Genomic DNA, 288,358 nt, shown 5'->3' with positions numbered 1-288,358 from the left:
GGTGAAATTAGGACATTTCCAGATAAACAAAAACTAAGGGACGATGTAAACAACAAACCAAAATTACAAGAATTATTAAAGGGAGTCCTTCAGTTTGAGAACAAGCAACATCAAACAACAGCCTGACTCTAGAATGCAAGACTGCACCAGCCAGGTACCAGCCTAGGAAATGAACTCTCAAGGACTATTCAAAACCAAAGGATTTACAAAAGGGAACAAGAGAGGTTAATCTGCAAATGCCAACAATGTCAGAATAATAAAAGAGGGAATAAATGGTGTAGGTACAGAACTTTCTAATGGAGAGGAAGGCAAGGTGATACCAAGTAATAAAAGACTGGTTCAAACTTAGGAAGATAAGGGTGAATGTCAAGGTAACCATAAAGAAAGTTAACAAAACTACTAATCAAAATGAAGAAGAAAAACATAGTCTCAGTAAACACAAAATCTACAAAAACAAAAGAAATGAAAAAAAAATTCCACAAACAAAAGGAATTCAGCACAGGACAGTAAAAGAGGAACAAAGAAAACATCAGCAGCACAAAAAAAAAGCACTACAAATTGATAGCAATAAACTCACAGCTATCAATAATTACACTGAATGCAAATGGCCTAAATGCACCCAAAAAGAAACTGTGACAGAGTGGATTAAAAAAAAAAAAAAGGATCCATCCATATGCTGTCTACAAGAGACACACCTTGGAAACCAAGACATAAATTTGTTAAAAGTCAAAAGACAGAAAAAAATATATCAAGCAAATAGCTACCAAAAAAGAGCACAACAAAATAGATTTTAAAACAAAATCTACCACAGAAGACAAAGAAGGGCAGTATATAATGATTAAAGGGACTATCCATCATGAAGACATAACCATAATAAATATCTAGACATCCAATGAAAGGGCTCCAAAATACATAAAACAAACTCTAGTAGCACTGAAAAGAGAAATTGACAGTTTCACAATAATAGGAGACTTCAACACACCACACTTGGTAAAGGACAGAGCATCTAGAAAGAAACTCAGCAAAGATATGGAAGAGCTAATGGGCACAATCAGCCAACCTGACCTCATAGACATATACAGAACACTCCACCCAACAGCTGCAAAGTACACATTCTTTTCCAAAGCACATGGAACATTTTCCAGAATAGACCACATCTTAGGCCACAAAGCAATCCTCAACAAAATCTAAAACATTGAGCTATCTGCTCTGACTACAACGCCATCAAAGGAGAAATTAACCACAGGAAGAGCAAAGAAAAAAAAATCAATTACATGGAAACTGAATAACACCTTGTTTAAAACCACTGGGTAATAGAAGAAATCAAAGATGGAATCCAAAAATTCCCAGAATCAAACAAGAATGAAAACACATTATACCAAAACCTTTGGGACACAGCAAAGACAGTGCTCAGAGGTCAATTTATAGCAACAGATAAAAAAAAAAAGAGACAAAATCAAAGCATTAGCTACCCAACTCATAAATGGAAAGCAAACAGCAAAATAAGCCACAGCCACCAGAAGAAAGGAAATAATAAAGATCAGAGCAGAATTTAAATGAAATAGAGAATAGAAAAACAATAGAAAGAATCAACAAAACCAAAAGTTGGTTCTTTGAAAGGATCAACAAAATTGACAAACTGTTGGCCAAACTGACAAAAGAAAAACAAGAGAGGATGCAAATAACCCAAATAAGAAATGAAATGGGGGACATTACAACAGACTGAACTTAAATAAAAAGGTTCCTAACAGTATTACGAAAAGCTGTACTCCAACAAATTCGATAACCTAGAAGAAATGGACATATTTCTAGAAATACACTATCTACCCAAACAAAATGAAGCTGAAAATCTGAACATAACAAGAGAAGAGACTGAGAAGGTAATTAAAAAAACTCCCAACAACAACAAAAAAACTCTCTGGCCCAGATGGCTTCACTGGAGAATTCTAGCAAGCTTTCAGAGAAGAGCTTACACAGGTACTACTCAAACTATTTCAGAACACAGAAAAGGAAGGGATACTTCAAAATTCATTCTATGAAGCCAGCATAACCCTGATACCAAAACCAGGCAAAGACACAAAAAAGGAAAACTACAGACCAATATCTCTCATGAATATAGATGCAAAAATTCTCAACAAAATTCTAACCAACAGAATTCAGCATCATTATAAAAAAAAAAAAAAATAGTATACCATGACCAAGTAGGATTCATACCAGGTATGCAAGGCTGATTCAACATTAGAAAATCAATCAATGTAACCCACCACATAAATAAAAGAATCACATAACCATGTCAATCGATGCAGAAAAGGCATTCAACAAAGACCAACATTCATTCCTGATAAAAACTCTCAATAAAATAGTCATAGAAGGGAAATCCTTCAACATAATAATATACAAAATTAACAGCCAACATCATTCTTAATGGAGAAAATGGAAACAAGATGAGGATGCCCTTTACACCACTTCTATTTAACATTGTGCTGGAAGTCCTAGCTAGAGCAATAAGGCAAGAAAGAGAAATAAAGGGCATCCAAACTGGTAAGGAAGAAGTAATCTGCCCTATTTGTGGATGATATGACACTACACATAGATAACCCAAAAGACTCCATGAGAAAACTACTGGCACTAATAGAAAGATTTGGCAGGGAAGCACGATACAAGATAAACATACAAAAATCCATTAGATTCCTATATACTAATAAACAGAATGACAAAAAGGAAATTGGGAAAACAATATCATTTATAATAGCCCCTAAAAAAATAAAATACTTAGGAATAAATCTAATCGGGGATGTAAAAGACCTATACATAGAAAACTATAAACACTACTGCAAGAAACCAGAACAGAGCTACTTAAATGGAAAAACATGTCATGTTCATGGAGAGGTAGACTCAACACTGTGAAAAATACAATTCTACCCGATGTAATTTACGAATACAATGCAATCTCAATCCAAATGCCAACAACATTCTTTAAAGAGTTGGAAAAATTAATCATTAACTTTATATGGAAAGGGAGGGGGCTCTGGATAAGTAAAGCACTATCGAAAAGAATAAAGTAGGAGGACTCGCACTACCTGACCTCAGAACCTACTATACAGCTACAGTAGTCAAAACAGCTTGGTACTGGTATAACAACAGATACATTAAGGGGTGGAACAGAATTGAGAACCCAGATGTAAATTCATCCACCTATGGCCACCTGAACTTCAACAAGGGCCCGAAGTCCATTAAATAGAGAAAAGTCAATCTCTTTAACAAATGATGCTGGCAACACTGGATGTCCATCTAAAAAAAAATGAAACAGGACCCATACCTCACACCATTCACAAAAACTAATTCAAAATGGATCAAAGATGTAAATAGAAAACCAAAAACTGTAAAGATCATAGAAGAAAAAACAGTATCAATGCTAAACCCACTGCCGTCGAGTCGTTTCTGACTCATAGCGACCCTATAGGACACAGTAGAACCGCTTGATAGAGTTTTCAAGGAGCGCCTGGCGGATTCAACACTAGAGGCCCTAATATACGGCATTAATAGGATACAAACCATAAGTAACAAGATACAAACTCTAGAAGATAAGCTAGATAACTGGGATCATCTAAAAAATTAAACACTTATGCTCCTCAAAAAGTCTTCACCAAAAGGGTAAAAAGAGAACCTACAGACTGGGAAAAAATTTTGGCTATGACAAATTTGGCAAAGGTCTCATCTCTAAAATCTACAGGAAAACCCAACACCTCTACAGCAAAAAGACAAACAATCCAATTAGAAAATGGGCAAAGGAAATGAATAGACACTTCACCAAAAAAGACATTCAAATGGCTAACAGACACGTGAGGAAATGCTCATGATCACTAGCCATTAAAAAAATATAGAAACGTAAATCAAAACCACAATGAGATACCATCTCAATCCAGTATTACTGGCACAAATGAAAAAAAACAGAAAATAACAAATGTTGCAGAGGCTGCAGGGAGACTAGAACTCTAATGCACTGCTGGTGGGAATGCAAAATGGCATAACCATTTTGAAAAATGATATGGTGTTTCCTTAGAAAGTTAGAAATACCATACACTTCGGCAATCCTACAGCTAGGAATATATCCTAGAGAAATAGAAGCCGTCACATGAATAGGCATGCACATCTATGCTCACTGCAGCATTGTTCACAATAGCAAACAGATGTAAACAACCTAGATGCCCATCAACAGATGAATGGATAAACAAACTATGGTACATACACACAATGGAGTATTACTCAACAATAAAGAACAATGATGAATTTGCAAAGCATCTCACACATGGATAAATCTGGATGGCATTATGCTTAGTGAAATAAATCAATCAGGAAAGGACAAATACTGTATGATACCACTATTATAAAAACTCGTGACAAGGTCTACACAAAAAAAGAAACAATCTTTGATGGTTACAAAGGAGGGGGAGGGGTGGGGATGGGTAAACCCTAAAATAGGTAAGTGGTAACTTCGGTGAAGGGCAGTACAGCACACAATACTGGGAAAGTCAACACAACTTATACAAGGCAAGGTCATGGAAGCTCCATAGCCACATCCAAACTTTCTGAGGGACCAAATTACTGGGCTGAGGGCTGTGGGGACCATGGTCTTGGAACATCTAGCTCAACTGGTATAACATAGTTTATAAAGAAAATGTTTTACATTCTACTTTGGTGAGTAGTGTCTGGGGTCTTAAAAGTTTGTGAGCAGCCATCTAAGATACTCCACTGGTTTCACCCCGTTGGGAGCAAGGGAGAATGAAGAAAACTAAAGATGCGAGGGAAAGATTAGTCCAAAGGACTAATGGACCACAACTACCACAGCCTCTACCACACTGAGTCCAGTATAACTAGATGGTGTCCAGCTACTACCACCAACTGCTCTGATAGGGATCACAGTAGAGAGTCCTGGACAGAGCTGGAGAAAAATGTAGAACGAAATTCTAACTCACGAAAATAAAGACCAGACTTGCTGGAGAAAACCTGAGAGTTCAGGCCATGGACTCCCTTTTAGCTCAGCAATGAAGTCACTCCTGAGGTTCACCCTTCAGCAGATATTGGACAGGCCCATAAAGCAAAATGAGACTAAGGGGTACACCAGAACAGGGGCAGTAACTGGAAGGTGGGAAGGGACAGGAAAGCTGGTAACAGGAAACCCAAGGTCGAGAAGGGAGAACGTTGACATGTCATGGGGTTGGTAACCAACGTCACTAGGAAGTACATGAAACCAGCTTGTATGGGGATTCCCAATGATGAAAGAGCTGATGGGCCTTTCCTTCCAGTACCCGTGTATCATGAAATTGCACCATCTTCACCTGCCACCCACATACGGAAGGGCCATATTCAGTTGTAGTTTGTTAATTTTCATCTGTTCCTAGCAAACCTACCTTCTCCTAAAATGAAATGGGACTCTGAGTTTAACCAAGAGGCCACCACCTTTGCCTCTTGACTAGGCACATTGTAGAGGTCTGGACTTGTTAGCAGAATCCCTGGGTGGTGCAAACAATTGAATGCTCAGCTCCTAATCAAAAGGTTGGTGGTTCAAACCCACCCAGAGATGCTTCTGCCATAGATTTCTGGCTAATTCCATCACTTCTTTCAAATCTTCCTTCTGTAAACCTTCATCTAAAGTACAATAATAATTTTTTTTAATTAAATCAAACAATAAGATATTTAGACTCTTTCTTAATATATAAAAATTAAAAACATGAGGCGGGGTCAAGATGGCGGACTAGGTAGACGCTACCCCGGATCCCTCTTGCAACAAAGACTCGGAAAAACAAGTGAATCGATCACATACATAACAATCTACGAAGCCTGAAGAACAAACACAGATTTAGAGATGGAAAACGAACAAATACGGGGAAGCAGCGACTGTTTTCGGAACCTGGAGCCAGCGTCCCAGTCAGGTAACCTTGGCGCCGGGCATCTGGGCCCAGGGGAGCTGAACTCATAAATCTTGTGATGGCGCAAACAAGGGGCGCAGCCCTACCCCCCTGAACTGAACCCAGGAGGGGGCCCAGCCGGTCCGTGGAGGCTGCGTGGCGACGCGGCTGGTGGGAGAACTCCCCGGGAGGCAGTGACTGGATTTGGAGCCGGGAGTGCTGCGTCCCAGCCGGGGAACCCTGGCGCCGGGCATTTGACTGTGTGCTGTCACAGCCCAAGCACGGGGTGCAGCCCTACTCCCCTGAACTAACCCCGGGAGGGGGCCCAGCTGATCCGCGGGGACAGTGCGGCGACGCGGCTGGCGGGACGAGAAATCCCCGGGATGCAGCGACTGATTTTGGAGCCGGGAGTACAGCATCCCAGCAGGGGAACCTTGACGCTAGGCTTTGGACTGGCAGCAGAGGATTTGACCATGGATTCAGCGGGCCAGACCCCCGGGGGCAATCTCCACACAGCCAACACACATAGGTGACACGCCCCTCAGGGATCTCAGATATAATAGTCATTCCAAGCAAGACAAGCAACTCTGGCTATATTCCGAGGTGCTAGTCTCCTATATCTATGATCCCTCCCCCACCCTCCCCAGTTGGCTTCATGAACATTGGAATTTCCTGAGCCAGAGGGAGAACGGCTCCGGCTCCGCTGCGGCTTTGCTTCCCCCCCCCTTTTTTTCTTCTTTTGGTCTTTTCCTAACCCACTCTTCCGGCCTGAGAGAAGGAACCACAAAAAACCCAGGGACCAAAAATCCATCCCTAATTGGACTAAAAACACAGAACCAGCTACAGCCAAGCATATACGATCCAAATCTCGGACTTTCATCCTTACAGGGAACAAGGTGGCGGTTATAATCCAAAGGCAGTTCTGATAGGGATCTGACTGCATTTTTTTTTTAGCGGAATTTCTGGAAAAACAAGTTTCCCAGTGATGGCTCGGAGACAGCAGTCGATATCAAACCACATAAAGAAGCAGACCATGACAGCTTCTCCAACCCCCCCAAACAAAAGACTCAAAATCTTTCCCAAATGAAGATACAATCCTGGAATTATCAGATACAGAATATAAAAAACTAATTTACAGAATGCTTCCAGACATCACAAACGAAATAAGGCAAACTGCAGAAAAAGCCAAGGAACACACTGATAGAACAGTTGAAGACTCAAAAAGATAATTAAAGAACATAGTGGAAATATTAATAACTTGCAAGAATCCATAGAGAGACAGCACGTAGAAATCCAAAAGATTAACAATAAAATTACAGAATTAGATAACGCAATAGGAAGTCAGAGGAGCAGACTCGAGCAATTAGAATGCAGACTGGGAAATCTGGAGGACCAGGGAATTAACACCAACATAGCTGAAAAAAAATACAGATAAAAGAATTTAAAACAATGAAGAAACCCTAAGAATCATGTGGGACCCTATCAAGAAGGATAACTTGCGAGTGATTGGAGTCCCAGAACAGAGAGGCAGGACAGAAAACACAGAGAAAATAGTTGAAGATCTCCTGACAGAAAACTTCCCTGGCATCACGAAAGACGAAAGGGTATCTATCCAAGATGCTCATCGAACCCCATTTAAGATTGATCCAAAAAGAAAAACACCAAGACATACTATCATCAAACTTGCCAAAACCAAAGATAAAGAGAAAAATTTTAAAAGCAGCCAGGGAGAAAAGAAAGGTCACCTTCAAGGGAGAATCAATAAGAATAAGTTCAGACTACTCAGCAGAAACCATGCAGGCAAGAAGGGAATGGGACGACATATACAGAGCACTGAAGGAGAAAAACTGCCAGCCAAGGATCATATATCCAGCAAAACTCTCTCTGAAATATGAAGGCGAAATTAAGATATTTACAGATAAACACAAGTTTAGAGAATTTGCAAAAACCAAACCAAAGCTACAAGAAATACTAAAGGATATTGTTTGGTCAGAAAACCAATAATATCAGATACCAGCACAACATAAGGTCACAGAACAGAGCATCCTGATATCAACTCAAATAGGGAAATCACAAAAACAAATTAAGATTAATTTAAAAAAATGCTCATAACAGGGAATCACTGAAGTCAAAATGTAAAAGATCACAATAATCAAAAAGAGGGACTAAATACAGGTGGCATTGAACTGCCATATGGAGAGTGATACAAGGTGATATAGAACATTACAAGTTAGGTTTTTACTTAGAAAAATAGGGGTAAATATTAAGGTAACCACAAAGAGGTATAACAACTCCATAACTCAAGATAAAAGCCAAGAAAAACGTAACAACTCAACAAACATAAAGTCAAACACTACGAAAATGAGGATCTCACAATTTACTAAGAAAAATGTCTCAGCACAAAAAAGTATGTGGAAAAATGAAATTGTCAACAACACACATAAAAAGGCATCAAAATGACAACACTAAACACTTATTTATCTATAATTACGCTGAATGTAAATGGACTAAATGCACCAATAAAGAGACAGAGAGTCACAGACTGGATAAAGAAACAAGATCCATCTATATGCTGCCTACAAGAGACACACCTTAGACTTAGAGACACAAACAAACTAAAACGCAAACGATGGAAAAAAAATATATCAAGCAAACAACAAGCAAAAAAGAAGAGGAGTAGCAATATTAATTTCTGACAAAATAGACTTTAGACTTAAATCCACCACAAAGGATAAAGAAGGACACTATATAATGATAAAAGGGACAATTGATCAGGAAGACATAACCATATTAAATATTTATGCACCCAATAACAGGGCTGCAAGACACATAAATCAAATTTTAACAGAATTGAAAAGTGAGATAGACACCTCCACAATTATAGTAGGAGACTTCAACACACCACTTTCGGAGAAGGACAGGACATCCAGTAAGAAGCTCAATAGAGACACGGAAGACCTAATTACAACAATCAACCAACTTGACCTCATTGACTTATACAGAACTCTCCAACCAAATGCTGCAAAGTATACTTTTTTTCTAGCGCACATGGAACATTCTCTGGAATAGACCACATATTAGGTCATAAAACAAACCTTTGCAGAATCCAAAACATCGAAATATTACAAAGCATCTTCTCAGACCACAAGGCCATAAAAGTGGAAATCAATAACAGAAAAACTAGGGAAAAGAAATCAAATACTTGGAAACTGAACAATACCCTCCTGAAAAAAGACTGGCTTATAGAAGACATCAAGGAGGGAATAAGGAAATTCATAGAATGCAACGAGAATGAAAATAGTTCCTATCAAAACCTCTGGGACACAGCAAAAGCAGTGCTCAGAGGCCAATTTATATCGATAAATGCACACGTACAAAAAGAAGAAAGAGCCAAAGTCAGAGAACTGTCCCTACAACTTGAACAAATAGAAAGTGAGCAACAAAAGAATCCATCAGGCACCAGAAGAAAACAAATAATAGAAATTAGAACTGAACTACACGAATTAGAGAACAGAAAAACAATTGAAAGAATTAACAAAGCCAAAAGCTGGTTCTTCGAAAAAATTAACAAAATTGATAAACCATTGGCTAGACTGACTAAAGAAATACAGGAAAGGAAACAAATAACCCGAATAAGAAACGAGAAGGGCCACATCACAACAGACACAACTGAAATTAAAAGAATCATATCAGATTATTAAGAAAAATTGTACTCTAACAAATTTGCAAACCTAGAAGAAATGGATGAATTCCTGGAAAAACACTACCTACCTAAACTAACACATTCAGAAGTAGAACAACTAAATAGACCCATAACAAAAAAAGAGATTGAAAGGTAATCAAAAAACTCCCAACAAAAAAAAGCCCTGGCCCGGACGGCTTCACTGCAGAGTTCTACCAAACTTTCAGAGAAGAGTTAACACCACTACTACTAAAGGTATTTCAAAGCATAGAAAATGACGGAATACTACCCAACTCATTCTATGAAGCCACCATCTCCCTGATACCAAAATCAGGTAAAGACATCACAAAAAAAGAAAATTACAGACCTATATCCCTCATGAACATAGATGCAAAAATCCTCAACAAAATTCTAGCCAATAGAATCCAACAACATATCAAAAAAATAATTCACCCTGATCAAGTAGGATTTATACCAGGTATGCAAGGCTGGTTTAATATCAGAAAAACCATTAATGTAATCCACCCCATAAATAAAACAAAAGACAAAAACCACATGATCTTATCAATTGATGCAGAAAAGGCATTTGACAAAGTCCAACACCCATTTATGATAAAAACTCTCACCAAAATAGGAATTGAAGGAAAATTCCTCAACATAATAAAGGGCATCTATGCAAAGCCAACAGCCAACATCATCCTAAATGGAGAGAACCTGAAAGCATTTCCCTTGAGAACGGGAACCAGACAAAGATGCCCTTTATCACCGCTTTTATTCAACATCGTGCTAGAAGTCCTAGCCAGAGCAATCAGGCTAGACAAAGAAATAAAGGGCATCCGGATTGGCAAAGAGGAAGTAAAATTATCTCTATTTGCAGATGACATGATCTTATACACAGAAAACCCTAAGGAATCCTCCAGAAAACTCCTGAAACTAATAGAAGAGTTTGGCAGAGTCTCAGGTTATGAGATAAACATACAAAAATCACTTGGATTCCTCTACATCCACAAAAAGAACACCGAAGAGGAAATAACCAAATCAATACCATTCACAGTAGCCCCCAAGAAGATAAAATACTTAGGACTAAATCTTACCAAGGATGTAAAAGACCTATACAAAGAAAACTACAAAGCTCTACTACAAGAAATTCAAAAGGACATACTTAAGTGGAAAAACATACCTTGCTCATGGATAGGAAGACTTAACATAGTAAAAATGTCTATTCTGCCAAAAGCCATCTATACATACAATGCGCTTTCGATCCAAATTCCAATGTCATTTTTTAATGTGATAGAGAAACAAATCACCAACTTCATATTGAAGGGAAAGAAACCTCGGATAAGCAAAGGATTACTGAAAAAGAAGAAGAAAGAGGGAGGCCTCACTCTACCTGATTTCAGAACCTAGTATACAGCCACAGTAGTCAAAACAGCCTGGTACTGGTACTACAACAACAGGCACATAGACCAATGGAACAGAATTGAGAACCCAGATATAAATCCAACCACATATGAGCACCTGATATTTGACAAAGGCCCAGTGTCAGTTAATTGGGGAAAAGATAGTCTTTTTAACAAATGGTGCTGGCATAATTGGATATCCATTTGCAAAAAAATGAAACAGGACCCATACCTCACACCAAGCACAAAAACTAACTCCAAGTGGATCAAAGACCTAAACATAAAGACTAAAACGATAAAGATCATGGAAGAAAAAATAAGGACAACCCTAGGAGCCCTAATACAAGGCATAAACAGAATACAAAACATTACCAAAAATGACAAAGAGAAACCAGATAACTGGGAGCTCCTAAAAATCAAACACCTATGCTCATCTAAAGACTTCACCAAAAGAGTAAAAAGACCACCTACAGACTGGGAAAGAATTTTCAGCTATGACATCTCCGACCAGCGCCTGATCTCTAAAATCTACATGATTCTGTCAAAACTCAACCACAAAAAACTCAACCACAAAAAGACAAACAACCCAATCAAGAAGTGGGCAAAGGAAATGAACACACACTTCACTGAAGAAGATATTCAGGCAGCTAACGGACATATGAGAAAATGTCCTTGATCATTAGCCATTAGAGAAATGGAAATTAAAACTACGATGAGATTCCATTTCACTCCAACAAGGCTGGCATTAATCCAAAAAACACAAAATAATAAATGCTGGAGAGGCTGCGGAGAGACTGGAACTCTTATACACTGCTGGTGGAAATGTAAAATGGTACAACCACTTTGGAAATCTATCTGGCGTTATCTTAAACAGTTAGAAATAGAACTACCATACAACCCAGGAATCCCACTCCTCGGAATATACCCTAGAGAAACAAGAGCCTTCACACAAACAGATATGTGCACACCCATGTTTATTGCAGCACTGTTTACAATAGCAAAAAGCTGGAAGCAACCAAGGTGTCCATCAACGGATGAATGGGTAAATAAATTGTGGTATATTCACACAATGGAATACTACGCATCAATAAAAAACAGTGACGAATCTGTGAAACATTTCATAACATGGAGGAACCTGGAAGGCATTATGCTGAGCGAAATTAGTCAGAGGCAAAAGGACAAATATTGTATAAGACCACTATTATAAGATCTTGAGAAATAGTATAAACTGAGAAGAACACATACTTTTGTGGTTACGAGGCGGGGAGGGAGGGAGGGAGGGAGAGGGTTTTTTACTGATTAATTAGTAGATAAGAACTGCTTTAGGTGAAGGGAAGGACAACTCTCAATACATGGAAGGTCAGCCCAAGTGGACTGGACCAAAAGCAAAGAAGTTTCCGGAATAAACTGAATGCTTCAAAGGTCAGCGGAGCAAGGGCGGGGGTTTGGGAACCATGCTCTAAGGGGACTTCTAAGTCAATTGGCAAAATAATTCTATCATGAAAACATTCTCCATCCCACTCTGAAATGTGGCGTCTGGGGTCTTAAATGCTAACAAGCGGCCATCTAAGATGCATCAATTGGTCTCAACCCACCTGGAGCAAAGGAGAATGAAGAACACCAAGGTCACACGACAACTAAGAGCCCAAGAGACAGAAAGGGCCACATGAACCAGAGACCTACATTATCCTGAGACCAGAAGAACTAGTTGGTGCCCGGCCACAATCGATGACTGCCCTGACAGGGAGCACAGCAGAGGACCCCTGAGGGAGCAGGAGATCAGTGGGATGCAGACCCCAAATTCTCATAAAAAGACCATAGTTAATGGTCTGACTGTGACTAGAGGAATCCCGGTGGGCATGGTCCCCAAACCTTCTGTTGGCCCAGGACAGGAACCATTCCCGAAGACAACTCATCAGATATGAAAGGGACTGGTCAGCGGGTGGGAGAGAGATGCTGAAGAAGAGTGAGCTAATTATATCAGGTGGCCACTTGAGACTGTGTTGGCATCTCCTGTCTGGAGGGGGGATGGGAGGATAGAGAGAGTTGGAAGCTGGCAAAATTGTCACGAAAGGAGAGACTGGAAGGGTTGACTCATTAGGGGGAGAGCAAGTGGGAGTAAGGAGTAAGATGTATATAAACTTATATGTGACAGACTGACTTGATTTGTAAACGTTCACTTGAAGCTCAATAAAAGTTAATAAAAAAAATTAAAAACATGAGGAAATTAAAGCATTTCACTACTGTCTATTGGAGGGTTACCAGGTACTTCATGTGTATTATGTCTTGAAAACCTCACCACACCACATGCCTACGTCTTGCCATCATAAAGTACAACAGGGCTGACTCCAAAGCACATGCTCCTAACCTCCATGACATACCTTCCAACTGCAGACTATATACAGCTAATTCATTCTTCTCTTTTTTCTTTTTATATTCAAAGACCAGAAAAGAAAGCTAACTTTCTAGCTTTTTCAATTCCAAACTAGTTTAACACACAAGCAGTGGAAAATGGTGGTTACATACATCCAATCCTCAAAAATATCAATATGAAAAAAGTGTAATAAATTTTAATCTCCAGCATGTTTTATTGCTTTAATTCTCAATGATACACCTAATCAATCTCTACCAGGTGAAGAAATAGATGTTTATTCATTTATTAAATCAAACTATAAATCCAATAATTGAACTATAAGTCCAATTATTTTAATCTTTAAGTCTAACCAAGACTTGTATTTCATATTTGTAAAGAATTTTAGAGGTTTCATCAAATAAAGTTATATTATTTGTTAAGAAAACTTAGAATAACCATTTCATGTTTTAAAAGAAAAAAATTAAATTTAAATGCTTGGATATCTCACTTACAATAACTATTAAGATGTTTTGAGTCTTTATTGTCTCCCTGCAGTATACACAACAAAAGTGATGCTACCTTTGTTTTGTAATTTACCGGGCAATTGGCAGCCACTCCTTTTCAGGACATTAAATAATCATTTGTCAAGTTCTATTTATCATCTGTAACTGAAGATATGGACTCAAAAATTACTGTTCCTGTCAGGCTGATTTTTATTTAAGCAGCTGCTTTTCTCATCTCTTGGAATGAGAATTTTAGAAATGGTTAGCTTAGAATTCATTATTATTTTAATGTCATATTGCCAACTAAAAGGAAGTTGAGAACAGGACATGGCGTTAAGTTTGGATGTAAGTAGCAGGGAAAGGAGGAAAATGAAGGAGCTACAATTATACACCTTGATACAGCTTGGAAGGAACCCAAGAAACATCTAACCTGACCTTGCCTCCTACACAAGAGTCAACTAATTTCACGACCATTATAATAAAAGACCAAAGACTAAACCAAAACCCTTATCCTGGCTCCAAGTGCACAACTCATTTTTAAAGACGGGAATGGGGCTCAGTCGTTTCAGGTCCTGCCTAATGCCCCTCTTCCAGTTCTAGGACCCTGCCTCTCAAGGAGCCCGAGCGAGGGAAATTTAATATTGGAAGGAGGGGAAGTCAGTAGACAGGGGCGTGAGAGCCTAGAATCCTGAGAAAACACCCCCAAATCGGCCGTCATCTACTTTGAAACTTGGGGGTGGGTGGGCCTTGAACTAATCCATAATGCCAGAAACTCCCAGTTTGAGGATCTGCCCTGAACAACCAACCAACTTCTACCGTCCAGCGCCGAATACAACAAATTCCTACTGTCCTGGCGACCGCGAACAACGGCCTGCGTTCTCTGTGGGTTCAAGAGTAAGCCCAACCAACCCTTAAGACCGCCCTCCTGTCAAAGGACTGGGCTGCGACAGCCCGCACGTCCCCACCGAACGAATAACAACAACCTTGTCTGCAGGGCGAGAGCAATGACGTCAAGCCGCCCCGTTTCTAGCATCGCGAGACTGCGCTCCCCGCCGCCCGCGCCTCCTGCCAGGCGGCGGCTGGGATGGCCAGCCGCACAGCTGAGGCGGTGACGATAGCAGAGGTTTTGCTATTGGATGAAGAGGCTTGAGGGACGGGGTGGCTTGGTGAACAAGGAGAGACCGAGGCAGGTGGCCCCTAGAGAGCGAGGGCAATGGAGGCCAACATGCCGAAGCGAAAGGAGCCTGGCAAGTCCCTCCGAATCAAAGTCATCTCCATGGGCAACGCTGAAGTGGGAAAAGTGAGTACACCGCGCTGGTAGGGGCGGGATCTCAGCGCGGCCGGGCGACGTGCCGATTGGCTGGAAGGACGGCCACTCAAGAGCCCGGGGCCCAGCCTCCTCCCCGCCCCTGAGCAGGCCCAGGGCTACTCCTAGGGGATGCGGCTCCGGGAGGAAAACTGTCCCAACCTTTTTGACCTTTCGGTTCCCGCCTCTTCCACCGATGTCTCCTTCCTTAAGAAGGTGCCTGGTGTGGACTCCAACCCCAGAATGTCCCAAAAGAGAGTAAGGAGGCCTAGGTCCTAATGTCAGATCGTCTGCTTAGTTACCGTGTCTATGTTTCAGGTGACCAGTCCAGGACTTAGAGGTGGGGAATAAGAAGTTACTACAGAAGTGCTAGGCGCTGAAAGGAATTTACTAGGGTGTGTGTGAGGATTTGGTATTTGTAATCATCGGGAGCCCAGGATCTATGTCTCCATCATAAGAGAGTATAACTGATGCTGACGTATTTCACACAGGAGGCGCAATGGATGTCAAAGCCTGATTTTTGTTGTTGTTGTTGTTATTTCTGGTAGTGTCATTACATCCATTGTTTCAGAGAAGTCTTAGTTCACCGTCTTTCAGCTCCGTCTAGTGGGTACTGGCTATTAACTTTCCCTTAGTATAGCGGGGTGGAGCCTGAGTGGCTCAGATAGTTAAGGGCAGAACTACTAGTTGAAAGTTTGGTAATTTGAACCCACCCAGAGGCACCTCTGAAGACACGCCTGGCTGTCTGCTTCCAGAAGGTCACAGCCTTGAAGACCATATGGAGCAGCTCTGGTCTGTACATAGGGAGTTGACTCAAGGGCAACTAATAACAGTATGGGGGGCGGGCAAGACATGACCCGAAGCCTTTCCCCAAATGAATTCTAAGAATGCCTCCCTTTCACCCAAGTTATCTCTCCTTCTGGGTAAGTGGAAACTGTTAAGAGCCTCCCAAGTTCAACAAATCAGTGACAGAGACAGGATTAGAACTTGGCTGTTCACACTTCCACTGCAGTGTTTTTCCACCATTGCGTTGTATACTGTCAAAATCAAAGTGTTGAGGCCGGTGCCCTGAACATAGGAGATGCTCAATAAGTGTTTATTAGTATCTTTCCTTTCCATTTAAGATTATTCTATATACTACTTATATGTTTGTCTGCCACTGAAAGTCAACAAACATTTATAGTCATTTCTGTACCAAGCATTAACAAGAAAAGAAAAAGCCTTTACAATGTTATGTACTAGACTAGCTAAGTGAGTATGTATCACTTTTGCAATTTTACTATGCTTAATGGCACAACATTAGAAGCAGCCAAAATCCCCAGTATCACCATACTTAGTTAACATTGTTCTAGATGTGTTAGCCAATGCAATTAGACAAGAGAAAGAAATAAAATATAAAACATCAGAAAGGAGAGGGCAAAACTGTTATCATTTGCTGATGACACGTTTGTTTATCTGAAACCCCAAGATCAACTGAAAAACTATTAGAAACAATAAGAAAATTCAATAAGGCAAAAATTAATAGCATAAAAATTAATAGCTTTACTGTATCCAAATTATAATCAATTGGAATATATAATCGAATAAACAATTTTAATTTACAACAACAAAAATAAAGTGGTTATGTTTAAACTTAAGAAATAGGTAAGACCTCTATGCAGAAAAATCTCAAACTTGACAAAAGGACATAAAATTAGTTAAGTAAATGGAAATATATACTTTTTCCCTAGATAACATCACTCAGTATTGTAGAGATGTCAGTTCTTTAAAATAATCTGTAAATGTAACTCAGTCACAGTTAAAGTACCAATAGAATTTTTTTTCAGAACATAGTAAAAGTTATTAAAGTCCTTATGGAAAAATAAACATGAGAATAACCGAGAAAAGTATTTTAAAAAAGAAGAGAAACGAAAGGAGACTAACTCTGCCAGGTATTGAAACATATTTTAAAGCTACCAAGCTTTTCTTGTTGGTACTGGAAAAGAAATATAGAGACATAAGTGGAATAGAATAGAGCCCAGAAATAAACTCAAACACATAAGGAAATTCAGTTTATAACAAATGTGGTAAAATCATGGGAAAGCAGGGACCATTTAATAAGTACTGTTGGAACAACTACCTACTATTGGAATGTGGGGGAAAGGTGTAGATTCCTATTGCATTCCTTTCTTGAAAATGAATTCTAGGTGGATAAAAATTGAAATGTAACTTTTGAAATGATTATTTTGCCCATGTTATGAAAGTAGCACATGATCATTTTAAAGAATTTGGACAATATAAGAAGATACACAGGTAACCCTTGGATCAAAGAGGAAATCAAAACAAATGACAAAGTAGCTAGAAAGCAATGAAAAGGAGAAGTAAAAAAAAAAAAAAAAACAAAACCTGTTGCCGACAAGTCAGTTCCAACTCATAGCGACCCCATAGGACAGAGTAGAACTGCCCTAAATGGTTTCCAAGGAGCACCTGGTAGATTCAAACTCCTGACTAGCAGCCGTAGCTCTTAACCATTATGCCCCCAGGGTTTCCGAGACTCTGTACCAAAACCTTCAAGACAAAACTAAAAATGTAGTCAAAGGAAAATGTATTATTTTATTCATTTCTAAAGAAGAAAGACAAAAGCTAAAGTAATAATTGCACAAATTTGTGAATATACTAAAAACCACTGAATTGTATACTTTAAAAGGATGAATTTTATGGTATATGAATTATATCTCAATTTAAAACAAAACAAGGGAACTTAACACCTTAAGAAATGAGGAAAAAAAGACAAAAAAAAAAAAAAGAATCCTTTGGAAAGATGAATGAAAAAGGTGCCTAAAATTTTTTAAAGAAAAACAGAGAAAGCAAAAAAAAATTACAGTTAGTACTGAAAAGGAGACATAAACACATACTGGAAGAGATTAGAAAAATATTACATATAATTCTATGGGGACACTTTTGAAAATCCAGAGGAAGTGGAGAATTTCCTAACAAAATACAAATTGCCAATTTTGTATTTTTTTTTTTGAGTCAATTTTGACTGAAAAAAAAAAAAGTAGAAAACTCAACGAACCAGTCATCTCAGGAGAAATTAGAAAACTAATTAAAGATTTACCATCCAAAAACATGTCAAGACCAGATGGTTTCGTGGATGAGCTTTATTGACTTTTGTTGTTGTTTTTGTCATGAGTCGATTTCTGACTCACAGCGACCCCATGTGACAGAGTAGAACTGCTGTAATCTTTATGGGAGCCGATCACCAGGTCTTTCTGTAGCGGAGTGACTGAATGGATTCAAACCACCAACCTTTCGTTTAGCAGTGGAGTGCTTAACTATTGCCCTTAGATAGCACATAATATTAGTTATTACAAGCCAAAGAAAAAAAAAGGCACCCAAATTCATATATGAAGTCATAATAATCTAGTAAAACTTGATGTAATACTAGAAAAATATATACCAATTTCACATATACTTAGAAGATGTAAAATGCCTAAATAAAATATTAAGAAATAGAATTCGGCTACGTATCAAAAACATAGGAGTTCCTGAGTGGTACAAATGGTTAAGCACTATACTACTAGCCAAAAGGTTGGCAGTTTGAACCCATGCAGGGCCCTTTGAGAAACAGGCCTGGTTGGTGGTCTGCTTCCAAGAAGTCACAACCTATGGTGTCACCAGGAGTGGAAATCAACTTGATGGCAACTACCAACAGTAATAAATTAACAAGTAGAATTCATCCCAGGAATGCCAGAGTGGGTCAGTATCAGGAAGTTGATCAACATAATTTGTTACATCAACAAACAAATTAATAGAGAAAAGCTATATGATAACTTTCAGTACTTAAAAAACATTTGAGTAGTGTCCAGCGTCTTAAAGGTTTGTGAGCAACCATCTAAAATACACCTATTGGTCCTGTCGTGTTTGGCACAAAGAAGAATGAAGAAAACCAAATACACAAGGAAAATATCAGTCCAAAGGACTAAGTGACCACATGAACCACAGCTTCCACCAGCCTGAGACCAGAAGAATTAGATGGCACCCAGCTACCATCACCAACTGCTCTGACAGTAACAATAGAGGATCCCGGACAGAGTGGAAGAAAAATGTAGAACAAAATTCAAATTCATGAAAAAAGCCCAGACTTAACCGGTCTGACAGAGACTGGAGGGTCCCCCGAGACTACGGCCCCAGACACCCTCCTAACTCAGAGCTGAAGCTACTGAAGTCCACCCCTTTCAGCCAAAGATCAGACAGGCCTACAGAGCAAACAGTACACATGTAAGAAACGTGCTTTTAATTCAGTCAAGTGTAGGAAACCAAATGGGCAACACCTGCCCATGAGAAAAGACAAGAAGGCAGAAAGGATCAGGAAACCTGGACGAATGGGCACAAGGAACCCAGGGTGTAAAGGGAAAGGCGGAGCATTCTGACACATTGCAGGGATTGCAACCAATGTCACAAAACAATTTGTGTATAAATTTTTGAATGAGAAACTAATTAGTGCTGTAAACTTTCACCTAAAACACAATTGAAAAAAATTCTTAGGACCTTCTACATAGACAACTATATTACCTACAATTAAAGACAGTTTGACTTTTTTCTTACTAATTGTTAGGCATTTTTGGCTAAGACTGCTGATAAAATATTACATATATGTAGGAAAAAAACAACATTTGATATAATCCAGTAGTCAGTCCAAATAAACACTTAAAGAAAAATCAGGATAAAATGAAGCTTTTTAAACAAAATAAGGAATATTTGTTATTAACCAACATCAAACATCTTAACAAATGATAAAGTGCTAAAGCCATTTCCATTAAAATTAGGTACAAAAAGGATATTTACTATTGCCATTATTTATTCAACATTCTTTTAGAGCTTCTGGAGATGCAATAAGAAAATGAAATAAACAGTTTAAACTTTTAAACAGATAAATTATCTTTTTATGTAATTTTATACGTAACTATCCAAAACATTCCTTAACCTGCTTTAATAGGGAATTTTGTAAGGCGACTGGTTATAAGATAAATATATAAAAATCAGTGTTAAATCCATACTAGCAATTAAAGCTAAAAATGGAAATGGAAAAAGATATCCCATTTGTAATACTAACCAAAAACTATAAAATATTAGCAATATATATAACAAGAAAGGTATAGTGTCTACCTGAAAAGAACTAAAATTTCACTTAGGGTATAAAACAAGATCTGAACAGATAGGAACACAATATTATAATGCCAGTTCCCGCAAAATTAACTCACAAGTTTAATGCAGTTGGAATTAAAATCTTAACAGGTTTATGAGTCTTCTTTTTCAAGTGGGTAAAATTACCCTAAAATTCACATGAAAGGTTAACTATCTGAGAAGAGCTAATCAAAATATGAAAAAGAATGAGGGAGGGCAGTAAAAAGAGGAGGAAATTTGCCTTAAGAGATAATAAAATATTGTCTGAAACCAATCAAGACAATTATATTTGCATAAGAATAAACAGATCAGAAGAACAGAACATAGAGCCCAGAAGTAGGTCCTATTATATAAGGAAACTTAAAAAGGGACAAAGGTGATGTTTTAAGTCAGTGGGAAAAGAATGATTTATTTAGTAAAATGCTACTGGCATTATTGTTTGTCTATTTGGGGGAAAATTAAGTTGGGACTCTTGTCTCCCCTACATACAAAAATAAGTTAGAGATGAAAGTATGATTTAAATATTAAAAATAAAACAAAAATGTCAGCAGAAAATAAGCAACATATATACAGCATTAAGGAAATCATTTCAACCAAGAAAGTAAATCCAAATACCATAAAAGAAAAGCATAGTTGAGAACATATAAATAATAATAATAATTGTACCAATTGCATGGCAAAAAATCTATAAAAAAATAAATTTAAAAACAGACAACAGAATGTGGCAAGTATTTAACTCATGTGACAGACAAAAAGTTAATATCTACCATGTTAAAAAAAAAACAGAAAAATTGATAAAAGACACAACCAAACTGAAAAATGGGTAGAGAACATGTAAACATGTACAAAGTACATGTACAAAGATGCTCAACTTTATTTGTAGTCAGTGAAATGCAAATTAAAGTAACAATGAAATTAGTTCTAACTAATCAGATTGGCAGTATTTAAAACAGGCGAGAGTACCTGTTGATTATAGGAATTTGGGGAAAAGGATACAGCTGGCAAAAAAAAAGGCCTTTTGGAAGAGCAATTGATGATAGCTACTGGTGGCACAGTTAAGAGCTCCGCGTCTAATCAAAAGATCGGCGGTTCGAATCTCCCAGCTGCTCCTTGGAAACCCTATGGGGCAGTTCTACTCTATAAGGTCTTTGTGAGTTGGAATCAACTTGACGGCAGTAGATTTGGTTTTGGTTTGGTGGACACAGTGGTCAAGAGCTTGGCTGCTAACCAAAAGGTAGACAGTTTGAATCCACCAGCTGTTCCTTGGAAACTCAGTGGGGCAGTTCTACTCCGTCCTGTAGGGTCGCTATGAGTTGGAATTGACTAGATGGCAACGGGTACTGTGATATAGTTGCCCTTCAAAAAAAGCCATTTTTTAAAAATTTAATTTAGCTACTGTGTTACACCCTACGCATCTGTCAGTTTCCCATACTGTGGTGGCTTGTGTGTTGCTGTGATACTGGAAACTATGTATTTCAAATACCACCAGGGTCACCCATGGTGAACAGGTTTCAGCGGAGCTTCCAGACTAAGACAGACTGAGAAGAAGGACCAGGCGATCTACTTTTGAAAAAATTGGCCGGTGGAAACCTTATAAATAGTGGCGGAACATTGTTTGATATAGTGCCAGAAGATGAGTCCCTCAGGTTGGAAGTCAATCAAAGCACGATTGGGAAAGAGCTGCCTCCACAAAGTAGATTTGACCTTAATGACATGGATGGAGTAAAGCTTTCAGGACCTTCATTTACTGAAGTGGCATGACTCAAAATGAGAAGAAACAGTAATAATCGGAACATGGAACGTACAAAGTATGAATCCAGGAAAATATAGAAGTCATCAAAAATGAAATGGACTGCATAAAGGCTGATATCCTAGGCATTAGTGAACTGAAATGGACTGGTGTTAGCCATTTGAATCAGACAGTCATATGGTCTGCTATACCAGGAATGACTAAAAATGGCATCATATGCATCGTCAAAAAGAACATTTCAAGATCTGTCTTGGAAGTATAACATTGTCAGTGATAGGGTATTATCCACACGCTTATAAGGAAGACCAGTTAATACGACTGTTACTCAGATTTATGCACCAACCACTAATGCAAAAGATGAGGAAACTGAAGATTTTTTACCAACTTCTGCAGTCTGAAACTGATTAAACATGCAGTCAAGATACATTGGTAATTACTGGTGATGGGAATGAGAAAGAAACAAAGAAGAAGAATTGGTAGTTGGAAAATATGGCTTTGATGATAGAAAAGATGCTGGAGATCGCATGATGGAATTGTGCAAGACCAACATCTGCTTCATTGCAAATACCTTTTTTCAGCAACATAAATGGTGACTATACGCATGGACCTCACCAAATGGAATACATGGGAATCAAATCGACGACATCTGTGAAAAGAGACAGTGGAGAAGCTCAAAATCATCAGTTGGAACAAGGCCAGGGACTGACTGTAGAATAGACCGTGAACTGCTCATGTGCAAGCTCAAGTTGAAGCTGAAGAAAATTACAGCAAGTCCACGAGAGCCAAAATACGACTTTGAGTATATCCTACCTGAATTTAGAGACCATCTCAAGAATAGATTTGATGCATTGAACACTAATGACCGAAGACCAGACAAGTTGTGGGATGACATTAAGTATATTGTACACGAAGAAAGCAAAAAGGTCATTAAGACAGGAAAGAAAGAAAAGACAAAAATGGATGTCAGAAGAGACTCCGAAACTTGACCTTGAATGTAGAGTAGCTAAAGTGAAGAGAAGAAATGATGAAGTCAAAGAGCTGAATAGAAGATTTCAAAGGGTGGCTCGAAAAAACAAAGTAAAATATTATAATGAAATGTGCATAGACCTGGAGTTAGGAAACCAAAAGGAAAGAACTCACTCAGCATTTCTCAAGCTGAAATAACTGAAGAAATAATTTAAGCCTCAAATTGCAATATTGAAGGATTCTGTGGGCAAAATATTGAATAACACATGAAGCATCAAAAGAAGATAGAAAGAATACACAGTCACTGAACCAAAAAGAATTGGTTGACATTCAGCCATTTCAACAGGCAGCTTATGATCAAGAACCAATGGTATTAAAGGAAGAAGTCCAAACTGCACTGAAGGCATTGGTGAAAAACGAGGCTCCAGAAATTGACGGAATACCAATTGACATGTTTCAACAAACGGTGAAGTGGAGGTGCTCACTCATCCGTGTCATGAAATTTGGAAGATAGCTTCATGGCCCACCGATTGGAAGAGATGCATATCTGTGCTCATTCCAAAGAAAGGTAATCCTTTCATACAACAATGTGTGGACTGTTTGATGAGAAACTAGTTTTTCTGTAAACCTTCATCTAAATTTCAATTAAAAAAAAAAAACCAAGCAAACAAAAAAAAGAAAGGTGATCCAACAGAATGTAGAAATTACTGAACATTATCATTAATATTACACACAAGTAAAATTTTGCTGAAGATTGTTCAAAAGCGATTGCAGCTGTACATCTACAGACAACTGTAGTTCAAGAAGTTCAAGCCAGGTTTAGAAGAGGTCATAGGATGAGGGATATCGTCACTGATGTCAGCTGGATCGTGGCTGAAAGCAGAGAATACCGGTAAGATGTTTACCTGTGTTTTATTAAGTATGCAAAAGGTTTCAACTGTATGGATAACACTGCAAAGAATGGGAATTCCAGAACACTTAATTGTGCTCATACAGAGCCTGTACATAGACCTAGAGGCAAATGTCTGAACAGAACAAGGAAGTACTGTGCAGTTTAAATTCAGGAAGGGTGTGCATCAGGGCTGCATCTTTTCACCATACTTATTCAGTCTGTATGCTCAGCAGATAATTCAAGAAAACTGGACTAAATGAAGAAAAACATGGCAAGAGGATTGGAGGAAGACTCATTCACAGCCTGCAATATGCAAATGTCACAACCTTGCTTGTTGAAAGCAAAGAGGACTTGAAGCACTGATGAAGATCAAAGACTATGGTCTTCAGTATGGATTACACCTCAACATAAACAAAACTAAAATCCTCACTACTGGGCCAATAAGCAACATCATGATAAATGGAGAAAATATTGAAGTTGTCAAGAATTTCGTTTTACTTGGGTCTACAATCAACACCCATGGAAGCAGCAGTCAGGAAATCAAACGACTTATTACATTGGAAAATCTGCTCTAAGAGACCTCTCCAAGTGTTAAAAAAACAAAGATGTCACTTTAAGGACTAAGGTGTGCCTGACTCAAGTCATGGTATTTTCAGTTGCCTCATATGCACTATTTTTTTTTCATATGCACGTGCAAGCTGGACAGTGAATAAGAAATACCAAAGAATTATGATTTGATAAAGGATGTTGAATGTACACGGACTCCCAGAAGAAAGAACAAATCTGTCTTGGAAGAAGCATAGTCAGAATGCCCCTTAGAAGCGAGGATGGCGAGACTTTATCTCACATACTTTGGACATGTTATCAGTCCCCGAAGGACATCATGCTTAGTAAAGTGGAGGATCAGCAAAAAAGAGGAAGACCCTAAACAAGATGGATTGACACAGTGGCTGCAAAAATGGGCTCAAACATAGTAACAATTGTGTGGATGGCACAGGAATGGGCCGTGTTTCATTCCGTTGTACATAGGGTCTCTATGAGTTGAAACCAACTAGATGGCACCTAATAACAACAACATGTTATTGATGATAATCTTGGGGTATGGGTTTTAAGCGTATTTTTTATATTGCTCTTTATACATTTCTGTACTGTTTAGATTTTTATTACAAGGAGCATGTATGCCCTCTGCACACCCTCTTTTGAAATCATGACTAGATTTTTTTTTTTCCTGCTGAAATCTCTTCAAACTCTCCAACACAGTTAGATAGAGATAGAAAATATATACAGTTCCTATCAAGTGTGGCCCTACATTGGGAACTTCATACGTCAGCCTTAGAAATTTATCTCGGAATCCTTTAGGTAAGACACTTCTTTGTAAGAACTCCAGCTTCTGCCCAAGTTTTGATTTTCTATTCAGGTAAAACTTACGTAGTTTTAAAAACATGTCTAGTTGATTGAATAAAACAGCGGTCAGTTCTGATTATTATTTCTGATGTATTCTCTCAGCGTTAACATGGTATGGAAAAAGAAACATGACTGCCACATCTTTCTCCCATGGAAGCAGCTGGAGGGTTCCAGCTGCCAACCTTTCATTTAGCAGCTGAGTGCTTAATCACTGCACCACCAAGGCTCCTACATTATCTCATAGCATTCTGTAATTTTTATAACACTTGACACAACTGTTAAGAGTTATTTCTATAATTATTTAGTGCTTTCCTCTTTCAATAAATGGAAAGCTCCTTGAGGGCAAGAACCGATCCCAGCTCCTAATACAATGTTCAGCACAGGTTATAAACCATTTGTTGAATGAGTGAATATACACACTTTTTTGTATAGGTTCGGAAGAAGATTGTATTTTTTCAGTCCAACAGCTCAGATCACCATCTGTGTATTATTAGCTTGCCTTCTTACTTCATATTTTTATTTTGTTGATTAATACTGTATGCTTATTTCTAACATTTGAATTCTGTCAGTATTCATTATCAACATCTTATATTTGGGAGACCTATTTAAGTAAACCAGTTGGCCTCACAGCTAATATTACGTTAGTTTTTTATTCATTTAATGTTATCTCTGTATTATCTAACTTAGCTTGTAAAATCCTAAGGAATAGAAACATGTCTATTTGTGTTACAAAAAATGATTATTAATGCTATTATTTAAATGTGTATCTCTATAAGAACTTGATTTAGTTAACATGCTGAAATTAAAGGATTTCCAGGTCCCTTAGTCTCATGAATAATTTAGAAAAAGGTTATTTTTCAAGGATACTGTGAAAAAAGACATTTAAGTGCTTTCAAGCTATAGAGTGCTTTCGGAAGTAGAACTTCTTAGTAGTACTCATTTCCAAGAAATTCTCCCTTCAGTTCTCAGTGAACTTTTTAAGTACTTTTTAAAAAAACTTGGCTAAAGGATGAACCTCAGGAGTGACTTCTTTATTGAACTGTAAGGGTGTCCAGGGGCCATACTCTCAGGGTTTCTCCAGTCTCTGTTAGACCAGTAAGTCTTGTCTTTTTTTTTTTTTTTGGTGAGAATTTTGCTCTGCATTTTTCTCCATCTCTGACCAGGACCCTCTATTGTGATCCCTGTCAGAGTGGTTGGTGGTGGTAGCTGGGCACCATCTAGTTGTGCTGGACTCAGTCTGATAGAGGTTGTGGTAAATGTGGTCCATTAGTCCTTTGCACTAATCTTTCCCTTGTGTTTTCTTCTTTCTCCCTTGCTCCAGACAGGGTGAGACCATTAGAGTATCTTAGATGACTGCTCACAAGCTTTTAAGACCCCAGATGCTACTCACCAAAGTAGAATGTAAAACATTTTCTTTATAAAATACGTTAATGAAACTGAACTAGATGTTCCCTGAGACCCTGGTCCCCACAGCCCTCAGCCCAGTAATTTGGTCCCTGAGAAAGTTTGAATGTGTCTGTGGAGCTTCCATGACCTTGTGTTGGACAAGTTGTGCTGGCTTCCCCAATATTGTGTACTGTCTTACCCTTTGCCCGTGTTATCATTTATCTATTGTCTATTTAGTGTTTTTCCCTCCCAATCCTCACTTCCCTTGTAACCATCGAAGATTATTTCTTTTTTTGTGTAAACCTTTTCATGAGTTTTTTTTTTTTTATAATAACTTTTATTAAGCTTCAAGTGAACATTTACAAATCCAATCAGTCTGTCACATATAAGTTTACATACATCTCACTCCCTACTCCCACTTACTCTCTCCGTCTTGAGTCAGCCCTTTCAGTCTCTCCTTTCTTGACAATTTTGCCGGCTTCCCTCTCTCTCTATCCTCCCATCCCCCCTCCAGACAAGAGTTGCCAACACAATCTCAAGTGTCCACCTGATATAATTAGCTCACTCTTCATCAGCATCTCTCTCCCACCCGCTGACCAGTCCCTTTCATTTCTGATGAGTTGTCTTCGGGGATGGTTCCTGTCCTGTGTCAACTGAAGGTCTGGGGAGCATGGCCGCCGGGATTCCTCCAGTCTCAGTCAGACCATTAAGTTTGGTCTTCTTATGAGAATTTGGGGTCTGCATCCCACTGATCTCCTGCTCCCTCAGGGGTCCTCTGCTGAGCTCCCTGTCAGGGCAGTCATCAATTGTGGCCGGGCACCAACTAGTTCTTCTGGTCTCAGGATGATGTAGGTCTCTGGTTCATGCGGCCCTTTCTGTCTCTTGGGCTCTTAGTTGTCATGTGGGCTTGGTGTTCTTCATTTTTCTTTGCTCCAGGTGGGTTGAGACCAATTGCTGCATCTTAGATGGCTGCTTGTTAGCATTTAAGACCCCAGACGCCACATTTCAAAGTGGGATGCAGAATGATTTCATAATAGAATTATTTTGCCAATTGACTTAGAAGTCCCCGCAAACCATGCTCCCCAGACCCCCGCGCTTGCTCCGCTGACCTTTGAAGCATTCATTTTATCCCGGAAACTTCTTTGCTTTTGGTCCAGTCCAATTGAGCTGACCTTCCATGTATTGAGTGTTGTCTTTCCCTTCACCTAAAGCAGTTCTTATCTACTGATTAATCAATAAAAAAACCCTCTCCCACCCTCCCTCCCTCCCCCCCTCGTAACCACAAAAGTATGTGATCTTCTCAGGTTTACTGTTTCTCAAGATCTTATAATAGTGGTCTTATACAATATTTGTCCTTTTGCCTCTGACTAATTTCGCTCAGCATAATGCCTTCCAGGTTCCTCCATGTTATGAAATGTTTCAGAGATTCGTCACTGTTCTTTATCGATGCGTAGTATTCCATTGTGTGAATATACCACAATTTATTTAACCATTCATCCGTTGATGGACACCTTGGTTGCTTCCAACTTTTTGCTATTGTAAACAGAGCTGCAATAAACATGGGTGTGCATATATCTGTTTGTATGAAGGCTCTTGTATCTCTAGGGTATATTCCTAGGAGTGGGATTTCTGGGTTGTGTGGTAGTTCTATTTCTAACTGTTTAAGATAACGCCAGATAGATTTCCAAAGTGGTTGTACCATTTTACATTTCCACCAGCAGTGTATGAGAGTTCCAATCTCTCCGCAGCCTCTCCAACATTTATTATTTTGTGTTTTTTGGATTAATGCCAGCCTTGCTGGTGTGAGATGGAATCTCATCGTAGTTTTAATTTGCATTTCTCTAATGGCTAATGATCGAGAGCATTTTCTCATGTATCTGTTGGCTGCCTGAATATCTTCTTTAGAGAAATGTGTGTTCATATCCTTTGCCCACTTCTTGATTGGGTTGTTTGTCTTTTTGTGGTTGAGTTTTGACAGAATCATGTAGATTTTAGAGATCAGGCGCTGGTCGGAGATGTCATAGCTGAAAATTCTTTCCCAATCTGTAGGTGGTCTTTTTACTCTTTTGGTGAAGTCTTTAGATGAGCATAGGTGTTTGATTTTTAGGAGCTCCCAGTTATCGGGTTTCTCTTCATCATTTTTGGTAATGTTTTGTATTCTGTTTATACCTTGTATTAGGGCTCCTAGGGTTGTCCCAATTTTTTCTTCCATGATCTTTATCGTTTTAGTCTTTATGTTTAGGTCTTTGATCCACTTGGAGTTAGCTTTTGTGCATGGTGTGAGGTATGGGTCCTGTTTCATTTTTTTGCAAATGGATATCCAGTTATGCCAGCACCATTTGTTAAAAAGGCTGTCTTTTCCCCAGTTAATTGACACTGGTCCTTTGTCAAATATCAGCTGCTCATACGTGGATGGATCTATGTCTGGGTTCTCAATTCTGTTCCATTGGTCTATGTGTCTGTTGTTGTACCAATACCAGGCTGTTTTGACTACTGTGGCTGTATAATAGGTTCTGAAGTCAGGTAAGGTGAGGCCTCCCACTTTCTTCTTCTTTTTCAGTAGTGCTTTGCTTATCCGGGGCTTCTTTCCCTTCCATATGAAATTGGTGATTTGTTTCTCTATCCCCTTAAAATATGACATTGGAATTTGGATCGGAAGTGCGTTAAATGTATAGATGGCTTTTGGTAGAATAGACATTTTTACTATGTTAAGTCTTCCTATCCATGAGCAAGGTATGTTTTTCCACTTAAGTATGTCCTTTTGAATTTCTTGTAGTAGAGCTTTGTAGTTTTCTTCGTATAGGTCTTTTACATCCTTGGTAAGATTTATTCCTAAGTATCTTATCTTCTTGGGGGCTACTGTGAATGGTATTGATTTGGTTATTTCCTCTTCGGTGTTCTTTTTGTTGATGTAGAGGAATCCAAGTGATTTTTGTATGTTTATTTTATAACCTGAGACTCTGCCAAACTCTTCTATTAGTTTCAGTAGTTTTCTGGAGGATTCCTTAGGGTTTTCTGTGTATATAATCATGTCATCTGCAAATAGTGATAACTTTACTTCTTCCTTGCCAATTCGGATACCTTTTATTTCTTTGTCTAGCCTAATTGCCCTGGCTAAGACTCCCAACACGATGTTGAATAAGAGTGGTGATAAAGGGCATCCTTGTCTGGTTCCCGTTCTCAAGGGAAATGCTTTCAGGTTCTCTCCATTTAGAGTGATATTGGCTGTTGGCTTTGCATAGATGCCCTTTATTATGTTGAGGAATTTTCCTTCAATTCCTATTTTGGTAAGAGTTTTTATCATGAATGGGTGTTGGACTTTGTCAAATGCCTTTTCTGCATCAATTGATAAGATCATGTGGTTTTTGTCTTTTGTTTTATTTATGTGATGGATTACATTAATGGTTTTTCTGATATTAAACCAGCCTTGCATACCTGGTATAAATCCCACTTGATCAGGGTGAATTATTTTTTTGATGTGTCGTTGGATTCTATTGGCTAGAATTTTGTTGAGGATTTTTGCATCAATGTTCATGAGGGATATAGGTCTATAATTTTCTTTTTTTGTAATGTCTTTACCTGGTTTTGGTATCAGGGAGATGGTGGCTTCATAGAATGAGTTGGGTAGTATTCCGTCATTTTCTATGCTTTGGAATACCTTTAGTAGTAGTGGTGTTAACTCTTCTCTGAAAATTTGGTAGAACTCTGCAGTGAAGCCGTCCGGGCCAGGACTTTTTTTTGTTGGGAGTTTTTTGATTACCGTTTCAATCTCTTTTTTTGTTATGGGTCTATTTAGTTGTTCTACTTCTGAATGTGTTAGTTTAGGTAGGTAGTGTTTTTCCAGGAATTCATCCATTTCTTCTAGGTTTTCAAATTTGTTAGAGTACAATTTTTCATAATAATCTGAAATGATTCTTTTAATTTCATTTGGTTCTGTTGTGATGTGGTCCTTCTCATTTCTTATTCGGATTATTTGTTTCCTTTCCTGTATTTCTTTAGTCAGTCTAGCCAATGGTTTATCAATTTTGTTAATTTTTTCAAAGAACCAGCTTTTGGCTTTGTTAATTCTTTCAATTGTTTTTCTGTTCTCTAATTCATTTAGTTCAGCTCTAATTTTTATTATTTGTTTTCTTCTGGAGCCTGATGGATTCTTTTGTTGCTCACTTTCTATTTGTTCAAGTTGTAGGGACAGTTCTCTGATTTTGGCTCTTTCTTCTTTTTGTATGTGTGCATTTATTGATATAAATTGGCCTCTGAGCACTGCTTTTGCTGTGTCCCAGAGGTTTTGATAGGAAGTATTTTCATTCTCCTTGCTTTCTATGAATTTCCTTATTCCCTCCTTGATGTCTTCTATAACCCAGTCTTTTTTCAGGAGGGTATTGTTCATTTTCCAAGTATTTGATTTCTTTTCCCTCGTTTTTCTGTTATTGATCTCTAGTTTTATTGCCTTGTGGTCTGAGAAGATGCTTTGTAATATTTCGATGTTTTGGACTCTGCAAAGGTTTGTTTTATGACCTAATATGTGGTCTATTCTAGAGAATGTTCCATGTGCGCTAGAAAAAAAAGTATATTTTGCAGCAGTTGGGTGGAGAGTTCTATATAAGTCAATGAGGTCAAGTTGGTTGATTGTTGTAATTAGATCTTCCGTGTCTCTGTTTAGCTTCTTACTGGATGTCCTGTCCTTCTCCGAAAGTGGTGTGTTGAAGTCTCCTACTATAATTGTGGAGGTATTTATCTCGCTTTTCAGTTCTGTTAAAATTTGATTTATGTATCTTGCAGCCCTGTCATTGGGTGCGTAAATATTTAATATGGTTATGTCTTCCTGATCAATTGTCCCTTTTATCGTTATATAGTGTCCTTCTTTATCCTTTGTGGTGGATTTAAGTCTAAAGTCTATTTTGTCAGAAATTAATATTGCTACTCCTCTTCTTTTTTGCTTATTGTTTGCTTGATATACTTTTTTCCATCCTTTGAGTTTTAGTTTGTGTCTCTAAGTCTAAGGTGTGTCTCTTGTAGGCAGCATATAGATGGATCGTGTTTCTTTATCCAGTCTGAGACTCTCTGTCTCTTTATTGGTGCATTTAGTCCATTTACATTCAGGGTAATTATAGATAAATAAGTTTTTAGTGCTGTCATTTTGATGCCTTTTTATGTGTGTTGTTGAGAATTTCATTTTTCCACACACTTTTTTGTGCTGAGGCGTTTTTCTTAGTAAATTGTGAGATCCTCATTTTCATAGTGTTTGACTTTATGTTAGTTGAGTCGTTACGTTTTTCTTGGTTTTTGTCTTGATTTATAGAGTTGTTATGCCTTTTTGTGGTTACCTCATTATATACCCCTATATTTCTAAGTAAAAACCTAACTTGTATTGTTCTATATCGCCTTGTATCACTCTCCATATGGCAGTTCAATGCCTCCTGTGTTTAGTCCCTCTTTTTGATTATTGTGATCTTTTACCTATTGACTTCCATAATTCCCTGTTATGTGTATTTTTTTTTTTAATTAATCTTAATTTGTTTGTTTTTGTGATTTCCCTATTTGAGTTGATATCAGGACGTTCTGTTTTGTGACCTTGTGTTGTGCTGATATCTGATATTATTGGTTCTGTGACCAAACAATATCCTTTAGTATTTCTTGTAGCTTTGGTTTGGTTTTTGCAAATTCTCTAAACTTGTGTTTGTCTGTAAATATCTTAATTTCGCCTTCATATTTCAGAGAGAGTTTTGCTGGATATATGATCCTTGGTTGGCAGTTTTTCTCCTTCAGTGTTCTGTATATGTCGTCCCATTCCCTTCTTGCCTGCATGGTTTCTGCTGAGTAGTCAGAACATATTCTTATTGATTCTCCCTTGAAGGAAACCTTTCTTTTCTCCCTGGCTGCTTTTAAAATTTTCTGTTTATCTTTGGTTTTGGTGAGTTTGATGATAATATGTCTTGGTGTTTTTCTTTTTGGATCAATCTTAAATGGGGTTCGATGAGCATCTTGGATAGATATCCTTTCGTCTTTCATGATGTCAGGGAAGTTTTCTGTCAGAAGTTCTTCAACTATTTTCTCTGTGTTTTCTGTCCCCCCTCCCTGTTCTGGGACTCCAATCACCCGCAGGTTATCCTTCTTGATAGAGTCCCACATAATTCTTAGGGTTTCTTCATTTTTTTTAATTCTTTTATCTGATTTTTTTTCAGCTATGTTGGTGTTGATTCCCTGGTCCTCCAGATGTCCCAGTCTGCATTCTAATTGCTCGAGTCTGCTCCTCTGACTTCCTAGTGTGTTGTCTAATTCTGTTATTTTATTGTTAATCTTTTGGATTTCTACATGTTGTCTCTCTATGGATTCTTGCAACTTATTAATTTTTCCAGTATGTTCTTGAATAATCTTTTTGAGTTCTTCAACAGTTTTATCAGTGTGTTCCTTGGCTTTTTCTGCAGATATCCTAATTTCATTTGTGATATCATTAAGCATTCTGTAAATTAGTTTTTTATATTCTGTATCTGATAATTCCAAAATTGTATCTTCATTTGGGAAAGATTTTGATTCTTTTGTTTGGGGGGTTGGAGAAGCTGTCACGGTCTGCTTCTTTAAGTGGTTTGATATGGATTGTTGTCTCCGAGCCATCACTGGGAAACTAGTTTTTCCAGAAAATCCGCTAAAAAAAAACTGCAGTCAGATCCCTATCAGAGTTCTCCCTCTGGCTCAGGCTATTCAGATGTTAATGAAGCCGCCTGGGGAGGGTGGGGGAGGGAACAGAGAGATAGGAGAGTAGCACCTCAGAATATAGCCAGAGTTGCTTGTCTTGCTTGGAATGACTGTTATATCTGAGATTCCCGCGGGCGCGTCGCCTATGTGTGCTGGCTGTGTGGAGATTGCCCCCAGGGGGTCTGGCCCGCTGAAGTCACGGTCAGATCCTCCGCTTCCAGCCCCACGCCCAGCGTCAAGGCTCCCCTACTGGGATGGTGCACTCTCAACTCCAAAATCAGTCGCTGCCTCCCGGGGACTTCTCGTCCCTCCAGCCGCGTGGCCGTGCCGCCCCCGTGAACCAGGTGGGCCCCCTCCCGGGGTTAGTTCAGATGGGTGGAGTAGCTCCCCGTGCTTGTGCCGCGACCAAGTGTCCCGGCTGGAACGCTGTTCTCCCCACTCCAATACCAGTCGCTGCCTCCCGGGGACTTCTCCTACCGGCTGCGTCCCACGCCGCCCGCGCGACCCGGCTGGTCCCCTTCCCGGGGTTAGTTCAGGGGGTGGAGCAACTCTCCGTGTTTATGGCGTACCTGCGAGCAGTCCAAATCCCTGCGGGACGGTTCCCCGGCTCGGATGCTGCTCTTTCTGCTCCAAGATCAGTCACTGCCTCCCGGGGACTTCTCCTACCGGCTGCGTCCCACGCCGCCCGTGGAACTGGCTGGTCCCCCTCCCGGGGTTAGTTCAGGGGGGTGGAGCAGGTCTCTGTGCTTGTGCCGTACCTGACTGGTACACTGGCTCCAGGCTCTGGAAACTATCGCTGCTTCCCCGTATTAGTTCGTTCTCCGTCTCTAAATCCGTGTTTGTTGTTCAGGGTTCGTAGATTGTTATGTATGTGATCGATTCACTTGTTTTTCCGTGTCTTTGTTGTAAGAGGGATCCGAGGTAACGTCTGCCTAGTCCGCCATCTTGGCTCCGCCCCCCTCTCATGAGTTTTTATAGTAGTGGTGTCATACAATATTTGTCTTTATTTCACTCAGCATAATGCCCTCCAAATTCATCCACGTTGTGAGATGCTTTGCAGATTCATCATTATTCTTTATTGTTGTGTACTACTCCATTGTGTGTATGTACCATAGTTTATCCATTCAGATGTTGATGGGCACCTAGGTTGTTTCCATCCTTTTGCTATCGTAAATAATGCTGCAATGAACATGGGTACGCATATGTTTATTCATGTGACGGCTCTTATTTTTCTAGGATATATTCCTAGGAGTAGGATTGCTGGATCATATGGCATTTCTGTTTTAGGTTTTTTAAGGAAGCTCTATATCATTTTCCAAATTGGTTGTACCATTTTGCATTCCCACCAGTAGTGCATAAGAGTTCCAATCCCCCTTCAGCCTCTCCAACATTTGTTATTTTCTGGTTTTTTGATTTGTGCCAGTAGTGTTGGGGTGAGATGGTATCTCATGGTGGTTTTGATTTGCATTTCTCTAATGGCTAGTGATGGCGAGCATTTCCTCATGTATGTATTAGCATCTTGAATGTCTTCTTGGTCAAGTGCCTGTTCATATCCTTTGCCCATTTTTTAATTGGATCATTTGTCATTTTTTGTAGACATGTTGGATTTTCCCATAGATTTTAGAGATTAGGCCTTTGTTGAATTTGTCATAGCCAAAAATTTTTTCCCAATCTGTAGGTTCTCTTTTAACTCTTTTGGTGAAGTCTTTTGATGAACATAGTGTTTAATTTTTAGAAGATCCCATTTACCTAGCTTGTCTACTGGTGTTTGTGTATGTCTAGTTGTGGTTTGTATCCTGTTAATGCTGTGTATTAGGGCATCTAGTATTGACCCTATTTTTTCTTCTAGGTCTTTTTTACGTCTTCGATGTGTTGTCAATTACTTTTTCTTTGTAGTGTGAGGTATGGGTCCTGTTTCATTTTTTTACAGATGGACATACAGTTTTGCAAGCACCATTTGTTAAAAAGACTGTCTTTTCCCCATTTGATGGACTTAGTGCTTTTGTCAAATATCAGGTGACCATAGGTGGATGGATTTACGTCTGTGTTCTTAATTCTGTTCCATTGGTCAATGTGTCTGTCATTGTACCAGTACCAGGCTGTTTTGACTACCATAGCTGTATAGTAGGTTCTGAGGTCAGGCAGTGCAAGTCCTCCTACTTTATTATTCTTCAATATATTAAGTACTTTTAAAATTAACTATCCTGTCTATTTAGTTTAGACTGCAGCTCATTAGGAGGGAATTTGAGCAGAATAGACTCCATTACTATAAATAAATTATAAGTTTCCTGAGTACTAAGTACAGTTATTAATATAAAAAAAATCATTTTTTTTTCCTTTCCACTCTTGCCTTCTCGTCCTTGCCCCTAACTTGATGTGCCCATTTAGTCTTGTTTTCTTTTATGGACTGTCTAATCTCTGGCTGAAGGGTTTCTCCAGGTTTCTGTCAGACCAGTAAGTCTGGTCTTTATAAAATACAAACCATTTAAAATTTTAGTTTTTGTTATCAGAAGCAATCCAAGTGCCTCTTAATCTAATTACTTCTTATCTGTGTTCATTCAGTGATTATCAAGCCCCTACTCTGTGCAAGGCACTAAGCTCGTGACTGTGAAAGATACAAGGAACTAAAATACTAATACTTGCCTCAAGTAGTTTATTGTCTAACTGAGGAGATAAAGTAAATATACACATTAAGAGGTAACTAACAATACGAACAGTGTATGGTTGAAAGAAAACAAATAGTATATATATCATATATATAAACTGTACGTGCTATATACTCTATTGTGTACTGTCATATTTTATACATAATAGTACGTACATAAAAGTGTTAGAGGAGTTCAGGTGCAGGCAAGATCACTTATAACATGGGTTCTCAGAGTCTGAACTGGGTTTTAAAGGATAAGGAAGATTTGGCGCAGGACTGGGCACTCTTTTGTATTGTTGTACACAGGGTCGCTGTGAGTTGGAACCAGCTTGGATGGCATCTAACAACAATAACAAAGATTTAGAAAGAAGTGAGAAAACCCATTCCAAGTAGAGGGAAAAGTAATAACAAAAATCAGGAAGTTGGGTCCTGGGAGCTTTGCAGAAGTGGAAAGTTTATTCAGAAGGGTTGAGACAGAGAAGATAAATTAGGGCCAAATTATGGAGGACCTTGAATAAAGAACAGAGGAATTTGGATTTTGTATTCTTGGCAATGAGAAGCCCCTGAATATTTCCGAGTTAGGGAAGTTAAATATTGTTAGTAGTGTGCAATATCAGTTGAAATTTGGGGGAAAAGGAGACAGACCAATAAAGAATTTCCTGTAGACTTCTGACTAACATGGTGGCTTAGCCATACACATCACACTGCTCCTCTACAGCAAAGACCCAAGAAACCAATTGAAGCAAATACAGATGACTATCCTGGAACTCTGAGCATCAAATGAAAGCATAAAAAACTAGATTAGACACCAAGTGGAAGAAGAAACTGACTGAAAACTGTGAATGAGAAGAGACAGAGCAGGGGGACCCTCTCAGCCGACCCGGCACAGCACAGCCATCTTGAGACAAAGACAGCAGTAATCCCAGGTAAGAAGCACAGAAGGCAGCTTCACGGAATTCGCAGCAGGACACAGAGTAACTGTGTAAACATACCCAGAGTGAAATAAGGTCCTGATTTCTGGCTTCAGCCAATGGGAAGAGCCTGGGTGCCCTTGCCTGGTGACTAGAGGAGCACGCTCCCCCTCCCTCCACTGTTCTGGTGATTTGCGAAATAAACCCCCTCCATCCCTGTAGCCTCAACCATCGGGGACCAAGGTACGAGCCCTCCCCTTTTTCCCTCACACAGTCCTGGCTGCTACCCAAACCCCTACCGCCATCTGCTACCACCCAACAACCCCGCTGAGCAGTGGTGGGCCACTCTGGTACAACACTGGTTAGTCACCCTACCCCCTCACTCACCAACCTGGCCCAGCAGCAGGTAGGCCGCTCCAGCATTGTGTCAGCAGTCTGCCGTGCCCCTCCCACCTGCAGACCCCGCCAGGCAGTAGCAGGCCATTCTGGCACAGCTCCAGCTACTCTCAACTAGCTGAGTGGCAGCAATTGTGCTTGCCTGCCTGTCACCAAATACCCCCCCTCCACCCACTCAGTGACTGGCAGTGACCACATTCCCACATGCTCACCCACCTGCCCCCAGCCTTCCCTCTGTCCACTTCGCCTTCTTCCCTCCACCCAGCGATTGACAGTAACTACATCTCCACCCTCCCATCATACGTACCACACCAGCAGCCCTCCCCACTCAACGAGTGCAACTGCCTGCTCCTGCACCACTGGACAGATGACAGACAGCAGCCAGTGCCTGCCCAGACTACCCACAGCTACCCAGCATGAACAGCAGAGACCCGCACTCATGCTACCAGCCATTGCCCCGCTCACCTGGAGGCAGTGGCAAGCACTTCAGTGCTGCCAGACCTGAGACCAGCAAACCACACAAACTCTGCCAGCCTGGATATAACAAACAAAAGAAATCAGGATGAAGCAGACAGACATGAAATCAATAAATAAATACAATAACACTTAATGCCTCGAAGGCAACAGATGACATCCGATCATATAAAGAAACAGGACAAAATGGCTAAAGCTAGTGACCAAAATAAAGAGCCAGAAAACCTTCCTGAGGAAGAAATGGTAATTGAATTACCTAATAAGGAATTTGGAAGACTTATATACAGTATCCTCAAAGAGATCAAGGTGAATACAGAGAAAACCATGGAAAACAGACAAAACTCTAGAATAATTCAGGAAAACAATATAAGAACAAGATAAGTAGACGACTTAGAAACCATACAAAAACTTCAACTAAAAATCCAGAAGATTAACACTAAAATTCCAGAAATAGATAACACATTGGAAGGAGCAGAATTTAATCAATGGAAGAAGGAATCAGCAAAACAGAGTACAAATCCCTTGATACCAATCTGTTAGAGGAACAATCAGAAAGAAGAATGAAGAAAAATAAAGACAGCCTAAGAGTTATGTGGACACTATCAAGAGAAATAATTTACGCATGATTGGAATTCCAGAACGGGAGGCGATGAAAAGCACAGATTTGTTGCAGAAAACTTCCCTGATGTGAAAGATGAGAAGTTATCTATCCAAGAAGCCTGTCAAACCCTATATAAGATAGACCCCAAAAGAAAATCCCCAAAACGTATCCTAATCAAACTTTCCAAAACCAAAGGCAAAGAATCCTGAGAGCAGCTCGGGTAAAATGAAATATTACCTACAAAGGGGAACCAATAGAACTAAACTGATTTCTCAGCAAAAGTCGTGCAGGCAAGGAAATGGGATGACATGTTGTGATTATTAAGGTCATGTGTCAATGTGGCTGGGCCATGGTTCACAGTGGTTTGACAGTTATAATGTAGCGTGGCAGTCATATGATGATGTGATAACTTCCATGATGAGATTTGATATCATGTGATCACCTCCATTGTAGGATCTGCTGTAAGTAGCCAGTCAGTTGAAAGGGAGTTTCCTTGGGGGTGTGGCCTACATTGAATATAAGTGGACTCTGGCAAGGCTTGTGGGCTTTTGCTTGCTCTGCATCCTGCATCTGGCTCCTGTTCATCTGACTTGTTCTTGGGACTTGATCTAGCAGCTTACCTGTAGTCTTGCTGGCTGATCTTGGGATTCATCAGCTGTGCTATCTGACCTGCCGGCCTTGGGTTCACAAGCCCGTGAATCAGAAGAAGCCTTCAGCCTAACCTACAGATTTGGGGCATTTCAGCCTCTGCAACCATGTGAGCCATTTTCTTGATATAAATCTCTTCATATAGATATTTGTACGCTTTACGGGTTTTGCTTCTCTAGAGAACCCAGCCTAAGACATTTGCATAAAACCATGAAAGAAAAAAATTGCCAACCAAGAATTATATATCTAGCAAAATTGTCTCTCAAATGCAATGGTTAAATTAGGACATTTCCAGGTAAACAGAAATTAATGAATTTGTGAAAACCAGACCAACCTTATAAGAAATATAAAGGGAGTCCTTCAAGCAGAGAACCAACAATGTCATACAACAAGCTAAGATTAAGACACATGACAACATCACCTGAATACCAACCCAGATAAAGAATTTTCAAAAATAAAATAAAGCTATAAGAAAGGAGGAATAAATGGTGTAGTTACAGAACTTCTATATGGAGAGAAGGTCAAGGTGATATCAAGATATAACAGACTTTTTAAACTTAGGAAGATAAAAGTAAGTTTCAGGGAAGCCACAATGAAAACTAATAAACCTCATCAAAAGAAAAAAAATCATAAAGTCTTAGTAAACACAAAACCAACACGTAACAAAGGAAATGAAAAGAACATCCATAAACAGAAAGAACTCAGTATAGAACAGTATACAGAACAAGGAAACCATCAAGAGCACAACAAAATGACAGCCATAAATTCATATCTAATGATAGTTACACTGAATGTAAATGCATTAAATGCACCAGTCAAGAGACAGAGTGTGGTAGAACTGATAAGAAAACGTGACCTATCAGTATGCTGCCAAAAGAGACACACTTTAGACATAAACATAAAAGTAAGCTAAAAATCAAAGAATGGAAAAAAATGTACCAAGCAAATGGCAACCAAAAAATAGCAGGAGTGACAGTATTAATCTCTGATAAAATAGACTTTAAGGGAAAAGGCAGCAAAGGAGACAAAGACAGGCATTATATAATGAGTAATAGATCAACCAACAAGAGAATGGTTATGGTTATGGGTACGTAATAAGTACCTATGCACCCAATGAAAGAGCTCTGAAATACATAAAATAAACTTTAACAGAATTTAAAAGAAATAGAAAACTCCACAATAATAATATGAGACTTTAGCAGATCACTTTCAGTGAAGGACAGAACAACTGGAAAGATACTCAACAGAAATAAAGAAGATCTAAACAACACAATCAGCCACCTTGATCTCATAAATATATACATAACACTCCATCCAACAACTGCACAGTACACACTTTTCTAGCACACATGGATTATTCTCTAGAATAGACCATCTGTTAGGTCACAAAGCAAACCTCAATAAATTCTAAATCATCAAAATAATACAAAGCATCTCCTTGGATCACAATGCTATAAAATTAGAAATCAAAAACAAGGGAAAAAAATCAAGTACATGGAAACTGAATAACATCCTGCTTAAAAACCACTAGGTGAATAAATTTTTAAAAATTAAAAAAAAATTCCCACAATCAAATGAGAGTGAAAACAGAAATACCAAAACCTGTGGGACACAGCAAAAGCAGTGCTCAGAGGTCAATTTATAGCATTAAGCACACATATCAAAAAAAAGAGGCCAAAATCAACACCTTAACCCTACAACTCTAATAAATAGAAAAAGAGCTGCCAAAAAAACACCCACAGTCACTAGAAGAAGGGAAATAATAAAGATTAGAGCAGAAATAAATGAAACAGGAAAACAATAGAATCAGCAAGACTGGAAGTTGGTTCTTTGAGAGGATTAATAAAATCAACAAACCACTGGCCAGATCAACAAACTAGTGGCCAAAGAAAAGAAGAAGATATACATAACACAAATAAGAAATGAGATGGTTGACATTACAACAGAACCAACTGAAATAAAAAGGATCACAACAGAATACTATGTAGAGCTGTACTACAACAAATTTGAAAACCTAGAAGAAATGGACAAATTTCTAGAAACACACCGCCTACCTAAACTAACACACACTGAGATAGAAAATTTAAACAGACCCATTACAAAAGAAGAAATCAAAGAGGTCATTAAAAAGAATAAAATAAAACTACCAACAAAAAAAAGAGCTCTGGCTCAGATGGCTTCACTGGAGAATTCTACCGAACAGACAAAAGCTGATACCAATTCTACTCAAAATATTCTGGAATACAGAAAAGGATGGAATGCTCCCAAATTCATTCTATGAAGCAAGCATAACCCTGATACCAAAGCCAGGCAAAGACACCACTAAAAAAGAAAATTATAAACCAATATCCCTCATGAATATAGATGTAAAAATTCTCAAAAAAAAAAAAATCCTAGCCAATAGAATCCAACAACATATTAAAAAAAAAAAATTATAATGCATCATGACCAAAAGGGATTCATACCAGGTATGCAAGGATGGTTCAACATAAGAAAATCAAGCAACGTAATACACCACATAAGTAAACAAAGGAAAAGAACAACATGATCACATCAATCGATGCAGAAAAGGCATCTTAGTCATGTAGTGCTACTGTAACAGAAATACCACAAGTGGGTGGCTTTAAGAAAGAGAAATTTATTCTCTCACTGTCAAGGAGGCTACAAATCTGAATTCAGCATGCCAGCTCCAGGGGAAGGCTCTGTCTCTGTCAGCTCTGGGGGAAGGTCCTTATCAATCTTCCTCTGCACTAGGAGCTTCTTAGCACAGGGACCCTGGGTCCAAAGGATGTGCTGTTCTCCTGGCTTTTGTTTCTTGGTGGTATGAGGCGCCCATGTCTTTCTGCTCACTTCTCTATATCTTGAAGAGATTGGCTTAAAACACCACCTAATCTTGTAGAGTGAATCCTGCCTCATTAACATAACTGCCAGTAATCCCACCTCATTAACATATAGAGGTAGGATTTATAACACACAGAAAAATCACATCAGATGACAAAATGGTGGACAGTTGCACAGTACTGGGAATCATTACCTAGCCAAGTTGACAGACATTTTGGGGGGACACAGTTCAATCCATGACAGCATCTAACACCCATTCCTGATAAAAACTCAGCAAAATAGGAATAGAAGAGAAATTCCTCAACATTATTAAGGGCATATATACAAAACCAACCAACATTATTCTCAACGGAGAGAGACTGAAAGCATTCCCCTTGAGAACTGGAACCAGACAAGGATGTCCTTTATCACTACTCCTATTCAACATTGTACTAGAAGCCCTAGCCAGAACAATAAGGCAAAGGAAAACAGAAGGCATCCAAATTGGTAAGTGAGAAGTAAAACTATTCCAATTTGCAGATGATATGATCCTATACATAGAAAACCCCAGAGATTCTATAGGAAAGCTACTGGAACTAATAGAAAGATTCAGCAAAGTACAGGGTACAAGATCAACGTACAAAATCAGTCAGGGAAAGTGTGCTGTCACTGCTGTGAGACCACCCACAGAAGCAGTTTATAGGCTTTGGGTCACCATGCCCTGGAATTCTGAGGCTACCTCCCAAGAAGAAGCATTTGTGCAGCCAGAAAACCTGCAGGTACAGCACTGATGTTGCCATGGGCTGAGATAGCCATTTCTGATCCTCGAACAAAATAGAACATTTCAGGAAGGCATGAAATATGAAGCTCTCTATATAGTAGCTGCTCAAGAAACATTTGCTGATGATAAGAAAGGATACCATGAAGACACCACTGAACTAAATAATGGTGTTTGATTTCAGAGTAAATTCTCTTTGAGAAGGAACTTATAGGTATCCAAAAATAACTGAAATTGAGCAGGCAGAAGCCCAGCCCCCCGAGTTAGAACTGCTGGCCGTTATGTTCCCCAGTAACAAGTTCATAGTTCCTGATCAGCTAGCTTTAGCCGAATTGAAAGATAATATTGAAAAGAAGACCATAGAGGGACGATCCTCAAAAATTTACTGTCAGTATCAACCTTGATGTGTCTGAGGAAGCAATGGTGATGTTTTCACTGACCTGTATTCTTTTCAAATACCCTGCAGTTCGGCCTGAAATTACTGTCAGATCAATATTATTAAGTAGATCCCAGCAGTCTCAGCTGAACACAGATCTGAATGCATACTTGGAAAAGAACTGTTACGGAGATGTCTGTATACTGAATGCCACAGAGCTATGTCAGCAGAGACACCACATCTTCTGCCACCATAGGAAGTACAGCGCTACCACTTGGTCTCTTCTAATACGACTCTGGATCTATAGGTATCACATCTACAACAAATGCAAAAGAAACGGTATTCTAGAATGGGTAAAGGAGCTTTCCCTGTCTGGGTTTAGCATGCCAGGGAAGCCTGGTATTGTTTGTGTCAAAGGCCCACAAAGTGTCTGTGAAGAATTCTGGTCACGGTTTGCTTGTATATATATTATATACTGTGTCATTAATTTTAATACTAAACAAGATAGTAGAGATGTGGAAATAAATATGCCCATGAGGTTGTATCTTCATGGGGGTTCAATCTCAAGTCACTGGATAAGGTAGAAATCACATATAGTCAACATTATCCCCTTCACCTGACATAGTGCACCTAGGAGATGTTGATGAATTGAGCCCCTGAACAAGATGCTGTCCATATTCTTATCAGTTTGCATGATTTGATTCTTCCTTCATCTTAGAGATGCTGTAAGCCAAATACACTGTGAAACAAGAAGCTTTATAGGAGTGTTAGAATTTGTGCTAGTCTTCCCATTGCTGTACTGATGCCCTAATTGAGCTTCTGAGAAGTCCATTCAATAGTTTGAGATTCAGCGGTTTCTACATTTCTAAGATCTTGATACAAGTCAGTAAAATTTGCTTGGAACATTTCTTTTCAGACTCAGAAAATTAAACTGGAAGAGAATTTTAATTTGCCATCAAGAAGACATTCCTTTTGATGGTACAAATAATGAACTGGAAAGACAAAGAATATCTTCAATTTTTGAAGAAAAAGTATTTAATGCTAACGGAGCCAGAGGACACCACATGGAATTTGGTCAGCCATATCAGTTTTTCGATGCCAAAATATGTGGGGATGTTTTCCAGGTGCTCTTTGGTGTGGAAGGACAATGGCTGAGCAGAGTAGTTGAAAGTATTTTGTCACTATAGGCTTTTTTTATTTTTCTCACTCTTTCTTGAAAGATTAAGTCATTTTAGTCCCATCCTAGAAAGTTAGGGAGAAGAGAAGAAAAACAAAAATAGGGAAAGAAGACACGTGAAATGCATCTGTTAAAAATGTGTAAAATGTATGATAATGAGAAAGCATAATAATCATGATGGAAAGCAGAACTGAGTTTCAAATTATAATCTAAAAAGTATTGATAGAAATTTCTTGACATATAAAGTACCCATTGTAAAAGAGAAGTTAATTATACCTGAGGAAGATAATGTTGGTAGTCTAACTTGTCCTCTATTTTCAATCCCCTTCTCTCTTGTCTCCACTAAAGAGCCTGGAAAAGCTAAAGGTTACTCCTCAGTCTCTGCTACAGTTTGGCGTATCCTCAGCACACAGCTTTAGCTAGGGGACTCCTGGGAAAACCTTTGCTTTCCTGGTTAAAGTGACAAATGCAGCTAGGCCACCTCTTCTGCTCTTTTTGCCACAGACACCAAAGTGATGGCTGGAGCTACAGTAGTTCTTTCTACCACTAGGGAAGGAAGGGCCAAGAGAGTCACAGAGATGCCAGTCCCCACATTGTCAAGCTGCTGATCCAGAACCAGCCCTTGCCTATCTCCATATGTCTTATGAAATAAAGCAAGTTTTGTTTTAAAAAAACCAATCAGATTTCTCTACACTAACAAAGAACTCTGAACGGGAAGTCAGAAAAACAATACCGTTTACAATAGCCCCCCAAAAGATAAAATACTTGGAAATAAACCTAACCAGGGATGTAAAAGACTTATACAAAGAAAACTACAAAACACAACAGCAAGAAACCAAAAGAGACCGACGTAAATGGAAAAACATACCATGCTCATGGATAGGAAGACTTAATATTGTGAAAATGTCAGCACTACCCAAAGTGATCTATAGATGTAATGCAATCCCAATCCAGATTCCATCAACATTCTTTAATGAGATGGAAAAACTAATCACCAGCTTTATATGGAAAAGAAGCAAAGTACTACTGAAGAAGAACAAAATAGGAGATCTCACACTTCCTGATCTCAGAATCTACTGTACAGCCACAGTAATCAAAACAGCCTGGTACTGGTACAACAGACACACAGATCAATGGAACAGAATTGAGAACCCAGAAGTAAATCCACCCACCTATAGACGGCTAACCTTTGACAAAGAGCTGAATCCATTAAATGGGGAAGAGATAGTCTCATTAACAAATGGTATTGGCAGAACTGGATGTCTATTTGCAGAAAAATGTAACAGGATCCATACCTCACTCCATATACAAAAACTAACTCAAGACGGATCACAGACCTGAATATAAAACCTGAAACTATAAAGATTATAGAATAAAAAATAAAGACAAACCTTAGGGCCCTAATTTATGGCACAAATGGACTATTAAACATAACTAAAAATGTCCAAACAAGGGAAGATAAACTAGACAACTGGGACCTCCTAGAAATTAGCCACTTGTGCTTATAAAAAGACTTCTGCAAAAGACTAAAAATATAAATCTACAGACTGAGAAAAAATTCTTGGCAATGACATACCTAACAAGAGACTAATCTCTGATATTTACAGAAAACTTGAAACAATACCTCAACAACAAAAAGACAATCCAATTAAAAATGAGCAAAGGGGGGGGGCCAAGATGGCTGACTAGGTAGACGCTACCTCGGATCCCTCTTGCAACAAAGACTCGGAAAAACAAGTGAATCGATCACATACATGACAATCTATGAACCCTGAACAACAAACACAGATTTAAAGAGTTGACCTGAGTGACAGAGACGGAGAACAAACAACTACAGGGAAGCAGCGACTGTTTTCGGAGCCTGGAGCCAGTGTCACAGTCAGGTAACCTTGGCGCCGGGCTTAGGACTGGGCGCAGGGGAGCTGAACACAACATCTTGTGATGGCACAAACACAGGGCGCAGCCCTACCCTCCTGAACTGAGCCCGGGAGGGGGCCCAGCTGGTCTGCGCCGGCGGTGCGGCGACGCGGCTGGTGGGAGAAGTCCCTGGGAGGCAGCGACTGGTTTTGGAGCCGGGAGTGCAGCGTCCCAGCTGGGGAACCATGGCGCCGGGCTTTGGACTGGGCACCGGGGAGCTGAGCACGGCATCCTGTCACAGCGCAAACACGGGGCGCAGCCCTACCCCCTGAACTGACCCCGGGAGGGGGCCCAGCCAGTCCGCGCAGGTGGCGGGAGGAGAAGCCCCCGGGAGGCAGGGACTGATTTTGGAGCCGGGAGTGCAGCGTCCCAGCCGGGGAACCTTGACGCTGGGCTTTGGACTGGCAGCAGAGGAACTGACTGCGGCTTCTGCGGGCCAGACCCTTGGGGCAATCTCTACACAGCCAGCACACATAGGCGACACGCCCCTCGGGAATCTCAGATAAAGTAGTCATCGCAAGCAAGATAAGCATCTTTGGCTATATACCCGGGTGCTACTCTCTCCTGTTTTTCTGAACCCTCCCCTCCCCTCCCCTTCCCAGGCGGCTTCATTAACATTGGAATTTCCTGAGCCAGAGGGAGAACGGCTCCAGCTCCGCGGCTTTGCTTTTCCCTTTTTTTTGGGATCTTTTCCTAACCCATTCTTCCAGCCTGAGAGAAGCAACCACAAAAAACCCAGGGACCAAAAATCCTTCCCTAATTGGACTAAAAACACAGAACCAGCTCCAGCCAAGCATATATGATCCATATCTTGGGCTTTCATCCCTACAGGGAACAAGGTGGCTGTTATAATGCAAAGGCATTTCTGATAGGGATCTGACTGCATTTTTTTTAGCGGATTTACTGGAAAAACAAGTATCCCAGGTCTGATACCTCTGCTTATTCAACAGAGCCCTAACTGACCCACAAGAGGGAACTGAGGGCTGAAGCTCCCCCCAGACCACCTAGCCTCTTGCCTTAGGGGTCTAAGCAGGGTGACACCTACCAATCTGTAGAGGTACTTGCACTGGGGGCCTAAGGTACGGCTGCAGAGCCCTCCCACCATGGTGCTTTAGGAATAGAGACACACCTACCTTACTGACACTTGGGGGAAGCCTGTCAGCATCCTGGCCCCCCTGGACTGTGAACCCCAGCTGCTAATGGAATCTGGTACACGCAACTATCACCACTACTTCTCGAGGTGGATAGGTGTTAGGGGGCAGCACACAGGTGATGACCCAAAATCAGATTCTACTCAAGAATAGTGAATAGACTCACACATATATATCTGGCAACAGCCCAAACCAGCTGATAATAGGTCATAAGTAAGTAAAGGGCTACAACAAACAAGACAGCACAATCTAGTAGCCCATCCACTTATATTGAAAGAAAATAAAACAAGATAAGACTCAGTGAGCAAATATAGAATAAATCACTACAATATCTTAGTGATGGCTTGGAGACAGCAGTCGATATCAAACCACACAAAGAAGCAGACCATGACAGCTTCTACAACCCCCCAAACAAAAGAATCAAAATCTTTCCCAAATGAAGATACAATCCTGGAATTATCAGATACTATAAAAAAACTAATTTACAGAATGCTTCAAGACATCAGAAACGAAATAAGGCAAACTGCAGAAAAAGCCAAGGAACACACTGATAAAACAGTTGAAGAACTCAAAAAGATAATTCAAGAACATAGTGGAAAAATTAATAAGTTGCAGGAATCCATAGAGAGACAGCATGTAGAAATCCAAAAGATTAACAATAAAATTATAGAATTAGACAACGCAATAGGGAGTCAGAGGAGCAGACTCGAGCAATTAGAATGCAGACTTGGAAATCTGGAGGACCAGGAAATTAACACCAACATAGCTGAAAAAAAAAACAGATAAAAGAATTTTAAAAAATGAAGAAACCCTAAGAATCATGTGGGACTCTATCAAGAAGGATAACTTGCGTGTGATTGGAGTCCCAGAACAGAGAGGGAGGACAGAAAACACAGAGAAAATAGTTGAAGATCCCCTGACAGAAAACTTCCCTGACATCATGAAAGACGAAAGGATATCTATCCAAGATGCTCATCGAACCCCATTTAAGATTGATCCAAAAAGAAAAACGCCAAGACATATTATCATCAAACTTGCCAAAACCAAAGATAAACAGAAAATTTTAAAAACAGCCAGGGAGAAAAGAAAGGTCACCTTCAAGGGAGAATCAATAAGAATAAGTTCAGACTACTCAGCAGAAACCATGCAGGCAAGAAGGGAATGGGATGACATATACAGAGCACTGAAGGAGAAAAACTGCCAACCAAGGATCATATATCCAGCAAAACTCTCTCTGAAATATGAAGGCAAAATTAAGATATTTATAGATAAACACAAGTTTAGAGAATTTGCAAAAACCAAACCAAAGCTACAAGAAATACTAAAGGATATTTTTTGGTCAGAAAACCAATAATATCAGATACCAGCACAACACGAGGTCACAAAACAGAACATTCTGATATCAACTCAAATAGGGAAATCACAAAAACAAATTAAGATTAATTAAAAAAAAAATGCTCAAAACAGTGAAGCATTGAAGTCAATATGTAAAAGATCACAATAATCAAAAAGAGGGACTAAATACAGGTGGCATAGAACTGCCATATGGAGAAGCATACAAGGCGATATAGGACAATACAAGTTAGGTTTTTACTTAGAAAAATAGGGGTAAATATTAAGGTAACCACAAAGAGGAATAACAACTCCATAACTCAAAATAAAAACCAAGAAAAACGTAACGACTCAACAAACAAAGTCAAATACTATGAAAATGAGGATCTCACAATTTACAAAGCAAAATGTCTCAGCACAAAAAAGTCAGTGGAAAAATGAAATTGTCAACAACACACATAAAAAGGCATCAAAATGACAGCACTAAACACTTATTTATCTATAATTACGCTGAATGTAAATGGACTAAATGCACCAATAAAGAGACAGAGAGTCTCGGACTGGATAAACAAACACGATCCATCTATATGCTGCCTAGAAGAGACACACCTTAGACTTAGAGACACAAACAAACTAAAACTCAAAGGATGGAAAAAAATAAGCAAACAATAAGCAAAAAAGAAGAGGAGTAGCAATATTAATTTCTGACAAAATAGACTTTAAACTTAAATCCACCGCGAAGGATAAAGAAGGACACTGCATAATGATAAAAGGGACAATTGATCAGGAGGATATAACCATATTAAATATTTATGCACCCAATGACAGGGCTGCAAGATACATAAATCAAATTTTAACAGAACTGAAAAGTGAGATAGACACCTCCACAATTATAGTAGGAGACTTCAACACACCACTTTCAGAGAAGGACAGGACATCCAGTAAGAAGCTCAATAGAGACACGGAAGACCTAATTACAACAGTCGACCAACTTGACCTCATTAACTTATACAGAACTCTCCACCCAACTGCTGCATAGTATACTTTTTTTTCTAGCACACATGGAACATTCTCTAGAATAGACCACATATTAGGTCATAAAACAAACCTTTGCAGAATCCAAAACATCGAAATATTACAAAGCATCTTCGCAGACCACAAGGCCATAAAAGTGGAAATCAATAACAGAAAAATTCAGAAAAAGAAATCAAATACTTGGAAATTGACCGATACCCTCCTGAAAAAAGACTGGGTTATAGAAGACATTAAGGAGGGAATAAGGAAATTCATAGAATGCAAAAAGAATGAAAATAGTTCCTATCAAAACCTCTGGGACACGGCAAAAGCAGTGCTCAGAGGCCAATTTATATCGATAAATGCACACATACAAAAAGAAGAAAGAGCCCAAATCAGAGAATTGTCCCTACAACTTGAACAAATAGAAAGTGAACAACAAAAGAATCCATCAGGCACCAGAAGAAAACAAATAATAAAAATTAGAGCTGAACTAAATGAATTAGAGAACAGAAAAACAATTGAAAGAATTAACAAAGCCAAAAGCTGGTTCTTCGAAAAAATTAACAAAATTGATAAAGCATTGGCTAGACTTACTAAAGAAATAACCCGAATAAGAAACGAGAAGGGCCACATCACAACAGACCCGACTGAAATTAAAAGAATCATATCAGATTATTACGAAAAATTGTACTCTAACAAATTTGCAAACCTAGAAGAAATGGATGAATTCCTGGAAAAACACTACCTACCTAAACTAACACAATCAGAAGTAGAACAACTAAATAGACTCATAACAAAAAAAGAGATTGAAACGGTGATCGCAAAACTCCCAACAAAAAAAAAGCCCTGGCCCGGATGGCTTTACTGCAGAGTTCTACCAAACTTTCAGAGAAGAGTTAACACCACTACTACTAAAGGTATTTCAAAGCCCGGAAAATGACAGACTACTACCTAACTCATTCTATGAAGCCACCATCTCCCTGATACTAAAACCAGGTAAAGACATCACAGAAAAAGAAAACTACAGGCCTGTATCCCTCATGAACATAGATGCAAAAATCCTCAACAAAATTCTAGCCAATAGAATTCAACAACATATCAAAAAAATAATCCACCACGACCAAGTGGGATTTATACCAGGTGTGCAAGGCTGGTTTAATATTAGAAAAACCATTAATGTAATCCACCACATAAATAAAACAAAAGACAAAAACCACATGATCTTATCAATTGATGCAGAAAAGGCATTTGACAAAGTCCAACACCCATTTATGATAAAAACTCTCACCAAAATAGGAATTGAAGGAAAATTCCTCAACATAATAAAGGGCACCTATGCAAAGCCAACAGCCAATATCACTCTAAATGGAGAGAACCTGAAACCATTTCCCTTGAGAACGGGAACCAGACAAGGATGCCTTTTATCACCGCTCTTATTCAACATTGTGCTAGAAGTCCTAGCCAGAGCAATTAGGCTAGACAAAGAAATAAAGGGCATCCGGATTGGCAAAGAGGAAGTAAAATTATCTCTATTGGCAGATGACATGATCTTATACACAGAAAACCCTAAGGAATCCTCCGGAAAACTACTGAAACTAATAGAAGAGTTTGGCAGAGTCTCAAGTGATAACATAAACATACAAAAATCACTTGGATTCCTCTACATCAACAAAAAGAACATCGAAGAGGAAATAACCAAATGAATACCATTCACAGTAGCCCCCAAGAAGATAAAATACTTAGGACTAAATCTTACCAAGGATGTAAAAGACCTATACAAAGAAAACTACAAAGCTCTACTACAAGAAATTCAAAAGGACATACTTAAGTGGAAAAACATACCTTGCTCATGGATAGGAAGACTTAACATAGTAAAAATGTCTATTCTACCAAAAGCCATCTATACATACAATGCACTTCCGATCCAAATTCCAATGTCATTTTTTAATGTGATAGAGAAACAAATCACCAACTTCATATTGAAGGGAAAGAAGCCTCGGATAAGCAAAGCATTACTGAAAAAGAAGAAGAAAGTGGGAGGCCTCACTCTACCTGATTTCAGAACCTGTTATACAGCCAGAGTAGTCAAAACAGCCTGGTACTGGTACAACAACAGATACATAGACCAGTGGAACAGAATTGAGAACCCAGATATAAATCCATCCACATACGAGCAGGTGATATTTGACAAAGGCCCAGTGTCAGTTAATTGGGGAAAAGATAGTCTTCTTAATAAATGGTGCTGGCATAACTGGATATCTGTTTGCAAAAAAATGAAACAGGACCCATACCTCACACCATGCACAAAAACTAACTCCAAGTGGATCAAAGACCTAAACATAAAGACTAAAACGATAAAGATCATGGAAGAAAAAATAGGGACAACCTTAGGAGCCCTGATACAAGGCATAAACAGAATACAAAACATTACCAAAAATGACAAAGAGAAACCAGATAACTGGGAGCTCCTAAAAATCAAACACCTATGCTCATCTAAAGACTTCACCAAAAGAGTAAAAAGACCACCTACAGACTGGGAAAGAATTTTCAGCTATGACATCTCCAACCAGTGCCTGATCTCTAAAATCTATATGATTCTGTCAAAACTCAACCACAAAAAGACAAACAACCCAATCAAGAAGTGGGCAAAGGATATGAACACACACTTCACTAAAGAAGATATTCAGGCAGCTAACAGATACATGAGAAAATGCTCTCGATCATTACCCATTAGAGAAATGCAAATTAAAACTACGATGAGATTCCATCTCACTCCAACAAGGCTGGCATTAATCCAAAAAAACACAAAATAATAAATGTTGGAGAGGCTGCAGAGAGATTGGAACTCTTATACACTGCTGGTGGGAATGTAAAATGGTACAACCACTTTGGAAATCTATCTGGCATTATCTTAAACAGTTAGAAATAGAACTACCATAAAACCCAGAAATCCCACTCCTCGGAATATACCCTAGAGAAATAAGAGCCTTCACACAAACAGATATATGCACACCCATGTTTATTGCAGCTCTGTTTACAATAGCAAAAAGCTGGAAGCAACCAAGGTGTCCATCAACAGATGAATGTTTAAATAAATTGTGGTATATTCACACAATGGAATATTACGCATCGATAAAGAACAGTGAGGAATCTGTGAAACATTTCATAACATGGAGGAACCTGGAAGGCATTATGCTGAGTGAAATTAGTCAGAGGCAAAAGGACAAATATTGTATAAGACCACTGTTATAAGATCTTGAGAAATAGTATAAACTGAGAAGAACACATACTTTTGTGGTTACGAGGTGGGGAGGGAGGGAGGGTGGGAGAGGGTTTTTTACTGATTAATTAGTAGATAAGAACTGCTTTAGGTGAAGGGAAGGACAATACTCAATACATGGAAGGTCAGCTCAACTGGACTGGACCAAAAGCAAAGAAGTTTCCGGAATAAACTGAATGCTTCAAAGGTCAGCGGAGCAAGGGCGGGGGTTTGGGGACCATGGTTTGCGGGGACTTCTAAGTCAATTGGCAAAATAATTCTATCATGAAAACATTCTGCATCCCACTTTGAAATGTTGCGTCTGGGGTCTTAAATGCTAACAAGCGGCCATCTAAGACGCATCAATTGGTCTCAACCCACCTGGATCAAAGGAGAATGAAGAACACCAAGATCACACGATAACTAAGAGCCCAGGAGACAGAAAGGGCCACATGAACCAGAGACCTACATCATCCTGAGACCAGAAGAACTAGCTGGTGCCCGGCCACAATCGATGACTGCCCTGACAGGGAGCACAAGAGAGAACCCCTGAGGGAGCAGGAGATCAGTGGGATGCAGACCCCAAATTCTCACAAAAAGACCATACTTAATGGTCTGACTGAGACTAGAGGAATCCTGGCGGTCATGGTCCCCAAACCTTCTCTTGGCCCAGGACAGGAACCATTCCCGAAGACAACTCATCAGACATGAAAGGGACTGGACAGTGAGTAGGAGAGAGATGCTGATGAAGAGTGAGCTAATGATATCAGGTGGACACTTGAGACTGTGTTGGCATCTCCTGTCTGGAGGGGGGATGGGAGGATAGAGAGAGTTGGAAGCTGGCAAAATTGTCACAAAAGGAGAGACTGGAAGGGCTGACTCATAAGGGGGAGAGCAAATGGGAGTACGGAGTAAGGTGTATATAAACTTGTATGTGACAGTATGACTTGATTTGGAAACGTTCACTTGAAGCTCAATAAAAGTTAATTAAAAAAAAAAAAAAAAAAGGACATGAGTAGACACTTCACCAAGGAAGTCATTCAGGCGGCCAACAAATACATGAAGAAATGCTTGTGATCATTAGGCATTAGAGAGATGCAAATCAAAACAGCAGTGACGATATCACCTCACCCCAGCAATAATGGCAATGATTAAAAACAAACAAAAAGCAGAAAACAAATGCTGGTGAGGGTGTGGGAAGATTGGAACTCTAATACACTGCCGGTAGGAATGTAAAATGGTATAACCACTGTGGAAAACAGCATGGTGCTTCCTTAAGAAGTTAGAAATACCATAGGATTCAGCAATTCCAATACTAGGTATAGATATATATATCCTAGAGAAATAAGAGCCGTGATGTGAACAGATATATGCACACCCATGCTTGTTTCAGCATTATTTACAATAGCAAATAGAAATAACCTAAGTGCACATCAGTGGATGAATGGATAAAGTGTGGTACATACACACAAGGGAATACTATGCAACATTCAAGGATAACGATGAATCTGGGAAACATCTCACAACATAGGTGAGTTATGCTGAGTGAAATAAGTCAATCATAAAAGGACAAATACTGTATGAGACCACTACTGTAAAAAATCAAAACGCACAGAAAGAAACATTCTCTGATGGTTACAGAGATGAGGGGGAGGGAGAGAAAATCACTATATAGTGAGTGAAGGGAAAGACAATACATCATACGGGGGAAGTCAGCACAACATGACCAAGGCAAAGGAAGACACTGACAGGTACGCAAGAGTGAAAGGGCACCAATGGTAAATACTCTTACATACACAATCCTGCAATAACAGTAGTAACAATAATTTGCAAGTACATACATAGGTAGATAGGTAAGCTGAAAAGGTGTGGGATGGCATGAGGAAGTACACCCACGAGCATACATAGGTTTGGCCGAGGATATTTCTGCATACGTATTTGTATGTGCTGTAAATATATCTATACAGTAGAGAAAACGGGGGCACAGTTATGAAAACTTCTTAGCCATAACCAAATACCTCGAGGGACTGAGTCACTGGGCTTGAGGGCTTAGGAGTATAGTCTCGGGGGACATCTAGGTCAATTGGCATGACATAGCCCATAAAGACAATGTCCTGTATTCTTTGGTGAGTAGCAACTGGGGTCTTAAAAGCTTGTGAGGGTCCACCTTGATACAATTATTGGTCTTTTCTCATCCAGAGCAAAGAAGAATGAGGAAAATCAAAGTCTCAAGAAAATAATTAGTCCAAAGGACTAATGGACCACACAAACCACGGCCTCCACTGGCCTGAGACCAGGAGTACTAGATGGTGCCCATCCACCACTACTGGCCACTCTCTTTGGGATCACAGTAGAAGGTCCTGGACAGAGTAGGAGAAAAAATACAGAAAAAAATTTTAAATTCATAGTAAAGACCACACATACTGGTCTGATAGACTGGTAGAACCGCTGAGACTATGGCCATTAGGCACTCCTCGAACCTGGAACTGAACCCACTCCCGGAGATCACCTTTCAGCCAAACAATAGACAGGCCTGTAAAGTGAACAGTAACACCTGTGAGGAACGTGCTTGGAACAGTGACTCATATGAGACCAAAAGGGAAGCATTTTCCCAAAAACAAAGTTCAGAAGGCAGGAAGGGGAAAGGAAGATGGGCAATTGGAAACAGGGAACTCAGGGAGGTTATGGGTAAAGTATTGTCACATTGAAGGGATTGCAAGTAATGTCATGAAACAAAACGTGTTTAAATTGTTGAATGGACACTAATTTATTTCACCCAAACCACAATAAAATGTTCAAAAAAAGAATTTCCTGTAGTTGTCTAGGAGTACATGATGAGGACCTCAACAAAAGTGCTACTGATGGGAATTGGAATGAAGGGAAGGATTGAAGAAATATTTAAAAGATGATTTAGAAAGGCCTGGAATCAAACATGACTTCAATATTTTGATCCTCTGTGATTGGGAAAGAAATGGCATTATTAACTAAACTAGGATGACAGCAGAATGAGCTGTTTTCACGTATAAGATACTCATTTTTAGATATAATGGGACGTCTAAGTAGAAACTAATCTCGTAGATACTTGGAGATGGGAATCATCTTGGGAGGGAGGTCCAGGCTAGACACATATGTTTTGGTGATACTGTTGAAAGCATAAGGCTGGAAGAGGTCTTCACACACACACAGAAAGGAGTACAAGGATTGAGAACTAAACTGAAAACATACCCACGTTTGTTATTAAGGCAAGGATTTTTTTTTTTTTTAACTGTCTAAATTTTTTTTGTGTATGTGTGCTTATGTGTGCTTTAGGTGAAAGTTTACAGCTCAAGTTATTTCTCATACAAAAATTTGTACACATATTATTCTGTGACCCTAGTTGCTATCCTTATAGTGTGACAGCACACTCCCTCTTTCCACTCCAGATTTCCCGTATCTGTTAAACCAGCTCCTGTCCCTTTCTGCCTTCTCATCTTGCCTCTGTACAGGAACTGTCAGATGTGTCTCATGTGTCTACTTGAGCTAAGAAGCATACTCTTCACAAGTATTATTTTGTGTTTAGTGGTCCATTCTAATCTTTGTCTGAAGACTTGGCTTCGGGAATGGTTTTAGTTCTGGATTAACAGAGAGTCCTGGGGCCATGTGTTCTGGGGTTCCTCTAGTCTCAGTCAGAACATTAAGTCTGGTCTTTTTGCTAGAATTTGAGTTCTGTATCCCACTTTTCTCCTGCTCCATCATGGACTTTCTGTTGTGCTCCCTGTCAGGGCCATCATTGGTGGTAGTCAGGTACCATCTAGTTCTTCTGGTGTCAGTCTGATGGAGTCTCTGGTTTATGTGGCCCATTTTGTCTCTTGGGCTGATATTTTCCTTTTGTCTTTGGTGTTCATTCTCCTTTACTCCAGGTGGGTTGGGACCAGTGGATGGATCTTAGATGGCCTCTTGCTAGTTTTTAAGACCCCAGATGCCACTCACCAAAGTAGGATGCAGAGCATTTTCTTACTAAACTTTGTTTTGCCAATTGACCTAGCTGTCCCCCCAAACCATGGTCCCCATACCCCCGCCGTTGTTACTCTGTCCCTCACAGTGCTTGGTTGTGTTCAGGAAACTTCTTAGCTTTTGATTTAGTCCAATTGTGCTGACTTCCCCTGTATTGCCTGTTGCCCTTCATTAAGGGAAGGATTTTTTTCTGAAGTCTTTTAGCATTTGTTTGAAAATGCTTCCTTTTTCATAGTAGTGAATGAGGGAAGCCATAATGAAGAAATGAGTTTGTTTTATGTGTGGGCCAGTATGTATTTACTAAATGCATGTATTTTTACCTTTTTTAGAGCTGTATTATAAAGCGATACTGTGAGAAAAGATTTGTATCTAAATACCTGGCAACAATTGGAATTGACTATGGAGTCACAAAGTGAGTATATTATTTATCTCGGTTTGTAAATCATAGAAATTAAGAACCCTTTTCAAGTGATCTATATTTTCATCTATGTACTTATACAGGCAATCTTGAAATGGAGACTTTAAAAATAAATTGGGAAAGGTAGAAATAAGAGACCTTTACAAATATGTAGTAATCATGGCATTTGTTTATCCAGCCAGGGAATTGAGCGCAGCCAGGCCTTGCGTTAGGTGTAGGAGCTACAGCAATGAGCAAGTCAACACAAAGCCACACTGGCAGTTGCAGCTTTTCAGGAAACACGTTTCTATATAAGCAGGTTTTATTAGCAGGTGTGTTTTTAGAGTAGTTCAAAATGTCCTGTCTAAAAAGTCTAAATATTATATGGGAAATTGCTTTATTTTGATATATGACCTTTATTGCCTATTGAAATCTAGCCAAAATGACCTGGAAAGAGTGAGATTGGGTATTAAACCAAAACCAAATCCATTGCTGTAGATTCACTTCTGACTCATAACGACCTTAAAGGACAGTGTAGAACTGCCCATAGGTTTCCAAGGCTGTAAATATTTACAGAAGCAGACTGTCACATCATTCTCCTGTGGAGAGCCTGGTGGGTTCGAATTGCACTTAGCCACTGCACTACCAAGGTGCCTTGAAATTGGGTATTGTTGTTGTTGTTAGGTGCTATCCAGTCAGTTCTGACTCATAGCGACCCTGTGCACAACAGAACGAAACACTGCCCAGTGCTGCATCATCCTCACAATTGTTGTTATGCTCGAGCCCATTGTTGCAGCTACTGGGTCAGTCCATCTCCTTGAGGGTCTCCTGTTTCTCGCTGACCCTCTACTTTTCCAAGCATGATGTCCTTCTCCAGGGACTGATCCTTCCTGATACCATGTCCAAAGTATGTAAGACGAAGTCTCACCATCCTTGCTTCTAAGGAGCATTCTGGATGTACTTCTTCCAAGACAGATTTCTTCGTTCTTTTGGCAGTCCATGGTATATTCAATATTCTTCACCAACACTACAATTCAAAGGCGTCAGTTCTTCAGTCTTCCTTATTCATTGTCCACTTTTCGCATACACGTGAGGCTATTGAAAACGCATGGCTTGGGGTCAGGCACACCTTAGTCCTCAAGGTGACATCTTTGGCTTTCAACACTTTAAAGAAATCTCTTGCGGCCAATTTGCCCAATGCGTCTTTTGATTCCCTTACTGCTGCTTCCATAGGTGTTGATTGTGGATCCAAGCAAAGTGAAATCCTCAACAACCTCAGCTTTTTCTCTGTTTATCATGATGTTGCTTATTGATCCAGTTGTGAGGATTTTTGTTTTCTTTATGTTGAGATGTAATCCATACTGAAGGTGGTGGTCTTTGATCTTCATCAGTAAGTGCTTCAAGTCCTCTTCACTTTCAGCAAGCAAGGTTCTGTTGTCTGCATAACGCAGGTTGTTAATGAGTCTTCATACAATCCTGATGCTCTGTTCTTTTTCATATAGTCCAGTATCTCAGATTATTTGTTCAGCATACAGATTGAATAGGTATGGTGAAAGGATACAGCCCACACACACCTTTCCTAGCTTTAAACCATGAAGCATCCCCTTGTTCTGTTCAAACGACTGCCTCTTGATCCATGTATAGATTCCTCATGAGCACAATTAAATGTTGTGGAATTCATGTTCTCTGCAGTGTTCTCAATAATTTGTTATGATCCACACAGTTGAATGCCTAAGCATAGTTAATAAAGCACAGGTAAACATCTTTCTGATATTTTCTGCTTTCAGCCAAGATCCTTCTGACATTAGCAATGGTATCCCTGGCTCCATGTCCTCTTCTAAATCTGGCTTGAATTTTTGGCAGTTCCCTGTTGATATACTGCTGCAGCCACTTTTGAATGATCTTCAGCAAAATTTTGCTTGTATGTGATATTAATGATTTTATTCAATAATTTCCACATTTGTTCAAATCACCTTTCTTGGAAATAGGCATAAATATGGATCTCTTCAGTCGGTTGGCCAGGCAGCTCTTTTCCAAATTTCTTAGCGTAGACAAGTGAGCATTTCCAGTGCTGCATCAGTTTGTTGAAACATCTCAATTGGTATTCCGTCAACTCCTGGAGCTTTGTTTTTCGCCAATACCTTCAAGTGCAGCTTGGACTTCTTCCTTCGGTACCATGGGTTCCTGATCATATGTTACCTCCTTGAGTAGTTTATTGTCAACCAATTCTTCTTGGTATAGTGACTCTGTGTATTCCTCCCATCTTCTTTTGATGCTTCCTGCTTTGTTTAATATTTTACCTGTAGAATCCTTCAGTATTGCAACTTGAGGCTTTAATTTTTTCTTTGGTTCTTTCAGCTTGAGAAATGCTGAGCTTGTTCTTCACTTTCGGTTTTCTCTCTCCAGATCTTTGCACATATCATCATAATACTTTGTCTTCTTGAGCTGCTCTTTGAAATCTTCTGTTCAGCTCTTTTACTTCATCATTTTTTCCTTTTGCTTTAGCTACTTGACATTCAAAAGCAAGTTTCAGAGTCTCTTCTGACATCCATTTTTGGTCTTTTCTTCTTTTCTTGTCTTTTTAATGACCCCTTGTTTTCTTCATGTATGATATCATTCCACAACTCGACTGGTCATTAGAGTTCAACACGTCAAATCTATTCTTTTTTTTTTTTAATTAATTTTTATTAAGCTTCAAGTGAACATTTACAATTCCAATCAGTCTGTCACATGTAAGTTTACATACATCTTACTCCCTTCTCCCACTTGCTCTCCCCCTATTGAGTCAGCCCTTTCAGTCTCTCGTTTCATGCCAATTTTGCCGTCTTCCCTCTCTCTCTATCTTCCCATCCCCCCTCCAGTCAAGAGTTGCCAACACACTCTCCAGTGTCCACCTGATTTAATTAGCTCACTCTTCATCAGCATCTCTCTCCCCCCTGCTGACCAGTCCTTTTCATGTCTGATGAGTTGTCTTCGGGGATGGTTCCTGTCCTGTGCCATCAGAAGGTCTGGGGAGCATTGCCTCCGGGATTCCTCTAGTCTCAGTCATACCATTAAGTATGGTCTTTTTATGAGAATTTGGGGTAAGTCTATTCTTAAGATCGTCTCTAAATTCAGGTGGGTTATACTCAAGGTCGTACTTTGGCTCTTGTGGACTTGTTCTAATTTTCTAATTGGGTATTAATGGGGATTTATTTGGAGGTGAATCAATAGTAAGTTCAGCTTGGGGAGATAGGGTTTAAATTAGAAGGAAATAACACTGCTAAAAAGTAGAGTTGAGGCAGCACACACCCTAAGCCTGGAATTTCAGGCCCTCACCATTCTGGCCCCAACCTAACCTTCCCCTTTCTCTCGTGTTACATTTCTTTACACGTTTTAGTTTCCATCCACCCTGAACTACTCCTGTCATGCATCCCTATCATGGTGCCATTATTCATTCTGTCCACCTGCAGTGCCCTTGGCCATTGGCTCACCACCTGTCAGTTTCTCCACAGGTTAAAACACTGCACCATAAAAAAATAAGGCCTCCTAAATACCTCCATATCCGTCAGGACTCTTTCTGGTTGCAAATTACAGAAATCTTATACTTCTTAGTGCTATTAATGATATTTATCATACATTGTCCTGTGTTGTTATTATTTGTAGTTGTTTAATGTCCCCTGCTTATAAGCTCCTTGAAGATGGTGCTGTTAATATAAATTATCTTCAGGTGCTTTGTACAGTGTTTATATGTATTAGGCAGTCAACAAATATTTGTTATTAGGTAAGATCTATACACCTAAACAGGAAATTTGCAAGATTAAAGTATGAGAGCAAGATTCAAGATGATAGATATATAAGGTATCTACAGCAGAGAATGCCGAGTATGTGAAGGGCAGAGTCAAGGTCAAGTGTATCCTTCATGATTGTACTTAAAATAGTTCCTTCAACCTACTTGAATCCCATGGTATATAAAATTCCTGGCTTCCAAGTCAGAGCTCTGTGTAATGCTTTTGTATCACCATTTTTCAGCTGATAGCAGCAGAGTATGTTTCTGCAAGTTTTCTTTAAAGAATGAAAATGTACCTTTTGGCTATGGAATGTATGAAACTCTTCATCTAAAATCCACATTTCTCTCCTTCTAGTTTCTCCCTTTTCCTTTTCCTACTTCGGGGCACAAGATTTCATCAATAATATTGCAGAACATCCTATTTAAGGCAGTTTTGTTTTGAATCCATATAAGTTGCTAGTTTATTTATCCAAGAAATGAGAATTGCCAAATTATGCCACAGAACTATGGTTTATTCAACCAACTTTTCTGTTTCTGGCTGAAATTATTTTTAAAAGATGGTTGTCTCATAGTGAGTCGAAACCAAAAAAACGAAACCCATTGCCATTGAGTTGATTCCGACTCATAGCAACCTATAGGGCAGAGTAGATCTGCCTCATAGAGTTTCCAAGGAGCAGCTGGTAGATTCGAACTGCCGACTTTTTGGTAGCAGCTGTATCACTTAGCCACTGTGCCACCAGGGCTCAGGAAAATAGAACTGACAGAAATTCAACTTGAAACAATGCACACAAATAAAAGGGTCTTCGTCTAATCCAACTTCAGGGATGCACCTGGGCCTTAGAGATGGCTGCAACCAGGGGCAGAATATAGCCAGGGCATTTTCACTTCATCTCTCTCCTTTTTGACTTCAGTTTCTTAAGTGGACTTCCTCTACACAGCTGCCAACAGCTCTCAGGTTCATATTTTTTAACTTAACTTCTTTAAAAAAAATCTCAGGGAAGGTTTTGATTGGCCCAGGTGTGATAGGTACTTTCCTGCAGCTCGATTAGCTGTGGCCTGCAGAGTGTAATCAATAAGATGGCAAAACTCATTTGAACCACAACTGGGAGAAGAAAGAGTTATACTGTTTAGGGTAGTCAAAACAATAGATGTCCGTTCCATCCCCTTCCTGTTTTTAAAACAGTGAAGCTCAAATTTCAGTGTGCTTAAGAATTGGTTTCAGAGTTTATAAAAATGCAGATTCCTAGAGCCCACTCCCCTAATATTCTGATTCACTGGAACTGGGGTGGGACACAGAAATCTGCATTTTTAATAATCCAGTAATTGTGATGCAGTTGGTCTTTAGACCACTACTTAGAAAAACAAATTACCATTTTTCCGAAGTAATTTCCTCTCTCTGGCTTCTAAATTAAGCTGACCTCTTTTGAGTTTCAGTATATATTTGTGTTACTTCCTGACTTTTTAGACTTAAGTTCCATCCCTTCTAAGTTGCTGTCTTTTTAAGGTAAATTTTTCTTGCATAAATTATTATACCAGATCTTCTCCAGGTGCTCTCAAACTGTGTTATTATTTTGTTTTGTTTTACTTTTCTCACTTTCTCTTTGTAAGATATAGCAGTCACAGCTACAGATGCTCTTCCAGATTTTATGCAACTAAATTTGCTATAAGTAGAATGTGGTTTTCTGCTTTATTTCTATTGTCCTTCTTGATGGTACCTATACCCTGTCCTAACTTAGAGTGTTCACACTGAGAGCAAGAAGTTAGGGTAAGGACAGTGTTGGAAATGAAGGAGGGAGGTCAAGAGACATTTCAGAAGGGAAAAAATCCACGGTGCCATGGTCATATTAAATTGAAAGTGTCTGTTTAGGTAACTCTGGGGCCTGGGTTGAGGCTGCAGTCTTCTGGGCAGGGTTTGCATTTGTTCCTGCCAGCATCCCAGGATTTTACTAACCCAGGACTACTTTAAAGAAGTTTCTCAGTTTTTGAGCTTTCCAAACCACTAAGGTAGACTAAATTGCAGCCTCAAATCCATGTTAGAGCACTGTTGTGATTAGGCATTCTCAGAAGAGGACCCAAACCACCTAGAACTGAGGCCAAGAGAGATAAGAGGCCTCCTTAGCAAGTGGGTAGAGTTTTTCCTAGCCCACTCTTTCATTTAGTCTTAAGATATACGCCCTTGAGGATCACAGTGTTAATGCAAGAGTCTTAGTTACAAATTCTCATTTCATATTGGCCCATGGCCTTGTCATTTGAACCCTTTGGGACTGTTAAAACCCCCAATTCTAGTGTCTAGTATTGACAAATGCCCTCAGGGAAGCTCCATTAAAAGTTTCATGCTTATCACACTGATTTTCTGCATCCTCTTTGATTATAGTCCCTAAGGAATTTTCTTACTTTCTTGAAAGATTTGCTTATTTATTTGAAAGAATATTTGTTGCATTTTGTAACGGAGGGCTTTTAAAAAATATCTAGCCTGCTATATTGCCAAAAGCAGAGTTCAACAATAGATCTTGGTAATATATTGGATTTGGAGGATGAGGAACAATCAGAGATGCCAGAAAGATTTTTGATCTTGGGGATTTTAAGAGTGGTGTTGTCACTGGTCAATATACAAAATGAGAAAAGAATAGTTAGAGAAAAAAAAAAATTTAAATGTACCTACACCAAGGAAATAAGGAAAGGAACATAACTTGATGCCATCAACTTGAAAATCTAATGACCAAGGAAAATAAGGCAAAAGATTCTGGAGTAAAGCAGAAAAGCACAGCATCATGCATCTCCTGCCATGCAGCCATACTCTACCTTCCCACCTACATCTCAGAAAGTCATTCAGATATGTTGAAAAACCCCTGAGAAATCTCAATAATAATCTCAAGCCTGGAGGATGCAAACTACATGGGTATCTTTGTCTTTTCCTTCTTCTGTTAGAAGAATAACGGAAATGGCTGCTGGGATAAAATGTATGTAGAGGAAACTCAAGTACAGGGCTGACTCTTACTGATAGAAATAAATGCTTTAGGGGTAAATATTGAATTGAGGAAATTATCTGAAGACCAAGGAAATAGGGTTACACCTTGCTAAGTTAATGGAGGAAACTCTGGTATAGGACATAAAACAAAATATCAGAAGAGACAACCTGAGCCCACATATTCTAAAAAAGGCTGCATACTGTCTCTGCTGAGCTCTCTTTTTATATACATACACACAAACATGTGCACACACTCACATACCCTTTTCCTCCAGTTTTCACTGCTCCAGAAAAGTACATAGAATATTGAATACCCACTACATGAACTGGCTTAAAGAAGATAAACTGGTCTCAGATAACATGAAAAGAGAGTCAAGAATTTACCCACACATTATTAGAGCAAATAGACTATCCTGTAGCAAAAACACGAGAGAGATGAAAAGAAAAAACGTTTCAATAAAGCTAATACAATGCTGTGAAAGAAGAAAAAAAGGAATGTGCTATGCAAGTACCTAACCCGAAAGAAAACCTATCTTGAGGAATAGAAATTCTTCTGAATTGGTTTAAGTTACAAAACAGCTTAAGAACATGAATTCAGTAAAATAAGACCCCAAAAATAAGCTGATGAAACAACAAAATGAAATGAAGAAATTGCAAACCTAAGGAAACAAACAGGCTCAATACACCATCATTACAGGAAAATAAATTCAGAAAACATGAGCAAAGAATCCAGAACACTGAAAGCTGAATTACTATAATGAAGTAAAACTTGAGATAATTTAAATGAATACAGATGAAAAAGTCAGAAATTAAAGCAATTAGAGGGAAACTAATAGAAATGGAAGAGACAAGGGTAGTCTAACATAAGGATAAACAGCATCACTGAAGTAAAGAAGTCAACAAATGTAATGGATGCTTTCAAAGATATGAAACAAGAAAAATTACATTAAACAGAGGGAAGAGCCAAATCTGCATATGGAAAAAGTAAACCATGCCCCAGAAAATTTTGAAACAGAATTCTCAACACACAGTTAATATTCTAGTTAAGCTACTGGGCTTCACGTGTAAAGAAAGGATTTTTCAGTAATCTAAGGAAGGAAAAACTATCGTGGAGCAATAACTGTTAACATTCTAAAGGAAAAGAAATGTGACTCAAAAATATTATATCCAGCTGAGATACCATTCACATATAAAAAAGCTTTTACACACCAAAAAGACAAGAGAAAGGCTTGGACTAAAATATTGATGTGCATTGATTCTGCTCATTTCTGCAATGCAGTTGATGAGAATCTCACTCTTATTTCAGATCCTAGTGAAGAACCAGATGCTATCCAGTAGAAAACCGACATGAGTTTAAAAAGCCTGCTATAAGCCACCATCTAGGAGTCCAACTAAGTCCAGGTTTTTGATCCCCAATGTTTTATCTTCAATCTCTGATCAAAAGGTGGGAGTGACTTAGGAGTTAAAATTGGAGTCATTATTCCCTGCCCTTGAGTGTAAAGGATGTGACCCAGCTGGAACTGCACTCAAAAAGACTCCCAAGGACACATCACTTGGGCCCTGAGATATAAAAACAATACCTGGGACAATCTTGTCTTTTTAATGACCTCTTGCTTTCTTCATGTATGATGTCCTTGATGTCACTCCACAATTTGTGTGGTCTTTGGTCATTAGTGTTCAATGTGTCAAATCTGTTCTTGAGATGGTTTCTAAATTTAGGTGGAATATACCAAACTCAGGTGGGCTATGCTCAAGGTTGTATTTTGGCTCTTGTAGACTTCTTCTAATTTTCTTCAACTTCAACTTGAACTTGCATATGAGCAATTGATGGTCTGTTCCACAGTCGGCCCCTGGCCTTGTTCTGACTGATAATATTGAGCTTTTCCATCGTCTCTGTCCACAGATGTAGTCGATTTGATTCCCATGTATTCCGTCTGGTGAGGGCATGTGTATAGTTGCCGTTTATGTTGTTGAACAAAGGTATTTGCAATGAAGAAGTGGTTGGTTTTGAAAAATTCTGTCACACACTGCAGCATCATTTCTATCACCAAGGCCATATTTTCCAACTACCAATCCTTCTTTGTTTCCAGCTTTCGCATTCCAATCACCAGTAATTATCAACACATCTTGATCACATGTTTGATCAATTTCAGGCTGCAGAAGTTGGTAAAAATCTTCAGTTTCTCCATTTTTACATTAGTGGTTGGTGTGTAAATTTCAATAATAGTAATATTAACTGGTCTTCCCTCTAGGTGTATGGATATTGTCCTATCACTGACAGCATTGTACTTCAGGATAGATCTTGAAATGTTCTTTTTGACTCTTCAATTTGTCATTCCCGGCATAGTAGACCATATGATTGCCTGATCCAGAAGGGCCAATACCAGTCCATTTCAACTCACTGATGCCTAGGATATTGATGTTTATGTCTTCCATTTCATTTTTGATGATTTCCAATTTTCCTAGAGTCATACTTCATACATTCTACATTCCGATTATGAATGGACATTTGCAGACAGATACCTGGCCAACTGACTGGAAGAGATCATATTTGTACCCATTCCAAAGAAAGGAAATCCAACAGAATGTGGAAATTATTGAACAATATCATTAATATCACACACAAGTAAAATTTCGTCAATGATCATTCAAAAGTGGATACGATAGTACATCGACAGGGAACTGCCAGAAATTCAAGTGGATTCGAGAGGACGTGGAACAAGGGATATCACTGCTGATGTCAGATGGATTGTGGCCGGAAGCAGCTAATACCAGAAAGATATTTACCTGGGTTTTTTTTGACTATGCAAAGGCATTCGACTGTGTGGCTCATAACAAATTATGGATAACATTGTGAAGAATGGGAATTCCAGAATACTTAGTTGTGGTCATGAGGAAACAGTACTTAGACCGAGAAAAGACCGAGAGGCAGTTGTTAAAACAGAACAAGCGGATACTGTGTAGTTTAAAGTCAGGAAAGGTGTGCATCAGGGTTGTATCCTTTCATTATACTTATTCAGTGTGTATGCTGAGCAAATAATCCAAGAAGCTCAGCTATATGATGAAGAACAGGGGATCAGGATTGGAGGAAAACTCATTAACAACCTGCGATATGCAGATGACACAACCTTGCTTGCTGAAAGTGACGAGGACTTGAAGCACTTATTGATGAAGATCAATATGGGTTAAACCTCAACACAAAAAAAAAAAAAAATCCTCACAACTGGACCAATAAGCAACCATGATAAACAGAAAAAATCGAGGTTGTCAAGGATTTCATTTTGCTTGGACTCACAATCAACATCCATGGAAGCAGCAGTCAAGAAATCAAACAATGCATTGCACTGGGCATATCTGCCGCAAGAGGTCTCTTTCAAATGTTCAAAAGTAAGGATGTTGCTTCAAGGACTAAGGTATGCCTGACCCAAGCCCTAGTGTTTTCAATCGCCTTATATGCATGTGAAAGTCAAACAATGAATAAGGAAGACAGAAGAAGAATTGACGCCTTTGAATTATGGCATTGGTGAAGAATACTGAATATACCATGAAGAATATTGAATATACCAGGAGAACGAAAAAATCTGTCTTGGAAGAAGTACAACCAGAATGCTCCTTAGAAGCACTTACTTTGGACATGTTATCAGGAGGGACTAGTCCCTGGAGAAAGACATCATGGTTGGAAAAGTAGAGGGTCAGCAAAAAAGAGGAAGACCTTTAACCAGATGGATTGACACAGTGGCTGCCACAGTGGGCCCAAACATAGCAATGACTGTGAGGATGGCACAGTGTTTTGTCTGTTCTATAGGGTTGCTATGAGTCAGAATCAACTCAACAGCACCTAACAACAGCAACAGGATAATCTTGGAAAACTTTCTGTAGGGAAACTTTCACATAAACAAATACTTAGAGCACAAAACCCCACATATTTTCCAGTCTTATCTTTTTCTATAAGCATTTAGTGAATAGTAAGTTTTTTTTTTTTTTTTTTAAGATTTGTTGGACCAGTGAAGACCCTCCTGACTGTCCTTACTGAAACTTGTACCAGTGATTATAAAGACAATTCAGAATGTAGACTCATGGTGATTCAGCAGTGTTTAGCCAATCTGTGAAAAAGTGAAGCATTTAATGTTTTTACCCGTTTGTAATGTCAGTATGTACTGATGATTCTGTAACTTTGCTCAGACCCAGGCAGGCATAGCTCTGGCAGCGTGCTTGTCTGCTTCCCACTTTGGCCTATTCTCTAACATTCCATGGACTTGGGCGTATGTGGCTCTGGCACCATGCTTCTACATTTCCCACTTTTGGCTCTTGAAACATATGCTGAATAAAATCTTTCTTCTTGGCTTTAAAAAAAAAAAAAGCATTTAGGCAGACTTCTGAAACATGAAAGAATTCAAAGGTTCGAACACCCTTCTTGAAAACCTTACTTGACAATTAGATCCAGCCAATTAAGAGATAATATGGTATACTGTTTTTGTTAAATCTAAGACACAGTGAGTTGTCAAATGCACATTATTTTATGTGCCATAAAGAAAGGAAACAAACAAAAATGTTACCATTAAATTCTGACAAGCCATTGATTATACGATGGGGTCCTCATTTTATAGATGTTAAAATGTAAACAACTGTACATTTTGAAATTGATGAAATATGGTAAAGAATTCAAGAATGAAGAAATCATGATAATATGATTAGTGGTTTGTATTGAATTGATTTAACTATACAAAAGGTCGGCAGTTCAGATCCACCAGGCGCTCCTTGGAAACTTTACGGAGCATTTATACTCTGTCCTATAGGGTAGCTATGAGTCGGAATCGACTCGACGGCAGTGGGGTTTATACAGGTCCCATATTTTTACGTAAATAAAGTGCACCTTTCTCATTTGTTTGCCAGCAGCACCCTCCCCCCGCCCCCCGCCTCCACCACTGAGGCGTGTGCTATGCATTTTTTTTTTTTTACAGCAACATGTTAAAAAAAATTGTCATAGTGGCACTTATGAAAATACATTACAGGGGGAAGGGGGAGACCGAGGTTGGTAGAAAAACATAGAAGGCGCACATTATTTGCATAAAAATACAGTAATATAAAACAACTCTAAGAATTATGGTTTCAGAGCTGATAGTAAATGTTATACACTTGGACAAGGGAATAATAATAAACCAACTAGGAGGTAGTACAGGGACAATGAGAACAAACACTGATGTCCCTATATTTCATAGCAGAGAGCCATGTCAATGCTAAAACTGAAACATGTAGCCTAAAAACATAATGACTCCAATCTGTTAATCTATTGTTAATATCTATTCTTAACCTTAGAAGAATCTTTTAGGAAATAGTATTTCTTGTGGTAAGGAAGCATTTGTATTTAAAGTTCAGCCATTCCTTCCAATTCCCTTCAGTGCTGGTTTTTTTTTTTTTTTTTTTTGCTGAAGTCCAGAAAAAGTAAGGTTTATACTTTTTATTTTAAAATAGTATAATCCCATTTTCATTAAAATATTTTTATCAGTCTTTTCTGTGACTAGGAAGAGTCTGCAGCGATGTTCATCTTATATTAATGAAGGTTATTTCTGGGTGATAGGGTTCGAGATAACTTAAACTTTCATCTTTGCCTTTTTCTTTATTGCTTGAATTATTTATAATGTTCATTCATTCACTTTGAATAGCAATTTTTCTTAAAAAAAAGGATTGGAAACAAATATGCTGTGGTGTTAACAGTAATTAATTCTGCTATGGGTGGTTGTCATTTTTCTTTTTCTTTATTTTCAAATTTCTGTGAGGAAATTAACTTTATTGCTTTTGCTCAAATGGAGATCACAAGAAAATTAAGCAGACATCCTTAATAATACACATTTTTGTTATTCTACTGCATGGTATCCAAGCATAACCGATTGTAACTCAAATGTCTTTTACTCAGTGAAATAAAACTTTTTTTTTTTTCTCACCTTGCTCCTACTTGTCCCAGATCGATTTTTCTTAATACCATTTATCATTTAAGGGATGTGGATTGAAGTATTTCGAGGGGAAAGTAAATGAAGGAGCTTACTCCCAGTGGTTTCAGTGTTCTTAAAATAAGGAATCAGGATCACCTGCCAAGCTTCTGACTCTTATTAAGGGTATCTGGAACCAAGAATAGGCACTAAGAAAGAAAGCCTCTTTTAAATTTCACACACATACTGTTTGAAATTCACAGATGACATAAGTGCTATTAATGTGAATGCCGAAACTAAGACCTTCTTTGGGATTGTTTCCATTCGAACATTCATTTCAGGGTTCAAGTCAGAGACAGAGAAGTCAAAGTCAACATCTTTGATATGGCTGGACATCCCTTCTTCTATGAGGTAAGAAAACCTTTTTGGGAAAACCTATATCCAGTTTTGCCAATAGGTTTGGGAAAAGATCCTGAATTAGCTGAAACGATCAATATTCATATCATGTGTAAAACTAGGTAAATTTGGTGGTGTTTGTGGTTTGCCTTGTGAACCTTAACTTAGCGGATACATGTTGGTCTTTTATGATATTCCCTTTAATAGGGCAAGAAATTTTATTGCTAACGTATTGAACCCTTGACATTTTAACTTTCAAAGGACTATTGCTTTTTACTTCATACCTCACCCCAAAATGTGCCAGATAATTATGTTCATACTTGGACTTAAGAGCTTAGTAATATGACTGCTTTCACTAGGGTGATCTTTCCTGTTCACTCCTCAGTTTTGTGAGTTCTCTCCTGAAAAGAAACTAAAGCAACCCCACTTGGTTTTCTTTCACTTGCCTATCAAACCTAAGTAGTCCCAAAATTAATCTCACGGCTATTTTCTTCTATTTTCCCTCCTTAGGAAGGAGACTCTTCACTCTTTCTAATTTGGCCATTTTGCTATTTAACTATGTAACTTGGACTTTGGTAGATGCACTTCTTTTTTTAATGGAGGATCATCTTTAGGGTTCTTTTTCACTTTCCGATTACAAAGGTAATACAAGCTTAGTGAAAACCCAGGATGTATGGAAAAGCAGAGAAAAAAACAAAAATCACCCATCATCTTATAATTTCAGTGTTGGCAACATTTGAGTATATTTCCATTAGTCTTTTCTCCGTGAATGCAGAGTTATTACATAAAACAAGATCATACTGAATATGCAGCTGTGTATTCTGCGTTTTTTAAGTCAGCATATTTTGTGAACTTTATATCATTAAAGTTTTTTTCATAAATATAACTTTTTTATTTTGAGATAATTGTAGATTCACAGGCAGTATTCAGAAATAATAGAGAGATCCCTTGTACCCTTTATTCAGTTTCTGCCAATGGTAGCATCCTAGTGTCACAACCAGGATATTCACATTGATGCAGGCGAGATACAGCATCTATCTAGGACCACAAGGATCATCCCTTATGTTGCACTTTTTTAGCTACACCCACTTCTCTTCCACCTCCACTGTCTCCTTAACCCTTGGCAACCACTAATCTGTCCTTCATTGTAAAATATTGTCATTTCAATGTTATGTAAGCAGAGCCATATAGTATATAACCTTTGAGGACTAGCTTTTTTTCACTCAGCATAATTCTCTGGAGATTCATTCAGCTTGTTGCATGTATCAGTAGTTTTTTCCTTTTTATTTTTGAGTGATATTTTATGACATTGAAGTATCACAGTTTGTTTAACCATTCACCCGTTGAAGAACATCTGGGTTGTTTCCCGTTTTTGGCTATTATGAGTTAGATTTCCTCCTGTGTTTTTTCTAAAATTTTTATAAAATTTTACATTTAGTCCATGATCCATTTTGAGTTAATTTTTGTATAAGGTCTGAAACATAGGTCGAGTTTCATTTTTGCTTATTGTTGTTGTTGTTAGGTGCTGTCGAGTCAGTTCCAACTCATAGCTACCCTACATACAACAGAATGAAACACTGCCCAGTCCTGTGCCATCTGCACAATCGCTGTTATGCTTGAGCCCGTTGTTGCAGCCACTGTGTCAGTCCATCTTGTTGAGGGTCTTCCCCTTTTTCACTGACCCTCCACTTGACCAAGCATGATGTCCTTCTCCAGGGACTGATCCCTCCTGATAACATACTCAAGGTGTGTGAGAGGTAGTCTCACCATCCTTGCTTCTAAGGAGCATTCTGGTTGCATTTCTTCCATGACAGATTTGTTCATTCTTTTGGCAGTCCATGGTATATTCAGCATTCTTTGCCAACACCACAATTCAAAGGTATAAATTCTTCTTTGGTCTTCCTTATTCATGCATGTGAGGAATTGAAAACACCATGGCTTGGGTCAGGTGCACCTTAGTCTTTAAGGTGACATCTTTGCTTTTCAACACTTTTGCAGCAGATTTGCCCAACACAGTGCATCTTTTGATTTCTTGACGGCTGCTTCCATGAGTGTTGTTTGTGGATCCAAGTAAAATGAAATCCTTGACAACCTCGATCTTTTCTTTGTTTATCATGATGTTGCTTATTTGTCTAGTTGTGAGGATTTTTGTTTTATTTTTTTTTTTTATGTTGAGGTGTAATCCATACTGAAGGCTGTGGTCTTTGATCTTTATCAGTAAGTGCTTCAAGTCCTCTTCACTTTCGGAAACCAAGGTGGTGTCATCTTCATGATGCAGGTTGTTAATGAGTCTTTCCCCAATCTTGATGCCCCATTCTTCTTCATGGTGTCCAGCTTCTTAGATTATTTGCTCAGCATAAAGACTGAATGAGTATGGTGGAAGGATACAACCCTAACACACACCTTTCCTAACTTTAAACCACGCAGTATCCCCGTGTTCTTTTTGAACAACTGCCTCTACATCTGCGTACAGATTCCTCATAAGCATAATTAAGTGTTCTGAAATTCCCATTCTTTGCAATGTTATCCATAATTCGTTATGATCCACACAGTCCAATGCCTTTGGATAGTCAATAAAACACAGGTAAATATCTTTCTGGTATCCTCTGCTTTCAGACAGAATCCATCTGACATCAGCAATGATATCCCTTGTTTCATGTCCTCTTCTAAATCCAGCTTGAATTTCTGGTAGTTCCCTGGTGATATACTGCAAGATTTTACTTGTGTGTGATAGTAATGGTATTGTTCAATAATTTCGGCATTCAACTGGATCAGTTGCCTTTCTTGGGAATAGGCATAAATATGGAACTCTTCCACTTGGTTGGCCAGGTAGCTGTCTTCCAAGTTTCTTGGCATGGACAAGTGAGCACTTCCAGCGCTGCATCCATTTGCTGAAACATCTCAATTGATATTCCGTCATTTCCTGGAGCCTTGTGTTTCGTCAATGCCTTCATTTTAGCTTCAACCTCTTCCTTCAGTACCACTGGTTCCTGATCACATGCTACCTCCTGAAATAGTTTAACATTGACCAATTTATTTTTGGTATAGTGATCTGTGTATTCCTTCCATCTCCTTTTAATGCTTCCTGCGTCATTTAATAGTTTCCCCGTAGAATCCTTCATTATTGCAATTCAAGGCTTGAATTTTTACTTCTGTTCTTTCAACTTGAGAAATGCCAAGCATGTTCTTCCCTTTTGGCTTTGTGTCTCCAGGTCTTGGAACATGTCATTATAATACTTCACTTTGTCTTCTTGAGCTGTCCTCTGAAATCTTCTGTTTAGCTCTGACTTCATTTCTTCCTTTTGCTTTAGCTACTCAATGTTCAAGAGCCAGTTTGAGAGTATCTTCTGACATCCATTTTGGTCATTTCTTTCTTTCCCTTTTTTTTAATGACCTCTTACTTTCTTCATGTATGATGTTCTTGATGTCATTCCACAACTCATCTGGTCTTCAGTCAGTGCACACAGTATGTCAAATCTATTCTTGTGAGGTGATCTCTAAATTCCAGTGGGATATACTCAAGGTTGTACTTTGGCTCTCGTGGACTCGTTCTAATTTTCTTCAGTTTCAACTTGAACTTGCATATGAGCAATTGATGGTCTTTTCTGCAATCAGCCCCTGGCCTTGTTCTGACTGATGATATTGAGCTTTTCCATTGTCTCTTCCCACAGATGTAGTTGATTTGATTCCTCGGTATTCTATCTGGTGAAGTCCACATGTATAGTCACTGTTTATGTTGGTGAACAAAGGTATTTGCAATGAAGAAGTGGTTGGTCTTGCAAAATTCTATCTTGGGGTCTCCAGCATCATTTCTTTCACCAAGGCCATATTTTCCAACTACCCATCCTTCTTCTCTGTTTCCAACTTTCAAATTCCAATCACCAGTAATTATCAATGCATCCCTATTACATGTTCAGTCACTTTCAGACTGCAGAGGTTCATAAAAATCTTCAATTTCTTTAACTTTGGCCTTAGGGGTTAGTGTGTAAGTTTGAATAATAGTCATATTAACTGGTCTTCCTTGTAGGCCTATGGATATTGTCCTATCACTGACAGTGTTCTGCGTCAGGATAGATCTTGAAATGTTCTTTTTGGCGATGAATGCAACACCATTCCTTTTTAAGTTGTCATTCCTGGTGTAGTAGACTGTATGATTGTCTGATTCAAAATGGCCAATACCAGTCCATTTTAGCTCACTAATGCCTGGGATATTAATGTTTATGCTTTCCATTTCATTTTTTTGACTTCCAGTTTTCCTAGATTCATTCTTCGTACATTCCAGGTTTTGATTATTAATGGATGTTTGCAGCTGTTTCTTCTCATTTTGAGTCATGCCACATCAACAAATGAAAATCCTGAAAGCTTGACTCCATCCACGTCATTAAGGTGGACTCTACTTTGAGGAGGCAGCTCTTCCCCGGTTGTCTTTTGAGTGCCTTCCAACCTGGGGGGCTCATCTTCCAGCACTATATCAATGTTCTGCTGCTATTCATAAGATTTTTCACTGGCTAATGCTTTTCAGAAGTAGACTGCCAGATCCTTCTTCCTAGTCTGTGTTAGTCTGGAAGCTCAGCTGAAAGCTGTCTGCTATGGGTGACCCTGCTGGTATTTGAATACCAGTGGCATAGCTTTCAGCATCACAGCAGCTTGCAGGCCCCCACAGTACAACACACTGACAGATGCATCGGGGCATTTTGTTTATGGATGTTTAATTGTTCCAGCAACATGTGTTGAAAGGCAGTCTTTCCTCCATCAAATTGCTTTTGAACATTTGTCAAAAATTGGTTGGGCATATTGTGTGGGTCTGTTTCTGGCTTTCTGTTCTGTTCCATTTATCTGTGTGTCTGCCTCTCCACCAATATCACAGTTTTCGTTACAGAAGTCCTCAAATCAGGCCAACTGATTCCTCCCACTTTACTCTTCCTTTTCAAAATTGTTTTAGCTATTTTAGTTCCTTTGCCTTTCCATACCAATTTTAGGATAATCTTGTCTATATCTACAAAGGATCTTGCTGGGATTTTGATAGGAATTGTGCTAAACCTGTATGTCAATTTTAAGAGGACCAAACATCTTCACTATGTTGAGTCTTAAGTTCAGTAACGTGGTGTGCCTCTCCATTTATTTAGTTCTTTGGTTTCGTTCATCTGTGTTGTATAGTTTTCAGCATACAAGCCCTGTGCATATTTTGATAGATTTGCACCTAAGAATTTCACTTTTTTTTTTTTTGAGCAATTGTGAATCTATTGTAATTTTTAATTCTGGTGTCCCAGTGTTAATTGTTAATATACAGAAATCCAGTTGGTTTTTGTAAGTTCATATTATTTCCTATGGCCCTCTGAACTCATGTATTAGTTGTATGAATTTTTTTTTGAAGATTCCTTGCGATTTTCTATGTAGCTAATTATGTCATCAGGAGTTCCTGGGTGGTGTAAATGGTTAAGCACTCAGCTACTAATCAAAAGGTTAGTAGGCACCTCAGAAGATAGGCTAGGCAGTCTACTTCTAAAAGTTCACAGCCATTGAAAATCCTATGGAGTGCAGTTCTAGAAATACATGAGGTTGCCTTGAGTCACAATCAACTTGACAGCAACTGGTTTAGTTTTGGTTAATTATGTCATCAGCAAATTGAGACAGTTTTATTTCTTCCTTTCTGATCTATATGCCTTTTAATACCTTTTTTTATTATACTGGTTGGAATGTCTAGTACTATATCGAATAAGAGTGGTGAGAGTGTGCATCCTTGTCTTATTCCTGATTTTAGGGGAAAGCGTTCAGTCTTTCACCATTATGTATAATGTTAGCTCTAGGTTTTTTTGTAGATGCTCCTTATAAAGTTGAGGAAGTTCCCCTCTATTCCTGTTTCTGAGAGTCTTTACCATGAATGGGTGTTGAATTTTGTCAGATACCTTTTCTGTATCATTTGATATGGTTGTATGATTTTTTTTTTTTTAGCCTGTTTTAATATGGTGGATTACATTGATCAATTTTCAAATATTGATCCAACCTTGCATCCCTGGAATAAATTCCACTTGGTCATTATCTTAGTTATCTGGTACTGCTATAACAGAAATACCACAAGTAGACGGCTTTAACAAACATAAATCTATTCTCTTAATGTCTAGGTGGCTAGAAGTCTGAATTCAGGGCACCAGCTCCTGGGGAACAGGCTTTCTCTCTGTTAGTTCCGGTGGAAGGTCCTTGTCATTAACCTTCTCCTGGTCTAGGAACTTCTAAGCACAGGAACCCTAGGTCCAAAGGACATGCTCCACTCCTGGCGAGTCTCCTGATGGCATGAGGTCCCTCTCCTCTGTTCAGTTCTTTCTTTTATATCTTAAAAGAGATTGGCTCAAGATAATACTTAATCCTGTAGATTGAGTCCTGCCTCATTAACATAACTGCCTCTGATCTTGCCTCATTAACGTAAAAACCAAACCAAGTCTGTTGCTGTTGAGTCGATTCTGGCTCATAGCAACCCTATAGGACAGAGTAGAACTGCCCTATAGCATTTCCATGGAGCAGCTGGTGGATTCGAACAGCTGACCTTTTGGTTAGCAGCCAAGCTGTTAACCACTGCTCTACCAGGGCTTTATTTAACATCTTGTTATTATTGTTAGGTGCCATCAAGTTAGTTCTGACTCATAGCACCCCTATCTACAACAGAACAAAACACTGCCTGGTCCTGCACTATCCTCAAAATTGTTGTTATGCTTGAGCCCATTGTTGCAGCCACTGTGTCAGTCCATCTCGTTGAGGGTCTTCCTCTTTTTCCCTAACTCTCTACTCTACAAAGCGTGATGTCCTACTCCAGGGACTCATCCCTGCTGATAACATGTCCAAAGTACCTGAGGCAGTCTCACCATCCTTGCTCCTGGCTGCACTTCTTCCAAGACAGATTTGTTTGTTCTTCGGGCAGTCCGTGGTATATTCAGTATTCTTTGCCAACACCGTAATTTTTTTCGGTGTTTTCTATTCATTGTGTAGCTTTTGCACACATACGAGGCGATTGAAAACACCGTGGCTTAGGTCAGGCACACCTTAGTCCTTAAAGTGACGTCTTTTTAACACTTTAAAGAGGTCTTTTGCAGTTAGGATTTACAACATATAGGATAATCACATCAGATCACAAAATGATGGACAAACCACACAGTACTGGAAATCATGACCTAGCCAAATTGACACACATTTTGGGGGAACACAATTCAATCCGTAACAGCCATGGTGTATAATTTTTGTTTTATATATTCTTGAATTCTGTTTGCAGATATTTTGTTAAGAATTTTTTCTGTATTCATGAAGGCTACTGATCTGTATTTTTTTGTCGGGGGGGTGGTAATTTTTTTCTGGTTTTGGTATCAGGGTAATACTAGTGATATAATAAGCCAAACCCATTGCCATGAAGTTGATTCCAACTCTTAGCAACCCTATATGACAGAGTAGAACTGCCTCATAACAGTTTTCAAGGCTGTAAATCTTTATGAGAGAAGACTGCCACATCTTTCTCCCACAGAGTGACTGGTGGGTTCAAAACTGCCGATCTTTTGGTTAGAGCCAAGTGCTTAACCACTGTGCCACCAGAAATCCTTGTTGTTGTTAGGTGCCATCGAGTCAGTTCCAACTCAGAGCAACCCCGTGTACCACAGAACAAAACACTGCCCAGTGCTGCGCCATCCTTACAATCTGATACTAATACTAGTGTTGAAATTTCCAGCTGTAATTGTGGATTTGTCTGTTTCTCCTTTAAATTTTATCAGTGATTGCTTTACATACTTTGCAACCTGTTGTTTAGGCATGCATATTTAGGATTGCTTTGTCTTCAGCCTTGAAAATCACTGGAGCAGCTCTGCTGTGCACACATGGAGTCTCCATGAATCGGAATCTACTTAATGGCAATTAACAAAAAAAGAGGTCTTCATTATATAATTTTATCCTTATATAATGTTGCTCACTGTCTTTGGTACTTTTTCCTCTGATGTCTACTTTATCTGGTATTAATATTCTGCTTTCCTTTGATTAATGTTTGTATGATATATCTTTTTCCATCCTTTTACCACAACCTGCCATATCTTTATATTTGATGTAAGTTTCTTGTAGACAGCAGACATTTGAGTCATTTTTTAATCTGCCCTGTCAATTTCTTTCTTTTAGTTAGTATGTTTAGACCACTTCCATTTAATGTCATTATTGATATGTTAGGACTTAAGTCTGACATTTTATTTTCCATTTGTTCTGTTTTTTGCTTCTCTGTGTTTTTTTTTTTCTTGCGTTCCTGACTTAAACATTGTTTAATTTTTGTTTTGATTTATCCATAGTGTTTTTAGAGTATGTCTTTGTGTAGCATTTTTAATGGTTGCTCTACTCTGTCCTGTAGGATCGCTATGAGTCAGAATCGACTCAACGGCAACAGGTTTGGTTTGGTTTTCTAGGAATTACATTATGTATACAATAACTTATCACAGCCTTTTGGTGTCATCATTTTACGAGTTTGAGTGAAGTATAGAAACCTTACCTCCTTTTATATCACTTTACCCTCCCATATTTATAATTGTCTTCAATATTTTGTCTACATTTATTTAGAACCATATCAGACAGTATTATAATTTTTTGTTTCAACTGTCAAACATTATTTAGAAAACTCAGGAGGAGAATGAAAGCCTATTTTCTTTACCCATGTTTTTGCTTACTGTGTTCTTCCTTCCTAAGGTTCCCAGGTTACTTCTTTTATAATTGCCTTTCTGTTTAGAGAACTTCCTTATCTGTTCTTCCCATTCTTTTGAAGCAGGTCTGCTGGCAGATAATTCTTTTCGTTTTCCTTCAGCTGAGACTGTCTTGCTTTCCCTTTTCTTCCTGAAGAATATTTTTGCTGGGTATATGATTCTGGGTTGATAATTCTTTTTCTTTAGCACTCGAAAAATATTGTGCCACTTCCTTCTGACCTCCATGGTTTCTGATGATAAATCCACCGTCATTTAAAAAATTTTTTTTTCTCTTATAGGTAAGTGTCATGGATTGAACTGTGTACCCCCGAAATACCGGTCAACTTGGTTAAGCCATAATTCCCAGTATTGTGTGATTGTCTACCATTTTGTCAGCTGATGTGATTTTACTATGTGTCGTAAATCTTATCTCTATGATATTAATGGAATGAGATTAGCAGCAGTTATGTTGATGAGGCAGCACTCAATCTACAAGATTAGATTTTGTCTTAAGCCAATCTCTTTTGAAATATAAAAAAGAGAATCAGGCAGAGAGGAGAGGGGCCTTATACCACCAAGAAAGAAGTGCCGGGAGCAGAGTGCGTCCTTCGGACCTGAATTCCCTGTGCTAGAAGATCCTAGACCAGGGGAAGACTGATGACAAGGACCCACCCCCGGAACTGACAGAGAGAGAAAGCCTTCCCCTAGAGGTGGAACCCTGACTTTGGACTTCTAGCCTCCTAGACTGTGAAAGAATAAACTTCTATTTGTTAAAGCCATTCACTTGTGGTATTTCTGTTATTACAGCACTAGATAACTAAGATAAACTCCAATGATACGAATGTTAAACCTTTTGTTGTAGACCCAGAGATCCCTGAGGCGCTAGTCTTTATTTTTTTATTTTTTGGTCTGTTTTTTCTCTGTTCAGATCAGATAACTTTTATTCTTCTGTCTTCTAGTTTGCTGATTCTTTCTTCTATCTCCTCATTCTGCTGTTGAGCTCAACCACTTTTTATTGTTTTTTGTATTTATTTTGCTTATTATATTTTTCTGTTTTAAAATTTCCAGTCAATCAGCTTTTGTCAAAGTGGGTGTGGTGGGGAGACAGTTTTTTTCAGTGGTATTTGGCTGGCATAGAACAGTTAATATCTAAAATTTTCTGTCTTGCTAGTTTCTGCCTTTCCTGGTCCTTTGACTAAAGAGAGTAGTCTTTTGTTGAAGCTTTCTTTTTCTTTTTTTTTTGGTCTACATCCCTTGGCATTTCTAAGTTGCTGACTTCTTCAGTTCCAAGTCTAGGCTATATGAGACAAGAACAAAACCCAGGAAACTGACTACTTTGTCATTCCTCAGGTCCTGAGGTCCCTAGTCCATCTTCCTTCTTTCCGCTTTTCAGAGTCATCTTATGTATGTTTTATATATAATGTCCGTGATTTTTAGTTAACTTAACAGGAGGAATAGAGAAAAGCACATGTATGCCATCTTCCCAGAGGAAACATACCTTTTAATGGCTACATAATCTTCTGTTTTATGAAAATACCCAAATATTATAGATAAAAGGAATTCCTTTTAAATATGAAGCCTTATAGTGTGTTAAATGAATTTCACAAATATATTGCCAGAGAAAACAGCGTGAAGGGTCTAGTTGACCACATGTTTGACATAGATGCTAAGTGCTAGTGTAAACCTTAGATTACGCCAAAGTCATGTAAACGAAAAGTTAGAAAATGCCTGAGAATTAATATGGTCCAGACCTCTGCCTATTGTAAGAATTCTTTCTGCAGCATTCCTGATGGATGTTCATCATTCATTCACCGGATAGGTATATGCCAGGTTCTATGCTAGACACTGGAAATACACAGTTCTTTGTCCTCATGTAACTTATATATATATCAGAGAAGACACACATTAAACACATGACAAAATACTTGAGAGTACTTAATACCCAAACCTAGCTTATCTGGGAGAGAAGTTCTGTTGGAGGAAGCAATGTTTAAACTGAGATAGATAAGTAAGAGTTATATAGGTTGGTGGGAGTCCAAGAAAATTAAATACACAGGACTGTTTTAAGTGGTGAAGACTGTAAGAGTTTGGTGAATGAATATCTCTGATTGAGATATTCACTACTTCATGAGATAATCCTTTATAGAGTTAAAACCTCTAGCAGCTTCTCCCTTACGAAGTTTGCCTTCCTTTGACCTTCTCCGCTGATTCTAACCTTGTTTTTAAGCAACATAAATTGATTCTGTGCTTCTATAAGAGAGCCTTTCTAGTATTTTTTAGTCTACTCTTCTCCAGGTGAAACATTTTTTATTCCTGCCACAGCTAGGGCTATCTGCTTTCCTAGTCAGCATCCTTTGTGGATAATCAATAGGTAGCTGATACGGAGCTGAGAACTGAATACAGCATCCCATATACAGTCTAACTAGTGAAAAACACTGAATGTTTCTGTTACTTTCTGTCATTAGGCACTAGAATCTTATTAATCTTATTAATGCAACCTGAGATTACAATTGCCTTTTTTTTTTTAGCAGCTCATAAAAATACAAGTATCAAAGAGAAACGAGGGGGCCTGTATCTTACCACCAGTCTTGCTTCCATTGATGTGTATGCCTGAATTCTGAAGTTTATTGGTATCAGTTAGAAGGTCTCGTAGAAGCTTGATTTTAGAAATCTTCTGAGGCCTGAGTAATATTTAACCAACAACTTGCTCTAACCACAAATTAGATGGATTCTGTCTTAGTTATCTAGTGTTGCTATAAGAGAAATACTGTCAGTAGATGGCTTTAACAAACAGACGTTTGTTCTCTCACTGTCGAGGAGGCTAGAAGTCTAAATTCAGGATGCCAGCTCCAGGGGAAGGCTTTCTCTCTCTGTCAGTTCTGGCATAGGTCCTTGTCATCAATCTTCCCTTGGTCTAGGAACTTTTCAGTGCAGGGACCTGGGGTCCACAGACACACTTCATTCCTGGTGCTTTTTTCTCAGTGGTATGAAGTCCCACCCCTCTCTGCTTGATTCTCTCTTTTATATCTCAAAAAGAGATTGACTCAAAATGCAACCTAATCCCGTAGATAGAGTCCTGACTCATTAACATAACTACCTCTAATTCTGCCTCATTAACATCATTAAAAAAGAACCCATTGCCGTAGAGTTGACTCCAACTCGTAGCAACCCTATAGGACAGAGTAGAACTGCCCCATAGAGTTTCCAAGGAGCGCCTGGTGGATTCAAACTGCAGACCTTTTGGTTAGCAGCTGTAGCTCTTAACCACTATGCCACCAGGGTTTCCGATAGGATTTACAATACATAGAATAAATACATCAGATTGCAAAAGGGAGAACAACCACATAATACTGGGAATCATGGTCTATCCAAGTTAACACATTTTTGGAGGGCATAATTCAATCCATAACATTCCACTCTTTGGCCTCTAAAAATTCATGTCCTTGCCACATGTAAAACACATTCACCCCATCATGTCATCACAAAAGTATTAACTCCAAGTGCAAATTCTGTCCTGGGACAACATTCCTCTTCATCTGTGAAATCTAGAATACAAGTTATCTGCTTCCAAAGTACAATGGTGGAACAAACCCAAGGTAGATATTAGAAATGGGAGAAACTGAACAGAAAGAATGTTTAACAGGCACGAAGCAAGTCAGCAGAACACATTACGTTAGCTCTCAAAGCTTGAAAATAATCCTCTGTTCTCTGAGACCATTTAGGCAGTGGCCCTGCCCTCCACACTGGGTGTTAGCCATACTCTCCTGATTCTGGGTGGAGGCTGGTTGGCCCTCAGCTTCAGCTGTGCTTTTCAGGCCCACTGGAATGACAGCTCTGCCCTCTTGCGTTTGGGTGGTTCCATTCTCCTTCCATCTGAATGGTGACTCTTCTCACTCTGCCCTGGCAGGCCCCGTCCTGCCCCTTGGGCATGGCAGCCCTGTCCCTCAGCTTTGGGCAGCAGATCCAGCCCCATCTCATTGGCATTCGTAAGAGGCAGCCCCACACTCCAGAACTGAGTTGATGAAGATCTTACTCTTTGAAGCCTAGGAGACCATGGCCCCACCCTTTGAGACCCAACAGGCAATAGTTTCACCCTTTGAGACCCCACAGGTCTTGGCCCTACCCTTTGAGACTAAGACAGCTCTGCTTCTTGTGCTCCTTGTCTCTTCCGCTTCTGCTTTGTTGTTGCTTGGCCTCTCGGCCCTCCTGACCTCTTGGGCTGGCCCAGCCTCTGCCCTGCTCAGGCAAGTGTTTCAAAGATCTTTAGCTCCATCAATAAGTACCTTGAGACACCCTACTCTACCAGTAAACCTCGGCTGGAAGACACTCAACTCTCTGGCCTCATGGGTTGGCAAGCCTAGCCCCACCAGTAAGTGCCCAGAGGCACAGTACTATACCAGCAAGCCTCCTACCTGAAGGCAGTCAGCTCTCTTGCTGCATGGGTCAGCTCCCATGGTGTTCTGTACTGGTCTCCTGGTTCTGCTGCTGCCATTTCTCTGCTGCTGCTTCTCACTGTCTGCACCATCTCAGGTTTTACAACTCTCCTCACTTCCTTCTGAGCCCGTAGCAGAACTGTCTTTGGTGTCCATGATTCCACCAACAGTCTCTTCAAGCCAATCTAAGCTTTTACTATTAGGCACTTTAAAACGTTTCCAGCCTCTATCCATTCATAGTTTCAAAACCGCTTCTACATTGTAGGTATCTGTTAGAGCAGCACTCCACTATTCCTGGTACCAAATTCCATCTTAGTTATCTAGTGCTACTATAACAGAGATACCACAAGTGGATGGCTTTAACAGAGACAAATTTATTCTCTCACAGTCAAGGAGGCTAGAAGTCCAAATTCAGGGTGCCAGCTCCAGGGGAAGCCTTTCTTTCTCTGTTGGCTCTTGGGAAAGGTTTTTATCATCAGTCTTCCCCTGGTCTAGGAGCTTCTCAGCATAGGAATCCTGAATCCAAAGGATGCGCCACACTCCTGGTACTTCTTTCTTGGTGGTATGAGGTCCCACCCCTCTCTACTCGCTTCTGTCTTTTATATCTCAAAAGAGATTAACTCAAAATACAACCTAATCCTGTCTAGAGTCCTGCCTTATTAACATAACTGCCCCTAATTCTGCCTCATTAACATCATAGAGGTTACAACACATAGGATAATTACAACATAGGATTTACAACACATAGGATAATTACAACAGATCACAAAATGGAGGATAATTACATCAGCTCACAAAATGGAGGACACCCACACAATACTGGGAATCATGACCTAGCCAAGTTGACACACATCTTTGGGGGACTCAATTCAATCCATAACAGTTTCCCATCTCTGCTTCTTGAAGAATTAAAGAATTCCAATTCCCTTAACATTCTATTTCATTAAACTTTGGATGCAACAAGCCTGCCAGAACTATCATTGGAAAGCTTTTTCGGGGAGACTAGAATAATAGAACTATAGCAGACCACTGAAACATCTACTTTGACCTTTTCATTTTGCAGATGAGAAGATTAACACTTGGTGTGATAAAATAACTTAGTTGAGATTATATGGGTAGCTAGTTGCTGAGCCCAAACTTGAACATAAATCCCTTGAAAGAGAAGTCCACTGAATTTGGTTAAGTCTACTTTTACATGCAAATCTCCCACTGGTCAGTATGACTTGCATTTTGAAATTCTTTCCTGTCCTCTTTGTCCAGTCCCTCACAACCGTTTGTTCACTACTGTAGCACATTCAGCCATTCAGTTAAATAAATATGTCTCAGATTCTTACATCTCCTTGGCCCTGTGAATGACACAAAGATAGAAGGGCCATGCCTTCACGTTGCTTATAGTCTAGGTGGAAGACAACTGAATATACTGCTAACTATAAAACTAGGCAGGAAATGATATGAGCACCATTAGAAGTATGAAATGCTGTGGTATTGTAGGAGAGAGAGATTGTGTTTGACAGAGGGCAGGGGGTTAGATGGGGTAGAGAAAACTTGCTGAAAGATACAGCAGTGAAGATAAAATGGTGTCCATTTCTAGGTGGAGTTAGGAACCCACAAGGTAGGTTTGGGGAATGAGAGGTTATCCGGTTTAAAGAACAGGATGAGTGGGAGGGTAAGACTGGGGAGGTTTGTGGAGGACAGATCAGAAACTTTTAATGTCATTAAAAGGCAGTTTTAAAGGCAGCGGAGAAACACAAGAATTTTTTTGTACTTTAAGTGAAAGTTTACAAATCAAGTCAGGCTATCGTACAAAACCTTGTATATACCTTGCTATATACTCTCAGTTGCTCTCCCCCTAATGAGACAGCACATTCCTTCTCTCCACCCTGTGTTTCCACGTCCATTCAGCCAGCTTCTGTCCTCGTCAGCCTTCACATCTCCCCTCCAGGCAGGAGCTGCCCACAAAGTCTTATGTGTCTACTTGATCCAAGAAGCCCAGTCCTCGCCAGTATCATTTTCTGTCTTATAGTCCAGTCCAGTCGCTGTCTGAAGAGTTGGCTTTGGGAACACTTCCTGTCTTGGGCTAAGAGAAGGTCTGGGGACCATGACCTCTGGGGTCCCTCTAGTCACAGTCAGACCATTAAGTCTGGTCTTTTTACTAGAATTTGGGGTCTGCATCCCACTGCTCTCCTGGTCCTTCAGGGATTCTCTGTTGTGCTCCCTGTCATGGTGGTCATTGGTTGTAGCCAGGTACCATCTAGTTCTTCTGGTCTCAGGCTGATGTAGTCTTTGATAAATGTGGCCCATTCTGACTCTTGAGCTCATACTTACCTTGGAAACACAAGAATTTTTGAGCAATGGAAATTAAATGACAAGATGAGCTTTAAAAAGGTAAATATTCACCTTATGATGTTGCTAGGGAGATTACTTAGAAGACACTTGAAGTGGTGCTGTCAAAAGATAATGTTGGCAATGTAAATGGAAAGGAAGTGACAGGTACAAGAAACATGGCAGAGGTGGCCCCTATAGGACTGTTTTGAGCCCGTACAGCAAGGGGAGAGGAAAACAACAACGGTTAGCACCAAGCTTTCAATCTAAATGACCTGGAGAATGGTATGCCATTTTCATCAATAGATGTTAAAGGAAGGAAAAGTTTAAGGAGTAAGAAGTTGATAGGTTTTCTATTGTACACACTGAGTTTGTGATTCCAACAGGACATCCAGGTGAAAGAGTCTAGTGCTAATTGGAAAAGGAGGTCTGAAAGCTCAGATGAAAGGGTTCACCTTGGAGGTTCTCAAAACTGTGCAAGTGGTTGATGTTGCCAAGTTGAGAGAAAGGATTAAAGAGGAAGAGGGCCTAGGAGAGGATTGGGGGTTTTGATGGGGAGTAGTAAAGAGAAGAGTTGATGAAAGACAGGTAATTTAAGGACCAGGGAGCCAAGGCAGCAAGAGTTTCAGGGAAGAATTGAGAGTCCCCGTTGTTAACTACTGTGTGAGTACTGAGAGGAAAAGACTGCTGGGCTTCATCATTTTAAATTCTTTCTGATTTTGTTGGTTTTAATTTTAGGGGATAGTTTCTTAGGTTTCTGAAAGTTAATTAAAAAAAAAAAAACTGTTGCTGCCAAGTCAATTCTGACTCATAGTGACCCTATAGGACAGAGTAGAGCTGTCCCATAGGGTTTCCAAGGAGCAGCTGGTGGATTTGAACTGCCAGCCTTTTGGTTAGCAGCTGTGCTCTTAACCACTCTGCCATCAGGGCTCCCTAAAAGTTTATAGGCACTTATTATCCTTGGCCCAGGTGTCTGTCTATGCTCAGAAACTCATACACACTCCATGTCTGCTGTGTGTAATATGTGTTTATTTCTTACTACATATCCAATGTGGGTCTTGGTACAAACTGGAATTTTATGAAAACAGTATATAATACATGGCCTCTGTCAAGGTCCTTACTGGCCTTTTGGCCTGAAAGCCTCCAGTCTGTTAATACTGCTCCTCACCTACTCAACCTCTTGTTGGCTCTGCTACTTTAATATGCCCTGTACTTATCCTGCCTCTTCCTGGAATTGTAGATACGCCCTAGAGGTGAGTTGCCATTTCTAATATAAACATCAGAAGAAGCCAATCAGAGAATGAATGTAAGGAAAGAAGGGAGAAGGTGCTGATACACTTTGCTTTCCAGGCACCATGCTAGGTGCTTTGCCTTCATTATCTCATTTAATCCTCACAATAACCCTGTGAAGTAAGTAGTATTATCCCCATTTTACAGATGAGGAAACTGAGACGCAGAGAGGTTAAGTGGCTTGCCCAAGATCACACAACTAGTAAGTAAGTGTGGACTCAGATATGTCTGACTCCAGAGCCTGTGCTCCTTCCCATTACACTATAGTGAGGCTCTGAGTTTAGAGTTCCAAAGTTGGTGTACAGGCCCAAGAGTCTTAGGGAACCTCTGCTTAGCATTCTGGGGGAAGCCAACTTTGTGATGTAATATATATGGCTGTGGCCCTTGCTGATATGTGTCATTTTTCCCTTAAATTCTTTTTGATTTTTCACTTACCTTCCTAGTTCTTCCTAAAAAGAGCTTTACTTTCTATATAATTTATGTTCTTTTAAGGTCTACTAAAAACAAAGATTAATTGTCTCTGGGGAGCACAAGTGGAGATTAAGGGGGTGGGACAGGAGGCCACTATTTTCTGCCACAAGTCCTTCTGTACTGCATAAGTCCTTCTATACCAATAGATTTTTTTAATCATGTCTATATATTACTTTGATAATTAAATATCAGTAGATATTGAGATGGAAATCCTGGTGGCATAGTGATTAAGTGCTATGGCTGCTAACCAAAAAGTTGGCAGTTCGAATCCTCCAGGTGCTCCTTGGAAACTCTTTGGCGCAGTTCTATTCTGTCCCATGGGGTCGCTATGAGTCAGAATTGACTTGACAGCAACAGGTTTGGTTTTTTTGGGTTTAGATATTGAGATACAATACCAAATACTATGAATACACAAAAGAACACACTTTGTAAAGTTAATGATTATGAGATGCATTTTTATAAAATCACAAGACCTGTATTTTGTGTATCTGTTCTTTTATATGAAGGTTCGCAATGAGTTTTACAAGGACACACAGGGCGCAATGCTGGTTTTTGATGTTGGGCAAAAAGACTCCTTTGACGCTCTTGATGCATGGCTGGCAGAAATGAAGCAAGAGCTTGGACCTCATGGAAACATGGAAAATATTGTATTTGTAGTGTGTGCCAACAAGGTAACGGGTTTGGAAATGGTATGATCAACTTTCTAGATTCATTTCAGAAAGAATACAGCTCTGCATTTTGGAGAACTAATAAAAAGGAAGAATAATATCTTATTCTGTAAAAAAGGAATAACAGTCTTTGAAAACATGTCTCCCTAAGACAATAACAATAAAAAACTCAAACCTAGATTTTTCTCCATTTTTTTTCCTAGTGTCATACTTAGGGAAGAATATTGATGACTGAGCAGAAGAGGTAGATTCTAATAATCACTCTCTGACCTGATGAAAGAAGGGCATTAGTTAGGTGAAATGTGGACTATGGAAAGGTATGAAAAGCAGACCTTGGCCCTTAGTATGGCAGATATGAGGCCAACTTTCACAGAGATGAGTAGGAGCTGTTTTCCCACAAATTAAAGAGGAAGTACAGTAGCAGGCACTAGTCCTTTTGCCACAGAAAATCAGTCTACGTTCAGTATTAGTATTTTTGTTCCTTTCGGTCCTGGCAATTTTATACACTAGTGTTGGGGTTCATTAACAAGTTTTTGCATCAATAAATGATAGATGAAAACCTCACTGGGCTTATTCTGGTGGAACAAGGTTGGAATCTTCTCTCTGTCCCCCAACTTTCTATTTCAGATTGATTGTACCAAGCACCGCTGTGTAGATGAAAGTGAAGGGCGTCTTTGGGCTGAAAGCAAAGGGTTCCTGTACTTTGAAACTTCAGCACAAACTGGAGAAGGAATCAATGAGATGTTCCAGGTAACCTAATATTTTGTCATTTTAGGGTCAAGGCTGACCATACCAAATTTTAGCTTAAACAATGTTGTTGTTGTTAGGTGTCGTTGAGTCACTTCCAACTCACAGCGACCCTATGTACAGCAGAACGAAACACTGCCTGGTCCTGCGCCATCCTCACAATCGTTATTGAATAATGAGAAGCAAAAAAGTAATAGGCATTTCCCTTTAGAATAGACTGTTTCTTTTCCGAAACTGGAAAGCTGAGTGAATGAGTTGTGTGTGTGTGTTCTGTCTTCTGTCTCTTTATAAACCAATAGATTCCAAACCTGGATAATTACCACAATTACCTGAGGAGATTTTTCAAAAATAGATTTCTGGGCTCCAGACCTACAGGAGGTTCAAAGTTGTGATGGAGCCCAGGAATCTATAGTTTGTAAAAGCTCTCCAGGTAATTCTGATGGTTATCAAGTTTAAGAACAAACATCATACACTACTGTGGGACAGAGATGTTCTTCAGAATCACCTTTGGCTAAGGGTGTCTGTATACATAATCAAATGGAAGCATTACTTTGGCAAAATTTTCTTGCCACACCTAGTTAGTCCTGTATTGTAGCCCACAGAGGCGCAATTAGAGAATAGGAGATTATCATTGCAGAATCCGCCAGTCACACACAAAAAAATAAGATCTCAACAATCAAGTAAACAAGAAAAAGATATACTCACATTGCAACGTGATTAGATGGTCCCCTTTTAAAAGTATTAACTTTGAGTAATTTTAAAGAAAGGAGGCTATTTAAAACAAGTTATAAAGTCAACTCTCAATTACAGATATATTTGGAAGAAAGTGGTAGCATGAATAATGCATTTTTCTTCTTATGAATATATCTGACATTTTGGGAATTGTTAGCATTTCAAATAATGTAACCATGCTATAAAGAGTTGTTCTTAATTATTGAGTGGGATTTTATTCCATCTTTTATGCTGAATTTCCTTCTCACAAGATGTCACCCCTTCTTCTAGAAGACAGGTTTCATTGTTGGCTGACAGGCTGAATTGGGCATCAGTAACTTCTATTTCAAGACCAAATAAGGTTGATGTTAATTTTCCATACTTCATATTTTTTTGAGTTTGTACCAATATATGTGCACTAATTGACAATGGTTTGGGTACTGTTTCAGAATTCTGGAGAATTTTACATGCTTCATCCCATCTGAAGCTCATAACAACAATATAACCAAAAAAAAAAAAAACTCCACTGCTGTCAAGTCAATTTCAACTCATAGCAACCCTACAGGACAGAATAGAACAGCCCTATAAGGTTTCCAAGGAGTGGCTGGTGGAATTGAACTGCTGACCTTTAGGGTTAGCAGCTGAGCTCTTAACCACTGTATCACCAGGGCTCCAACAACAAAATAAGGCAGGTATCATCTTTATTTCATACATGAGGACTCTGAGGCTAAGACTAGTAAAGTGACTTGTCCAACAGGTATAAATAATAACAGTTGAATGTGAAATTTTTCAGCACTTTGAAGATAATTGTTCCGTGGTCTTCTGGCCTTGATTATCTCATCAAGTCATTATTTCTTACTCATGCCTCTCTATATGTTATCTCTCTCTTTAGCTGCTTTCAAAAGTTTCTTTATCTTTGGTTTTCAGCATTTTGACCATGACGTGCCTAGGCATGGTTCTCTTTATATTTGTCCTGCTTGTTTGCTAAGTTTCTTGGATTGGCAGCAGGTGTTTTTCATCAAATTTGGGAAATTTTTGACCACTATTTTTTCAATTATTTTTTTCTGACCTTTTTTCACACTCTTCCCCTTCTAGGACTCCAACTACATGTATATTGGACTACTTGGTTTTGTTCCACAGTCCCTGAGGCTCTGTTGATTTTCCTTCCATTTATTCTCTCCATTTTTCAGATTGGATTGTCTCTATTGATCTGATTAAAAGTTCATTTTCAATCTGCTGTTAAACCTACTAAGTGAAGTTTTCATTTCAGTACTTCTCAGTTCTAGAATTTGCATTTGTTTCTTTTGTGTAGTTTCTAGTTCTCACTCATTGATATAATATTTTTTCTTTAATTCTTTGAATATATCTTTAATAGTTGTTGTAAAGTATTTGTCTGCCAGATCCAACATCTGAACTATCTCAGGGTCAGCTTTTACTGACTTCTGTTTTTCTTGATTATGGATCACATTTTCTTGTTTCTTTGTATGAGTAGTTATTTTCAAGTGGACACCTGGATTTTAGATAATACATTGTAGAGATTTTAAGTTCAGTTATCTTCTTCTGAAGATTGTTTATTCTTGCTTTAGCAGGCAGTTAAATTACTGGCAGATTACACTGAACTTGTATAGGCTTTGTTTTTTACTTTAATAGCAAGAATCTGAAGGAAGCCTATCTTTTTCCCTAAGTTCTTATAATTTGGCAGGACTCAGCCTCTGAATTCTGTCTCTCTTGCAGACCCTGTCAGCGCTTAGTTTTAGGTTTCGTAAGGATAAGGCCAATTCCTAAGGTATAGCCTTTCTGGTATCTCAGCTAGATGCTAAGAGTAATAATAAGGTGTTAGGGCAATCTCTCCACTCTGGCAAGGCAAAACTCTTAACCTAGCACCACTTAACCTCTAGTATATTGGTTCTTTTCTCAACCCCATTGCATCTGCTATCTGGTAAGTCTCAAGTGATCTCACCCTGTGCGTGTATAGCCTAGCCCTCAGTACAAACTAGTGGGGAGCACCCACATGGATTTTGGGGGCCACAGCTCTGCCAAGCTGTCTCCAATGTGCTGCTCTGAAGATTCTAGCCACTTCAGCAGCCTCCAACTCTGACCTCTGCCTCTATAGCTCAATGGGACTTTGTGTCTGCTCAGACTCCAGCTCTCTGTGGCGTGGTCAGAAAACTCCAGTCAGAGAACCAGGTGATTGTGGGGCTTACCTCTCAAGGATCAAAGTCTTGCACAAGCTGTCATCCACTGCCTGAACGTACCAAAAAACCCACTGCCATAGAGTCAATTCCGACTCATAGCGACCCTATAGGACAGAGCAGAACTGCCCTGTAGGATTTCCGAGGAGCGGCTGGTGGATTCAAACTGCCGACCTTTTGGTTAGCAGGCAAGCTCTTAACCACTGTGCCACCAGGGCTCCACTTGAACATAGTGCCTCATATATTTCTTCCAGTTCTATAGTTTATGGCAGCAGGTCTAGTCCAGTACCCATTACTCCATTGAGGCTGTAACTCAGACATGAAATTTAAATGGAGACTTTTGACTTCCATTCTAGTGTTCTGTAAACCTCACCACACCTAATATTCTCTAACCTTGTGGGTTGTGAATGAATACTTGTGTCCTCAGAAATCTGAGAGCTTTTATATTTCAGGTTAGTTAATAAACTAGAAGAAAAACTTACTGATGAATTTCTCACACTGATACTACTAACAGACATTTGTGAACCATGATCCTTTTTAGGTGGCTTTTATCCTTTTACATAAATCTTGGGTAGAACTAATGGATAAACTAGTCTGTTAAAAAAAAAAAAAAAGGCTAACAAGAGTATAATCAAACTATTCTGTAAGTAAACACTTAAAAGTAGTGCTTTCCTGTTTGTTCTATTTAATAAGTATTTTCTTTGCTTAGCTAATAGACATTTTATGTCAGGAAGGAACTTGGTTTTGTCTTACTCACATTGTTAACAAAAAGAATAATATTAAGATAGACTAAAACCAAGATAATACTTCTTTTGTTTTGGTATCTAATGGCTTTTCCTTTGACATGCCTTCTCATAACAAGGACTCCTTGTTATGTTGCCAAGTTGATCAGCTATTATTGGAGATAAGAGAAGTTTAAGAGAAAGATAAATTTTTTAGAAGATAATAGGACCTATAGAAATATCTGAAAAAATAGAAGAGGAAGAGATTAAAAAGGAAATCAAGGGAAGAGGAGATATGTAAATTTAAAAGCAGCACTAGTGTATTAAATTAATATTTGGAGTGGAGTCATTCAGCAATAATAGTGCACAGAGCATAAGACATGAACAGAATCAAAAAATAGTTTTCACTTACAAACCATCATAAAAGTGGACAAAGAATATGAAAGGCCAACATTCAAAAAGAGAAAAGGCCCATAAACAGATGAAGAGATACTCAGTCTTACTTGTAATTAAAGAAATGTAAATCAAAACTTCAAGATACATATCAAATTGGTAAAAATTAAGATGTATGATAATATCCAGTGTTGACGAGAGTATGGGGAAATAGGCTGTCTCATCCGCTGTGATGGGAGCATAGACTGGTGCAGCCTTTTTGGAGGACAGTTGTTAAATTAAAAATTAAAATGCACAAATACTCAGCAGTTCTGCTTTTAGGAATTTATCCTAAAGCAGTACCCCTACAAATGTGCAGAGCTGTAGACACAAAAAAATATTCACTAAAGCACTGTTTGCAGTAGCAAAAAATTGGAAACAACTGACTAGTCCAAGAATAGAAAATTGGTTAAATGAATTGTGATACAGCCACACAGCAAAATACAGAGCAGTCATTAAAAGGAACCAGGAAGGGCTGTATCTGCAGCTATAGAAAGAGTCCGTTATTATGTGAAAAAAAAGCATGTGTTTAATTGATCTTTCTTATGTAAATGTTTAAAGGGTGTGGATGTGTATATGTACTGGCATACTGATAGAAAATTTTTCTGAAAAGATACTCAAAAAATATTAACAAAGATTGCCTTGAAGAAAGGAACTTGAAGGGTAGGGAGACAGTTTTCATTTTGCATTTTTCTTTACCATTTGAATTTTTATTGAGGTAAAATTCACATAACACAGAATTAACCATTTTAAAGTGAGCAATTCAGTGACATTTAGTACATTCACAGTGCTGTGCAACCACCACCTCTATCTAGTTTGAAAACATTTTCCTGGACCCAAAAGGAATTGCTATACCCATTAAGCACTCATTCCTGTTACCCCGTCCCCACAGCTCAAGGCAACCATCAGTTTCTTTCTGTCTCTATGTATTTGCCTATTCTGGATATTTCATATAATACGTGGAATCATACAATATGTGACCTTTTGTGTCTGGCCTCTTTCACTTTAGCATAATGTTTTCAAAGTCCATCCACATTGTAGAATAGTATGAGTACTTCATTCCTTTTTATGGCTGAATATTATGCAGTTATGTGAATATACCGTATTTTGTTTATTCATCCATTGTTGATGGACATTTGGGTTGTTTCCACCTTATGGCTATTGTTAATAGTGCTTCTATGAACATTTATATACAAGTATTTGTTTGAATACTTGTTTTCAATTCTTTTGAATATATGTTTAAGAGTAGACTCACTGGGTCATATGGTCATTCTGTGTTTAACTTTTTGAGGCCATTTGAGTTTTTCTAGTAATGTTCATCTACTACTTTTTAATCTTAAGTAACATTATCTGAGTGTACAATTATGAGCCACTTAAATTTTATTCTTTATGCTTTTTCTGTATTTAAAATAAGAAAAAAAAAATCTTCCAAAGTACATATTTGCCTTATTTATAACTTTTAAGAGCTATTGGAATATATTAAAAGTCTCTGAGTTGATACTTAACAGGAATTCCTGTATTCCTGTTTTCACAAAATTAGCTCTACTATAGGATGTTTTCTCTTTTTGCAGACCTTTTATGTATCCATAGTTGATTTATGTGAAAATGGCGGGAAACGTCCTATCACAAATAGCAGCGCTAGTTTCACCAAAGAACAAGCAGACACCATTCGCAGAATTCGAAATAGCAAAGATAGTTGGGACATGCTGGGAGTCAAACCTGGGGCCTCAAGGTAAGCAATACTCTAGGATACTTAGTGCTGAGCTCTATTATAGAAAAAAGACCCGTAGTCAAAATTATAGATGCGATAGATCTTGTAATTGGCTAGAAATATGAAGATGTGTGGAAATATATCAAGATTACTTAATAACTCTGCTTCACTGAATTAATTGAATACCAAAGAAATAAAATAGAGAGCACAGTTGTCTCATAAGGGAACTATGTAGTATATATGCATAAATACCTTATGCTCTGCTTTTATTTGTGTTGAACAAGAGCCTTGAAGCTAATGTAATCTTAAAAAAAAAAAAGCCTGGCAAAAAAAAGAATCCTTAAACCATGGAATTTTAGAGAAGGGAAGAGTGCTGGCAATCAGCTTGTCCAAACAGTTCATTTTGTGGGTGAGAAAACTGGAACTCAGTGAGATTGAACACACTTTCAGGGACTGCAGCAAGTTAGTGATAGAATTGGCCCTTGACCTTGAAACATTTGAACACTTACGTGTCTGCCTGCCTCTCTCTTTCTGTCTGTCTCTCTCACACATCCTGTTAGTTCCTCTGTCTCTGTATGTATTTGTGTTAGATTATTTTAGCCAGTTATTTTTCTCCCAAAATAATTATTCAGGAAGAAAAGAAATATAGCCACTATTCTTTGTTGCTTATACAAAATACATTATTATTCAGTATAGTTATATAGCTTTTAAAGATACAGTAATACTGTTATTATGCATATTATATAGAGCCCTGGTGGTGAAGTGATTAAGAGCTCAGGCTGCTAACCAAAAGTCGACAGTTTGAGTCCACCAGCCACTCCTTGAGAACCCTGTGGGGCAGTCCTACTCTGTCCTATAGGGTCGCTATGAGTTGGAGTCGACTTAAGGGTGCACAACAAGAACAACATGTATATTATGAGGTATAAGAGTTCTCATTTTTTATTTTGCATTATTGCTTTCCTCCTCATACTTCTCTCTTTCTACTTTTTCATGTCAATATTCACAAAACAAAAAAGCATCTTAAATTGCATTGTAAGCACCAAAATATTAAGTATCTCTTTTCTATATTAGTCTCATAGCATATCTTAAAGTCCTAAAGGAAAGAAGGGAAGGGAAGAAGAAGGCAATTAGTCACCCTCGACTTGCCAGGCTTTATTGGGGGTGCTTTAAGCATCTTTTAAATATCTTTTTAGACCTCCATAGTCTCATCCTATACTCCTCCCTTGCGTCTCCAATGGATATTCACTCTAAAATTAAGAAACTATTACTTTGTGTACTTAAAAATTAACTTAGAACAGTACTCATTAAGGAAAGAAAACTTTTAGTTCCTTATTATTCCCTGTGATTTACTGGAATCCAACAAAACTTACAGAACCTCCATAAGTTCCATATTCTTAACTGATAGAAGCTTGTACTTCTCTACCCTTTGTCCACTGGGTCTGTCAAACTAATTTTTTATAGTATTGAGCTCATGTGGGCAAAGTGTAAAAACATTTTTTTTCTTAAGTTATAGAGAATTTTAATGTTCATTCAGTGCTGTGTTTACTGTTCTCGAATTTTCAGAAAATCTTCATCTTTAACAGAATTGATAATATTCATTACATACCTCCATCAGTCTTCTTTCTCCAAGACCTTTTCCATGAGGGTCTCTCGTGCTACCTAGAACTCTTGAAAGGCACTTTTAGTGCAGTGGACAAGGCCTGATGACTAACCCATCTGGGCTTGCTCACTCGGGAAGCAGAGCTATTAGAGGGACCCTGCCCAAGACTTTCTCACTGGGAAGAGAGGAAGCTGTATCTGGCTTAAGGACAAAGGCTCTTTTGGAAAAATAAGAACTCTGGCATTCAAATTTCTTCAAAGAGGGAGAATGTGACTTGTCAGCTAATATCAAAATTATCTATGTAGAAAACTGCAAGCAAGGTTAAAGCAAGAAAATTCAGAAGGACAATTCTAAAATCAGAAAGCAGAAGCCCTAGCTTTCTTTAACAGAAGGAAACAGTCTGCTGCTAGCTGGTTGGAAACAAGTTCTTTGGTATATTGATAAGCACAGAGACTTTTATGCCCTAAACATGGAGATCTGTTAACCTGGCCCTATGAACTCTCTCCAAGTAGCCACTTTTTAAGACTTTGTCACATCCGAAGTATCAAAGACCATCTCTCTAATGTGGAGAGATCAAATCGGAAATCCTTCTGATTCAAAAAAAAAAAGGAGAAAGGTTAGGAATTTGGGAAGTACCATACCCATGCTCATAGAATAACTGGAACACTGAATTACAAATGGAAAATGGGAAATAAAATGAGCTGGTAGAGACGGAGCTCAGTCTGACCTGGGGTACTTAGAACCCTCTCCAGTTTGTGTCAGGAAGAAGACCTGACAACAAGGATGAGTGAGAGCTAGGAGAGGGAAGGGTACAGTCTCCAGACCCGTTCCTGATGAGTTTCCTGCTCAGGTAGAAGGCTGAAGATCTCTTGTGGAGATCTGCTGGTTTCCAGTCAGCGCCTGCTGAGCTTGGAGAAACATCGTTACTGCTTCTTCCTCTCTCAGCAGCATTCTCTCCCCTGATCCTATTTTGGTCTCGGTGTCCCTCTCCTGGCCAGTGGGCTCTCTGTCTTCCTTGGGCCTCAGATCTCATGATGTTGGAACTCATTTCAGTCCCTTTCTGTTATAGCTCTCCACCTGTATATACAACTCATCTAAACTCTTGTACTTCATCCCTTAATGTTATTGCAACCTCCTGTCTCCTAACTTCAAGAAACAGCTTTGCCAACAGCCATTGTGTCATGAAACTTCTACTATTATTGTCAAATCCATTTTTTGTGGTTGTTGTTTCGCCCTCAAGGCACTTCACTTACTGACCCCTGCTCCCTGGCCAACACTGTTTCTTGTTACTTCGCTGCCCGTTTCCTCATGGGGCTACATGCCATCTCTGTGCTCTGTGAACAGCTCCTGTCAGTTCTGTTTCCCCAGGTGGCCTGGTGGCCTGTATTTCCCCATCACTGTGTTAATCCTGAGTCCTGTCTTCTTTCAGAACCCTATTCCAAGGGCCTTCCCTGATTGCCCCGTTTGCCCATGTTTCAGTCAGCGAAGAGTTTGCACAATGTAGCTTGGATGAGGAGACCAATCTAGTACTTCAAAACAGTGATGAAAATGGCCCCTGGTGCCAAGCATGTCTGTGTTTACCTGGTCTTTTTTTTAATTTTTCCTTAGCATTATTATTTGTTTTTTGTTTGATTCCTAGTCCTTTGGTCCCACCTTTGAGAAAGGGTACTGATTATCTGTGATATACTTATTGAAACAGATGTTCCATGTATCCAAGCAGCTAAAATGGGTTGGGGTTGACGGTGTTCCTGACTTAGAATTTTGCTCCTTTTCCTAGGGATGAAGTCAACAAAGCATACCGGAAGCTGGCTGTGCTTCTTCACCCAGACAAATGCGTTGCACCTGGTAGTGAAGATGCCTTCAAAGCCGTTGTGAATGCCCGGACAGCCCTCCTGAAAAACATCAAATAGGAAATAGAGAAAAAGACAAGTGTGAGACTCAAGTGTAAACAGACCATCCCCAGAGGTGAAATAACCAGCATGGATTTTGCCTTCACAAAATTCTTACCGCTGTTTTTACTCATGTGTTGTCATTTGCAGATCAATAATTCAGATGTCCGTTACCATTTCCTAGATATTTTACAGAGAGATGATCTACATTTGTGTGAAGTGAAGAGAACCAAGCTTCACTGTACTTATTCATTTAATACTTCTCGATAATCTACGTGTTTTTCCTCATTCATTTGTCAGCTCTGTAATTAGGCACTTTGCTCAAGAAAGTTCAGGAGGTTTCTGGAGGGGAAAAACTTTCACCATTTATTTTTTTAATTATCAGAAAAGAAGACAACAAAAATGGAAGCAGACAGTATCAAACCTCCTGCAAATTTGTGGTGTGACCTTACAAGCAAATTGTTTCTTTTACAGTGAATTCCTTAGGTGGTGCTCTAACCACTGATCTATAGTTATTGAACCCTTGGCAGCCCTTTGGAAGTTTGTGAAATGAGGCTATTCAGCTCTGAAGTGAACCGCCCTGTTATGACATCTACTCTGTTCCCTTCTCCAACCACCAGGGGGAGAGACAGGCCAGGCCACCACCAGGAGAGAAAAGGCAGTGGCAGCTACAGATTCTGGGTAGGCTGGCTACTGCTAGTCATGGCCCTGGATATGAGCCATTCTTCTCCCCATGGAAATGGCTGCTGGTAGCAGTAGGGAGCACTGTGCACTAGGAAGCAGGACTCAGACCCCAAGACAGAAGTACTGCAGGCACACCTAGGGATTATGCACACGTCCTCAGAGGGAAAGGCCAGCCTCATCTGAGGCCTATTTGAGCCACTGGGCAAGTCACCATACAAGGCTTATACTTTCTCTTATTTCTGCATCAGTTGCCAAAGATAGGGGGGAAAGGCAGGGCTGCCCCTCAGCAAACTGGGCTTCTCTCCTTGCTTCTTCATCAGTGGTGGTTCTCTCTTTTTTCCCCTCTTCTTCCTTTCCCCTCTTGCTTGTGTTTGTGTGTTGGTTTTATACCCCAGATCTGCCATCATTTTCTCTCTTCTTGAATCCCTGGCTTCCAGCCACTGCCTCTTTGGTCATCCCTTGCAAACCTTGACCTGGGCCTGGTTAACCAGAGACAAGTATAGACCCTTTGGGTGGTGGTGGAGGGAGAGCTGAAGGCATGGGCAGGGAGGAATCTCCATAGTTTTTCTGGGTAGTAATATTTTTAAACTACAGATTATGAAAACTAATTTCACTTAGAGAAGTAACATTCTTTTGCAATAGTTTCCTCTTTGATATATAAGAGAGGGGTGAATATCAGGTATTAGGACTGAATTTTTTTACACCGTTTATTGAACCAGTCTCACTACTTATTACATCATCACTCACATTACTCATATTTGTAGTTACATTAATTGGGGCTTTAACATATGTGTGAAATGTTACTGTCCTGTGAATTATAAACAGCTATCCCATGTTGATCACCAAATAGCATCTTCCTTACCACCTAAGAAGGAAAGCCACTTTCACATAATCCAAGCCCATGCAGTCTTCTGGACTTTGCCCCTCTCCGGCGCAGCTTTACTTTGTGTGGCCGTACTCAGGCTGCGTCACCGTTACTGGTTTTCAATAAACCAGAACATTGTGAGTGAAGCCTGAGTTTTCATCTTGGTGATACTGAAAATACTTTTGTTTATGAATTGGGATCTGATACATGATTTATTGTAGGATTTTCCTCTGGCCTTTGAGCTAGCTTCTGGGACTGCAGAACTCCAAACTACTTGTAATAAAGTCCTTCTGGACCTGACTTTTGCTCGAGGCTCTCACTATGGCTAAAGCAGTCAAACATAGCTCTGACTCTTGCAACAGAACTTAAAAGTTTTATGAATGAGGAGATGGAGTGTCAGCCCAGGAGGGACTGGCAGCTCACTGAGTAGGTGGCCCTGTGCAGAAAGCTGTGCAGTTCTCACCACTGCTACACTAGATCCGTCTCCTCATCCGAGTTAACAGTGTGCAGATGAGCAGTCATAGCAGAGCTCCTTAGTGCGTCCGTTCACATCCTTGTATCATGAGGATGTGACTTGTTAAAATCCAGATCTTTATTCTCAGGCCTTGGGGCTCAGCTTCCAATGTCTTCATTATTCACAGTAAGGGTGGCCATAAACTACTTCATTTATGTAAAAGGAAGGCAATAAGAAAGCTAAGCTATACGGCCCTAGAATTTTTCTGATTTCAACAATCCTTGAGCAGATAATTGAAATAATAAAGCATGATTTGCAATGAAAAGTTTTTTGGGTACTAACTTCATGTAAAACTTTATAGACTGCTGTGTATTAATTTAAATTCTTGATGCAGACATGTACCCTGTAGTTTAAGCTTATTAAAATTCTTCAGCCAGTTAGGGTTTCAGAGTACATCACTAAGAGGAACAATTAGCAGAATAATCTCAGTGGTCAAGTTTTTTTTTTTTTTTAGGGAATATTGTTTTTCCAAAAGAGAATAAAGAGTTTGAACAGCTATTATTCAAGAAAAGCCATTTCTTTCACATCTGAATCACCAAGAAGTAACCCTTGTTAAACTTGTTAGAAATCCCTGGAGGCATTTCAAATTAATCGTCCAACCTACTTAAGCACTTTAAAATACACCTTCCTTTTGTTCCTCTGTTCTCCCTTTTATGCCTGCTTTTGAATTAATATTCTCATTGCAATTTAACTGTCAGTGTTTCTTTTACTTCAGCATTGTTGTTTTATTTCTTCACATAAGTCCTCGGTTTTGTTAACCTGTTCATTTGAAAGTTCAGACTTGGGGTCATTGTACCGATACCCAAGATAAATACAATTCTATGAACTCTGCATCATTTGTTAAGGCTTACATTTACCTCAGGAAATTTACTGTAGTGAGTTCTCATTTATTTAATTCTTAACTAGTCAATGTTTCTTTATACCTATAAACTAGCACCTAATTCACTGTTAGTTAAATGAGCCATAGATAAGGCAGGTAAACTTCCTAAAGAAAGCCAGAGTAAGAAAGCAGCCCCTGTAAACTCTGAATCAGTAATGAAGCCGCTGTTGCTCAGAGAACAATGACTAAATCAAGAGAGGGAGGGAGGTATTTCCGTCTCAAGTTAAAAAGGAAAGAGCCCTAGCCGTGTGCACATTGTCTCTGACAGTGTTCTTCTTACTAGTAACTCAGTGGGCACTGCAATGTCATCTCCTTCTCTGCTGCACACATTTTAGTTCACTCTGAGTCTGCCAACGTCTTTGCAAAACTTGTGAATACGAATTTGGCTGCAAAATATAGCCAAGCACCTTCCATTGCAAGTTTTGCGAAGTGAAGAGAGATTCGTACTTCTCATAAGTGGTATTTAGCACAATTGTGAAACGCAGTTAATGCTGTTTGTCCATTGGTTTTTCCGTTAAGCTTTTGTAGAGGAGAAAAAACATAAACTTGTGATGTGGGAGAGTTAGATTGTGTCTAACAAGCAGTGCAATATGGAGCTGTGCAATAAAGGCCTACTGGTGAACTGACGTTTGTTGAAAAGTTGGATGGTTTTGTAAGCCTCCTGCATCGATTGCTCTCCAGGCAGTCTTCCCCTGACTGTGAATGCAGAGTCTATAACGAAACCCTTTGCTCTTATAATTTACATATTTGCTTTCTGTTGAAATAACTGAAAATGTTAAATCTACGAACTGTTTATGTCTTGTATAGAGAGTGTCATATGTATTTAAGTTGTGTATTTTTATAAAATAACGCCAAATATCAAACACTGTCTGTGAGATGTATTTACATGTTGAGACACTGATCTTTGATGTAAAACATACTAGGTTAGAACCCAATCTAGCTCCTCACCAATTGTGTCCGTAGATATCTTGCTTTAATTTCCCATCTATAAAGTGGAGGAAATGCTATTCAGTAGTCCATCAGACTATTCTAACTTTATTAAGTTATGATGAAATTGTTTTGATCTCTTTTAAAGAAAGATACTAATATTATTTTTGTCTTTTTAATTCAGGTGAAACTGTTGTTAAATCATTCCATTGGTTTCTTATGACTGCCATAACAAATTACCACAAACCTGGTAGCTTACAACAACAGAAATTTATTCTCTCACGGTTCTAGGGGCCAGAAGTCAGCAGGGCCCCACTCCCTGTGGAGGCTGTAGGGGAGAATCCATTTGCCTCTTCCAGCTTCTGGTGGTTCTGGCTTCCTTGGAGTATAGGCACATCACTCCAGTCACTGCCTCCATCTTCACATCACCTTCTCTGTGTGTATGTCTACCCCCTTCTGCCTGCCTCAAATCTCCCCCTGCCTTTCTCTTATAAGGACACTTGTCACTGGATTTAGGACCCACCCGGATAATCCAGGCAAATAAATAGTTAAGCACTCGACTCCTAGCTGAGAAGTTGGCGGTTCAAACCAACCAGAGGTGCCTCAGAAGACAGGCCTGGCAAAAAAGCTCTGAAAGGTCACAGCCTTGAAAACACTATGGAGCAGTTCTACTCTGCATGCATAGGTTCACCATGAGTCTGAATAGACTCGATGGCAATCAACAACCACCACCACCAGATAATACAGGATCTCATCTCAAGATCTTTAGTAACATCTGCAAAGACCTTTTTTCTTTTTTTCCAAATTAGGGAACATTCACAGGTCCCAGGGATTAGAACATGGATATATCTTTTGGGGAGCCACTATTCGACTCACTGCACCCATTCTAGTAGTACAGATTCGGGCTGACTAAGACAGTAATTCAGTTAACTGGTCCTAGAACAACAAGAATCCTTCAACAGGACTATAGTGAGCCCAAAATTTGAAAGTGAAAGCTGGTAGGGCCAATCTGCAGAAGGCAGTCTATCTCTGAAGGCTTCAAACAAGAGGAAAAAAATCTCCACTTTTCATCATGTTTATTCTTACATATTTCAGTGTAGCAGACATTAATTGTTTTTTCTGTCCAGGCCCCCCTCTCCTGACTAATGGCCCACCCCACCTTTGGGGATCTGCTGTGTCCTCTCCACCCTGCTAACATGTTCTAAAGGGGAGCTGCCAGATTCCTATGTGACCCGCTATTCCTGGCCACAGAGACAGGCCCACAAGATGGGAATGTGACCCAAGCTGAACCAGTCGGCATCCAGGCATTCCCTGGAACCTTTCTCCTTGGAGCTAGAAAAACAAATTTCCTCTCAGCATCCTACTGATGCTGCAGCCTTGGTTCCACCCTCATGGAAAAAAAAAAATGAGAGAACGAAGCAGACATTGAAAGAAAAACGGAGTTCTTATGGCTTCAAGACTTTTCTGCTGGTCCTTGCCATCCCTGAACTGGCTGCTCTTCAAGCCCATAAGCCACCCCAGAATCCTTCCACTAAATTCCACCCCCTTGTTTTCTGCTTGGAGCCCTGGTGGTGCTCCAAGCAGAGCTCGTCTGTTAACCAAAAGGTCAGCAGTTTGAATCCACCAGCCACTCCTTGGAAACCATATAGGCCAGTTCTACTCTGTCCTACAGAGTCGCTACAGAATTGACTCAACAGCAGTGGGTTTTGGTTTTCTGCTTGTTGGTTGGAGTTTAATTCTGTTACTTGCAACTAAAAGAATATTAGCGAATAACAGCTACCAAGGATCATAAGCAGGAAGGAGAAAGCTGTGGCTTATAGATGGGTACGATATTTGATAAGTATATTAAAGCATGTTTATTTTATAAAAATATATACAATTACTTGGTATTTCTCAAGAACTGGAGTCTTTGATTACCTAAGCTTGTGTTTTAAACCAACAATGACCAGCTCTAAACTGAAAAGAAAAATCAGGCTTATTCAATGTGTTCCAGGGTCAATTTAAGATAAATAATTTTGTCTAGCTTTTTAGTTTCCATTTGATCCATTGACTCTGAGAGACACCTCTAGTTTCTTAGATTTTTATTCAAACTTTGTTGTTCAAATACTCAGTATTTACTGAGCATCCACTATGTGCTAGGCCCTGCTCTAGGCACTGGAGATACAACAGAACACAGAACAGACAAAAATCTCTGCATGATGGAGCTAACATTTTCATGTCGTTATTTTCCTTTATTTGTGAAGTTGTGAAGAAAAGTTCTTCTATAGGTTTATTTCTAAATAGCTAAAGTCATGCATGGCAAATGTGCATTTTTTTTTGCAAACTCTTCAATATATGCAATTTTGCCATTAATACTCTATCACTGCACTGAAGATAATGTAGGTTGTTAAAACGCCATATTACTTTTTTTTTAGAACCCAACCACTACACTTATGCAAACTCAGTTGTTCATATTGACCTGGAGGAAATAGTTCTAGCTGCTAGGGGTTTCTTTATATAACATTTTTATATTTTTAATTAAAATACTAATATATTCTTCCAAAGAAATTGACAGTTGTATTCATTTTGAGGGGCAATATCTAGAATATAAGTTTGTTGCTTTAGTCAAATAAACAGTCCGTATCTATGAAGTCCCCCAGTTAAAATTCTGATCAGTTGACTGTTCTAAAAGCAGCAGTGACTTTAAGAAAATAATTTCTCCCTGCACCTAAACCGGCTCATTGTTGGGATAATTACAAAATAAGCAGATGCAGCCCATGAAAGCATTTGTACTGGAGAAGAGAGTAAGCTTCCATAAAAGGAAAAGTCTCCTGTGGCAGAGAAATTAAGGTGAGAGGTCCCTGCATGCCTCAGATGACAGTATGTGACCACTCTGCTGGCTTCAGAATATGAGAGTGAAGGAGAGGTTAACTGAATAAATACTAAAGAAAGAAGGCATTTTGCTGGTTCAAAAGAAAAATAAAAGAGGGAAAAGAAACTGTCTCTTCTAAATTAGAAAAAAAAAAAAAAACCCCACTGGCATCGAGTCAATTCCAACTCATAGTGAAGCATAGGGTTTCCAAGGCTGTAAATCTCTTTGAAAGAAGACTGCTACATATTTCTCCCAGGGAACCACTGGTGGTTTTGAACCGCTAAGCTTTTGGCTAGCAGTTGATTGCTTTAACCACTGAGCCACCAGGGCTCCTTCTAGCAGGGAGTAAATAGAAATACCAGAACCATGTATTTTGAGTAAACTCTAACCTGGAGCCCCTATGTATAAAACAGTTAAAAGCAACATTTTATTAGGATAAATATGTAAGTTGGAATGTATAACATCAAAAAGACATGACTAAATCAAAAGTGGGGCACGGCCAAGATGGCGGAGTAGTCAGACGCTTCCACTGATCCCTCTTACAACAAAGACCAAAAAAAAAAAAAAAAGTGAAACAATTATGACAAGCTAGGAGCCCTGAACATAAAAGGCAAAGTTAGAAAACGGACTGAGCAGCAGGGAGAGGGAGAGACAGTTCAGAAGTGAAGTGGAGCTGCTGGACCCTCAGGCACCATTCCTGGGAGCAACTGCAGCAGGCTGGTAGTAGCGTTCCACTGCAGATTCCTCAGGAAGAAACAGCCAGCCACACAGCCTATTCACACCTCCGTAACCAGAGAAGAATGGCGCCCTCGGCAAAAGCTACGTACTTCTGTATACTTAACCACGCCCCCAGCCCCCAAGCCAGCATCAGAGGCTGTTGATTTCCCTGGGCCTGAGATAGGCTCTGCTGAGTGCTCTGAGCCATTCTCCCAGCCTTGGAGAAGGAATAAATTCACAACTGGGGGAAAAGATAATCTGCCAGCTCCACTAACCTGGGGACCTCAGGACAGAAGTGGCTCCTGTCCAGGCATAAACGGTCTGTGGACCTTGAATACCTTTTCCCCCTGCATGGATCTATGTGGGCCTATTTCAGGAGAATAGGCCCTTGTTGGCAGACTACAACTGTTTCAGCTGTGTGGTGGAGAGGTGGCTGTTTGATATTTGATACCACTTTGCCTATTAAACAGGGTCCTCACCTATCCACATCAGGGGCTTAAGGACTGGTGGCTCCACTCAGGTCACCCAGCCACCCACGATAGGGGTCCAAGGATAACTGGTATCTCCCAGTCTTTACAGCCTAAAGCATTGGGTGCCCATGGTCCATCTACAGAACCCACCCACCTGTGCACTCTAGGGAACAGGGATGCACTTAGAGACACTTGGGGGACAGTTGTTAGCCCCCTGCCTTGTTCAGAGCGTGACCCTCTGCTGCAACCAGATACTGGTACCTACATAAATCACCCCTGCCCCTCTAAGACTGTAGGACAGAGCCTGTACCACACACTTGATGACCGACTACCTGGACATCTAGGCTAAATCCATACAAGAAAAAGGGATGGGCTCCTAGGCTGATATACCTGATGAAAGCTCTAGCCACCAGGTGACAGGATGTTAGAGCTTCAAAGGTGAAAATAAGCTAGCTCACACACGCAACCTATTTGGGCATACCAAAACAAAGCAAGAGGCTAGGATACAGTAAGCAAACACAAACTAATACGATAGCTTATAGATGGCTCAGAGACAACAGTCAATATCAAATTACATAAGGAAGCAGAACATGATTGCTTCAACAAGCTTTCAAAACAAAGAATCAAGGGGTCTTCTGGATGAAGGTACATTCCCGGAATTACCGGATGCAGAACACAAAAGATTAATATATAGAACTCTTCAATACATCAGGAAGGAGATCAGGCAATACGCAGAACAAGCCAATGAACACACAGATAAAGCAGTTGAAGAAATTAAAAAGGTTATTCAAGAAAATAATGAAAAATTTAATAAGCTGCAAGAATCCATAGAGAGTCAGCAATCAGAAATTCAGAAGATTAACAATAAAATTACAGAATTAGACAACTCAATAATAGAAAGCCAGAGGAGCAGGATTGAGCAAATGGAAGGCAGAAGCAGTGAGATTGAAGATAAAGCACTTGGCACCAATATATTTGAAGAAAAATCAGATAAAAGAATTTAAAAAAATGAAGAAACCTTAAGAATCATGTGGGACTCTGTCAAGAGAAATAACCTAGAAGTGATTGGAGTACCAGATCAGGGAGGGAGAACAGAAAATACAGAGATAATTATTGAAGACGTGTTGGCAGAAAACTTCCCTGATACCATGAAAGATGAAAAGATACCTATCCAAGATGCTCATCAAACTCCACATAAGGTAGATCTTAGAAGAAAGTCACCAAGACATATTATAATCAAACTTGCCAAAACCAAAGATAAAGAGAGAATTTAAAGAGCAGCCGGGGATAAATGAAAAGTCACGTACAAAGGACAGTCAATAAGAATAAGCTTGGACTACTCGGCAGAAACCATGCAGGCAAGGAAGCAATGGGATGACTTATATAAAGCACTGAAGGAAAAAAAATTACCAGCCAAGAACCATACATCCAGGAAAACTGCCTCTCAAATATGAAGACAAAATTAGGATGTTTCCAGATAAAAAAGAATTTTAGGGAATTCATAAAAATCAAACCAAAACTACAAGAAATACTAAAGGAATTCCTCTGGTTAGAAAATCAATAATATCAGTTATCAACCCAAGACGAGGACACTGAACAGAGCAATCAGATGTCAATACAAAAATAAATCAAGATTAAAAAAAGCTCAAAACAGAAACAGCGACAGCATTATGTAAAAGAAGATAACATTTAGACAATAAAGAGGGACTAAGAAATGTAGTCATAGATCTTTCATATGCAGAGGAAGACAAGGCAATATAAAGAAATAAAAGTTAGTCTTAAACTTAGAAAAACATGAGTAAATATTAAGGTAACCACACAAAGGAGACTAACAATCGTACTCATCAAAATAAAACACAAGAAAAAAATAGAGACTCAGCAGAAACAAAATCAACAACAACAAAGAAGAGGAAAAGACAATATATAAAGATAAACTAAGCACAAAAAATTAAGTGGGAAAAACAGTCAACAAGACAAAAAAAGACATCAAAATGACAGCACAAAACTCATACCTATCCATAACTACACTCAATGTAAATGGACTAAATACACCAATAAAGAGACAGAGAGTGGCAGAATGGATTAAAAAACACGGTCTGTCTATATGCTGCCTACAAGAGACACACCTTAGACTTAGAGACACAAACTAAAACTCAAAGGATAGGAAAAAATATATCAAGCAAACAACAATCAAAAAAGAGCAGGAGTGGCAATATTAATTTCTGACAAAATAGACTTTAAAGTTAAATCCACCACAAAGGAAAAGATAGGACGCTATAAAATGTTTAAAGGGACAATATACCAGGAGGACATAACCGTATTAAATATTTGTGCACCCAATGACAGCTCTGCAAGATACGTAAAAAAACTCTAACAGCATTGAAAAGTGAGATAGATAGCTCCACAATTATAGTAGGAGACTTCAACACACCACTTTCGGTGAAGGACAGGACACCCAGAAAGAAGCTTAATAAAGACAACTGAAGATCTAAATGCCACAATCAACCAACTTGACCTCATAGACATATACAGAACACTCCACCCAACAGCAGCCAAGTATACTTTCTTTTCTAGAGCACATGGAACATTCTCTAGAATAGACCATATATTAGGTCATAAAGCAAGCCTTTGCAGAATCCAAAACATTGAAATATTACAAAAGAAATCAAACACTAGGAAACTGAACAATACCCTGCTCAAAAAAGACTGGGTTGCAGAATACATTAAGGATGGAATAAAGAAATTCATAGAATCCAATGAGAATGAAAACACTTCCTATAAGAACCTTTGGGACACAGTGAAAGCAGTGCTCAGAGGTCAATTCATACCGATAAATGCACACATACAAAAAAAAGAAACAGCCGAAATCAAAGAACTATCACTACAACTTGAATAAATAGAAAGAGAGTAACAAAAGAAACCTGCAGACACCAGAAGAAAGCAAATAATAAAAATCAGAGCAGAATTAAATGAAATAGAGAACAGAAAAACAATTGAAAGAGTTAACAAGACCAAAAGCTGGTTCTTTGAAAAAATTAACAAAATTGATATATCATTGGCCAAACTGACAAAAAAGAAACAGGAGAGGAAGCAAATAACCCAAATAAGAAATGAGCTGGGCGATATTACAAAAGACACAACTGAAATTAAAAGAATCATATCAGATTGCTACGAAAAATTGTACTCTAACAAATTTGAAAACCTAGAAGAAATGGTTGAATTTCTAGAAACATACTACCTACCTAAACTAACACCCACAGAGGTAGAACAACTAAATAAACCCATAAAAAAGAAGAGACTGAAAAGGTAATCAAAAAACTGCCAAAAAATAAAAGCCCTGGCCCAGACTGCTTCACTGTAGAGTTCAACCAAACCTTCAGAGAAGAGCTAACACCATTACTATTAAAGGAATTTCAGAGCGTAGAAAAGGAGAGAATACTCCCAAACTCATTCTATGACACCAGCGTGTCGCTGATACCAAAACCAGGTAAAGACACCACAAAAAAAGAAAATTACAGAGCTATATCCCTCATGAACTTAGATGCAAAAATCCTCATCAAAATTCTAGTCAATAGAATTCAACAACATATCAAAAAAAAATTTACCATGACCAAGTCGAATTCATACCAGGTATGCAGGGATGGTTCAACATTAGAAAAACAATGTAATCCATCATATAAATAAAACAAAAGACAAGAACTACATGATCTTAACAATTCATGCAGAAAAAGCATTTGACTTAAGTTCAACACCCATTCATGATAAAAACTTTCAGCAAAATAGGAATAGAAGGAAAATTCCTCAACAAAATAAAGGCCATTTATACAAACCCAATAGCCAACATCATCCTAAATGGAGAGATTCTGAAGCATTCACCTTGAGATCGGGAACCAGACAAGGATGCCCTTTATCACCACTCTTATTCAACATTGTGCTGGAGGTCCTAGACAGAGCAATTAGGCTAGGTAAGGAAATAAATGGATCCAGATTGGTAAGGAAGAAGTAAAAGTATCTCTATTTGCAGATAACATTATACACAGAAAACCCTAAAGAATCCTCAAGAAAACTACTGAAACTAATAGAAGAGTTCAGCATCAGGATACAAGATAAACATACAAAAATCAGTTGGATTCCTCTACACCAACAAAAAGAACATCGAAAAAGAAATCACCAAATCAATACCATTTACAGTAGCTCCCAAGAAGATAAAATACTTAGGAATAAATCTTACCAGAGATGTAAAAGACCTATACAAAGAAAACTACAAGACACTACTGCAAGAAACCAAAAGAGACCTACATAAGTGGAAAAACATACCTTGCTCATGTATAGGAAGACTTAACATTATAAAAATGTCTATTTTACCAAAAGCCATCTATACATTTAATGCAATTCCGATCCAAATTCCAAAGACATCCTTTAATGAGATGGAGAAACAAATCACCAACTTTGTATGGAAGGGAAAGAGGCCCCAGATAAGTAAAGCATTACTGAAAAAAGAAAAAAGTGGTAGGCCTCACTCTACCTGATTTTAGAACCTATTATACGCCACAGTACTCAAAACAGCCTGGTACTGGTATAACAACAGATACATAGACCAATGGAACAGAATTAAGAATCCAGACATACGAGCAGCTGATACTTGACAAAGGCCCAAAGTCTGTTAAATGGGGAAAAGATAGTCTTTTTAACAAATGGTGCTGGCATAACTGGATATCCATCTGCCAGAAAATGAAACAAGACCCATACCTCACACCATGCACAAAAGCTAACTCGAAATGGATCAAAGACCTAAGTATAAAATCTAAAACAATAAAGATCATGGAAGGAAAATGAGGGACAATGCTAGGAGCCCTAACACATGGCCTAAACAGTTTACAAAGCATTACTAACAATGCAGAAGAAAAACTAGATAACTGGGATCTCCTAAAAATCAAACACCTATGTTCATCCAAAGACTTCACTGAAAGAGTAAAAAGCTCACCTACGGACTGGGAAAAAAATTTTATCTATGACATTTCCAATCAGCGCCTGATCTCTAAAATCTACATGATACTGCAAAAACTCAACTAGAAAAAGACAAATAATCCAATCAAAAAATGGGCAAAGGATATGAACAGGCACTTCACTAAAGAAGACATTCAGGTAACTAACAGATACATGAGGAAATGCTCACGATCACTAGCCATTAGAAAAATGTAAATTTCAAAACTACAATGAGATTCCATTTCACTTCAACATGGCTGGCATTAATCCAAAAAAAACACAAAATAATAAATGTTGGAGAGGTTGTGGAGAGACTGGAACACTTATACACTGATGGTGGGAATGTAAAATGGTACAATAACTTTGGAAATCAATTTGATGCTTCCTTAAAAAAGTACAAATAGAACTATCATTCGATCCAGCAAGCCCATTCCTTGGAATATATCCTAGGGAAATAAGAGCCTTACATGAGCAGATATGTGCACACCCGTGCTCATTGCAGCACTGTTTACAATAGCAAAAAGATGGAAGCAACCAAAGTGCCCCATCAATGGATTAATGGATAAATAAATTATGGTATATTCACACAATGGAATACTATGCATCGATAAAGAACAATGATGAATCCGTGAAACATTTCATAACATGGAGGAATCTGGAAGTCATTATGCTGAGTGAAATTAGTCAGTTGCAAAAGGACAAATTTTGTATGAGACCCCTATTATAAGAACTCGAAAAATAGTTTAAACAGAAAAGAAAATATTCTTTGATGGTTACGAGAGTGGGGAGGGAGGAAGGGACAAGGTTTTCACTAATTAGATAGTAGATAAGAATTATTGTAGGCGAAGGGAAAGACAACACACAATACAGGAGAGGTCAGCACAACTGGACAAAACCAAAAGCAAAGACATTACCTGAATAAACTGAATGCTTCGAAGGCGAGCATAGCAGGGGCAGGGGTTTAGAGACCACAGTTTCAGGGGACATCTAAGTCAATTGGCATAATAAAATCTATTAAGAAAATATTCTGCATCCCACTTTGGAGAGTGGCATCTGGGGTCTTAAACGCTAGCAAGCAGCCACCTAAGATGCATCAATTGGTCTCAACCCACCTGGAGCAAAGGAGAATGAAGAACACCAAAGACACAAGGTAATTATGAGCCCAAGAGACAGAAAGGGCCACATAAACCAGAGACTACATCTGCCTGAGAACTAAATGGTGCCCACTACAACCAATGACTGCCCTGACAGGGAACACGACAGAGAACCCCTAAGAGAGCAGGAGAGCAGTGGGATGCAGACCTCAAATTCTCATAAAAAGACTGGACTTAATGGTCTGAGACTTGAAGGTCCCCAGATGTCATAGTCCCCAGACCTTCTGTTAGCCCAGGACAGGAAACATTCCCAAAGCCAACTCTTCAGACAGGGATTGGACTGGACTATGGGATAAAAAATGATACTGGTGAAGAGTGAGCTTCTTGGATTAAGTAGACACATGAGAACATGTGGGCAGCTCCTGTCTGGAGGGGAGATGAGAGGGCAGAGGGGGTCAGAAACTGGCCAAATAGACATGAAAATAGAGAGTGGAGGAAAGGAGTATGCTGTCTCGTTAGGGGGAGAGCTACTAGGTGTATATAGCAAGGTGCATATAAATTTTTGTATGACAGACTGAGTTGATTTGTAAACTTTCACTTAAAGCACAATAAAAATGAAAAGAAAAACAAAAGTGACCTGTTAGGCAGTCCTGTCACCTAAGGAAGATGACAGAGTTTCTATCAGAAGATGATAAATCCTCATACTATTCCCTCCTAGGAGCTCTGGTGGCAGGGTGGTTAAGCGCTCAGCTGTTACCTAAAGGTCGATGGTTCGAACCCACCAGCCACTCCACAGGAGAAAGATGTGGCAGTCTGCTTCTGAAAAGATTACAGCCTTGGAAACCCTATGAGGTGGTTCTACTCTGACCTATAGGGTCACTATGACTTAGAATTGACTTGAGTGCAAGGGGTTTGGTTTTGGTTTATTCCCTCCTGCTCATAGATGCTGGAAGAGGAGCCCATCTTGCCTGAGAAAGTGACCATATTCAAGGAAACATCAGCTGATGTTAAGAGCCTCTGCCTAGTGCTTTGTCCTGATGGCAGATCTGGGCCAGGACCCTTTGTTTAATGAAGGATTCTAGTGAGATTTTAGATAGAAGGGAAGGTCCTATGGCATTTTATTGTGAAGCAGCAAGCTAAACCTGCTCTTCAAATGAAATGAACAAGACTTCTAAGGGTTGGAGGTGGCCTAAAAGAAAATGACTTACTCAGATGGGGCAGAAAAGCTGGAGTCCTGTGGAGACATAACCAAGAAAAATTCCCAGTGACAGAAGCTGTCAAGGGACTTTTAAGAGCATGATGTCTTACTTTTAATTTTAAGATGTTATCCCCATTTTATAGATGAGAAATCTGAGGCTCAGAGAGGTTAAGTGTCTTGCACAAGGCAACATAGGAAGCTATTCAAACCTAACACTGCCCAACCCCAGAACCCAGGCCCTCAGTCACTACTATTAGCCACAAGGGCCAAACTTGTTTTTAATAATTCTGTTTCACACCAATAAGAGCTGCTTGTACCGTGTAGCTTAAATGGACACAGAGTTTTGATTTTTTTTTTTTTTATCGTGCTTTAGGTGAAAGTTTACGGTGCAAATTAATTTCTCATTCAAAATTTTAAATACAAATTGTTTTGTGATACTGGTTGAAATCCTTATATTGTGTCAGCATTCTGCGCCTTTCCACCTGGGGTTCCTTGTATCTATTTCTCCAGTTTTCCTGTCCCTTCCTGCCTTCTTGTCTTTGCTTTCAGGCAGGTGTTAGCCATTTGGTCTTGTATACTTGGCTGTCTCCCTCTGGTCTCTTGGTTCTGCTGCTGCTGGTTCTCTGCTGTTGGCGCTTCTCTGCCACTGCAGGTTCTCTGCTGCACTGGTCCTCTGCCACTTTCGCAACTCTATCCATTCACAGTTTCAAAACCACTTCCACATTTTAGGTACCTATAAAAAAAAAAAATTTTTTTTTTATTAGAGTAGCACCCCACTCCTGGTACCAAATTCTGTCTTAGTTATCTAGTGCTGCTATAACAGAAATACCACAAGTGGATGGGTTTAACAAAGAGTTTATTTTCTCACAGTGGAGTGGGCTAAAAGTCCAAATTCAGGATGTCAGCTCCAGAGGAAGGCTCTCTGTCTCTGTCAGCCTTCTCATCAATGTTCCCCCAGACTAGGAGCTTCTTCGCACAGGGACCCCGGGCCCAAAGGACGTGCCCTGCTAGCAGCACTGCTTTCTTGGTGGTATGAGGTCCCCCTGTCTATTCTCTCTTTTATATCTCAAGAGATTGCCTCAAGACACTACCCAATCTTCTAGATTGAGTCCTGCCTCGCTAACACAACTGCTGCCCTCATCCTCCCTCATTAACATCGTAGAGGCAGGATTTACAACACATGGAGGAATCACACAATATCGGGAATCATGGCCCAGCCCAACTGATAAACACATTTTTTAGGGGGACATAATTCAATCCATGACAGGAGTCATCTGCCCAAGCCAGCAACTGAGGGTTAAATAAGACTGAACATGTAAGAACTAATTGGAGGAAAGAGGGAGACATTGAAGCCCTGAAAGCCCAGCCTAAGGATTTTGTTCCTGGGTAATTTTTATGTCCCTAGCTTATTCTTTTGTCACAATTAGAACACAAAGAACTTTAAAATGGCTGTCCCCTTCCCCTCCCCCCGCCTCAGAACCTCACGTTACATTTTTGTGTTAAAATCGCTGGCACTACTCACAGACCAGTGGTTTATAGTCCCCAAACTGTAGAGTGGTTTCTGGGGCGTGGGGGCAGCTTCACTTTTGCCTTCTGCATGTCCATATTGTTTGATTTTTTGCAATGAAATGTCAACTGCTTTGATAGACTATAAAGCTATATGAAGCCAAAAAAGTAAATACAGCACTTGTTTTAAAAACACACCTCACTCTGAAGCTGTCTGGGGGGACCTGTACTATTTTTCAGTCATGTGGGCCTGGTGGTGCTGGGGTATCCTTAAATCTTGCTTCTTTACCTTAGTGGAAACTTCAGACTATAGAGGAAAAAAAGGTTTTCGTCACTTAGAAGTTTTTTGAAAGGATAATACAGACTGGAATTTCAAATTCACTTAAGGTAGTTACATATCCATAAATTCACTCTCTCATGTAACACAAAAGCAGTGAAATTACAAGATCTGGGATAGAGTCTTAGCTCTCCTGTTAATTAACCTGCCTTGGGCAAGTCGGTTCACCTCCTGAGGTTTGGTTTCCTCCGTTGCTAGATGAGGGAGTTTGGTTAGATGACACCTAAGGTCCTTTCTAGTTAAAGGCCATTATTTTATGAAATATTACCAAGCCAATAAAAACCAGGCCCTGCAGACCTCTTACATATAATTCTATTGCATACTCTTGCCCTTACCCCCCAAAAAAGAAAAGAAAAAAAATAATTTGGAAAAAAATTAGTGAATTTGGCTTTTCCTGAAGCAGGCATTGTTGAACTCTTCTTTCTTCCTTCCCTCCCCCCTCCCGCCCTCCCTTCCTTCCTTTCTCTTTTTAATAATAGTAATAGTAAAACCCTTAAATTCCTACTACGTGAAATTGTGATTTCATCTCATTTTACAAAGGAAAATGATGTCACAGGTTTGAAATTTTACTAACAATCCACAAGACTCATGTTCAGACATTCTTTATTCCTCTAAAACAGAAGTTCTCTTGCCTCTCAAGCTCACATTTTCACCAAGGATGGGAAAATTTTAAATTTGCCTCTTAAGGTAGTTGGTCAGTTGTGGTTTGAAACACGATCAACTGAAGTATAAAGCCAGTTGCTGTCAAGTCAATTTTGATTCATTGTGGCCCCATGTGTGTCAGAGTAAAACTATGCTATATAGGATTTTCAATGGCTGATTTTTCATAAGTAGAGCTCCTGGACATTCTTCTGAGGTGCCTCTGTGTAGACTCCAACCGCCAACCTTTCAGTTAGCAGTTGAGCACACTGCACCACCCAAGGACTCCAACTCCAGGTTAAAGCTCAGAAAACAAAAAATTCCTTCCTTCTTCACACTTCCCCTACTCTCTTTTTTCCCAGGAGAGATCTGGAGATTAGTGGGTGGGGGAACAATTTACTTCTTATTCTGAGCCAGAGGAGAAGCACTTTTTGTCCCTTTGACATCCCCTGTCCTAGCTGGCCTTGGCTACCTGCTAGCTGTCCCACTTGGTCAGCCATCTGCTTCTGATATCCCTGGTCACACCACAGCCTCCAGGCTAGAAGTTCAAGGACTCTTCCTCCTATGTGTTCAGGCTGGCCCTAAGCCTCTTCTGTCTGCTCCCTAGCCCTCTTGCACTTCCAGTGTCCTGTCTACCTGGAAGGTCAGTAACTCAGGACCACTCTCCCCATAGTCTAGCCATAAAGCCCATCCCCAAAGGCCCTTCTCAGCCATCACCAGTGTGTGGCTCTGGTGCCACAACAGATGCAACTTCTTGGAAATTGTAGGCTCCGAATCTACACCTTGGAAGCCATCTGTCCGGAGTTTTCTATTAGGTCCTAGCAGTGACTAGTGTGCTTGTAAATGGGGAGCAACAGGGCGGGAGGGCTGACTTGAAACTTTTGCCTAATTTCCCTGGTATAAAAACTCCCACCATGGTTGATTTCAAGTGGGAAGAGATGCGCCAATAGGCTTTCAGAAGCTGTGGTAAAGCAAACTCCAGCTTGTCACTGTGTTTACCCAAGAAACGGTGGGAATGAACTGGGGCTTTTGCATATATCCTCCAATATCTCATTCACCTTATGATCCTACTCTTTTACCTCTTCAATTATACTGTTAGCTCTTTGGGACAGGGATTATGCCTGAAAGTCTTATCTCTCACAGCACTTCCCACAGTGACTTGCAATAAAAATATAGGCACTCATTAATTACGTTAACCAATCGCAGTCTTTAAAAATATTGCCACTGTGTATAGACACTTTAAAATAGAGATGCCTGGCATAACTAAATGACTGACACAGGTCTGAATCACACTCCCTTTTGCCCTAAATCCTTGTTTCAGCTTTCAGAATATGTGCACCCCCATCCCATTGAATGAACAAGTATGTGATTGTGCTCACTTAAAACCGCGATAAAAATGTTCTGTTCTCACAAAGGATGCTTGTACACAAAGTTATAGTTTATTGTTAAGCAAATGATAAGAATGTTCGGGAAACAGAATGATGAAAATACTCCCTGAAACAATGTTCATATAAAATTGTTTTCAGAAAATGGCTTACACAATTGCCCCCTAAAAGTTTATAATTAACCATATTGTGAAAAGTTTACTTGTGACTCATGTGTAACCCCCAGCTCTGCTGTATAAAAATCCCTCCTTTTCGACTTCATATGCTACCCCAAATGAAGTTGTTTTATGCTTCCTCAACTGCAGTTATTTTATTCCTCAATAAAACTCTTTAGTTTCACTTTTAACAGAGTGGAAGTTTCGTTTGCTGCTTCTCCTATGACATTTCTTGTGACAGTGATGGAATCCCAAAGATGAATTGGCTTGTGTGATTCCTGAGACGCCAAGGACTCAGGCTTCAGGTCAGCTGGGTCATTCTGAGCCCTCTGTCTCCACAGTAGATTCAGGAGTTGTGGTACAATAAATAACCTCTCAGATCTGAGCCTCCTCTTTCTTTGTGTAGGAGCTCCCTCAGTTTTATTGTTGGATTTGTTTTTCTTCTAGGATTTTATTTTTCCTTCTCTTTGTAATTGAAATTTGACATAGGTTCCGTGCAATCGCTGCCAAGTTATCTTAGAGTCTCTTGCTAATCATTTGTTTGACCCTAAGAAAATGAAAGCTCTGGTCTTTGTTTTAATTTGCACTGTTTTCTGAAAAGTGGGGAATTCTCAATCTAAGAGAAGTCTAGAGCTTCCCTCACCCCTCCCAATACCAGTAGGATTCATATTTTGATTGGCATATGGTGGCTTCTAAAGGACAAAGGACAATAAGATAGCAAAATCACCTCCCTGCCAGACACTGTATCTACATTAACAAAACAAATTAACGGCCCTGCAATCACAGAAACTACAATCCTCTGATAAAAAGATAAATCCCAAATGTTTTAGAAGTAACTTACCTAGCACTTTCAACTATTGCAAGAAACCCAGATACTGGAAAAATGAGTGTTACAAATTAAAGACTAAACAAAAAGTAGCACAATGATATAACCCTGACTTAGAGCCTATGCTCAGTGCTATATAATATTGTAAAAGATTTTCCAAAACTATGTGAAAACTCCTATAAACTTGCTAAAAAATAGAAATAATAATTTTTAAATCCTTTGTGAAGCTTACCAGCCTGGATTCCCTGATTTATACCTATTTGTTGTTGTTAGGCACCAATGAGTTTGTTCTGACTCATAGTGACTGTATGTACCACAGAACGAAGAACTGCCTGGTCCTGCACAATGCTCACAATCATTGTTATGCTTGAGCCCATTGTTGCGGCCACTGTGTCGATCCATCTCATTGAAGGCCTTCCTCTTTTCTGCTGACTCTCTAATTTACCAAGCATGATGTCCTCCAGGGACTGATCCCTCCTGACAACATGTCCAAAGTATGTAAGATGCAATCTCACCATCCTTCTTCTAAGGAGCATTCTGGTTGTACTTCTTCAAGACAGATGTGTTTATTCTTTTGGCAGTCCATGGTGTATTCAATATTCTTCGCCAACACAATTCAAAGACATCAGTTCTTCTTCGATCTTCCTTATTCATCGTACAGCTTTTGCATGCATATGATGCAATTGAAAATACCATGGCTTGGGTCAGGCACACCTTAGTCTTCAAGGTGACATCTTTACTTTTCAACAATTTAAAGACTTATTTTGCAGCCAATTTGCCCAACTCAATGAGTCTTCTAATTTTTTGACTGCTGCTTCCATGGGTATTGATTGTGGATCCAAGTAAAATGAAATCCTACACAACTTCAATCTTTTCTGTTTATCATGATGTTGCTTATTGGTCCAGTTGTGAGGATTTTTGTTTTCTTTATGCTGAGATTTAGTCCATACTGAAGGCTGTGGTCTTTGATCTTCATCAGTAAGTGCTTCAAGTCCTCTTCACTTTCAGCAAGCAAGGTTGTTTCATCTGCATAATGCAGGTTGTTAATGAGTCTTTCTCCAATCCTAATACCTGTTCTGCTTCATATAGTCCAGCTTCTCGGATTATTTGCTTAGCATACAGATTGAATAAGTATGGTGAAAGGATACAACCCTAACACACACCTTTCCTGACTTTAAACCACACAGAATCCCTTTGTTCTGTCCAAACAACTGCCTCTTGATCTATGTAAAGGTTCCTCACGAGCACAATTAAGTGTTCTGAAATTCCCATTCTTCCCAATACTATCCACAATTTGTTATGATCCACACAGTCTAATGCCTTTCCATAGTCAATGAAACACAGGTAAACATCTTTCTGGTATTCTCTGCTTTCAGCCAGGATCCATCTGACATCAGCAATGATATCCCTGGTTCCACATTCTCTTCTGAATCTGGCCTGAATTTCTGGCAGTTCCCTGTCGATATACTGCTGCAGCCACTTTTTTAAAATAATTTTTATTGTGCTTTAAGTGAACATTTACAAATCAAGTCAGTCTTTCACATAAAAACTTATACACACCTTGCTACATATTCCCAATTACTCTCCCCTCCATGAGTGCAGCCACTTTTGAAAGATCTTAAGTAAAATTTTGCTCATGTGTGATATTGATGATATTATTTGATAATTTCTGCATTCAGTTAGATCACTTCTATTGGGAATAGGCACATGGATCTCTTCCAGTCGGTTGGCCAGGTAGCTGTCTTCCAAATTTCTTGGCATAGATAAGTGAGCACTTCCAGCGCTGCATCCATTTGTTGAAACACCTCAATTGATTTTCCGTCAATTCCTGGAGCCTTGTTTTTCGCCAATGCCTTCAATGCAGCCTGGACTTCTTCCTTCAATACCATCGGTTCCTGATAATATGCTACCTCTTCAAAGGGTTGAACATCAACTAATTCTCTTTGGTATAATGACTGTATGTATTCCTTCCATCTTCTTTTTTTTTTTTTTTTTATTAACTTTTATTAAGCTTCAAGTGAACGTTTACAAATCCAATCAGTCTGTCACATATAAGTTTACATACATCTTACTCCGTACTCCCACTTGCTCTCCCCCTGTTGAGTCAGCCCTTTCAGTCTCTCCTTTCGTGACAATTTTGCCAGCTTCCCTCTCTCTCTATCCTCCCATCCCCCCTCCAGACAAGAGTTGCCAACACAATCTCAAGTGTCCACCTGATATAATTAGCTCACTCTTCTTCAGCATCTCTCTCCCACCCGCTGACCAGTCCCTTTCATGTCTGATGAGTTGTCTTCTGTAATGGTTCCTGTCCTGTGCCAACAGAAGGTCTGGGGAGCATGGCCACCAGGATTCCTCTAGTCTCAGTCAGACCATTAAGTATGGTCTTTTTATGAGAATTTGGGGTCTGCATCCCACTGATCTCCTGTTCCCTCAGGAGTTCTCTGTTGTGCTCCCTGTCAGGGCAGTCATCGATTGTGGCCGGGCACCAACTAGTTCTTCTGGTCTCAGGATGATGTAGGTCTCTGCTTCATGTGGCCCTTTCTGTCTCTTGGGCTCTTGGTTGTCATGTGACCTTGGTGTTCTTCATTTTCCTTTGCTCCAGGTGGGTTGAGACCAATTGTCCTTCCACCTTCTTTTGATGCTTCCCGAGTCATTTAATATTTTCCCCATAGAATCCTTCACTATTGCAAGTCAGGGCTTGAATTTTTTCTTCAGTTCTTTCAGCTTGAGAAATGAGGAGTGTGTCTGCCCTTTTGGTTTTCCATCTGCAGGTCTTTGCACATGTCATTATAATACTTTGCCTCCTCGAGGTGCCCTTTGAAATCTTCAGTTCTTTTACTTCATCATTTCTTCCTTTTGCTTTAGCTGCTTGACATCAAGAGCAAATTTCAGAGTCTCTTCTGACATCCATTTTGGTCTTTTCTTCATTTACCGCCTTTTTAATAACCTCTTGCTTTCCTCATGTATGATGTCCTTGATGCCATTCCACAACTCATCTGGTCTTAGGTCATTAGTGTTCAACACGTAAAGTCCATTCTTGCAATGGCTTCTAAATTCAAGTGGGATATACTTAAGGTCATACTTTGGCTCTTGTGGACTTGTTCTAATTTTCTTCAGTTTCAACTTGAACTTGCATATGAGCAATTGATGGTCTGTTTCGCAGTCAGCCCCTGGCCTCATTCTGACTGACGATATTGTCTTTGTCATCTGGGGCTGCTATAACAGAAGTACCACAAGTAGATGGCTTTAACAAAAAGAAATTTATTTCTTCACAGTAAAATAGGCTGAAAGTCCAAATTCAGGGCATCAGCTCCAGGGGAAGGCTTTCTCTCTCTGTCAGCCTTCTCATCAATCTTCCCCCTGACTAGAAGCTTTCTCATGCAGGGATTCCGGGTCCAAAGAACACGGTCTACTACCAGCATTGCTTTCTTGGTGATACGAGGTCCCCCGTCACTCTGCTCGTTTCTTTTATATCTCAAGAGATTACCTCAAGACACAATCCAATCTTTTAGATTGAGTCCTGACTCACTAACACAACTGCAGTCCATTCTCCCTCACTAACATCATAGAGGCAGGATTTACAACATGTAGGAAAATCACACAATACTGGGAATCGTGGCCCAGCCAAATTGATACGCACATTTTTGGGGGGACATAATTCAATCTATGACAGATATTGAGCTTTTCCATTGTATCTTTCCACAGATGTAGTCAATTTGATTCCTGTGTTTTCCATCTGGTGAGGTCCATGTGTATAGTCGCCTTTTATGTTGGTGAAAGAAGGTATTTGCAATGAAGAAGTCATTGATATTGCAAAATTCAATCATGTGATCACCAGCATCATTTCTATCACCAAGGCCATATTTTCCAACTACTGATCCTTCTTTGTTTCCTACTTTGGCAATCCCATCACCAGTAATTATCAATGCATCCTGATTGCATGTTCCATGAATTTCAGACTGCAGAAGCTGGTAAAAATCTTCAATTTCTTCATCTTTAGCCTTAGTGGTCAGTGTGTTAATTTGAATAATAGTCATATTAACTGGTCTTCCTTGTAAGCATGTGGATATTATCCTACCACTGACAGTGTTGTACTTCAGGATAGATCTTGAAATGTTCTCTTTGGTGATAAATCAATGCCATTCCTCTTCAAATTGTCATTCCTGGCATAGTAGACCATATGATTGTCTGATTCAAAATGGCCAATACCTGTCCATTTCAGCTCACTAATGCCTAAGATATCAATGTTTATGCATTCCATTTCATTTTTGATGATTTCCAATTTTCCTAGATTCATACTTCGTACATTCCACATTCCAATTATTAATGGATGTTTGCAGCTGTTTCTTCTCATTTTGAGTCATGCCACATCAGCAAATGAAGGTCCCAAAAGCTTTACTCTATCCACATCAATAAGGTTGACTTTACTTTAAGGAGGCGGCTCTTCCCTAGTCGTCTTTTGAGTGCCTTTCAACCTGGGGGGTGGGGAGGCTCATCTTCTGGCACTATATTAGACAGTGTTCTGCTGCTATTCATAAGGTTTTCACTGGTTTATTTATTTTAGAAGTAGACTGCCAGGTCCTTCTTCCTAGTCTGTCTTAGCCTGGAAGTTCAGCTGAAACCTGTCCTCCATGGGTGACCCTGCTTATATCTGAATACTGGTGGCATAGCTTCCAGCATCACAGCAGCATTCAAAGCTCCACAGTATGACAAACTGACAGACACATGGGGTTTATACCAACTACTCTATGATAATCAGGCAAAGGGAGATTCATCTAATTTAAAAATGAAGGATCTAATTTGAGCCATGAAGAAATAAGAAAAGGAAGGTTCATGGGACTGGGAAAATTTATTACAGGTTTCTGAGTCCCCAGCACTGAGAACATCCAGTGCAAAGCAAGAAAAAAAAAAAGTTAAAAGCCCTCAAGATGGCTTATGATGAATGGCCTTAAAGAGACCTTAGAAGCAGCCTCTAGAATCAACTGATAGCTGTTCCTACTAAGATAATCAAATAAGCAACATAGTTGCAGCTGTAAGAGTAAGAAAAAACAAACAAACAAAAGGCTAAAATGGGAGGAACTGCCTCTGTGTTACCAGGGAACCAGGCTGGACCCATGCTGCTTGTACTTGAAATGGTGGAGGTGTAGCTCCACAAAAAGCTGAGGGCTCACCAACCTCACCCAGGTCTTGTGACCTTCAAATATAATTAAGACTGAAGAAATTAGGGGAAACAGCCTTGCAGACGAAGCAGCTAAACTACTTCTCAAATTACTCTTGTCCTTACAGTAAATAAGAAATTTCCCAAATTTGTTCATTAATGACTCTAATTTTTGTGAATTAACTTTAGAAAGACTTTTAAAACATCCTTGATAAATAAGCCTGGATATCCCCCAATCCCCAGACTGGGAAGATGGTTTAGGGTTAACATAAGCTGAATGTACTAAGAGTAATTTGAAATTTTAATGATTGCTTTGAGAAAATGAGTTTCCATCTGCTCTTTTTCCTTCCACTTTAAGAAAATGAACTCCCATTTATGTTTTCCTTCCTAGAGAACTTTTGTTTAATGCTCAGCTTTAATTCAAAAAACAAAAACCTAAAGAAGATTACTTCATCTGAGACCTTGGAAAATTAATACATTTTATTTAGAACCTATTTTTCTGTTAAATTGGGTCAATCTTACCAAAGAATTGCTGTATACATTTTAAGAAACTGGGTTCCTCATATGTTTATGTTATATGGTATTGTACAAGCTTGGTTTTTAAGCTGGCCTCACAGACTGTTAACATGATTTTTTTGTTTCACTTTGTTTTGAGAACTCACTGTGTCTAAGCTTCTGTTTTTGTATCAAATTGAAGGCCATGGCTAATTTTTTTTAAATAAAAAAAAGCTCATTGGTGGCAAGTTGATGCCAACGAATAGAACTGCCCCATAGGGTTTCCAAGGAGCAGTTGGTGGATTTGAACTGCTGACCTTTTGGGTTAGCAGCCTGAGCTCTTAAGAGCTGTCTAGAAATCTCAGTTCTTTTCTCTTCCAAGAAAAACTGCTTCTTGCTCCTGTTTTGTGATCTGGACTTTTAATAGTTATGCTAAGAAACTTGGATATAAATCTGTCTATTTAAAAAATGCACTGAAAAAGAATGAGCTGTTTATTTTAACTAGTTTAAGAAAGCTTTAAAAAGGGGCAAATTATTCTAAATTTATTATCTAAAATATCCTATAAAACATCAAAAGACAAGGTAATGGAAATATAATGATTTTCAACTTCTAAATGGTATTATAAATTAGAATATAATATCTCTTCAAAGAACTTACTCTGATTAGTGATAAATAAGCACTTATATAAATTGAATAGTCCTAATATTCCCAGGAATTAATAAAGTTTTCATGTTTTGTAATATGCCAACTTAAAAGGAGTTTATCTTTTTTAAGTAACTTAAGCTAAATTAAGTATATGGAATATATATTGTTAAAAGAAAAGATAGTAATTTTGCTCTAAAATGAAAAGGACTGGTTGTTCTAAGATGAAAAAGAAAAAAACATGGAACTAAGATGAGAAAGAGGAAAAAAAAATTGAATAGATGTAGAACATGAGAGGAAAATTCTAGAATGTTAGAAAAACATTGAATAGAAAGTTGAAAGGGTTAAAAAATTTAGGAAGGAAAAAGAAAATTGTTTTGTCTTAAAATAGAATGTCTGGTTATGCCAGAATATGAAAGATAAAAAAGCTAAACTTAAGGGTATGTAATAAATTATAGAAGTTTAGAGGAATGTTGAATAAAAACTTAGGAGATTAAAGAAATAATAAATGTGTTCATTTTTTGCCACTTAAAAGGTTATGCTATGAGAAATATATAACAAAAATAAGAATTTTAGAAAAACTGTTAAAGATTTTTGTTTGATATGATCGAAGTTCTTATTTATTACAACTAAAGTTTTAATGGGTTAATTCATGAGAATTTTTTTTTTAAAAAAACTTAAATATCAAATAGCATATAAAACAAAGACTTGTGTTTCTCACTGTTAAAATAACAAAATTTTTCTTTTTTTTACTAGGTTAATAAGTTAATTTTATTCTTTATACAATCTGCCTGAAAGACAAGAGTCTGACGAATTAAATTCCTGAGTCAAAAAACCAAGCCACATGGCTTTAGAAAAAGCTAAAGTTTTTACCTTTAAAATCTTTAAATAAATAACTCAAATATTGTTCCTATGATAAACCCCTGACAAATTTAAAAGTTTGCAAGAAAGCCACAAAAAAAGTTTCTATTGTATAAAGAAAAACGCTAAAAATGTTTATTTAATATGTTATGAATTATATGAAGCATGTTGTCAAATCAAGAAAAGCGCCAAATTTTCTAACTTAAGAAAGCCGAAACATCGTTTTGGACAAGCCGGCCTTCTAGAGACTTAAAAATTATATTTAAACTCCCCAGTGGCCAGAAGCAGATGACTGCAGAGGTAGACAACTAATCCCAAGATCACAGAACAAGACTCCATGCATGTTACTGAATTTTATGGACCTTGTTTAATATATGTAACTATTCTTATGGTCTTTTTCTTGATATTTTTATGAATTGTTTCTCTAATGTTTGTAATCAAACTATTGTTTCCCCAGCAATGCAAAAAATTCTGTGTCTTGAAAAAACCAAGTTTGTAAGGAAACCTAGTTTTACACCTTGCGTTAGTCTTTTGGAAATGCCAAGTTGTTCCTCCATATGTGGCCTTGTTCTGCATGTGCCTCAACCAAAAGATCACAGAAGCAGAGTATCTGAGCTATGGCATGGTAAAACAGGGTGTCTACCTATGATATAATAAGTACAGAAGAAAAGCACCCATGGAGTAAGTCCATGCAGAAGAAAATACTCATAATTGTGGTCAAGGAATCTCTATGGAGATTCAGGATAAGAGGGGAGAAAGGTGTAACCGCACTTTAAAATTGAGGCACCTGGCATGTCTAAGTGACTGACACAGGTCTCAGTCAAACCCCCTTTTGCCCTAAATCCCTGTTCCTATTTTCAGAATATGTGAACACTCCCAGCCCCTGCCCCCTTTCAATGAGCAAGTATGTGGCTATGCTTACTTAAAACGGTTACAAAAATGTTCTGTTCTCACAAAGGATGTTTGTAGACAAAGTTATAGTTTATAATTAAGCAAATGGTAAGAATGTTCTGGAAAGAGAATGACAAAAACACTCCCTGAAAAAATCTTCACATAAAATTGTTCTCAGAAAATTGCTTATGCAGTTTGCCCCTAAAAGTTTATAATTAACCATATTGTGAAAAGTTTGTGACTCATATGTTACCCCCAGCCCTCCTATGTAAAAATCCTTTCTCCTTTCGGACTTCAGAGTACTTCCTTGTGCTACTCCAACTGCAGTTGCTTTATTCCTCAATAAAACTCTTTACTTTCACTTTTAACAGAATCCAAGTTTTGTTTGCTGCTTCTTCTACAACACTGTTAAAGACTTTTAAAACCATACTCTGTTTTCACATTAAAGGTAGGAGGTGACTCTTTTCTTGTGTTTTTCCCTACAGATCAAATGAAATTAGTCCAATGCCCCAAGGCTCCTTAACCCTGCACTAGAAGGTATACCCACCATATTGCCAGGAGATTTTTAAGGCAGTAAGATTTTAGGCTTTGTAAAATGTCTTTTGTGAGATGTATTTGGTTGAAATCAAACTAATTTATATCAGAATTTAAATTTCTATATAGGAAGACCTGACTTAATTCACTAGGTACCTTCCAATCAACATTATCATTTGGTATTAAGTGTTTGATAGTTTTTGTAAGCCAAAGAGATAGGCATCATTTTAGGAAGCATACGATTCAATGCAGCAAGGATTTATTGAGCACCTACTATTCACAAAGCACAGCAGGTGCTTCAGGAGCTGAGAAAATGCATAGGATAATAGTTCTCAAAGTAGGGTCCTGGGACCCATAGCCTCAGCATCACCTGGGAGCTTGTTGAAGATGCAAATTCTTGAGCCCCACCACAAACCTAGTGAATCAGATTCTCTGCGGGCCCAGTAATCTGTATCCAAGCAAGCCTGCCAGATGATGTTGATACACGAGGGGCATAGGACAGTCTTTGCTCTCAAACAACATATAATTTGTTGTCCCTTTACATCCTTCCACTAAACCTCTATTCTGCTTAAGTTAGCCAGAGCGATAGGAAAGAAAATGATTTTTATTGAGAGAAGAAGGTCCTAGATTCAAGATCTGACTTTGCCACTCAAAGCTTAGTGACCTTGAGCAGCCATCTCACTTCTCTAGGCCTCTATTTTCTTATTAATAAACCTCCTAAGGGTCCCTCTGATCCACAAGATCCTCAGCTCTGGCATTCTGCAGATCTATGGTCTTCCCCCATTCACTTCCTTTCTTTTTTCTAGCCCTTGGCAACACTGGATCAGTCTATGGCTGGAGCATCTCAATACAATCCAGGACTGCAGATAGGGACCCTATTTAACTCTAAATTTTCAGATGGATATACTGCTCCCACAGACTCAGCAGCACTGGGCAGCCTCCACCCCAAGACATATTCATGTGTCCATTTCACCCTGAGAGTCTTATCACCCATCTCTGCTCCTCTGGGGGCAGCTGCAGCTCTGGAGCATTCTTGTCCTGAACTGGACAGAACTAGAGCCATGGAATTGCCTGGGGCACAGCCTGGTACACTTGTCCTGCCAAAAAGAGGAAAAATTTGGGGAGTGACTCTTCTTTTCCCATCCTTAAACACCTACTTTTCAAAGGATGTAAAAACCATTTTATCTGAATTTCACAGTGAGATTTTATTCCCATATTTTATCCCCATATTATGGATAAGGCAGTAGGTTCACAGAGGTATCTAAGACCACTGAGCTTGTAGGGGTGGGGCCTGACTTCAGAGCCCACGCTCTTTGCCACAGCATCATACTTTCTTAGCCTGGCATAATCTAGTCTCCTCTACATTTTCACATCTTTACCCTCCCCTATGCTCTAAAAAAACCCAAACCACTTGCAATTAAGTCAATTCTGACTCATAGCGACCCTATTGGACAGAGTAGAACTGTCCCATAGGGTTTCCAAGGGAAGGCTGGTGGATTCAAACTGGTCGTCTTTTGGTTAGCAGTCATAGCTCTCAACCACTGTGACACCAGGGCTCCACTGAATTTCTTGGTGTTCTGTAAACATGCTGTGTGTTTGTGGCTTTGTGCCTTTGTATATGCTGCCCCCTAGACCTGACACGCCCTCCCTCCCCTTCCCCTCTACCTGGCAAACTCTTACTGAACTTTTATACCTAGCACAAATGCCTCTTCCTCTGAAATTTTTCTAGACTCTCCTCTGCTGCCCAGACACATTTAGATTTTCTCCTCACTAGGGCAGGGGTCTCCCCAGTATATTACCTCTTGGCAGACAAGGACCTTATCATTTCACCTTTGTATCCTCAGTGCCAAATAAAGGGATAATAAGTACAAGATAAGTGAATGAATTTGGTAAGTGATAAGTGAACAGCCTCTGTTGCTGAATTGTGAAATAGACTGTAGATTCCTCAATCCCATAATTCCCAATCAATTATGTAAAATGTTACAGAATACAATTGAATGTTGATTTAAAAAGGGCCTAACTGAAAGTAAGGAAGAAAATTATGGATGCCCTTAACACCCAAATAGGTTGTTCATTTACCATTCAAAGCTCTTGGTGTAATTTTCTCTGCAAAACTTGGCTAAATATTGCCAGGTTTATAGAAGCTCCTGGGAAAAATGGCAAGACAGTTGACTTTGCTGGAAATCAGGCCCCGCCTTTGAGGGGCATCAGAGCCAACATTGTTGATAGCCTACACAATAGCCACTCCTCCCTTCTCCCCTGCTGCCCAAGTCCTAATGTTGTTCAGATGTCTACCTCTTCATTACATGGCTCAGTGGAAAACATTGAGTGATCTAAGCCAACTCTAATGGTACCAGTTCTGTTGCCATTGGTTTGGAAATGGGCGTGTGACCCTGCTCTGGAAAAAAGACATGATGAGCATTCTTCTGTGGGGCTTCTGGGAAAAGTTTTTGTGCTCCTGAAAAGAGACCCATGGGAGGAAACTATTTTCTTCTGCTACACAATGTCATATGTGCATATGATGCTGGAATTGTGGCAGCCATCTTGCAGCCATGAGGAGAGTTAGTCTGTGATGACAAAGCTGTCACCCTGAGGGTAGAAGGGCAGAAGATGGAAAACAAATGGACCTTAAAGATGTTATTGAGCCACTGGAATAATTAACCTTAGCACTGTCCTATCCAAAGACTGTTTTATGAGGTAATATATTTTCTCTACTGTTGAAGCCTTTTTGAGTTGCAGTTGGGATTACTTAAAGCAGAAATCATCCTTACGACTGTAATATAATTAATTCACTTGCTTAAAACATCTCTGGCCCAGTCCAGAACAGATGTCTGAAAACTCTATCATTTGCAATTTGTTTTAAAAAGGTTTGTGTGTTATATTCCAAGTTTTACTCTTGTAAGGGAAAAATTTCCAACCTAATAACACCTTAAAATGTATTCATTCATTTACTCCTAAGCATTCTTTCCTCCATCAATCACTTATTAATTACCTTTTCTATGCCAGTCAGTCTGCTATACTCTAGGGATAAAAAATGAAGAGTGAATATCAATTTATTGCTAACATTTAAAGTTAAAGTCTCCTCTGTATTGTTCACGCTAAAGTTATTTAAATGTAATTATTTCTACTTTAAAGGCATATGTTATGGATTGAATCGTGTCCCCCAAAATATATGTTTGTAGGGTAATGTCATTCAGGTATACGCATCCCCTCCTAATGGAGTCAGCTTTGCTCTTCCTCAAAGCATACTGGGGATGAATTCGGGATGATGGGAATGGCATGACTGGGCCAGTGGCCAAGGCCGAGGAATGCCTTAGCAACAGGAAGGAAAATGTCTGGGCCTGGACGTGATGTCCCTGGGAACACCGACTGCCCGAGGATATGGGAGAAAAACAATGAGCCTTGGTCCCAGCTGGAATGGTATATAAGCTTGTGTCCCTTGCTAGGTGGTTGCGGAGCGCTAAACTGGTCTGGCCGCTGCTGTGGCCCACGGTCCTGTAAGTAAGCTTTCCGAATAAACCATACATATGTCACGATTGCTGGTTCCGGAGTCTTTCTTCCGTCTCTTGGAGATACAGCTAACCTTGGGTTCAGGTGCCGCTCAGTTGTTACCCAACAGTGTTATAAGGCCTAACCTCTATGCCTGCGGGTATAATCCCACTTGGGAATGGGTTGTCTTTGTTAATGGGTTAGCGTTAGTGCAGAGTGTGTCTTGAGTCAATCTCTTTTAACAGATTAAACAAGCAATTGAAAAAGCAGAGATGGGGGAAGAGACATGCCAAACCACATGAAGATCACCCAGGAGCAGAAGCTCAGAAGAGACAAGGACCTTCCTCCAGAGCTGACAGAAAAAGAAAGCTTTCCGCTAGAGCCGGCACCCTGCATTTGGAATTCTAGCCTCCTAAACTGTCAGAAAATAAATTTGTTTGTTAAAGCCACCCACCTGTGGTATTTCTGTTACAGCAACACTAGATAACTAAGACAGGTATATGTGAACATAGACTTGAGTTTTTAAAAAATGACTCCCACTTATAACTACATTAATGCAAAATTGTGAAAAAGATGAAAATTCTCAGACCCATCCAGGTTAACGTATTGTGAGGAAGCTTTTACCAAGAGAAGTAAGAAAATACAGACCTCTAAAATCTGTGACACTGATAAAGAGGCGAGGCAGGCACACACTGAGCTGCAGAGGAGAAGGGAGACAAGACGTGAGCAAATCTCTTTGCTGAAAGACTGACTCTATGAGAAAGAACAGAGAGCTTGAAATGAGTAGACTGACTCAACCCTAGCAGTTCCTAAAAAGAGCAGAGCAGGGTAAAAAGCTTTCCTGTCCAAACAGATTTTAAACTGGCAGGTAGTGTAGGCTTGGTGGGCTGTCACTGAATGGAGGAGTTAGAGCCATCTCGACCAGAGAGCCCTAGACTGGGGGTTCTGGGTCCTTGTTCAACTATTAGTAAAGCTGTCATTTGCTTCCCATTTAGCCAGGGCTGGTTGCATGCAGAGCCAAAGGAACCCTAGAAAGGAGAATGGGTGAGAGATATCATTGATGTCAGGTACTGTTGAGTGGGTGCCCACTCATAGTGACCCTCCATGCACAATGGAATGAAACACTCCCTCGTCCTGCACCATCCCCATGATCAGTTTTGGATCAGACTGGGTGAGAGATTAAAAAAAAAAAAAAAATCTGTTGCCATTGAGTCAATTCTGAAACATTGCAACCCATGTGTTGTAGAGCAGAACCACTCCGTAGGGTTTTCTTGGCTGTAAATACTTACAGAAGCAGATCTCCAGGCCTTTCTTCTGTGGAGCCACTGGGTGGACTCAAACCACTAAGCTTTAGGTTAGTAGTCCAGTGCAAACCATTTGGACCACCTAGAGACCCTGGGTGAGAGAGAATTGCTAAAATCCACTTTGAATCCATTTCACCAAGGGAGTGAAAAAGAAAATTTAAAAATTAAAATAAAAGCTGTAATTAAAAAAAAAAACAAACTATGGAGTACTCTGGTCTGGTTTTGAAGAAGCTTAGCAAGTATTCCACTGAAGATAATACTTTCAGAAAGGTGCCTGGCTGCACCGGGTATCTCCCACGTGGCACAGCAAGATTTGCAAAGGGCTGGCAGAACAGCAAGCTAATTTATTTCTACTAGCACCTGGGCAGTAAAAGGCATCCTTTCTAAGAACATCAGAGGGAAAACAACACCAGTGTGGATTACTTAATAGTAATAACAATTATTATCTGCAAAAGCATATGAATAAGCTCAACCAAGAACCTGAACATGTCTAATTTGAAAGTAAGTCAACACGACATCTCATGTAACAGGCCTGAGAACTTTGTTGAATGAATCCTAAAAGAACACTATTTAAATCTGAAAACACTGTCTCCTCCTGCTAGTTATTATTTTATGGCTCCTTGCCAGTTTTCTCTTCACAGTCTCTTCCTTTGGCAAATTATCTTTTATCTCAAAGCTATCTTCTGAAAGAATGTTGCTGGTCATGACGTACCATTTGCTCAAAACAAAACAACCTCGATGACTCCTATAAAACATAAAGTTCAAATGCAGACCTTTTAGCTCGGCATTCAAGGCCTTCTGTGATCTGGCCCCTTCCTACCATTCTTCTCTTGCCAAGGCTTCCTTTTCTACACCCTTCCCTCCATCCAAACTGAGCTCTTCTCTTGCCATTTCCCACATGCTCCCTGTGCTTTCCTGCCTCCGAGTCTTTGTTCTGGATGTTTGCTCTTCCCTGGGAGTCCTTTTCTCTTCTCTGGTCAAATACTCTATCTTTCCTCTTTCTTCTCAAATACTCACTACTCCTTTTCCGGTCCCCTTCCTTGAATCAAAGATTATGAATGCTGTTTAACAAACATCTGCAAGAAGTTTGACTGGGAAGGAAGAAGGAAGATAAGGTGGCAGTGGGAGAGGATGACAGGCCTAGAAGGGTTGTGGCTTGTTTGTGATTGCTGTAAGATGGGGGAAGCTTTATCTATTGAGGGGAAAGTACCATGAGAGAAGGGGAAGAACTGAAGCAGGGAGGCAGGGGATGAGATTCAGCCCTAGACGAAGGATCAGCCCTGAACAGGAAGCACGGCTGTTTCTCTACAATCTCCTCTGTATTTCCAGGATCAAGCATGCTCTGATATGATGGGGAAAAGAGGCCTGGAGTGCCAGCTTGCTCGCAAGATACCTTCTTCCTTTAGCTACTTAGTGAAATCTGAAATGCCACCATTCTGACTTATTCCTTTGGCCCATGGCTTTGACCTGGGTGTGTGTGTGTGTGTGTGTGTGTATGTGTGTGTGTGTCTGTGTGTCTGTGTGTGTGTGTAGAAGTTCCTGTGAGTAAAGGCCCTCCCCCCCGCCCCCCCCCCCCAGCCTCCTGTGTTCGCAGAGGCATCTCTGTTGGGAGCTCTCCTGGGCTCACTAACTTTTCTACTGGCAGAATGGGGACCCTGGGCCCTCTCATTTGCATTTGTTGGCTGGGTGGGGAGGTGGGGCGCATTTTGTTCTCTCATCTCCATCCTCCTCGGGGAGGCCTCTGGTGATCCCACTGCCTGTGACTGGGTAGGTGGTTCAAATCCAGAGTGAAGTCATACATCTCAGCCCAGCCTCCCATTCAACTTGTATCCACAATGAAGCAGTTGGTTGTGCCCTGTCTGCCTGAGTCCTGGCTCCACTTTCTAATTGGCTCAGAAGTGGGAGGAGGCAGAAGCGGAATTAATGGTTGCTTTAAAAAAAAAAAAAAAAAATTTTTTTTTTTCAAGAGTTCAGAGTAACACTCAACACATTCTCATCCTCAGATAGATCACTGTCTCTGGGATCCAGGCCTGATGTGTTTGGAGAAGAGAGAGGGGCAAGAAAGGGGAGAACAGAAGAGGGCAAGGAGAAACCAAGGGAAGCAGATGAACCTCGCTTCCACACACAGCGGCCTCCGTCTGCTCTGGCTTGATAAATATAATTGCCAGTGATTGATTACAGTCAGTGCCTACTATTTTAAGATATGGAAATGGGTCAGCAGTTGAGCAGGCTTTGTGGGACAATGCCTATGTCCTCTCAACGTAAATTAGGGTAACATGGAACAGAGGAACCACAGGCAGGGAACTTCCTTCTAGGGTTTCCTTTTGCATTAAAAAGTTCCTAGGAATGTTCTGCATTTCACTTTGGTGAGTGGTGTCTGGGGTCTTCAAAGCTAGCAAGTGGCCATCTACGATGCATCAATTGGTCCCAACCCACCTGGAGCAAAGGAGAAAGAAGGACACCAAAAACACAAGGTAATTATGAGCCACATAAACCAGAGGCTACATCAGCCTGAGACCAGAAGAGCTAGATGGTGCCCAGCTACCACCAACAACCGTCCTGACTGACCGCCCTGACAGGGAACACAACAGAGAATCCCTGATGGAACAGGAGAAAAGTGGGGTGCAGAACTCAAATTCTAGTAAAAAGACCAGACTTCATGGTCTGACTGAGACTGGAGGGACCCCAGAAGACATGGCCGCCAGACTCTCTGTTAGCCCGGAACTAAAACCATTCCCGAAGCCAACTCTTCAGACAAAGACATGACTATAATACATAAAATGATACTTGTGAAGAGTGTGCTTCTCAGCTCAAGTAGATTTATGGGACTAAACAGACAGCTCCTGTCCGGAGGCGCGATGAGAACGCAGAAAGGGACAGGAGCTGGCTGAATGGACACGGAAAACCTGGGGTGGAAAGGAGGAGTGTGCTGTTATGTTATGGGGAGAGCAACTAGGGTCACCTAACAATGTGTGTAAAAATTTTTGAATGAGATACTAACTTGAGCTGTAAACTTCCACTTAAGTCGCTGTATTAAAAAAAAAAAGTTTCTAGGGCCTCCTTCCACAGGCTTTTCAGATGCTTTGTTACCCCCAGATTTAACATGCCGGCACCCATTCATTACAGGATAGAGATGAGAACATTTGGGGAAGATTTGTGGGACCAATTAAGGTAGGTCCTTGCTTTCACCAGTACCGTCCAGTTATCACATTAGCAGCCAGCTGTGATAAGCAGGATAATGCTCCCCAAAGATGTCCTCAACCTAATCCCTGGAACTGTGCATATGTTACCTTACATGGCAAAAGGGACTTTTGCAGATACAATTAAGGGCCTTGAGATAGGGAGATTACACAGGTTGCCCAACCTAATCACAAAGGTCCTTAAAATCAGAGGAGCTTTCCCAGCTCTAAACAGAGGGGGATGTGACCAGGGAAGAATGGTCAGAGAGATGCAGCGCTGTGGGCTTTGAAGATGGAGGAAGGGGCCTACGAGCCAAGGAATGCAGGTGGTCTCTAGAAGCTGGAAAAAGCAATGAAAATGGATTCTCCCCTCCAGAAGGTAAGGCAGCCTATGAACCCTTGATTTTAGTCCAATGAGATTACATTTCGGACTTCTGATCCCTGGAACTGTCAGATAAGAAATCTGTATTTCTTTTAGACACTAACTTTGTGGTAATTTGTTATAGCGGCTGTAGGAAGTGAATACAATGCTTGCTGCAACACAAGCTAAGTACAGGGGAATCAGCTGTAAACAAACAACACAAAACAAAACAAACAGAGTCCCCCCACAAGTACCACAGCCCCCACCAGACTGAGTCCTGAACAACTAGATGGTGCCCGGCTACCATCACCGACTGCTCTGACAGGGATCACAATAGAGGGTCCTGGAGAAAGCTGGGGGAAAATGTACAAGGCAATTCTAACTCACAAAAAAAAAAAAAAAAAAAAATGACCAGATGTACTGGTCTGAGACTGGAGAAACCTCAAGTATATGGCCCCTAACACTCTTTTAACTCAGTATTGGAGTCATTACTAATGTTCACCCTTCAGCCAAAGATTAGACAGGCCCATAAAACAAAATGAGACTAAATGGGCACATCAGCCCAGGGGCAAAGAAGACAAGGCGGGAGGGGACAGGAAAGCTGGTAACAGAGACCCCAAGGTCGAGAAGGGGAGAGTGTTGACATGTCATGGGGTTGGTGACCAATGCCACAAAACAATATGTGTATTGTTTAATGAGAAACTAACATCCTCTGTAAAGCTTCATCTACAGTACAATAAATAAAATAAAATAAAATAAAATAAATACCAAAAAAAAAAAAAGGGTCCCTGCTCCAACAAAACACACATTCTGTGGGGGAGAAACAAGACTGACAAATAATTCCACGCTATTATTTCAGGCCCACCACTTGTCTGTCAGTTTGTCATACTGTGGTGGAGAATTATGTCTTACTGTTGTAGAGATTTTATGGTGCTGGCGAAGGATATCAAATACACCTTGGACTGCCAGGAGAATGAACAAATCTGTCTTGGAAGTAATATAGCCAGAGTACTCCTTAGAAGCAAGGATGGTGAGATTTCATCTTATGTACTTTGGACATATCATTAGGAGGGACCAATGGCTAGAGAAGGACATCATGCTTGATAAAGTAGATGGTCAGTGAAAAAGAGGAAGACCGTCAACGAGATGGATCAACACAGCAGCTGCAACAATGGCCTCAAACATAGCAACGATTGTGAGGAAGGTGTAGGACCAGACAGTGTTTTGTTCTATTGTACACAGGGTCACTATGAGTAGGAACCAACTCGATGGCACCTAACAACAACAATTATTTCAGGCAGAATGTGCTCTGAAGAAATAAAAAGCAGGGGAAGGGGATGGATAAGGAGCCCTGGTGGAGCAATGGTTAAGGACTTGGCTGCTAACCAAAAGGTTGGTGGTTTGAACCCACTCAGTGGCTCCGCTGAAGAACGAGTTGGTGATCTGTTTCTGTAAAGATAGACAAGAAAACCCTATGGGGAAGTTCTGTTCTGTCACATGGGGTCACTATGAGTCAGAATCGATTCAACGGCACCCAACGACAAGGACTAAAAGACATCCTCTGCCTTTTGAGGGACTCAGAGCAAGAGTAGGAAAAATAGACTGTCCTCACAGCAGGCATGTCTGAGGGGCCGTAGGACCATGGAGGGAGGGTCCTCCTCCTGCCTGGGGAATCAGGTAACACCTCACTGAGGTGGTGACATTGGGATGGAACCTTTAAAGATGAACAGAATTTGCAAGAAGGAAGATACATGAATGGAGGAAGGGAAATCTGGGCAGGGGGAACAGCATATGCAGAGTCACAAAGGTGTGAAGACTGTGGTGTATTCAGGACCATGAGGAGTTCGGTGTGGCTGGGGCCCAGAGAGCAGGGGAAAACAATAGGGCATTTTAAGAAGCATATGATTCATTGCACGGTGGTTAATTGCTCAGCTGCTAACCAAAAGGTCGAGCAGTTCGACCCCAACAGCCACTTCACAGGAGAAAGATGTGGCACTCGGCTTCCGTGAAGATTAACTGCCTTGGAAACCCTATGGGGCAGCTCTACTCTGTCTCACAGGTTCGCTATGAGTCGGAATCGACTGAACGGCCATGGGATGATTCATTGCAGCATTTCAAATAAGGTCACATTCACAAATTCCAGGGATTTGGATGTGGATATATCTTTTGAGGGGCCACCATTCAACCCACCACGGATCCCTAAGTAAAAGATGACTAACTTTACCTGAGGACAGCTTCACAAGCAAGGCGACACTCAAGTGCTTTACAAGTATCATCTTATTTAATACCCTAGCACGTCGTGCGGTGGCAGAATCATCATCCTGGGGCAGGGTCCAACAGATTCTTTTTTAATTGTTGCTGAGAATATATACAGCGGAACATACACCAATTCAACAATTTCTACATGTACAGTTCAGTGACACTGATTACATTCTTTGAGTTGTGCAGCCATTCACACCCTCCTTTTCTGAGTTGTTTCTCTTCCAGTAACATAAACTCCCTGCCCTCTAAGCTCCCCATCTGACCTTTCCAGTTGGTGTTGTCAGTTTGATCCCATACAGATCGTTCTTTAAAAGAACACAATGCTCAAGGCAGACATTTAGTCTGACAGATTTTTAAGGAAGGTGGGGTCAAATCAGATCTGGGTTTGGATCCTCTTGTTGGCTACGGTGTGGAGAATGGGGCGAGGGGTTGCTGAGTGGAGGGCAGAGCCAAGGATGACTATGATTCTTGAGACTGGAGTGGTGAGGGTGGAGCAGCAACCACTGGGGTGGTCTAGATTTTTTTCTCATCTGCAAATGAGGGCTTTGGGCCAGCCCCTCTCTGAGGTCCCTCCAGCCTCGCCGTTCTGGATGTTGGTGACTTTCCACCCATCAGAGGCTGTGGAGGAGGTAGGAGCTCTGTCTCCTCTTGGCATAGGCCTTTCCTAGCCACCTCTTGTTCTCAGATCTTTTTCTGCTCCTTCTTATCCCGTGGAGAGACTGCAAAGAGGCTTGTTAGCACATATTTCTATGGTGCCTCTTCCCAGAGGGGCCCTGACACAAGCGCTTTTGGAAATGTGACATTCCCGTAGAGGCCATGGGATTACTCAGCATTCATCATTCATGCTCTGCACTCTGTGGGCATTTGTGCTCCTTTCTCCAAATTTAGCCTCCCTGGGCCCCAATTTCCCCATCTGGGCCAGAGTGGAATGGTGTCGAGGGTCTTTTTTGGCTCTGACTTCCAGGGACTTATGATTCTCCAGGCTTTCCTTGGCTTTGAGATCACAGGATACCCTTTGTTACGTTGTTGTTGTTGTTGGGTGCCATCGAGTGGGTTCCAACTCATAGCGACCCTACTATGCACAACAGAACGAAACACTACCTGGTCCTGGGCCATCCTTACAATCGTTGTTATGCTTGAGCTCACTGTTGCTTTTGAGTGCCTTCCAACCTAGGGACTCATCTTCCAACACTATATCAGACAATGTTCCGCTGCTATTCATAAGGTTTTCACCGGCTAATGCTTTTCAGAAGTAGACTGCAGGGTCCTTCTTCCTAGTCTGTCTTAGTCTGGAAGCTCAGCTGAAACCTGTCCTCCATGGGTGACCCTGCTGGTATCTGAATACCGGTAGCATGGCTTCCGGTATTCAGCAACATACAAGCCCCCACAGTACGACAAACTGACAGACATGTGGGGGACCCTTAGTTACAGAGAAGCAATAATTGAGCCCAAGAAGATTCCAGAGGATTTCTTCTTGAGCCAGACTTGTCCAGTGGTCTAGTATGTGGGGCTCATAGACAGAAGCAGATTCCAGCTCCACCTCTTCCTCTTCCTAGATGTGGCGTCATGAGCAAGTTACTTCTCTGAGGGTGTGGGGTCAGGAGCAAGTTATTTCTCGAGCCCGTTTCCTCACCTGTAAAAAAAAAAAAAAGAGTGACCCCATGGGTGTTAGAGTAGAACTGTGCACATAGGGTTTTCAATGGCTGATTTTTGGAAGTAAATTGCTAAGCCTTTCTTCTGAGATACCTCTGGGTGGACTCGAACTTCCACCCTTTCGATTAGCAGCCAAATGCATTAACTGTTTGCATCATCCAGACTTAAAATAAGAGTGCTAATAGCACCAACCTCATAAGATTAAAGAAGAGAACACAATGAATCGCACCTGGGAAGCAGGGAGCCCGTAGGAAGTGTTACAACCCGTGGGGAGAAATCCGATCAATGCGTGCAAACTGAGAGTGTGATCAGTGCTTAACCGATGTTATTTCAACAATAAGGAGCCTTGGTGGTGCAGTGGTTAAGCTCTCAGCTGCTAACCATAACGTCAGCAGTTCCAACCCACCAGCAGCTTCAGGGGAGAAAGGTGTGGCAGTCTGCTTCCGTCGAGGTTACAGTCTTGGAAACCCTGTGGGACAGTTCTACTCTGTCCTATAGGTTCTCTATGAGTGGGTCTTTCGTTTTTTTTAATTTCAACAACAGGCTATGGAGTAGTTACTTTGTTTCAAATACTGGGCTGGAGTGAAGACTTGGTCCTGGCTCCTGAGATCTAGGCTCACACCCAGCCAAAATCAAACCCGTTGCCATCAAGTCGATTTCAACTCATAGTGACCCTGTAGGACAGAGTAGAACTGCCTCAGAGTTTCCAAGGAGTGCCAGATGGATTCGAACTGGTGACCTTTTGGTTATCAGCCTTAGCACTTAACCACTGTGACACCACACCCAAGAGGGGGACAAACCCAGCCCGAAGGCCAGTGAGGAGATATTTTCTTGGCTGTGCTTTCTCAGTCCTGCTTCCTTCTGCCGCCTAAGGGGCACTGAGCAGGGACATTTCTCTGTGAAAGTGGGCTGAACAAGCTCAGAGAGGGTAGAGGAGTGAGACTAGCGCCTGAGCTGCAAGGATGAGGCAAATGCAGCGATGCAGTGAGTGGGCACACATACTCACGTGCAATGCTCACACATATACTCACATACTGACTTACACTCTCTTGCACCTATACACTCTCACACATTCATACATACACATACTTACATATCCTGCTCACTCACTCACACTCTTACACATACTCACACACACTTGTTCACACATAGGCTTATCCACACACACTTACTTATACCCTCACACACTTTCACACACACATATTCACATACACTCTCACACACACACATACCCACTGAACAACCCAGAGACTGAGTCAGGGAGACACTAACATAGAGGCAGAAGATGGACACAGACACGCAGAAATGGACAGAGAGAGGGTGGCAAAGGAAGAGAGAGACGAAGTGAAAGCACACAAACGAACCGACAGACGCTGTCAGAGGAGAGAGCTGCAATGGAGTCAAGAGAGGGCCCCAGGTATAACCACAGAGGAGGCCCAAGGAAGATGGCCGCCCAGCCCAGTCCTGCACGGGTCACTTGGGCATGGAAGTGGGCAGAGCCGCTCAGCGATTCAGTCGTCAGATGGACAGCCACTCACTTTTGCCTGGTTCTGTGGAGACTTGCCAACCATTTTGGTTCCCATGAATCCACTTCTTCCTCGCAGTGATCCCATCCAAGTGTTAGGGCTGTGCTGTGCACCACAGGACACTGTGGCGTGAGGGGAAGTAATTTGTCCCAGGTCCCCATCTAGCATCAAGGCCAAAGCACAGCAGAGTTCTCTGAAGGCCGAGTCCTAGCTCTTCCTGCTGTATCACACGCCCCTCTCTTTTGGGTGTTGTTGTCAGCTGCCGTCAAGTCAGCCCAGATTCATGGCAACCCCATGCACAACAGAATGAAACGCTGCCTGGTCCTCATGATAGACTGTGATCCATAGGGTTTTCGCTGGCTGATTTTCAGAAGTAGTTCACCAGGCCTTTCTTCCTAGTCTGTCTTAGTCTGGAAGTTCTACTGAAACCTGTTCAGCATCATAGCAATGCATAAACCTCCACTGACAGATGGGCGATGGCTGCACATGAGGTGCATTGACTGGGAATCGAACTTGGGTCTCCTGCATGAAAAGCAAAAACTCTACCACTGAACTACTACTACCCCCATTCTTCTGGGTGACAAGACACAAACCTCTGAGCCATGGGAGGTGATGAGGAGCCACAGCCCTGTACAGAACCCTCATGTGTGCTGTCACACCCCATCACCCACCTTTCTGCTCTGGCCATTGCAGCATGTATACCCCAAAAGCACCTTGCCTCCTGCATTGAGCACCTTGTTTGCTGCTCAGGAGCCCACCACTCAGCCACAAACCTGGGAGCACTAGCAAGTGAACACTCCACTGGGCACGCTTACCCAATGGGAGAGGGAGTAGTGGGCGGATATTCTCCTCACTAAGCCCCCCATGGGGGTATGTGGAGCATTCTGCATGGCTCAGAAGGTCCCAGTGGGACTGAGCCCCATGCCCACCATATACCCTTGTATTTATTGCCTTTCCACCTTCTCTGTTTCATCTTCCCAGGCCCCCACTCCTTTCCCTGGGGTCACTTCCCCAATCAAATCACCACACGCAGGCCCCTGTCTCAGACTCTGCTTTCAGCTAAGGTCCTAGAGCCCAGGGGAACTACTAATTTTCTCCTGCCTCCCACTTCTCTGTCCCCCAGGACACCAGGGTTCTGCTCTGATCTATTGTTTGCTGGATTCAGGAGCTCCCACATTTCCCCCAGAGGGCCAAACCACTCTTGTTTATCCAATAACAATTAATTCACAGCAATCACCTCTAGCCTTGAACCATATAAACAAAGAGCCGTCTTCAGCAAAGAGGTATTCCATCCAGGCAGATCCTGGAGTAATGGGGGTCAGGATGCCCTCCACACTTCTACCCAAATCCACGACTCTGTCTTCATTTTAGGATACAGATTTAGGATAAAAGCCACCCACAAAGCCATGCAGGGTCTTCATACAGGGTGTGCGTGTGTTTTAAAGGTCTATCTTTACTGTATCTTCTGATTACAAAAGCAATACATGCCAGCTGTCCAAATTACAATACAAAATGTATAAATCAGAAACTGAAAGCACCTCCCCCTAATTCCAACCTTTTCATTTCAGTGTGTATTTTTTAATTGCCCTGGAGATGGACATTTTCAGCATATGTGCATTTGGGCTGTGTGTCCTCTCAGGGACAACCAGTGCACTTACAAAGAGCCATTTCTTCTTAGGGAAACCATCCATTCTTTCATTAACGATGTTTTCAGTACCCAAGACAGAAAGGGCTCGTTACCTTGATGCCCGTCTGCTAGCAGGTGTGTTTTCCCTGATCTCTTCTGCAGGCAGAGCCTTGGGCAGCTCTCCTGCTCTGGAATGTCCTCGCAGCTGCCTCCGGCTCCCAGGGAGACCCCGGGTAGGCTGCAGGTGTCCCACTGCGCCTCCCACGTCCACAGGGAAGGGCTGTGCCCTAAAGCCCAAAATGCAGAGCAGGGGAGGGAAAGGCTGTGGGCCCTTTCCTGCTGCTGGGCCTTTATTCAGATGGCTCCAGGCACTGGAAGGCTGCCTCTTTCAGGCCCAATCAGATCCTTCCCTTCTGTCCTGAAAGGCCCTGACTCAAGTCCCCTCAGCCAGAAGTTGCCTCTGGCTGCAACTTGTGCACAGCTGAGTGTCTGCTTTTTCTGGACATGGCGCCCTGGCGGGGCTGGCAGGCGTCCCAAGGAGCCTGACTGCAGATGGGCAGGGAATGGCAGTGACTCGGTGGTCTGAGTGCGAGGGGCAGGAGATCTGGGGCTTGACCAGGGGTCTCTGAGTGGAGCCTTCTCCCTTCCCGGGATGGGTGGGGAGAGGCTGGGGCATGAATGGTGGCAAAAGACCCTGCACCCTTGGGACCCAGCAGTTGGGCCTGGCCTTGCTAAGCCTGGCACTCTACCTAGGAACCACAAGGGTTGGTATGTGTACCAGGAAAGGCGGAGCGATTCATACAGGGTGCAACGCAGGCATCCCTTGAGCCAAAGCAGGGCTGAACAAAGTGCTTACTAGCTTTTTTTCCCATCAACACGTCTACCTTTGTTAAATATAAAAACCATGCCCTCCTTTAACATGTGACAACTCAAAATAAAAATTCTCAACTTTATTCAAGGTACTCTCCCTCTACATCTGATGTTATAACCACTACAGTTGGGACCAAAGCCTTAAGAAGTTTGGGCCGAGGTTGGCAATTTTTCAGACTTGCTGTTAAGGGCCTGATAGAAACAGGATGGCTTCTCTGAAAGGGCCCACTCCCTGAGGGATGTGAGTTGATGCCTGATGTTCTGGGAAGGGCAGTCACAGTTGACAACCGGCCTGAGGAGGCTCTCCATCCAGGGCCTGCATGGCAGAGGCTCACTCTCCTCTCCCCTATCCCTTCAGCTCTCTCCAGGGGCACCAGTCCCCCAGTGCTGCTGGCTGTGCTCCACACTCCCTACCCCACTGCACACACGCCTTTGTTCCCAACCACTTATTTTCCTCTTCTCCCTTCATCTGATCTGAACTCCTAAAGCCTGTGTTTGATCTTGGCAAGGTGTTCCGTTACACCACAGTGTCAAAGACTGATAGGCTTACCCTTCCAAAGAAGTATTTGCATCTTTATCGGTGAGTCAGTGAATTCATACACTTCTCAAAAGGATAGAATATGCACGGGAGATCTTTGCGAAGCAGCGTCTCTTCCAGCTCCACGTGCTCGTGTCTACCAGGCTACTCTTAGCCCTTCCCTTAAGAAGAACGAGGATCAGCAGCGGTCCCCTTCAGTGGAAAGCCTCTGCCCCGCACTCGGGCCTCTGGGCTCCCAGGGTGGGCGGAGCTGTCCCCAAACCTCAGCCCCAGCATCTCCGGGCCCGGAAGGAAGCTGAGGCAGAGGGAGGGGGCGACAGGGGTGCCCCAGAGCGCGCCTCACCTGCGGGAAAGCACGTCCCTGGCTTTTATCCTCCGAAACGGGGCCTGCCCAGGAGAAGATGTTGATTCACGCCATCCTTCCTGCCCGCCTCGACCCCCGGCGCTTCCACGCAGCTGTCGCTGTCACCGCCGGCCCGCCGCCCGGTGCTGGCGCGTAGGGAAGGCGGGGGCCGCCACCGGGGGCATCGAGCCCACCTCCAAGTCTCGCTCCCTCGCTCCTCCTCCCCCTTCGCCGCCGCGGTCCCGGGTTTGGAGCGGGGCGCCTCACACTCAGCTCCCTAACTCCGCGACGCGCTCGCCTAGAGGCGGCGACTTGGGGAGGGAGGGGCCGGCGCCCGCCCCCGCCGCCCGCCTCCCGGGGCCTGGAGCGCGCGTGGCCCGGAGCCGCCCGCCCTCCCGCGCCGAGGAGGCTCACTGTGCAGCGCGCCACGCCAGGACTCGGTTGGCTCGGCTCGGCGAGCGGGCAAGCAAGAGGATGCTGGCAGGCTTCCCCGGGCTCGGCCCGCGCTCCCGCCGGGGAGGACCCCGAGCGCGCCCCTAGCAGCTGCCAAGACCACTGCGGTGCGAGAGGGAGGGGTCCGCCGCGTCGCGCGCGCCGCCACCCGCGCTTCCAGGCCCCGGCCCCCGAGCCGCAGCCCTAGGGGCCGGCGCGCTTGACCGGCGACCGCGAATTTTCCATCTCCCCGCCGCCGCTGCCTCTTTCCTCCTGCAGCCGGGCGCCTCTGGATGCTCAGGGCCAGCCCTGCGCCTCTCCCGACCGGATCCCGGGACTGACTGCAGCGGAATCGCGCTCCGGCCGCTGGCCGGGGGCCTTGGCGGGGCGGTGCGGCGCCACGAGAAGCAGCCCCCCGGCCCGCTGAGCCCTCCCGCCGCACGCGTGACTCGGCTCGGCAGTCCGCGCGGGGACGGTCCGGACCACGCGGCCCCCGAGTTCGCACACAGGTAAACGCAGCGGCACAGCCGGGCTTCCGGAGGGCCGAGCCTGCTCTCCCGAGGGGACACAATGCCCGGAGGTTGGGAAGGGGGCCCAGGTTGGGAAGGAGACCTATAGGGCTGGAGTCTCCAAGGGCTGAGTGGAAAAAGGAAGTACGTAAACAGAAGGAAGATTGAGGAATCCCCAGGATGGCTACCGTTTTTTTCTGACACGTTTTATTTTCGGCTTCTAAGGGTTTTTTTTCTAAGGGTTGGGCCTGGAGGAAATTTAGGTGAGGAACTCAGGGACTGAGAGAGAAGAGATGACACAGAGAGACCAGGGATGCAAGAGATGGAGGGGTGGCCAGGCTCCTCAGCAAGCCGAGACAGGAAGCTGAGTGGCGTGGACAGGACCAAATGTGTGTGGTCCGCGGTAGCATGAGTGAGGGAGTGGTAGAGAAGGCCCTGGCTCTGCAGTCTCTTGCAGCACCCACTCTTTTATGAGAGGTAGTGATAGGGTGGGTCATGGGGAAGGCATGGGGTAGGAAGGAAAAAGAGCTTCTACTGAGGGATGGCGTTCTTTAAGTTCCAGATGGTTAGCGCTACCTGTGCCCTGGAAACTCCCGCTGCGTTCCTGCCACAAGTGGCTGTCCCTCAGCCTCAGCCAAGAAGGAGCCTCCAGCCTTCGCCAGGTCTCAGAGAGCCCTGGTAGGTGGCCATTCTGGGTGTCCCCTCCTCAGCCCCCAGTCTTCTCCAGGGCCAGTAGAAACAGACACCAGTGAAGATGCCTCGGAATCAGGGCTTCTCTGATCCCGAGTACTCAGCTGAGTACTCGGCTGAATACTCTGTCAGCCTGCCCTCTGACCCTGATCGAGCGGTGGGCCGGACCCATGAAATCTCCGTCCGGAGCTCGGGGTCTTGCCTCTGCCTGCCTCGCTTCATGCGGCTGACCTTCGTGCCTGAGTCCTTGGAGAACCTCTACCAGACGTACTTCAAAAGGCAGCGCCATGAGACCCTGCTGGTGCTGGTGGTTTTCGCAGCCCTCTTCGACTGCTACGTGGTGGTCATGTGCGCCGTGGTCTTCTCCAAAGACATGCTGGCGCCCCTCATCGTGGCCGGGATTGGACTGGTGTTGGACATCATCCTTTTCGTGCTCTGCAAAAAGGGGGTGCTCCCTGACCGGGTCACCCGCAAAGTGGTGCCCTACCTGCTGTGGCTGCTGATAACAGCCCAGATCTTCTCCTACCTGGGCCTGAACTTTGCCCAGGCCCACACAGCCAGCGACACGGTGGGTTGGCAGGCCTTCTTCATCTTCTCCTTCTTCATCACGCTGCCCCTCAGTCTCAGCCCCATCGTGATCATCTCAGTTGTCTCCTGCGTTGTACACACGCTTGTCTTGGGGGTCACCGTGGCCCAGCAGCAGCAGGACCAGCTAAAGGGGATCCAGTTGCTGAGGGAGGTGAGTCCTGCCATCTTTCCCCACCCTGCGGCTTCCTTGTCCACTAGCTCTCACCCAAGGTGACACCTGATTTGAAGTGGGGAGAGGCGTCATTTTTTGGCCCTGAGTCCAGGGCCCCGGAGCATCAGCTGCCTGGGTAGGAAGGGACCACCTCTTCCCCTACCCCTGGCTTTGCACCTCCATGCCATTTGCCCAGAGTTTGCCTGTGCTTGGTCCCTAGGGACTGGCAGATGGCAGGACATTGGGCCTTAGGGCTGCTCTGTCACCTGTGCCAGCCCAAGTGGGTGACAGGAAGGCCGGTCTAGACCTGGTCTTGAGCAGCGGAGTCCTGGCAATTCCCTGTCAGTGACCTGGTTAGGAAGATCTCTCGTGGAAAAAGAGGTTTCCCTTGAGAGCCACGAGGCTGGATTCTGGTCAAGTGACTTAACCTGTGTGGACTCAGTGCTCCTCTGACAAATGGGAGTGGTTGTTGTTAAGATCAAAGGCGTTGTGGTGAAAGCACTTAGGAAATGGGAAGGACTGTGTAGAGGGAAGATGCAGTTATTATATATCCTGTGAACTCAGGGTGCCATGACCAGTTAGGCAACTGTGGAGAATGAGTCTCCCCACAGAAGGCATGGCATGGGAGCAAACGAGGAAAATGATGCTGGCCACCCTGGTGGAGGGCCTGTTTGTCTGGGAGGATTATTCTGCTGGAAGGGTGGGATATTGGGCTCAGGTTAACTATCAGACAAGAATTGTGCTCCCCCTGGGGCCAGGCTCCAGGCTAGGGCCTGAGGGGCTGCAGAGACATGAGAGGTGATTCTCGCCCTTCTGAGTTTATGATCTGTTAACCCATCTGGAGGATGGAGGACTCCACTGAGCTTAGAATCAGTGAATTCCATGGTTGTATGTCCTTATTTTACACACAATGAGGTGAGCCCAGAGTCGGGGAAATGACCTGCCCAAGGCCACACAGCTCATCGTGACAGAGTCAGGGCTAGCGTGTCCATTTCTTGACTTCAGCTCCAGTCCCCTTTCCGCTAATACACTGCGTCGTTTCTGCCATCACCTGGGATTGGGGCCTAAATCTCTAAGGGCCCGGCAGTGTCGTTGGTGGTTGATGCAAGAACCCTGTGGACCCATTCTGTTGCCTCCCACTTGGTTCAAAGAGAACATGGTTTTTTCCTCAGTTTTAACTGTTTCCTGGCTCTTGGACGGGAACCCTAGTGGCATAGTGGTTAAGTGCTACGGCTGCTAACCAATAGGTCGGCAGTTTGAATCCACCAGGCGCTCCTTGCTCTATGGGGCAGTTCTACTCTGTCCTATAAGGTTTCTATGAGTCGGGATCAACAGGACAGCAGTGGGTTTGGGGTTTTTTTTTTTTTTTTTTTGGTTTTGGCGCTTGAACCAAGATTTTCCTGTTCCCATATTCTGGGTCACGCAGTGGGCTGTCTCACGGAAGCTCTGTGCTTCTCAATCCGCAGGACCCCAGCCCTGGGCTGATGCATGTGGGTTTCTGTGGGCACATCCCAACAGGTTCCTTTGTATTTCTCCCAATGCCCTATTTCAAATGAGATGGCAACCTACCATTAACGCCATGACTTCGGGGTTGGGGGACTTCAGATCCTGCCTCTGCCAATGGAGGGCCCTGCTGGTAGCTGCGTGGGGAGAGTAGCAAGAGAGTCCTTACTATTGGGAGTCAGTAAAAAGCACGGCTTGGGGGCAGACAGACAGGAAGGCATGGCCGCCTGGGGCCTGGGATCAAAGACTAAGCCTTCTACTGAACAGTCATGTCACTCTTCCTTCCCTGCCAGGGTCTCATATGCTGTGCTGTCTACTTAGGGACAGCGCCTGGGCCCTGCAAATCACTCTTGGAGATGGCTCCTGAACCCATGATTGCTGGCCTGCTTTGAGTGTTGCTAAGTAACAAAACACCAAAACAAAATAGGAAACAGAAAAAAAGATAGAAAAATAAGTAAATTAACATGAAAAACATGAGCATCCCAGAGGAGCCTGACCTTGACATGGAAGCAGAGGCAGGGAAGAGGCTTGGGGAATGAAGGGGCAGAGAGGGCCCATGGTCCAGTTGGGAGCCAGGGAGAGAAAGCCGAGGCCCCAGCTTACAATGGGCTGTGTTCCAGAAGTTTCTGAGTCACTTGTTTGGGACTACTGTGACTTTCTAAAAGGTTTCTGGGTTCCCAGGCCTACCCACCAAAGTCTTACTTCATTCACAGCACCCCTGCATTCGGTTCGGTGGTAAAACTGGGGAAACCAAGCCCAGTGTGGCCTGTGTTGCTGTGGGAGAAACACTGGGAATATGTCCTTCCTAGAGCATTGGATGAAGAGTCACTGTCCCGCCTGATACCCTCCTTGGGCGGGGGCTCCATCGAGGTTAGGAGGGGAGCAGGAGCTGAAGGACAGGGTTGTGAGAGCCAGGGCCAGGACCCCTGCCAGGGTGAACACCATGAACTTTCTCCAGACCTCTGGCACCTCCCCTCTCTTCATTCTCCTGCGCATATGCTCCCTTTTTCTTCCTCTTCTCCCATCACCTGCTGACTCCCCAGGGCCTGCTGCTGGGTCAGTTCAGAATGAACTCAGCTTCACGGTTAGAAGCAGACACCTGCACTTCTGGGGAAGCGTGGTTGGTTGCTGTTGTCACCAGTGGGCACTGAAAAAACATTTCATTGTGAAAGCCTTCTTCCCATGTACCCCTCATTCCCCCAAGCCTGTACATCAGCTCTGTGGGGAAGGACAGAAGGTACACACAGATGCCATTGGCAGCTTGGAATGCCAGAGGCAGATGAGGCAGCGGCCCTGGCACCTTTCTCCAGTGCTGGCAGGTTGGGGCTCTGAAATGAAGAGCGGGTGGAGTCAGGGCTTTCTGTTACTGTTTCTGTTACTAGTTGAGCGCAAACTGTTTGCACCACCCAGGGAAGGGCAAATGGTTTGTGCTCAGCTACTAAGTGAAAGGTTGGTGGTTCAAACTCACCCAGTGGTGCCATGGAAGAAGGGCCTGGCAATCTATGCCCAAAAAATCAGGCATTGAAAACTAAATGGAGCACAGTTTTACTCGGATGCAGATGGGGTTGCCATGAGTCAGAATCGACACAATGGCAACTGGTTGCAGTCTGTAGGGCCTGGGAATAAGCAGATAAGCTGATGCAATCATCAGAGGTAGGGTGCCTTGCTGCAGTGGGGGAAAGCATGGGGCACGGACGGGGTTAGGGTGTCGGAGAGGGTTATGAATTGGTGGAGCTGAAGCTGGCAAGATTTTCCCACATCCTTCCCCTTGCCTGGATCCTGGCACTGCCAGGCCTGTTACTACACAACCTGCCTTTTACTTACCCCAAATTGCCCCTGGGGTGAGGTGAGCAAGCAGGAGGGAGTTGAGATCAGGACCAGGCATCAGCTGAGGGGTGAGACTGAGGAGAGGGTGAGGATGCAGAAAATGCAGCAAGACAGTGGGAAGCTTCCTTTGGTGGGTGGCTGCTCCGGAGACACCCACACCCGTACACACATTAGCTTCTAACAGGGTCATTGAAAGAATGAGTCTGTGGCAAACTGGGGGCCAGGAACCTCTGACAAATTTTTATGGCCTTATTTCATAACAGAATACTTGAGAGCAAAATTGTCTCACGGAATTAATAGCCTGTTAAGGAGGCCTAGTGGCAAAGTGGTTAAGTGCTTGGCTGCTAACTGAAAGGTTGGTGATTCGAACCCACCAGCTACTTCAAAGACTAGAGATGTGGCGCTCTGCTTCTGTAAAGATTTACAGCCTTGGAAACCCTCTAGGGGCAGTTCTGCTCTGACCTACAGGATCACTATGAATTGAAATCAACTTGACGGCAGTGGGTGTGGCTTTTTTGGTGAGACTTTCAATGTTGTTGTTGTTAGGTGCCCTCGAGTCGGTGCCGACTCCTAACGACCCTATGCACAACGGAACGAAACACGGCCCGGTCCTGCGCCATCCTTACAGTCCGTGTTATGCTTGAGCTCACTGTTGCAGCCACTGTGTCTATCCACCTCGTTGAGGGTCTTCCTCTTTTCCGCTGCCCCTGTACTCTGCCAAGCATGATGTCCTTCTCCAGGGACTGATCCCTCCTGACAACATGTCCAAAGTACGTAAGACGCAGTCTCGCCATCCTTACCTCTAAGGAGCATTCTGGCCGCACTTCTTCCAAGACAGATTTGTTCGTTCTTTTGGCAGTCCATGGTATATTCAATATTCTTCACCAACACCACAATTCGAAGGCGTCAACTCTTCGGTCTTCCTTATTCATTGTCCAGCTTTCACATGCGTATGATGTGATTGAAAATACCATGGCTTGGGTCAGGCGCACCCTAGTCTTCAGGGTGACATCTTTGCTCTTCAACACTTTGAAGAGGTCCTTTGCAGCAGATTTGTCCAATGCAATGCGTCTTTTGATTTCTTGACTGCTGCTTCCATGGCTGTTGATTGTGGATCCAAGCAAAATGAAATCCTTGACAACTTCAATCTTTTCTCTGTTTATCATGATGTTGCTCATTGGTCCAGTTGTGAGGATTTTTGTTTTCTTTATGTTGAGGTGTAATCCATACTGAAGACTGTGGTCTTTGATCTTCCTTAGTAAGTGCTTCAAGTCCTTTTCACTTTCAGCAAGCAAGGTTGTGTCATCTGCATAACGCAGGTTGTTAATGAGTCTTCCTCCAATCCTGATGCCCTGATTTGTGACTTTCAACTACAAATTATAATATGATGAGACTTTGGATGGGTAATTCCTTTCACACCTACAAATTACACATCAAATGCTTCACCCAGTGAATGAGCAGTTGCCCCATGGAGCTGGGGAGCTGCAGTGGGGAGTGTGTGAGAGGAAGCACCCCTGTCTGCCAGACTGGAGGTAAGGTGTTCTATATGTATCACCCTGTTTAATCTGGGTGTTACTGGCACCACTTTACAGATGACGAAACTGAGGCTTATTGAGGTTGAGGAGATTGTTGTTACGAGCTGTCGAGTCGATTCTGACTCATAGCGACCCTATGCACAACAGAATGAAACACTGCCCAGTCCTGCACCATCCTCACAATTGTTACTATGCTTGATCCCATTGTTGCAGCCACCATGTCAGTCCATCTTGTTGAGGGCCTTTCTCTTTTTCGCTGACCCTCTATTTTACCAAGGATGATGTCCTTCTCCAGGGACTGATCCCTCCTGATAATATGTCCAAAGTATGTGAGACATAGTCGTGCCATCCTTGCTTCTAAGGAGCATTCTGGCTGCACTTCTTCAAAGACAGACTTGTTCATTCTTTTGGCAGTCCATGGTATATTCAGTATTCTTCACCAACACCACAATTCAAAGGCATCAATTCTCCTTTGGTCATCCTTATTCATTGTCCAGCTTCTGCTTGCATATGAGGTGATTGGAAACACCCTGGCTTGGGTCAGGCACACCTTAGTCCTCAAGGTGACATCTTTGCTTTTCGACACTTTAAAGAGGTCTATTGCAGCCGATTTGCCCAATGCAATGCATCTTTTGATTTCTTGACTGCTGCTTCCATGGGTGTTGATTGTGGATCCAAGTAAAATGAAATCCTTGACAACTTCAATCTTTTCTCCATTTATCATGATGTTGCTCATTGGTCCAGTTGTGAGGATATTCAGTTTCTTTATGTTGAGGTGTAATCCATACCGAAGGCTGTGGTCTTTGACCTTCATTAGTAAGTGCTTCAAGGCCTCTTCACTTTCAGCAAGCAAGGTTGTGTCATCCGCGTAACGCAGGTTGTTAATAAGTCTTCCTACAATCCTGATGCCCTGTTCTTCATATAGCCCAGCTTCTCGGATTATTTGCTCAGCATACAGATAGAGTAGGTATAGTGAAAGGATACAGCCTTGACGCACACCTTTCCTAACTTTAAACCGTGCAGTGTCCCCTTGTTCTTTTGAATGGCTGCGTCTTGATCCATGTACAGATTCCTCACAGGCACAATTAAGTGTTCTGGAATTCCCATTCTCTGCAGTGTTATCCATAATTTGTTATGATCCACACAGTCAAATGCTTTTGCACTGTCAGTAAAACACAGGTAAACATCCTTCTGGTATTCTCTGCTTTCAGCCAGGATCCATCTGACATCAGCAATGATATCCCTGGTTCCACATCCTCTTCTAAATCTGGCTTGAATTTCTGGCAGTTCCCTGTCAATATACTTTTGCAGCCACTTTTGAGTGATCATCAGCAAAATTTTGCTTGCATGTGATATTAATGATATTGTTCGAAAATTTCTGCATTCGGTTGAATCGCCTTTCTTGGGAATAGGCATAAATATGGACCTCTTCCAGTCAGTTGGCTAAGTAGCTATCTTCCAAATTTCTTGGCATAGACGAGTGAGCACTTTCAGTGCTGCATCCATTTGTGGAAACATCTCAATTGGTATTCCGGCAGTTCCCGGAGCCTTATTTTCGACAACGGCTTCAGAGCAGCTTGGACTTCTTCCTTCAGTACCATCGGTTCATGATCACGTTACCTCTTGAAATGGTTGAACATCAACCAATTCTGTTTGGTATAGTGACTGTATGTCTTCCTTCCATCTTCTTTTAATGTTTCCTGTGTCGTTTAATATTTTCCCCCATAGAATCCTTCAGTATTGCTATTCGAGGCTTGAATTTTTTCTTCAATTTTTTCAGCTTGAGAAATGCTGAGCATGTTCTTCCCTTTTGGTTTTCTATCTCCAGGTCTCTGCACATGTCATCATAATACTTTGTCTTCTTGGGCCACCCTTTGAAATCTTCTGTTCCGAGAGGAGGTAGAGGAGCTAAGTAACTGATGGGGGGGGGGGTCACGGGTGAGTGACAAGGAGGAGTGGGGGGCAGGACATGTCCCTGGGGTTTTCCTGAAAGCCTCTGTTTTCCTGGAAGCCAGGCATCCAGGCTCCTTCCTCCTTGTCTGACTGGCTCCTACTGTCTTTGCTAAACAGCACTTAAGAGCAGTGCCAAGAAGTGGGAGGCCTTAAAATAAGAATCAACCCCCCTCCTTCCTGGGAACTGGACTCAAGGAGGGGAGAAGCCTGTGACAGAATGTTCCTTTTGGAAACATGACCAGGAGTGAATGAGAAATGAATTCAGATGGCATGGAATAGGAGCTAGGATGGGGTGGGCAAGACAGAGGCTGGGCGACAGGGGCTGACCATCCAGAGGCTGGGCAGGGGTGTGCAGAAAATGGTTCAGGAAGAGAAATTTCAACTGGTTTTTGGCTGTCAGGCCCCGGGCTTTGCCATGTCCCAGGTGAGTAGGGGACGCTTATCTGGTGGGGAATCAGAGGCTCTCCCCCCATAGAGAGTGGGCAGATGGGGGTCAGTGTGGGAACCCGAACACGAAGGAAATGCATAGAAGGGGACCGCAAGGCCACCAAGTCCAGCTACACACGAAGAATTTCAATTACAGGACACATAAACAACTTTGCAAAACATCACCCCCTCGGTCTCTTCCCCCGCCGGCTGAGTTTCCCCGCAGCCTCTTCTGACCCTTATCTCTGTGTAAACAGCTTTTCCAGTTTGTCATCTTCATGCATATGCAATTTATGTCCCGCCTTTCACCCGCATTATTTCACTGACATTTTGTCACGAACATCGGAGCCCTCCTCTTTATTTTAAATTATCACTTTATGGCCAGCAGCCTGTTTTCTGGAGAGGAAACCGAAGCCAGGGGCAGGGCCAGTGGTGGGTGACTGGGTGGCCACAGGGCCAGGTCCGTACATCAGTCTCCATGCCGGGGTCTTCCCGGTGCCCTGCTGGGCCGGCCCAGGAGCTCTGAGGTGTGCTTCTCACACACCCCTGCGTACATGCACGCACTTGGGCTTGGTTTGTCCAACAGGCCTGGTCGGCTCTCCACAAAATGGAGTTTCTCCTAGGCAGTGGTGTCACTAGGGTTGGTGTTACCCAGTGCGATAGCTCATGATGTTACTCCCCTGGGCAGAGCGGCCTGGCCCCACCCCTCCCCCGACCCTCGCACCCGCAGGGCCAGTACCTCGCTGAGTAGCCCCGCCCCTCTGGACCCCTCTCCCATTGACCAACGTGGAGACTCTCCTCACTGTCCAGTGGTGGATGCGGGGCCTGCTCACCAGCGCCCTGCCCGGTTGCACTCTGACTGGCAGTTGGCGGGGTGGTGGAGGTGATGATGAGTTACGTACTGGGTGACTGGTGACACCAACCCTAGTGACTTCAGTGCCTTGGTGGCCCCTCCTCCTGTGGCCCCTCCCACCGCGCAGCTTCTGCTGCCGCAGACCCTGAGGTCATTTTGATGTCACCCCCCCGACAGTGTCAGGGGATGCAGTGTGCACCCCCCACCCCCTAGTGAGGTCACAGCTCCTAGGTCATTCTTGTCCTGCAGTTTCTCCACAAAAATACAGCCGGGCAGATCCTCCACTAGGATAGTCCAATCATGAGTGTTATGGATTGAATTGTGCCCCCCAAAATAGATGTTGCAATCCTAACCCCCATACCTGTGGCTGTCATCCCATTTGGAAATAGGGTTTTCTTTGCTATGTTAATGGGGCCATCATCAGTGTAGGATGTGTGTTAAACCTGATCACTTCTGAGATATAAAAAGAGCAGATGAGGCGCAGAGAGAGGCAAGCACAAAAGGGGAAGGATAAATGCCAGGTGCAGGAACCAGGAAGCAGAGAATGCCAGAAAAGCCAAAACAAGTATCTTCTCCCAGAGAGGACAGAGAGGCTTCCTGAGTTCAGAGGTGCTGCCCTGATTTCAGACTTCTAGCCCCTTGAACTGTGAGAAAATAAATTTCTGTTCTTTAAGACCACCCGTTTGTGGTATTTCTGTTATAGCAGCACTAAGAAACCAAGATGCTGAGTAAACATTCAGACACCCTCCCCCTGCTGTCCCCTCACAATATACACATTCTCGGTGACAGACTTCCTTGAGCACATGTGCTCACCAAACACACACGTATGCTCAGAGGTAGCACCCATGTGCAGGTCCACACCCAGCCATACAGAGGGTAGAGCCAAGGTGAATGCCGTTTACTGGGCTCTTGCTGTGTTTCAGCTACTTAGTTAAGTGGCTTCCAGCAAGAGGGAGATGTTAGGATTGTCTTCTTACAGATGGGGAAACTGAAATGTGTGACAAATGAAATGACTCACCCAGGGTCACATTGCTAGTAAGTGGTAGATTAGGATTCGAAGCCAGGTCAGTCGGATTCCAGAGTTCACGCTGTGCTCTCTCGTCTCCATGGTCGGTCACTTGCACTATAATACACTGGCAGGCTGTGGCGGCCTTCTCCAGAAAGGTTTCATTGCCCTGTGGCATCGTCTGGCCTGTGTCCTTAAACATGGGCCACCTCTGGGTGACCCTGAGACCAACTGTGATCCAGTTCTGGGTCTGGTGGGACTCGGGCAGCTCAGGCCGAGCTAGCAGCTCAGTTCCTGCCTTGGCTGCTGTGCAAGGACATTATTGGAAGGGCCCTGCCAAGCATCCAGGACCTACCAAGTGTCTGCTTTCTGCTGGCGTCACCGACCTGCCAGCTCCCAGCACTTCTCCAGCACCTACAAGGTGCTGGGCCTTGTCCTCAGTATAGTCAGTGATGCTATCTGGTTTTTAGCCAGAATCACTAGGAAGTCATTTGGAAGGCGCATGCTCACCTCCAGCCTGAACGGGCTCTGCCTTGTAGGTAGTGCTTCAGGTGATTTTGATACATCCTGCCCTGGTTAAGATGCGTAGCTTTATGTGGATGCTGGGATGCTAAGTAAATGGTACACGCTCTTTTGATGCCTGCCCATGGATACAGACAAACACTCACACTCTCTCTCTCTCACACACACACACACACAAACGCACACACAAAGGGACACACACACACACACGCACACAAAGGGAGCTCACTTCTCTAATACCCTAATTTGAAATACACAGAGCCCTGGTAATGCAATGATTAAGTGCTCGGCTGCTAACTGAAAGGTTGGCAGTTTGAACCCATCAGCAGCTCAGTGGACGAAAAGACCTGGTGATCTGCTTCCATGAAGATTACAGCTTAGGAAACCCTACTCTGTCATATAGGGTCATTATGAGTCGAACTCCACTCGATGGCACCTGCAACAAAAACAACAATTTGAAATCCCCTGGAGAACCCAGAAATATGGAAAAGGTGCCCCTGAGAAACAAAATAAGAGCTGTTCCAGGGTGTGTGCCACAATCATAGAAGAACCCCTTACATCTTCCCTCAGAGCCTGTTGAAATACAGTTCCAACAGGGTTGGGTCTTTGGTTTCTCAACCCACAACCATTGGGAGGAGCAAAGTCGGAATGAGGAGATGTCCGCAGGGGCGGGCATACTGGCACTCATCAAGGAGTTTAGCTGTCTGGGTTGTCGAGTGTTGGAACCAACAGCCCCGACACCTCGGTGGCTGCACGAGGCATCGTTTCATTACAGGACAATGTAGTAATCAATGTCTATAATAATGATAAACTCATCAAGAAAATATTAAATTACATTTAGTATAGAGTGGTGTAGAGAATTGCATTCTAAAAACATCGTTATCAGAAATGGATAAAAACAGGTTTGGGCAAATAAGGGTTATGTTTTGGCTCTCTAGGAAATTCAGTAATGCAGAATGGCTCATTTCTCAATGGCTTTACTGTACCTGTATCCATTTATATACCCTATGTTTCAATTATCCTTTGCTACATAACCCCCAAAATTTCATGGATTAACACAATAATGAGTTATTATTTCTTACAACTTTGTGGGTTTGTTGTGCTCAGCTGGGTGGTTTTTCTTTTTTGGCAGAAGTAAAACTGTCTTCGTTTGCAAATGACATGATTGTTTATGTTCAAAATCCTAAAGAATCTGCAAAACAGCTCCTAGAACTAAGCCATTTCTAAAACTTTTTCATCACCCCAAACAGAAACTCTGTACCCTTTGCCCGTTCTCTGGTAACCTCTAATCTATTTTCTGTCTCTATAAATTTAACTGTTTTAGATATTTCATGTAAGTGGAAGCATATAGTATTTGGCCTTTTGTGATTGACTTCTCTCAGTATAATATTTTCAAGGTTCATCCATATATCAGGTCTTCATTTCTTATGGCTGAGGAATATTTTGTTGTAGGGGTGTGCCACATTTTGTTTATCCATTCATTTGTTGATGGCCAAGGACTCGTGGATGCTCCCACACAGACTTTTGGTGCCTCGCTAACTGAAAATGTTAGTGCCTTGCCCTATAGATTCCAGGTACTTTCACAGCAGCTGGGATTACTTTTCTACTTCACATGGCATTGGCTAGGGTCACTCACCTGGCTATGTTCAGCGGGTGCTGGTCTAGTAAGTTCTAAGAAGGCTTTACTCGTATGTCTGGAGGCTTGGAGCTCCTCCACATGACCTCTCATGTGGCTAGCTTGGGCTTTCTCCCAGCATGGTGGTCTCAGGGAATAAGTGAAATCTTCCAGTCATTTTAAAGGGTTGGCCTGTCACTATTGGTCACATCAAGTCACAAGGCCAGATGCAAGATAAGGGGAAATTAATTTTGTCCCTTGGTATGAGAGTGGCCTGTGGCATGCAGGGAGGGAAGGAATTGATGACAGCTGTCCTTGGAGGCTCTCTACCAAACCAGGCGGGATGTGGCTCAGCCTGAGGGTGCTGGGAGAAGGGACTAAATAAAACCATGAGTTTGGGTACGGTACAAAATGCTCTGTGACCATAGGATGCTTCAAAAATTAGAAACGTGGTTCACAGCAGAGACTAACTTCTTTAAGGCGTTGATTCTCTATGGAATCCAATACATCATTTCCATAATTTTCAGAATGTTTTAGAAACTGCGTTGCACAAAACATAATGATGGCTGGTAGCTCATTTGCATGGGTTGTACCTCGCCTGGCATTCACGGAAAGACTTCGTTCTCTTAATTCTTCCAACATGCTATTCCCCCTCTGTGCAGTGTGGTGCGCCTGGTTACCGGAAGCAGTCCCCTCCCCAGGGAGCATGCAGCCTGATCTTGACCCTGCACCAATCCTGCCCCTTCCGCTCCCCATGTGAGCTAGATGGGCACCCTGGGACTGATGTCCATGGTCCTTTCTCATTTGCTTGTGTAGGTCCTTCAGAAACGTGTTGAGTTTTTCTCTCTTGGCATGTTGCCATTTACCTCAAGGAGAGATTCAGGCCTGAAGTCAAATTACTTTATAGCTGTCACAGTGCCTTCCACATGACAGTTGTTTTATATGTATTTGTCGAATACATACATTCTTGTGTTGCTTTTATCTTCATTTCCTTCCTCATAAACTCTCCTTGAAATTGGTCAATTTTTGGCTAGATCTAGGCCAGGGGAAGTGTTCTGGTGTTAATCCAAGTGATTTGAGAATGATTTTTTAAAAGCAAGATTTCTATGACTGTTCAAGCATGCTAATCAATACTCCTTTGCCACTTTTTTTTTGTCCTTTTTTTTTTATATTAACTTGCATTGAGCTTCAAGTGAACATTTACAAATCAAGTCAGACTGTCACATATAAATTTATATACACCTTACTCCGTACTCCCACTTGCTCTTCCCCTAATGAGTCGGCCCTTCCAGTCTCTCCTTTTGTGACAATTTTGCCAGCTCCCCACTCTCTCTATCCTCCCATCCCCCCCTCCAGACAGGAGATGCCAACACAGTCTCGAGTGTCCACCTGATATAATTAGCTCACTCTTCATCAGCATCTCTCTCCTACCCACTGTCCAGTCCCTTTCATGTCTGATGAGTTGTCTTTGGGAATGGTTCCTGCCCTGGGCCAAGAGAAGGTTCGGGGACCATGACCGCCGGGATTTCTCTAGTCTCAGTCAGACCATTAACTATGGTCTTTTTATGAGAATTTGGGGTCTGCATCCCACTGCTCTCCTGCTCCCTCAGGGGTTCTCTGTTGTGCTCCCTATCAGGGCAGTCATCGATTGTGGCCGGGCACCAACTAGTTCTTCTGGTCTCAGGATGATGTAGGTCTCTGGTTCATGTGGCCCTTTCTGTCTCCTGGGCTCTTAGTTATCATGTGACCTTGGTGTTCTTCATTCTCCTTTGATCCAGGTGGGTTGAGACCAATTGATGCGTCTTAGATGGCCGCTTGTTAGCATTTAAGACCCCAGACGCCACATTTCAAAGTGGAATGCAGAATGTTTTCATAATAGAATTATTTTGCCAATTGACTTATAAGTCCCCTTAAACCATGGTCCCCAAGTCCCCGCCCTTGCTCCGCTGACCTTTGAAGCGTTCAGTTTATCCCGGAAACTTCTTTGCTTTTGGTCCAGTCCAATTGAGCTGACCTTCCATGTATTGAGTATTGTCCTTCCCTTCACCTAAAGCAGTTCTTAACTACTAATTAACCAGTAAAAAACCCTCTCCCTCCCTCCCTCCCTCCCCACCTCGTAACCACAAAAGTATGTGTTCTTCTCAGTTTATACTATTTCTCAAGATCTTATAATAGTGGTCTTATACAATATTTGTCCTTTTGCCTCTGACTAATTTCGCTCAGCATAATGCCTTCCAGGTTCCTCCATGTTATGAAATGTTTCACAGATTCCTCACTATTCTTTATCGATGCGTAGTATTCCATTGTGTGAATATACCACATTTTATTTAGCCATTCATCTGTTGATGGACACCTTGGTTGCTTCCAGCTTTTTGCTATTGTAAACAGAGCTGCAATAAACATGGGTGTGCATATATCTGTTTGTGTGGAGGCTCTTATTTCTCTAGGGTATATTCCGGGAAGTGGGATTTCTGGGTTGTATGGTAGTTCTATTTCTAACTGTTTAAGATAACGCCAGATAGATTTCCAAAGTGGTTGTACCATTTTACATTCCCACCAGCAGTATATAAGAGTTCCAATCTCTCCGCAGCCTCTCCGACATTTATTATTTTGTGTTTTTTGGATTAATGCCAGCCTTGTTGGAGTGAGATGGAATCTCATTGTAGTTTTAATTTGCATTTCTCTAATGGGTAATGATCGAGAACATTTTCTCATGTATCTGTTAGCTGCCTGAATATCTTCTTTAGTGAAGTGTGTGTTCATATCCTTTGCCCACTTCTTGATTGGGTTGTTTGTCTTTTTGTGGTTGAGTTTTGACAGAATCATATAGATTTTAGAGATCAGGCGCTGGTCGGAGATGTCATAGCTGAAAATTCTTTCCCAGTCTGTAGGTGGTCTTTTTACTTTTTTGGTGAAGTCTTTAGATGAGCATAGGTGTTTGATTTTTAGGAGCTCCCAGTTATCTGGTTTCTCTTTGTCATTTTTGGTAATGTTTTGTATTCTGTTTATGCCTTGTATTAGGGCTCCTAATGTTGTCCATATTTTTTCTTCCATGATCTTTATTGTTTTAGTCTTTATGTTTAGGTCTTTGATCCACTTGGAGTTAGTTTTTGTGTGTGGTGTGAGGTATGGGTCCTGTTTCATTTTTTTGCAAATGGATATCCAGTTATGCCAGCACCATTTGTTAAAAAGACTATCTTTTCCCCAATTAACTGACACTGGGCCTTTGTCACGTATCAGCTGCTCATACGTGGATGGATTTATATCTGGGTTCTCAATTCTGTTCCACTGGTCTATGTGTCTGTTGTTGTACCAGTACCAGGCTGTTTTGACTACTGTGTCCTTTGCCACTTTTTATTCAAGGTTCTTTCTGGTCTTAGTGAAAAGCAGGGATAGAGGAGGGATTTTAGGAGCCCAGGCAATGAATCATTGCCATCCTGTTGGCCTAGTTTTAACCTCACCCTTGGGCAAAAATGATTTGCATAAGATCACACTGAAGCTGGCTGAGCAGAGTTGAGTCTCTCACCATCCCACCTCCTCTGGCTTTTCTCCAGTCTGATGAGAAACTTCAGTCCTTCCATCCCTTATCAAACATTTCATCAGGGCCCCTGGGCATTCTTCTAGGCAGGGTATACAAAGAATGAATAAAATTCTGCACCTGTCCTCAAGGCGCTCACAGGCTGTCATCAAGTCCTATTAGTGAGAGAAAGCCTGCCCAGGGGAACTGAGGAGGGCTTCGCAGAGTTGGGTCTTGAAGAATGAGTAGGAGTTTGCTAGGTGAAGTGGAAACAGGCCTTTCTCTTCAGAGTCACAGGAGGTTCTCATTTGTCTGGGCGTGGTGAGAATTACCTTGTGACCGGAGCATGAGTAGGGGGCAGTAGCTGGAGAGACAAGGTGTAGAGAAGCCAGGTAGTGAGGCCTGAGGAATTTGGGCTTTATTCTTAAGATGATGGGATTTCATGGAAGAAATTTAACCAAGGGACAGATAGGATCTGGTTTGCATTTAGAAAAATCATTCTGATGGTCTTGAGTGAGGCCCAGACTGTGTAGGAGGCTACTGAAATAGTTCAGGCATGACGCCATGAGGGCCATCCACCAAGATGGAAGCAGGGGCTGGAGTTCAGTTTGAGGTGCCTGTGAGACATCCAAGTGGAAACATCGGATTAGTCAGTGGGTAATTATTGAGGTTCAAATCCACCCAGGTGCATTTGAAGAAAGGTCTGGCTATCTACATCTGAAAAATCAGCCACTGAAAACCCTTTAGAGCACAGTTCTACTCTGACATACGTGCGGTCACCATGAGTTGGAGCTGACTAGATGGCAACCAGTGGTACTGGTGAGTTATTGAACAGCTTCTGTATACCAGGCCCTGTGTTCACAATCTGGAGCCTAGAAGAAAGACTCGAGTTCCAGATTTGGGACTCATCAGGATTTAAACAGCACTCAAAACACTAGGGAGCATGAGGGATTGCCCAGGGAGAGTATGTGGAACCAAAAGAGAAGAGGCCTTAGGACTCAACATTAGGGAGCCGCCTGTTGCAGGGGTCCTCCACATGGTTGTCCATGCCTCTCACCTGTCTGGGTGCCTTCTTTGTCCCAGGTGGCCTGCGACGGGCAGATGGACCTTTTGGGAGCAGGACGCAGCACCCTATCAGATGGTGTTTTACGCCATTGATTCTCTTGTGTTGGGGAAGCTTAAGAAAGCCTAGGGCAAGGTAGGGTCAAGACATCAGTGGAGCGGCTGTTGCTGTCACCATTTTCCCTGGCACACAAGGGTATGGGGCGTGGTATCTCTTATGTCATGGGCGGGGGGGAGGTGGATAATGTGTATAGAGGCACTTTGTTGTTGTTGTGTACCGTCAAGTTGATTCTGACTCACAATGGAGCCCTGGTGGCGGTGTGGTTAAGCACTCAGCTGCTAACCAAAAAGGTCGGCCGTTCAAATCTACCGGCCACTCTTTAAAAACCCTATGGGGCAGTCCTACTTTGTCCTGTAGGGTCGCTATGAGTCAGAATCAACTCGATGGCAACGGGTTTGGTTTTATGTTGGTTAGTGGTCCTGTATGACAGAGTAGAACTGCCCTTTAAGTTTCCCTTGGCTGTAATCTTTCCAGGAACAGATCTCTAAGTCTTCTACCGCAGAGCGGCTGGTGGGTTCGAACTGCTGACCTTTCAGTTAGCAGCCGAGAGCATAACCATCGTGCTACCAGGGCTCCCTTAGGGACATTTTACAAGCTATAAAGCACAATGCAAACGGTAGTTATTTCTTTATTGCACTTAATCTTGGCAAACCATCCCTGGTCTTTGATCTGTGAATGAATCAGACCATGTTTATTCATTGTCTTTTATTAAAAAAAAAAAAAAAATCTCTTTTCTGGGTAATCACCTGGCTCTTTTTTTCCCATTGTGGAAGGCTTATTTTTAAGAATGTTTTTCAATTATAAGATGCTGTATGATATTGCAGAAACTTTGGGAACAAAAGAAAGGAAATTTATTATTAGCTTAGAATAACCAATTTGTGTGTGTGTATGTTCCTCTCCAGTCTCTCATAAGGAAATTTTTACAAAGTGGTACACATATTGCCCTTGCTTTCTTAGTTGCCTTTATATCACAGACTTTTTTCTATTTTAGATAAATCTTCACAATCATCATTTTTAATGGCTGCATAATGTGGTATTGGCTAAATGTACCGTAATTAACTGAAGTATTCATTTTCTGTAGGGCGCTTGGTTACTCTTAGTTTATTGATTTTACTTATTTCTCATTTATATTTTATTTATGTAATATTACTCATGTATTATTTATGTATAATATCAGCAGGCCCGTGCCTCTCTCCTTTCCCCTCCCAGCCATTTTACATCTGCACGTGAGCATCAGGGATGAATGGGAAATGCTAAGAGGGATGCCAATGGGCACTCCAGCCAGGGAGGTGAAGGCAGCTCTTGAAGCAACCAAGATTCCCACCAGATATCCGGCAACGTGGAGCCGCTCTTCTCTCCCTTGGAGCTGCCCGTGCTTCTCTAAAATATCCGTTCAGCAGAGCCATTACCAGCAAAGACACAGCATCCAGAGCAACAACCATTTCTGTATCTGCCGCATATCAGACCCTGTCGTGCAAGGCTATGTGTGTACATTCATGTATCCATCACTACACTAACCCTTTCTCCCCATTTACAGAGGCAGGAACTAGGCTTAGAGACATTAAATAACTTACCCAAGACCTCATAGTTGGTAAGTGGGTGACTTAGCCTGGGTTCTCTAGAGGAGCAAAACCGGTGAAGCATGTATAGAGAGAGAGAGAGAGAGATTTATTTCAATAAAATGGCTCACACAGTTGTGGAGGCTGGCAAGTCCCAAATCTGTGGGTCAGGCATCAGGCTGGAGGCTTCTGCTGACGCACATGGCCGCATGGGCTGGCGAACCCCAAATTGGCAGGTCAGACGGTAGACTGCTGGCTCGCAGAGTTGCAGGAGCAAAATCTGCAGGTCAGACAGCTGGCTGCTGGCTCATGTCCCAAGAACCGGAGGTCAGAGGATGATGAGTTGGATGCAGGATCGAGAGATGGTGAGCTTTGCCAGAACATCTTTCAACTGATTGGCTGCCCACATCAGATCACAAAATGGAAAATGATTACATAATATCCGCAAAATAACTGAGAATTATGCCCTAGCCAAGTTGACAAATAACCTTAACCATTACAGTCCACCCTTTGTCAGCTTGCCACCTGTACACATCTCCTTAAACCATACGTAATCTCTAATTGAAGACAATTATAAAGTCTTAAACCCCAAAAGCCAAACCCACCGCTGTCAAGTCGATTCCGACTCATAGCGACCCTACAGGACAGAGTAGAGCTGCCCCATAGAGTTTCCAAGGAGCACCTGGTGGATTTGAACCACCGACCTTTTGGTTAGCAGCCACTACGCCACCAGGGTTTCCTCTATAAAGTCATACTTGTGCCTAATATGATACAACTAACATACATGGGACCAGAAACGCACTAGCCCCATTTACATCTTATATTTTATAATAAGTAATGGAATAAGGGAGGGAAGGAAACAAAGATATCTGAGATACATACATACATATATATGTGTATTTAAAAACCTCATTGCCATCAAGTTGATTCTGACTTGTAGTGACCCTATACGACAGAGTAGAACTGCCCCATAGGGTTTCCAAGGAGTGGCTGGTAGATTCAAACTGCTGACCTTCTGATTAGCAGCGAAACTCTTAAGCACTGAGCCAACAGGACTCCAACTATATAAATGCACACATACACATACAACAAGGAAGAAATACTCAAAACAATTACAATCCTCATTTCTTCAACTTGTCATGTGACCATAGCTGGTATTTAGAACTGCCTTCTTTCACCATCCAGTCTGTATTACCTTTGCCCTCAGCAAGCACCTCAGCTGGTCCTGGTTCTTTGCCTGACGGGGTGATCCAAACCTTCATTCCTGAAGGATCTGGGCCATTAGTAGTCATTTAGGAATTGGGTTGCTGTAGCTTTCCATTGACTTTGGTCACAGGGCATGGTAGTACTAAAAGACATCCTAAAGGATCTCCTGTATTCCAGACATACTCTTCTTTACCTCCATTATGTAATATCAATCCAATTTTCCATTGATAATCAGGACCAATCACAGCAGACAGTACGGTAACTCCTTTATTTGACTGTTGATCCAGAGGCATGAGGAGCCCAAGTGGCTGGGTGTCATTCTTAACTTCCAGTTCAAGGAATCAGTGTTGTGTCTCTTGGTGGGACCATTCCTCCCTTTGGAACTACGACCTCTAGACCTGCAGAGCATAGGGTCATGGGGACAGGAAACAAAAATTTGATGAGTGGGTGTCTTAGTTATCTAGTGCTGCTATAGCAGAAATACCACAAGTGGATGGCTTTAACAAATGGAAATTCATGGTTTAGGAGGCTAGAAGTCTGAACTAGAGTGCCAGCTCCAGGGGAAGGCTTTCTGTCTCTGTTGGCTCTGGAGGAAGGCCCTTGTCATCAATCTTCCCCTGGTCTAGGAATTTCTCAGTGCAGGGACCCCAGGTCCAAAGGATGTGTGCTCCTGGCTCTTCTTGCTTGGTGGAAATGAGGTCCCCCATCTCTCTGCTCACTTCTCTGTCTCAATCTTGCAAATTGAGTCCTGCCTCATTAACTGCATAGAGGTAGGATTTACAACACATAGGAAAATCATATCAGATGACAAAATGGTGGACAATCACACAATATTGGGAATCATGGCCTAGCCAAGTTGACACATATTTTGGGGGAACTCAATTCAATCCATAACAGTGGGTCACTAGGGGTAATAGTGAGTGGTTCCACTCCCATTTACACCCCTTGATTCCTGGCTATGGGAGAAATAGCATCATATATTGGATGCTGGTTTAGAGCATATACAGCCTCCTGGAGACCATTGCCCCAACCATGCAAGGTATTGCCACCTAAATGGTACCATAATTGCATCTTTAGAAGGCCATTCCATTGCTGTATCAAGCCAGCTGCTTCAGGATGTAGGGGAACATGGTAAGACCAGTGAATTTCATGATGGGGAATATGGTAAGACCAGAGAATCCCGTGAACATGGTAAGACTGATGAACTCCATGACCCATGAGCCCACTGACGTACTTCATTTGCTGTGAAGTGAGTTCCTTGATCTGAGGCAATGCTGCGTGGGTACTGTCAGTCATCTAGTGCTGCTATAGCAGAAGTACCACAAGAGGATGGTTTTAACAAAGAAAAGTTTATTTTCTCACAGTAAATTAGGCTAAAATTCCAAATTTGGGGTGTCAGCTCCAGGGGAAGGCTTTCTTTCTCTGTCGGCTCTTGAGGAAGGTCTTTCTCGTCAATCTTCCCCTGGACTAGGAGCTTCTCAGTGCAGGAACCCCAGGTCTAAAAGATGTGCTCTGTTCCCGGTGCTTGTTTCTTGGCGGTATGAGGTCCCCACTCTCTGCTTGCTTCCCTTTTATCTCTTGAGAGATAAAAGGTGGTGCAGGCCGCACCCCATGGAAACTCCCTTTACATTGTATCAGGGAGGTGACCTGAGTAAAGGTGGTGTTACAATCCCACCCTAATCCTCTCAACATAAAATTACAATCACAAAATGGAGGACAACCGTACAATACTGGGAATCATGGGCTAACCAAGTTGATATACACATTTTGGGGGGGTTATAATTCAATCCACGACAGATACCATGACAGTGGATAAGGCATTTTGTGAGTCCGTGGGTGGTAGTTTTAGCAGAAGCATTGCATACAGGGAAGGCAAATCCATATCCAGAGTAAGTAGCTATCCCAGTAAGAACAAAACACTGCCCTTTCCATGATGGAAGTGGTTCAGTGTAATCAACCTGCCACCAGGTTGCTGGCTGATCACCTCAAGGGAAGGTGCTGTATCGGGGACTCGGTGTTGGTGTCTGCTGCTGGCAGATTGGGCACTCAGCAGTGGCTGTAGCCAAGTCAGCCTTGGTGAGTGGAAGTCCATGTTGCTGAGCCCATGTATAACTTCAGTCCTTGCCACCATCTAGCCATCTCTCCTACCAAGCAGAATTAACAACCAGGTGCACTGCTCGAAGTTCTGCCCACTGGGAGTATTTTCCTTCACCGCTGTCCTCCAGGAAGGTCCCAGAAAGGGGCTGCAGTGCCGCCACTACCACTTCTGAATGCCTGCATATTGCACAAACCATCTGTAAATCAGGCACAAGTTTTCTCTTCCTCAGTCAACTGATAAGTAACTCCCCATGAAGCCATTGGTGCAGACTGGGAGAAGGAAGGTAAGTGACAGGAGTAGGGACTGTGGTCATTCTGGCCATCTCCTCATGTGGCTTACTTGTGCCTTCAGGTCCTACTCGAGCCCGATCTCATATACACCACTTCCATTTAATAATGGAGTGCTACTGTGCACATCTGACTTGATGATTCTGTGGGTCAAACAACACCGAGTTCATGATGGGCAGTTAAAGCCGCCTAGTGACTTGGTGGCCCACGGTTAAGCAGTCAGTCTTTACTAAGGCCCAGTAACAAGCCAAAAGCTGTTTCTCAAAAGGACAGTGGTTATCTGCAAAGGATGGCAGAGCTTTGCTCCAAAATCCTAAGGACCTGCGCTGTGATTCACTCATAGGGGCCTGACAAAGACTCCAAACAGCGTCACTATCTTCCACTGATGCTTCAAACACCATTGAATCAGCCAGAGTATATGGCCCAAGTAGCAGAGTGGCTCACGTGGCAGCCTGAACCTCTTGTGCAGCCTTTTCTTGTTCTGGGTCCCACTCAAAACTAGCAGCTTTTTGAGTCACTTGATAAATAGGCCAGAGTAGCACACTCAGATGAGGGATATGTTGCCTCCAAAATTCAAAGAGGCCCACCAGGCATTGTGCCTGGGAGGGGCCAGATGTAACAACTTATCCTTCACTTCAGAAGGAATATCTCAACATACGCCACACCACTGGACCCCTAGAAGTTTCACTGTGGTGGAAGGTGCCTGAATTTCTGTGGGATTAATTTTGCACCCTATGGCACACAAATGTCTTACAATAAGCCTAGAGTCATTGATGCGTCTTCCTTACTAAGTCCAGTCAGCATAATGTCATCAATGTAATGGACCAGTGTGACATCTTGTGGAAGGGAAAGGTGATCAATGTCCCTGCAGAGTAAGTTATGACATAGGGCTGGAGAGTTGATAAAGCTCTGAGGTAGGACAGTGAAGGTGTATTGCTGGCCCTGCAGCTGACAGTGAACTGCTGTTTTTTCTTAGAAACTGGAATCAAGAAATAGGCATTGGCCAGCTCAATAACTGCATACCAGGTACCAGGAGATGTATTAATTTGATCAAGCAATAAAACCAAATCAGGGACAGCAGCTGCAGTTGGAGTCACCACCTGGTTAAGTTTACGGTAATCCATTGTCATTCTCCAAGATCTGTCTTGTTTTTGCACAGGCAAAAAAAGATAAAAGGTGATGCAGGCCACACCCCAGGGAAACTCCCTCTACATTGGATCAGGGATGTGACCTGAGTAAGGGTGTTACATCCCACGCAAATCCTCTTTAACGTAATGTAATCTTGCCTCATTAACCACAGACAGAGATTAGGATTTACAACAAATAGGAAAATTTCATCAATCGCAAAATGGGGGACAACCACACAATACAGGGAATCATGACTTAACCAAGTTGACATATATTTTGGGGGGACACAATTCAATCCATGACACTTACTGTAATAGCCCTTCCTCCATGTGGCAGGGATTCCTATTGGGGTTTTGCCAGTTGCTGAGTGTGTCTATTCCGATTATGCATTCAGGAACTGGGGAAATCACTACAGAATGGGTTCGGGGACCCACTGGACTCTCTGTGAGTCAGACCTGAGCTAAGACTCCATTAGTAACCTGACCCTATTCTGGCTGGTGGACCACAGTGACATTTGGGTCTCCTGGAATTAGTGTCAGTTCAGAGCCAGTGTCCAGTAATCCCCCCAAAAAAGTCTGAATATTTCCTTTTCCCCAGTGAACAGTCACTCTTGTAAAAGGTCGTAGATCCCTTTGGGGAAGGCTGGGAAAATAGCAGTATAAATTCTGGCAGTGTAGTGTGGTCCTTCCCCAAGGGGACCTGGCCTCCCTTTCACTCAAGGGGTTGTGGATCTGTAAAATGACTCGAGTCTGGGAATTGATTGAGGGACCCTGACTCTTTTCTGGCTATTCAAGTTAGACTGCTGTTCACTTGACCTAGAATTCTTCCGCTTGTACAGATCGAGTAAATATTTACTAGATTTCCCATCTGTTTCATTCCTAGGGACACAAATGTGGTCACCATGAGTTGGAATCAACTCTATGGCAACTAGTGGAATTAAGAAAAAACAAATCTTAACCTGAATCTCACTATTGCTATGATGGCTTTGCTTGCTGGGCTCAGAGCATCTAATAACTAACTCTAATAATTAGGGAAGAAACAAATCAAACAAAACAAAAACATCAGCAACAGGGAACGGGACATAGGAAGCAGAAGAGAGAAGAAGTGGCAGCAGCTGGGCCGCCGTTTTCCTTGTTGTCTTCTAAATGTTAGAATGGACTTTTCAGATGACATTCCCCGGGAGAACAAAGAATACTGTACTTTGGATGCAGTTTTTAAAAATTGCATTATGACAGTGGCCTTCTCACAAAAAAAATCTTTTCTCGTTATACCCTGTTTTTGGAGGATGAATAAGAGTAAGTAATGGGTGGGGAAGCTCAGTGAGAAAGTCTCTGGAATGATTTGGACTGAAGAGATGCCGGATGTACTCACTTGCGTTAGGTCCAAGTACTTGAGCTGTGTGGAGCTGGGTTCCATTATTTAGAATAAAGGTGGTCTGGTTATAAAACGATGGCATCGTATTTGTACCACAGGGTTGTAGGATGTCCCCACTGCTCCTGAGTGGCCTGGTTTTGTTTCTCTGTACTTTAGAGTCCTCTTACCAGGGCTAGTGATTGGATTAAGTTTGGAAAGGATCTTAAAGCACACTATCCAACTTCAATAAAGAAAAAAAAACCCGTTGCCATCAAGTTGATTCCGACTCATAGCTGAGATCCTTCCTTTGATATCCCCGACACACTATCATCTAGTCTATTACTTCCATCTCCCGAGAGATGGGGAACTCACTATCCTTCAGAGCAGCCTAATTGGTATGTAGGCTGTGTTAAAACTGATTACAAATAACAGCTATATAGGCATTTAAGGTACTTTTAATATACATTATGTCATTTGATCCTCGTTTCTACCCTGTGAGGTGGATATTCTTGTCACTGGCATTTTATAGAAGAGAAAGTGGAGGAGGTGAGCACTGAGGTTAGTTATCATGCCCAGGATGACACAGTGAACACGCAGTGCCGACTAGTCTCAAGCCCAAGCCTTCTAGATCCAAGTGCAGTGAAGAGTCCTCTTATCTGACGAGACTGGGACAGGTCAATTCATGTAAAAAGTTAAATTATTGTGGTAGTGGTTACATAGCTGTATGTGAAAACACATAGAACTGTAAAACAAAAAGTGAATTTTACTGTATATGAAAAAAGGGAATTAAAAAACAGATGATGGTAAGGACAGGTGGTAAACAGTTGATCTCAATATAGTGTGGTAAGAGCTATGATACATTAATAGACACTCAGTGGGACCAGGGGAAATTGACTTGGATGGTATGCAAGGGAACATTTTGGGGCAATGGAAGTGTTCTGTAGTTTGATTGCAGAGGTGGTCACACAGCTGTATTTGTCAAAACCCATCAAATATACACTTAAACTGGGTGTGTTTTATTGCATATAAACTGTAACTCAGTAAAGTATAAGTCAGCAAAAGCCAGGAATCATAAAAAAAATATTTACGTACATTTTTATACATTCACATGTACCTTAAACGGCTTATTATAATGGAAAGCATTTAGCTGTATGGTCATTTGGTAATCTGTTGTTGAAGGAAAAGGTCTTGAATATAGGTACAGATACTTTTCCTTCAGATTCCTGGCTTTTGCTGACTTATATTTTACTGAGTTACAGTTTACATACGGAGAACCTGGTGGTGTAGTGGTTAAGTGCTACAGCTGCTAACCAAAAGGTCAGCAGTTTGAATTCTCCAGGCGCTCCTTGGAAACTCTGTGGGGCAGTTCTACTCTGTCCTATAGGGTCACTATGAGTTGGAATCGACTTGACGGCAGCGGGTTTGGGTTTTAGTGTAGATACAGTTGGTGTTCCTTGTGGCCTTCTTTGCACCTAGAATGTTCGTCCATAACTTCCAGTTTCCTTAAAGGGAGTGAGAACTTAAAATCACGTGAAAAATAATTTGGGTCCAGAATCCTAGATTTCTTAAATTTTTTTTAAGTCTTTATTTTTTACAGCATAGGTTTACAGAAAAATTGTGCCAAAGTCCAGAGAATTCCTACCTACCCCTCCAACCCACTGTTTCTTCTATTATTTAACATCTTGGATTCTTGTGATACACTTGTTCTAATTAAGTAACCAACAATTGTACATATTATTAACTAAAGTCCACAGCACCAGCAGGGTTCACTCTGTTGTACAGTCCTGTGGGCTTTGACAAAATGCATAATGCCGTACACATGTCCACTATTACAGATCATCCAAGTAGTTTCCCTGCCCTAAAAATCCCACGTGCTCCGCCTAGTCATCCCTCCCCTGTCCCTGGCAACCACTGATCTCTCTCTCTCTCTTTTTTTTCTGTCTCTATAACCCATAAATAACCCATTTGCGTCAAGTCGATTCCGACTCATAGCGACCCTATTGGACAGAACAGAACTGCCCCACAGGGTTTCCAAGGAGTGCCTGGTGGATTTGAACTGCCGACCTTTTGGTTAGCAACCGTAGCTCTTAACCACTACGCCACCAGGTTTTCCTTTGTCTCTATAGTTTTACCTTTTCCAGATGTCATATAGTTGAAATCATGTAGCATGTAGCTTTTTCAGAAGATACAGTTAAAATCAGGCAGTGTGTAGCTTTTTCAGACTGGCTTCTTTCACTTAACAATATGCATGTTAGGTTTCTTCACGTCTGGTCATAGCTTGATAGCTCATTTATTTTTATTACGGAATAAAACTCAATTGTATTTATGCACCACGGATTGCTCTTCCATGTGCCCGTTGAGGAACATCTTGGCTGCTTTCAGTTTTTAGCAACCATTAATAAAGCTGCTATAAACATTTGTGTGCAGTTTTTTTTACGTGGACATACGTTTTGAATTCATTTGGATAAATACCTAGGAGAGCAATTGCTGGATCAATCCTAGATTTTTATGACTTTTTTCTTCTTGCCAAATTTTTACTGTTGTCTTACTCACTTCTAATTCAACAACAGTTTCTTTTAGCTTCTTATATTTATCAAAATTTTCAAAAACATTCACTTTAGTTTTCTTAGAAACAGCAGCTTTCTTTAAATTCATATTTTATTCATTTAGGTTATATTAAATTATGTAAATATAATACCACAAACAACTGGCATAAACAGGTTTGGGGCTAAACACAACTAACTCTTGGTAACCACTCCAAAAATGGGAGCAGAAATGCATCCGAGATTATGGTCCCTGGAAACCCTACTGACTCAGAAATGAAGCCACTCCCAAAGTCTACCTTTCAACCAAAGATTAGACGGTCCTATGAAACAGTCAGTAACACACGTGAGGAACGTTCTTCTTGGTTCAGTCAAGTGTACGAGACCAAATGGGCAACACCTGCCCAAAAGCAAAGATGAGAAGGCAGGAAGGGACAGAGAAGCTGGAATGGACATGGGGAACCCGGGATGGAAGGGGGAAGACTGCTGACACATTGCTGGGATTGCAACTAATGTCACGAAACAACTTGTGTATAAATTTTTTGATGAGAAACTAATTTGCGCTGTAAACTTTCACCTAAAGCACAGGAAAATTTAAAAAGAAAGGGAGGGAGGAAGGAAGAGAAACCCATGGGTACCCTGGAGAGGAGCCTGCCAGCCTTGAGTCTAAGGTTAGTAGGTTTGTAGAAGAGATGGACCGTCTTCATTAATCTGGCATATTGGTTAAGAGAGCTCTGGTGATGTCTTGTGCCCCTGGTTTTTCATGGGGAGCCTCATTCTGCCCCCTCATAATTTCCATTCCTGGTTCTAGTTTATCTGAAAGAAGTAACACATGTCTAAGGAGCCCTGGTGGTGCAATGGTTATGCACTTGGCTGCTAACTGAAAGGTTGACAATTCGAATCCGCTAGCCAGTCTGCGGGAGAAAGACCTGGTGATCTGCTCCCGTAAAGATTACAGCCTAGAAAACCCTGTGGGGCACTTCTGCTCTGTCACATGATGTTGCTGTGAGTCAAAATTGACTTAACGCCTAACAACAACGGTGACAATAACCTCTTTTTTCCCTGGCAGCTCTTCCAGTATTTGAATTCAGCCAACTTGTTCTCCCTTAGTCTCTCCAGCCTAAATCATCTCACTTTTTCAAGAGATCCTCAGCTGATATGGCTTCCAGACCTTACGTCATCCTGGGCACTTCCTCTGGCTGCACACTAAAACACGTTGCCCAGGAGTCCTTTCCCCTCTTTTACGTGATTTTTTCCCTTGCCTGCTTTCAGAACTCTGCCCATCAGATCTCGGTGCAATGTGCAGGACACAAACACGAGAGGTATAAATATTGTAGCTATGAAATCAGCAGTTTGGAGAGTGGTCCTCCCCTCCTGGAAACTAGGCGTCAGGCCTTAATGAAAGAATTAGTGTTGACATAAAAATATAAGTGAATATAGAGAGACTCTGTTAACAGATGCCAGGACAGGGCTCTAGAGCTTGTTTGCGTGCCTGACAGGCATGCTGTTTAAAGGCATGGGGAGAGGAGAGGAGCCTTCACAGGGACCAGTCAGCCAGAGTGGCCGCCCTGGCTTCCTGATGACCACAGCCAGTCCCCCTGCAGGCTGCACACCCCTCTTGCTTTCCCCCTCCCTCCTGTTTCTTTGTCCCTGTCTCCCAGTCAGAGCAACAAAGATCAGCAGGGTTACCAAGTCAGCCAGCCTGACATGTCCCCTTCTCCGTCCACTCTCTTCTCTTACAGAGATGCTGCATTTGTTGTTGCTTACTGAGAACGTATAATTTTGTTGGTATGTCGGCTGATGGACATTTTATTTCCCACCTGCTTTATTTATTTTTTCACGCAGCCACACATGTCTGGCTCAGGATATGTGTTTGCATGAGTTGCTGCCCTGGGTGCTGGGAAAACAGAGATTAACTTGGCGTCCCTGCCTGCAAGGAAAGGCCAGCCTAGTTTATTTACTTTCTTTAAAAGAAATATTTACTTATTTTGGGGTATGGACTGAAACGTAGTGAAAAAAAAAAAAAGAGAGAAACGACCAAACAAAAGACCAAACCAGTTACCACTGAGCCTGTTTCCAACTCCTGGTGACCCCACGTGTGTCAGTAGAACTGCACTCCATAGGATAGTGAAGGCTATGACCTTTCAGCAGTAGATTGCCAGGCCTTTCTTCCATGGCGCCTCTGGGTAGATGCGAATCGTCAACCTTTTGGCTAGTAGTCTAGCATTGAACCATTTGCATGACCCAGGGCCTTCTTGAAATGAAGTAAACCAGAAACTAAACCCATAGCCGTTGAGTCGCTTCCAACTCATAGCAACCCTATAGGACAGAGTAGAACTGCCACATAGGGTTTCCCAAAGAGTGGCTGGTGGATTGGAACTGCCAACCTTTTGGTTAGCCATAGCTCTTAACCAGTGTGCCACCAGGGCTCCGAAACAGAATAGTCTTTCTGTAAGTTTTTGTTGGATGCTGATGCATCAGTTATTACTAGGTCGAACCACATCAAGTTGCTGATACCCAGACACTTTCGACCAGCAAAAAATGGCACTTTTATGTGGTTCAATCCAATATAAAAGCAACAAATGTGTTCATCATGGAAAGCCTGGGAAATAAGTAGTATGGAAAAATATTACCCATGGTATTATCCCTCAAGGGTAACTACTGTTAACACTGGTCCCCTTTTTACAGATAAATGGATATGAATATTGATTTTTTTTGTATATATTATGCAAGTGCTTGTTGTAAAAAGAAAAAATTCAATCTAGACAAGAGTATATAGAAAAAGCGAAAGCCCCCCTTCCCTTTCTTGTTCGCTTCGCGTCGGTAACCATTGTCAAATGTTTGGTGTTACTTCCGTGGGCTTGTGTATGAATTTGCATATTTATATGAATATAATGCACATTTAGGATTGAGAGGTTATTTATATATTTATGCAAATCAGTGAAGCAAAACTTTCAACACTAACATTCCACATGGAAATTGTAGTTTTCCTGTCAAGGTGATAAACTGCACCTGCAGCCCTCTTCTCCTTCAGCTGGGCCATCCCACTCCGAGTCCACACCCTGGACCCTTGAGGAGCTGTGGCCACTTCTGGAGCTGAGGAAGAGCCAGGCTGTTCTGGCGAGCTCCTCCTGCCAGCCGCCACCTGAGACAGCAAGAAGGAATTTTTGCAGGTCCTCAGGAAACCCAGGGACAGCCCAGTCTAGCAGGCTGATGGCAGAGGTGGCAAGAGTGGACAGCAGCATCCCAGTCAAGAGTGAGGTCCCATTTAGACTTGGGGCCTGCTGCAGCTGTGGTCCCAACCAAGTGGTTGGTTTTTCATTGGGACTCGCTGAGGCATCCAAAACAACACAGCCATCAACTCACAGGGCAGAAGAGAGAGGGTGACAGTTGTGAAGAAGGGGGCAGTGTGCCAGGAGGAGGAGGGAAGCCAGGCCAGGAGCTGAACTCCCGGGCTTGGTCCAGTTGCCTGGACTCTGGGCAACTCAGCTCACCTCCCTGGGCCCCTGTTGGAGGGCGCCGGGCTGCACAGCGTGCCTATCAGGTGCTGACGTTCTTTGAGTTTCTTATTTTGCCTCTTTCGTAGTCATCTTCTCAGCAAACAGGAGTCGAGTTGAGACTCTGCCCCTCTGTGGGTTCTGAGGTCTTAGGCGCCCGTTGACCACACTGAAAGTGAGGATGGTAGAGGGGTGCGTTCTGTGGGGGTCCAAGGCTGGATCTACCCTTCACCAGCTCTGTGATCTCGCTTAAGTTAATCCTGTCTGTGCCTTTTTTGGAAACCCTGATGGCGTAGTGGTTAAGTGCTATGGCTGTTAACCAAAAGGTCAGCAGTTTGAATCCACCAGGCAGTCCTTGGAAACCCTATGGGGCAGTTCTGCTCTGTTCTGTAGGGTCACTATGAGTCGGAATCGACTCGACAGACAATGGGTTTGAGTTTTTTTTTCTTTTTTTGGTGCCTTCTTTACTAAATCTCTGAATGAGCTACGGTAGATGAAGCTGTTAGAAGGTGCCCGCCTCTTAAGTTCCCTACGGTGATGATAATGCTGGCTCTTACCGGATTGTAGTAAAGAATATATAAGACATTATGTGGGAAAAAAAAAAAAAAAAATTTTTTTTTTATGTGAAGGCACTTTGTAAACCACGAAGCCCCATTCAGATGCAAGCATTACTGTTATTATATGTTTATCTATAATTATGTTTGTAGAACTATGTTTGTAAAAATGACTATATGTTTATCTATAACTGTGTATGTATTGGGAGATGCTAGACTGCATTTTGCTTAAATAGAGTTGACAAATTGAAATGAGTTGGGGTTTTCCCTTAAGGAGTTTTATTGTTCCTGCTGCTTGCTCTCTCCCACTGCCCACTCTCCTTCTGTCTCTGGAGGAATGGTCTTGGAGAGCAAGAGAACCAGGAGACATACAAAGATTTCCAGAGATGAGGCTGCTGAGGCCCAGAGGGGAAGTGACTTGTCCAGGGTCATGCATTGAGACAATGTCGCAGCCAGGACAGAAACCTCAGTCTCCTGGCTCCTAGTTCATGCTCTTCCAACCCTGCTGAAGAGGGAACTAGTGAACACCGTGGCACCAGCTTGTGTGTTGGAGCGGGAACCTGCATCAGGTGCAGGAAATAGGAACTGAAAACCCAGAGGTATTTTTCTGTGGATGCTGTCAGGGTTTGTTCACAAGTGTCCTGTGTTGTTCTGCTTTGGGAACTTATGTGCAGGTGGGGAATCTACAAAGGGGTGTGGGTGAGAGGAATGGAGGGGTATTGGAGTCAAGTGGCACTAGGATGTGGGGTGACAAGGGGGATGGAGGGGACAGCGGAGTGAGAGGAGGAGTTTGTTCATGCAGAGGGCTGTTGAGTGTGTGGTGTGCGAGCAGATGAAGAAAATGGGAGGAGGGTTGGAGGGAGGGCGGGTGACCCGTGTGGAAAGAGGGTGGGTGAGCTGTGTGAAGGGAGGGCTTGTGACCCGAGCTTGAGGGGATGGTACTGGGGTTCTCTGCAGGTAAAAAAGATGCCCTCAGGCTTCCCATCTCCTGCTGTGAACAGTTCCACTTGCATGGCTAATTTTGTTTTTGTTCTCCTAATCTTGGGAACCCTGTTTGCTTCCCTGGGGCTTTCGGGTCTCATCAAGCCTAGGCCCTCTCCTCAGAGACCTGGAGCCTGGAGTTGTGTCCTGCTCCCCTGACTTTATAAAAAGGAAGTCAGATTCTTGAGTGGTTGTTTTCAACTCTTGAGAGGCTACATTGAGAAACTGGTCTGAGAGTGAAGGTCTTTAGCGGGTATTTCCTCTGGCTCAGTGTAATTGAGTTAATCCGCTCTGTGGCTCATTTTTCCCTTAGGAAAAAGATGCTGCCTGACTCACTCCTCGCTCATAAAGTACTGTAAGCTCAGCTTCTCCCTCAGAGGAAAGGCCTGTGCAGACACATTTTGATATAATCATTATCCTTAACTCCTGTCACAGAGAGAGTAGTGTCCAGTTCCTTCCTTTCTTCTGAGTCTGAGGATGGGGCTCACCCCAAGATGATTGAAAGGGAGTCCTCGGGTCCTCAAGGGCCCTTTCACAGGCTGCTGAGGAGGCAGCTTCTACGATACAGAGGACCTGTGAAACTAAGAGAAGGAAGGCTCATTCTGCCTCAGGCTAGGAAAGGCCTCATGGAGGAGGAACACTGAGCTGGACCATGAAGGACAAATTGGATTTTGAGTCAGCGATCGGTAGGGGAGGGGCAGAGGCAATTGCTTATAAACAAAGGTCCAGGGTATGAACATATCCGTGGTCATAGAGAACCTTTGACTGGAGAGCTAGGTGTGTAAGTTAGTAAGAGAGAAAGCTGGAAGGTGATTTGGAATCTGAATTGTTGTTAGGTGCCCTCAAGTCACTTCCAACTCATAGCAACCCTGTATACAACAGAACGAAACACTGCCTGTTCCTGCACCATCCTGACAATTGTTGTTATGCTCGAGCCCATTGTTGTAGCCACTGTGTCAGTCCATCTCGTTGAGGGTCTTCCTCTTTTTTGCTGATTCCTTATCAAGCATGATGTCCTTCTCCAGGGACTGATCCTCCCTGATAACATGTCCAGAGTACATGAGACAAAGTCTCACCATCTTTGCTTCTAAGGAGCGTTCTGGCTGTACTTTTTGCAAGACAGATTTATTTGTTCTTTTGGCAGTCCATGGTATATTCAACATTCTTTGCCAACACCATAATTCAGAGGCATCAATTCTTCTTTGATCTTCCTTATTTATTGTTCAGCTTTCGTATGCGTATGAGGTAATTGAAAACACCATGGCTTGGGTCAGGTTCACCTTAGTCCTCAAAGTGACATCTTTGCTTTTCAACACTTTAAAGAGGTCTTTACAACACTTTAAAGTAGCTCCTGCTACTCTGCTACTCTGTCCCTTGAAGTGCTTGGTTGTATTTAGGAAACTTCTTAGTCCAGTTATGCTGACTTTCCCTGTATGAAATACTTGACAATTTCAACATTTTCTCCATTTATCGTGATGTTGCTAATTGTTCCAGTTGTGAGGATTTTTGTTTTCTTTATGTTAAGGTGCAGTCCATACTGAAGGCTATAGTCTTCGATCTTCATCTGAATTAGAGGACCTGAAAAGCTATGTGAAATAGCTTTGACTACATTCTGTAGGCAATGGAGAACCATTGAAAGTTTTGGAGCAGGCAAGTGACCTGATCTGAGCTCTCTTTCAGGAAGATTATTTTGGCAGCAAAGTGTAAGGGGTGTAAGCAGCAGAGTCTGTAGGAACCTGCCAGCACGTGGTGGTAGGTGGCTTACCTGAGGAATGGGGAGAAGTGTTCTAAAGAGGGATTACCCGGCGAGGTTATAGCACGAGCCTGCTGTAGTACTCAGTGTATCACAACCAAAACCAAACCCGTTGCCGTCGAGTAGATTCCGACTCATAGCGACCCTATAGGACAGAGCAGAACTGCCCCATAGGGTTTCCAAATAGTCTTGGTTGCTACCCTTGATGAACTTCTCATCTGATTGTGACTATGTCCACGCACTCCCGTAAACCGGTAAGAGAATATTTCAAACCCACCTATGAGAAGGCAAAACAAGAGAACAGCAGACAAGCACGTGCAGCCAAGTAGTGGTGCAGAGATGGGGGAGTGAGTAACATTGATGGAGCACCTACTTCATGCCAGGCACTGTGCCAGGTACGCGGGTCCTCACTCCAACCCTGGGGATTACAGGAGAGACCAACAGGGAGAGACCAAAGTGCTTTCCCAGGGGCACCCTGCCAATGGGAGGTGGGGCTAGTGTTCAGCTTCTGCAGCTGGCTTTGAACCAGACCTTGAAGTTAGTGATGGGCAATGGGAAGACACATTTCATAGGGAGTCCCAGATGCAGAGAAGACTGACATGCCTGGATGAGGGGCCACGGTAGCGAGTAAGGAAAGTTGGAGATGTAAGTATGGTGGGCAAGAGGAATACAGCAACTGGTTTGGTTTTGGTGTAATGGAGCATGCAAGTGAGCGGAGGGATCACACACGGTATGTGTGTCTGTCATTCCTTGCCATTCATTTGCATATGGTGTTTGCACTGCTGCATTAGCCCAGAAATTATACAATTTTTTTTCCTTTGTGACTTTTTTTTTTAATTGTGCTTTAAGTGAAAGTTTACAGTTCAAGGTAGTTTCTCATACAAAAATTTATACACACATTGTTATGTGACCCTAGTTGCTCTCCCTATAATGTGACAGCACAGTCCTCCTTTCCACCCCGGATTTCCATGTCCATTCAACCAGCTCCTGTCTCTTTCTGCTTTCTCATCTCGCCTCCAGACAGGAGCTGCCCATTTAGTCTCATGTATCTGAAATAAGAAGCACACTCTTCATGGGTATCATTTTATGTCTTATAGTCCAGTCTAATCTTTGTCAGAAGAGTTGACTTTGGGAATGGCTTTAGTTTTGGGATAACACAGAGTCTGGGGGCCGTGTCTTCCAGGGTCCCTCCAGTCTCAGTCAGACCTTTAAGTCTGGTCTTTTTACTAGAATTTGAGTTCTGCACCCTACTTTTCTCCTGCTCCGTCAGGGACTCTCTGTTTTGTTCCCTGTCAGGGAGGTCATTGGTGGTAGCTGGGCACCATCTAGTTCTTCTGGTCTCAGGCTGATGGAGTGGCCCTTTCTGTCTCTTGGGTTATTTTCCCTGTGTCTTTGGTGTTCTTCATTCTCCTTTGCTCCAGGTAGGTTGGGTCCAATTGAAACATATTAGACGGCCGCTCACTAGCTTTGAAGACCCCAGACACTGATCACCAAAGTGGGATGCAGAACATTTTCTTAATAAACTTTGTTAGCCAACTGACCTAGATATCCCCTGAAACCATGGTCCCCAGACCCCTGCTCCTGCTACTCTGTCCCTTAAAGTGCTTGGTTGTATTTAGGAAACTTCTTAGTCCAGTTATGCTGACTTTCCCTGTATTGTGTGTTGTCCATCCCTTCACCTAAGCTAATTCTTGTCTGCTACCTAGTTAGTGAATACCCCTCTCCCTTCCTTCCTACCCTCTTAACCATCAAAGACTGTTTTTTTCTGTGTTGAAACCTTTTCTTGAGTTCTTATAATAGTGGTCTCATACAATATTTGTTCTTTTGTGACTGACCAATTTCACTCAACACAGTGCCTTCCAGATTCATGCATGTTATGAGATGTTTGGCAGATTCATCAATGTTCTTTATTGTTGCTTACTATTCCTTTGTGTGAATATACCCTAATTTACTTATCCATTCTTCTGTTAATGGGCACTTAGGTTGCTTCCATCTTTTTGTTATTGTGAACAGTGCTGCAGTGAACATGGGTGTGCATATATCTGTTCATGTAAAGGCTCTTATTTCTCTAGGATATATTTCAAGGAGTGGTATTGCTGGATCGTATAGTAGTTCTATTTCTAGCTTCTTAATGAAGCGCCAAATCGATTTCCAAAGTGGTTGTACCATTTTACATTCCCACCAGCAGTGTGTAAGTGTTCCAGACTCTACAACCTCTCCAACATTTATTATTTTGTGTTTTTTGGATTAATGCTAGCCTTGTTGGGGTGAGATGAAATCTCATTATAGCTTTGATTTGTGTTTCTCTAATGGCTAATGATCGAGAGCATTTCCTCATATATCTGGTAGCTGCCTGAATGTCTTCTTTGGTGAAGTGTCTGTTCATATCCTTAATTGGGTTATTTGTCTTTTTGTTGTTGAGGTTTTGCAGCATCTTGTAGATTTTAGAGATTAGACGCTGATGGGATTTGTTATAGCAAAATTTTTTTTCCCAGTCTGTAGGTTGTCTTTTTACTCTTTTGGTGAAGTCTTTTGATGAACATAAGTGTTTGATTTTTAGGAGCTCCCAGTTACCTAGTTTCTCTTCTGGTGTGTGTGTATTGTTAGTAATGTTTTATATTCTGTTCATGCCATGTATTAGGGCTCCAAATGTTGTCCCTACTTTTTCATCCATGATCTGTATCATTTTAGATTTTATATTTAGGTCTTTGATACATTTTGAGTTAGTTTTTGGGCATGATGTGAGGTATGGGTATTGTTTCATTTTTTTGCAGATGGATATCCAGTCATGCCAGCACTTTTGTTAAGGAGAATGTCTTTTCTCCATTTAATGGACTTTGGGCCTTTGTCAAATATCAAGAGGCTCGTAGGTGGATGAATTTGTGTCTGGATTCTCAGTTCTGTTCCACTGGTCTATATATCTGTTGTTGTGCCAGTACCAGGCTGTTTTGACTACCGTGGCAGTATAATAAGTTCCAAATTCAGGTAGTGTGAGGCCTCCCGCTTTGTTTTTCTTCGGTAGTGCTTAACTTCCCCGGGGCCACTTCCCTTTTCATGTGAAGTTGGCGGTGACTTCTTTAACTTTTTATTTATTTATTTTTATTGTACTTTAGATGAAGATTTACACAACAAATTAGTTTCTCATTAAACAATTAATATGCATATTGTTTTGTGACATTTGTTGCCAACCCCACATGTCAATACTCTCCCTTCTTCGACCCTGGGTTCCCTATTTCCAGCTATTCTGTCCTCTCTTGCCTTCTCGACCTTACCCCTGAGCTGGTGTGCCCACTTAGTCTCATTTTGTTTTATGGGCCTGTCTAATCTTTAGCTGGAGGGTGAACTTCAGGAGTGACTTCAGTACTGAGTTAAATGAGTGTCCAGGGGCCATACTCTCGGGGTTTATGCAGTCTCTATCAGGCCAGTAAGTCGGGTTGTTTTTTTGTGAGTTAGAGTTTTGTTCTACATTTTCTTCCAACTCTGTCCAGGACCTCCTATTGTGATCTCTGTCAGAGCAGTCAGTGGTGGTAGCGGGACACCATCTAGTTGTGCTGAACTCAGTCTGGTGGAGGCTGTGGTAGTTGTGGTCCATTAGTCCTTTGAACTAATCTTTCCATCGTGTCTTCGGTTTTCTTCATTCTCCCTCACGCCAGACGGGGTGGAACCAGTGGGATGTCTTACATGGCTGCTCACAAGCTTTTAAGACCCCAGATGTTACTCACCAAAGTAGGATGTAGAACATTTTCTTTATAAACTATGTTATGCCAGTTGAGCTAGATGTCCCCTGAGACCATGGTTCCCAGCCCTCAGCCCAGTAATTTGGCCCTCCAGGGACTTTGAATGTATCTATGAAGCTTCTATGACCTTGTGTTGATCAAGTTGTGCTGACTTCCCCAGAATTGTGTGTTATCTTACCCTTAACCAAAGTTACTACTTATCTGTTTTCTAGTTAGTGTTTTTCCTACCCCACCTCTACCCTCCCCTCCCTAGTAACCATCAAAGATCCAGAAATTATGCAGTTTTTTGGTGGACACACATGTGAGAGTTCAGCAGAATGCAAAACAAGTACTAAGTAAACATTTGGCATCTACTTCCGAGTAAGCAGAGATGCTCACAGTCCTGAGTGGCCATGCTTTCTGTTCAAACTAGAACTTGCTTCCAATGCAGGAAGGAGGCAGTGGCATTTGAGGAAACACGGACATTCAAAGAACCCTCTCATATTCTTTCTTACTTGTGATACTTCCCTGTATTTGCCAACTACTTACACTGAAAATGATGACATAGAAGCAGCAGGAAAGATAGGGCAACCCATAATTCCTTTTCCTTTTAGTGCTATACTCATCAGTAAGCTGAAGGTAAAGAGTGGTGATAACAATGGAATACTACACATCGATAAGGAACAGTGATGAATCCGTGAAATATTTCATAACATGGAGGAATCTGGAAGACATTATGCTGAGTGAAATTAGTCAGTTGCACAAGGACAAATACTGTATGAGACCACTATTATAAGAACTCAAGAAATAGTTTAAACAGATAAGAAAATATTCTTTGATGGTTACATGAGGGGGGGCGGGGACAGGAGTATTCACTAATTAGGTAGTAGACAAGAACTATTTTAGGTGAAGGGAAAGACAACACACAATACAGGAGAGGCCAGCGCAACTGGACTAAACCAAAAGCAAAGAAGTTTCCTGAATAAACCGAATGCTTTGAAGGCCAGCATAGTAGGGGTGGAGGTTTGGGGTCCATGGTTTCAGGGGACATCTAGGTCAATTGGTACAATAAAATCTATTAAGAAAACATCCTTCATCCCACTTTGCCGAGTGGCATCTGGGGTCTGAAACACTAGCAAGTGGCCATCTAAGTTACACCAATTGGTCTCAACCCACCTGGAGCAAAGGAGAATGAAGAACGCCAAAGACACAAGGTAATTATGAGCCCAAAAGACAGAAAGGGCCACATAAATCAGAGACTACATCAGCCTAAGACCAGAAGAGCTAGATGGTGCCTGTCTATAACCAATGACCGCCCTGACAGGGAACACAACAGAGAATATCTGATGGAGCAGGAGAGCAGTGGGATGCAGATCTCAAATTCTCGTAAAAAGACCAGACTTAATGGTCTGACTGAGACTAGAAGGACCCCAGAGGTCATGGCCTCCAGACCTTCTATTAGCCCAACACAGGAACCATTCCCAAAGCCAACTCTTCAGACAGGGATTGGACTGGACTATAAGATAGAAAATGATACTGGTGAGGCGTGAGCTTCTTGGATCAAGTAGACACATGAGACTATGTGGGCAGTTCCTGTATGGAGGGGAGACGAGAAGGCAGAGGCGGACAGAAGCTGGCTGAATGGATATGGGAATACAGGGTAGAGAGAAGGAGTGTGCTGTCTCATTAGGGGGAGAGCAACTAGGAGTATGTAGCAAGGTGGATATAAGTTTTTGTATGAGAGACTGACTTGATTTGTAAACTTTCACTTGAAGCACAATAAAAATAAAAAGATTACAGCCTACGAAACCCTATGGGGCCATTCTACTCTGTCATATAGGGTTGCCATGAGTTGGAATCCACTTGACGGCACACAACAACAACAATGGCACTTTGTTGGTGCCTTTCAAATTAAAAAACCCATTGCCATTGAGTCCAGTCCGACTCATAGTGACCTTATAAGAGAGAGGAGAACTGCCCCACAGAGTTTCCAAGGAGCACCTGGTGGACTAACTTTTGGCTTTGTGACCTTTTGGTTAGCAGCCACACTTTAACCACTACACCACCACGGTTTCCTTTCGAATAGAGGGCCCTGCATTTCTGATCTTCACTGGGAGCGGCAAAATGTGTAACTGGCCCTGCCCCAGGGATGAGGAACAAGGCAAGGGTATCCACTCTTACCACTTGTCTTTACCTTTGTGCTAGATGTTCTAGCCAGTGCAATAAAGCAAGGGAAAACAACTCATACAAATAGGAAGAAAGAAATAAAAATATTTTCATTCTCAGATGATAGGATCATTTATATAGAAAATCCTAAGGAATCCACACAAAATGCTGCTGGAATACATGAGTTTAGCAAGGTTGAAAGTAAGGAGATTAACATAAAAAATCAATCGTATTTTTATATCCTACCAGCAAACAATTCTCCCCAGATTGTTCATAGAGTCAACTCAATCTAGATCAAAATTCCAGCACCCTTTTGTAGAAAATTATGATTATAAAATTTATATGGATACACAAATGACCTAGAAAAGCCAAAATGATTTTTTTTAAGTTAGAAGACTTACACGTACTGATTTCAAGACTTAGTATAAAGTTATAGTAACCGAGACATCATAGTATTAGCCTTAGGGTAGACATTTTGATCAATGAATTTCTGAATAAAGTCCAGAAATTAACCCACACATATGTGACCAATTGATTTCTGATAAAAGTGCCAACGTAATCCAATGGGGAAAGGGTAATTTTTTCAACAAATGATGCTAGAACAATTAGATAACCATATGGAAAAAAAATCTTTTCTTCACACCATATGTAAAAATTAACTTGAAGAGGATTATGGTAAGATTAAAACTATAAACCTTCTAAAAGAAAACATAGGAAAAAATCTTTGTGACCGTGAGTTGGGCAAAGATTTTTTAAATGGAATGCAAAAAGCATGAACTGTTAAAAAAAAAAAAAAAAAAGATGATAAATTAGACTTTATAAAAATTAAACACTTCTACTCTTCGAAAGTCACTGTTTAAAATATGCAAAGGCAAGCCACAGACTGGGAGAAAATGTGCAAAACATGTTATCTGAAAATGGACTTGTCCAGAATATGTGAAGAATTCTTACAACTCAATATTGAAGACAAACAACCCAATTAAAAAATAAGCAGAAAAATTTGAATAGACAGTTCACCAAAGAAAATATACTAATGGCACAAAAAAGGACATGAAATGATGTTCAATATATTTAGTTATCAGGGAAATACAAATTAGAACCATAATATTATACCACTACACCCGCTAGGATAGCTAAAAAGTCTGACAATACCAAGTGGTGTCAAGAATATAGAGCAAGAGGATTTCTCATTCATTGTTGTTGGGAATGCAAATGGTACAGCCACTTTAGAAAACAGTTTGGCAGTTCCCTTATAAAGTTAAACTTACTATACCACCAGATAATTCCATTTCTAGTTACAGGCATACCTTGTTTTATTGCACTTCCCAGATATTGCATTTTTTATAAATTGAAGGTTTATGGCAATCCTGCATCAAGCAAGTCTGTCGGTGCCATTTTTCCAACAGCATGTTCTTACTTTGTGTCTCTGTGTCACATTTTGGTATTTCTCGCAGTATTTCAAACATTTTCCCTATTATTGTATCTGTTACGGTGATCTGTAATCAGTGATCTTTGATGTTACTATTGTAATTGTTTTGGGGCACCATGAACCGAGCCCATGTAAGATGCCAGACTTAATCAATAAATGTTGTGTGTATTCTGACTGCCGCACTGACCAGCTGTTCTTCAATCTCTGTCCCTCTCCTCAGCCTACCTATTCCCTGAGACACGACAGTATTGAAACTAGGCCAATTAATAACCCTACAATGGCCTCCAAGTGTCCAAGTGAAAGGAAGAGTCACACATTTCTTACTTTATATCTAAAGCTAGAAATGATTAAGGTTAGTGAGGAAGGCATGTCAGCTTAGTGAGGAAGGCATGTCAAAAGCCGAGATATGCCGAAAGCTAGGCCTCTTGTGCCAAACAGTTAGCCAAGCTGTGAATGCAAAGGAAAAGTTCTTGAAGGAAATCAGAAGTGCTACTCCAGGGAACACACAAATGATAAGAAGGCAAAACAGCCTCATTGCTGATATGGAGAAAGTTTTAGTGGTCTGGATAGAAGATCCAACCAGCCATATCATTCCCTTAAGCAGGAGCCTAATCCAGAGCAAGGCCCTAACTCTCTTCAATTCTAGGAAGGCTGAGAGAGGTGAGGAAGCTGCAGAAGAAAAGTTTGAAGCTAGAAAAGGTTGGTTCATGAGGTTTAAGGAAAGAAGGCGTTTTCGTAACATAAAAGTGCAAGGTGAAGCAGCTAAGTGCTGATGTAGGAGCTGCAGCAAGTTATCCAGAAGATCTAGCTAAGAAAATTGATGAAGGTGGCTACACTAGACAACAGATTTTCAGTGTAGATGAAATAGTCTTATATTGGAAGAAAATGCCATCTAGTACTTTCATAGCTAGAGAGAAGTCAATGCCTGGTTTTATATATTCAACGGACAGGCTGACTCTCTTGTTAGGGGCTAATGCAGCTGGTGACTTTAAGTTGAAGCCAATGCTCATTTACCATTCTGAACATCCTGGGGCCCTTAAGAATGCTAAATCTACTCTGCCTGGGCTCTATAAATGGAACAACAAAGCCTGGATGACAGCACATCTGTTTACAACATGGTTTACTGAATATTTTAAGTCCACTGTTGAGACCTACTGCTCAGAAAAGGATTCCTTCCTAAATATTACTGCTCATTGTCAATGCACCTGGTCACACAGGAGCTCTGATGGAGGTGTAGAAGGTTCATGTTGTTTTCATGCCTGCTAACACAACCTCCATTCTGCAGTCCATGGATCAAGGAGTAACTCTCAAGTTTCAACTTTCAAGCCTTAGTATTTAAGAAATGCATTTCGTAAGGCTATAGCTGCCATAGATAGTGATTCCTCTGATGGATCTGGGCAAAGTAAATTGAAAACCTCCTGGAAAGGAGTCACCATTCTAGATGCCATTAAGAACATTAGAGATTCATCGGAGGAGGTCAAAATATCAACATTAACAGGAGTTTGGAAGAAGTTGATTCCAACCCTAATGGATGATTGTGACTGAATTACTGTGATCTCATGATGAAACTTTAAAGGATGAGGAGTTGCTTCTTATGGATGAGCAAAGAAAATGGTTTCTTGAGGTGGGATCTAGTCCTGGTGAAGATGCTGTGAACATTGCTGAAAAGACAACAAAGGATTTAAAATGTTAGATAACCTTAGTTGATAAAGTATCGACAGGTTTGACTCCAGTTTTGAAAGACGTTGTACTGTGGGTGAAATGCTGTCAAACAGCATCATATATGAAAAAAAAAGTCAATCGATGCTACAGACTTCACTGCTGTCTTATTTTAAGAAATTGCCACAGCCACCCCAGCCTTCAACAGCTACCACCCTGATCAGTCAGCCGCCATCCACCTCGAGGCAAGACCCTCCACCAGCAAAAGATTACAACTTACTGAAGGCTCAGATGATGGCTGGCATTTTTTAGCAATAAAGTATTTTTTAATAAAGGTAGGTACAATTTTTTTAGACATAATGCTATTGCACACTTAATAGACTACAGTATAGTGTAAACATAACTTTTATGTGCACTGGGAAACCAAAGACTTTGTGTGAGTTGCCTTATTGCAATATTTGCTTTATTGTGGTCGTCTGGGACCAAACCTGCAATATCTCTGAGGTATTCCTGTATTTACTTAAGGAAATGGAAATATGTCCACACAAAAGATCTATATGCAAATGTTCACAGCAGCATTATTCATAATGGCCCCAAACAGGAGACAAACCAAATGTTCATTAACTTATGAATGAATAAAAAAAGTATGTATCATAATAAATCCATACCATGGAGTACTACTCAGCAATGTAAAGGAGTGAACTGCTGGTCCATGGAGGAACACGTACTGATCTCAAACGCATTGTTCTAAGTGAAAGAAGCCAGACACAAAAGACATGCCATATGATTCCATTTGTATACTGTCCTTGAAATGGCAAAATTATAGTAGCAGTTAGTGGTGGCAAAGACACAAGAACTTGTGGAATGATGGAAATCTTGTTTGTGGTTATGATTACATTGCTATACATTTATATACATTTGTCAGAACTTATCAAACTCTACACTTAAAATGGTTTAATTTTATGTAAATTATACCTCAATGAGGCTGATTAAAAAAAAAAAGATAGGAACACAGAGGCCCAGATATTAGGGCAAATCCTTCAATTATCTGAGCTTCATTTTTTTTCTTATATAAAAATGGAGATAATACCTCCTCTGTTGAGTGTATAGTTAAAAAAAAAAAAATCAAATGAGATATATAGAGATACCGTAATACAAATTCTAAAATATACCAATGCTCTAGCCATGCTATTATACCCTAAATAATACAATCCATTGCTTACTAGCCTGTCAGGAATGCTTTCAGCTACAAGTGAAAGGAAACCCAAATGGTTAAATAAGCCCATTTATTTTTCCCACATAACAGTCCGTGTTTCATGGTCTAGGGCTGCTATTTTTGTTCAATGATGTCATTGTAGACCTGAGCTCTTTCTGCTCCATCTTTCTTAGAGTTTTGACCTTTGTCCTAATGCTTGTCAACTCATGGTCACAAGAAGGCTGTTGCATGTCTAGACATCATACCTATACTCCAAGCAGGAGGAAGGAGTCAGATGAAGGGGAGAAGGGCCTTCTTATCATGAGGTATTGGCTTTTTATGGGAAAGGAAAGCCCTTCTTAGCACTTCGTAGTAGACTTTATCTCATATCTCTCCAGCCAGAACTCAGCTACCCACTCCCCACTGGGCCTTTGATGGCCCAGGGGGTGCAGATTCCATGGCAGATTTACACTGGCCACACCTCACTCCTTCTCTTTGAGATCAAGAGGTATCTGCGTGCCTCCAGGACATACAGGGCCTGGGAAGCAGGAAGAAGCAGGGAGATGCCTTTGGGTGGGCAATGGATGGGTTCTGCCTGTGTGCTTGTCATGGTTTCACATGCATTGCCTCCGCTCCCTATTAATATTAGAAACTTAAGAGCAAGAACCCTATCATATTTTTTCCATGACTCATAGCTCCTAACATAGTGTTTGGAACTTATCAGTAATATTTAGCTTTGTTTATAAAAAGCTTTTTCATAGATTGTCTCATTTGATCCTCACAGCAAGCCTTTGAGGTAAGTATTAAAGCTGTTAGCCTCATTTTCCATGTGAGGAAGTTGAAGAAGCAGTTTATAGGACTTGCTCAAAAATAGAATAGAAGCTTGTCTGGCTCCAAAGCCAGAGCTCATTCCATGCATCATACTGTCTCCAGTTGTAGGGGCTGGAGAAGGACTTGTTGACTAATGAATGGCTCGAAGTTTAATTGGTGTCCCTAGACGCCAGGCAGCCACTGTGGGCTGGGTAGATACTTGGTAAGTGCAGCAGGACAGGTGGCTCCAGCTGCTGCTGGCATTGCCATGAGGGGGTTCCCATTGTGAGGACAAAGGAACTGGACAAGAGCTGAGCTCTCCAGCTGGGCAGTGGATCCTGGAGTCAGGAAGTGGAGCTATACTGCCAAGACTAGAAACCCAGTCAGCATGCAGCCTCCAGTATGGATTACATCTTAAAATAAAGAAAACAGAAATCCTCACAACTGGACCTATAAGCAACATCATGATAAACAGAGAAAAGATTGAAGTTGTCGAGGATTTCATTTTGTTTGGTTTCACAATCAAGCCCACGGAAGCAGCAGTCAAGAAATCAAACCATGCCATTGCATTAGGCAAATCTGTTGCAAAAGACCTCTTTAGAGTGTTGAAAAGCAAAGATGTCACTTTGAGGACTAAGGTGCGCCTGACCCAAGCCATGATGTTTTCAGTCGCCTTATATGTGAAAGCTGGACAATGAATAAGGAAGACTGAAGAAGACTTAATGCCTTTAAATTATGGTGTTAGCGAAGAATATTGAATATACCATGGACTGTCAGAAGAACAAACAAATCTGTCTTGCAAGAAGAATGCTCATTAGAAGCAAGGATGGTGAGACTCCATCTCATGTAGTTTGGACATGTTATCAGGAGGGACCAGTCCCTGGAGAAGGACGTCATGCTTAGTAAAGTAAAAAGGTCAGAGAAAAAGAGGAAGACCCTCAATAAGATGGACTGCAACAATGGGCTCAAGCATAACAACTGTTATGAGGATGGCGCAGGACCAGGCAGTGTTTCGTTCTGTTGTGCATATAGGGTTGCTATGATTCGGAACCAACTCGACGGCACCTAACAACAACAGCATTTATTGAGACTTACTGTGTGTCAGGCACAGCACTCTACTGAATGCTTTTCATGCATAATATCACAGCCTACCCCAAGACAGGGACTGTTACTGTTGTCATTGCACATAGGAGGAGTCAAGCTTAAAGCGATTCTGACCTTCCAGGGTCACAGCCAGTCAGCGGTGGAGTTGGAATTCAACCCCAGCCTGACTTCAAGCCCATGTTTCTGACCGTTGTGATTTACTGTCTCCCAGGGTGTACCTCACCGGGAGAAGCTGTGGAGGGGGGAGGCTTTGGTTGGGATGAAGGTCATTGGGGTGCCCACGAAGGAAGGACGCACAGGAAATGGGGCGTCCAGGAGTGAGCTGGGAACCGACGGGGAGCCACTGTCGGCAGACCGCTGCATAAAACGCCAAAGATGTGGTTAAATCCCGTGTGAGCTGCGGAGAGGAGGACGAGCAAAGAAATCCAGAATGTGGCTATTCTGTGTGTGAAAAGTGTAACGGTGATAAGTGGAAACATCAGGCTAACACAAAAAGGAAGTATCTTAGAGGTCAGAAACCCCTCAGGAAGCCAGGGGATGATTCTAGAACTCTTGGAAGCGCCGAGTATGTGAGTTCCCAGGGTGAGAAAGTTCAGGCCAGCCCAGTGACCAGTCACTGAGGGAAGGAAAAATGGCAGCTCTCAGAAGGTGGAAAAAAGTGTTTGAGAAGAAGGGTAAGAAAAGTAGGTGGTTCTGCAAAGTAGAAATTAGACTCAAAAGTAAGCCTGTGACATCATTGTGAGGGATGGCCAGGTTGATGGTAAGAGGCTTTTTATGCCAGCAGGGCCCAACTGTTTATTCAGCAGAGCCCCCACGTTGCTAGCACTGGGCCACTCAAGTCAGCTGGTGGTGCAGCGTCTCAGGATTGATTGGAGTTGCCTTGCCAGCAGGACTCCCCTTTTCTCTTCCCCTAGGGAAGCTCATCAGAATAAGTGAGAGGGATGATTCTGTGGGGATAACCTTGAACCAGCTCCAGTTTGTGATTTGCAAGTGTTAGTACTGAGCATTGATTGGCAGCGTGGCTCACACCCATCATGGGCGTGGGGGTGGGGGCGATGTCCTCTCCCATCATTCCTGGTGGCCGTGACTGTGGTTCAGAATTCCTGCATCTCACAAAGCCAAACAGGAGGGCAGAGAGTGAGCTACAGTTGACATCTGTGCTTAGGTCTTTTTTTAAGGATGTTAGGAAGGTTTATCTTCCTGGCCGACCCTTTGAAAGATCTGGTTGGAGGTATGTTGCGTAAAAAGCTACACATGGAGAGGAGATTGTAAATGTACTTGATGGACTAGCTATTGAGGGCTCCGGAGGGTGGGGCCACCCCACAGCTGAGCGGAGCTTGGGGGCGACGAGGTGAAACAGCTGATTGGGAGGTTCTCACCACTCTGGTTGTTTACTGTGTTTGTGCTGGGCTAGGTTAGCCATTAGAATTGGCTCAGTGGCACTGCTCAGGAAAGGCCTGGTGATCTACTTCTGTAAGATTAAAAAAATAGTAAGTTGCTCTTCAGTTGATTCTGACTTATGGTCAGCCCTTGTGTTTCAGAGTAAAACTGTGCTCCATGACCTTTCGGAGGTAGATTGTCAGGCCTTTCTTCCGAAGCACCTCTGGGTGGGTTTGAACCGCCAACCTTTTGATTAGTATACAAGTGCGTAATTGTTTGCGCCACCTAGGGACTCTGTAAGATTTCGGCAGACAGGTTTCTCTGTCCTGAAAGTCCCCAGGTTCTGCTGGCAGTCCAGGTGTTCCAAGTGAGCGGAACAATCTGAAATTTCAAATCGTGCTTATTGTCCCTAATTGTCTCTTCACAGAAGGAATCCATGTTCATTCTAGAAAGATCGGAGTCCCTGGGTGGTGTAAAAGGTTAACAGGTTTGGCTGCCATTGAAAACCTTATGGAGTAGTTCCACTCTGATGGGGTCACCACTGTAAGTCAGAACTGACTCAACAGCAACTAGTATGATAGGGTATGGAAAGATTATGAGGCAAAAAGAAGAAAATAGAAATTGTCTCGAAATTCTCCCTCTCTGGCAAGATAAGCACTGTTAACATGTGGAGTTTCTGCTTCTGACCTATCTATTTCATTTTTACAAAAAGAAGATCAGAGTGTAGCTGCATTTTTCAACCATCCTGTCTCTTAATAATTCATCTTTAACGTAGTCTCACTTCATTCAACAAAGGAACGAGGGGAACATGTGATCATTCAGGAATGGGGTTGTCAAGGAAGGCTCTGGGAGGAGGCAAGGTTCAGCTAGGAGAGGCAAATGTAGCCAGGCAGAGAGGGAGCATTTTCAGTGAGGTGCTTTTCATGTTGGGGCATGGGTGGGTGTGATGGCGTGATACAGGGTCACTGTGAGTATCGGCGTTTCCTCCCTTCCTTCCTCCTTCCCTTCCTTTTTTCCTTTCTCTTTCACCCCTCCATTTATCCATTCCTTCACCCAGTCGTCACTGAGAGCCTCCTAGGTGCCAGGCATTTGCTGGGTGTTGTGGAGTCCTGAAAGCACAGTGGTTAAGAGCTCAGCTGCTAACCAAAAGGTCAGCAGTTCAAATCCACCAGCCACTCCTTGGAAACCCCATGAGGCAGTTCCACTCTGTCCTGTAGGGTGCCTAAGAGTCAGAATCGACTCAGCGGCAATGAATTTGTTTTGGGTTGGGAACAGAGTAGTGATCGGAACAGATTTTGTCCCTGCCCTAGTGGAGCTTACACTACAATGGTCAGACACATCTGCTTTACCTGGAGACAAATGATTTTATCTAATCTAAAAATACTAATACAGACATGGGTTTTAAGTAATAAAAGTTAAAAATTGACATGAGATTATCAAGGGACAATGTGAGCTTCCTTCCCAGGGTGGGCAGCCTTTCAGGTGAGCTTTTGGAGGTGCTTTAGGGGAAAAATTTGAGAACTCTTAGTGTGGTCTACAGCGTGTACAGACGTCAGGAGTCCTCCTGGCTCTAGGACACATTGAGTGCATCAGTTTGGCTAAAGCGGATGGCTTACATCAGGAAATTGTGGGAGCTATTTAGAAAAGTTCACAGGGGCCAAATTATGTTGGACTTCAAATGCTAGAATGAAGATTTTGACCTTTACCTCTAAGACAATTGGGAGCTATCGAGGTGTTTTGAGCAGGAGGCAACATTTGCAAAAAGATATTTTTGGAAGGTTATTGTGGGACCAAGGAGCCCTGGTGGCACAGTGGTTAAAGCGTTTGACTGCTAACCAAAAAAAGGTTGGTGGTTCGAAACCACCAGTGGCTCCATGGGAGAAAGATGTGGCAGTCTGCTTCCACAAAGATCTACAGCCTTGGAAAGCCCATGGGATCTCTATGAGTCAGAATCAACTCAACGGCAGTGGGTTTGGTTTTAGGTTTTTGGATCGTGAGACCAGAGGGTAGATTGGCAGGACCAGAGAGCAAGTCTCTTCCCCAGCCCTGTTGGAAGGGTAAGGGTCTGGGCCAGGTGGTGGTGGGAACAGTGAAGAAGAATAGCCGGGGCGTTTGTTAGGAAAGGCCAGATGGAATGAATGACCCCCTGGAGGTGCAGAAAGGAGTACCAGAGACAGATCACACAGGTGTGAACCTGAGAGACAGAGAGGACAGGCTGGCATTGGTTCAAGCATTCAGCAGAAATTTCCTGAGGACTTCTTCTGTTTAGGGTGCTGTGTTCTAGTTATCTGGGGACAGAGCTGGGTGAGATGTCCCATCCCTCGACTGGCAGAAACGGGACCTTCAAATTGGGGCTGGTTAAGGGGAGACCCCTGGCTGCACCTTAGAATCACCTGGGAGCTTTTTAAAATATGCATACCTGGGCCTTTGAGGTAACTGTTTTGGGGTATTGCCCAGCCAAGGTTTTTTTGTTTGTTTTGTTTTTAAGCTACTAGATGATTTTAGGAGTCCCTGGGTGGTGCGAATGGTTAACATGCTTGGCTGCTAACCAAAAGGCTGGAGGTTCGAGTCCATCTGGAGGCATCTCAGAAGAAAGACCTGGCAATCTACTTCTGAAAAATCAGCCATTGAAAACCCTATGGAAGACAGTTCTACTCTGACACACATGGGATCACCATGAGTCAGAATCAACTTTACAGCAAGAAAAAAAAGTGATTCTAAGGTGCAGACAGGGTTGGGAACCACTGAACTAGGATAAGGGGGGCCCATCCAGGTGGAGCTAATTCAAGAATGCTGAGGTTGCAAGTCTGAAATTTAGGTGAGGCGATAGTTTGCCAGGCCTTTGAACGTGAATTTTGGAATTTGAAAGCCTTTATTTGTCATGTGATAAGATAAGGGCAATGAAACTACCTCCATTACCTGGCAAGTTCCTTCCAGACCAGAGCCTCTGCAACGGTGAGTACGTGCTAGCTTTGAGAAGAGCCAGGAGACGGGTGCAGTAGGAGAAAGGCTTGGGACAGGGAGAAGGAAACGAGGAAGATGATTTAAAATCTGAATGGAAAACCAGGGTCACTGAAGGAAATGGAAGAGACGTGAAACAGCATTACCAGATGGAAAATATCTCAGTGGGAGCGGCTTTGAATGTGTGGAAGAGATGCTGGTCAGACAGGAGACAGACAGTAAGGAGGTACCCTAACTCAGGGGGAGGGTGAACCAAGGCTCAGATGATTATCAGATAATGAAAGAGACTACATGGACAGAAGAATAATAGCAGATAGACATAGGAAGATGACCTGCAGTAATTACATACATTGAGAGTTTGGTTTCATAAACCAGGTATGTTGGAGGATCTTAGCTTTGCTTTAATATTTGTTAGACCACCTGGTACAGTGACTCAATGGAAGAGAATCACTTAGAGGGGTGCAAAGATGCATATTCCTGGTGCTCAGCAGGCACCCAGGCACCCCATATTTGACGAGTTCTCCTTGGGGTGCTAATGTATTGGTTCCTAAACTGCACTAGAAAAATGATATTATGGATTGAATTGTGTCCCCCAAAGATGTATGTCAACTTGTCTAGGCCATGATTCCCAGTAGCGTGTGGTTGTCTTCCATTTTGTGATCTGATATAATCATCCTATGTGTTGTAAATCCTACCTCTATGATGTTAATGAGGCAGGATTAGAGGCAGTTAGTTATGTTGATGAGGCAGGACTCAATCTACAGGCATAGGTTGTATCCTGAGTCAATCTCTTTTGAGATATAAAAGAAAGAAGTGAGCAGAGAGGAGAGGGACCTCATCATTACTACAAAGCAAAAAGAGCCAGAAGTGAAGTGCATCCTTTGGTCCCAGGGTCCCTGTGCCGAAAAGCTCCTAGACCAGGGAAGATTGATGACAAGGACCTTCCCCCAGACCTGAGAGGAAGAGAGAGCCCTCCCCTGGAGCTGGCACACTGAATTTGTACTTCTAGCCTCCTAGACTGTGAGAAAATAAATTTCTGTTTGTTAAAGCAATCCACTTGTGGTATCTCTGTTATAGCAGCACTAGATAACTAAGAGAAATAGCAACTATGGGATAATCACTGAAGGGCTGAGTCAGGACCAGTGGCTGAAAAACAATATCCCAGATGTCCCTGGGAACATGCTCTGAGAGGCGGTGGGGCAGAGGGAACTACTGAGCAACCCACCTGGAAGCACTGAGGGAAAGTAAAAAGAGGACTCAAACCCCCGAGAAGGGGCTGTGGTTCAGGACAGCAGAGTGATGCTGCCGTACGCAGCTAAGAATGTGCGGAAAGTTTTGCTCTGAAGATCTCACGAATTTTCTGAACTGAAAAGTAAGGAGTCCGAGAATCCCAAAAGAGTTTGCTCTGTTCCCTGGGTTCATGCAAGAAAAAAAAGTAAAGCTTTAATGTTTTTCTGACTCATAGTGACCCTATAGGACAGAGTAGAGCTATCTTATAAGGTTTCCAAGGAGCAGCTGGTGGATTCGAACTGCCAACCTTGTAGTTAGCAGCCCAACTCTTAACCACTATACCACTATAGGGTTGCTATGAGTTGGAATCGACTCGACAGCAGTGGGTTTGGTTTTTGTTTTTGTTTTGAACGTTTTCCTGTAATCAGTGGTCTTTTCCCTTCAAATTTTCATGTGTTAAGCTTCTGTAATGATATTTCTGTAATTCTAAAAATCTTTTGTCTCTAGATTATATGTTGTTCTTCCTCTGGGCTGGTGCATTTGTTTTTTAATTTAGTCAAAGACAGTTCCAGAAAGGCAGGAGATCTATGCCGTAAATGCTGCTAGTATTGCTTAGTAAGGAAACATGAACTGTACTGCTATTCTAACTACCCTCAGAGAGGGTGGTGGTTGTTGTCAGCTGTTCTTGAGTTGGCCTCCGACTCATGGCGACCTCATGCACAACTGGTTAGGACCCTTGTAATCATAGGGTTTTTCATTGGCTGATTTTCAGAAGTAGATTGCCAGGCCTTTTTTCCTCCTCTGTCTTGGTCTTGAAAGCTCTGCTGAAACCTGTTCAGCATCATAGCAACATGCAAGTCCCATTGACAGATGGGTGGTGTCCGTGCGTGAGGTACATTGGCTGGAAATTGAACCAGGGTCATGCAAGGTGAGAATGCTACCACTGCACTATACTCAGAGGCAGATAGGCCATTATTTTTTGCCTCTCCTTCATTTAACATTGGCCATCAGTTAGAAATTGGTTTAAATTTTATCATCCAGCATTAATATATAAAGTATATGTAAAAGCTCCGTGTTTTCAGAATGTGTGAAAACCCACAATTGAGTGTGTCCAGCTTGCTTCACTTCCTTTTGAAAGCTTTTGCTGGCTTGCCCTCTTCTCCCTCAGAATTAATCTATTTCTCCTCTGTTTACCAATATTTGAGCTCCTCGAGGTCGTTTTTTATCTCCAGGATCCAGCACAGTATCTGCCACCCACTGAGAACTCAATAGGGTTGAATTGACCACTTTTTAAAGAAGGATCTGAAGTCAAACATGATTGAAGTGTTTTAAAATAGAAACCTTTAAGTAGAATTGGAATTATTTGGCCTGAAGAAGGAGACCAAGTTGACTAAATAATGAGTCTTGCCTCAACAAGAGAAGACACAAAATGCTGTGGCCAGCTGTTTTCTGTTTCTCTGACGAAGCAACAAGAGGAGAGGGGAGCTTTGGATCAGGTTTGGGGTCCTTCATCATCTGGGGTAAAGACCCTTTTGAGGATCTATTGAAAGCAATAGACTTGCTCCTCAGAGAAGGGCAAAGCATAATTTTCCCCCTGGTTCTGGGGGGTCCATGAACTGCCCTCAAACCCTGTCTGTGGTCTTCAAATGAATAATTCTTGGGGTAGTATAAGATGCTGAATGTGAGATGTCCATTCCTGCATGGAATTAGCGTGGAGACCAAATGTCCTTTGGTCTCAATCATCTCTACCCCTGTAATTTGGACCTTCTTTTCATTGCGGGTGCATTCACCAGGCTGCTGGATCTATGTTCAGCAAACACTGGTAGCATTATCCTCTCATCCCAGAAGCTCTGCAGTGATAACACAATAAATGTGCTTGCTCAAGTGATTGTCCTCAGAGTTCATTATTTTTCAATTAAAAAAGTGTAAGAAAAAAGTTCCATGTGAATACACAGGAGTCAAAAAGGAAGAAGGCATTGCTCTACCCCAGGGTTTCTCAACTTTGGCATTACTGACATTTCGGGCCAGGTAACTCTTTATTGTGGGGGTTGTCCTGTGCATTGTAGAATGTTTAGCAGTACCCCTGGTGTCTACCCACTATATGGCAGTAGTACCTTCCCCAAGTCAGGACAAAAAATGTTGCCAGACATTGCCAAATGTCCCCAGTTGAGAACCACTCCTGCAGCCTTACTTTAGCTAGATTTTGGTTGTCTTATCAAGGGGACAGGAGCCTTGGTGGCACAGTGGTTATAGCGATCAACTGCTAACAGAAAGGTCAGTGGTTTGCAACCACCAGCGGCTCCACGGGAGAAAGATGTGGCAGTGTGCTTCATAGAGATGTATAGCCTTGGAAAACCCTATGGGGCCAGTATGAGTTGGACTTGACTCAACAGCAGTGATTTTGGGTATCAAGGTATCTTAGTTATCTAGTGCTGCTATAACAAAAATACCACAAATGGATAGCTTTAACAAACAAGATTTATTTTATCACAGTCTAAGTCTAAGAGGCTAGAAGTTTAAATTCAGGGTGCCAGCCCCAGGGGAAGGCTTTCTCTCTTTGTCAGCTCTGGGGAGAGGTCCTTGTCATCAATCTTCCTCTGGTCAAGGAGCTTCTCAGTGCAGGGACCCCGGGTCCAAAGGACACGTGCTCCTGGTTCTTCTTGCTTGGTGTTAATGAGGTCCCCATGTCTCTCTGCTCATTTCTCTCTTTTATATCTCAAAAGAGACTGACTTAAGACACAACCTAATCTTGTAGATTGGGTCCTGCCTCATTACCATAACTGCCTCTAATCCTGCCTGTTAGCATCATAGAGGTAGTATCTACAACACATAGGAAAATCACATCAGATGACAAAATGGTGGACAGCCACACAATACTGGGAATCATGGCTTAGCAAAGTTTACACATATTTTTTGGGGACACAATTCAATCTGTAACATTCCACCCTTTGGCCCGCCCAAATTCATGCCCTTGCCACATGTAAAACACATTCGTGCCATCATATTATAGCAAAAGTGTTAACTCCAATTTCAAAATCCAAAGAGTCCTCTTCACCTGTGAAATATAGAATACAAGTTATCTGCTTCCAAAGTACAATGGTGGAACAGACACAAGCTAGACATTTCCATTACAAATGGGAGAAATTGGAGGAAAAGAAGGGGTAACAGATACCAAGCAAGTCAGCAGAACACATAAACTTAGCTCTTAAGGCTTAAAAATAATCCTCTGTTCCCTGAGACCATTTAGGCGATGGTCCTGCCTTCCAGACTCTGGGTGTTGGCCATACTCTCCAGATGCTGGGTGGCGGCCCCTCAGCCCTGGGCTTTAGCTTTGCCTTCCAGGCCCACTGGAATGGCAACTCTGCTCCCTAAAATTTGGGTAGCCCCATTCGCCTGGTCCATCCGAGTGTCAGTTCCACTCTTTGAGACCCCAGAGATCATGGCCCTACCCTTGGAGACTGAGGCAGCTCTGCTTCCTGTGTTCCTTGTCTCTTCAGCTTCTGCTTCCTGGTTCCTTGGCCTCTTGGCACCTCAGGCCTCACTGGCCACGCCTGCTCTGCTAAGGCAAATGTTCCAAAGCTCTTTAGTTCTACCAATAAGTGCCTGGAGGCATCCCAGTCTGTGAGGAAGCCTCAGGCGTAAAGGCAGTCAGTTCCCTTGCTTTGTGGGTCGGCCCCAGCACTATCTCATGCTGGTCTCCTTGTTTTTCTGCTGCTGTTTCTCTGCTGCTGTCTCTCGCCATCTGTGCCATCTCCAGTGTAACAGCTCTTCTCACTCCCTTTTGAGTCCTCACTAGAGTTGTTTTTGACGTCTGTAGTTCTACCATAATCTCTTCAAGGCAATCTTAAAACTCTTCCAGTCTCTACACATTCACAGTTTCAAAACAGTTCTCACATTTTAGTTATCTATTAGAGCAGCACCCCACTCCTCCATTACCAAATGTCTTAGGCTGGTTTCTCTAGAGAACCAAAACCAGTAAAGCGTATAAATGAATATATACAGAGAGATTTATATCCAGGAAATGGCTCACACAATTGTAGAGGCTGGAACATCCCAAGTCCATGGGTCAGAATACAGGCTTCTCCTAATACACAGAGCTGCAGGGGCAGGCCAACCCAAGATCGGCAGGTCAGAGAGCAAGGCTTTTGCTCACAGGCTTCGAAGACCGACAGATCCCAAGATCAGCAGGCAAGACAGCAGGTAAGCTGCTAGCTCAGGTCTCGGGAACCAGAGGTCAGATGAACAGGAGCCAGCTGCAGGACCCAGAGCAAGCAAAAAGCCCACGAGTCTTGCCAGAAAGTCCACTTACATATTAGATGCAGGCCACACCCCCCAAGGAAACTCCTGTTCAACTGATTGGATGCTCACAGCAGATCCCATCATGGAGGTGATCACATTATATCAGATTCCATCATGGAAGTGATCACATCATCATAGGACTGTCAAACTACATCATAGCTGCCAAACCACTGAGAATCGTGGCCAGCCATGTTGACACAAAACCTTAATGATCACACAAGGAGAGCATCTCTTTGGGCTTCTTTCTATTCCTGTGGCCATTCACACAGCTAACATTTGCTGTGTGCCAAGACTTCTGCCAGGCCCTGGGGCTACAAATATGAGTCAGAGATACATCCTGACCTCAGGTGCTTATTGCATTCTGGTGGGGAGATACACACAGATGCATCAGTGGGTGCACTGAAGGAAGGATGTAACTCATGTTGTGGGGGTCTCATGAGTTGTGTCCTAGGAACTTTGTGTTAGTGTGTCTCTACCCATGATGTTCTTCCTTCTGATTTTTCTAATGGCTGGGTACTCTTTGTCATTCATACCTCTGCTTAAATGACACCACCTCACAGAGACATGAACCATATGTATCAGTCAGCTATTTTCACCTAATGCTGCGTAACAAACAACTCAAAACTCAGTGTCTTACAACCATACTCATTTCTCTCTTGCACATCTGTGGGTTGGCTGGGGTTTGGCTGATCTAGGCTGGGCTCAGTTTGGCCCCAAGCTGCAGGTTGTGTTCAGCTCTGCTCCCTAGCTCTCATTCTGCTGTATCAGTGAACTACATGGTGTGTGTTGTTGTTATGGCGTTGGCAGAGCACAAGAGAAGCCCAACCTTGCAAATGTGTTTAAAAAAAAAAAAACCCTGCTCATGTCATGCATGCTAGCCTCCTGCCCTAAAGCAAGTCACTTGGTCCAGGTTAGCAGGAGGGAAGAACACTTGAATGAAGAGTGAATCTCCTTGAGGCTTTAGCAGGGGTGTGGAGAAGTGGGGACAGTAATCTCCTACCACCCAGTTTAAAGCACCTACTGAGTTACTATCATTTTTATTCTCTGCTGAGCACTGATATTCTTACTGTTGAATTACTTATTATATGTCTACTGATACTAGTGGGGCCCTGGTGGCACAGTGGTTAAGAGCTTGGATGCTAACCAAAAGGTCAGCAGTTCAAATCTACCAGTCACTACTCGGAAACCCTACCAGGCAGTTCTACTCTGTCCTATAGGGTTGCTTTGAGTCAAAATCAACTCAACAGCAGTGGGTTTGATTTTACTATTAGTACAAGGAGCCCTGGTGGTGCAATCATTAAGCACTCTGCTGTTAACCAAAAGGCCAGTGGTTCGATCCTACCAGCGGCTTCATAGGAGAAGAGATAGGGAGATCTGTTCTCATAAAGATTACAGCCTAGGAAACCCAGTGGGGCGGTTCTACTTTGTCATATAGGGTCACGTGAGTCAGAATCAACTTGACAGCACACAACGACTGTTACTAGAACATCAGCACCATGAGAGCATATAGTGATGTCCTATGTGCCAGACATGATCCTGGGTGCTGGGAAACAGCAGGGAACAAAACCAAAGTCCCTACCTCCATAAAGCTTGCTTTTCAGCTGGGGAAATAGACAGATAAGCAAGGAAAAGATCAAAGAATGGTTAAGTATAGATAATTCTGGCAGGTCTTAAAACAGGAGAACGTGGTAGAGACTGCATGGGGGTGTTTGGGAAGGGGACATTTCAGCTGGGACCCCACAGGTGGCCTTTTTAAGGGCCTACAGAGGTGGCCCTGCCTTCACTGTCTGGAGGTGTCGAAGGCTCTGGCTGGCTTTCCTTGGGTTGGAGAAGGCTGGTTGCCTTCGGAAGTGCCTTCTCTGCTCCTTCCTTCCCCCTAGCTCAGTGGAGATTTTTTCCAAAACATCTAAGTAAGTTTTAATGAACAGAGGTTCCAGTGCGGCCTTCCCCCAGGCAACAGGGCATCATGAGGTCTCTGCGGGTAGCTGGTGGCCGATGCTGACACCAAAAGCAGCTCTCTCTACTGGGTTTCTTCTCCCCAGTTCTGGAGTGTTCCAGAATCTTCAGCAGGAGAGCCACCAACCTGCTTCCAGTGGGACTATGTCCATTTTAAAGCCCTTCTTGAAGCAATCCTGTTTCCTCATGGACCATTAGAAAATGTGCAGGATAGTGTGATTTATAAAATTCCAAGAGGGAGGGTTGTGTTTCTGAGATGGGATATTATAAACATTTTATCAGGGTCTCATGGGCTAGATGAAGCTTTAGTCTGAATGTTTACCTCCTTGGGAGATTAATTCATTTATTTTGTTTGTTTAACTTTTTTTAATTAATTAATTTTTTAATTGTGTTTTAGATGAAGGTTTACAGAGCAAATTAGTTTCTTATTAAACAATTAATACGCATATTGTTTTGTGACATTGGTTGCTAACTCTGCGAGACGTCAACACTCTCCCCTTCTCAACCTTGGGTTCCCCGTTTCCATTTGTCCAGCTTCCCTGTCCCCTCTGACCTTCTTTTCCTTGCCCCTGCGTCGGTGTGCCCAGTTAGTTTCGTATACATGGTTGAGCTATGTGTATTTTTGTTTGTTTTATGGGCCTGTCTAATCTTTGGCTGAAGGGTGATCATTTTATTTTTTAAATGCCGTGTAAAAAAAAATATATTGAAATAAGTTATTTCCAGAAAATAGCTTTAGGATTAAGAAAACTTTTTAAAAGATCTCCAAGTAGGAGATCCCGGTGGCGGGGCACCTCTGTCGGTACAGAGAGCCTGTGCGTATTGCCCAGTCTAAACAGGGATGCCCTAGGGCAGGGCTCTCTGCCTCATATTTGTGCGGAGCAGTCACCCAGGGACCTTGTGAAAATTCAAGGACCCAGGAGTCAGCATGTGTAACAAACTCCCAGTAGTGCTGCTGCTGCTGGTCAGGGCCACAGTGGGAAGCGAGGGTCCGAGCATCAGTGAGTGTCTCACTGACCTTAGTGCTGCCCAGGCCAGGAAACCCAATCCTCTTCTGTAGGGAGAGACCCATTCCCACAGCTAGATGCCGAGTGTGTGCAAAATTCTTAAAGCTGCAGTTCTTGTAAGAACTTGTTATTAACAATTACAGAGACAGCCAAGTCTCCGTAGCATGTTTGTTCAATGAATGTGCTATTAGAGCGTTGACTTTGTGTTCCACAGTCTCCTGTCTTTCTTTGATACTCGGATGGGATGTGATCATCCCCTCCTCCCCCCGCCACCATTCAGAGCCCTCTCTGTACCTCTGCCTCATACCCTGGGCATTTTCCATTCTCCCCTGCCTGTCCTAGCCTGTAGGGTCCTCAGGGAAGTGACTGAGCCTCATTCCTAGTTGTTCTTAGGGGTGAGGTGGGGCTGGGGAGGGGCGTGGTAGGTGGGCAGCAAAGGCTGGATTTCTTGCCTGCTCATCAGAGGTGTGAGGGTCAGCAGGTGGTGGGGAGCCTGCAAGGAGGGTTTTACTACCTCAGCCCAACAGCTGTTGGTTTCCTGAGCACCTGGCGATAGACGAGGCCAGAATGGGCTCTGGGCCTGTGGGGGTCAGGAAGACAGCAGTACCACCTTCACGGGGGCGCCCCATCTGGTAGAGGAGGCAGGACCTGTCGGCAGATCTCGACATCACGACAGGACCAGCACTGTCAGGAGAGCATGGGGGTGGGAGGAGCTGTGTGTGTGGGGTCAGGAGGTTTCAGAGTGGGTGGGAGGCCTGAGCAGGCTCTCAGGGTGGAAGGGGCCTGCAGTGGGTGAGGCACAGGGAGGAAGTCCTCCCATGGGGAAGGCTGGGCCACAGAGCCGGCCATGCTGGTGGGGAGGGTGCAGTGGTGGGTGCGAGGAGGACAGCCCTGAAGGGAAGCTGCCCCACTCCACCTTCTTACCCTGGGGTGAGAGCACCAGAAAATCAGTCCTAGACGGACAGAGTTCCAGGCTCAGATTGGAGACACCTGGTTGTCATGGCGACCTGAGGATGCATTTCAAATTCTTGCCGGGATTTATGTGTTCCCTTGCGGCATAATTTTTTTCCTGGGTTCTTAAAAGACAGCGAGGGGCAATAGTCATTGATTTGTTTTAGAGAAATGACAGCATCTTCCCCACCCACGCCCCCATCACCATAGCCTTCCCCAAGCAGGGTGCTTGCTTGGTCCCTGGGCCTCTTTCCCCACCTTGGGCTCCTAGAGGGACCAGTCATCGTCACAGCAGGTTCTCAGCGCCAGCACCTGAACAGACAGACTAATCTTTTCAAACCTATCTTGAGGAGCGCAGAGTATTTGTGAGGTGGGACACGTTTACCTTTATAAATACGAAAAAGGAACTCCCTGAGTTTTAGGAGTTTAGCAATACCAGCAGTCCCTGGGTTACCCGTGAGATCCGTTCCTGTGTCTTTAAGTTGGATTTGTAGGTAAGTCAGAACAGGTGCGTATGGTTCTTGTTTAGCCTTTCTTTAGTGCAGGAAAAGGCTCGGAGCCTTTTCAATGATTTAAAGCTGCACACGCAGCAGGTGAAGGTGATTGTGTTGAAGAATTTGTTGCCAGTAGGGGCCGGCTCAGTCATTTCAAAACCAAAAAAAAACCAAACCCACTGCCTTGGAGTCGATTCCCACTGATAGCGACCCTATAGGACAGAGTAGAACTCCCCCGTAGAGTTTCCAAAGAGCACCTGGTGGATTCGAACTGCAGACCTTTTGGTTAGCAGTCGTAGCACTTAACCACTACGCCACCAGCGTTTCCAGTCATTTCAAAGTGAGGGCAAATTACGTAGCATTAAAAGGCAAAGTGAAGTCGTCCATTAGTGGGATGTTGGTAACCCAGGGACTGCCTGTACTGACCACCATTGTGCACGAAAGTTGTGGAAAATCTATACCCCAACTTCTTTGTTTCAGATTAAAAGTGTGTGCAGCCCCCCATAAGTGCCGTATGGCTGCTATCTTTAGTTTTAAAAATGTCTAATAACATGTCTGGAAAATGGTGTGGCTATACATATGTAAATAGATAAACTGAGCAGTGCCTTTAGGGTGGGGTTTGGACCATAGAATAATAGGATGTGAGTGCAGGAAGAGACCCCTCTAGCTGTGAGGCCTTGCAAACACCTCAATTCCTGCATCTGGAACTTGGAAGTGATGTTACCTACCTCACAGCTGGGTGTACAGGTTGACGAGATAATGTGGTCACAGTGCCAGCACATGCCTAGGACGTAATGATGTGATGTTGAGGTGATGTTATGGGCAGGGAAACTGAGGCCAAGAGAGGGGCTCCCTGCCCTGGCTGCACTTAGCATCACTGAGAGCTTTCACCAACTCTTGCTGTCCACATCCACCCGGCCTGTTGCATCAGCATTTCCAGGGGGGCAGGCATGGGTGTGTCACCAATACCCCAGGTGACTGTGATGTATGAGTGTTGAGAGCCCCTCTCACCACCAGGGCAGCCTCTCCTATCGCCCGAATCTTCCTCCCCAAAGTAGACTCTTGCTTCCTGGCTTGTTTCCTCAGCTTGGCAGCGTCTCTCTCTTGGGCTTGTGCCCTGGGCTCTGAGGCTGAGCACAAACCTCCCAGGGTGCATGTGGTCTCGACTTGGACTCCCCACCATTCTCCACCAGGGAGGGGAGTTGCCCAGCTTCTCCTGAGCCCCTGTGAGCCATCGTCGCATGAGAGCAAGAAGCTGTCGAGGTGGAACAGAAGCAGCAGCACCCCTGAGGGGCCCTGTCTTAGTCATCTAGTGCTGCTATAACAGAAATACCACTGGTGGATGATTTTAACAAGAGAAACTGATTTTCTCACAGTTAGTAGGCTAGAAGTCCAAATTCTGGGCGTCAGCTCAAGGGGAAGGCTTTCTGTCTTTGTTGGCTCTGGAGGAAGGTCCTTCTCATCAGTCTTCCCCTGGACTAGGAACTTCTCTACACAGGAACCCCAGGTCCAAAGGACGCACTCTGCTCCCAGTGCTCCCTTCTCGGTGGTATGAGGTCCCCACTTTCTGCTTGCTTCCCTTTCCTTTTATCTGTTGTAAGATAAAAGGTGGTGCAGGCTACACACCAGGGAAACTCCCTTTACATTGGGTCAGGGATGTGACCTGAACAAGGGTATTTATATCCCACCCTAATCCGCTTTAACCACAGGCAGAGATTATGATTTATAACACATACGAAAATCACAAAATGGAGGACAACCACATAATACTGGGAATCGTGGCCTAACCAAGTTGACACATATTTTGGGGGGACACAGTTCAATCCATGACAGTCCCTTCTCTCAGTTGAGGCAAATTTAGAGAATGGTAGGGGGAGCACTAAGAAACCCAAGGCCTGGGACTCCTGGGAGAATTGCCTAGAAACAGTTGTGCTCACGGGAGGCAAGGAGGAAATTCCCTGTCAAGAATGGGACCTGCAGGACCCATGTGACTCTCTGGAGCATGGCCCATATATGGCCCTTTGCTTCTACATCCCTGGTAACCAGCCTTTTCGGGGCCAGACGTCAGCTGAGAGTGCAGGTTGGGAAAGCGATGAGGCTCTGTGACTCAAGGGACGCTTGGGTGACTGGGGCTGCATGGCTCTCTAGCCAACCTGGGAACTGACCCGCCTCTTGCTCCTCCAGCCTGGCTGTGTCCAGGCCTCTCTAGGACAGGCTGTCTCTAAAGCCAGCCTCTGTCCTCAGAAGTGAGATCCAATGAGGAACACACAGGGTGAGGGATGGAGGGACAGGAGTGGTAAGTCAGTCTACCCCTCAGCTATCTGAGGGACTGAGCTCAGAGAGGCCAGCTAGTGAGGGCAGAGCCCAAGTCCAGGCCTCCTCCTGAGTTTGTTTTTCGTAATGCGTGTACCTACAAGCAGAGTGCAAGTGTGGATTTTATTTTAAAATACTTAGAGTCCAATGAAAGAAATGGTGTCTGGCATAGAGGGTCACTAGGCATGATCCAAGCCGCAGTTCCTGTCAGTTTTTGGGCAGTCATCTTTTGGTTGTGATTGGTTCTGAAGGCTTTTTGCTGTGGCTGCTTCCTGACTGCACATCAGGCCTGTTGTTCTTAGGAACAACCCCAAGGAGCAATAACCACAATCTTTCCCAACAGAAGCTCAACACTTTACAGTTTGCCAAATAATCCCCAGGAGGTGGCCAGGCAAGGCCTGGGGGAGGGGAGGAGGAAGGTTCCAGACCTCAGAGCCCTTCCCTAGCCCAGCGTGACCACCAAGGCTAATTGGGGCCAGGACTAGCTTTAGAAATGCTGTTGCCAGAGGCGGCATGTGGGTCGGGGCAGCTCTCCTGGTCTGGAGCCTGGTGTTTAGTCCCACACATCTGTGCAGGTGGGGAGCCCAGAAGCTTGGTTCCCAGTTGGCCTCTGCCTCTATGTGCAACTTTACCTCTGACCTTGGCACCCAGAGCCCTCTAAGCCCAGAGACTCTCAACCCTGCAGCTGCTCTACTGGATTCTGTGTGGCTTTGGCAGAGTGCAGCCGTGCGGCACCCCGACCCAGTGCTCCCTTGTGGATGCACAGGGCGCCAGCCTGTCAACCAACCCAGCCCATCTTCCAGCGCTGTGAGCCTTAGTGTGTGTGTGGGGGGAGTGGGGGGGGGGGTGGGAGGGGAGTCCCAAGGCTGAAGGAACAGCCTGCAGGAGGGTGTTCCCAGAACCCAGGCCAGACTCTGGCCTTGAGACCCAGCGTGGTCGTGCTCTGGATTTGCTTTGACTCAGCACAGGCTGGCAGCTTTTTGGAATATTTGGTGTTTAATATGTGGCTTAAGGCCATACTGATACCGACCACTTGCATGGAACGTAGTACTATAGCGCCGCTGCAGGAGGGGCTGGAGGCGTGCCATAGGAATTTGAAAAGGCATTTGCCTCTCAGCTGGTGTAGGTGATGAGGCTGTCTGAGCCCAAGCGTACAACAAGCCAGTCGTTACATGCTGGAAACAGCCATCAAAGGAGTTGGTGAGATTTGCAACCATTGACTCTATAGCCAGCACCAAGACATACCTCACATAGTGGTTAATTCACGTATTCAGTGTGCCGTTTTTGAGTGCCCCTGGGCCCAGCACCTCGACCAGGTACAGATAGCTGAGGAGCCTTCCACTGGGCATGATGGTGGTGGGAAGGGGCCTCCATGAGCCGTGAGAAAACACAAAAACAGTTCAGAGGGATAAGGCCCAGAAAATTAATGTCAGAACTCACCTCCTTATTGTCCATTCAACCATGTTGTTGTTAGGTGCCATCGAGTAGGTTCTGACTCATAGTGATCCCATGCACAACAGAACGAAACATTGCTCAGTCCTGCGCCATCCTCACAATTATTGCTATGCTTGTGCCCCTTGTCGCAGCCACTGTATCAGTCCATCTCATTGAGACTCTTCCTCTTTTTCGATGACCCTCTACTTTACCAAGCATAATGTCCTTCTCCAGGGACAGATCTCTCCTGATAACATGCCCAAAGTCTGTGAGACATAGTCTCACCATCCTTGTTTCTAAGGAGTATTCTGGTTGTACTTCTTTCAAGACAGATTTGTTCGTTCTTTTGGCAGTCCATGGTATATTCAATATTCTTCGCCAATGCCACAATTCAAAGGTGTCATTTCTTCTTCGGTCTTCCTTATTCGTTGTCCAGCTTTCGCATGCATATGAGGTGATGGAAAATACTGTGGCTTGGGTCAGGCACACCTTCGTCTTCAAGGTGACATCTTTGCTTTTCAACGGTTTAAAGAGATCTTTTACAGCCGATTTGCCCAATGCAATGCATCTTTTGATTTCTTGACTGCTGCTTCTATGGGTATTGATTATGGATCCAAGTAAAATGAAATCCTTGACAACTTCAATCTTTTCTCTGTTTATCATAATGTTGCTTATTGGTCCAGTTGTGAGGATTTTGTTTTCTTTCCGTTGAGGTATAATCCATTCTGAAGGCTGTGGTGTTTGATCTTCATCAGTAAGTGCTTCAAGTCTTCTTCAGTTTCAGCAAGCAAGGTTGTGTCATCGTGGGTTGTTAATGAGTCTTCCTCCAACCCTGATGCCCTGTTCTTTTTCATATAGTCCAACTTCTCAGATTATTTGCTCAGCATACAGATTGAATAGGTATGGTGAAAGATACAACCCTGACACACACCTTTCCTGACTAAACCATGCAGTATCCCCTTGTTCTGTTTGAACCACTGCCTCTTGATCCATGTACAGGTTCCTCATGAGTACAATTAAGTGTCCCAGAATTCCTGTTCTCTGAAATGTTATCCATAATTTGTTATGATCCACACAGTCGAATGCCTTAGCATAGTCAATAAAACACAGGTAAACATCTTTCTGGTATTCTCTGCCATTCAACCATACTGTTTAAAAATCTAAAATTGACCTCCCTACATTTTCACCTGCCCCAGAATGGCCAGAGGCGAAGCATTCCTAAGGCTCACCTGGGCCAACTTTTCTGCCTTTAGGGCCAGAATCTTAGGAACTCTTCTGCCTCCCTTCCTACTTCTCCACTCCAAATTTATGCCCAAGAAACCTCACCCCACGGAGGGGAATTTTGTCCTTCCCCCCACAGGCCCTCAGGGAGTCAGGGGGAAGGTGGGCACAGGTTCTTAGGGAGAGGGTGAAGAGCTGGCACCAGAAGTGGGAAGGTCAGACAGAGAAGCAGGCTTTGCTGAGAGAAGGCTCGCCTCCAGTGGTCTTGAAAAAGTGGAAGGAATTGGTACCCAGTCCAGCCCAAATGGGGCCTCATCAGAGATGCAGGCTGCCAAGGCAATTGAGTCTGCAGTCCCCGTAGCCTGTGGGAGTGGGTTACTGACCTAGGAGACACCTAGGTGGAGTCTGCAAGGTGCCAGGACGAGGGAAGGCGCTCTCGATGCCCAAGCAGCCCTTTGTGTGAAATGCACTGAGCTTGTAGCAGGGGTGAACTCCAGGTCCCATAGACCCACCCCACCTTCCTGCAGCTTCAGATTGGTTCCTCAGGAGACCTGGACACTGATCCTGGCCGGCAGGTGGGTTTGGTTGAGAGGATGCATATGGATCCCAGAAATCTCTAAACCCGCAGCAGGTATATAAGGTGGCACTGTGACAGCTGGATCGGCTAGGCCCTCACCAGGGCTCCCGTGACATCCTAAATTCTCTGCAGCTTTTGGAATTGCACATTCCTAGCTGCTGGGGCCTGAGTTTTGTGTATGTCTTAGTTATCTAGTGGCTTTAAAGAAGAGAAACTTATTTTCTCACAGTTCTGGAGACTGGAAGTCCAAGTTAGGGTCTTGGCCATGTCAATTCCTTCTGTGGCCTCTCTCCTACTGTCTGTGTCTGCTGGCAATCCTTGGTATCTTTTGCTTGTAGACGGGTCCTAACGTGGCATCTGTCTTCCTCCTGTGTGGGCCTCTATGTCTGCTCTGCTCCTTCTATAAGACAGCACTTATCTACCAGGCCCCATTGGCAGGTAAGGTTATCTGGTTAGATTTTGGCCCCACCCTATTCTGGTTATAGGCTCATTCACATAGCAAAAACTATTCACAGCCTGTCATATTTACAGGTAAGGGTGTTAGGAGTTCAACACATATATTTTGGGGAGACAATTCAATCCATAACATATGCCCTCTTCACTTCTCTCCAGCTAATCAGCATGGGACTTTAGAGCATGTAAGGGCACAATAAGTGTTAGTTGAACAAATGAATGAATGAATGAATGGGTAACTGAGACTGCTCAGGTCTCCCAGGTGAGGGGATTGGCTGGCTGGCTTAGCTACGCCGAGAAGCAGGAAGGGTGAACAGCAGCCCCTCAACTGGCCTTGCAGGCCTGCACCCTGATCTCATGAAACCTCTGTGCCTTTTAGGCCTAGAGCCATGCCTTGGGTGGGCCTCACCTATCCATGGTGAGTGGGGCAGGGTCTGCTCCAGGGACCTGCCCTATCAAGTCAAGGTCATAGGCTTCGCTAGGGCTCTCCCTGGACCCCAAGAAACTTGGGGGTTGATTTTGGTCACTGACTGTCCTCTCCTCCACCCCCTTTTCTGAAGACCTACCTTCACCATTATCCTTTTCTCTTCCCTTGTGGTCCAGATCCTGGCCAACGTCTTCCTCTACCTGTGTGCCATCATCGTGGGCATCATGTCTTACTACATGGCAGACCGCAAGCACCGCAAGGCCTTCCTGGAGGCTCGCCAGTCGCTGGAAGTGAAGATGAACCTGGAAGAGCAGAGCCAGCAGCAGGTGAGGCTCTTTCAGGGCAGCCTTGGGCCTGGGCCATTTGGGACCTGGAGGTTTGGTTCAAGGACTGTGGCTTGGGAGAGGGGGCCTGTCATGAGGGAGTGGAGCCCAGTGCAGCACCCCAGGGACTCCACTGGGCTTGGAGCCCATCCACCCAGATCAGGTGTTAGCATCCTAAAGCTGGCCTCCTGTGCTCTTAGTCATTAGAGGCTCCTTCTGAGCTTCGAGGAGCTTCCAGGACTCGTCAGCCTCTCATGTTCAGAACTCTCTCCTAAATCTTCTTGACCTAAACCTTCCCTCTTTCCCTGTTTTGTTTTTTGTTTTAATTTAAAACATCTCTTCAAAGAGATACATTACCCAAGCAAGCAGCAGTAATTCTCTGCGTTCTTTCCTCAGGTGAAAAGTTTCTATTCATTTATTTTGAGTTATTCTCCGTGGGCATCACTTTGTGTTATTCCTCCTCTGGCTCCCTCTCCAGTTCAGCCACAGATTCTCACTGCATGCCTGCTGTGCACTCAAAGCCCTCTCACTGTGGTAGGTTGGGCCTCCACAGGGCAGGTGGGATATTGGCCCCGTCCCACGGCCTTAGGAGACCTGGGTGAAGGCCCAGCCTCACACCCTCCACCCAGGAGGCTACATTTCCTTCACACGCAGGGCAGTGTCCCCACTTACTTCCCGTTCTTAGTCACTCTTGAAGAAGTAAAACCAGCCCAGTCCCCGGGGCCTAGCTGTTTACATTCTTCCATCTAGAGACATGCCTCCTTGTCCCTGTCTTTGTTTACTGGCTTTAATCCAGCCTAATCCATGACCCAGCAGTCCTCCCAGTTCTTGTGTGACTTCAGTCTTTTAAATAGTCTTTGGTTTGGATTCATCTCAAATACGTTTTGACAGTCTCCAGAATTTACATGCACCAATTTCCTGTTATCCATAGGTTTATTTCTCCTTCAAAAACAAACTCCAGTACGTTAAAAATACATGATTTCACCACATCTGGGAATCATGTAACCATGTCATTTTGTGTTCAGGAGGTTAAATTTGTTCCAGGTTCACTAAAATTGCTGTTTTCATAGACTCTGCCAGTCAGGCAGATGGGATGATCATTTTGGGGGCCACCCTGGTGGCATTGTGGTTAAGAGTTTGGCTGCTAACCAAAAGGTTGGCAGTTCAGATCCACGAGCTGCTCCTTGGAAACCCTATGGGGCAGTTCTATTCTGTCCTCTAGGGTCGCTGGGAATCAAGATTGACTCAACAGCAATGGGTTTGGTTTGGGTTTTTTTGGAACTCTTGGCCCAAGGGTGGGGGGTGCCCATTGGCAGGCCTCACATTCTCTAAACAGTGCTATTTGAAGGCGCACACTAAGTCACTTAGCCGATGGGCCTCGATTTCCTCTGACCTGGAATTATTTTCTCTCTTTGCCAGTGAGATCTAGAAGCTTCTGAGCTGGGCTTCAGACTCACCTCTTTCAGAAGGCAGGTTCTAGAAGGGGAATTTCTCTGACTTCCATGGTGTTAAAGGCCCAAGCTTAGTGATCCATCCTACCTGCCTGCCTTCTTCTTGCCCCTCTGTCCTGTGGTTATCAAGGAGCTGCTGCTGCTGCTGCTGCCTTGAATGCATTTAAAGAATCCTGCTTTACTAGCTTTATAGAGTCCATTGAAGGGCGTTCTTCAGTTTCTATTTTTTATACTGCCTTGTTTCTTACTTGCATCTGATCTCTCATGCTGTGGAGCCATCCCTCTTGGATTCCCTGCACAAAGAAAGTGCACGTGTGACTGCTTATCCAGGCAGTTTTCAGCACATCGATCTGTGTTGGTCTTGTCTGTCTCAGTGTCAAATCCAGGACAGCTGCAATCACACTGGACAGTGCTTGGAGGTGGCGCCTCCTGGTGTGGTGAGGAAGGCCCTGCTTTCCACTCTGGGTCTGCCATTGTCTGGGTAGACAACTTAGACAAGTTACTCACCTCTTAGAGTCTCGCTTTCCTCATCTGCCGAATGAAGCTAGTGACACTTGTCCTGCAGGCTTTCTTGAAGGTCAAATGAGAAACAGGCAGATGTGCTTTGTAACTTGTAGAGCTTGGAAACAAGGATGGCAGGCCACAGTGAACAGGCCAGGAGGCCCTCCTTTCAGTGCCCAGGGCCCACATGCTCCCTCTGGGCAGTTCTGTGCAGGGAGGCTGGGGTCCAGCCAAGATGCCCACCCTGGGGGAATCTAGGACCCAGGGACAATGCAGAGCAGCAGGGGGCGCTGCAGCCTGCCCTGACCACACTGGTGCTACTCTGTTTTCTGCCCAGCCCTGCACCAGCCGAACCAACACCCAGCCATGGGAGGGAAGCCCAGGTTAGGTGGAAGGGTTTTTTGTAATATATTTCATTTCAGTTCACCCTGTGTTTTGAACCTCACAAGACATTATTGTTATTATCTTATACAGTTAATATTCTTTTACACTTACCCACATTTTTATCCTCTCAGTTGCACTCCCTTCCATCATTTGGCTACTGCCTTCCTCTTGAAGAGTTTTCTTTACTGTTTCTTTTGGTGCAGGTCTGTTGGCAATAAATCCTCTCTATTTTCAGTGGCCTGAAAATGTATTTATTTTGTTTTGACTTTTGAAAGACACTTTTTTGCTGAGTGTAGAACTCACTTGTCAGGTTTTTACTTTCAGCACTTTGAAGGTATCATGCATGACCCCCAGCCTCCGTCATTTCTGTTGAAATGCCAGCTGTCAGGAGCACCGCTGTTCCTTTGAAAGGCAGCGCGCATTTTCTTCCTTTGGTTGTTTAAAAAATTTTCTTCTTGTCTTTGATTTTCAGCAGTTTTACAGCGATGTGCCTAGGAGCTTTCTTTGTAGTTACTGTGCTTGGTATTCAAAGAACTTCTTGAATCAGTGGCTTGATATTTTTCTTCAGTTTTTGTAAATTTTCAACTAGTATCTTTTTATTGCTTCTGCCCCATTCTCTCCTTTCTTTTCAGAGCTCTAGATACCTTCGTTAGACATTTTTACTATGTTCCATAAGCCTGTCTTTTTTTTTTTTTCCTGTGTCTTCCACTTTTTTTCTTTCCAAGCTTTAAGACTGGCAATTTTTTACTGAACTAACTTCCAGTTCACGAGTCCTCTCCTCCTCTGCTTTGTCAAATCTAGTTTAAACTCATTTATTGAATCTTTAATTTCAGGCATTATATTTCTTTCAGTTCTAGAATTTTTTTACAAAATAGATTCCAGTTCTTCGGTTAAATTCTCCATCTTGTCATCTATTTTTTTGAGCATATTTAACATTTACAGTAAAATCTGCGAAAGCCTATAACTGTGTAAGGTGGAAATCTGTCAGAGAAGGAAAACTGAAGTATTTTCCACTAATAGAGGACGATAGGAAACTGGCAAGGCTGTACCCTAAAGGTGGAAAACTTGCAAGACCTGGAAAAATAAGTCTTTCCCATCATGTTCCAGCTCTCACAGGTTTCACTGTATTTTAAAGCCCTCTGACTGACCACCATAATATCTGAAATACCCACAGAACTGCTTTTTTTTTGTTATTGGGTTTTGGTCCTCTTTCCGGGGACTTTGAGCCCTTTTCTTGAGTGTTGGATATTATGTGTGAAAACAGAGGCCCTGAATGAGGCTGCTTCTCTCTAGAGAGAATTTACCCTTCTCCCAGCAAGTAGTCAGAGGAGGGGCAGATGGCCTGATCCAGAGTGGACTTGAGATGATTTGAGATTGGGCTTCGGTCCGTATGAGAGCTGATCTGTTTCTGTTTTGTGCCTATTCCTTAGAAGTAGCTGTCAGGGGTCTTCACTAAAAGTCTGGTCCTCCTCTTAGAGAGCCCTAAACTCTTCAGCCCCATGAGGCTGCTTTGTTTGCAGCCACTTAGCTGTCACTTTCTGCTTAGCTTCTGATCGCTTGCTCCCTTTGGCTTAGGAATCAGCAGATGGCTCTAGGGAAATTGTTGTTAGCTGCTGTTGAATTAGCCCTGATTCTTGGTGACCCCATGCACGATGGACTGAAACGCTGTCCTGTCCTGTACCATGCCCATCATCGTTGCGGATCGGACCTTTGTGATCCGTAAGGTTTTCATTGGCAGATTATTGGGAGTAAATCATTGACCCCTTCTTCCTAGTCCACCTTAGTCTGGAAGCTCAGCTGAAATCTATTCAGCACTGGAGCAACACACAAGCCTCCACTGACAGACGGGTGGTGGGTGCACACGAGGCTCATTGGCCGGGAATTGAACCTGGGTCTCCCACGTGGAAGGCAAGAATTGTACCACTGAACCACCAATGCCTCACCTCAAGGGGAATAGTGGCACAGAGAGTCAGCTCCTTTTCTGTGGCTTTGCCTTCTCCAGGATCTCAGCAAGGGTGAAAGTGGCGCACAGTGTGCTGTGCTCACATAAAGGCCTTTCCTTTCTCTCTGAGATCCTGGCCCCTTAAGTCCTGCCTTCCTTGGCTGTTTCCCAGTGCCTTGGAGAGTTGTTCTTTGTTTTGTTTTTATTTACCTTTCATAATTGTTTTTGGCTGAGAGATTGTCCCAATAATAAGCTGCTGTAGCCAAAGTTGAACATCATTTAAAAATTTTTAAAGTTTATTTTTGAATAGCTAACAGGGTGCATGGATTAAAATTATAAAGATATGAAAAGGGTAGAGATAATATATGAGATATGTTGCTGTCAAGTCATTTCTGACTCCTAGCGACCATAGGACAGAGTAGAACTGACCCATAGAGTTTCCGAGGAGCGCCTGGTGGATTTGAACTGCCGACCTTTTGGTTAGCAGCCATAGCTCTTAACCACTACACCACCAGGGTTGAAAAGGGATATCATGAAATTATGCCTCCCCTCCCCCACATTCCCCAAGACCCAGTTCCCTGTCCCACAAACAACCACCATTGCCTTCCTTGTGTATCCCTCCAGAGATATTCCCTTTATTTTCAAATAGCGTATGGATTTTCACACGCACACTGATGGTAGCATATGCACTCAGTCTTTGCACCTACCATCTTAGGTAGCATTCTGAGTCTGTATCGCGTTGTCTTAATCTTTTTAATGACTGTTTTATATTCTATTACAGAGAAATAACATGTTATTTAACCATGTACCTATAGGTAGACATTTCTAGTCTTTTGCTATTGCAAACATTGCTGTATCAAATATCCTTTAGGTTTGCCATGTTGTATACATGCAAGCGTATCTGAGGAAGAAAAATCTAGAAGGAGAATTACTGGATCCATGGCAGTGTGCATTTTTAATGTTAACAAATATTGCCAAACTGAGGCTCAACCAATTTATACTCTTCCCAGCAGTGAATGAGAGTGTACTTAAACACTTAAAGTTTCCTTGTTTATCTAGAAAATACTTCTTTGCTTGTGGAACCCCTGATGCTCCTCCAAAGATCCCTGTTTGAAAACCTCACCCTAGGGAACAGGACCCATGGCAGAAACGACATCCTGTGAGCTGTTTCCTGCCTTTTACTCACTTGGCTTAACTCACAGCCAGGTAAATTGAGGTCTGGAAGATTTCTTTTTTAGTGTACATGCTCCAATATTTGGTAAGAATAAAAACCAAACCTGTCGCTGTCAAGTCGATCCTGAGTAGAACTGCCCCATAGTGTTTCCAAGGAGCTGGTGGATTTGAACTGCTGAAATTTTGGTTAGCAGCCAAGCTCTTAACCACTGCACCACCAGGACAGGCAAGTATAAAGAAAAAAATACCAACAGAAGGATACACCAAGTCTTTTTTGTATTACTTCTGTGTTTCGAAAGAGTCTTACCATATTTTATCCTGATTATGAAAGTGACCTCTTGTTCTTATATTAAAAAAAAAAAAAGTTGCCCTCGAGTTGTTTCCAACTCATGACAACCCATGCGTGCAGAATAGAACTACTCCATGGGGTTCTTGAGGCTGTGACCTTTCAGGAGCAGATCACCAGGCCTTTTTTTCAAGGCATCCTTGGGTGGATCCAAACTGTCAACCTTTCAGTTAGTAGTCGAACACTTAACTGTTTGTGCCACCCAAGACTCTACTATTCTCATATAGTATAGCAGTTAAGCACAGCCATTAGGAATCAGGTATTCGAATTCTTCTGCCTGTCTCATACGGTTACTATGGAAACTCAATGTGAAGCCTGTAGCACAGTGCTTGGACATAGTGGGCACTGGAAGTGCCTACCATCGTCATTGTTATTACTGCTGGATAAAATTTTGAAAATACAGAAAAGCATAGACAAGACCACCAAAACCTCCCATAATCTGGTGGTTTCTTAAAAAACATATATGTATTTTAATACAGTGTGTTAAATAGGGATCCTGGTTAGCAAAGGTCTTCAGGTTTGCTTGATCTTGAAAACCAGACAGAAAGGCCCCGGATGAGCCTGGGGCAGCCTGAGCAGCAGTGTCCTGCCCTTGCTCATCAAGACAGACAGATCTCTGCATATTCCCATTATCCCCGGCAATACCAGAGTCTAAAACCTGCACCGAAGGGGACTCCCTGCTGGGGAACTCAGGCCTGGGAAGTGCCTCTGACTCTCCTGCCAGCGTTTTCTGGGGGACAGCGAGCCTGGCTTTCCCACCTTCTTGCTGTGTGACGTTGGCATATTGCCTCTCTGATCCTTCATTTACTCTTCTGAAAAATTGAGATAAAAGTAATACCATTTTCATGGGGTTGTTTGGGAGCCAAATAAAGTAAGAGCTCTGAGATAAGTCTAAGAACCATGAAGCCCCTCAGTACTGTCAGCTGCTGTCATGCTGGTCCCAGCCCAGGGGACACAGTGATTGCAGGAGGGACAGCGAGACTGGACTGGAGCTGACTGGGCCAGGTGTGCTGTTCCCTGAGGCTCCAGTTGGGCAAAGGCTGCTCCTTCCCCAGGCGCCAGGCTGAAGTTCCAAACCTGTGGAGCTGTGGGCTGTGTTTACATCCCACGAGCATCAGCGAATGCGTCTTTGGAGCTGAGCGAGGCTGGTAGTAGAGGTCACACAATCCCATTTTGGTTTTCTTCTGTAAACGCCCCTCGTGAGAATAAAAATGAGATAATAGATGTGAAAACGCTTTGGGAGAGGGCTGCAGAAAGCCCTAGTAGGGGAGGAAACAGAAGCAAGTCGGGACATGGTGGCCTATTTAAGGAGCCATTTGAGGTTGGTGCCACACCAAGCCACCTGTGTCCTTGGGGGTTTTTAAATTCTCAGTGAAAAAGCAAATCCTAAGTACGCCCTGGTGGAAAGGGCATCCTTTTGGAATTTTGTTCTCAGGGCCTGTGTTTCACTTTTTAGTTTGTTGGTGTATTAGCTTTCTAGTGCTGCTGTAACAAAATACCACAAACTGGGTAACTTACAGGAACAGAAATTTACTGTCTTACAGTTCTGGAGGCAAGAATCCAAATCAATGTGTTAGCAGACCATGCTCCCTCCAGAAGCCCAACCTTCTGGAGGAAGATCTTTTTTGCCTCAGCTCATGGTAGCCCCAGGCGTTTTTGACTTGTAGGTGCGTCCTCACATGGCCATCCTTCATCTGTCTCTGTTTGTTCTCCTCTTCTAAGGACACCACTCAGATTGGATTAGGACCCACCCTACTCCTGTGTAGGAGCCCTGGTGGCGTAGTGGTTAAGCATTCGGCTGCTAACTAAAAGGTCAGCAGTTGGAATCCACTAGCTGCGCTATGGAAACCCATAGGGCAGTTCTACTCTGTCCTATAGGGGTTGCTATAAATCAGAATCAACTCAACAGCAATGGGTAATGGGTCGGATCTACTCTAGTATGTTTTCATGATAACGGATGTTGTCGTTGTTCGTTGTCCTGGAGTTGACTCTGACTCCTGGTGCCCTCACGTGTAACAGAATGAAACATTGCCCGGTCCTCTGCCATCTCCACAATCGTTGATGTGAGTCCATTGTTGTGACTATTTTGTCAATTCATCTCATTGAAAGCCTTCCTCATTTTCACTGACCCTCTGCTTTACCAAACATAATGCCCTTTTCTAGCAACTGGTGTCTCCTGGTGATGTGTCCAGTACGGAGTGTTAGGACTTTATCTTTTCTTGGGGGGACACAGTTCAACCCATAACAGCATGTATGTATCTTGTTTTCTAAATTATCTTAAGAGGAAGCACTGTGTCTGGTGGCGGGGAACGCGTGGCCACAGCTGCTGTTGGCCTTGAGCAGGTCAGTCTCCTCTCAGGCCTCATCTTCCTCCACTAAACGGTGAGGTGGAGGGATGAGCTGGCATCAAGGACTCAACGTCAGGATTCTCTGTTTCTCTTCTCTTCATTACTGTCCCCCGGGAGGTTGTCCTCTCCTTTGTGAAGATGGCCAGCCTCCTAATGATGGTCAACCTGGATAGGTGGGCAGATAGCCCCGGTCCCTCAGGAAGGCACAGAGCAGCCCACTGTTTCATGCACGGCTCTCCCTTCCACATCTTCACCAGTGCACCTGGCACGTCAAGGGCACATCAAGATGAGGGAGCAGGCAGAGCCAGCATCTGAGAAACGAAAAGAAGTGGAATCAGGGACTCAGATTCTGACTGGCTTTGCTGCTTTACCCTCCCTGGCTTCAGTCCTCTCCTCTATAAGGTGGGGGTGGCCTGGTCTTCTCTGAAGTCCTATGTAGATTGAAAGCTCTATGAGTGTGGCCCTGGCAGGTGCTCCGATGGCAGCTACCTCACTGCTGCCCTTGCCGTTTCCATGTGAAGTGGGGCCACTGAGGTATACTTCAAGCCTCTCCCTAGCCTCCCCTCAGCGCCACTGGTATGAAGGGCAGAGCAGAAGGCCCAGAGGAAAGAGCTAGAGTTGATTTTCTTTATTCCCATGTGACCATGCTCCACCATTTAGTTGGGGACTTCAAGGGTTGTTAAGTGCCCTGGCTGCCCCCTGACAACAGCAGGTATCCAATCAGTAGGTCTCCCAGTACATACCTGTTGCCAGGTACAGACTATAGAATTATGAGTCTTTCTGAATCACATACTCAGAGTTACTTCCCAGTGAGTTAGGATGTGGTTGAAGAAGACCATAAGGAAAGAATGGAACATTGTCAGGGCTGTATGGCCAAGGCAGACCTGCAGTTCCTTCCGATCGTGTTCTATTAGGTTGACCAGCCCTCCTCATTCAGAAGGGAGAACTGCCTGCCGTCCCCACCTCCTAAAGGGAGAAAGCTGTGAACCATTTGGAGGAGAGCTCAGGACTAACTTCAGGGGTCTAGGTCAGAAAATCATTCACCACCCCCCACCCCAGGTCCCAGCAAGGGCCAGTGGCTGGCCAGCTTTATCTGTAAAGGCACGGTCCCCTGGGGAAACCGGTTTAAGTGGACACCAGGTAATTTCCATTCAGCTTTTTGGAGGATGCTTACAGATAGAACAGCTGCTTCCCTCAGCCTCTCCTACTTTTAACCCAGCATCCAGGGCCCCTTGTGACCAGGGGGAGTGTTTCTTCTTCGTGCTATGGCCTTCTCCTAGGCAGGTGACCTTCTGCCCTTGAACAGGCCCCAGAGGGAAGAACCACCCACACTTACCATGAGAGTCAGACTTCTCTTGTGGGAGACCAGAGCTGCCATTTTATAAGCTCAGCTCCTGTTCCTTGTCTTTCTGAATGTCCCTCCTCTCTGACCTTTGCTGAAGTCCACTTTACTGTTCCCCTCAAGACCTTTTGCTATGAGGACCGGGCTTCCTGGATTTAGTCCTCACAAAGCCTGGGAGGGGAGCTGGCACTTGGGAGATCTGATAGCCAGGAGAACCAGTCAGGCAGCCCCTGGACCTTATCTGGTCTGTGGGTATCTGTTGTGTTTGATCCCTCCCCCTGGTGCCCAACACCACCACACACAGTTTTTTAAAATTTCTATCCTTAAACATTTGGACGCTCTATATAAAACTTTGACCCTGTTCTGAGAGGAAGTTGATGGGGAGAGGGGAGAGAGAGAGAGAGCGTGTGCACGCTTGTGCTCAGCTGCCTTTGGCTTGGGGCTGATCTTCCAGTGTCAGCTGTCAGAGTGCCCGCTGTTATCCTGGCAACGGTGATGCTGGTGTTGGGCCGGGAAGCCTGCCTCCTTGGACAATAGGTGAGAACTGGGAGAGGAGGCTGGGTGTGGAGTGGAAGAAGCATACTCCACCTCTCCATGGAAGTTCTGCCTCTTCCCACTGCATGATGGCCAGCTGTAGTGTCACCAGCAGTCTAATGCAGGTGGGTAAGGCTCATCATCTTGGTGGGAACCACAGGAACCTCCTGACATTAGCCTCAAAACATACTTGCTGTCATAACTTCTTCACATGAATATACCTAATCTGTTTTATTTTAGCCCTGAATGCCTCTTGGGGAGAGAAAAGCCAGAAGGCGAACTCCCCATGGTGTGAAGTATGAATTAGTACTTCTCTGTTGGCTCCAACTTCCACCTCTCTGATATCACGGAGTGTTCTGGAATCCAGGACTTAGCAAAACAAATCCACGTTTTAGATACCGCAGGTGGTGAGCCCACAGATAAAGCTGAAGAAGGCCTCTTGGCAGCCAGGTGGTGGTGATAGCAGTAATGCTGACGGCTGCAGGGCTGTGCTGGGCGTGGCTGGTCTTCAGCCTTTGCCGCATCCTCCACAGCATCTTTCTCTCCCAGCAGTGACAGTGTCTGCCCATGTGGCCATGTGGCCGGTGTTGTGGTGCATCCTGCCTTTATCTGCTTGTAAGAAAGATGTTTTGTATAGTAACAGGGATAATTTATTAAACTCATTAGACACTTAAGGCCCTGGCCTGCGCTTTTCCTGGATTATCTCATTTAGTCCTCACGCAACCCGGGAGGGAAGCTGGCATCCCTCCTGGTGATGGCTTGACTTGGGAGCTCGGATAACCAGGAGAGCCAGTCAGGTGGCCCCTGGACATGTCTGGCCTGTGGGTATCTTTTGTTTGACCACCTTCCCACCCAGTTGTAAAAATTTCTATACTTAAATATTTGGACATTTTATATAAAAGCCTGGACTTGTGACTGCCTTGAGAAATGGAAATATGTGGCAACAGAGGGCGTGGAGTCAGATTGCATCGACATACCGTGTGTCTTTGAGCCAGTAATTTAAGCTCTCTGAGCCTGAGTTTCTTTGTGAAATGGGAACAGGGTAGGATTGTTGAGAGGACTAAAGGAGAGCATCCATGCCATACATATTTCAGGCACTGTCCTAGGCACTGGGATACAGCTGTGAACAGAACAGATCACGGTAGGGGAGAGAGACATCAAACACCTGAGTATCTGCTGTGTGGGAGGTTGGAAGCGCTATGGAGAAAACCAGCAGGGGAAGGAGGACAGGGAGGGCTGGAGGTGGCTGTTGAATATCATGTGGCCTGGGAAGGCTTTCAGATAAGGTGATATTTGAGCAGAGACCTGAAGGAGCAAGGTTGTGAGCCATGCAGTGTTTAGGCCGAGGGAGCAGTGAGCGCAAAGGCCCTGTCTTAGATTGGGTTCTCTAAAGGAGCAAAACCAGTAAAGTGTCTATGTATTTATATATGTATATATATGGAGAGAGAGAGGTTTATATTAAGGAAATAGCTTATGCAATTGTAGAGGCTAGAAAGTCCAAGTCTGTGGGTCAGGATGGAGGCTTCTCCTGACTCGGGTTGCTGCAGGGGATGATGAACCCAAGATCCACAGGTCAGACAGCAGGCTGCTGGCCCATGTCCCGAGAACTGGAGGTCAGATGCTGACAAGCCGAATGCAGGATCCAGAGCAGAGCAAAAGCCCGAGAGCCTTGCCAGAAAACCCACCTATATTGGATGCAGGCCACACCCCCAAGGAAATTCCCTTTCAGTTGATTGGCTACTCAGCAGATCCTATCAAGGAGGTGATCACATTATGTCACATCTCATCATGGAAGTGATTACATCATTATACATCTGTGAAACTACATCATAATTGCCAAACAACTGAGAATCATGGCCCAGCCAAGTTGACGTACGACCTTAATGATGACAGGCCCTGAGGTGTGTTCATAGATCATCAAGGAGGCCGGTATAGGTGAAACAGAAGGAGTGAGGGGAAGGGAGGTAGGAGGTGAGGCAGAGAGGTGATAGGTGCCAGATCCTGTAGGGCCTTGTGAGGACCTTGGTGTCTCCTCTGAGGAAGATGGAAGCCATTGTAGCATTTAGATTTTAAATGGATGACTGGCCGCTGGTGGAGATGAGACAGCAGAGGGAGCAGGGGACAGACTATAAGCTGTGCAGTCATTCTGAGCAAGGATGGTGCCTCAGACCTGGAGGGAGGTGGTGGAGTGATGAGAGAAAGGATGACTCTGGATATATTTTGAAGGCAGAACCAACAGGATTTACTGTTGGACAGAATGGAAGATGGGAGAGTAAGGAGTCAAGGATGGCTGTCAGGATTTGAACCTGGAAGCAACCAGAAAGGCAGAGTTGCCATCTTTTTTCCAGAAATGGGAAGATGTTGAGAGGTGCAGGTGTGGGCGGGAAAGTCAGGCATGCTAAGTCGCCTTGAAGGATCTAGATGGAGAGCTGGGTGGGAAGTGCTCTGGCAGTTTCCACGTATACAGCTCATTTTGTGCACTAACCCCGAGTCTGGCAGGTTCAGGAGCTCCATCTGTGTTTGCACACTTCCTCGTGTGCCCTTCTGGGGTAGGATGCAGACTCATAGGACAGTACCTCTAACTAGAGTGCTGGTGAGCTCAGGGCAAACGCCTGGCGAACCTCAGATGCACTTTTTATAGCTTCTACCTTTGGATCTAAGATAGGTGATTTTGCAAGCAGGCTCCATATATGTGTCCCAGACCCCCCTCTACCCTCTGTTCTGCTCCAGAGGTGCTTCGGATTTGCCAGAAGCTGACCAAAGGACCCAAAGAGGAAAGTACCTGGGAAAAGTGCCAAGCTCTGCAGTGACTAACTCCCCATATCAGCCAGTGCCCTGGCCTGCCCGGTTTGGAACATGGCATAATGTACCCAAGTTGGTAAAAGCAGTGTGGAACAGCAGGACCTAGAGGATCTGACTGGGGCCACCCCTGGGATATGGCCTTGTTAGGTGTGTAGAAAGAAAGAAGTTTGTGAGTGTAAATCATGTGCCCGGCGCCGGGTGGATGTGAAAGGGCTGAGGGAGTACCCACAGGCCACCAGGGGAGATTCCTGAGACCTGGGGTTGGAGTTGGTGGTGGATGTGGCTTCTCTTCCTTTCCAGAAGAGGCTAGGGAACTGGCAGATATGGGGGGCAGGAAGGGGAGGGTCTGGACCCGAGTACAAGAGCAGAGGTGGGATTGGTGAGGAAGTGAGGTTAGAGGGGCGGAGTGGGGGTGGTGGAGAGGAGGCTCTGTTGGACAAAGTCCTCATTTGAAGAAGATTCTTTGCTCTTCATGTGGGGGGGACTGAAGTCAGGAGACCAGCCAGGAGCGGGTTTGGGGGCTGGGCTGGAGTGGTGGCTGTGGGGCCACTTCAATGATGAGATCTGATATAATGTGATCACCTCCTTGATGGAATCTGCTGTGAGTAGTCAAGTCAACTTAAAGGGAATTTCCTTGGGGGTGTGGCCTGCATCCAACATAGATGGATTTTCTAGTCAGTCAACTGAAAGGGAATTTCCTTGGGGGTGTGGCCTGCATCCAACATAGATGGATTTTCTAGTCAGTCAACTGAAAGGGAATTTCCTTGGGGATGTGGCCTGCATCCAGCATAGGTGGATTTTCTGGCAGGGCTTTTGCTCTACTCTGGATCCTGCATTCGGCTGTCAGCATCTGACCTTCGGTTCTTGGGACTTGGGCCAGCAGCCTGCCGTCCAGGACGGACAAGGATGGAAGCAGGTGGCGTGAGCTTCTGCAGCAGACACAACAGCACTTTTTCCTTCCCCCCATCACGGATATGACCTCAGCATCCTTCTCAACACAGTGCTCCAGGTTGTTGCTATCTGTCCCTCAGGGTTGGCACATATGGTATGCTTACTTGCTGCTATGTTCTAGAGCTACACTGCCCAATATGGTAGTCATAGCCATATGTGGCTATTTAAATTTAAATTAATTAAAATCAAATAAAATTTTAAAAATTAGGTCCTTAGTTGTTCCAGCATGTTTCAAGTGCTCAATAGCCATATGTAGCTAGTGGATACCGTATTGGACAACACAGATTATAGACCATTTCTTTGACTGCAGAAAGTTCTGTCGGTCAGCACTGCTATGATGATGATGGCTGGCCCATTGGAGCCATGTCTCCTAGCTGACAGCTCATTAACTCAGCAAACCTCTAATGAGCACCTGCTCTGGGCCAAGCGCTCTTGGTAAGGGCTCCAGGTGCCATACACGTGGTCTTCTTTGAGCCCAGAGGGCTGCCTCCTGAGACTTGGCCACACAGTGGCCCCCGCTTCCGGGGGCTGCACAAGCATTGCAGCCAGGGAGCAGAGGGCACGCCTGCTCAGTGTCACATCTCGAGCTCTGCCAGGGCAAGTGGTCTGGGCTGATCCTGGTTGTATGATTTCTGTGCTGTTGGAGATGGCATGGCCTGAGGCTGACTTGTTAGTCTGGGCCCCCCAACACTGAGATGAGGTGTGGCCTTGCTTCTCTCTTGGAGCATGTTGACTGGAGAGTCTCTGACCTGAGGCCTGTTCTCGTGCTGGAGTCTTGTTTTTAAGATACAGCGGTTTTTGAGTGGTGCAGCCTCTCCCTTCTCTGAACTCCCATAGCCTGTGGCTAAAGACTGGGTGCACTCAGCCTGTGAGACCAGGCACTCTGTCTGCGGCTGACTTCCTGCCCATTCCAGCTCTTCGACTTGCATAGATGACCATGACTATTCTTCCAGTGACCGTGGCTATGGCTGCTGCCAGGCAGATGTCCCACTTCGTGGTCTTTCATCCTCTCAGCTGGGAAAGGTGTCCTCCTATTCTGCGTTTCCTACCTCCCACAGTGCCTCTGCTTAGGTCGTCGGGCCAGCAGGGCAAGTGCCTGCTGGGGTTCACTTGGCCTCTGCTTCCAAGTGGTCTGGAAGCTCCAAGAATCTGGATAAATCAGGACCAGGATGGACAGATTTTCGGAACAGCTACAGGTCTGCTCACTGCCTGTGATGGGTTGCAGTGACGTGTATTTGTGTGTACACGTGAGCACACAGCACACACATAATGCATGGTATACACACCCCACAAACAGACACACCAACTTCATACGCATTCCCCACACAGACACTGCGCAGACACATTGCCCCCAGCCACCTGGGCACTGTCCATCTCTCTTTACTTATGTCTCTCCTTCCCTCTGCCCCTTTTACCAGGACCCTGTAGAAACTTCGCTTCTCCTCAGCCAAGCTCATTTTTCCAATCCCCGCGGACGCCTGCTGTGATTAACTTCTGAACACCTCATCAGAGCATTCGCTGTAACCGTGTGGGTCCCTGGGAGTGGTGCTGGTCTCCTTCCTCTGTCTCTGTCCTGAACTAGTGCCAAGGAGAGGCTGGAGGGTGTCACCCAGAGGAGAAGGGGGCTTGACTGGTACCTTCCCAGAGTCTGGCAGAGGCCCTGCCCACAGGCTGCAGGGGCTCCTGGCCCACTTGTGCAGCTCAGTGAATCCGCTTGCAGGAAAGCAATTGCAGGCCAGGCTGTGGCCTCTTCTCCAGGGACCAGGACACTCCCCACCCCAAGCCACCTCCCAGGGCTGGACACTGCCCACCTGGGGCAGCTCAGGGTGCTTCTCCTCAGGACCTGGGTGGGCTTCTGCTCTACCCAAGAAGACTACCAGAGACTCTGGAGACTTGCTCTTCCTTCTCCTTCTGAGCCAGTCTCAGGTGGTTCTTTTTTGTCAGGACCCTGACTTGTGACATGCTGTGCGTGTTAAGATGACAATCAAACGTTGCGGGGCTGGGAGAGACGGTGCAGCCATTAACCCTGCTTTCTTCCTGTCTGTGCAGAGCCACATCTCAGTGCCCTGGCCTCGGCTCCTAGAGTTTGAGTCCTCTGTGCCACTCCTCACCCAGGGCCTGGCCCCCTTCTGTAGCCTTCCCACTGGGCATCCAGGATGGGCGTGTACCACCTCGCAGGGCAGCATGTTCCTATCTGAACTGTGTAGGCTCTTAAAAGTCCTTCCTTCACTAGAAACAACAGTCTATCCCCTACACCCTCTCCTCCTCAGCTTTCTCTTGTGGGCCCTGAAGAGCAGGTCTCGTCCCTTTGCCACACAGCTTTCCGCAGAATTGAGGACTGCCCCCATCCTGCAGCACCCTCGCTTCTCTCAGCTGAGCCCCTAAGCCCCCTAGATGCCTGACGCAGGCACCCTCCCCGCCTCGAGGTCACTCCCTGACAAGCCCTAGGTGATCGATTTCCTTCCTGAGGGGTGGCCCAAGGCCAAAGACCTGGCTTGTGGGAGCAGCTCCATCTTTTCTGTCCACATAGCCCAAGGCCAGGCAGTTTTTTTAGGCACCCACTTTATGCTGTGAATTCATGTTAAATCTAATAGCATCTCAGTGACTAGATTCCCCCCATCCCCATGTTGGTAAACCCTGCCTCCCCTATTATCCTGCAGTTGGTTTTGGGGACTCAAGTAGAGATTATTAGATTTACCTCATTTGAATTTCATCCTGTGCATTTTACCAGATCACTCTGGCTTAAAAAAACATCTCAACCAATTGTTCTAATGACACGCCACCTACACATCTTATAAACACATCCTCTGTATCTTCTGGAAAGAACTAAAAGGGGCCTACCAAACCAGTTGCCATCGAGTCAGCTGCGATTCATGGTGAACGTATGTCACTTATGTCAGAGTAGAACTGTGCTCCGTAGGGTTTTCAGTGGCTAATTTTTCAGAGGTAAATTGCTGTACCTTTTTTCTAAGGTACCTCTAGGTGGACTTGAACCTCCAGCCTTTTGGTTAGCAGCTGAGCACATTAACTCTGCACCACCCAGGGACTCCAGAAGGGTCTAAGAGATTCCCCATTTTATGGATGAGGAGTGCTGTGGAGCACTTGCCCAGGGTCACAGGGTTATTAGCACCCTGACCCCAGGTCAGTGACCTTTGTTCTACCCCCCAAAGGCTTAGATGATGAGACCCCTCCTCTTCCCTCTGATAAGAAATTTTAAATCTTAAAATGCTTTTCTCTTCAGTGACACCTTCTTTGGAGTTAGTCATTACAATCTCTATGTCTCACCTCAACCTCCAGCTAATAGTCTTCCTTTTGGTCCAGGCCACCAGATTTTAAAAGTAGCTTTAAGTTAAGGAAATTTTCCACAGTCCAGTTCTCTGAAAAACTTCCGCCCCCTACTGCAATCATAGTATAAGAGTGAAGCAGCCATGTGCCAGCACTTGGGGGTCAGTTGGGAAGTCACTGTGCACTCGGGCACTCTTACCACTGCACTCTGGGAATGCAGCCCTGGAGAAGGTAGCCTCTCTGCACATGTGCACAGCTTTTAAAAGGAGAGACTATATAAAGGGTATTGACATGCTCACAAAAATTCAACACAATGAAAACGCGTGATAATAAATGTTATGGATTGAGTTCTGTCCCCCCAAAATGTGTGTTGACTTGGCTAGACCGTGATCTGCAGTGTTGTGTGGTTGTCCTCCATTTTGTGATCTGATATGATTATCCTGTGTGTTGTAAATCCTAACCTGCAGGGTCGCTATGAGTCGGAATCGACTTGACAGCAGTGGGTATGACATTAGTGAGGCAGGATTAGAGGCAGTTATGTTAATGAGGCAGGACACAATCTATAGGTTTAGGTTGTATCTTGAGTTAGTCTCTTTTGAGATATAAAAGAGAGAATCGAGCAGAGAGGAGAGGGACCTCATTACTATCAAGCAAGAAGAGCCAGGAGCAGAGCGTGTTCTTTGGATCTGGAGTCCCTGTGCTGAGAAGCTCCTTGACCAGCAGAAGATTGATGACAAGGACTTTGCCCCAGAGCCAAAAGAGAGAGAAAGCCTTCCCCTGGAGCTGGCACCTTGAATTGGAACATCTAGCCTCCTAGACGGCAAGAGCATAAATTTCTGTTTAGTAAAGCCACCCACTTGTATTTCTGTTCTAGCAGTACTAGGTAACTAAGACAATGAATAAATAATCATCTGAATCCAAACTACCAGGATTTTGAAAGAGATGGGGTGCCAGTTTCAGTACAGTTTTGAAAACCACATTACAAAATAACTAATTATAAATGTAAAAAAGGATTAAAGGAATAGAGAAAAAAAAAGACTTAAATGGTTTATCCCGACAGACTTCAGTCACATCTTCTTCCTCTATGCCCAATTCTTTTGGAGGGTGATTATCAGCTGTTCTCCAGCTTTCAAAGAGAAACCCTCTCATTGGAGTGAGTTCACTAGAGCTTTGCATCTTTGACGGTGTGAGTCTGAGTTTCTTGAGGTGTGTTGGCCATTTTCACCTTGGAGTGAATCTCACTGCTGTCCTGCCCAGGGACTTTGAGTTTGAAATAGTCTCCTTTGTTGTTATTACCCAAGTCCTCGGTCCTCGGCTGAAGGTCTTGCCTCCCCATGTTGGTAAACCCTGCCTCCCCTATTATCCTGCAGTTGGTTTTGGGGACTCAAGTAGAGATTATTAGATTTACCTCATTTGAATTTCATCCTGTGCATTTTACCAGATCACTCTGGCTTAAAAAAACATCTCAACCAATTGTTCTAATGACACGCCACCTACACATCTTATAAACACATCCTCTGTATCTTCTGGAAAGAACTAAAAGGGGCCTACCAAACCAGTTGCCATCGAGTCAGCTGCGATTCATGGTGAACGTATGTCACTTATGTCAGAGTAGAACTGTGCTCCGTAGGGTTTTCAGTGGCTAATTTTTCAGAGGTAAATTGCCGTACCTTTTTTCTAAGGTACCTCTAGGTGGACTTGAACCTCCAGCCTTTTGGTTAGCAGCTGGTTCAAATCTAGTCACTGAGATGCTATTAGATTTAACATGAAGGTCAGACATGGTATTAGAGGCTTCCCTGAAACTTGTTCAGCATCATAGCAACACACAAGCCTCCACTGAGAGACGGATGGTAGCTTCACATGAGGTGCCTTGGCTGGGAATTGAACCCGGGTCTCTCACGTGGAAGTGAGAATTCTGCCTCTGAACCACCACCGCCTAGTAAGGCCCTAAAGTCCGGTGGGATGGATCAGCTGAACTAGGGCACCTTCTCATATCTGAGCATCTAGGGACTTTCCACATGTTTCTGCTCCTTCCTCTTACAGTATCAATAATGATTCAAAGTTTAAATTCCCTGCATTTTTTCCATGATTTTAAGTAGGGTGGCACTTCACAGCCCGGGCACTGGCTAGCTTCTCCAGTTGTCCTAAGGAGTGGGCAGAACAGGCACATTCTCCCCTCTTGCCTGCAGGCCCAGTGTTAGGGGCTGAGGGCTGTTCCAGCACCTCAGGCCCCTCATATTTGGCCCCATTGGTTACATTCAGAGTCTACTCTCAGTCACTGATGTCTGCTCTGAGGCAGGTCTTGGCAGCATTGACGCCTTTGCCTTCCGTCAGCCTGTGAGGAGGGGGAGTGAGGCTCAGGGAGGACCAGTGACCGGCCCAGGGTCTGGCCAGGCACAGAGCTGAGTGTGAACCCCAACCCCTGCCTGAAGTCCACCTGGCAACATGCTCTCTTCCTCGATTCTGCTCAACTGTGACTGCCAGGCGCACTCCAGTGGTACCCAGAGGTGGTTGGTATGTTGCTGGGGCCACTGTACTGAGGTGCCCACAGAGCTGTCAGCTGGGTCCTCTTCTGCAAGGAGGACCTGCCTCACGAGTAGCTGGCCAGGTCTGACCAGGCCTGGGGTGGCAGAACGCCTGTAGGGGCTGACCCCGCAGGAAAGCCTAATGAGGTTTCTAGGGCAGCATCGTCAGGTCCTCACTAGATAAGGTTTGGGCACTTCTTGGACCTTCACATTCACAGCAGAACAACATCCAAAACAGACAAGAGGAGGATTGGTGTGTAAAAAGCACAACCTTTGGTGAAAAAGAAAAACATGCCCCATGCCAGGGGTCAAAGAGCCCTGGGTTCTAGTTCTAAGTCTACCACTACCTCTGAGCAACTTGGGACAAACCGCTTAACCTCTCCATGGCTCCCTTTGGTCTCATGAAAACTTGAGGCAGTATTACACATATAGGAAAAGATATCGTAGATATGACAATGTCAGGCGAGTTGGGGACGACTTTGACTCCTGGCTGGTAGTGTTATACTCGTGAGAACTGCAGAAAGAAGCCAGCCAGGATAAGTGTTCTGTCATTTGGCTCCCTAAGTAGGCGACTGCCTTCCTTCACTTTTGCTGTGGGTCTGTGGGCCCCTTCTTGCTTTGTACCTGGCCATAGGTTTGATTTCTTTTAGTCTGTGTCCAAGCAGACTTGGAAGTCTGGAGCCAGCCCAAGGGCCCTGCAGGATCTTCCCTTTTTAAGAAAACTGTGGTAGTTACTGATAAGCTGGGGCCAGGGTCAGGGTCACAGCTGGAGGCAACTGCAAGCTTTGTGTTTATTTCTAATTTAAAAACTATTTTAAAAAAAAAAAAAAAGGAAGAAGCAGCGCCAGCAATATAACAACCATATAGCAACTTTGAAAAACATTGAAATGTTTCTCTTAATTCCATTCTCCAAATTCCCCTTTGCTCTTTAGCTTATTTCCTTTGGCCTTACTTGTCTGTACACATGTAAATCCCGGTATCACCTTTGCAGAGTACGTTTTGTGCCTGCCCTTCTCCGTTATCATCTTCTTCTCATAACAGTTTTCATCACCACCACTTTGAAGGTTGTGTAATATTCCACCCAGAGGCTGTGTCATAGTTTAATCAACCATCTGCTGGGCCTTTGGGCTGCTTACTGCTTCTTCATAACCAGAAGTCCTGTGGCAGTGAAGGTCCTCATACACACATGTTTTTTTTTTCCCTTGGGATTATTTCCTTTGGATAAATTCCAAGAAGGGCCTTTAGTGGGTCAAAGGCTTGGAACATTCTTATGGCTCCTGAAGCATATAAAAAAAAAAAATAGCAACTGCTATTTTTGGAAGAGCAGGCTCTGCCCTGTGCTGGGGAGACCAGCACATCCATTGGCTCCGGTCCTGCTGAGTCCCCTCTCTTCCACCCACTGCCCCCTGGGGGTCCCACTGGGCAAATGCACTTGGATCCCAGCCCCCTTCCTTCCCCACAGTGTTGGGTGTTGGGGTCTTTCACCTGGGCCTTGAGAATGGATTTCAAGGAGCCTCTATGTGTTTGAACCCACCAGTGTCTCTGCAGGAGGAAGATGTGGCAGTCTGGTTCCATAAACATTTATAGCCTTGGAAACCCTATGGGGCAGTTCTGCTCTGTCCTGTAGGGTCACTATGAGTCAGAATCCATTCTACAGCAGTAGGTTTGGTTTGGTTGGTTCTTATGTGTATGAACATTTTTCTAGAACAATGTCTATCACCCTACTCTTCAAGGATGCAGGAAGGGCTTGGACTCTGAGCTGTAAGAACAATTAAGGCCTGCCTCAATGGCGAGGCACCAAGTAGAGGCCTGTGAAAGAGGAGGAGGGAGGGGCGGCACACCTGGGCAGGGGCCAGGGGAGGCTTTCTGGGAGAGGTGTGCAAGGTGGGCGTGGAGGGTTGTAGTGGAGGGGGGTGGGATGGATGTTCTGGAGGGAGTGGGGCCAGAAGCAAAGGAGGACGGGGAGGAGAGAGTAAAGCAAGTGGTTCAGCTTGCCTGCACTGGTTGCATCACAGAGGAGAGCAGTGGGAGATGGGGCCAGGAAGGCAGGTGGGGCCGCAGTGAGAAGGGCCTTAGTGGGTGCTGGGTGCAGCAGCCACGCGGCCAGAGGCCATTCGGAGGGTGGATTGAAGAGGAGGACAAGCAGAGTCTGATGCCAGGAAGACCCTTTTAGAGACTATTACAAAAACCCCTTGAGTTGCAGTGTGAGCCTTTTGGGCTTCTGCCTGGGGAGGGAGGAGTGATTCTCCTCCTTGGCACCGCCTTCACTCTGCCCCTTTTCACCCCTTTCTCATCTGCCAAGCTCCACTGGCCCTTTCTTCTGTGTACACCCACTTCTTATTTAAAACCCGTCTTGTTATCAGAATGTCTACTTAACCTTTTGAGGTTGCCTATAAGGTTTCCAAGAACCACACAAGTAAATTTCAGTAGGCTTTATATTCAACCACAGCTCCTTTCTTGTTATTTCCAAAACCAATATTTAATATTTTTCTGCTTTCAGAACTCATAAATGCTCTTGGGAAAAGTTACAGAAATATACAGTGCAAAAAGTGAGAATTCCCCCTACCCCACCCCAGGGAACAAGTTCACGGCCTCCTCACTGATGTGGGCATCCTGAGCACCTGGGTTTGGCCTTCAGGGCTGTACTGATTTCTTGCTTCTGCTGCCGCCTTTCTCCTGTATAGGGGGGCAATTGTGGAGCCCCAGGCTGCTGGGCTGCCCCTGAGGAGGACTGGGAGTGTTTGGGGGGAAACTGGGGCTGTGGTCAGGGGTGCGAAGTACCTCACTGGACTGGATTGGGTTCTGATGTTTCCGAGGTTGAAAGGGAGCCCACAAAAGGGGCTTTTCTGGAGGGACAGAGTTCTAGGGGAGAGTCCTGAGCATGTGGGCTCTGGGAACTGGGCTTACAGCAGGCAGGCTGGGGGAGACCAGGACAGGACTGTGAGTGACTTTCCTAAGTGTTCCTTTCCCATCCCCACTCACACCCCCGGATGGGCCCTCCCCAGACTCCTCACACATCCATGGACTCCTCACCCCAGCATATACTGTGCTCATGCATGTGGATATGAGAGAAGGACAGACAGACTGCTACTTGTATGGAAGGCAGGATCCTTCTTTGTATCCCCTTCATCATTCCTCCTGCACCAAACAACTCAGTAAGGCCAGGCTAGGTGACTGAAAGTGTTTTCTGTTGGCCCTGGGACCTCCCACTGGAACTATTAGTATATAGACCTGGGGCCAACTTCAAAGCCCAGAGAAAGACTAGGCCTCATCTCTCTGAGACATCCGCTGTCTCAACAGCCTCAGTAACACTTCACTCAAGTGAGCTAAGAGCAGCTGCACCACACTGAGCGCTATGTGTCAGGCATTGTCCTGCGTGCTTTCTAATAGCAAGTCATTTTATTCTCTTGTCTTACAGATGAGAAAACCAAGGCATGGGGAAGTTAAGTAACTTGCCCCATAGCACGGTGCATTGGCAGGGCTGGGGTCTGAGCCAGGCTGTGTGCTCCAGACCACCATCCCCTGCTGCCTCTGCTGGGGCTTGATCACCCTAGGGTAACACACCTGGTGTGAAGGGGATTCCTGGGATTCTTGACCCAGAGGAGGCCCAACCCCAAGCCAATCTGAGAGCCCCCTGCTGTCTCCCGCCAGCCCCTCAGCTCTGCTCACTTCCCAGCAGAGGCCTTCAGGAGCTGGCAGGGCCAGTCTCCAGCTTTTCTTGAAAACCGTCCCTGAGTCTCATCTTTGTACCCAAGCCGAGAGCTTTGTCCACTCTGCCTGGTTGGGTAGGTTAGGCCCTCAGGTCCACCTCACCTCCACCCACCCCTTTGCACAGGGGTCTCCCCTCACTACACAAGCCCCGCGGCCTCCTGAGATTTATGCGCTTGCTTTGCCCGGGCTGCAGGGCCCAAGAGACCTGGTTGCTACTCCCCAGGCTCAGGTGGAACCAGGCAGGGTGCACTGGGGTTATTTTGGTTTCTCATTCCTGAGCTGTAATGGTGCGTGTGAGGTCTTTAATGGTGGAAATAGGTCGCTGTGGAAATGGGAGGAATATAGTAACGGCCACGGCAAATGCTTCTGGCGCTCGTGGGCAGAGGGGGACACGCCTCTGTCTAAAAGTGTGGTTCACCACGAGAAAGATGATTCATTTTCCCTATGGACACAGAGATAGGAGGGTGGGGTCTCTGGGCCAGATGGGGGCTCCTGGTCTGCAGGTGTTCTGGGAGAAGGCAGGGCTGCCCTGTGGTTTACTGGGCATGGAACAGAACTGGCTACAATCCTGGACTCCTGTGGGAGCCTGGCTGCCCCATCCAGAGGAAGGGGTGTGAGTCCCCACAGTTCTGTCCTCAGTCCCTGGGCTCAGCCTCCTTCTCTTGCCCCAGAGCAAGTGTGTCTGAACCACAGGTTGAGCCCAGCTCTCTGTAGCCCCAGGGCCCAGTGAACACAACAGAAAGCAGGGGCTGAGAGCACAGCCTCCTCTCCTGCCCAGGCCTTGGTGGGAGGTGAGGGTCCCTGCTCCTCACCCTGCTAGGCTGGGGTCTCTGCCTCAGTCTGGGACTTGCAGGCTCCTTGTCACCCAGCCTCAGTCCCACTGTGGTCTAGTGACGACAGGTCATACCCCAGGCCTGAAGACAGAGATGCCCGCTCTTGGTGTTCTGGCCACTCTGGACCCAGGTAACCCTTCACTCTGGACACAGAGCTCCTTGACCTCAAGAGCCCCACTGGCCTCACTCCACTCCCCTCAGCAGCTGACCTCATGGCAGCACTCTGGCCAGGTCACCCAGCACTGCCCACCATGGCACTCTGGTACACCTGCTCTCCAGCCATATTACCTCTCCCTGCAGCTCTCTGGCCCCTCCCACTGGGCCTCTCGGCAACTTCCTTTGTATCTCAGCCCCTGGACCCCTCTCCAGTTCTCCAGGCCAACCTCCCTTCTTTGTGGGGGCCTCATTAGTGCTTTCTTCCCATGGACCTTTTGCCCCTTGACCTTTTGTAACTTCTATCCTGCAAAACCTCTACTTGAAGTTTTCCCTCAAGTGTCTCCCTGTCATCCTTCACCAAATGGCCCTTCCCTTCATCAGCCCCATCCTTCCCCCTCTAGGGGCATTGTTCCCTTCCTGCCAAGACCCTCCTGCCTGGGACTCTACCACCTCTGACTCCCCACCCTCCAGCACCTTGTTCTGCCCATCGTCTCCTTTCTCTTCTGTGTCCAGCCCAGGGCAGCACCACCTTCCAGGTGTTTCCGCTGTTAAAAGCCCCGCCTGTCAGCCCACGTTCCTCTCCAGCTTACATCCAGATGCGTCTCCACTTCCTGAGGCCAGTCTGTACCTGTCTCTGCTTTCTCCTTTCCTCTCCACCCACTGTGACCCTCACTTTTCTCAGAATTCTCCCCCGGTCACCAGGTGACCCATCTTCTCAAACCCAGTGGGCATTTTTCTGTCCCCGGGGTGATCTCCCTGCAGCATCTTCCAGCTTTGGTTGTTCCTCTCCGGGGACTCTTCTCAGCTGGCAGATGCGGTACCTGCTCGCTTGCTTTGTCTTCTCCTCCTCTGACCACTTTTCTTCCATTTCCATCTCGGGCTCTGCTTCCTCTGCTTGAGCTTCTGCTCCGCTCACACCGAGCCCCAGCTTCACTCCCCACCCACAGCCACAGGGTCCAGACCTGCAGAGCCAGCCCACATGTCTCGCCTATAGGGCAGCTCTACATGGAGGTCTTCCAAACCAAACTCCCATCTTTCCCCGCATCTGTTTTCCCTGTTTTGTTCCTTATTTCAGAGATTGGCACCGTCCTCCCAGATGCCCAAGCCACAGACCCATCACCCTCACACCCAAGCAGTCGCCACACCCTGCAGGTTGTGCTCCACCCAGAGGTCCAGCCCCTACCTGGTGCTCTTGGGCACTCTCTCCTCCTGTCTTGGTTACCCAGTAGCTCCTGTTGCTGCCCCACAGCCGAATCTGTTCTCCAGCATAATCTTCTTAAAACATATGTCCGCTCCTCTGCCAGTGTCCTCCACAGCTTCCCACAGCACTCAGGAAGGACTTCAGATTCCCTGCCTGGCACACAAGACCCTTCACAATCTCAATCAGAAGTCAGCAAAGGGCCAAACAGTAAATATCTTCAGTTTTGTCAACCATCCAGTTGCAACTACTCAACTCTGCTGTGGTTGTACAAAGACATAGGCAATATGTAAGCAAGTGAGCGTGGCTGGGTGCCAGTAGGACTTCACTTATGAAGATAGGCAGTGGCCAGATTGGGCCTGCAGGCTGTAGTTTGCTGACCCCCATGCCTTACTTTCTAGGTGTATTTTTCACTGCTTCTACTGCCACTGAACTGCTTGCAGGTCCTTCACTCTGGTATAATTTCTCTTCCTCTGTGCCTTTGGGTGTGTGGTTCCCTTTAAAAGAAATGCCCTTAGCATCTCATTTCGTCAAGACTCTTCCAACCTCACTTCTAGTAAGTCCTTCCTTCTTCCTCTGACAGATTCTGATACCTTCCTTCTTTCTTTGGTAGTCCTTGGCTCTCACCTCTCTAATCATGGTACAGTAAGTCCCCAGGTTAAGAACCTCCAACTTATGGACAACTGGTCCTTAAGAACAGACTACCATAAAGCCTATTGTATTAAAAATTTGAGTTAAATACAATGATTTGTAATAACCAAAGCATGCACTACTTTGTGATGCTCATGAAAACATTCGAAGTGTTTTATATGCATAGAAAGGTAAAATATATACTATATACTAAGACAAACATTTTACTAACTTATGCTAAGAGCCAGATGTACCTGTTCTGACTTACCTACCAATTTGACCTAAAGGCAAACTATGAGCAGATCTCGCTTGTAACCCAGAGACTGCCTGTACTCGTTACACTCTTCTGCAGTGGATGTACTTACCTGTATCCCCTGAGGATAGAAAGTCTCTCACTCCCTTGGTACACTGGCACCTAGTATTGTGCCTCATATGTAGTAGGTCATCAATCAAGTTGAATTTCTGGAAGGATTGATTGCTCTGGGTAGGTCACGATGGGTGACACCAAGGGACTCAGCAACGACCTCTGCCCTTAGGGAGCTCACCATGCAGGAGCAGAAGAGGGTGGGCTGACGTAGCAATGCTCACACTTCTCATGAGTTTGAGGAGAAGTCAGAGGCCCAGAGCCAGATTCTGACTTTGTTCCCCGGATTTCTGACTCCGCCCAATCTCTGCAGCACTCTCACAGCCCTCCCTGGGCCCCTGGCTGCCTTGTGGTGTGGGTCTGAGCTGTCAGGCCTCAGCAAGGTTCCTAGCTGACATCTATCAGCAGGACCAGGCTGTTTCCTCCCAGAGGTGTCTGAGCTTGCCCTGGGAAACTACAGGCCAGGTTCTGCTTCCCCACTGACCCTCCCCTTTCTGCTTACAGGAGAACCTTATGCTTTCCATCCTGCCCAAGCACGTGGCTGACGAGATGTTGAAGGACATGAAGAAAGATGAGAGCCAGAAGGACCAGCAGCAGTTCAACACCATGTACATGTACCGTCACGAGAACGTCAGGTACACCCAGCCCCCGAGGACAGACAGGATGGGGACCTGAGCTTCTGTGGTATCTGCCCAGTGCTGTGGGGTCTGAAAGTGTTCCCTGAGGGCTAGGAGCAAAGGCACCCCCAGCCTGTGAGCCTCAGCTCCTTCACTCAACTTCTCACCCCTATGCTATGGAGAAGCCTTGTGACAGATGTGTTAGAGCTGAAAGGTGCTTAGATTAACTCTGGTCCAACCCACCGTTTTATAAAGAAAGAAGCACACTCAGAGAGGGGCAGTGAATTCTGTGAGGTCTCCCACCATTCGGAGCCAGCACTGGGGCTAGAACCTTGACTTCTGATTCCAAAACCCATGCTTATTCTAGAAAGCGTGCCTTGAACTCGGGGCAGGGAGAGTGAGGCAGTGTGGGGTGGCTGACGGATGGGGTCCTGGGGGAGGGAGGCCCCTTGAAAGGAAGTCCACAGGATGACGTGTGGTGTCAGAGCTTTGCATTTGCCCTGAAAAGGCCAGGCTATCACTGCCTTTGGGGTTGGGCAAGCCGCACTCAGCTGTGATCCCGCTGCCTGTGGGTTGGGAGCAGGAGCTGGCAGTGCTGACTGGCGCCTTATGCACCTGTGGCCTTTCCTCCCCCGCAGCATCCTCTTTGCTGATATCGTGGGCTTCACCCAGCTGTCCTCTGCCTGCAGTGCGCAGGAGCTAGTGAAGCTTCTCAACGAGCTCTTTGCCCGCTTTGACAAGCTGGCAGCGGTAAGTGCCCCCCACCCTCACCCGGCATTCAAGATGGGGGCTGCTCGCATGGCCCTGCTGGCTCCCCTGTCTGCCAGGTTTTCTCCCACCTGTCCTTCCTCTGCTTTCTTTCCTGCTCCTCCATGGTCAGGAGGGACTCGGGAATCAGTGCATGCCTCCCCTTTCAGAAATACCACCAGCTGCGGATTAAGATCCTGGGTGACTGTTACTACTGCATCTGTGGCCTGCCTGACTACCGGGAGGACCACGCTGTCTGCTCCATCCTCATGGGGCTGGCCATGGTGGAGGCCATCTCGTAAGTGGGAGTGCTTGAGGGGACCTCTGGGAGGGACGGGCCTCCCAGAGTGTGTAGTTCTGGCCCTGCTGAAGAAGCAGGTTGCCTATGCTGGTCTGTTAGGACGCCAGCCTGCTGTGGGTCCAGAACATCCCAAGGCACCCACAGAGGGATCCATTCGAGGTGTGCAACGCTGGCCTATTGGGATGTAGCGTTGTTAGGTCGCTCTGTCCCTGGCTTCAGGGAGTCAGAATGTGGCATACCTTTATCACAGCTGAAAGTGCAAGACTTCCCCAGCCTCTAGGGGATCCTTTTCCGGCCTTAATCCACATTATCTTTTTCTGCTAGAAGTCGCATATCATGAAATTCATCACCCCCTCACCTTTGCAGGAGGCATGGAGTTTTCCTCCCAGGTGTCCTCTGTCTCTTCTCACCATTTTTTCTCACATGACTCCCAAGGCAGAGAGGTTCAGGGATTGCTGCCCCCTTCTCTCAGATGAGGAAGCAAAAGGATAGCAGCGAAGCGACTCCTGAGACCACACTGTGTGTGTGGCGGCAGACATGGGCCTGGACTCCAGCCTCTGTGCCCCCAACCAGGGCTCTTGTCTCCACTGCAGCCCTCTCCTCCCATGAGCTGTGAGGACATTAAACTCCATCTGCCCCCACTTGTCACTGCTGTCACTGTGCCAGGTGGCCAGGGACGGTCCTTCTCATGGATGTGAGGTTTCTGGGTATACCCTGGGTGACGTCAAGCACTGAAGTGGAAAGGGACCCTCCTTGCTGAGGCCTTTCCTCCTGCAACAAAGGGAAGCCAGGACAGCGGGTCCACTCTTCACCTCCCACCTCGGAGGCGGCAGTGGCTTCACATTTTTAACAACTTGCAGACTAAGTATCTACCTATAAAGAAACAAATGCTGCCTTTGCCCTGGGGGCAGTAGTTCAGGTGTAGAAACTAACTTCCACCCCACTCACCACCAGGCAGATTTCTGAGCCCTGTTTGTGACTTCCTGGAGTTCTCAAGCAAGGAGACACTCACAGCTATTCTTTTTTCCTCTGTCTGCAGCACTTAGAACAGTGCCTGGCACATCCTAGATGCTCAGTGAAATGTGACTTGCACACATGAGTAAATGCTTGTTAACAGAAGAGAGAAACTGGAGGTCCCATGCTGCTGTTTACACCTCCCCCCTCAAAAGGGACACTGGCCTGGAATTGCTGAACCTCACCTCAGCCTGGGCTCAGGCCCTGGCCTGGTTTAACCCCCTACATGTTATTTACCTCAAATGCAGGCAGAAAGCTGGGGGCGGTCAGTAGGAGGAAGCTCCCCTCGGCCTTGTGGGGGAGTGGGTCTGTGTAGAACCCTCCTGTGGGGGGGAGGGGCATGGTGCTGAGGGCCATGGCCTGACCCCTCCTTTGTACTGGGCAGGTATGTGCGGGAGAAGACAAAGACTGGGGTGGACATGCGTGTGGGGGTGCACACGGGCACCGTGTTGGGTGGCGTCCTGGGCCAGAAGCGCTGGCAGTATGATGTGTGGTCCACCGACGTCACCGTGGCCAACAAGATGGAGTCAGGCGGCATCCCAGGGTGAGCACTCCCCCTGAGGGGGAAGGTGGGAGGGCTGGGGAGGGGACTGTCCCCATCCACCCCTCGGGGCTGTGGTCCTGATAAGGGACAAGGTGTCTTAGAGAAGGGCCCTTCTCTACCAGGTGAAGGTGAGCTTTCCTTCGCTTCCTGCCCCCGGGCCTGTATGGGGACCTGTGCTGGGTGCGGCCTCCCCTGCCCGGACCTCTCAGCGGTTCTCCTCCTGCCCCTTTACACGTGTTGCTGCTGGGCTCTGACTATGTCACATTGCAGCAGCTCCCCCAGGGGTGTTAACCCTAGTAGCGATGAGACCAGTAGGCTCTGAGGCAGCAGTGTGCTGGGTACAAAGCACCTGCACATCTTACGTGAGCTACCCCACACCGTAAGGCAGTCAGTCAGCAGAGCAGACCCTGCCCTCAGGATGCACAGACTGAGGGATGACTTTGCAGGCTCCATCGCTTACCTGAGGGTAAGCCCAGCCTGGGCTGACATTGACACCAGGGATACCTTTCCTGCCTGTGCCAGGGAGCTGCCTTCAGAGGCCGTTGTGAGCTGTCCCTCAGTGGGGACTCTTCAGAATGGGTGCTATAACCCCTCATGGCAGGTGTCACAACTGAAAATCAGGCAAGGTGGGTAATACTCACATCCTAGGAACTGAGAGCTCAGAGAGACTTTTAAATTTCAGATCTCATTTGGTCTTCCCACCAGCCCTGTGCGGTAGATGTCTCAGAGAGGTGACACATCCCCACACAGCTCGTTAGCAGCAGGACCTCCTGGCCATTCTTCTGGTGGCAGCATTGCTTACTGCACATTTCCACTTGCCCATCTGCCCCTAGTCCCAGGAGATACGCTCAGCAGCAGCCTAGCCAGTGTGGTCCTGGGGTGGGGAAGCCCCGGCCTGAGCTGAGGGCCTCTCTCTGCAACCTAGGCGCGTGCATATCTCCCAGAGCACCATGGACTGCCTGAAAGGAGAGTTTGACGTGGAGCCAGGCGATGGAGGCAGCCGCTGCGATTACCTGGAGGAGAAGGGCATCGAAACCTACCTCATCATTGCATCCAAGCCAGAGGTGAAGAAAACAGCCACCCAAAATGGCCTCAACGGCTCGGTGAGTCCCCCACCCCATTGCCTGAATTAGGGGGATGGAATGGAAGGGATTAAAAAAAGAGCTTGTAGAAGAAGCATTGGCGGGACTTGAAGGTGGGTGACTGTGAAGGCGAGTCTAGTTGGTGGTAGCGTTCTGTCAGAGGGAAAGCTGGGTCAGGGGAGAAGTGGGTGAAATTCATGTCAAGTTGAAATGAAGGTGACATAGTGCATCCTGAGACAGTGTCAGAAGGGGAGGCCACTGGAGGTGTCTCCATGGCACTCAGGAGTGGCTGGGCTGGGGGTCAGAGTCCCTGCATGGAGGGTACAGTCGAAGCCACATGAATAATGTGGCCTCCAGAGGAGGGAGTGTGAGGGCAGCAGGGGGCAGGGAATGCAGTGGAGTTGGCTTACTCATCGAAGTAGGAGACCCAAGGCCATGGAGGGTTTCATGAGTGGGAAATGAAGAAGGAATGGGACAGAAAAAACCAAGCCCTCATGTGCTCCTGCCCCCCGGTCTGGCCTTTGCCCCGTGTTTCCCTGAACTTCCACAGACTGCAGTGCACTCAGCAGCTTCCCCAGGTTTTACCCACCAACCACACACTTCCTGATGGTCAAGCTTATTAGAAGCTACCAGCAGCTATTGCAGAAATTGATCCCTTTACCGTCCTTTGCTGAACATGGAAATTTTGTGTGTGTGTGTGTGTGTGTGCGCGTGCGCTTTAAGTGAGAGTTTACAAACCAAGTCAGTCTCTCATACAAAAACTTACATACACCTTGCTGTATACTCCTAGTTGCTCTTCCTCTAATGAGACAGCACACTCCTTCCCTCCACTCTCTGTTTTCATGTCCATTTGGCCAGCTTCTGACCCCCTCTGCCCTCTCATCTCCCCTCCAGACAGGAGCTGCCCACATAGATCATGTGTCTACTTGATCCAAGAAGCTCACTCATCACCAGTGTCATTTTCTATCTCATAGTCCAGTCCAATCCCTAACTGAATACTTGGCTTTGGGAATGGTTCCTGCCTTGGGCTAACAAAAGGTCTAGGGACTATGACCTCTGGGGTCCTTCTAGTCTCAGTCAGAACATTAAGTCTGGTCTTTTTACGAGAATTTGGGGTCTGCATCCCACTGCTCTCCAGCCCCCTCAGGGGTTCTCTGTTGTGTTCCCTGTCAGGGGAGTCATCTGTTATAGCCAGGCACCATCTAGTTCTTCTGGTCTCAGGCTGATGTAGTCTCTGGTTTATGTGGCCCTTTCTGTCTCTTGGGCTCATAGTTACCCTGTGTCTTTGGTGTTCTTCATTCTCCTTCGTTCCAGCTGGGTTGAGACCAATTGTTGCAACTTAGATAGCCATGGAAATTGTTTTTATTCCTTGTATTCCCATTCTTCCAGTCATGGGAATGTATCGTTGAGTTTGGTAGCTCTTGAGGATGGCATGTTGTTTGGGACAATTCCATGGCTGAAGCTTTACCTAACTACGGCTAATGAAAAGCCCACTCTGATGAGGCTGAAGGAGTGATGGTTGAAGCGGTGACTCCTGATAAAGTTTTAAAGAAAAACTAAATGCTTTCTCCCTTCCCCCAGCATATGAGGGCTCTCAAGTCAGTCACACAAACAGAAGATTCATTGTTCAACGAGTCTAGTCAAAACCACTGTTGATTACTTCTCTGCATCCATTATTTCACTTAATCCTCAAGACAACCCCGTAAGATGGGGCTATTATTATACCCACTTTACAGAGGAGTAAATTGAGGCCCAGAACCTTGCACAATCTTTGGATCTAGTAGGTCCCAGAGCTGGAATTAGAAACCAAGCCCATGCTCCCAACCAGCCAGCCACATTGCCTCCCAGCTTTTGCAGGGTCCCTCCTATGTGCAAGTTGCGCCAGCTTGGTGCCAGGGGCTGCACAGAGGTCTATATGACATCTTCTCCATCCTTGAGTAACTTAAAATTCCACGTGGCGCTGAGCGTTAAAGCAAAGAACAGAACAAGGTGTTTTGTGCTGAGTATAAAGTCTGAGCTACAGTAAAGGCTCCAAAGAACCCAGAACAGTAAGAAGCTGTCTCTCAGAAAAGTAGAAGTTTCAGGTTGGAAAGTAGCACCCCATGAAGTAAGACTTGACCTTGCCACAAAGTTGACGTGAGTTGTTTGCATTTTTAATATGGATATATATCTAATATATTCAGTAGCCAAAAACCAAACCAAACCCGTTGCTGTCGAGTTGATTCCAACTCATAGTTGGAATAGAACTGCCCCGTAGGGTTTCCAAGGAGTGGCTGGTGGATTCAAACTGCTCACCTTTTAGTTAGCAGCTTAGCTCTTAACCACTACACCACCAGGGCTCCGATATAGTCAATAGGACAAATTAAAAATATATCTTTTTTTATGTTATTCGACAAAAGATGACAGTCATTTAAAAGTCAGCTACTTTTGTGAAGTGATAGGAAATTTAGTTACTGGCATATAAAATTTTTAATAACTTGAAAAATACTATTTCTTTAAAAAATAAAGGAAATAGGGTTTCATTGGTATCCTGTTGCCGTTGAGTTGATTCCAACTCGTAGCAACCCTGCAGGACAGAGTAGAACCGCCCTATAGGGTTTCCAAGGCTGTGATCTGGAATCTGTTGTACCTAGGGTCGCTATGAGTCAGAACTGACTCGGCAGTACCTAACAACAGCAGCAGCAGCAGTCTGCATGGCAGACTGCCACAGCTTGCTCCCGGGGAGCGGCTGGTAGGTTCCAACTGCTGACTTTTCGGTTAGCAGCTGAGTGCATAATTGCTGCACCTCCAGGGCTCCTTCGTGTTGTTAGAAACCACCTTAAAGTCACACAGCAGTCTTGGTGACAACAACACTCATTCTAGTTTGCTCTAGTATTTTGTTTACTTGTTTGATTTAATAAATCTCTGCATAGTGCTTAATTTGAGGCAGGAATCATCCCCAGCACACGACACCCTTGTGAGGACACAGAGGTGGGAACTGAGGTACAGAAATCATCAGGAGCATCAGCAGAGCCATTTTTTTGAAGTAGTTGTGTAAATTTTCAAATTAAAAAAAGGTGAGTTCCCTGATAAGTCCCTTAAAACATACAGCAGTCAGGGACAGCCAACAAACTCAGGGCCTGGGTGTGGAGGAAGCATTGGACACTGGCCAGCTGCCGACCACGTAGCGTATTGGCCGGTAGTTCTTGATCTTCGAGTTCCAGACATGCGTTGCAGAAGCTGTCAGGTCACCAGTTAACAGGGTCAGTGGAGATATGGGAAATTAAAGGTTAGGGGTACGTGAAATATGTGCAGGAAACAGAGGTTAAGCAGCCCTGCCATAGAGTATATAGAGGGCCATCGGAACAATCTCCTCAATGGTGGTTTTGTAATTTATTGCACTGTCTAAATCTACAGCTCTTTATTTTACTGATTGGTAATGCTGTCTTGGAGCCCTGGTGGCGCAGTGGTTAAGAGCTAAGGCTACCAACCAAAAGGTCAGGAGTTTGAATCCACCAGCCGCTCCTTGGAAACCCTATGGGGCCAGTTCTACTCTGCCCTATATGGTCCCTATGAGTTGGAATCGGCTTGATGGCAGCAGGTTTTTTTTTTTTTTTTGAATGCTGTCTTATTTTTGCAATAAATTCTTTTAACAGTAATGGGCTCAAATAAATGAAAGCACATGTTCACTGAAAATTTTTTAAAAGCCCAGAATATAAGCAGATATGCTATGTGAGGGTAAGAACGGGGTCCGTCTGGTTTACTGCTGTGTCTGTCGCCTCAGGTGTTGCCTGACCCGGGACGGGTTGCTGTGTTCAAATTAGACGTCATTTTTCCTCTTCTTGAACATTTTGTCACACAAATAAGTCAGCACCTTTTCTAATGGAAACATGGGAGGTGCTATCTTTTTAAGACTTCTTTCACTGGCATTTTGAGGAAATCTAGATTTTCAGCAGCTTTGCACAGTTGACTTTTAACAATTTCTTACCACCCCTACCTGAAAAACATAAGTTTTTAGAAGTGGACATACTGGGTTAAAGGTTATATACACTTAAATTTTAACACATGTTGTCTACCCACCTTCTGTCACCCTCCCCGTGCCCTGGCTGCTGTTGGGTACTTTAACGACTTTTGTCTTTGTTAATCCAATTGATGAAACCATGATGTCTCATTTTAAAAATCCCGTTTCTTTAATTGTGAGCAAAGCGGGACACCTTTAACGTGATGTTGGTCAGGTGGATTTCTTCTGTGAGTTGCACATGCATGTCTAACCTTTGACAACCTTTTTTCCCCCTCATTGATTTTCAGGAGCTCTTTGCTTATTAGAGAAATTAATTCTTTGTCATCTGTCACTCATCAGATAGTTATCAGGCATCCACTACATACCAGCACAGCGACAAGTCTTGTCTTTAATGTGTCTGAGAAGCTGAGCTGCTGTAGATTATACCCGTTGTCTTAACTACAAGGCTCTGCAACAGCCATCAGCCGCTAGTGTGCCTTGATAAGGAACCAACTCATACTATGAGATGAACTGAACAACTGTTTAGAAAGTCCCCAACTCAGGCTATACTGGGATGTGACCAGGACAGATCACTAAATCTGCACAACAGTCACTTAGAAGTAATAAAAGTCCGAATACTCTAGGGAAGAAATGAGGAGAGTTACTTCTCTGGAAGTTAGGGTAGCAAATACAACTCCATCAGCAGAAATCACACCCCACAGATTAGTTGAGTAGAATGAGGAGGAAAGTTGGAGAAGAATTATCACAGTGAATCCTTCCCAAAGTGTTGAAGAGCTTCTGAACCCTCTCCCTGATGTCTTAATGCTGGAGCCTGGACATGCCCTTGTGTTTTCTATCTTTATTAATCTCATTGTTGATCTCATTCAGTCTTGTTGTTTTACATGCCCTCTTTGGCAGCTTCCAAATTTCAATCTCCAGCCCCAAAAGCTCCCCTAAATTGATCTCATAGCCACTTGGTAATCTCCATTTATGTATACAGTACCACTTGCCATTGAGGTGACTGACTCATGGTGACCCCATGTATGTCAGTATAGAACTGTACTCCACAGGATTTTCAAGGCTGCGTCCTTTCTGAAGCAGATCGCCAGGCCTTTCTTCCAAGGCACTGCTGGGTGGACTTGGACCTCCAGCCTTTCAGTTAGCAGCCAAGCATGTTAAACATTTGCATCACCCAGGGGCTCTGTATATATAATAGGCATCTCAAACTTAATGTGGCCAAAGCTTAGTTCCTGGTCTCCCCCCGCAACTTCATCCAAAACCTGGCCCTCCCTCATTCTTCCCCTTTTTAGTTAATGGAATTCCATTCGTCCAGTTGCTCAGGACAAGAACTTTGAAGTAATCCTTGACTCGTCTCATTATGGTCCATGGGCAAGTTCTGTTGGCTCTCCCACCACTTCTCACCCCTTACAGTCACCATCCCTGTCCAGCCCTGCCATCCTGTGCCCGGAGTACTACAGTGGTCTCCCAACCCACCAGCCTGCTTCCATTCTTGCCCCTGTTCTCTTTCTTGACACAGCAGCCAGAGTCACCCTACTCAAATGTTGTCTTAGTTTCCTAAAGCTGCCGTAAAAAAGTACCCTGAAGTGGGTGGCTTAAAACAACAAATTTATTGTCTCACAGCTCTGAAGATTGGAAGTCCAAAATCAAGATGTTGGAAGGGCAATGCTCACTCCAAACACTCTAGTAAGGATCCTTCCTTGCCTCATCCAGCTTCTGGTGGTTCCTGGCAACCCTTGGCATTCTCTGGCTTGTAAATGCATCACCCCAGTCTCTGCTTCTGTCTTCACATGGTGTCTTACCTCTGTGTCTCTTCTCCACTTTTTGTAATCACACCAGTCATATTGGATTAGGGTACTTTACTCCCATATGACCTCATGTTAACTGATGACATCTTCAAAGACCTTATTTCCAAACAAGGTCACACTCACAAGTATCACGGGTTATGACTTCAATGTCTTTTGGGTGGATACAATTCAATCCATAACAAATGTTAAATTATGTCACTCCCCTGCTCAAAGCCTCCACGGGTCTTTCATCTCACACAGAGGAAAAGCCAGAGTCCTCTAGGGATCAGGAGACCCTACACAGTCTGGCCCTTGTGCATTCTGACCTCATTTCCCTTTTCCTCCTTCACTTCCTCTGCTCCAGCAGCACAGGCCTCCTTGCTGTTATTCAAACACTCCAGGCATTCATCTGTTCCAGGGCCTTTGCACTGGCTACACCCTCTTCCTGGAAGCCTCCTCCCCAGATAGCTGCATGGGTTGTGCCTGCAGGTCTTTACCAAATGCCATGTTTGCAGTGACACCTCCCCCATCTACCCTCTGCCCTCCGACCCCAGCAATCCCTCTGTCCCCTCCTACTTTGTTTCTCCAGAGCACTTAATATCTTTGTGTGCACCATGTATTTTGCTTGTTTGGTTATTGTCTGCCTCTCCTCATCACAGTGTAAGCTCTGCAAGGCCAGGGAGCTTTGTCTGCACCCCCGTGTTTAGAAAGTTCCTATCACACAGTAGGTACTTAGTACACTAGTTAAATGGGCGAGTGAGTTGATTACCTCTGCCACAGTGCTTACTTTAATCATTGGGGGAATTTATGGGACCCATTCAGTCGTAATCGACTCGATGGCGCTGTTTTGTTTTTTTTTTATATAGTTATTCAGACACTGGAAACCCTGGTGGTGTAGTGCTTAAGTGCTACGGCTGCTAACCAAAAGGTCAGCAGTTCGAATCCACCAGGCGCTCCTTGGAAACTCTATGGGGCAGTTCTACTCTGTCCTATACGGTCGCTATGAGTCGGAATCAACTCATTGTCAACGGGTTTGGTTTCTTTTTTTTATTCAGACATTTGGAAGGCATTTGACAGGGCTGTACAGCAAAAAAGACCTCAGTGAATTACTGTCATTGAGTAGGAACAATTGAGTCTTTCTCACCTTAGAAAACTGTTAATTGTAGGAACCGATACTAGGAAATTATAGCATTTTAAAATTAATGCTCTAGAGGAGGAACTTACTAGTGACATTTTTGAGTCTATGAGGCTTCTAAACTCTAGCAGGAAAATTCCGGATGACAGTGGACCAACCACAGGCCCACAGGGGTGGGCAGCTGGCAGTCTCTGGGGGCCCTGATGACCACTCTTCCCACTGCAGGCCCTGCCAAATGGAGCACCACCTTTCTCAAAGCCCAGCTCTCCTGCCCTCATCGAGACCAAGGAGCCTGATGGGATCACCACCGGATCTATATCGGAGGAGGCTGAGGAGCATGATGCCCAGGTGCACACAAGGCTGAGGGCCAGGAGGGGTCGCTGACTGTCAAGAGGTGGGCAGGGAGCAGGAGATACCAAGATGTGCAGGAAGAGCTCTGTGCTGGGGGTGGGGGACCTGGCTACCAGCCCAGCTCTGCTTCTTTTTAGCAATGGAACCTGGGTAGGTCATTCCCCCATGCCATCTCCTTATCAGTTGTATGAGGTAGGGGTGGGGGGGTCAAGAGACATGCTCACTGAGGCCTTGTCTAGCTCTGATATCCTAAAAGCCTCTAGATTTGAGGTCAATGAGGACATGCATGAGAAATTCTATTCTGTAACCCTGCCTAATTGGCTTATAGGCAGACAACCCCTCATTCCCCAACCCCCGTCGGAGGCTGCACCTTCAGGACCTGGCTGATCGCGTGGTGGACGCCTCTGAGGACGAACATGAGCTTAACCAGCTGCTCAACGAGGCCCTGCTGGAGCGAGAGTCTGCACAGGTGTAAGTGGCTGACTACACATCTCCTGGCGCCTCACTCCTCAACACATGCCCTGTCTGGCCCTACCATGGGCTTCAGAAAACTACAGTCATCTTCAGCATGGCCCGTTGTACTCCCCTTTTTGCTAGGCTGAGGAGACATGGCGTTTGGGTTTCACGGGGCTTGTTTCCACTGCAGAGTAAAGAAGAGAAACACCTTCCTCCTGTCCATGCGGTTTATGGACCCGGAAATGGAAACCCGCTACTCGGTGGAGAAGGAAAAGCAGAGTGGGGCCGCCTTCAGCTGCTCCTGCGTTGTCCTACTCTGTACAGCGCTGGTCGAGATACTCATCGACCCCGGGTGAGCAAGGGGCAGTGGCAGGAGCTGAGGGGATGAGGGCTTGTTTCCAGGCCAGCCTGGGCCAGGAGAGTGAAAGCTCCTGAGGTTCCTCACAGAGATATTAGGGTTTGGGCACCTCTGCTGGAGCCTGATGTTGGGATGCAGACCTTGACAACGTGTTTCCATTCCCAGGGCCCTAGCCGACTGCAGATCCAGAGGCACTCTTCCCTCCGCCCCGGTTCTGGAGAAGCATTACCATCAAATGGGGATGGCCAGGGCTGAGAGAGCAAGGGACAGGGACCCAGGACGGGATGGAGACCTTAGCTGGATGGGCCCCAGAGTAGATCTTGGGACACAGAGACAGAGGATGGGGATTGAGACACTGCCTCAACCTCAGTCGCTGGGGCAGATGTCGCATCCCCTTCTTGGTTCATCTTAATAAAGTCTGAGCCCAGACCGATCTCTATAACAGCAGCAGATCCTTTGGGCCAAGGTAGGGTTATAGAGTCTTTGCCCAGCTGTTGTGGAGCCTCAACTGGTGGGTGACTACAGCCACCCGCTCTCCCCATGGGCCACAAGCAGCTCATTCTTGCTCTGGGATTTCCTACCAGAAAAGGATGAGGTGTGGAGCCCACCTCTGATTACAGTTTGGAGAGCTGTAAAGAGCCTTGGATTCAGTCACACCTTTTTTAATCTTGGACGTGGCTTCCTTGCCTATTAGTTGTATGACCTTGGGCAGGTCACTGTGAAAGCTCGTGGGACATCAGTTAACTCATCTGTAAAATGAGGACTGTAATACCTGTCCCAGTCTCAAGATTGTTAACATCAAACTCGTTTACTTCACAAATACTTATTGATTGCCTACTTTGTGCCTGGGGGTAGAGGTCTGGGGATGTAGCAATGAACACAGCATTGCAGTGACCCAGACAAGTGACAGTGGTGACTTGGACCAGGCTGGAGGCAGAGAAGATGACCATAAGTGATTGGATTCTGAATTTGATTAATCAAAGGATGAATTCTGAATACATTTTGAAGATAGAGCTGACAGGATTTGCTGACAGTTCGGTTATGGGGTGTGAAAGAGTTAAGGATCTCCCCAAGGTTTTTGGCCTGAGCAACTGGAAGGATGAGTTGCCATTAACCAAGATGGAGAATGTAGAAAACAGGTTTGGGGAGACAAAGCTTAGGAATTTGGTTTTGGACAAGTTAAGTTTGAGATGCCTAGGTCACTAAATGGAGCCGTCAAGGCATCAGCTGAATATATAATCTGGAGTTCAGGGCAAGGATGTGGTTGGAGATACCACTCAAGGGGGAGTGCAGACAGAAAAGAGAAGCAGCTCAAGGACTAGGTACTGGCACAGCAGTGTCTCTAAATGGAGGAGGCAAGAAAGAACCAGCAGAGGATGGAAAAGATCCTGAAAACTAAAGAGAAAGATGTTTCAAGGAGGGATAAGAAGTGACCAAGAATCAAGCATTGGATTTAGCAACATAGAGGTTTTTGGTGTTCTTGACAAATGGGAATGGGTTTGAGAATGGGGAGAATTTGGAGACAGCAAGTGTCTGAGTTATGAGATAAAAAGGATGTGGAAGGACCTTGTCAACTGTAAAGCTTTCTTTAACTCTTCTAAGCCCTCACCTAATCTCACTAACTCCTTTGGTCTCCTTCCCAAAATCTCTGTTACAGGCTAATGACAAACTACGTGACCTTTGTGGTTGGGGAGGTTCTGCTCCTGGTCTTGACAATCTGCTCGCTGGCTGCCATCTTTCCCCGGGTAAAAAGCACTTTTTGTTTTGGCTCAGGGCCTCCTGGGAAGTGAGTGTTCCCTCCTATGAAACTGGGTATTGGTGGAGCTATGCTTCCCGTCAAGTCTTTACCAATAGACTGTCTTCTCTTAGGGTGGTTCAGGCATTTATCCTTTCATTCATTTATTCCACATTCATCCACTCACTCTCACTGGAACACCCACTACAGATTAGGCTCTGGTGCTGGTGGATGAGATGGTAAGCCAGAGTCTAGATAAATGGGAGCCTGTGCAGAACAGCAGTGGAGGCCCAGCTGGAACGTGGGTTGGCCCAGATTGTGACCAGACCAGACCTATTGCCGCTGAGTCGATTCCACATCATAGCAACCGAAAGGACAGAGTAGAACTGCCTCATAGGGTTTCCAAGGAGCACCAGGTGGATTCAAACTGCCAGCCCTTTGATTAGCAGCCATGCTTTTAACCACTGCATCACCAGGGCTCCAACCCATTGCAGTCGAGTCAATTCTGACTCATATTAATACTTTCTCTTCTAGGCCCTGGGGTATGCAGTATTTTAGGAAAATTCATCTGGTGGGTGGCTTGCTGGGTATCTTGGAGTATTTAAGTATACTGACCCAGGAAGGGGAAGAGGTAGCTAGGCAGAGATGGCAACCAGTTAGTATGGCTGGCACTGAAAACCATTCCCAGAGATAGGGAGTGGGCACTGCTGGCTGGTGCTGCCCACAGCCTCCTGGGGTAGTCACTGAGTCTGCTCTAGAAAGGGCTTCGATACCTGAAGGCCATAGTATTTCACAAACCCCGCCAAGGAGAAGTGATGCAGAATGTCAGGACCCCTGCACTCTCCTCTCAGCTCTGCCCTACTGCCCTCTGTCAATTTCCCGTTGACTCGCGCACAAAGCATTACTTTTTAAGTTCCTGGGACTAGAGTATGGAAGCTGCCCAAGTCATTAGCAGTCATGCCTATAGGGGAAGAGGGTGATAAGACTCATAGCCCTTGAAATCCCATTCCTTTTAGGCCTTTCCTAAGAAGCTCGTGGCTTTCTCAACATGGATCGACCGGACCCGCTGGGCCAGGAACACCTGGGCCATGTTAGCCATCTTCATTCTGGTTATGGCAAACGTTGTGGACATGGTGAGCTCCTGCTGTCCTTGGTAAAGGGACACACTGCTCTTGGTGTAGAAGGGCTTCCATACTGGCCAGCACGAGCAGTCTACCAACCCATTCCCAAACACTAGACACAGGTTTGGAGTGGCACTCAGGCTCCGTAACAGATCACCCTGGCCAAATGGAGGGAGTTTTTCCCTGTCATCCAGGAAAACTCTCAGACTGGCTTGTTTCCCCACAGCTCCTCCCTCCCCAGAATGCAGGAACCCCAAACCATGTGCCTGGCCCTCTTAATTACAATCTTAAGAGCTTGGTATTATCTGCAGATTCATATGACAAAACTGAGGCTCAGAAAGGTTAATTTACTTGTCCTAGGTCACACAGCCAGTAAGTGACAGAGCCAAGAATTGAGGCAGTTCTAAATCCCAGTCCTGGGTTTTCTTCCTTCTGGCTCAAGGGACACAATGCTCATAAGCACTCTGCGTATCTTCAAGTTTGTAGTGTGGCTAGTGCCGGGTGTCCATCAGGACCAGGGAGGCATACCTGTTCCCCTAAAGGAGCTCTCCTCTGCTCAGCCTTCACCCATTGGAACATTGCCAGACCTTCCTAAAGGTCAGGGGGATGGCAGCTTCACAGAGCCCAAGTGGCTGGGGGCGGACAAAATCACCTTCTGTTCCTGCTCTCTTATACTCTCCTCAGTCCATGGAGAAATATGGAGTCCCACGAGGGGGCAGCCTGCTGCTTTCTTATGGAGAAGTGACAGGACCTAGGGACTCAGAGCCGAGACATGACACTTACTGAGCATTGACTTTGGCTGTCGTTGTGGCGCTCTCCTGCCAGTCATCACAGCTGTCCAGTTTTGGCAGAACCAGTATACTCTCTTAAAAGGCTTACTTTTTTCAAATATAATGTCATATTACTTGCTTTATTTTCTTTAACAACTTAAATGCAGGAATAAGCATGGAAACTTATTCTGCAATGGTGTAGATGAAAAAGCTCTAGGGCTTTAACCAACTGATGAAAAATCCACCTGGAACCAGGAGTCAGGAGCTCCAGGACCTAGCACGACCACAAGCTGCATGGTGCCCACAGCCCAGAAAACAGAAGCCCTGGACTCCTGGCATGGTCAGAGTAGACCACTGTTTAACAGGGTTATGGATACTCTGCACGACATGTAGAGATCCTGTCACCAGTGGAGAGGTGAAAAACTAGGGAAAGTAACACTTTGCACGTGCTAGAATCACGTGCTGAGAATCTCCCCAGAGTCAGACAAGCTCCAGTGGGTGAAAGTTACAGAAAAGCAGGTTCGCTTTCAGTTTATGGACACATGTTCTGTTGACTCTGTCTGCCCAGCAGTGGGCTCAGTGAACGGACTCCAGAAGGTGGTGCGCTTCCGCAGAATGGAAATGCTTGAGTCAAGACTAGCTGGTCATTCAGGGAAGCTGTGAGTGGAGGTTGACTGACTGGCCCACGGCCCCTCCTTAAACAACAGTGTGATGTGAAGAAGAGCGTACTGGACTTGAAGGCTGAAGACTTACTCCTACTTCCGGTTTTGTTGTTGTGGGAGCCTTCGAGTTGATTATCAACTCACAGCAACCCCATGTAACAGAGTAGAATTGCCCCATAGGGTTTTCTAGGCTATAATCTTTACAGGAGCAGATCTCCAGGTCTTTCTCACGTGGAGCTGCTGGATGGGTTCAAACCGCCATCCTTTCAGTTTGCAGCCAAGTGCCTAAACCATTGCGCCACCAGGGCTTTTAGTTCTGGTTTTACCACTTGCTAATTGTGCTGCTTTGGGTTAGCCCAGCTTCTCTGGGTTTTCTATACAATGGAGGCAATACTAAAAATACCGAACTTTTGTGAACATCAAATGAGATGATGTTCTTACTAGATAAAGCTCTTACTAGGGATTAATTACTAACTTTTGTATGATTGTTCCTTGGTGAATTCTGTCTTTTTTGGTGTTTCTGAGGGACCTGTGGGAAGGTGGGGAGTGCCAGTGGAATGTATATTTGCTGTGACATTGCCTCTCTGACCAGTGTCTGCTGTTCCCTCACACCCCACGTTCACCTCCAGCTTAGCTGTCTCCAGTACTACACGGGGCCCAGCAACAGGACTACAGGGATGGAGGAGCAGGACGGCTGCGTGGCGAACCCCAAGTACTACAACTATGTTGCTGTGCTGTCCCTCATCGCCACCATCATGCTGGTGCAGGTCAGCCACATGGTGAAGCTCACACTCATGCTGCTCGTCACAGGCGCGGTGGCCGTCATCAACCTCTATGCCTGGTGCCCCATCTTTGATGAATACGACCACAGACGTTTTCGGGAGCATGAGTAAGATAAAGCCTGATTGGGATCTGCCTTGTCTCCTTTCCCCACCCCAAGCTCCCATTTCAAGGCCATAGGCCTGCCCTGAGGTGGCTTTGCCTCTAGGGCTCAGGGAAGGCTTGCATGGGAATCAGGGTTCATGGCTTCTCACAGACACGCCCCTGCGTGGCTTTGACCTTGCATTAGGTCCCTTCCATTCTTGACACGTGGAAGATTTGGTCTACCTCAGTGTTTGGCTGGGCATCAGCCTCTCGAACCCAGATGGGCCTGAGTGTGCTGTCATCTCTCCCACAGGGTTCCCATCACCTTAGAGAAGATGCAGGTATCTTCTGCCCCTGGGCTCAATGGGACCGACAGGTAAGTGTTACTGCTTGCCCCTTCCTGTCTGTATTTACTTTTTTTTTTTTTTTTTAGAAATAGAGAATACAGCATGCCAAACCCCATGATCTCATCCTTCCAAAGGCACATTCTCTGGGACTCTGTGCAAGTTAGAGCAGTGAATGAGTATCTCTGGAGTGGGCTGGAGAGCAGGTAGAATAAGTTTAGTTAGGACCCGAACATCATGGCTGGTTCAGTGTCAAAGGGAGAGCAGAAGCAGTGTGGTTTGATGGGCGAGATAAAGGGGCTGGGTTGAGGTGACGAGACAGAACCACCAGACGGATTAGAGCCACACATACCTGCTTGGCAGGACAGGGAGGTAGCAGGAAAAGGAAGAGGTGGGAACATGACATTGGAAGTTGGAAGACTTGGATGATTATCCTGCCCTAGTCAGTAATTATTCTCTATGGGACCAGTTTCCTGAGTTTCAGTTTCATCTGTTGAGGAGGATATCAGACCAGAAGTTCTCTAAGGTCCCTCTAGCTGTAAGGTTTTAGAACTTCATGATTCAGTGATTTCACTAGACTATCAAGTAAATTTTAGAAAGACAGATTTGCTAATAGAAGATGGACAGGAGACTTGAATATGCTCTTCACAAAAGAAAAAACCTAAACGGCCCGCAGTACATGAAAAGGCATCACACTTATTAGTAATCAAGGAAGTGTAAATTAAAACCACAAGGAAACATCAATATGCACCTACCCACTTGGCAAAAATTAAAAGTCAGTCTGACAACATTAAGTACAATGGTAACTCATACATTCCTGTTGGGAGTATAAATTGGTACAACCACTTTAGACAACCATTTGGAGTTACTAAGTAAAGCTGAAATTAGACAGACGTATAACCCAGCAATACCACTCCTGGATATGTACCTTAGAGAAATTCACATGCACATATATATTCTGTGATGTATATGCAAGAATATTCATAGGAGCATCGTTCATAGTACATGTACCCAAAACAAATGAAGACAAGCCAAACAACATCAACAGTAAATGGATGTAAACATTATGGTATGTTCACACAATGGAATACTATGCAGCAATGAAAATTAATGAACTACAGCTCCACACACAAAAATATAGTAAGTCTTATAAAGAGGTACAGTAAATTTGTGCCTTAATTCCATCACTGTGGTGTCAGTCTCTCCCTTCTCCTAATTCCTACATGGCTGCAACTACTCTGTGATCAGCCCAGTGATGCAGTGTTCATTAAACATCAGGGGAACAGCCCTGACACAGACACCAAGTATAGCCAGGAGGAGCCCGTGGTTGGCTGGATTTTAGATAGGAACTCAAGGAGACACCAAGTGTAGCCCGGAGGGGCCCGTGGTCAGCTGGCTGTTAGATAGGACCCCAGTGATTCAAGTTTTATTGCCCTGAGGGAGTCTGGACTTGACATAGAGGGTTAGAGAGCTGGAGGGAGTTTCTGGGGCCTAGGGTGACAGGAAACAGCACAGCCCAGGCCCTCCTCCATACTGAGCCTCCTTTGGCTTCACTGGCACAACCTGCCGGCCAGAGGGAATACAACTCCCTTCTAGGAGGGCACCCCGGGTCCTCGTTCAGTTGAATTACTCTCTGCCACGCAGGCTGCCCCTGATGCCTTCCAAGTACTCAATGACAGTGATGATGTTCGTCATGCTGCTGAGCTTTTACTACTTCTCCCGCCACGTGAGTGCCTGCACGCTCTCCCTCTCCTCTTTTGCTCACTCCTTTCAGAGCCTCCTGGAGAAGCAGTCCCAGGGTCTAAAACCCAAACTCCTTAAGAATGCTGGTTCCCTTTACCCAACGTGGCATGGGACGCTGGTCAAGCCACTACCTTCACGGTATTCTGGCTTCCTCTTCAGTAATGCAAGGAAGACCATCTTTACTTCTTCCTTCTGACCTCCGTCAGGATGTTAAAGGGAGTATGTGGCTGGGGGAAGGATAAGTGGTGAGGAGGAGAGAGAGGATGCTGGCACAAAAGCCTGGATAAAATCTCTTTTCTCTAGGCCAGGGCTCACAGCCTCTGCACTCACCCTGGCTCTGGGGGTCACTCACACACTGATCACGTAGCCAGAAGAGAAAGGAAAAGGAGCTGATATTTTGTTTGGTTTAAAGGGAAAAAAAGAGGACGTATCCATACAAGTTTACTGCTCCAGGTTCGCTCATGTGCCACCCAGTGGTTCGCTAGGGAAGTACAGCCTTCCAGACCACTTAGTGACCAAACTGAGTCTCCTTTAAATGGGGAATTCACTCTGGGCGTGGAGACCCTCGCTGTTGCCACCACCCACAAGTCAGAGCTGTAGCTCATATTAGGTCCCAGGAAGCCTTTTGGGTCTCTGCTGTAATTGCAGAGGTTGGGATGCCAGATCCTCACTGCAGCTGTAGGGCAGCCTTCTTGATTAGGTGAACCCTTTCTGGGCCTTACTTCCCTTGCCATTTAGCCATCTTCTCTCCAGTTCTTCCAAGTGGAACCCCTCCATTCATGGTCCTGTTTCCCATCTTCCATCCAATGATCACCCTAAAGCACATACCTTGCTTGTGTCTGGGTCTGCAGGTGGAAAAACTGGCACGGACCCTGTTCTTGTGGAAGATTGAGGTCCATGACCAGAAGGAACGTGTTTATGAGATGCGACGCTGGAATGAGGCCTTGGTCGCCAACATGTTGCCTGAGCACGTGGCCCGCCATTTCCTGGGTTCCAAGAAGAGAGATGAGGTGAGGGGCAGGCCCTCATGCTGGAGTCTGGGGCTAGGAGGCTATTTGTCTCTACCTGCTTTTTCTACCACAAGTCTGTCTGGGTCCAGGCTTTCTCAGCACATGGGGGTCAGGACAAGGCTGGATCTAACTAGCAATCACAATATGAGCAAAAAAGAATTTCACAGCCCTGTTCTTAAAGACATCATGTTTATATGGTCTACATGTCTCTATGAGGCCATGTTGCAGAAGACAAGGCCTTGGCTCGAGCCCACCTTTCTGTCACCTGTGATCTTCTCAACACAGAATGTTCTTATGTCCCATTTCCCAGCTCCGCTGTACCCTCTTTCTCATGGCTAGGGCTGTTACAGGGACTACTATTCAAAGTTGTGATAAGCTATATCTCATTATGCTAAGTTAGGGTAATCTGGTAGATGTTGAGTGCATGTATCACGTGTTCTGAGGAGGCGAGGTTCACTTCTCGATCACATTATCCAACCAAACACTGATTGAGCACCTTGATCCTGCTTCTTTTTAGGAGCTGTACAGCCAGTCTTACGATGAGATTGGAGTCATGTTTGCTTCCTTGCCCAACTTTGCTGACTTCTACACAGAGGAGAGCATCAATAACGGTGGCATTGAGTGTCTACGCTTTCTCAATGAAATCATCTCAGATTTCGACTCTGTGAGTGCCCGTCCGGCTCCTCTCCTCTGCCACAAAGCTAGCCCATTTCAGACTGTTCCCAGCACAGGCTACAGAAGTTAAAGGGAAGTTAGAGCTACTCTAGACAGGCAACATTTTTCCAGATAAGTCCCTCCCAGTGATGTAGGGACTTCTGCAGCCATCTGGAAATGCTGGGATCTGAGGGGTGAGGTGGGACCCTGGGGAATCACCTACAAGTTCACAGGGTAAGGACTGGTCAAGACAAGATCCTGAGGCCCCTCTGACTTCTCTTACCCTCAGATTCAGTAAACATTTATTGGGTAACTTGTGTATCAGAGAAAATGCTTTTCCATACCTGCTCAACCATGCTAGGAGATTGACAATTTTATCTCACTATTAAGGCTGTGGAAACTGAAGCTCAGTACCACATGGCAGGTAAGTGGCGGAATAAATAAACCTCTACTAGGAAAGCATCTCTCGGATGTTTTGTGGGGTGCTTGTAAACAGGAAAACTGTCATTTAGTTGGTACATGCATCTCCCCTGACTGTGTTGACAATTCTCTCTTCCATAACCCTGGCCTCAGCTCCTGGACAATCCCAAATTTCGGATCATTACCAAGATCAAAACCATTGGCAGTACCTATATGGCAGCTTCAGGAGTCACCCCAGATGTCAACACCAACGGTTTTACTGGCTCCAACAAGGTAACTAAATACCCAGTGGCTAAAGAGAGGAGATGGGGCTCCGCCCGAGGCAAGAGATGGGCAGCCCACACCTAACCAAAAAAACCAAACCCACTGCCGCCGAGTCAATTCTGACTCATTGCAACCCTATAGGACAGAGTAGAACTGCCCCATAGAGTTTCCAAGGATTGCCTGGTGGATCTTAACTGCCGACCTGTTGGTTAGCAGCCATTGCACTTAAACACTACGCCACCAGGGTTTCCTAGCCCACACCTTGCAGGTGGGAAATAAGAAGTTATAAGAGGAGCTAACGTTATTAAGGCAAAGTTGCCAGACACACACGGTAGTACCACGCAATGCAAATATAAAACAGGATTTTCTGAGGACAGTTGTATGAGCAGAGCACCTATAGAAAACACAGCCCCCCACCATTAATCCACAGCTCCAGCCAGACCTAAGATCATTTGTGTGCACTGCGGCCAGCATTGTAATAGAGAACTAAGAACTGGGGGCCATCATGCAATTATGTATGAGTGACAGATTCCAGGGTGGAGAAGTGATTTTCTTAGAGAAGGGGGGCCTTCAGACCTCGATGGCAGCCTATTCCTTTTGTTAAGCTAGCTCAGGCCTGCTGAGCCAACTATGTTTAGCTATGAAGAGTGGAAATGAGGTATGGGGGCCTCCACTGGGCTTACTAGGTCCCAAGTAAAACATCTGTTTGAAGACAGATTCTTAAAACATCTTTTTTTCCTTACAAATGTGCTATGATGTAAGAACTACTACCTTCCCTATTTTATGGATAAGGTTAAAGAAACATGTCTGAAGTGACCCATCACCCTCAAGTTGATTATAATCTAGTTGCAGAATCAAAACAAGGACAACTATACAAAATTTAAAGACAAGGTGGTGCTAAGACATGACAGACAGGAAGCAGCTAGGCTGTCAGGGTTTTTTATTCCCTACCAGCATTTTTTTTTTTTACCAGCATTACCCAGTCTTTGTCCCAGACCTATTAGTGGCACCCAGGTAAACTTAGTTGTCACAGTGACAAGTCAGAGTGGAAGAGGTTGCTGGCCCCTTTGTGGAAAGAAGTAGAGAATGAGGCCTTTACCAACCAGGTATAGGAACTCACCTCCTGGCAGGAAGCAGGCTGGGTGGTGATGGGTCTGGACCAGCCTCTGGCACATTCACTGCCTTCCATGGCCTAGGAGGAAAAGTCGGAGAAGGAGCGCTGGCAGCACCTGGCTGATCTGGCTGACTTTGCACTGGCCATGAAGGACACGCTTACAAACATCAACAACCAGTCCTTCAACAACTTCATGCTGCGCATAGGTAAGGGCTCTAGGCTTGCCTGCTCCTCGACATGCACCCTTCTGAGGCAGGAGACTCCGAGCAGAGAGGCTTAGAAGGACCTGAAGTGTTTCGGCTGGGGAGGTCCACAGCCTCACAGAGCTGAAAGGAACCATAATTTAGTCCCCTGTCTCTTCTAGAAAATCAAAAATGAAATGATGGCCAGCTATACCCATCCTATGTTGCGTACAGTGATAGCCCTTCCCCTGAGTCAGGCTGGGAAGACCCTGTTCGGTGTCTACTTTTCCAAGAGGACTTCTGTGCCTACTGAGGGCTTTGCTCACCTCAGCTGAGCCTGTCCTTTGAAAGACTGCCAGGAGTTAATGTCACTTGCTACCCCCAAATGAGGGGTTTCTCACTCCTCCTGGGTGAGATCACAGAAGACTGGAAATACCAAGTGTGTGTGTGTTAAAGGGAGTTCATGACTGTCGCATTGAGTGAATTAATGAGCATGTGGGGACAGCTGACGCGTGCCAAGCATATGGTGAAGACAGGATAGATGATTTCTGCCCTCTGGTAGCTTAGAGTTTAGTTTCAAGACAAGTTTAACAAGGATATAACATGCTGTATAATCAGGAGCTTGTGGTAGGGGTCAGGTGACAAGCACTGTAAGGAGGTGGTGACTTCTGAGACAGTGGTGATGGCAGGGTCTGGCATGTAGCTATGCTGAACCTTCTTCGGCCTCCACCCCAGGCATGAACAAAGGAGGGGTACTGGCTGGCGTCATTGGAGCCCGGAAGCCACACTACGACATCTGGGGCAATACAGTCAATGTAGCCAGCAGGATGGAGTCCACGGGGGTCATGGGCAACATCCAGGTACGTCCAGCAGCAGAGGTGAGCTGATTCAGTGGATGGGACCACCACCAGGCTGGTGCATGTTTGCCACTAGAGCTGCCTCCTTCTTGTTGGCCCAGAATATTAAGTCCGCAGTGCTGAGATTAAAGGCAGGAGTGGGAAAGATGCCTCTACACCTAGCCTCAGTGGAGGGGAAAAAATATTTCAACCCCATTTGCAAAATTTAGTTTTAACTTCTGGGTAAGAATGTCCTGTCTCTTGGGATGAATGTCCTGACATCTTGTGGCTCCTGCGGTTCCCCCTGAAGTAATCCTGCACGTATACCAGTTGGGACTGGCAGAAAAGCTTCATGAATGGGCAAGGGAACAAACGAGCAGGAAGTAAAAGTTCCAAACAGTAGTGCTGCTACACAGGCAACCTTTAGCTATCCCCTGAGGACGTGGAGGACTAAGACTTGTCTGGAGAGTGGAGGGCTCCAGGCATATCGCCCTGTGGTCCACTGTTCTCCACCCATTGGAGTGATAGGGGCTTAGCCTTGGGCAGTTTAGAGAACACTGAGGCCCAATGTGGGCTGAGATCTGTGGGTCATGTTTTAGTGCCACCTGGGTCAGTTCTCAGGCCCAGCCACCACAGCCCTATCTTCACCTTCAGTCTTGGCTCACTCTAACCCCATGCTCTCACTTTGTCCTCCCTCTAGGTAGTAGAAGAAACACAAGCCATTCTCCGAGAGTACGGTTTCCGCTTCGTGAGGCGAGGTCCTATCTTTGTGAAGGGGAAGGGGGAGCTGCTGACCTTTTTCCTGAAGGGGCGCGATAAGCCAGCTGCCTTCCCGAATGGCTCCTCTGTCACACTGCCCCACCAGGTGGTAGACAACTCCTGAGTGGCCTCTAGCCCACAACAGTCCAAATGGGGAGGGAGGATTTATTTTTTGGAATCAGAGAAAAGCCTTGGGAAAAGACAGATTACCAAGTCCCGATGTTCCCAAACTGTTGACGTACTCACTCACATAGACTTTAGGTTTAAAAATCTCCTCAAGCCTTCATTTGTTCATGGATGTGTGAGCTCTGAGGGTGGCCAGACTGCCCCTCAGCGTGCCTGCAGCTTCTCCCAGAGAGTAGGGGTCCTAGACGTAGTACTGGAACACTCCTCCCAGAGCTCACTCCAACCAGCACCTTTCCCCCCAGAGAGGCCATGGCCACTGTGAGCAGGAAAGCATCAGAGGTAGAAGGAAGCTGCCTTTGCTGGGCTGGGAGCACAGGCGGGGGAAGCTCTGCTGAAGATGAGGGCCCGGTGGCCAGCATAGCTGGCTGGCAAATGCTCTGCTCCCGGCTGTAACTTGGAGGCAGTGCTTTCATTCTGGAAAGAGCTCAAGCTGGAGACCTGACTGTCTCCGTGTGGTCTGAGTTAGCTTAAATGGCCCTAGTCCTGACGTTCCTGATAATCTTGAAAGGTTCTTCTGGAACCCCTGTCACCTTAGTCATGAGAGCAGAAAGTGCAATATGTCCTTTTACCCGGTGGCAGGGGGGCAGGGGGATTTATTTCTGAAAGAAAAAATATATACACAGATCTTCTACATTTATATTTTTAACTTTCTGTTAAAAAAACACTCCAATATTGCCTTGCCTTTGAGCTCTTGCTACAGTCGCCTTTGCTACTGCTTTAAGAGAGAATTTACAGGAATTGATAAAAACAAGACTGTTTTATTAAAAGCTTTATTCAACTTGAACATGATCACTGTGAATATTTTGACTACCTCTTGTCTGAGAAGTTCTAAGTCATGCCATCAGTCCCCACCACATGCCTGGAAGGCAGGAGCTTGAACTAGGACATCTCTCTTTTAGTCTAAAGCTGCTGCCTCTAAATGATGATCCAAGCTGGCTTTATCATTCCCCTGTGCTCTTCCTAACGTTAGCTGGAGCTCCCACATGTGAAGGTTACACGTTACGCTTCATGATCACCGGGTCTCCCAAATGACCGTTTGAGAGTGAGGCCTGAATGCAGCTCTGGGCCTGGGGCAGTAATGTAATAACAGCTCTTATTTTGACTGGGCAAGAGGGGACAGGACTTGAAATGGCCAGCCAGAAGCAGGTTTTGAAATCTGAACTGGCCCTACACATGCTGTTATAAACCAGGAACAAAAAAATGCCAGCAGATCCAAGGCCCAAGATCATAGGGAAAACTGGTACATTACACGGCCAAGGAGGTGGGGAAGAAGACTGCATGAGGGAGAAGAGATGGAGGAGGGTCTGCTTCCTTTGCAACAATGACTGAGTTTATGGCCAGATTTCCAACCCTACTCTTTCAAAGCTGACTTTAATACATTCAGCTCTCTACTAAAATGTTTTAGAAAACAAAATAATAGACTGTTTTATTCATGGTACTTTTTCTCACATATTTTTTAATAAAGCAACAGCCTATGACACAGTGCTCCAAACCAATGATTAAACACTTTCTTCTTATCTGTGCAATTCACCTATCACGAACCCACAGTACTCTAAGAACTTCCTTTTCAAAAGTCTCAGCAAAATGAGGCAGCATTATGTAAAGCTTCCATAAAAGCCAGAAATACTGTTTAGTTGAAGGATATGCCTGCCCTCTTTCACAAAACGCCCTCTACTGTGCCCCACAAACCACTTTGATTTTCAGGCTACAATGTATGATCAATTCAATTAACACCTTAAAAGAATCAGTGATCAGTCAAGTGGAGAATTGCCCAGAACACCCACTGTTCATAGACTCAAACCTGGCCCTTACCGTCCTGATGAAGAGATAGGTGTCTGTTCTCATTGCAAGGACGGTCCCCAACGAGTCTGAGCTGTTCAAGAGTTTTCAGTTCCTGGAACCCTGCCTGGAACTGTGTACAGTACTATTGTACTCACTTCTGACATTTTCTCAATGGAAATAACAGGGGGGCAGGCTCATATTCAACTTTTCTCCTCCAGCAAATGAAGTGAACGCTTTATGTAGTGACGTTGTACGAAACAAATTTTCATGGGAGACTCGCTGTTCTTCCCATGACGTGGATAATGCGTCTGTCCCTAAAGCAGAAAAAATATCAATCTTACCAGTGTAAACAGGGAATGACAACCTCGATCACTGATATTCTGGACCCGTATCATTTTGAGACAGGAGACTTAGGACAGACAGGGAAAGCTAAAACTAGGGTGTGCAACCCGTGACAGCTTCAAAATTTCTGCCTCCTAAAAACGTTTTATCCAGTTTTTCATTATTGCTAAGTCACATTACTGTGCTACATTTAACAAATGTCTCTCAGTCAGCTCTGAAAATTTCCACTTACTCACTTTCTAGAGCGCTAAGTGTATACTGACTTGTCCCTTCTGTTTGGCTCCACTGATCAGAAATGACTCTCTGACTCAGGCTCATTAGTTGTCTTTCTTCAGGAGGGGTCTCCAATGAAGATTAAATCATAAGCTGAAAACCCTGGCAGAGGTGGGTGGGGCAAAGGAGGAGAGGAAACTAGGATAATTATGTTTACTATTTACAAAGAGGAAAAATTGGAAACAAGGAATAATACTTTTTATCTTACTGAGCACAATTATACATAATCACAAGAGAGCATCTCAAGAAGTCCATTTGATGTATTCTGCTATTTTGCCCTCTGTTTCAATCTTGAATAAACTAGCACGTACTGTAACTTCTTCACTGAGGCATGCTTCCTCTTACCTCGATGTGTAACTGTGACGTCAGTTGGAAGCGTCACTGTGAGGTCCTTATACAACAGTCTGGCACAAAACAGGAAGGACTGACCCCCTAGCTCCACTTTGTAAGTAAATGACAACACGTTGCACAGTGAGTTTCTCTGTAAGGGCCCAGCCAGAAACGCTGCAAAGTCACTCTAATGGGGGAGAGGTTGAAAACAGAGAAAATGGTGATTACAGCTCCCAGGTGGTGGCTGCAACACTTCAAAATACGTCTACCAAAAACAGGGTACACCAAATACATCTACCCGTTAATTAAATGTCAGAGAATGAATGAGGGACAGAGAAAGACCTCAAAAAAGGATTAGAGACAAGAGATTTATAACATTCATAACTAAGAAAATCAGTTTCAGGAAGCCGTCATTGAGTAAATGGCCGGGGGGGTGTTATTTCTGCCAGGAATTTCATGAACACTGCATATATGGCTAAGAGCCTTCATGTCTGCATTCATATATCAAGTTTAATCTAACTAAAAATTGGGAGCTTCAAAGTCATTCCAAATGCATGGGGTGGGGAAATGCTAAGCTAAAGGGTCACTTATTCCCTATTGCCATTTATTTCCAGTTTACTTTTTTCACACCAACCCTAGCTCTAGTCTGCAACCCTAAGAGGGTAGAACAGAGTTTCGATAACTGACATTATTCCTCTGAGGTATTTCAAAAACCATTATCTCTTTCTTTCTCCTTTGCATCTATCCCCAAGGCTCACTAAGGCCCTTGACACATAGCAGATATTTAATAAGTCCTTGTTGAATTAAAAGTAGAGCAACTGTAGAGACTGACAGAATGGGAGAAAAACACGGAACCTCAAATTCCTTTAAAAATAAAAACCAGACCTAGTGGACTGGTTGAGACTGGATGACTCCCCTAGACTACTGCCCTGAGATATTCTTCAAACTGAACTGAGGGTAACCCAAGGTCACCTTATAGCTAAATAACAAATTGGCTCAAAAAAATAATGCATGTCATGGGTAAGTACTGTGCTCCTTTAAAAAAAATCACCTATATGAGACCAAACGGTCAACAATTACTTCAAAACAAAGATGAGAATGTAAGGGGGCAGGGAAAAAAGATTACTGGAAACAGAACAATCAGAATAGAAATCAGAATGTTCACGAATTATGAAGAATGTAACCAATGTCACTGAACAATCTGTGCAGAAATTATTGAATAGGAACCTAAACTGCTATGTAAACCTTCACCAAAAAGACAATAGTCTTATTTAAAAAAAAAAAAAAAGACAATCTTATTTTAAAAAAAAAAGTACAGCAACTGTACTCCAATACTTTGTGAGGGGAAGAGAGGGTCAAGCATATAAGCTTGAGAACCATATTTGGGGGTGAATAATCTCTTAACCAGTATCCATGCTTTAACATCAATTCCAGAGTTTCAAAAGGGTAAGAAAAGAAGGTGGATATAAACATTAGAAGAACGATGATCCTGGGCCCATAAGATGAGTTACGTAAGATTTCAGACAGATACCTGAAGTCGATCTGCCTGGTACTTCCTCCCAGCATAACCATTTAGGTGTTCGCAGAGACTGAACAGGAAGTGCTGGACATCAGTCTGTAAGTATTTTGCCGCTATCTCTTCTAGAGGAATGAAGACTGGAACTGAATGGTGATGTATCCAAAGTGGTTTCTCTATGACAAGGTCCACGATATAGGAATCCAAGAGGTTCCCATCAAAAGCAGTGTGGATGCAGACAGAGACTCCTCTGCTGGTCAGTTTACCACTGAGCCCTGGGCAAACAAGATGACAGGCGGCAGCCATATTTTATTCATTCCTGCACCCTCAGCAGCGGCCTGGTATATGCAGTATGTGCTCAAATGTTTGCTGAAAGAATAGCATAGGCTCTTTTTTCCCCTTGACCCTCGCCCACTTTATGAGTCTGAGTTGTCAAAACCACAGAATAGTAGAAAAGAAAAACAATGACTCCTAAATACCAAATTACTGAAGGAGATATTTTGAGGTTTTCAAATTACCTATTCCTTTTTTCCCCCGAGAGTGTCAAATAATCTATGATAGCCCTCAGTTCTTCCCACAATCCTCTTGTGACATAGATGGGAAAGTAAATTCCCATTCTAATTATAAAACAGAGACTGAGGGGTTTAAATTATATGACCAATGGCACAAAGCCAGCCAGCAGTAGAGGAAGTTCTAGTATAGGCTCTGGTCTAGGATGAACAGCTTAAATCAATGGTCTAAGCCAGCCACCAACCAATCTTCAGCCATACAGAGGCCAATCTTGGATATAAAAAAATGCCTACAAATAGCATGTCAGCTTGGTGAATGTGTGCTTGGGGGAAAAGGGGACAAAATAAAAGTTCATGAAATGAATCCAAGATAAATAATACATCCAGCAGACTGATTAGAGAGACGCAGTCTGAAACAGGTCAGAAAATGGTACCTGTAAAATGGTACGCCTGTAGAAGTGCTTTCAGGTTTTCCAGCTTTGTCTCTAAAACTTCCTGTTCACTTGTCTCCAGTGTCTGGTCAGGCTCTGTACTGGCGGCAGATGCTTCAATCTGCAAGTCAGGCAGCAAACCAAATCAGGCACAAGGGAATGTAGCACAAGGTCGCTCTTCTCACCTAATGGGATAGAAGCTAAATGCAGAGTATTTTATGTTATGTGACTGCATCAAGAAATGCTCCAAGTAGCCAGCCAGACAGAGAGGAAGAACTGTGTGAGTCACAGTGCAAGAAATCAGGTAGAAACTGTGCTGGCCTGAAGACCCATTAAAATTTTGGTGGGAATGCAGTATCATGAGGGAGGAAAAAAGAGGTGTGAGTAAAGTCTAGGATGACCACAGGCTGAGTGAAATAGATGGCTGTGAAGAGGCGAGGCTGGGACAGTTGGTTTGGGTCAGACAACACAGGGTGTCGGGTGTCAGGTGCCAGGGTAGGAAAAATTGACCTTAAGGCTTACACTTTCCGCTATGACACAGATGTTTTCAAATCAACCCTCCCTCTGAGAACACCTATACAAGCTGGCTAAAATACAAAAAACAAATACACAAGCAATCAAGCAAACAAACAGAAAATGGCTGGAAGGCATTAGAGAGCAACCAAAACGCTCAGGATGGAAGAGTCAAGATAAATGTTCTGAAGTTAGCTGGACCCTCCCTACAGCTTTACCCCTCAGAATATGTACTGGTTGGTTTATAAAACAAGGCAGATGGAAACCACAGTGGCCTAGTGGTTAAGTGCTAAGGCTTCTAACCAAAAGGTTGGCAGTTCAAATCCACCAGGTGCTCCCTGGAAACTCTATGGGGCAGTTCTACTCTGCCCTATAGGGTTGCTATGACTTGGAATCGATTGGACGGCAACGGGTTAATGGGCCTAATAGAAAGCTGCAGACGTTTGCAGCAGCCTCACTGTTTCAGGGAGACAAAAACTGGAGACCAGGGTTACCAAAGCATCCTTTCTACAGGCCAGGATCCCACAGAAAAGGGAACCCAACTTTCTACATGCAATTTGTCCTCCTGGCATTTGCCAATTCCCGAACTGCATACGTGTTACTGGGTACTGAGAAACCAAGCAAAAAGAAGAGACTAAAGATTGAAAAGCCAAACAGATCCTGGCAGTCTTAGCATAAAAAATTTTTTTTTTCTTTTTTTATGCTAAGACTGCCAGGATACTGGGAAATAAAAACTGAAGTGCAGGGCCTGCCAAGGAAGATGGGTCTGATAGAACCCCCCGCCAACCCCTAGACTTTCAATTCAGAGTCCTAACTAGCAGTCTACTGCAATAATCCTGGGGTGCAATCACCTAATAAGTACTGATTGCAGATGTGGATAATGCTTGAGCTATGACAATGGAGGTGGGGAGAAAGCAAAATGACAATCTAAAGGACAACCTGCCTATATGTGGGCCAGACAGAAGACTGAAAAGAGGGAAGGGTCAAAGTTCATTGTGAGGTTTCATGTCTGGTTGAAAGACAGACGGCACTAATGACAGAAGAACCAATGACTCATGTCAGGCTGAGACTGAGGTAACAGGCTTAGACGTCTACGTGGGCAGGTTAAAAAAGTATTATGAAAAACTCACACAACCCATCAGCAATGTCAGACAATTGTCAGCTGATAATATTAGCTACAACTCTACAGGTTTGATCATCTGAGGGATCAAGGACTGAAATCTATCCAGTAAGACCAGTGGCAAGACACATCGCACCTTTGTTCTTCGCACCTAGGAAGCCTGCCAACATCCCTTTACTCACCTCGGCTTGCCGCTGCTTCACTTCAGCCCTCAGCTTATCTCGCAGAAGTCTCAGTTTATGAATCCTGGTCCCAAGAGTGCTTTCCTCTGCCTGTGTCCTCTGTGGCCCTTCAAACCGTTTATGAGATCTGTTCATTTGAGTCTCCAGTCTTTCCAAGTGAGCTAAAATACCTAAGGAAAGTAGGAATGGAATTTCCTAAGAAGCCAAGGATTTTGGGGAGGACAGAGAATGGCCCTCTTAAGAACTCTGTGGCCAGCTAAATTGTTAGACATTCACCACAATTTATGTGTGATTAAACCAGAGGAGCTGACAACAGAAATCTATGATCAACAGCCTCTTAGTCTGAACGCGGATGTACAAACTGTCCCTGATCAGGATACTATCCAAAGATAGCATATTTCAAAATCTAAATCTGATCATTCTATCCAGCTGGCTAACACCAGCTGATGGCTTCCAGCTGCCTACAAGTCTTGCTGGCCTCGGCCCTCACCACCCCCCAACCCCCGACCCCCCAACCCCCACCCCCACCCCCCCCCCGGCTCCTAGCCTCATCCATATTACACTGTTCCTTCCCTTTGCACTCCTACGCAGGCCTCCTTTCAGGCTTTCAAACCAGCTGGGTTCCTCTACACACCTGATTCCCTCTACCTGGAATGCTCTTCCCAAGCCCCCTTATTCACCTTTACCTAAATTTACTCTAGTTCCTTCTTAGCGCTCAATGCAAATGACATTTCCTCAGGGAAATCTTTTTGGTGCCTCCAGAACAAAGTCAAGTGCCTTCTCATAAGATATAAAAAAGTGTGTTGTTACTTTCCTCCGGAGAAAGCAATGTCGTTTTAATAGTAATTAGTGCGATTATTTGATTAATGCTTATCTCACCCACTGGACCTTAAAGCACCAAAATCAGGGACCCTGTATGTTTTTGTTCACCTGTGTACCCCTAGTATCTAGCACAATGCAAGACATATGGTCAATGCTCTGTAGATATTTTTTGAAAGAATGGACAACCAGGCACAATGCTCTTGAAGGCTAAGTTCCCTTGGCATACATCTATAGGAAAGTCAATACTACTGCAATAAACACAGTTATTCCATTTGCTTGGAAAAAAATGTAATCAAATAATAAATTAGCATCTAATTATTTTATTAACAAAAGCTTCATTTATCCAGCAACTATATATTGAAGATCTATTATGAACCAGTGGCTGTGCTAGAAGCTACTGGTATGCAAAACGAAGTCCTGCCCTCACAGACTTTACAAAAATCATTTAATGCTCAGCCGGGAGGTGATGTGAAAGGTACACATACATGGACTAAATTAAAGTGTTCCAGGAGATGCTTGGTCAAATTCTACTTTATGAACCTAAAATCCACTGGCACTTAACTATACATGTAATATTTTCCTCTTCCTAAGGAAAAAGATGAAAACAACAAATTGACACTGCTAACTATTGCTCTTAAGTGAGTCACTCCAAGATAAGGTAAATTCTGCATTTACTACACAAAGAGATTATTCATGCTCCCAAAGCTTCTGAGATAAACAGATTTTCAACACTGTGCCAGCATATTGCTTACAGTTGCTACTAAAGAGAAGACAGAAAGCTCTCTATTTACTAAGTCTGCCTTGTATGGTTGCATCTCATTTCAGGCAGTCAGTTCTGTCCCAAAAAAGATTACAAACAAGTGAAAATCTTTCCTCATTTAAAGAAGTCACCTAGTTGCAACCAAAATTCTGTGTCCTCTCCTCGCAAATCAGTGGGGAGTTCAGACTGCTCATGTTTGAAAGAAATTCAAGTCACAAGCAGGAAACTGAACCCAGTAGGGCTAACAGCTAAAGGGGCTTTGACTGGTCTAAATCTCTTGATAATCGAAAACTTCTATCTCATTGCTTATTTTAAAATAAACAAAATTAGTCCTAGAAAGGGTCACCCTGATTTTGGCATGCTCCTGATACATCCCACCCAAACCCACCAGCATCGAGTTGATTCCAACTCACAGCGACCCTATAGGACAGAGCAGAACTACCCCATAGAGTTTCCAAGGAGCGCCCAGCGGATTTGAACTGCTGACCTCTTGGTTAGCAGCTGTAGCACTTAACCACTACGCCACCAGGGTTTCCTCCTGATATACAAAGTCGCCAATTTTTAGTCTTGAAGTAGTAATGTCTTAACTCAGATATTGTTTATTATCTACCCTCTCAGCTTGTTATATGAATATAGCTAATTCTCAGTTATCCACGATAATAACAACCCAGAGGCAAAAAGAGTCACCAAATTCACTGACTCTCTTGGAAATTGCTTTTTAAAACTGTAGAATTATTTCCGAAATTAGATTTCATGCAGGTTTTCCCAAAGCGCTAATGCAGAACTCTTTGGATTTAGATATCACACTTGAAAAGTAATTTGCTGCTTTGAAAAAGTTGCACAGAACTATAAAGGGCACATGCTAAAGGGAACTGTCCACATATATTACTGGGTACTAGAGAGGGAAACAACTTTACCTCAGGACAAAAACTCAGAAGCAAATTTCATTCCCAAAGGTTTGAATAAGGACCAATACAATAAAGGTCATAGTTCCATTATGCTCATCAACTAATAAAACGTTTACTGAACATTTCCTACATATTAAGACACTTATGCTAGATGTCTTACTTGCAAAGCATGTAAAGAATTAAATACTTACTGAACATTTCCTATGTATTAAAAGCCAAACAAACCAAACCCGTTGCCATCGAGTTGATTCTGATTCATAGGGACCCTACAGGACAGAGTAGAACTGCCCCATAGGGTTTCCAAGGAGCAGCTGGTGGAATCTAACCACCAAGCTTTTGGTTAGCGGCGGAGCTCTTAACCACTGCACCACCAGGGCTCCTAAAAAGAGGCGGGGGCCTAGAAATATTTGAAGTAATTTTTCCCTGTTCAATGATCTTGGCTGCCGGCCCCTTTAGGTCTTCAGTGTTAGTTCCCCTTCGCCATCCTGCTCCCACACAGGACAGGTCACTGAACAGTTACGGGAGGAAAGGGCTCTCTCAGCCTGGGGGTCTTTGGGCAGCAGCTTATAAGGCGGGAAGTAGGGGCCCTTTGAATACCTCCTTTGCACTCGCCGTCTTCACGTAAAGTATTCGCTGGCTCCATCTCATCCGCAGATTTCTAACAGCCTTTCTATGAAGCTGCCCAGGCAGGTGGGAACGGGGACCTAGATTTCCTTGCTGACAAAAAAAAAAAAAAAAAGCTAATCACTCATACAATCACATTCACACAAACCCAGACAGCTGGACACATACTCGCCGACCCCCCTGGAGCCCCAAGTGTTCGCGCTAAGGCTCCCCTTCTCCGGCCCGCCCAGACCTTTTCCCGCCCTCCTGACGGCAGGGCCCCTCTGCCCAGCCCTCCACCCTGATCACGGTCTTGTCCGCCACTGGGTCTTACTTTTCTTACTTCTCTTGCTCAGCCAGGCCAGGAATGTGAGTTCCCGCCTTCCTCGTCTTCAAAACTAGCCCAGTAGGTCCCAGCGTCCTTCGCGCTCCCGCCGTACAAAAACATGGCGGCGGCCTGGGCCCCTCCCCGATCCCAGAATGCACCGGGGAGAAAGCCCAGCCTTTCTGTTGGTCAGGAAGATGGCAGCCTCTAGCGCACAGCCGCAATTCCTGGTGCAGTACTTGGTGCTACGAAAGGATCTATCGCGGGCTCCGTTCTCTTGGCCAGCAGGCGCCTTGGTAGCGCAGGCCTGTCACGCAGCCACCGCAGCCTTGCATATTCACCGCGACCATCCGCACACGGAAGCCTACCTCCGGGACCTGGGGCGCATGCGCAAGGTGGTTCTCGAGGTGAGACACACCCCTGCGGAGGGGGAGAAACGCTAAGACCGCCGAGACCGGAAGTGGGTGTGGTCTTGTGTCCAAGACCTAATTCGTGGAGGGGGCGTGGCGTTAGGTTTTGGAAAGGCTTCTGAAGCCTGAGGTGTTTAGTGCCCCAGCATCCTTCTTTTGGTAGGCAGGGCCGGGCTGTGTGAAGAGTGGACGTCGGGTTCGTTTTTAATACTTCCCTGCCCGTCTCCGGTCCCACTGGGAACTGGTGCCTCCTGCGTCTTTATGGTAGGTGTGTGTGTGGGCAGAGACTGGGGGAGAATGGCCCTGCCTTTAGCAGCTACCTGTGCAAAGGCGGGCGTTTTAAAGCCGTGCCAAAAGATACTTCGCGCTCTCAAAACCGACCCAGAAGGAATAAGGAGGACTCAGAGTTCCGTACTGCCATGGGAGCTGTGCGTGGTGAAGTCAGGAGTTTACCCAGATAAGATGCCGAATTGTTTTAAAATAAAAAATATTAAAAACTCTAGTATAGATTGACCTAAGCATCAGAAATACCAGGCACCTGGGTGTAAATCGGTATGCCTTTAAAAATAGCCATAAGGTTCTTGCAGAGTCTTTGGGTAGTGCAAATGGTAACGCTTGACCAGCTGATAACGGCGACCTTGGAGGCCACTCGGAAGCGCCTGGGAAGAAAGGCCTGGCGATGTACTTCTGAAAAAATCAGCGATTGGAAACCCGATGGAGCACGGTTCTACTCTGACACAGATGGGGTCACCATGAATCAAAATCGACTGTAGGGTGTATCTGGTACCGGTAGAGCAAGGGTTTGGACTCCGACAGGTCCAAAGACTTCAGTTTAACCAGTTGTACTGTGCTTTTACTGTGCTGCCGCCTGCTGTTGGAAACCCTCGCGGTGTAGTGGTTAAGTGCTACCCCTGCTCACAAAAAGGTTGGCAGTTTGAATTCACCAGGCACTCCATGGAAAACCGATGGGGCAGTTTTACTCTGTTGCTATGAGTTGGACTCGACGGCAACGGGTTTGGTTTTTTGGTTTTCCACAGAAGGTAACTGCTGGACTTAATGGATTCGGAGTGGCAAGCCCAGCATTCTCTTACTTGATAAAACAAGCTTCTAGTTATCTTTGTGTCCTGTGCCTTCATTGACAGGGAACATATATTATGCAAAGTAGCACACTAATTATCTTTATTTTCTGAATGATAATTTTAGTACTTCCTGTAATGGGATTCAGCGTGGGTGGCAAGGATGACCCAGAAACAGCTTCAGAAGGATGTGTGAGAGTAGCTTGCCCTCCCTTGACTAAACAAGTGAGAGCTATCCCAGCAAAAGGAAAACACTTCCAGGCTTGGGTGGGGAAGGCTTGGAGGGGAGTAGGGAGGTGGAGGTTGAAGTGGTTTTTTAAACCCTTCCAGTTGTCAGGTCTTATAGTCAGAGCTGGCTGGAGGCTTAGGGATGGCTGTCCTGGGCATTGGCCATAAGAAAACTATAAAATGGGTAGGGTGTGATTACTGACAGCTCATATAACATCTGAAGAAGAAGAGAAAACTCTCCACTTCATAAACAGGTATCTTAAGCCTCGCCCAGCTCTGCCCCAGGCAGCTTACCTAGGATCCTACAGACTTGTGACCCTGGAGTGGAAATGCTGCTCCTGAAGACCTGCTCTACAGCCCCTTCTTTGGTAAAGCTGTTCCTCTACTTTCAGTTAGGAGGAAGCCCCCTTTATCTGGGCATTTTGACACTTTCTAAATGGACTATTCAATTTGTCTTCTGTGTTCTGCTCCCTGTAGGCCCCAGATGAGAATACCCTAAAGGAGCTGGCTGAGACCTTGCAACAGAAGAATGTCGACCACATGCTGTGGCTGGAGCAGCCAGAGAACATAGCCACTTGCATTGCACTCCGGCCCTACCCCAAGGAAGAAGTGAACCAGTATTTGAAGAAGTTCCGATTATTCAAATGACTACTGTTATCAATTGCTTTGCTCAGCTGGACCTAGAAACAGCAAGCAATCAGCCCCTAAGCATTAATTATGTACTTTAAATATCAATTTGCTCTTCCATTTAAGTTATGACATTTTCTTGAGAGTCAAGCACATGTTCATATTAAAGTTGTCATTAATAAGTACTTCCTCTTTTGGTTCAGGCGGGGAAAGTAGGTGAGCAGCAATAAGGTCTACAAGTCATTGCTTAACTGGAAAATTTGGTTAGACTTATACAGGAGTCAACGAAACTCCCTTGCTCTCAGTGGGTCGTGCATTGAGGTGACCTGTCAGTCCTTTAAACCTTGATATGACCCTGAAACTCAGCTGTGACCACCAAGTACACAAATAATGGAACAGGAAAGATGCGCTCGAGGTTATTTTTCTCCTAAGTAATAACAATACTTTTAATTTTGTTCATAAATAAATTCATATATAGTTAAGAAGTGTCTCTTGAAGTTTAAAGTACCATCATTATATGATTTGATTTTTCAAGTCTTGCTGTTATTAGGTGCCATCAAGTCGGTTCCGACTCATAACCGCCCTATGCACAACAGAGCAAAACACTGCCCGGTCTTGCGCCATCCTCACAATCATTGCTATGCTTCAACCCATTGTAGCAGCCACTGTATCAGTCCATCTCGTTGAGGGTCTTCCTCTCTTTCGCTGACCCTCTATTTTAACAAGCATTATGTCCTTCTCTGGAGAATGATCTCTCCTGATAATATGTCCAAAGTATGTGAGCCGTAGTCTCGCCATCCTTGCTTCTAAGGAGCATTCTGGTTGTACTTCTAAGACAGGTTTGTTCATTCTTTTGGCAGTCCGTGGTATATTCAGTATTTTTCAAGTCAAGTTTTAAGTCTTAGGATTTCACTAAATGCTGTTACATGCAAAACTTCAAAATCTGTCTTTATCCATGATGCCTTCCTAAGTCGCAGGCCTACAGATGCATCCAAGCAGGAGTAGTACATCCAAACTCCAAACTCATTCCCTTCTCTACTCACTCAAAACCCAGCCCCTCCTGGCTTAATAATAACCTAACATTTATTGAGTACACAGTATGTGCCAAGGACTGCGCTAAGTGGGTTACATATATTACCCTGTTTAGTCTTCACCATAACCCCATGAGGTAGGTACTTATATTTTCAGCCTTTCGCATGTAGGGAAACTGAAGCACAAAGAGGTTGAATATTTTGCTCCAAATCATGTAATTAGTGGTGGAGTTGGGATTTAAACCCAGTCAGTCTGCACCTGGGGTGTCAACCAATACACAATACTTCAGTATATAATATGTGTTCCTATAAAAGTTGTTATTAATAAGTACTTCCTCTGTCCAGGTCTACAGGCCACTGCTTAAATAGAAGATTTGATTAGACTCCTATACAGGGGTTAAGGGAAACTTCTTTTTTGTTAAGAATTATAGAGTTCTTCCAATCACCCAGGCTTAAAACCAGGGCTTTGAACCAGTTCTGCCTGGTTTGGTCATGGCCAGTGAAGCAAAACCTGAACAGACCTGAACTTTTCAAATGTGGGTGAAGCATAATGGGAAAAATTGTGGTTCGAAGCTCTGCTAGAAACTTAAGCTCTCTCTGAGAAAACAAGGGCAGCATGAACGTTGCATAGCAACCAAATCCCTTAATGGCAGAGTTAGAAACCCGCGGCGTCCCGTTCAAAGATGGCGTCCAACAGTGCAGCTTTGAATGTGCGTCGCTCTCCATAGTCTTGGCAATAACCCAATCTCCTGCATCAGGCTCCTGAAAGGGCTCACTATGCCACTCTCAAGTCTCCCGTTCCAGGGCTTCGACCTATAATTTCTCCCGTCCTGGTTATCAATCCACTTCACCCAAATATTAAAAAATTCGGGTCAATTTTTATTTTGCTTTGTCAGCCATGGCTGAAGTGGTTTGAATCAGTCTGAAGCCTAGCTTAAAACCTTTCCTTTTAATTTCTTTTTCTTCACATCTGGTTGACATATTTCATTGAATCTGACACATCAACTGTACAATGCAATGTTATTTTACGAACCGTTAAGAAATGCTACCAGGTGCTGGGAGGGTAGAGGGGAAGAGGTGAACAGGCACTGCCTCGATGTTATCCCTACTACCTACAGCTACCCAAGACGTACCCCCTCTAAAAAGCCTAAAGATGACTTTTATTTACACCCTTGGAATGAGTTTAGCACAGTAGTTTTCGAACTTTAGCGTGAATCAGAATCACATGCAATGCTTGTTAAAACACAAATCCCACACCCAAATTTCAAATTCAGTAGGTCTGGAGTGAGGCCCTAGGATTCGCATTTCCAGCACGCGATGCTGATGCTGCTAGTCCCAGTAACACACTTTGAGAACCACCGGTCAAGAGGTAAGGTATTTGGCACTAAAGGAAGAAAGTTTTCTCTCCTCACCACCTTTTTAGCATTTCACACAGTACTTCCTCTTCATTTAAGAGCCACACCTACTTAGAAAACATAAATAACTAACACTTATAGAAAGGTGAGATATCTCCTTTAGCGTCTGAGTCAACTAAATGGAATGCAACCTCAAGCGTTCTCGTATGCTTTGCCTGTGGCATAATCCACAGTTGTGGCTCCCCCAGCACAGTCCAGGGAGCAGGATGGGTCCCTATTTTGCTGCCACCTTAGCTCAAAGTTGTGAATGCACTTTCAGTGCCCAGCACAGCACTAGGTACAAAATAGACACCCAACGCACCCCTGAGAAGGTAGCAGTAGGGATGGAAAAGAAAGACGTTAAAATTATTTTAGGAGACCAAGGAATTAGATGAGCAATGAAATGTGGGAGCAGGCAGGGGAAGGAGGGAAAGGATAAGGATTTCGCTTTGCCTTCTACCAAGAGAAACTGGTGGATTTAGTATTCTTATATGAGGTCATGGAGCCCTGGTGGTGCAGTGGTTAAGAGCTCGGCTGCTAGACAAATGGTCGATGGTTCAAATCCACCAGCCGCTTCTTGGAAAAGTTCTACTCTGTCCTATAGAGTTGCTATGAGTTTGAATGGACTCAACAGCGATGGGTTTGGGTTTGGTTATATGAGGTCGTATACGCAGAAGTAACTGAGTATGTAAGTTCTCACAAAATAAAACAAAATATTTCTTAAAAGTTAAACATTTATCGTATGACCCAGCCATTCCATTCCTAGGTATTACCCAAGAAAAATTAAAACATATATTCACGGGAAACCCTGGTGGTGTAGTGGTTAAGTGCTACTGCTGCTAACCAAAGGGTCGGCAGTTTGAATCCGCCAGGCGCTCCTTGGAAACTCTATGGGGCAGTTCCACTCTGTCCTATAGGGTCACTATGAGTCGGAATCGACTCAGCGGCACTGGGTTTGGTTTTGGTTTTTGGTATATTCACATGAAGACTTGAACATGAATGTCTATAGCAGCTTTTTTTTGCAATAGTCCCAAACTAAAAGGAGCACAAACCTCCATCGACAGCGGAATAGATAAACACGTTGTAGTACATCTACAAAATGGAATATTACTCAGCAATCAAAAGGAAGGAACTACTCCTACAGGCCTCAACATGGATAAATCTCAGAATCATTATACTGAGTGGGAGAAGCCAGAGACAAAAGGCTACATACTGTATGATACCAATTATATAAAGCCAAATTAATCTATAATGACACAAATCATATCGGTGATTACCCAGAGCCAGGCTTGGAGGGAGGGTGGACTATAAAGTAGAAGTAAAAATCTTTTGGGGTGATGGAAATTTTCTGTGTCTGATTGAACTGGTAGTTTCACAAGTATATACAATTGTCAAAACTAAATTGCATACTTTAAATGCATGAAATTCATTTTACATAATTATTCCTCAATAAAGTTGATAACAAAAAAAGATTTAAAAAAGAAATGCTACCAATTAACTAAGACATGAAACTGATTGTAAGATGCATTTTAATTTCAAAGATATTAAAATATGTATGGATGTGTGTGTATATATATACATATACATACTATATATACATATAAAACCCAGACCCAGTGCCGTCGACATACATATATATGTATACATACATACATACATGTATATATATATATCAGGTAGTCCCCAACTTATGACAGGGTTTCATTCCGATGACTCCAGTGTAAGTCAGTTCTGATGTAAGTCGAATTCTTCTTTTTAGTTTTCATTATTATTGCCTTTTATTATCAATATCTTTGTAAATACAAACTTTGAATATCTGCCAGTAAACATCTGAGACTGATATCATCAGCAAATTATGCACTGTAACACTGTATGTAGTACATATTACTAACGATAACATACACAAATTTTTTTCTTTTAATTGTGCTTGTATGAAGGTTTACAGAGCAAATTAGTTTCTAATTAAACAATTAATACACATATTGTTTTGTGACATTGGTTGCCAATCCCACGACTTGTCAACACTCTCCCCTTTTCAACGTTGGGTTCCCCATTTCCATTCATCCAGCTTTGCTGTCCCCTCCTGCTTTCTTGTTCTTGCCCCTGGGCTGGTGTGCCCATTTAGTTTTGCATACGTGGTTGAGCTACATGTATTATTCTTTGTTTTATGGGCTTGTCTAATCTTTGGCTGAAGGGTGAACCTCAGCAGTGACTTCAGTACTGAGTTAAAAGGGTGTCCAGGGGCATAATCTCAGGGTTTCTCCAGTCTCTGTTAGACCAGTAAGTCTGGTCTTTTTTTGTGAGTTTGCATTTTGTTCTACGGTTTTCTCTCACTCTGTCTGGGACCGTCTGTTATGATCCCTGTCAGAGCAGTCAGTGGTGGTAGCTGGGCACCATCTAGTTGTGCTGGGCTCAGTCTGGTGGAGGCTGTGGTAGTTGTGGTCCACTGGTCTTTTGGACTAATCTTTCCGTTGTGTCTTTGGCTTTCTTCATTCTCCTTTGCTTCAGACTGGGTGGGGCCAATGTAGTATCTTAGATGGCCACTCACAAGCTTCTAAGATCCCAGATGCTACTCACCAAGGTAGGTTGTAGAACATTTTCTTTATAAACTATGTTATGCCAGTTGAGCTAGGTGTCCCCTGAGACCATGGTCCCTAGCCCTCAGCTCAGTAATTTGGTCTCTCAGAGAGTTTGGATATGTCTATGAAGCTTCTATGACTTTGCCTTGGTTAAGTTTTGCTGACTTCCGCAGTATTATGTACTGTCACCAAAGCTACCACTTATCTATTGTCTAGTTAGTATTTTTCCTTCCCCACTCTTCCCCTCCCTCATAACCATCAAAGATTCTTTCTTTCTGTGTGTAAACCTTTTCATGAGTTTTTATAATAGTGGTCTCCTACAGTATCTATCCTTTTATGATTGACTTATTTCACTCAGCATAATGAATTCCAGATTCATCCATGTTGTTAAATGTTTTGCAGATTCATCATTGTTCTTTATCAATGCATAGTATTCCACTGTGTGTATATACCATAGTTTGTTTATCCATTCTTCTGTTGACGGGCACTTACTTTGTTTCCATCTTTTTTTTTGCTATTGTGAATAATGCTGCAATGAACATGGGTATGCATATGTCTATTCCTGTGATGGCTCTTATTTCTCTAGGATATATTCCTAGGAGCGGGATTGTTGGATAGTATGGTATTTCTATTTCTAGGTTTTAAGGAAGCACCATATTGTTTTCCAAAACCATTGTACCATTTCATATTCCCACCAGCAGTGCCTAAGAGTTCCAATCTCCCTGCAGCCTCTCCAAGATTTGTTATTTTCTGTTCTTTTGATTCATACCAGTAATGTCAGGGTGAGATGGTATCTCATTGTAGTTTTTATTTGCATTTCTCCAATGGCTAGTGATTGTAAGCATTTTCTTATGTGTCTGTTAGCCACCTGAATATCTTCTTTGCTAAAGTGTCTGTTCATATTCTTTGCCCATTTTTTAATTGGATTATTTGTCTTTTTGTTGTAGAGGTATCGGATTTCCCTGTAGATTTTAGAGATTAGATCTTTGTCGGATATGCCATAGTCAAAAATTTTTCCCAGTCTATAGTTTCTCTTTTTTACTTTTTTGGTGAAGTCTTTGGATGAGCATAAGTGTTTAAGTTTTAGAAGATCCCAGTTATCTAGCTTATCTTCTGGAGTTTGTGTGTTGTTAGTTATGCCATGTGTTAGAGCTTCTAGCACTGACTCTAATTTTTCTTCTACAATCTTTATAGTTTTTTTGTTTTATATGTAGGTCTTTGATCCATTTTAGTTAGTTTTTGTGAATAGTGTGAGGTATGGGTCCTGCCTCATTTTTTTACGGATGGAAATCCAGTTTTGCCAGAACCGTTTGTTAAAAAGACTCTTTTCCCCTATTTAATGGGCTTTGGGCCTTTCTCAAAGATCAAGCAACTGTAGGTGGATGGATTTACATCTCAGTTCTGGATTCCATTCCATTGGTCAATGTGTCCATCGTTATACCAGTACCAGGCTGTTTTGACTACTGTAGCTGTACAGTAGGTTCTGTGGTCAGGTAGTGCGAAACCTCCTACTTTATTCTTCTTCTTCAATAGTGCTTTACTTATCTGGGGCTTCTTTCCTTTCCATATAAAGTTAATGATTAGTTTTTCCTTCCCATTAAAGAATGCTGTTGGTATTTGGATCAGGATTTCATTGTATTTGTAGATTGCTTTGGGTAGAATTGACATTTTCACAAAGTTCTACCTATCCATGATCACGGTGTGTTTTTCCATTTATGTAGGTCTCTTCTGGTTTCTTGCAGTAGTGTTTTGTAGTTTTCTTTGTATAGGTCTTTTATGTCCCTGGTTAGATTTATTCCTGAGTCTTTTTTGTTGTTGTTGTTGTTGTTTTTTGTTTTTTTTAGGGGCTATTTTTTTTTTTTTTTTAATAAATGGTATCGCTTTCCTGATTTCCTTTCCATAGTTCTCTTTATTGGTGTATACGGATCCAACTGATTTTTCTATTTTTATCTTGTATCCTGCTCCTCTGCTGAATCTTTCTATTAGTTCCAATAGTTTTCTTGTTGAGTCTTTTGGGTTCTCTATGTCATATCATCCATGAATAGGGAGAGTTTTACTTCTTCCTTACCAATGTGGATGCCATTTATTTCTTTTTCTTGCCCTATTACTCTAACTAGGACTCCCAGAACAATGTTAAATAGGAGTGGTGATAAAGGGCATCTTTGTCTTGTTCCTTTTCTCAGGAGGAATGTTTTCAGCCAAACAAAAATTTTAAACACAGTTTTCAGTGTGGTTCATCATAACAAATATATTGTAAGTTGGGGACTACACACACACACACACACATTTATTTGATTTGATGAAATTTGACAAGTACTACTACACCTATTTCCAGTTACCACCATGTGTCAGGCTTTCATTTTGTCCATCAGAGCATCTTACTGTTCTGTTCACCCAGTGTATTGTGGTTTCAATCCAGCAAACATTCTGCCCCTAGGTTTTTACAGGATCATTGAACACCTTGATCATTATAAACTCATACTTGCCCATGAAATATTAGAACTCCTTAGCTTAGCATTCAGGCCTTCCACAATCATATTTTCTACCTATCTTTTTACATGAATCTTCTATTGTTCCCTTCTCCAAACTTGATATTTCAAGAAAGATGCTCTAGTTGCTGCCCTCCAGTCTCTGGCCTGGGGCCTGAATGTTAGTACTCTTCTCTTCCCTTTCCTGCCTCTGGATTTATACTATTTCCAGCTCAAGTACTCTCACCTTCGCAAAGTCTTACCCAGCCAAAAATGATAATTCCTTTCACTGAACATCTATAACACTGTCTTAGTCATCTAGTGCTGCAGAAATACCACAAGTGGATGGTTTTAACAAAGAGAAGTTTATTCTTTTACAGTCCAGTAGGCTAGAAGTCTGAATTCAGGGTGCCAGCTCCAGCGGGAAGGCTTTCTCTCTCTCACCTCCAGAGGGAGGTCCCTGTCATCAGTCTTTCCTTGGTCTGGGAGCATCTCAGCACAGGAACCTCGGGTCCAAAGGATGTGCTCTGCTCCTGGTGCTGCTTTCTTGGTGGTATGAGGTCCCCATATATCTCTGCTGGCTTCTCTCTTTTATATCTCAAAAGAGATTGGCTTAAGACACTAATTTTACCGATCTCATCAATATAATTGCACTAATCCATCTCATTACATCATAGTGATAGGAGTTACAACACATAGGGAAATCACATCAGATGGCAAAATGGTACACAATCATACAATACTGGGAATCATGACCCAGCCAAGTTGACAGATATTTTGGGGAGACACAATTCAACCCATGACGAACACCATATAATGTTTAAAGTATTTCTATAAACATTTGGACACACCTACAGAAGCAAAGCTTATTAAGGGTAATTTATTCAACAAATGATCGCTGCATGTCTACTGTGGCAGGCTGAACAAAGAGCTGAGGATATAAAGATGAATAAAACATTTTTTGCTCTCATGTAGCCAAGAATCTAGTGGGAAGACAGATAATACAAAGAGAAATGTACAAGGTAATACTGGTGCATTTTTCCCCCCATCACCTAGATACTAAGACTACTAAGATATAGATACTAAGGTTTTCCTTTATAAGAGATGATCTCTTGAAACCAGGACAATGGATAGGTTTTCCAGTGAGAACTGGTAGAGCTGAGGGCAGAACCAACTCCAGGATGCCAAGTGAAGAAGAGTTTTCAAGAGGGAGAGAACAAGCAAGAGCAGCATGGAACAAGTAAATGCGAACTGAAAGCATTTAGCGATTGGGAATGTATCAGTGAACTTGGTGAGAGCAGTTTAAACAGCATAATGAGAGAGTGGAAACCAGATTGTAGTCATTTGAGGCAAGACTGGGGGGGAAGATAAGAGGTGGAGACTATTCTTTCAAGAAGTTTGAATGGAAAGAGAGAGGACAGTGGTTGAATGGAGGTTGGAAAGAAGAATGCTGGGCCCCACTGGAGGGATATTCTTAGATGTGAGAGGCTTGAGCAAGTTGATGGGTAAGGAGGACGGTAAAGAGAGGAAAGGCTGAAGTTACTAAATAGAATGGCTGCTAAAACAAATTCAGAGAAAATAAGGAGAGGTGGAATCAAGGACATAAAGAAGGACTGGTCTTGAACAGAGAGAGAAACCTTTTCTGAGACTGGAGGAAAGGAGGTGGAGGAAAGGTGTAGATATAGCTAAGTTTATAAACTGGAGGAGCAAGAAAGTTTAAGTTGACCATACCTGTTGACTTTATTTATTTATTTTTTCTATGAAGGAGAAGACATATTGAACATTGTATTAGATGGCATAGCATAGTGGTTAAGAGCTCAGACTCTGGTGTCGAACTGCCTGAATCCAAATCCTGGCTCTTGTACTTTCGAGCTGTGTGAACGTGGGCAAGTCACCCAACTTCTTTGATCCCCAGTTCTCTCATCTGTAAAGTAGGGATTTACAGGCAAATTAAATGAGCTACTAAATCTGTAACTACAATCCCTTAGAATAGTTCCTGGATATTTGGTGGTAAAACCTAAGAATAAAGAGCTCTCAGTAAAGCAAGCCCAGTTCTCTAATTCCCTTTCTTTCTGCTAGGAAGTGATGTCATTCAAAAACCATACACTCCCTGCTATTTTCATTCAAGTCAGTTAGGAAAATATTTCCAAATGACAACTGTCCTTGTGTATTTTAATCTGCAGTAAGGCACAGTGATAAAGCCAGAGAGAGATGAGTGTCTACACACCTGGGAGAGGGAGGCTTATGCAAATCCCTAAAGCAGAGATGTGAGCACAAACAGCAAAAACTTCTACCTGAGTGATGACAGGAGAGTACCCGTGTGCTGAACCTCAGTGAGAGCAAGGGCAACAACAGGGCAATGGCAGGTTTTCTTACTCATGTCAACTAGACCATTATCATTTGAACTAGACTAATGGTTCTCATTTTTTTTTTATTAACTTTTATTAAGCTTCAAGTGAACGTTTACAAATCCAATCAGTCTGTCACATAAAGTTTACATACATCTTACTCCGTACTCCCACTTGCTCTCCCCCTCTTGAGTCAGCCCTTTCAGTCTCTCCTTTCGTGAGAATTTTGCCGGCTTCCCTCTCTCTCTATCCTCCCATCCCCCCTCCAGACAAGAGTTGCCAACACAATCTCAAGTGTCCACCTAATATAATTAGCTCACTCTTCATCAGCGTCTCTCTCCCACCCACTGACCAGTCCCTTTCATGTCTGATGAGTTGTCTTCGGGGATGGTTCCTGTCCTGTGCCAACAGAAGGTCTGGGGACCATGGCCGCCGGGATTCCTCTAGTCTCAGTCAGACCATTAAGTTTGGTCTTTTTATGAGAATTTGGGGTCTGCATCCCACTGATCTCCTGCTCCCTCAGGGGTCCTCTGCTGTGCTCCCTGTCAGGGCAGTCATCGATTGTGGCCGGGCACCAACTGGTTCTTCTGGTCTCAGGGTGATGTAGGTCTCTGGTTCATATGGCCCTTTCTGTCTCTTGGGCTCTTAGTTGTCGTGTGGCCTTGGTGTTCTTCATTTTCCTTTGCTCCAGGTGGGTTGAGACCAATTGATGCATCTAGATGGTCGCTTGTTAGCATTTAAGACCCCAGACGCCACATTTCAAAGTGGGATGCAGAATGATTTCATAATAGAATTATTTTGCCAATTGACTTAGAAGTCCGCGCAAACCATGTTCCCCAGACCCCTGCCCCTGCTCCGCTGACCTTTGCAGCATTCATTTTATCCCGGAAACTTCTTTGCTTTTGGTTCAGTCCAATTGAGCTGACCTTCCATGTATTAAGTGTTGTCTTTCCCTTCTCCTAAAGCAGTTCTTATCTACTGATTATTCAATAAAAAACCCTCTCCCACCCTCCCTCCCTCCCCGCCTCGTAACCACAAAAGTATGTGTTCTTCTTAGGTTTACTATTTCTCAAGATCTTATAATAGTGGTCTTATACAATATTTGTCCTTTTGCCTCTGACTAATTTCACTCAGCATAATGCCTTCCAGGTTCCTCCATGTTATGAAATGTTTCACAGATTCGTCACTGTTCTTTACTGATGCGTAGCATTCCATTGTGTGAATATACCACAATTTATTTACCCATTCATCCATTGATGGACACCTTGGTTGCTTCCAACTTTTTGCTATTGTAAACAGAGCTGCAATAAACATGGGTGTGCATATATCTATTTGTGTGAAGGCTCTTGTATCTCTAGGGTATATTCTGAGGAGTGGGATTTCTGGGTTGTATGGTAGTTCTATTTCTAACTGTTTAAGATAACGCCAGATAGATTTCCAAAGTGGTTGTACCATTTTACATTCCCACCAGCAGTGTATAAGAGTTCCAATCTCTCCGCAGCCTCTCCAACATTTATTATTTTGTGTTTTTTTGGATTAATGCCAGCCTTGTTGGTGTGAGATGGAATCTCTTCGTAGTTTTAATTTGCCTTTCTCTAATGGCTAATGATCGAGAGCATTTTCTCATGTATCTGTTGGCTGCCTGAATATCTTCTTTAGTGAAATGTGTGTTCATATCCTTTGCCCACTTTTTTATTGGGTTGTTTGTCTTTTTGTGGTTGAGCTTTGACAGAATCATGTAGATTTTAGAGATGAGGCGCTGGTCGGAGATGTCATAGCTGAAAATTCTTTCCCAGTCTGTAGGTGGTCTTTTTACTCTTTTGGTGAAGTCTTTAGATGAGCATAGGTGTTTGATTTTTAGGAGCTCCCAGTTATCGGGTTTCTCTTCATCATTTTTGGTAATGTTTTGTATTCTGTTTATGCCTTGT

At 43.3% G+C, this 288,358-nt stretch overlaps 4 protein-coding genes and 1 pseudogene across 6 annotated transcripts; 4 read left to right on the top strand and 1 right to left on the bottom strand.

Annotated features, from left to right (window-relative positions):
* The first annotated feature begins 14,829 nt into the window (after positions 1-14,829).
* On the top strand, positions 14,830-104,835 carry DNAJC27 (DnaJ heat shock protein family (Hsp40) member C27). Of its 2 annotated transcripts, XM_003411919.4 has the most exons (7): positions 14,830-15,147; positions 57,237-57,319; positions 70,310-70,379; positions 88,080-88,244; positions 88,869-88,991; positions 94,617-94,777; positions 98,134-104,835. In XM_003411919.4, the coding sequence occupies exons 1-7, from the start codon at positions 15,061-15,063 to the stop codon at positions 98,264-98,266; spliced, it is 822 nt and encodes a 273-aa protein (XP_003411967.1). In that variant the 5' UTR covers positions 14,830-15,060; the 3' UTR covers positions 98,267-104,835. The 2 variants fall into 2 exon arrangements, with proteins under 2 accessions (XP_003411967.1, XP_023406262.1); XM_023550494.2 differs by lacking the exon at positions 57,237-57,319.
* LOC104846077 (RWD domain-containing protein 2B-like) lies at positions 38,025-44,707 on the top strand (annotated as a pseudogene).
* Positions 104,836-144,499: 39,664 nt separating the features above from the next.
* ADCY3 (adenylate cyclase 3) lies at positions 144,500-265,624 on the top strand. The gene is made up of 22 exons (XM_003411918.4): positions 144,500-144,954; positions 145,511-146,383; positions 212,178-212,327; positions 239,305-239,435; positions 240,056-240,167; positions 240,335-240,462; positions 241,865-242,023; positions 242,949-243,126; positions 250,250-250,372; positions 250,704-250,846; positions 251,022-251,183; positions 252,847-252,934; positions 253,941-254,057; positions 256,107-256,366; positions 256,655-256,717; positions 258,330-258,411; positions 259,280-259,438; positions 259,956-260,102; positions 260,666-260,785; positions 261,973-262,096; positions 262,808-262,932; positions 263,609-265,624. Exons 2-22 carry the CDS (start codon positions 145,709-145,711, stop codon positions 263,789-263,791), a joined length of 3,429 nt encoding a protein of 1,142 aa, XP_003411966.1. The 5' UTR covers positions 144,500-144,954; positions 145,511-145,708; the 3' UTR covers positions 263,792-265,624.
* A 41-nt stretch (positions 265,625-265,665) lies between these two features.
* On the bottom strand, positions 265,666-274,404 carry CENPO (centromere protein O). Of its 2 annotated transcripts, none has more exons than XM_003411825.4 (7): positions 274,279-274,404; positions 273,939-274,058; positions 270,852-271,021; positions 269,040-269,157; positions 268,112-268,371; positions 266,596-266,767; positions 265,666-265,949 (listed from the first exon to the last, which is right to left on the bottom strand). In XM_003411825.4, exons 2-7 carry the CDS (start codon positions 273,982-273,984, stop codon positions 265,804-265,806), a joined length of 912 nt encoding a protein of 303 aa, XP_003411873.1. In that variant the 5' UTR covers positions 273,985-274,058; positions 274,279-274,404; the 3' UTR covers positions 265,666-265,803. The 2 variants fall into 2 exon arrangements, with proteins under 2 accessions (XP_003411873.1, XP_010590265.1); XM_010591963.3 differs by having other exon boundaries at positions 274,288-274,404.
* A 5-nt stretch (positions 274,405-274,409) lies between these two features.
* On the top strand, positions 274,410-277,098 carry PTRHD1 (peptidyl-tRNA hydrolase domain containing 1). Its single transcript, XM_003411917.4, has 2 exons — positions 274,410-274,676; positions 276,461-277,098. The coding sequence occupies exons 1-2, from the start codon at positions 274,425-274,427 to the stop codon at positions 276,629-276,631; spliced, it is 423 nt and encodes a 140-aa protein (XP_003411965.1). The 5' UTR covers positions 274,410-274,424; the 3' UTR covers positions 276,632-277,098.
* Positions 277,099-288,358: the final 11,260 nt, after the last annotated feature.

Source organism: Loxodonta africana, chromosome 12 (assembly GCF_030014295.1).
Source record: "Loxodonta africana isolate mLoxAfr1 chromosome 12, mLoxAfr1.hap2, whole genome shotgun sequence".
NCBI lineage: Eukaryota > Metazoa > Chordata > Mammalia > Proboscidea > Elephantidae > Loxodonta > Loxodonta africana.
The sequence above is the reverse complement of the archived record's forward strand: the minus strand, read 5'-3'. Positions and strand labels throughout refer to the sequence as shown.

Bases quoted from the DNA above. Each gene is read 5' to 3' on its own strand.
- DNAJC27 (XM_003411919.4), top strand. From the start codon at position 15,061: ATGGAGGCCAACATGCCGAAGCGAAAGGAGCCTGGCAAGTCCCTCCGA. The intron at 15,148-57,236 runs GTGAGTACACCG...TACCTTTTTTAG, and splicing joins GCAACGCTGAAGTGGGAAAA to AGCTGTATTATAAAGCGATA. The intron at 88,245-88,868 runs GTAACGGGTTTG...TTTCTATTTCAG, and splicing joins TTGTAGTGTGTGCCAACAAG to ATTGATTGTACCAAGCACCG.
- ADCY3 (XM_003411918.4), top strand. From the start codon at position 145,709: ATGCCTCGGAATCAGGGCTTCTCTGATCCCGAGTACTCAGCTGAGTAC. The intron at 250,373-250,703 runs GTGCACACAAGG...ATTGGCTTATAG, and splicing joins CTGAGGAGCATGATGCCCAG to GCAGACAACCCCTCATTCCC. The intron at 260,103-260,665 runs GTGAGTGCCCGT...CCCTGGCCTCAG, and splicing joins TCATCTCAGATTTCGACTCT to CTCCTGGACAATCCCAAATT.
- CENPO (XM_003411825.4), bottom strand. From the start codon at position 273,984: ATGGAGCCAGCGAATACTTTACGTGAAGACGGCGAGTGCAAAGGAG. The intron at 268,372-269,039 runs GTACCATTTTCT...TTGTTTGCCCAG, and splicing joins ACAGGCGTACCATTTTACAG to GGCTCAGTGGTAAACTGACC. The intron at 266,768-268,111 runs GTATCTGTCTGA...CTCCCCCATTAG, and splicing joins ACCAGGCAGATCGACTTCAG to AGTGACTTTGCAGCGTTTCT.
- PTRHD1 (XM_003411917.4), top strand. From the start codon at position 274,425: ATGCACCGGGGAGAAAGCCCAGCCTTTCTGTTGGTCAGGAAGATGGCA. The intron at 274,677-276,460 runs GTGAGACACACC...TGCTCCCTGTAG, and splicing joins TGCGCAAGGTGGTTCTCGAG to GCCCCAGATGAGAATACCCT.